Raw genomic sequence first — 288,358 nt, 5'->3', positions numbered from 1 at the left:
TAGTAGGAACATACCTGAACATTGTAAAGGCTATTTATGCTAAGCCCATGGCCAACATCATTCTTAATGGAGAAAAACTGAAACCATTCCCTTTAAAAAACGGGAACAAGACAGGGATGTCCTCTTTCACCACTTCTACTCAACATTGTCCTCAAAACTGTAGCCAGAGCAATAAGATAGACTCAAGAAATTAAAGGGATACGAATAGGAAAAGAGGAACTTAAGCTGTCACTATTTGTTGATGACATGATTCTATACTTAGAGTATCCAAAAAACTCCTTCAGAAAACTTCTAGACCTCATCAATGAATTCAGAAAAATAGCAGGCTATAAAATCAACATGCATAAATCAAAAGCATTCTTATACACATGCGATGAAACATCTGAAAGGGAAATGAGGAAAATAACTCCATTTTCAATAGCCTCAAAAAAAATAAAATAGTTGGGAATCAATCTAATCAAAGAAGTAAAAGATCTCTACAATGAAGACTACAAAACATTGAAGAAAGAAATTGAGGAAGACCTTAGAAGATGGAAAGATCTCCCATGTTCTTGGATAGGAAGAATTAATATTATCAAAATGGCCATACTACCAAAAGTGCTATAAAGATTCAATGAAATTCCAATTAAAATCCCAGTGACGTACCTTACAGAAATAGAGCAAGCAATCATGAAATTCATCTGGAAGAATAAGAAACCCAGAATAACTAAAGCAATCCTTAGCAGGAAGAATGAAACAGGGGGTATCGCAATACCAGATCTTCAACTATACTACAAAGCAATAGTAACAAAAACGGCATTGTATTGGCACCAAAATAGACAGGTAGATCAATGGTACAGAACAGAGGACATGGACACAAACCCAAATAAATACAATTTTCTCATACTAGACAAAGGTGCCAAAAATATGCATTGGAGAAAAGATAGCCTCTTCAACAAATGGTGCTGGGAAAACTGGAAATTCATATGCAACAGAATGAAACTAAACCCCTATCTCTCACCCTCCACAAAAATTAACTCACAATGGATCAAGGACCTTGAAATAAGATCAGAGACCCTACATCTCATAGAAGAAAAACTAGGTCCAAATCTTCAACTTGTTGGCTTAGGATCAGACTTCCTTAACAGGACTTCCATAGCACAAGAAATAAAAGCAAGAATCAACAACTGGGATAGATTCAAACTAAATAGCTTTCTCTCAGCAAAGGAAACTATCAGCAATGCGAAGAGAGAGACTACAGAGTGGGAGAATATCTTTGCCATTCGTACTTCAGATAGAGCACTAATTTCCAGAATATATAAAGAACTTTAAAAACTCTACACAAAGAATACAAATAACCCAATCAACAAATGGACTAAAGATATGAACAGACACTTCACAGAAGATCTACAAGCAATCAAAAAACATATGAAAAAGTGTTCAACATCTCTAGTAATAAGAGAAATGCAAATCAAAACTACCCTGAGATTCCATCTCACCCCAATTAGAATGGCGATTATCAAGAATACAAGCAACAATAGTTGTTGGCGGGGATGTGGTGAAAAAGGAACACTCATACATTGCTGGTGGGGTTGCAAATTAGTGCAGCCACTCTGGAAAGCAGTATGGAGATTCCTCAGAAATCTTGGAATGGAACCACCATTTGACCCAGCTATCCCACTCCTCTGGCTATACCCAAAGGACTTAAAATCAGCATACTACAGAGATACAGCCACATCAATGTTCATAGCTGCTCAATTCACAATAGCCAGATTGTAGAACCAACCTAGATGCCCTTCAGTTGATGAATGGATAAAGAAACTGTAGTATCTGTATACAATGGAATATTACTCAGCCATAAAGAATGATAAAAATATGGCATTTGCAGGCAAATGGATGAAATTGGAGAATATCATGCAAAGTGAGATAAGCCAATCTCAAAAAACCAAAGGACAAATGATCTCACTGATAAGTGGATGATGACACATAATGGGGGGTGGGAGGGGGGCAGGAATGGAGGAAGGAAGGACTGTATAGAGGGAAAAGAGTGGTGGGAGGGGTGGGGGGAAGGGAAAAAATAACAGAATGAATCAAACAACATTACCCTATGTAAATTTATGATTACACAAATGTTATGCCTTTACTCCATGTACAGAGAAACAACATGTATCCCATTTGTTTATAATTTTAAAAAAAACTACACTAAGATTCCATGTCACCCCAATTAGAATGGCGATTATCAAGAATATAAGCAACAATAGGTGTTGGAGAGGATGTGGGGGAAAAAAGGTACACTCATACATTGTTGGTGGGCTGCAAATTTGTGCAGCCACTCTGGAAAGCAGTGTGGAGATTCCTTAAAAAACTTGGAATGGAACCACCATTTGACCCAGCTCCTTGGCCTATACCCAAAGGACTTAAAATCAGCATACTACAGAGTTACAGCCACATCAATGTTCATGGCTGCTCAATTCACAATAGCCAAACTGTGGAACCAACCTAGATGTCCTTCAATTGATGAATGGATAAAGAAACTGTGGCATATATATATACAGTGGAATATTACTCAGCTATAAAGAATAATAAGGGGCTGGGGAGATAGCTCAGTCGGTAGAGTGCTTGCCTTGCAAGCACAAGGCCCTGGGTTCGATCCCCAGCACCCAAAAAAAAAAAAGAAAAGAAAAAAAAAAAAAAACAAAGAATAATAAAATTATGGCATTTGCAGGCAAATGGATGAAAATGGAGAATATCATGCTAAGTGAGATAAGCCAATCTCAAAAAAGCAAAGGACGAATGATCTCGCTGATAAGTGGATGATGACACATAATGGGGGGTGGGAGGGGGCCAAGAATGGAGGAAGGAGGGACTGTATAAAGGGAAGAGGGGGTGGGAGGGGTGGAGGGGAGGGAAAAATAACAGAATGAATCAAACATCATTACCCCATGTAAATGTATGATTAAGTAAATAGTATGCTGTTACTCCATGTACAAACAGAAACAACATGAATCCCATTTGTTTACAATAAAAATAAATTAAAATTTTAAAAAAGACAAAAAAAAGTGAATCTACAATTATGTCCAAGAAAATTCAAATAAAAGTGAAATCTACAGTTATCTCCATGCAGATTTCAACTAAAAAGTGAGGTGTGGGTAAATTTTGTGTTATATATATTTTACCACAATTTTTTAAAATGAGGTGTACGTCACACCCATCAGGTTGGCAGAAATTGAGACATTTAATACTCTATCTGGCAAGGATGTGTGAGGATTTTTAAACACTGGTGGGAATATAAATTAGTACAATCACTACAGAGAACAATTTAGAATTACCTAGCAAGATTGGGAGTCTAGTGTGTTATAAGGCAGACATTCCAGTTCTAATATACTACTGAGAATATACTACTAATATACTCTTTTTTTTGTAAACAAATGGGATACATGTTGTTTCTCTGTTTGAACATGGAATAAAGGCATTCCATTTGTGTAATCATAAATTTACATAGGGTAATGTTGTTTGATTCATTCTGTTATTTTTCCCTCCCCCCCACCCCTCCCACCCCTCTTTTCACTCTATACAGTCCTTCCTTCCTCCATTCTTGCTCCCCTCCCTAACCCTAACTCTAACCCTAACACTAACCCCTCCCACCCCCCATTATGTGTCATCATCCACTTATCAGCGATATCATTCATCCTTTGGTTTTTTGAGATTGGCTTATCTCACTTAGCATGATATTCTCCAATTTTATACATTTGTCTGCAAATGCCATATTTTTATTTTTCTTTATGGCTGAGTAATATTCCATTGTATATATATACCACAGTTTCTTTATCCATTCATCAATTGAAGGGCATCTAGGTTGGTTCCACAATCTGGCTATTGTGAATTGAGCAGCTATGAACATTGATGTGGCTATATCTCTGTAGTATGCTGATTTTAAGTCCTTTGGGTATAGGCCGAGGAGTGGGATAGCTGAGTCAAATGGTGGTTCCATTCCAAGTTTTTTAAGGAATCTCCACACTGCTTTCCAGAGTGGCTGCACTAATTTGCAGCCCCACCAGCAATGTAAGAGTGTACCTTTCTCCCCACATCCTCGCCAACACCTGTTGTTGCTTGTAGTCCTGATAATCACCATTCTAATTGGAGTGAGTTGGAATCTTAGGGTTGTTTTGATATGCGTTTCTCTTATTACTAGAGATGTTGAACATTTTTTCATATGTTTGTTGATTGCTTGTAGATCTTCTTCTGTGAAGTGTCTGTTCATTCCCTTAGCCCATTTGTTGATTGGGTTATTTGCAATCTTGGTGTAGAGTTTTTTGAGTTCTTTATAGATTCTGGAGATTAGTGCTCTATCTGAAGTATGATTGGCAAAGATATTATCCCACTCCGTAGGCTCTTTCTTTGCATTGCTGATAGTTTCCTTTGCTGAGAGAAAACTTTTTAGTTTGAATCTATCGCAGTTATTGATTCTTGCTTTTATTTCTTGTGCTATGGGAGTCCTGTTGAGGAAGTCTGGTCCTAAGCCGACATGTTGAAGATCTGGACCTACTTTTTCTTCTATAATCTGCAGGGTCTCTGGTCTGATTTCGAGGTCCTTAATCCATATTGAGTTTAGTTTCCTGCACAGTGAGAGATATGGGTTTAGTTTCATTCTGTTGCATATGGATTTCCAATTCTCCCAGCACCATTTGTTGAAGAGGCTATCTTTTCTCCATTGCATATTTTTGGCACCTTTGTCTAGTATGAGAAGATTGTATTTATTTGGGTTTGTGTCCGTGTCCTCTATTCTGTACCATTGATCCACCTTTCTATTTTGGTACCAATACCATGCCGTTTTTGTTACTATTGCTTTGTAGTAGAGTTGAAGATCGGGTGTTGCGATACCCCCTGCTTCACTCTTTCTGCCAAGGATTGCTTTAGTTATTCTGGGTTTCTTATTCTTCCAGATGAATTTCATAATTGCTTTCTCTATTTCTGTAAGGTACATCATTGGGATTTTAATTGGAATTGCATTGAATCTATATAGCACTTTTGGTAGTATGACCATTTTGACAATATTAATTCTTCCTATCCAAGAACATGGGAGATCTTTCCATCTTCTAAGATGTTCTTTAATTTCTTTCTTTAGTGTTCTGTAGTTCTCATTGTAGAGGTCTTTCACCTCTTTTGTGAGATTGATTCCCAAGTATTTTATTTTTTTCGAGGCCATTGTGAATGGGGTAGTTTTCCTAATTATTCTTTCCAAAGATTCATCACTTATGTATAAAAATGCATTGGATTTATGTGCATTGATCTTATATCCTGCTACTTTACTGAATTCACTTATGAGTTCTAAAAGTTTTCTGGTGGAATTTCCAGGTTCCTCTAAGTATATAATCATATCATCAACAAATAGGGATAGTTTGAGTTCTTCCTTTCCTATTCGTATCCCTTTAATTTCTTTGGTCTATCTAATTGCTCTGACTAGAGTTTCAAGGACAATATTGAATAGAAGTGGTGAAAGAGGGCATCCCTGCCTTGTTCCAGTTTTTAGGGGGAATGCTTTCAGTTTTTCACCATTTAGAATGATATTAGCCATGGGTTTAGCATAGATGGCCTTTACAATGTTAAGGAACATTCCCACTATCCCTATTTTTTCTAGTGTTTTGAGCATGAAGGGGTGCTGTATTTTATCAAATGCTTTTTCTGCATCTATTGAAATAATCATCTGATTCTTGACTTTAAGTCTATTGATATGGTGAATTACAGTTATTGATTTCCTGATGTTGAACCAACCTTGCATCCCTGGGATAAAACCCATTTGATCGTGGTGCACTGTCTTTTTAATATGTTTTTGTATGCGATTTGCTAAAATTTTGTTTAGAATTTTTGCGTCGATGTTCATTAAGGATATTGGTCTGAAATTTTCTTTCCTCGATGTGTCTCTGTCTGGTTTAGGTATCAGGGTGATATTGGCTTCATAGAATGAGTTTGGGAGGGTTCCCTCCTCTTCTATTTCATGGAATACTTCTCAAAGTATTGGAATGAGCTCTTCTTTAAAGGTTTTGTAGAACTCGGCTGAGAACCCATCTGGTCCTGGACTTTTCTTTGTTGGTAGGCTTTTGATGACTTCTTTTATTTCATTACTTGAAATTGGTCTATTTAAATTGTGTATGTCCTCCTCGTTCAATTTAGGCAATTCATATGTCTCTAGAAACCTGTTGATGTCTTTGAGATTTTCTATTTTGTTGGAGTATAGATTTTCAAAATAGCTTCTAATTATGTTTTGTATTTCAGTCATGTCTGTTGTGATATTTCCTTGTTCATTCCGAATTTTAGTGATTTGGGTTTTCTCTCGTCTTCTCTTTGTTAGTATGGCTAAAGGTTTATCAATTTTGTTTATTTTTTCGAAGAACCAACTATTTATTTTGTCAATTTTTTGTATTGTTTCTTTTGTTTCAATTTCATTGATTTCAGCACTGAGTTTAACTATTTCCTGTCTTCTACTACTTTTGGTGTTGGTCTGTTTTTCTTTTTCTAGGGCTTTGAGCTGTAGTGTTAGGTCGTTTATTTGTTGAGTTTTACTTCTTTTATTGAATGTGCTCCATAAAATAAATTTTCCTCTAAGTACTGCTTTCATAGTGTCCCAGAGATTTTGATATGATGTTTCTTTGTTCTCATTTACCTCTAAGAATTTTTTAATTTCCTTCCTAATATCTTCTGTTATCCATTCGTCATATAATAGCATATTGTTTAATCTCCAGGTGTTGGAGTAGTTTCTGTTTTTTACTCTTTCATTTATTTCTAATTTCAATCCATTATGATCTGATAGAATACAAGGTAGTGTCTCTATCTTCTTGTATTTGCTAACATTAGCTTTGTGGCATAATATATGGTCTATTTTAGAGAAGGATCCATGTGCTGCTGAGAAGAAAGTGTATTCACTCTTGGTTAGATGGTATATTCTATAAATGTCTGTTAAGTCTAAATTATTGATTGTGTTATTGAGATCTATGGTTTCTTTGTTCAATTTTTGTTTGGAAGATCTGTCCAGTGGTGAGAGAGTCATGTTAAAATCACCTAGTATTATTGTGTTATGGTCTATTTGGTTTCTAAAATTGAGAAGGATTTGTTTGACATACATGGATGAGCCACTGTTTGGGGCATAGATGTTTGTGATTGTTATGTCTTGCTGATTTATGGTTCCCTTAAGCAGTATGAAATGTCCTTCTTTATCCCTTCTGACTAACATTGGCTTGAAGTCCACATTATCTGAAATGAGGATGGATACCCCATCTTTTTTGCTGAGTCCATGTTCATGGTATGTTTTTTCCCATTCTTTCACCTTTAGTCTATGGGTATCTCTTTCTATGAGGTGAGTCTCTTGCAGGCAACATATTGTTGGATCTTTCTTTTTAATCCAATCTGCCAGTCTATGTCTTTTGATTGATAAATTCAGGCCATTAATATTCAGGGTTGTTATTGAGATATGATTTATATTCCCAGTCATTTGGTTCATATTTAAAATTTTTGACACATCTTGGTTCCCCCTTTATTTGACAGTTCCTTTAGGATAATTCCTCCCTTTGCTGATTTGTTTCTTTGTTTTTCATCTCTTCCTCATGGAATATTTTGCTGAGAATGTTCTGTAATGCTGGCTTTCTTTTTGTAAATTCTTTTAGCTTTTGTTTATCATGGAAGGATTTTATTTCATCGTCAAATTTGAAGAGAAGTTTTGCTGGGTATAAGATTCTTGGTTGGCATCCATTTTCTTTCAGAGCTTGAAAAATGTTGTTCCAGGCCCTTCTAGCTTTTAGGGTCTGGATTGAAAAATCTGCTGATATCCGTATTGGTTTCCCCCTGAATGTAATTTGGTTCTTTTCTCTCACAGCCTTTAAAATTCTGTCTTTATTTTGTATGTTAGGTATTTTCATTATAATGTGCTTTGTTGTGTGTCTGTTGTAATTGTGTATTTGGAGTCCTATAATCCTCTTGAACTTTATTTTCCATTTCATTCTTCAGATCTGGGAAATTTTCTGATATTATTTCATTGAATAGATTGCTCATTCCTTTGGTTTGTTTCTCTAAGCCTTCCTCAATCCCAATAATTCTTAAATTTGGCCTTTTCATGATATCCCATAGTTCTTGTAGATTCTGTTCATGATTTCTTACCATCTTCTCTCTTTGTTCAACTTTGTTTTCAAGGTTAAATATTTTGTCTTCAATGTCTGAGGTTATGTCTTCCAGGTGTTCTATCCTATTGGATATGCTTTCTATGGAGTTCTTAATTTGGTTTATTGTTTCCTTCATTTCAAGGATTTCTGTTTGTTTTTTTTCAATATCTCTAACTCTTTATTGAAATGATCTTTTGCTTCCTGTGTTTGCTCTTTTAACTGTCGATTGGTACTATTATACTCTTAATGCAAGCAAGGATATATGTATGTGACAGTCTTTGAAATATTGTTAGTAGTGGTACACAATTAAAAATAAGTTCAAAATTGAAAGCAAAATATTCATTAGGTTTTTTTTTCCCTTTTATTTAAGAGTGAAAAGCAGATACTGTACAACAATCAATATTTTGCCATATCTTTTATTGGTGTTTTATATATAACAGTGAGATTCATTGTTACATATCATAAATGCATGTGACATAACAATATAATTTTGCCAATATCATTCCTCAGTATTTCTTCTTTCCCTCCTCTTCTCCCTCCTCCTGGTTCCTTTCCTCTTCTGATTTCCCTTGGGTTTTCATGAAATCTCCCTCTACCTTTCTTTTCCTTTTTCCTTTCAAGTTTCCACTTATGAGAGAAAACATGTGACACTTGACCTTCTGAATTTGACTTATTTCACATAACATAATGTCCTCAAGTTCCATTTTCCCGCAAAAGATATAATTTCATTCTTCTTTATGGCTGAATAAAACTCTATTGTATACATATACCACATTCTCATTATCCATTCAGTGGATGGCAATTTGGTTTCATGATTTGAGGAATTGTGCACTGCCCAACAGACACACATACCAGTACTATGAAACTGGTAATTTGAGAATAAAATTAAAACATTTTTTTCTTTTGAAAAAGTCACATTTCCATGTTATCTGCCAAAATTTATCAGATAGATAAGCACACCCCTACCTATCTATAAACCTTTAGAGAAACAAGCAGATGAGCCTTTAAGCTTTAGCCATGAAAATTATTGCTGGTTAATTATAAAGTGTTCTTTGAATTTGAAGATACTAAGGAGAGTACAGCCTTAAGGAACCAGAGGTGACTGTTGAAACATATCAGTACACCAAAGACACAGGAAGTCAGAAGAAATGTGACACACTGGCATGGTTGTGGAACTAGGAAGAGAATTTATCCATGGGCAATGTGGTAACCTTCCCTGTAATCACAACCTCCTGGTATTCATACCCTGGTGTGGTCTCCTCCCACACTTAATCAGAGAAGGCCCTTGTGGCAATAGAATATGAAGGGAATGATGGTGTGTGGCTTTAAAGCTAGATCATAAATAGTATTCAACATTTCACATTGGTCTCTTGGATCATTTGTTTTGTAGAAATCCATTTACCATGTTGTCAGAGCATTCAAACAGACACAGGGAGAGGCCCAAAGAAAAAGGAATTGAGGCCCTCAGCACCAGCCAGCACCAGTGTGCCTGTCATGTGAACCACATTGAGAGTGAATTTCCCAGCCCCAGTTAGACCTGAAGAGGACTACAGTTCCCAGCTGACATCTAACTACAAAACCTTATTAGAAACCCTGAGCTGGAACCACCTAATGAAGTTGCTTCTGAATTCCTGACTAATAGAATCTGTGAGAGATAATAAATGAGTACTGTTGCTTATTAAAAAACATTCTTTGAGCTGTACATTGAAGATATATGTACTTTACCATATATGTTAACTCAATAAAAATTATGAAGTTTAATAGTCATCTTAATGCAGAAAATAAAAGGAATAGAATGAATATCCAAATTGTAATATAAAAGGGAAATAAAATGAAAATAATTTATGAAAAGTAGTTTAATTGTTTGGCCAATGCTAGTCGCAGTGACTTGCACCTGTAGTCCCAGCTACTTGAGTCTGAGGCAGATGAATCACTTGAGCCCAGGAGTTCAGGGCTAACTTGAGCAATGTAGCATGCCCCCATATTGAAAAAAAAATTTTACTCACCACAATTCTAGAAGACCTAATGAATTAATTTAAGATTCGCATGTAGAAAAATCATCTCCATAAATATGGCAAATACAAAAATTGACTGATACACGTGTGTTGAGCTGGTGACTTGAATCCTACACGCAGTGCTGCCTTTAGTGACTTGATTTTCCAAAGTAGTAAACATGGCAGGTTATATTTTCCAAAAATAGCTACAGCAAAGTTTCTAGTCCCATGTACTTTTCCAGAGTCTGCCACTCCCTTATCAAATGATGGATCTATTACCTTCTACCTGAAATTAGGTGGACCTCTGTGATTGCCTCAAAAAGTGGTGCAACTCTACTTCACTTCTGAGATTAGTTTGTAAAAAGTGATATGGTGGTTGTCAACGTGTAGGGTAAGGACCAAATAGAAAGTCTAAAATTGAATAGTATAATAACTGAAACTAAAAATTCATTAGGATGGTCCACAAGCAGATACGAATAGATAGAAAAATCAGCAAACTTAAGAATAGGTCAATTGAGGCAATCTAATCTGATGAACAGAAAGGAAACAAGTGAATTAAAACTGAACAGAGATACAGAGATCTTTGAGCCATCACAAGCATATCAACATATGTATAATAGCACCCCCAGAAGAGATAAGAGAGAGAATGGAACACAGAGTATTTGAAGAAATAACAATGAGAAACTCCCCAAATTTGATGAGAAACATTAATATTCTCAGACTGAACCTAAGTAGGATAAATTCAAGGAGATAAATATCTAAAAGCATCATAATCCAAATGTTGAAAGATAAAGAGAATCCTGAAAGCAGCAAGAAAGAAGTAAGTTCATCACATAGGAGGAATTCTTAGTATGATTAATAGAGGATTTCTCCTTAGAAACGTGGAGACCAGAAAATACTAGGCAGATATATTCAAAGAGCTGAGATAAAAGATTGCCAATCAAGAATTCTATATTCAGCTAGGCTATCATTTTAAAATGAGGGAGAAAGTAAGATATTCACAATTTTTTTTTCTTTTTGGAGATCTAGGGTTTTACAAGTGCTCTACCACTGAGCTACCTCCCCATCCCTACATTCACAGGTTTTGAACAAAAAAACTGAGAGTAGTCATTGTTCAGCAAACCTACCCTATAAGAAATGTTCAAAGAGTTTCTTTCACCAGGTTGAAAGGATACAGGCAACAGCTCCAATCGGCACAAAGAAATAACACCAGTAAATAAATCTAGATAAATATGAAAGACAGTATAAGTGAACTTTTTGCTTGTAAGTCTTATTTTCAACCTGACTTAAAAGAAAACTGCATAATCTGTAATTATAAACTGTGTCAGGTTTATTTTGTATGATTATAATAACACAAACTAGTGGGAATGTAATGAAGCATTACAGGAGCAAAGCTCTTGCATACTGCTAAAATTAAGTTGGCATTAATTTTAAAAGTCTATTATAAATTTAGATGCCAATGGTAATGACCCAGGGCAACAAAGCAGATAAAAAGAAAATATATAGCAAAATAGGTGATGCCTGCAGCCACCCACCCCTCCCCCACCCCGACCACTTCTACCACTGCCCAGAGGTTCACTGCCAGGGAGACTCCAGGTTTGTTTGTACGTGACCACGTCCATCTTGAGACAGCCAGGGCCTGTGGGGTTAGATAATCAAAATGGCACGTGAGAAAATACCTATGTAATACAAAAGAAGCCAGTAATAAGGGAAAAGAGGAACAAAATGTATCCACAAGATGTATACAAAATAATAGTATTTATTTTCATCAACTAATCAAATCATAATGTTTGCATATCTCTCATCAGCAATAATTCAATATTTGCTAATTCAGTCAGGCCTAGCAATCCCAGTGCCTGCAATCCCAGTGACTCAGGAAGCTGAGGCAAGAGGATGGAAAATTCAAGGTCAGCCTGGGCAATTTAGTGAGACCATGGGTCAAAATAAACAAAAAACAATAAAAAGGGATGGGGATGTAATTCAGTGGTTCCATATATATATATACATGTGTGTGTGTGCATGTGTGTGTGTGTGTGTGTGTGTGTGTATACACACGTGTGTGGAATGGAATGCACTTGGTAATTTGGTGTTTTCAGCAAATTTATACAATATAACTACTGCAAAAATTTTAAAATCTCTCAATATTTATTCTTTGGCCATAGTGGAATTAAATTAGAAATCAATAATAGAAAGGAAATTGAAGCATTCACAAATATATGTGAAATAATACATTCCTAAATAATCAATGGAACAAAGGAATTAAAAGTGGAAAATATTTTGTCAATTTATAAATTTTCTTTAAATTAGTAGTTGCAACATATGTGTGGCTATTGTAAATTTTGTCATTTAAAAATAAAAGTCAGGAGACACTGCTGCCACAGATGCCTCTGCCATTGCCTGGATAGCTTCTCTCAGGGCACAGCTGTTCTTGAGGCTTCAGCCACAGGCATCTAAAGGTCTTCTCAGAGCTGCTGCCATCTGCACTGCTGCTGCTTATACTGCTGCTCCCACTGACACCACTGCTACTTACGCGGCTGCCTCCCCCTCAGAGGTCACCTGGAGGTCTTCGGGTGCTGCTGTAGCTGCAGTCACAGCCACCACCCCCACCACTGCCACTGGCCCCCACCTGCTGCCACTGATCTGATGCCTGCAGCCATTCACCCCCCACACACATCCACTACCATTTCTACCACTGCCCAGAGGTTCACTGCCAGGGAGACTCCAGGTTTGGTTGTACGTGACCACATCTATCTTGCGATGGTCAGGGCCTGGGGGGTTAGGGTGCCATCACCATCTTGGGGCACAGTCACCCCTGTCTGGAAACACCAGCCAGGACCTGGAGATTCAGTGTCAGGGTGCCTGCATGTTTGGCTGCACCTGGGTCTTCCTCCTGGGAGTGCTAGTGGCTGCCACCTAGTTGCTATTTCTCAGACCTGCTCATCCCTGGTGGTCTCCAAATTCTAGCAGCATTGAGATTTTTGGACTGCATTGTGTCAGAACTTAGGGTGTCTGAAGACCAGATTGATGGAATAGTGACTGGGTCTGCCAGGGCCAATCTGGGTCAGGCAATCTTGTGAGAAGTCAGAGACAGGGTTGAGAAACTTTTGAACGTCAACAGAAACGGTTGTTCAATTTTCCATATAGATTTATTTTATTTTTATTTTTTTCTTCTCTACCATCTCTCTGCACCATATTTGGAGCAAGGTATTTTTCATGCATCAGTTTGTTGAGAACGCTGATATATGCATGGTGTTTAGCAGTTTGTTGTGCATACTTATGTGTTTAATTTTTTTCCTCTTTATATGTATTCTTCCTCTACTTCTCTGTTTTCCTAATTTCCTTTCTACCTTTTTTCCACCTAATAGCCAATCTCTATTGGCTCCTCTTCCACTCTTCCTGTGGGTTTTTACTTCTGTCTTTTTTTATTCCTCATTAACATCACATCTCATGCTATTTCTGTTCTCTCTTTGCCCACCAACTTGAAATTGTAAATCCTTTTAGCAAATTTTCTGTTTATATTGTAGATAGTGATTGAGCTCATCATTTCTGTTTATAGTAAAAAAAAAGCAGTAGATGCCTTGGTGGGAGCTATTAGATTTTAGGCTATATATTGTTTACACTGGGTGCTGTTGATATTGGTTTCCCTTTTAAAGGTGGGGTATGGAAACCTTCAGGGACAGTATAGGTCCCTGTATTCTACCTGTGGGGTGGAATTTGTACTGTCTCAGACCCATACAACTACATGGGAAAACACAAGCAACATGAAAAAAAACAAGGGAACAAAGTGTCCCAAACAAACCAAGATGGTCTAATAAGAACATCCATTGACAACACAGTAAAAGAAATATTCAAGAAGGAGTTTATAATGTACATAGTTAAACTGATCTGTGAAGTAAAAGATGTTATAAAATATGAAATTAAAGAGAAAATACAGAAAGTGAAATATCACTTCAATAAAGAATTAGAGATTCTGAAAAAAAAACAAACAGAAATCCTCAAAATGAAGGAATCAACAAATCAAATTATAAATTCAATGGAAAACATCACAGACTAGACCATTTGGAAGATAGAACCTCAGGCAATGAAAATAAAATATTAACATTGAAAATAAAGTTGACCATGCAGAGAATATGGTAAGAATTCATGAAGAGAACTTCTAAGAATTATGGAATAACATAAAAAAAATTTAAGAGTTATCAGGATAGATGAAGGAGCAGAGATACAAACCAAAGGAATGCATGATCTTTTCAATGACATAATGTCAGAAAATTTCCCAAACTTAAAGAATGAAATGGAAAATCAAATATAAGAGGCTTACATGATTCCAAGTGTACAAAATTACTGCAGACTCACACCAAGAGACATTATAATGAGAATGACTAAAATACAGAATAAGGATAAAATCTTAAAGTTCATGAGAGGAAAAAAGCAAATGATGTAAAAAGGGAAACCAATTCAGATCTCAACTGATTTCTCAATCCAGACCCACAAAGTTAGGAGAACATGGAACAACATATTTCAACCTCTGAAAGAAAATGGATGCCAACCAAGAATTATATCCAGCAAGATTAAGTTTCAGATTTGAAGATGAAATAAAAATCTTCCATGATAAACAAAAGTTAAAAGAATTCACAATTAGAAAGCCTGCACTACAAAACATTCTCAACAAAATATTCCATGAGGATGAAAACCAGCAAAGGGAGGAACTACACTAAAGGAATAGTCAATCAAAGGAGAAACTAAATTAAACTAAAAACCAGAAATAAACCAAAATGACCAGGAATACAAATCATATCTCAATAATAACATTGAATGTTAATGGCCTAAATTAATTAATCAAAAGACATAGACTGGCAGACTGAATTAAAAATCAAGACCCAACAATATGCCATCTCCAAGAGACTCACCTTATAGGCAAAGACATCAACAGACTGAAGGTGAAAGAATGGGAAAAAACATATCACTCATATGTATTGCATAAACGAGCAGGAGCTTCCATTCTCATATCAGATAAAGTGAAATTCAAGCCAAAGTTAATCAGAAGGGACAAAGAAGAACATTTTATTCTACTGAAGGGAATTATACATCAGTAAGACATAACGATTGTAAATATTTCTGCCCCAAACAATGGGGCATCTATGTACATCAAACAAATCCTTCTTGATTTCAAGAATCAAAAAGACCACAACACAATAATATTGGGTGACTTTAACACACCTCTCTCACTACTGGATAAATCTTCTGAACAAAAACTAAATAAATGAACTATAGAACTAAGTAATATGATCAATAATTTAGACTCAGCAGATATATATAGAATATTTCATCCATCAATGAACAAATACACTTTTTTCTTGGCAACACATGGATCCTTCTCTAAAGTAACCCATATCTTATACCACAAAGCAACTCTTAGTAAATACAAAAAAAATGGAGGTAATACCCCTCATTCTATCAGACCATAAATTACAAATAAAAAATAGAAGCTACTCTAATACATGGAGACTAAATAATACACTATTCAATGATGAATGGATAGTAGAAGAAATCAAAGATGAAATAAAAAAAATACATAGAGGTAAATGAGAATACTGATACAACACACCAAAATCTATGGGAGACAATGAAGGCAGCACTAAGAGGAAAGTTTTTTGCATTGAGCTCATTTATTAAAAGAATAACAAGTCAACAAATAAATGATCTAACCTTACATCTCAGAGCCCTAGAAAAAGAAGAACAAATCAACACCAAAAGTAGTAAAAGACAGGAAATAATTAATATCAGAGCTGAAATCAATGAAATTGAAACAAAAGAAACAACTCAAAAAATTGACAAACAAAAACTTGGTTCTTTGAAAAAAATCAATAAAATTGATAAACCCCTAGCCATACTAACAAAGAGAGAGAAAACCCAAATTACTAAAATATTTGATGAAAAAGGAAATATCACAATGAACATGACTGAAATACAGATAATAATTAGAAATTATCATGAAAATTTATACTCCAATAAAATAGAAAATATTGAAGACACTGACAAATTTCTAAAGATATATGACCTACCTAAACTGAATCAGGAGGTCATACACAATTTAAACAGAACAATTTCAAGTAATGAAATAGAAAACACTATCAAAAGCCTACCAATTAAGAAAAGTGCAGAACCAGATGGATTCTCAGTTGAATTCTACAAGATCTTCAAAGAAGAATTAAAACCAATACTGCTCAAATTATTCCATGAAATAGAAAAGGAAGGAACCCTTCCAAACTCATTCTATGAGGCTAATATCACCTTGATACCAAAACAAGACAAAGAAACATCAAGGAAAGAAAACCTCAGACCAATAGTCCTGATGAACAAAAATGCAAAAATTCTCAATAAAATTCTGGTAAGTTTTATACAAAACATATTAAAAAGTTAGAGCATCTTGATCAAATGGGGTTCATTCCAGTGTTGGTTCAACATACAGAAATCAATAAATGTAATTCATCATATCAATAGACTTAAAAACAAGAATCATATGATCACCTCAATAGATGCAGAAAAAACATTTGACAAAATACAGCACCCCTTCATGCTCAGAACACTAGAAAAACTAGGGATAGTAAGAACATACCTCAACATCATAAAAGCCATATATGCTAAACCCAAGGCCAACAACATCCTAAACAGAGAAAAATTGAAAGTATTCCCTCTAAAAACTGTAGCAAGACAAGGATGCCATTTTTCACTTCTATTCAACATTGTCCTTGAAACTTTAGTCAGAGCAATTAGACAGAAGAAAGAAATTAAAGATATACAAATAGGTAAAGAAGAACTCAAATTATCATCATTTGCTGATGACATGATTCTGTATTTAGAAGATCCAAAAAATTCCACTAAAAAACTTCTAGAACTAACAAATGAATTCAGCAAAGTAGCATGATATAAAATCAATACCCATAAATCAAATGCATTCCTATACATCAGTAATGAATCCACTGAAAGAGAAATTTAAAAACTACCCCATTTCACAGTAGCCTCAAAAAAAAAAAAAAAAAAAACAAATACTTAGGAATCAATCTAACAAAAGAGGTGAAAGACCTCTACAATGAAAAGTACAGAACACTAAAAAAAGAAATTGAAGAACTTAGAAGATGGAAAGACCTCCCATGCTTCTGAATAGGCAGAATTAATATTGTAAAAATGGACACACTACCAAAAACATTATACAAATTTAATACAATTCCTATTAAAATCCCAATTTCATTCTTCATAGAGCTAGAAAAGGCAATCATGAAATTTATTTGGAAAAATTAGAGGCCTAGAATAGCCAAAGCAATCCTTAGGAAGAAAAGTGAAACAAGAGACATCACAACACCAGACCTCAAACTATACTACAGAGCTATAGTATTAAAAACAGTTTGGCATTGGCACCAAAACAGACACATAGACCAATGGTACAGAATAGAAGATACAGAGACAAACCCACATAAATATCTCATACTAGACAAAAGCACCAAAAACATTCACTGGAGAAAAGATAGCCCATTCAACAAATGGTGCTGGAAAAAAATGGAAAGGTAAATGTAGCAAAATGAAATTAAACCTCTATCTCTCACCCTGCACAAAAATCAACTCAAAGTGAATCAAAGACTTAGGCACTAAAACAGGGACGCTGAGCCTAATAGAAGAAAAAGTAGGCCCAAATCTTCACCATGTGGGTTTAGGCTCTGACTTCCTTAACAAGACCCCTAAAGCACAAGAAGTAAAATCAAGAATCAATAAATGGAACAGATTAAAACTAAAAAGTTTCTTCTCAGCAAAAGAAGAGAGAGCCTACAGATTGGGAGAAAATCTTTACTGCATGCACCTCAGACATAAGGAACTCAAAAAACTTAACACCAAAAAAATAAATAACCCAACCAATAAATGGGCTAAGGAACTGAACAGACACTTCACAGAAGAAGACATACAATCAATCAACAAATATATGAAAAAATGTTCAACATCTCTAGCAACTAGAGAAATGCAAATCAAAACTACTGTAAGATTTCATCTCATTCCAATCAAAATGGCAATTATCAAGAATATAAGCAGCAATAAATGTTGGCGAGAATGTGGGTAAAAATGTACACTCATACATTGCTGGTGGGAATGCAAAATGGAGCAACCATTATGGAAAATAGTATGGAGATTCCTCAGAAAACTTGGAATGGAACCACCATTTGACCAGCTATCCCACTCCTCAGTTTATACTCAAAGAACTTCAAATCAGCATCTACAGTGAAGCAGCCACATCAATGTTGATAGCAGCTCAACTCACAATAGTTAAACTATGGAACCAACCTACATGTCCTTCAATGGATGAATGGATAAAGAAAAAAAAATATATATATATATACATACCACATATATATATATATGGAATATTACTCAGCTTTAAAGAAGAATGAAATTATGGATTTGATGGAATTAGAGAATATCATGCTAGTGAAATAAGCCGAACCCAAAAAACCAAAGTGTGAATGTTTTCTCTGATATGTGGATGCTAATTCACAATAAGGGGAGGTAGTGCTAGGGAAGAATAGCTACTTTAGATTAGGTAGAGGGGAATGATGAGGTATGAGGGTAGGAAGGATAGTAGAGTTAAACAGACATTATTACCTCATGTACATATATGACTGCATGACCGAAGTGATCCTACAATATGTACAATAGGAAAAAGGAGAAATTATACTCCATTATATATGATGTATCAAAATGCATAAATGCATTCTGCTGTCATGTATAAGAACTAGAACAAATAAAAAATTTTTAAAAATAAAAGATAGGTGATAGAAGTTGATATTCCTATAGTCACAGGTACTCAGGAGGTTTAAACCGGAGGATTGTGAGTTAAGGTCAGCCTTGATGATATAGCAAGACCCTATCTCAGAGAGAGAGAGAGAGAGAGAGAGAGAGAGAGAGAGGAAAGAACTAAAAATTATAAAAGTTATAAGCCAAAAAATGAAGTATGGGGTAACATTTAAACAGTGAAGAGAAAGATACAGAATCAATAACCTAATCTTCAGTCTTAAGCAATGAGAAAAAGAAGAACCAAATACAACTAAAGGGAAAAAGGAAAGAAACAATAAGAATTAGAACAGAGCGGCTGGGGTCATGGTTCAGTGGCAGAGCACTCGCCTAGCATGTGTGCAGCACTGGGTTTGAGTCTCAGCACTGCATATAAATAAATGAATAAAATAAAGGTCTATCAACAACTAAAAAAATTTTTTTAAAAAGAATTAGAACAGAAAAATAAATACAACAGAGAATGTTCAATAGAGAAAATTGATTAAACCTACTAAAATACTTTTGAAAATGTAAGAGAGAAAAAAATTACTTAAACCTGTATTTTTGAAATGATTATAGACTGACAACTAGTTTTACCATAACAGATCATCTAAAACCCAGTTCTATCAGAATATTTTCAAAACTCTTCGTTTCTTCTTTCCATCCTCTTTCTTTTCTTCTTTCCTCTTCTCTCTTTTCTTCTATTCCTCTCCGTTCCTGACAGTTATTTCACTCTGAAGTCTTCTTTTCTCATATAAAATAGCTAGTCTTGATTTCTTTTTTTTTCTTAAGACAGCTTTATTGAGGTAAAATTCACATATGACAAAATTTCCCATTTTAAAATGTACAATTCAAGCTGGTCATGGTGGCACACACCTGTAATCCAACTACTAGGAGATTGAGGCAAAAAGATCACAAAATCAAGGCCACCCTGGGCAACTTAGACCTTGTCTCAAAATAAAAAAATAAAAAAGAACTGGGGGTGTAGCTCAGGGCTAGAGTGCCCTGGGTACAATACAATCCCCAGTATGCAAATAAAAGAATAAAGTGTAGCAATTCAGTGATTTTTAGTTACCCTGTGTTGTGTTACTACTGTCTACATAGAATTTCAGATCATTTTCCTCACCCCAAAAAGAATCCTGTACTCATTAGCAATCATGTGCCATTCTCCCTCCTACCAATACACAATAATCTACTTTTGATTCCTTGGATTTTCACATTTTAAACATTTCATTTTGTAACTGGCTTCTCCAGTTAGCATAATTTTTTTCAAGATTGATCTTTGTTGTAGCATATATGAGTACTGCATTTCTTTTTAGAACTGAATAGTATTCTATCATATGGATACACCACATTTTCTTTACTCATTCATCACATGATTAACTTTTGAGTTATCTCCACTTTTTAGCTATATAAATAACACTGCCGTGAACATTCATGAACAAGTCTGTTATATGGTCATACTTCTGTTCTTTTGGATATAGTTATAGGAATGGAATTTCTAGATCACATAGTTTCTCTGTGATTACCTTTTACCTTTTTCCATATTTGCACCATTTAAAAACCCCATTAGCATGTTTGAAGGTTCTAATTTCTCCATATGTCTGCCAATAGTCATTATTGTCTATATTTTCAATTTTTTCTTTCATTTTTTTGATTAATGTTTTCATGGTTTATCACGTCCCATTCTTTAACCTTCAACCTACCTTCATTGTTGTATTTGAAGTATATTTCTTTTTTCTTAGTTTTATTTATTTTTATTTTTACAGATTGCATTTTGATTCATTATACACAACTTTTCATTTCTATCGTTGTACATAATATATTACACACCATTTGTGTAATCATACATGTACATAGGATAATAATGGCTATCTCAGTCCACTATTTTTCCTTCCTTCACCCTCTCCCCCACTTCATTATCTCTACACAATCCAAAGGTGCTCCCTTCTTCTCTTACCACCCCCTACACCCTGCCCCTGTTATGTATCATCATTCATTTTTCAGAGAAAATATTCAGCCTTTGGTTTTTTGGGATTGGCTTATTTCACTTAGCATGATATTCTCCAACTCCATCCATTTACCTGCAAATGTCATAATTTTATTCTTCTTTATGACTGAGTAATATTCTATTGTGTATATACACCACAGTTTCTTTATCCATTCATCTATTGAAGGGCATCTGGTTTGTTCCACAATCTAGCTATTGTGAATTGAGCTGCTATAAACATTGATATATTGAAGGGCATCTGGTTTGTTCCACAATCTAGCTATTGTGAATTGAACTGCTATAAACATTGATATGACTGTGTTACTATAGTATGCTGATTTTAAGTCCTTTGGGCATAAACTGAGGAGTGGGATAACTGGGTCAAATGTTGGGTCCATTCCAACTTTTCTGAGGAATCTCCATACTGCTTTCCAGAGTAGCTGTACCAATTTGCAACTCCATCAGCAATGCATGAGTGAAGTATATATCTTATAGACACATAGAATTCATAATTTCTTTTATCCTTTTTGCCAGTTTATTTTCATTAGTGAAGTTAGACCATTTACATTTACTGTTATTATTGATATATTAGAGATTATGTCTATCATTTTATTATTTTCAGTTCTTTCTTTTTTCATTTTTGTTTTTTCTGTCTTCCTGCAGATTATTTATTTTTCAGAATTCTATTTTTTGTTATACTATTATTTGGTGTATCTTTTTGATTGCCTTTTAGTGGTCACTTACGGTATTATATTATATATACATATCTGATCGCAGTTTCACTATATTAATACACCTAAGCCCAGCTCTATTCAGAAACTATTTTAATAATAATTTTTTTCTTAAAAATAATAACAGATGTTAAGGACAAATGTTATATTGGATCATATGTAGGAAAAAATAAGAACCGACTTGAATAATCTTAGCACTTTACCTGATATTACTCAGCTATAAATCCACCCTTGTATGTTCTCTCTCTCTTATCATCAACCCATCAACCTACCTCAGAAATATCAATTCCAACTGAATGGTACTTTCTCTTTATGAGCCAATTCGCCAAGTTTCTAGATAGTTGTGACTCCCAACCTCCTCCCTTTAGTTATTCCAGTAACTCTTAGTCACTTCCTGCAGCCTTATAGGTACCTCAATATTCATTTTTACCCTTTCAGCCCTTCTTATACTTGTTTCAATTTCTCTATATAAAATACCTTCTGTTGATAAACCTCATGTGATTTTTATTCTCCTAACCAGACCCTGGCTGTTAATGGTGACCAGAGAAAAAAGGAAAGAGACAGGAATGACTTTATACTGACCTCCCTCCATGTACCACATATACTCATGCACTGCTTAGCAACAGAAATATGTTGAGATAAAATGCATCACTGTGGGGGCTAGGGAGATAGCTCAGTCGGTAGAGTGCTTGCCTTGTAAGCACAAGGCCCTGAGTTCGATCCCCAGCACCCAAAAAAAAAAAGACAGTTATTATAAGGGGCTGGGGAGATAGCTCAGTCAGTAGAGTGCTTGCCTTGCAAGCACAAGACCCTGGGTTCGATCCCCAGCACCCAAAAAAAAAAAAAAAATGCATCATTATGAGTACATCAAAGAGTTTTGACAAACTGAGATGTCTATGATGTCACAAGCTGATATACTCTTATTGGACCCCTATCATATATACAGTATGTCATCAATTGAAATGTCATATATGGTGTCTTATTATAATAAATAATATTAATTATAATTTACAAGTCTATTAATAATGTGTATATTTTAAATGCCTATCCCTTATTGAGTACATATTATATGACACTCTGCATGACTACTTTCTTCTCATTTTTTTTTCAGTTTCAGTTTGAGTTTTATCTCAGAGAGTTTTCACTGATCACCTTATGAAAACTAGATACCATTCCCTGTTCATCTCTACCTCAGCTCCTGCACTCTGTCCTTCATAGAATATAAAACAATGTGAAATCTCTGTATTTTTCTAGTCTTTCTTCCTTACTAGAATGTGAAATCCATAGAGGAAGACCCATATTGGTCATACTTAAGTATCCTTAAAGCCCACCATAGTGCTTGACTCATGGGAAGCATACATGAGTATCTTTTAAATATTGGTATCTGTATGTATTACTGCTTAACAGCCCTCCCCAAACTGAGTGTCTTGAAGTAAACACACTTGATTGATTGAGTCTGTGATTTGCCCAGGTGGTTCTTTTCCTGGTCTTCCCTGGACTTATTCAAGAAGCTGCATGCAGATGGTGGTCTGGCTGAGGATGGAAGGTCTAAGTCAAAAGAAATAGCTAAGAGAATGGGACCTCTCATTTTAAGTAATGTAGCCCAAACTTCTTTACATGACATCTGCATTCAAACGGGGTCAGTCCCAGTGTACAAATGCTTATCAAGTCTCTGCTGTGTCATGGTTATATCTCACTAGTCAGGTCCTAGGATCAAGTCCACAGTCTACAAGGGAGGAAACTACCTAAGGGCTTGAATACTATGAATACCAGTAGATTGATTCACTGGGACCGTCTTCAGAGTAACCACAGTTTGTAATTTTATATACATTATCACTAATATTGACCGATAGTTGTTATTGTCATTCCTTTGTACCGTTGAGAAATCTAAAGTCGTCAGAGTTGAAGGAACTTGCTCAAGCTTTATAGCTTCTAAGTGGTGGAAAAATTCTAGTTTTTTTTATTCCAAATACTGTGAACTTCCACATATCAAGTCTTATCCAGGGAAGAACTGAAATAGGATAAAGGATACAACTCAGGAGACAACACCAACCCATATTTTGATTTTAATGGTAAGCACAATGGGCCTTATTTTTTTGCTCGCATGCACTGGACAGGATGAATTAAATAATATGGACTGAGGAGACTTAAAAATGGCTCACTTGTCACCTCAATAGGCAAGACAATTTATGCTCACAATGGAAATTATGTGGCTTCACAGTTGTAGTAATGTGATATTTTGTATGAGACTCTCTGCCATAGCTCCTACCTCCATACTATTAATTGTTCACTATTTATTATGAGCTGTTGCAGGTCAGAGTCCACATTGCCTTGTACATTGTCTGAAGCACAACAGGTTCTCTACAAATATTTGTTGAATGAATGAATGAACAGAGGTCAAGGAGGCCAAAGATGAACTCCTTCACCATTTGCCAGGAATCCCAAGGAGAATCAATAAATAACTAGGGAGTGAAGCATTAAATAGGATGAACAACAAATTGTGTATTATTTGAAAAACAAAGAATTTCAAGGAAGCAGATGTTGTGGTTATACAAATAAGTCAAACTTTGTGACCTTCATAAAAAAGCTAATTTAAAATTGATTTGTGCTTTTAAGTATTTTTGTGCATTTTTTATTTAGAACGTTTCTAACTCATGTCAGCATGAACTGCTCATTTTTCTATTTCATTTTGTTTTCTTGATTCTTTTCCCCAAGGCTTCTTATCTACTATTTCAACAGTCCACAAAGAGGAATAATACCCCACAATACAGCCGTCTGTCCTCTTGCTTGTTCTTCCCTTTTCAGCATTGATTTCAGAAACTTAATTCTTTTCTACAATTGAAAGCAAATTGTCCGAAGGAAAATTTGTTGAAAACCACAGGAGTTGGCAGGTTTTATCTCTAGCAATATTGAACTATGAAGGATTTGGACTCTGGCAACAACAGTCACAGCAGTGTGCTGGATGAAACAAAAGTAAATAAATAAAATTAAAGTTAGCTTTAAAAATTTAACTGGGGGTGGAGATCTCATAAAAATAGAAGAGAGTAGAGGGAGGAGATTGAGGGGAATGAAGGAGGGCCAGGAGAAGGCAGGAGGGGTGAAATGAAATTGACCAAACTATCATGTATACATACATGAATATAACACAGTGAATTTCACCTTTATGTATAACTATAAAACCCTACTTTTTAAAAAACTATAAATAAATAGAAGGAAGACCAGTAGAGACAGGGAATAGGGGGAGGGAAGAAGGGAAGGAAAGATGAACTACTGGGGACTAAATTAGAGCAAATTTTAGTTCATGTTTATATGATTGTGTTAAAATGAACCCTAATATTACATATAACTATAATACACCAATACAAAAAATTTAAGCGGAAGTCCACAAACTGATTTTGGCACATCCAGCAATTTGTGAATTGTATAACCCATTAAATATCAAGTTTTTATGTATGAAAATACTTATTTTATGTATTAAATAACAGTATCTTTAAGTATTATGTTCTGCAAACATAATATTCAAAGTCACCTAAGTGGTACATCCGTTGTTTCATTTAAGTTTTTATAGACATTCCATGTCTGGATCAGTGGAACAAAATGGGTTAAGCACTGTGGATGAAGTTTTCTACAAAAATAAATATTAACTTCCCATAGAAAGAGCAGATTTTTTTTTTTTTTGCTGATGCTCTAAAAAGAACACAGATTTGTTTTAAATTTTTTTAGTTGTTAATGAACCTTTATTTTACTTATCTATCTTTTTATATTTTTTTTTATTTTGGTTCATTGTATACAAATAGGGTAAAACTTTCATTTCTCCTGTTGTACACAAAGTAGAGACGCACTGTTCACGTAATCATATATGTGCATAGGGTAATGATGTTTGTCTCATTCTATTATCTTGCCTTCCCTCCACCCCCCCTCCTCATTTTCCTCTATACAATCCATCCTTCCTTCATTCTTGCCTCCACCCCCAACCCCCATTTTGTATCATCAACCACTTATCAGAGAAATCATTCTGCCTTTGGTTTTCTGGGATTGGCTTATTTCACTTAACATGATATTCTCCAACTCCATCCATTTACCTGCTAATGCCATAATTTTATTCTTCTTTATGGCTGAATAATATTCTATTGTGTATATATACCACAGTTTCTTTATCCATTCATCTATTGAAGGGCATCTAGGTGGGTTCCACAATCTAGCTATTGTGAATTGAGCAGCTATAAACATTGATGTAGCTGCATCTCTGGAGTATTCTGATTTTAAGTCCTTTGGGTATAGGCCAAGGAGTGGGATAGCTGGGTCAAATGGTGGTTCCATTCCAAGTTTTCTAAGGAGTCTCCACACTGCTTTCCAGAGTGGCTGCACTAATTTGCAGCCCCACCAGCAATGTATGAGTGTACCATTTTCCCCCACATCCTCGCCAACATCTATTGTTGCCTGTATTCTTGATAATCGCCATTCTAATTGAGGTGAGATGGAATCTTAGGGTAGTTTTGACTTGCATTTCTCTTATTACTAGAGATGGTGAACGTTTTTTCATATATTTGTTGATTACTTATAGACCTTCTTCTGTGAAGTGTCTGCTCATTTCCTTAGTCCATTTATTGATTGGGTTATTTGTATTCTTGGTGTGAAGTTTTTTGCGTTTTTTATAGATTCTGGAGATTAATGCTCTATCTGAAGTGTGTGTGGCAAAGATTTTCTCCCACTCTGTAGGCTCTCTCTTCACATTGTTGTTTCCTTTACTGAAAAAAAGGTTTTTTGTTTGAATCTATCTCAATTGTTGATTCTTATTTTTATTTCTTGTGCTTTGAGGGTCAGATTAAGGAAGTCTGGTCCTAAGCCCACATGATGAAGATTTGGACCTACTTTTTCTTCCATTAGGTATAGGGTCTCTGGTCCAATTCCTTGATCCTTGATCCATTTTGAGTTGAGTTTTGTGCAAGGTGAGAGATAGGGATTTAGTTTCATTCTGCTGCATATGGACTTCCAGTTTTCCAAGCACCATTTGTTGAAGAGGCTATCTTTTCTCCATTGTATGTTTTTGGCACCTTTGTCTAGTAGGAGAAAACTGTATTTATGTGGGTTTGTCTCTGTGTCCTCTATTCTGTACCATTGATTTACCTGTATATTTTGGTGCCAATACCATGCCATTTTTGTTACTATTGCTCTGTATTATAGTTGAAGTTCTGGTATTGTGATACCCTCTGCTTCACTCTTCCTGCTAAGGATTGCTTTAACTATTCTGCATTTTATTTATTTATATGCAGTGCTGAGAATTGAACCCAGTGCCTCACACATGCTAGACACAACCTCAGCCCAAGAACACAGATTTTTAAGTGGTAATTTAACATCCATAGAAAAAATAGAAAAGTGAGAAGTGCTCCTAAAATGATAAACATCCAAATTAAATATCCAGGCAGGTCTACAGTGCTCACTGGGGCCCAACACCACCCTATGAAGGCAGGGGACCCTGAAACTATCATCATCAGCTGCACCTTCAGTCTATCATCGGCTCTGTGAACTCAATGCCTGGAACTGTGCCTCTCCTCCAGCCCAGCTGCAGCCCAGCTCTGCATGCAGGCAACATCCTGATGCAGGGAACTGTGAAAGAACCAAGTGCAAACATTTATAATGTTAAATATTAAGATGCATACTGAAGCTAGATGCCATGGAGTGAGCCTATAATCCCAAGAGCTTGGGAGGCTGAGGCAGGAGGATTGCAAATTTGAGGCCAACCTCAGTCACTTAGTGAGACTCTGTCTCCAAATAAAAAGTAAAAGAAGTGGGGTGGAGGGATGTAGCTCAGTGGTAGAGCACCCCTGGTTCAATCCCCAGTACCACACACAGAACAAAAAATGTGTGCTAAGCACAAAATGTGAATTCCTGCTTTGGAGACCAAGAGGCCTTTGATGAGGATTGTTGGGCTGAGAGGACCACCTGATCCACCTGGCCACATCACAGAGGGTGAGTCTCAATGATCCTTGGTTCTCTCTAGCCTGTCTTTAAGACAGTAGTTCTCAACCAGGGTGATTTTATCCCTAAGGGACATTCAACAACAATGTATGGAGACATTTTGGATTGTCACAACTAGGGGAAGGAGTACTATTGGCATCTAATGGGTAGAAGCCAGGAATGCTGCTTTTTGTCCTGCAGTACATAGGATAGCCCCCCACAACTGTCAGTAGTGCCAGGTGTCAGTAGTGCCCAACTTTGGACAATAAGGCTGACTTAAAAAGTGTTCCCCCAGCATAGCAACTTGCTCAAGACCCCAAGCTGGGAAAGTTCATGCTGAGATCAGGGATCCCAGTGGGACTACTCCAAAGGCCCCTCTGAGGTTAAGAAAAAACACTGCTTCCTGCCAATGCCCCTCCTGGTCCTACTGTCATGTCTCCCACATGAAACCGCCACCATGATATCTCCCAATTAGTATTATGATGTGATTAAGTGCTTTAAGGCATGTGAAGATGCTTTGTAAACTGGTTAAGTCCTGAACTGATATCAGCTCTTTTGAATAATAAGGCCATGGATATCCAAATGGTACAGGAAGGGCAAACCCTAAACTTGTGGACTCTGCACGGTGTGGCGGTATCACCTCAACTCAGCTAACAAGTATGTGTCAGATGCCAGGTGGAAAAAAGAAAGATATAGTCTATCTCTGTAGGGCAGTGGGAATGGAGTGGTTCTCAAAACTTCTCTAATCCAGTGGCTGAGCAGGGCTTTGGAAGCTGGCTTCCTGGGTTCATATCCTACCTTGGCCACATACTAGATGTGCAAACTCAGGCAGGGTGTACAATCTCTCTGTGTCTCCCTTGCTTCTCTGTAAAATGAGGATCATAGTATCTACAACATCAGTGTGACTGCTGTTATTAATATCCCATGCTTCCCACAGTGTTTTCTGACTCCATCTTCACCATACCCTCCAACTCCATGAAAAATTCACTTTTTGTAGTATAGCTGCAGCTTCCCTGAGGGTTGGGGTCAGGACCGTTTTTGTCATGAGGCATCTCCACTCCCTAATGTGTTTGTTGTACTCAGAAACTTTGGTTGGATCAATAAATGAAAGAATGGATAAGTTCTCTATTCCCAAGAATCATACCACTTAGTAGAAGCCTGTTAATAAGTATTTGCAAAGGAATGCCTACAATTATTAAAATAGGAACATTTATTGATTCAGCAGGTATTTACTGGTCATCTACTTTGTGATATCTGAGGTGAGACAGGAAGCCAGTAGAGTGATTTGAGTGCCATAGTGACAGGACTTACACTTCAAAGGATCACCTTGTACCATGAAGTCTGTATTGCCCCTGTCATGGGTTCATGACAATACCAGGATGCTGTGACATAGCAGATGAAAACTGCATTTGCGTTGAGTTACAGGAGGGTGCAAGCAACCTCACCCTTGGGTGGGGAAGCACTTGCCATGGCCCAAGGCAGAAAACAGAGTGAGAGGAGACAGGAGGAAATGTGCTGGAGATGTCAGCAAAGTCATGTTACAATGAACAGGTGCTGCTCCTAATGCATCCCTTGCTTTCATGGTCTTGTTGGTTTTTAGTAAACAGGTGCCATATTGAAGTGGGGCAGAAGTTACTACCACCAGTATTTCCTTCCACCAGTATCTCTTCCTTGGTCCACAGACTCTAGGAATACACACATATTCTTAGCTCCTGATCACAAAGGAGGGACATTGTGGTTGCCTGGGTGACGCCAATGCAGCTCACTGGTGCTGGAGCAGTTTTGAACTTCCTCATACTCTAAACAACACTTCTAGACCCAGGAGCTTGTGTATGCAAACTTGCCCCCTCAGATATACTTGTCTGGCGCAAGAAAAGGGATAACAAATGTCTCTGGTCTCCCAAAGGCAGGTGATCTTATTCTTGTGGCTCTACTCTCTATCCCAGCTTGTCCCATCATTGCTCCATGTATATGCCATCTCATGTCAATCCTGGGTGGTCTCACACCATGCCTGAACATGTCTGAGTTCCCAGTTGACACCCCAGTTAGACACTCTTGCTGGAATCCTCATTATCTGTATAAATATGTCTACATCACATACAGGAGTTATGTACATCCATAGAAGTGTTTGTTTATGTAGACCAAATGCCACATCTCACTGAGCTAAAATTATAGGAATGTGTTTTTTAAGTCTGCATGCTATAGTTTCCATTCAAGTCCATGTTCACAGGATTGGGATGTGGGAAAGAGCATTACTCCTCTATGTTATTATAAACATGAACAAGGAGATCATTTCTATGTTATTATAGTTACTCTAGTTTTAGATTAATTGGGGAACAAAGGAATTTTCCATCAAGGTTTTGGCCATCCACTTGGAAGTCCATTGTCTGACTATATTTCTTTTTTCTTCCTTAGTTTGCTCATATTTCTTTTTTTAACTACATTTCAACACAAACACTGTAACATGTCTTGCTTAGGACACAGGACAGGTGATGAGAAAGGAAAGATAAACACAAAGTGGGAGACAGTAGGGCAACTGGACCCACATCTGTCTTCCACTGGAATCCACATCAGCCATCTCAGAACCTCTGGCTCTGTTACTGTGGATGACCTGCAGAAGATGCTGCTGCTCTTACTCCAGACCCACACTTGCACTTGACCCAGGATTCAGGAAAGCTGAAGGAAGGGACCTTACAGACCTGGAGCATCAGGCTAGTTTGTTTCCCACACCAACAATAGACTTGGAATCTGCAGAAACCTGCATGAGTTGAAACAGTGATTGACCTACTAGGACATTCCAGGTGAATACTGCTATTGTTCCACTTAGTCTTCCACATGTCCTACAAATTCCTCTTGTGGCCAACCCTAACTAGTAACATGTAAGAAGGGGGTTATGGGTTATGGGTAGTCTTATTCAACTCAGTTGAACTTCAACATTGCAAAGTTACCACAAATACCACCAGCCCCATGGGTGACATCTGTGTACTTCTCTGTGGAAAAGTACATCTTCAAAAGATCCTTAATTGTTGTTCCTAACAGTAGGAACTTTAGGGTCTGGAAAACTCCAAAGGAGAACTATGACCTGGGATGCTTAGTAGAACTTTTCTTGTTAGACTGGAATTGAGGTGAAGGCTGAAAGCTGGGAATAAGAACTGCTAGAAGTGCCATCTTCTAGCACTGAGACTGAAGCTATTCCTTGAACCCTCACCTGAGTCCAGCCTTCTCTCTTCAGCTCACTGTGCCTGTTCACACCAGCACAAAGGTGGCAGCGAGGTTGTAGTCTAAGCCCGTGTCCAACAGAAAAGTGAGATGTCCAAACCAAGACTTCTCCAGGGAACCCTCACTGACTATGAGTGACTTCCTGGGAAACACCCCTCTTCACATGGGTTCACAGAAGAGAAGCATCTCCTTCCTTTGAATGGTGGGAAGATAATCACCCCTCATTGTGACTCCTGTACTCCTTCCCATTCTCTCTCATAGAATCCATGGGAGGGAGAGTGATAGTAGCAGAGACAGTTCTACCACTGCTTGGTCACCTCTGGGGGAATATGTCTGGTTCTGGTCATTGGCAACTCCTCATAGTCTTAGCAGTTCTTATTCCCAGCTTTCAGCCTTCACCTCAATTCCAGTCTAACAAAAAAAGTTCTACTAAGCATCCCAGGTCATAGTTCTCCTTTGGAGTTTTCCAGACCCTAAAGTTCCTACTGTTAGGAACAACAATTAAGGATCTTTTGGAGATGTACTTTTCCACAGAGAAGTATGGGAAAATAGATAAGTTCAATGTAAACCCAGCTATTATTTCAATTTCCGATATCTCAAAAACAGTGGACATAAATAGAAAAATTGGGTATTCAAGGCAGGTACACTTAACAGGAGATGAAGAAGAGAATGAAGCAGATTAAAGCTTTCACTGAAATGACTAGAATCCTTTGAGCATTCCAGTCACTGGAAGGCACCCTGGAATGTGGGAGAAACAGGGAAAAACTACCATTGAGCCCTACTATGGACCATGTACCATCTGCCTTGATCTTCAATATCCATGATGGACAGTCTCAGTTCCAGGAAAATGTGAAGAAATTCAAAGAGTGAAGCAGCATCTCTAATATCACATTGTTAACTAGAAAGAGCCAGCATTCCAACTCAGGTCTGCACAGCAAAGGTAAAATTCTTTCTACTGTGTCTTGCTTCTTTCAAAGGAAGATAGATGTAGCAGCACATATTTCAGAATTATACATCATAGTCAGTTACTGTTGAATGGGTAAAGAGTTTCAGTTGGGATGATGAAAAGGTTCTGAAGATGGCTGTGATTGAGAATGCACTTAATACCATTGAACTATATATTTAAATACGGTTAAAATGGTGAATGTTAATGGTAAATATATTTTACCAAAATTCGCACAGATTGCTGAGGGTCAAATCCAGGGCCTAGTGCATGCTAGGAAAGCTTTGCCATTGAGCTACACCCAGCTCAACCACAATTTTAAAATAACCAGTTAAAAAAATTTATATGTTGAATGACCCATGAATCCTCTGCCCCCCCTTACCCTTCCAACACATGTATTGGACAAGTCATTTTGTTTCTGTTTTCCCATTAGCTTATGGGGGTGAAAGGAACCAGTCTGCAAATAAGCTACGATGGAAAGAAAGGCATAAGCAAATTATCTTATAAAGGAAACTTGTACCACACACAGATAAATGTGAAACCAGTGAGTCATCAATATGCATTTGGGAAAATAAATGAACACAATTAAAACATCTATCCCTTTTTTTCTGATAAGATTATGGATAAAGAAAAGTAGAAAACTTCCTAATTAGGTGTTTATAAGAACAACATATAATGTCTTAAACAAGGAACTCTCTAGCCACAGGCCAAGGAGATTATTTCTCAAGTGTGGGGCAGCCACATATTATGGGACTGGAACCCTAAGTAAGACAGCAGGTCAGGTTGACACTTCAGTGTATTATAAATCAAAACCAAATATCAAAAGCTATAAAGGTTCTGGAAAAGGAATCATTGAGACCAAAAAAAAATTACTTACACTTTTAAGGAAGAAAAGACCTAAGTGTGATTTAGAATTATAAAAATTAAATCATTGCAGAATGATTATGAAGTAGAGAAGAAAAAATATCCATCACCCTAACATCACATTATTATTTTTAAGCATTATTTTCTAAAGACTTAGTTTAAACTCCACTTTCCTTTGTCATTACTCTGCTTAGAAACCTTATGTGGCTTCTGTTTTAGTCAGCTTTTTCACTGCTGTGATCAAAAGACCTGAGGAGAACAATTTTCAGGAGAAAGTTTATTTGGGGGATCCCAGTTTCAGAGGTCTCAGTCCTTAGAAAGCTGGCTCCGTTCCTTGGGCTCGAGGTCAAGCTAAACATCATGGCAGAAGAGTGTTGCAGAGAAGAGCAGCTCAAGACATGATGGTCAGGAAGCAGAGAGAGCTCCACTCAAGGACAAAATATAAACCCCAAAGGCATGCCCCCAAGAATTCCCAGCCATAACCTGCCTGCCTATAGTTACCACCAGGTTAATCCGTATCAGGGGATTAATGCACTGATTAGGTTAAAACTCTTATAACCCATAACATCATTACCCTATGTAAACGTAAAAAATAAATAAATAAATAAATAAACAAAAAAAACTCTTATAACCCAATCATTTCACCTCTAAACCCTCTTGCATTGTCTCACATATGAGCAGTTAGGGGACACCTAATATCCAAACCATAACAGCTTCCCAGTACTTAAAAATTCTTTAGCCTGTCATTCAGACATCTTCAAAGGCTGATGCCAACATACCTGTCCATCTTACCGTCCACAATCTTCCTAATGAATTCTTTGCTCTGGTAAAACCATTTGGTTCACCATCTCTGAAACCTACTTTGATCTTTCCCATACTTGTCCACACCTTTTGGAACATCTTCTCCCTCTTCTCTTCTCTTCTCCTTTCCAATTTAAAAACTGTCTTCTAAGCTCCAGTTGAAATCTTTCATCAGGCCTTTCCCCAGCCAGCCCAGCTGACAGTGAGTCATCCTTCTTTGGTAAGCCTTTAATAAATAGTGTCCTTATAATTCACTGGACAATTAACCATTGACTGCTTTATGGTTTTTATTGTTGTCTTCACAATTTATGTAATCTTTTTATATATTTATTTATTCATTTTTTTTGAGACAGGGTCTCACTATGTTGCCTGGGCTGGCCTTGAATTCCTGGGTTTGAGTGTTCCTCTTGCCTCAACCTCCCAAGTAGCTGTGACAATAGGCATGTGCCACTACACCCAGTTATGTCAATCTTTTTGTTTGTTTACTTGTTTGTTTTTGATTTTGCCATGCTAGGAATCAAACTCAAGGTATATAAATCTTTACTGATACATTGTGTGTGTGTGTGTGTGTGTGTGTGTGTGTGTGTTGTCTCCTCAATTATTAGATTATAAACTTAGGAGAGGAGCTCCAGGTGCTCCTCAACTTACAATGGGGCTAAGTCCTAATAAATTCAACTTGAATTGAAAAAAAAAAATGGAAAATGTAGTGAATATACCTAATCTACCAAACATCCTAGCTTAGCAACAGAGTGCATGGTAGGGAATCAGTTAGTAGCACCCACAATTGTGTGGCTGATGGAGTAGCAATTTGCTGCCCTGCCCAGAATCTCAAAAGATTATCTATCATACTGTATGCCGCCAGCCTAGGAAGAGTTCAAATTCAAAATTCAAAGTACAGTTTCTGTTGTGTGCATATTGCTTTCACACCATCATAAAGTTGAAAAATCATAAGTTGAATCAATGTAAGTCTGATATATATATATATATATATATGAATACTTTTTATGTGAAAAAAAATATGTATATAGTCAAGCAAGTAACAAATTCCTGCTGGTGTACCACTAGGTATGAGGTTCTAGACTAGGTGTTATCTGTCAGAGAAGAGACCCCACAACTCATAACCCCTCCCCACCCCTGCTTTACACAAAGAAAGGAAAAATTGCTGACTCATGAAATGTTTTAGAAGCTGTCATTTCTACCTTAAAAGTCAGTCACATCATGGAAAGACCCCTCAACTTCAGAATAGATCAAGGTTAGTCTTTGTGGTCTGTCAAACCTAACCAAGTCTCTGTTCTTGCTTTTCTCTGCTTACAATGGGGCAGGTCAGATAACTTGAGGTTATTTTGTGGCTGGGGTCACCTTGGATTCAAGGGGGCAGAGGACAGAAAGGCCCACTTTATCTTCTAGCTTAAGCAACATTCTTTAACTCCCACCTCCACTAAAGCAGCCCACATAGAAGGTTGCCATCTATTTTTTCTTTTCTTTCTCCCTCTTTTTTTTTAGGATCAGGGATTGAACCCAGGGCCACTTAACCAGTGAGCCACGTCCCCAGTCTGATTATTTTATATTTTATTTTGAGACAGGGTCTTGCTAAGTTGCTGAGGGCCTCACTAAGTTGCCAAGGCTGCCCTAGAACTTGCAATCGAGACAGGGTCTTGCTAAGTTGCTGAGGGCCTCACTAAGTTGCCAAGGCTGCCCTAGAACTTGCAATCCTATCTCAGCCTCTTAAGCTACTGGGATTACAGGTGTGAGCCACTGTGTCCAACAGGTTACCATCTATTAATAAAGTCCTGCTTTATTTTCCATTTGATTATTATTGCCTGCATATAAGCCCCATGGAAGTGTAGGAAGTCCTGAGCCCCTATCTATAATATAATCAAACACCAGCAACATCTCACTTCTAATACTGCCTTTTTATAATTACTAATAGTCTTAAGAAAGTTTTCATATAACTTTTATAGAATCATGAATTTAGGACTAAAATCATCTCTGAATTGTTCAAAAGTAATTTAAAATATTTAGTAAAAAAAAAAAAAAAGCATGTAATTAAGTAGAAAATGTCCTTAGAATATCTTTATTTCATATGTGTGATTCCTCCATGCTCACCACTATTAAAAAAAAAAAAAAAAAGGTCACACTAGAAAACAAGGTAAGCTGGATCAATGTTAATCTGGTGCACAAAACAATTTTAGAGACACAGAAATATCCACATCCGTTTTGGAGAAAGCAAGTTTACCAGGCTTAGACGATTTCTCATAAGCAAGAGCACACAGCAGGAGGCAGCTCTGGTGCAAAGGGCTTTTTGCTCTTAACTTCCTGCTGTTTCTGTTATTATGCCCATGGGAATTCTATATTATTATTAGTGAAGTTCTATCCCAGTATTTTTAAATTTTATACAAAGTTGGGAGTGGTAGCACACGGCTATATTCCCAGAAGCTCAGGAGATTGAGGCACGAGAATTGCAAGTTCAAGTCCAACCTCAGCAATTTAGTGAGGATGGAGATGTGGCTCAGTGGTTAAGTGCCCCTGGGTTCAATCCCTGGTACAAAAAAAAAAAAAAACTTATACAAATTACCAAGACATCCTAAACTTTGCTCAGGTGAAAATGGCACTGTAATGGAAGGAGGCTTCCAGAGTAGCTAGAGCTGACGAAGCTCAGGGTGAACAATAGAGTCCAGAGCACTGAATGGAATGTTATGTGTCAGGAGTCACAAAACAGACAGGACCTGTTCTGGAAAGGCAGAAGGTAAAGAGAAGCCTCAGAGCTTATCTTTAAGGAGATGGCAGTCACGTGCCATGAGAATGAATCAGCCATGACACAGTTTGAGAAGAGAGGCCCCACATCCTCAGAAAATCTCAGAAATAAACAGAGGCACTGTGGGAATTGAGAAGTTGCCAGAAGCAGCAAGAAAGAAAGCATGTACCGTCTGAATGACTTTGGCCATCCCTGTCCTCTTAACTGTCTTGCCAGCCAAACACACTCTGGATGCTGCTGACTGGATGATGTAATAATTGCACTGTTTGTCTTAAACACAATCTGAGTTGCACATTCTGGAATAGAATGTTTGCTTAAGGAAGAATAAACACTCCCGAAGGCAATCTCTGAGTGTTACGATTATTATATTTTCTTCTTATTTTATTGTATTGATCAAACTCTACAATGTAAGGTGCTACTTTTATAATTTTAAAAAGCACTAGTTTTTTTTTTAATGGCTTTTTATTGCTCAAAGATTTATCTAAACATTATATTTGTTTCTTCACATTGTCTGGTGCTAGGATTGGACCCAGGGCTTTTGCTCCACCACTGAGCTACACCTTCAGCCCCTAAACATTATATTTGAGGCTGTGGGAAGAGGAAGCACATCCTTGTGAAGTGTTGATCTGCAGAGTTGAAGAAGAGGGAATCTATAAGTGCTTCAGACTGGAAAGATTTCTGTTAGATGAACCCGTGGCCCAATGATGATACTGAGAGACTAATTACTTTTTCCTCTCTGTTCTATCTTCTTTGGTTTCCCCTTTGTCTGATTTCCAATGCACTGGCAAAAAAAAAAATTGCTGCAGGAGTTCCAGCCTTTCCATCTGTTCACCACACCACCTAGGAGAGTGCTGTCTGATAGGAAGAGAATGCAAGCTGTCTTCATTTGTTTTGTGCAGTTATAAGAGAATACCACAGATCAGGTACTTTATAAAGAACAGAAATTTATTTGCTCACAGTTCTGGAGGCTGGCAGGTACAATACCAAGGTGCAAGCAGATTTGGTTGTGAGAGGGCAGTGGCAGGTTAGTGGTCTTGTAAGGGCTGCCTGCTCTGAAGTGGAGGCAGGCTGCATCCTCACATGGCAGAAGGCGGAAGGGAGCGAGATAAAAAGCTAAAGCTGCATGAAGACTTGCATTAATTTCCCATTAACAAGGAAGACCCCTCATGGCCTAATCCCCCCTAGAGGCCCCACCTCTAAGTGTGTTTTTGTTGTTATTGTTGTTGTTGTTGTTGTTGTTGTTAGGGGAACTGGGCATTTAACCCAGGGGCACTTTATCACTGAAGTACATCCCAGCCACTACCCTACCTTTTTTTTTTTTTTTTTTTTTTTGAGACAGTGTCTCACTAAGTTTCTTAGGGCCTCATTAAGTTGCTGAGACTGACCTTGAACTTGTAATCCTCCTGCCTCAACCTCCTGAGTTGCTGGGATTACAGGTGTGCACCACCATGCCCAGCATTCACCTCTAAGTACTATCACATTGACAGCACTTGAGTTTTGGAGGGGACACATTCAAACAAGCAGCATGTGTGATTTTAAAATTTCTAGTAATCCCATTTTTAAAAATGAGTAAGAAGAAAAGGGCATAATTAATCCTAATAATATGTTTTGTTTAACTCAATATACACAAAGTATTATCTTAACATGTAATCAATATAAAATCGGTAGATATTTTTATACTTTTTCTTTTGTTAAGTCTCAAAATCCAATGTGTATTTATAGACCATCTCAATTCACAGAATGCATGTTTCAAGTGCTCAATAGCCTAATGTAGTCAGTGGCTATTACTCTACTAGCACAGATCTAGAAGAGGGATCACGCTTCTGCTGCAGCATCTCCTAGCCAGAGTTGACATTCTCTCTGATTGTACTCAATTAGGCTCTATACCTAACTGGCTACATGCCAATGCCAATGACTCTATCCAACATCAGACAGCTGTGACTTTTTACCAATGAATGTATCTGGGAGAATGGATTGTGATGATTGGCTGAAATTTGGCATGACTGAAATTGTCAAAATAATGCCCCTCCCCCCAAAGATTCCCATGTACTAATTCCTAGAACCCATGAATGTATTCAGTTTAATGACAAAAGAAAGTTGCAGATGGAATTAAGTTTGCTAATCAGCTGGTCCCAAGTTGAGATTATCCTGGTGATATAGATATTCCTGCATTGTCTTACACAAGCTTTTAGGCAACACCTCATATCTAAACCATAACAAGGTCCTTATTCTCATTTTATACATTCTGTAATGCATGATCCAACCGAGTGTCTCAATGTGCTTTTCTCCCAGGCATTATATCTAAGCAAGGTACTATGACCTTGAGAGATGGTGGTATCTGAGTATGATCTAAGTATCCTAGCATCCAGCTTCCCAGGTTTTGACAAGTTTCTGCTCTGCAAAATAAAGAGAAGGACTACACAGGAAATGTAGGGAAGCTGGGTTTCCAGAGGACACAACTGGCTACACAGGATACAGGCACTGCCAGAAGCTGGGATCCCCAAGCACCTGAAGAAAGGGGCCTTTCCCTGGTTCAGTTGAACATCAGCCAAAAGTGCAGGCTTCACTTGGCAGTCCGAACTCTCTAAGTGCAGTCATGGCAACAGGAATCTCAGAAGACCAGGTTGGTGTGTTTTGTGATCTCTACACCATGAGTCAGCTAGCGTGGAAAATATAAATCCCTGAGAGTAAAAGACATGCAAATGTTACAATCAGAATTGTCCTTTTATGAACTCCATTCCCCACATCCCCATCTGCCGCTTAGAGCCCTATGGATTCACCCCAGGCTTGTCCCCTTTCAAGCCAAAATAGGGACAGAGAGAGTTCAGCCCCCTCAGCACTACTTCTACAGAAAAACCCTGGCAGTGCTTTCTGCTCTCCTCTCAAGGGTGTGGTGGAGATAATTCAACCCAGTCAGCAAAGTGTTGGACTACCAAATGGCTTCAGTTCTAGAAAATTTTAAAAGGCTGAACCAGTCCTGAGTAGAACCCTGAAATCGGAGGCATTTAACTTTTTTTCCCTCTCATTTCTTTCCTTTCTTCAAATTTGAATTTCATTTTTTATTAAAAAACATATTACATAGTTTTTAAAACTAAATACTGCTAGAATGTTAAAGAAAAAAGTGTCCCTTGTTGTATTTCTCCTCATTTCTATTTACCCTTTTAGTTGTTGTGTGTATCTCCTTCTTATTTTTAAAAATATAATCCTATCCAGCAATTTCTAAATTTTTCAGTTTTATATGTCCACTACTACCTTTTTAGTATGAAAGATAAAGATCTAGTCAATTTTAAAAAATGATAAAAACCTAAGAGAAACAATTACAGGTGTAACCAAGGAGATGAATAAAGGGTGCTTTATCATGGTAGAAACCAGTCACGACCATGTGCCCAGCAGAGGGTAATGGATGAATAAGCCAAGCCTAGCAGTTCTACTCAGCAGTTGTAAAAAGACAGAGGTAGTCCTCTGTGAATGGACACAGAAAGAATTGAGTGAAGAGAGCAAATTGCAGGACATTATATAGGATATGACTCCACAAGAATGTTCAGCTCCTATGGGAACAGAGAAGTCAGCATCTGTACGATATGTAAATGTAAACACACATAGAAGAAAGTTTGGTAAAAAAAAAAAAAAATCTACTTTAAATTGCTCACAGCAGTGGAGAGGGCTATTGGGAACCATGACTCGTGTATCAGGTAGCAGTAATTAAAGATGGTTTCCAAATTCTCTGGAAGGTGAGAAATATTTTAAGTGGGGGAATGTTTTTATATATCACTTAGGTAACTAAAAATAATTTGTAAAAAAGGAAGAAAGAGACCAAAACCTAGAGCATTAATGTATACTTGTCTCCCATGTTCATTTCTCCTCCTGCTCATAATTTTTTTTTTTTTTTAAGTACTGGGGATTGAACTCAGGGGCACTCAACCACTAAGCCACATGCCTAGACCAATTTTGTATTTTATTTAGATACAGGGTCTCACTGAGTGGCTTAGTACCTCGCCATTGTTGAGGCTGGCTTTGAACTCACACAATCCTCTTGCCTCAGCCTCCCAAGCAGCTGGGATTATAGACTTGCACCATAGTGCCTGGCTCATAAAACTTGAATAAATCAATGTTTGGGGTTTCCATGATTCTGACCTTTAATTTTATTCTGAGTTGAGGCAAAACCTGCCAGATAGAACCCTCTTGTTGTTCCTTGCTCATTGCTTCGTTCCATTTAGTGGTTTGCAGGGAATAACCAATCTTTCTGTTTTCACCCAAAGTTCATTTCTTCATTCTCCAGTCACCTCTGGCTCCTCCAATGCTTTGACTTGTGCGCATTCTTAGACTCTATGAAATGATAAAATAAAGTCTTGAGTCATTTCCCTTCCCAAGGGTACTTGCACAATTTTATTAGGAAACACTGAATGATAAAAAATTGTGCAGGACTCAAGAAAGGAGTTTGTGAAGCAGAATTTCAGGTGCTAGGGGAGGAGTTTGTGGACCTGGGCACTTGGGTGGCATCCTTCCTGTTTTCTCTATTCTGACTGTGTGGGAGGAAGTCTCAGGGAGGCTAAGGGAGAAGGACAAAGGAATCCAGGGCCTCTGAAGGAGGACTGGTTGGCTGGAACAGGCCAGTCCCTTCATGGCTTGCTAAACAGAACTGTTAAGTAAACTGCAATCCCATGAGGTCATTCCCATAGGTGGAGGAGGCAGGGAAAGAAATGACTGTTTGCAGTTCCAGGTCAAAGGTAGCTTGGAGAAAACATCATTGGCACATTCTTTTCCTGAGCTCAGTGTCATCTTTGTTTTCAGTGTTCCCAGGGAGCTGAGCAGCACGCCTGCCCATGCCCCACCACACGATAAAAGCTGTCCCTGGGCAACTTGGACTGAGAGCCCACATTCCACTCCTGTTCTTTATCGGAAAAACATTCCTGACTGAAAGGGGACAGATCGGTGAGAAGTGCTGATGGACAGGGGTCTCCACTGACAAGAGAGAGGGCTAGCCCCAGACCCAGGGGTGAGTGGAATTCTGAGGAAAAGAAGCATCTGGGAGAAGTCAGGCTGGTGCAATGTGACAGCAGAACACTCTGGTGTCCCCTGCCTCATTTGTCCACAAGGGGAGGGAGAGCAGATACGGGTTCATGTCACAGTGTCCTCTCACTGACAGACATGCTTTGACTTGTGCAATGTTCAGTTAAAGAGCTGAACACAGACTGTGTCAACTGGAAACTTATGTTCTGTGTTAAAAAACATAACGGAGGAAGATCTGTTGGTGAAAGGGCACAGAGAAAGGAAAAGTGGTTTCAGAGAACAATTATATATCACAGAATAGAAAAAAAATCTCTTACATATCTTTAGAAATGTTCCCCCTTTTTTTCTGAGAGGTTTTTGTATTCTCAGATGAGATCTTAATTAAATAATGTTTCCCTTTTATGCAGGCACATTCATTCTGTTCATAAAGGAAAACTAGACATTGTTTTTCCTGGCCATGAATGTTGTGGGAAGGATTGTTCACACAACACACACACACACACACACACACACACACACCTCTGTGCACTTTGCAAACTCACCCTGTACAGAGATGGTAATTTGCTTCCAGAAAGTGTTTCCACTGCTTTTCTGAGGCCTCAAGTCCATTTCTTTTTCCCTGTTAATGGCCTTCCTGGACAGGGGCCATGTGAGTAGGGAACAGCCAGCCTAGAGGATTCTTCTTTGACCATTACCTCCTCTTAGTCACTCCTCAGAGGGTGAGGGTTCTGAGGTTCTCCTGCCCTTCGTTAGTAGGAAAGTTGTGCTACAGTCTTCCTCAGCTCCCAGCAGAGGGCTTCTCTCTCTCTAATGCCGGGGATTGAACCCAGGGCCATGGGCACGCTAGGCAAGCAGGCTACCACTGAGCTACCCACCAAGCCCAGCAGAGGGTTTCTCAAGCTCCAACATGCACATGAATCACCTGAGCATCTTGTTGCAGGAGGCCCAGGGCAGGGCCTGAAAGTCAGCATTTCTAACTAGTTCCCAGGAGACACCAGTACACAGGTGCACACAGTACTTTGATTAGTAAAGCCCTGGAGGATTTTGCTCTAGAAACAGACAACATCCTCAGGAACACCTGAAGAATTTGTTCACAGTCCCCTGGGTTTCTAAGGCTCCTCCTCCTCTCAATGGCCTCAGTTTCTCTGGGTTGCCCTGGTGCTCCTGGTCTACATTCTGTCCTGTGCTACTTGAGAAGTGAATGACACCAGACATGCTGCTGACTTCTTGTTTCTCACTGAAAGCTTATCAAATCTATAATAATAGTAGCAACCAGTTAAACTCTGAGGCAGGTATTAGGCTAATTAGGTACTCCAGGCACTTGAATTATTCCTTATATGGTGTTTGACCATGTTACCCCTGATCCAGGGAAGGACATCAAGGCTTCCCAGAACTTAAATGACTTGTGTTGTGGTTTGGGTGTAAGACAATGCAAGAAGGTTTAGAGGAGAAATGATTGGGTTAGGAAAGCCTTAATACAATCAGTGAATTAATCACCTGATAGGGATTAACTGGTAACTGAAGACAGGTAGGGCGTGACTGGAGAAGGTGGGCATTGGGAATGTGGCTTTGGGATATAGTATTTTCTATCTAGTGAGTGGCGTCTCCTTCTCTGCTTTCTGATCGTCGGGTGAGCTGCTTCTCTCTGCCACACTCTTCTACCATGATGTTCAGTCTTACCTCAGGCCCCATAGAATAGAGTCTGCTGTCTAGATTGAGACCTCTGAAACTGTGAGCCCCCAAATAAACTTTTCCTCTTCTAAAATTGTTCTGGTTGGATCTTCTAGTTGCAGCAGTGAAAAGCTGACTAAAACAACTTGCCCAAAGTCACACATTAAGGGACGATGGAGTTGGGGACACTAATCACTATATTGTACTTCTGCCCCATGAGCAATGTGGATGGCAAATGCCTGGAGGGATCTGAAGAGCAAGCCTCTTTGTGGACTCTAGGCCCAGCTCTGGGACCTATGCTTAATTTCCCTATCTGTACAACCCTGACCTCACCAAAGAGGACTCTCTGCAATCGGGTGCTGGAGCTGAGATTGAAAATGAGTGGAGCAGAGTTATCTTACACACTGACTGCAGGCAAAAAACAAAAGGGGTGATAATCTTCCCATCAAGAGACTTTGAAAAAGATGAAGCCCCAGAGGAAAATGGGCTTATCTCAGACAGTGGCCCTTAGATAACCTTTGCTTCTACTTTCAGCTCTCAGGCAACTCTGGCATTCCTTTTATTTTCCCTCCTCCAGAAGACTGAATAAGTGAGTCAGGGAAGGCATTTACTTTCTTTGGAACATGTAATACTCAACTGTCTTCTGCAGTGACTGAAAAAGAGGCACAGAACCCCCGTTCCCAAACAAAGCAAAGATCAAAAGGTCAGGAAAACTCTTGTTATCTTATACGAACACACACAAATATGCACATATATGCACAAGCTGCACACAGATGCATACACACACACACACAAACACACAATTTGCCAAGCAAATAAAAGGTTCGAGGGTAGGAGAAGGAATGTGCCTAAGCTTGTGAAATGGTCTTTTAAAAAGAACTCGGGGTGAATTCATCCTCATTGCTTCTTCATCATTCATGTAAATCTTGAGCTACCTCTCACTTCATTAAATGTATTTGTCAGCTTCTCATCACTGTAACAAGATACTTCAGATAATTAACTTATTAAAAGAAAATTTTATTCTGGTTCACCATTTTAGAGGTTTCAGTTCATGAAGAGTTAGTCCCATGCTTTGGGCCTGTGATGAGGCACATTATGGGAGAAGAGTGTGGCAGAGAAAAACTGCTCACCACATGACTAGGAAGCAAGAGAGGAAGGGATCAAGGTCTCACAATCCCCTATGGGAGCATGCCCCAATGACCCTAGGTCCTCCCACTGGGGCCCACCTGTTAAAGTTTCCACCACCTCCCTTCCCAGTGTAGATGGGACTCATACAAATCATCAAAGACTTGCATAGAACAAAAGCTCAAGCAAGTGAGAATTCACGCTCTCTCTGACTGATCATTTTTGAGCAAGAACATCCATCTTCTGCCTTCAAACTCAGACTGGAATTTCAGCATCAGCTCTCCTGATTCTCAGGTTCTTAGACTGTAGATCTTGGAACTTCTCAACCTCCATACACAGGAGCCAGATTATTATGATAGAGGGTAGAAATAAATGGTGATGATAGATAGAAGATAGATACATATTTCTTTGGAGAACCCTAACTACTGCCATATTTATACTAAAACATTAAAACAAATTTTTAATTTAAAAATTTAATTGTTTATCTGAAATTAAAATCTAACCACATCTTGTATTTTATCCAGCAACCCTAGTTAATCAGATATTTTGGTTTTATATTGTGAATTTACACTGTGAATTCTGCTTTTAAGGCAATAATGATTTAAAATTTATTTTATCTATTAACACATTAATTATACAAATTATGGTTTGTTTGTTTTTTTTCTTTTTTGCTCATACTATCAGACCAACACTGTGCTGGGCCCATTTGTGTATTATCTCATTTGTTTTTATTAAGATGGATTTTGGAGATTAAGAAAGTGGAGATTAAAAGTGATAGAAGATTTGGAAGATCTACTTTTAAACTTGGACATGTCTGATGCTAGCACCTTAGTTTCTGCTTTGGGAAATACATGTTGGCATGAAAGTCATAGATTCTGAAACCAGTCAGTCAGGGTGTGTAGACCCCAGATCTTCTAAATGACCTCAGGCACTCAACCACTTGGTGCCTCAATTCTCTATTTTGTAAAATAGGGATAACAATACCTAATCTCCTTGAATTCTTGTGATTCTTCAGTGAGCTGACATACAGAAAAAGTTTAGACAGTGCTTGGTGTATATATATATATAATGGATGGTCTCAGCGTCACACTGTTATTGCTTGGATTTGATCAAAGGCAAGATGTTGCAGCAGTCAATTCTAGTAGAGATCCTAAGGGCCTCCTCTTAGCATCGTCTACCTCCCAAGGACCTGGACAATGCTGAGAAGCAGGGAGAGAGACCACTGTGACTCACAGCATGTCAAGGCAAGGTATGGGCCTCATCTCAGCATCTGGTCCCTCATGGGGCAGAGGGGGGAAACCTCATAAGGCTAGTTTCAAGGAGGACATTTGAGGAAGGTTCACCTCAGTTCAAGTCTCACCCACCAAGCAACATTTTCTCAGTTCCAACTGCTGAGCTCAAAATCACCTTGGGAACATGACAGTCCTTCATCTACCATCTACTCTAGGACCATCTATCATGTATATATTTCATGCAAAACACATTTCCAGGCTCTATAAGATGTACAAAGATTTACACAATTCATTCAGTTACTCTTTGTTGAAAGCCATTGTATCAGGCACTATTGAAGGTGTGGGGAGTGCTATGGAGTTTCCACCTTGAGGGGACATATAGTTTACTAAAGGACAGATCAGACAGGGTGGTAAAGGTAACCAACATCCTCAACTTCAAGGGACATGTTATTCTGATAACTACCAGGGGTTTGTTTCACTGAATGGAATATATAAGGTCAATTTCTTAAGATGACAATGAGTTTTTAAGTTGTGTGGAAGAAAAGAAAGAATACAAGAGGTAACTGGAAGAGGTGGGTTCTAGTAGGAAGAGAAAAATGACTGATGATGACTGATGGGGATATAAGTAAAGTTTCTGCTTGGTGATGTGTTTAGAATGGGCTTTTTCAAGACTCCCTAGGATCTTCAGTTAAACATCAATTTTCTCATTAATGTGTGTGGATTGAATGTGTTTGAGATGATGTACCAAGTGGTTAAGAGAGTCTCATTGTGGGTGTAAAGTAAGGCCCTCAGTGGGTGGCTCACCCTATCTGAATGACAGTGTTGGGATCCTCATTTCTCATATTCGATACAAGGCAAAGAATCCAGTTGCATTTCAGGTTCAGTTGTTGGTAAGAAAACCTCATCATCCATGCAAATATTTGGATTTTTGTGAAGGAGAGTGAAAATACTTCTGGTATGAGTCACAATAGGACTTGGCATCAGTTTTTGCTTGTTTGTTTGTTTGTTTCAAACAAACCAAAGGCTGACTAAGCAAGAAAAAAAAAGAAAGAATGTTAGGGGAAAAGATTGGTAGTAAAATGTTTTGGAAGTACATGGGAGAGCTTGAAGACTCAAAGGAAGAGCCGAACACCCAGGTCTTGGGAAATAGAGGGGAACAGGAAGCCAGGGTTCCTCTAGGGGCCAGAGTTCATCGCTATTTTTTCTGGGCTGCTGCTGTCATGTTTCAAAGCTACTAACTTATCATCTCTGTTCATGTTTTTGCATTTTTTCGAGAGAATCTAGTTAGTGTAACTTGATCACGGATTTCTACCTTCTCAGAACAGAGGGCAGGGATGTGGGCCATGATGGGATAGTTTGATTGGGCAAACTCCTGATTCCATGTCTTGCACATTTCTCAAAAATAAGTGGAAATGGTGTAGTTTGGGATGCTTATACTGTTACATCCTTCTTGTTTGTTTAAACAGTTTTTAATCATTCTATCCTTATCCCATAACTACTATTTTGGAAATTATACATCATTTCTGTTCTTTTAATGGTTATCCTAAAAATTCCAACTTGCCTACTTAATGTATCAAAGTTAATCAATGTCTGTACTATCTCCTAGTCAAAGATCTTAGCATACTTGAAGTCCCTTCCCCCTTAACTACTTATCAATTATTATTTTTATTTATTTTAATTCAAGTTTTAAAACACAACCAAAATTATTAGTGTATTTATATATACTGTCAATATTTATTTGCATTTACTATTTTCTTTGCTTTTCACTTTTTTTTTCATACCTCAAATATTTCATTTAGAACTACGTTCTGCCTCAGGTATATTCCTTATCACTTCCTTTGACAGGTTTTATTAGTGATGAAAATTACAATTTTTATTTATCTGGACCATTTGTTTATTTTGTCCCTATTCTTTGTGTTAGCCAGTTTTTGTTGATGTAACAAAAATACTTGACAAGAACAACTTAGAGGGGCTGGGGTTGTAGCTCAGTGGTGGAGCGCTTGCCTAGCTCATGTGATACACTAGGTTCTCTCCTTAGCATCACATAAAAATAAATGAACAAAATAAAGGTATTGGGTCCAACCACAACCAAAAATGTTTAAAAAAAAAAAAAGTAACTTAGAGGAGGAAAAGTTTATTTTGGGCTCATGGTTTCAGAGATTTCAGTTCATAGTCAGCAGTTTCCATTGCTCTGGGTACCACATGGGGAAGAACATCATGGCAGGAGGGCACGGCAGAAGAATGCAACTCAGGACATGGCAACCAGGAAGCAAAGAGAAAGGAGGAGCCAGGGGGATACTATATAATCCCCAAGGACATGCCCCCAGTGACCTACCTCCTCCAGTCACACCCCACCTTCCTACAGTCACCACCCAATTAGTCCTTTCAAATTGTTAACCCATCAAATAGATTAATCCACTGATTAGGTTACAGTTCTCAAGTCAAATCAGTTCACTTCCTGCATTGACACAGGATCTTTTGGGGAACACCTCATATCCAAACCTAACATTAGCAAATTATTTTTTCAGTACATTAAAGATGTCATATAACTGCCTAGCTTCCATCATTGCTATTAAAAATCTTCTGTCAATGTAGCTAACTGCTCCTTTGAAGGCAACATTTTCCTCCTTCCTTTTCTTCTTTTTTTCTTTCTCCCCCACCCTCAGCAGCTTTTAAGATTTTTCTCTTCATTCTTAGTTTTTGTTATTTTTCTATATGTCTAAGATGGTTTTTCTCTTTCTTCTTGGAATCTGGTGGGTTTCCTGAATCTCTGGATAAGTGTCTAGGTCAGTTCTGAAAATGTCCAAATATTGCTTCTGCTGGCTTGTTCCCCCAGCTTCTAGAATTCCTATTTAACACTATCTGTCATGTCTCATCTTCTCTGTCATATTTTCCATCTTCTTTTACTTTGTGTCCCATTTAGGAAATTTTATTTTTCTCTTTCATTAATTTTTTTTTTCATTTTTCTTCATCATTCTCTGAGTTTGTAGTTTAGGTTAAGACCTCTTAAACTTGGTTATTTTTAAAATCCACTGACACTTTTTATAGTTTATAAATTTCTTGCAGATATTTCTAAATGTGTTTTATTTCTTTAAATAAAGATATTTTATAATTTATAACTACTAAGTCAATAATCTAAAGTTTGCATGGATTTTTTGTCTCTGTTGTTTCTATTGGTTTCCTCATGTGCTTGAATATCTTTTAATTATATGGAGCTCTTTGGTTTAGAATATTGTTTGTGGAGATGCTCTGTAGCCTAAGATGAAGTTGCCCTTGAGGATAAATTGTATTTGCTTCTTTTAAGTACGTAAATACATTTCTATCTAGTACCACTTTAAACTTCATTTAGAGTTTAAGGTTTCTTAGACCACCCAAGTTTTTTGACCTGTGAGGGAGACGGTCTATTATTACAACTTCCTATGAATTTTGTTTTTCTCCCTTGTACCTTCTAAGTCAAGTCCCCTCAAACTTCTGGAGGGTGGACTTCATTTAATGTAGAATCTTCCATTAAATCTTCACCTTTAAAGGGACTTTGGATTCTGTCCCTCTCACGCTGAGAGTCTGTAAAAAACACTGCTTAGTTTCTCAGATAAATTTGGCAAACACTGTCAAAACAAAAGCAGTTCAGACTCTAGGATGATCTCTGGATTTTGGCCTGATATTTCTTTCTTTTTTTTTTTAATTAATTAGCAAATTGATGCTTTTATGAAGAATTTTTTAAAATTTTTATTCATTATTTTTAAATGCCTTTAACCTGACTTGCCATTAAAAAAAAAAAAAAAAATGTCTGTTGTCTGTCCACAGAGAACAAATGCTCCTCAGGCCTTCAATCTCTCTGTCTCTCAGAAATTATCACTGCATTCTCAAATGTGAGGTGAGTCTACCCTCTGTCGGTCAAGTGTTTAGTGAACCTCAGAGGACTAGAGGTTTATAACTATCTTGAGGCAAATCATTCTAAATGGACTTGGAGGTAGGCAAAATTTCCATTCTAGGGTCTTTGAAATACTTCTTGCATCCTGCACAGAAAGGTCTCACTCCATACATAAATTCTGCACCTGCAAAGGAGAAGCCTCAGGTGGGTGAACTACCTATAGTAGTTCTTCCCTATAGTCTCTGGCTCTCAACATGGTAGACGTAGGGAGTACTCAAAATGTATTCCTAGTGGGTGGGATCTGGCTAAACAAAAATTGGCACTTGCACCTCACAAAGTCATGTTCTGCTTTTTTTTTTTTCCTTCTGAAATTGCTACTTCAATATTGTTATGGTTTGAATGTTATTGTTCCCTTCAGAATTCATGCTGAAACTTAATCCAACACAACCGTGTTGGAAGGTGTTGTCTTTGTGAAGTGATTGCATCACCAGGACTCTGTTTGGGATTGGGTATCCTTATAAAAAGTCTTAAAGGAAGAAGTTCATGCCTTTTGCTTTTCTACCTTCTGCTATTTAAGAACAGTGCTCCTCCCCTCCAGAGGATGCAGCATCAAGGCACCATCCTGGAAGAAGAGAACAGCCCACCCCAGATAGCCAAACCTGCCTTGCCTGCACCTTGATATTGCAAGTTCCATCATCCAGAACTGTGAAAAATAAATTTCTTTTCTTTATAAAGTTTCCAGTCTCTGGTATTCTGTTATAGTAACAGAAACAGACTAAGACACCTATAAAGACTGTGTGAGAAAGAGAATGTAGGCAAGGTGGCTGGGAGAAAATGGAGAATTTGATTGTTTCTGCTCTTGGTGTTCAAATGATCCTTTCAGTCACTCCACAAAATTTTCAGTAAGTCAAACATTTCTCATAATTGTGTTGAATTGTTTGAAGGAAATGCAAAAATATTAATGGCTATAATGTCAAAATTGGTATGAGATTCCCATGGGAGGCTGACCATATCTGCTTTAGTTCTCATTTGTTTGTATGCCCGGCCCCTGTAACTTCAAGCTTGCAGTCTTTAATGAGTATGGTAATATTAGGTGCCCAAGAAAATGAAGACAAAGAGGAAAAGGTAACTTTCATTTAAATACTCAGGGGGATGAAATCTTTAGACAGGAATACTTTCATATCAGATATTGCATCAGATATTGATATCAGATATTAAGCAGAAGACAGACATGATAATCCTTTGTATATGTAGACTTACATTCAACTAGCATTTTCTAAGGACTTGTTTGTTTTGCAGTAGGCAATAGCCTAGGCATTTTAAGAAACATAACCCATTAAGTTCAGAACAAAAGAATTATGCCCCTTCTTTGGTGCTAAGCAGAGAAATGTGGGGAAAAAACTACTTAGGACTGAGAAAGGAAGAAAGGGTCTCACTAGACATTATCCCATGTAGGGAAAAATATTTCAGGAATATTTCCTGGAGGCTCAAGGGCACATTTTGAAGCTTAGCTTTGAATAATGTACCACTCAGTTAAGTCTTTAGTTTCTCTGAAGAATGTGGGAAGAGTATTGAACAAAAAAGACTTGAATTTTCTCCATATGAGTTCATCTTACATGTTAACTTTAAGGAAAGATTTTGCAATGTGCTATTTCTGTGAAATCTGCCATACACAGAGTGAAGATACTCAGCACACAACCAAAAAAGTGACCTGCAAATCTACTTAAGGAAGGAAGCATCAAGCTCCAAGGGGGGAGGTTTTTCCACAGGGAAAATCACCCTGCTTATTTCTTTTTAATGGTATTATTATACACTACCTTCCACTATAACTGTTTGCCTTCTATCTCATACTAAACCTCTGGTTTCAGGGCATCTGGGGCATTACTTACCAAAACAATTAGTCAATGAATTGCCTATTACAGGTAAAATAGCAATAGGCTGCACAAAGCATAGAGTTCAGGTTCTAGACAATAAAGATGAGACAGACACAAGTACAGCAGATGCTGGTTCTTTTCTTCTGGTCAGTGTCTGTTCTTCCTTTTTCTCAATAGGAAGATCCCAGTTTTCACCAGGTATCCATTCCTTGCACAAACTGTCTATGCCCTTTAGGGAGATCTGACCCTACTCATCGTATCACATCCTTTTGGCTTTATCCTCGCCACAGTGATTTCATCAAAGATGGATCTCCCTCCAGGCCAATGAAATGCAAGATAGGTGACATTTGCTAGATGTTTCAAGGAAAGAAACTTCTTCTATGGATGCTCTCTTCAGAGATATTCTTTTTCATACAGACACAATGAAAAAACCTAAATCCATGAATGATGCTGGCAGTCACCTTGAGACCACAGAGAAGCCAGCCTCATGATACAACAGGTAGTGTAGAAGGCAGAGAAAAACCTGTTTTTTTTTTTCAGTTATATGAGCCAGTAACTTCTCTTTTTGTATAACCTATTTGGGATTGGATTTTCTGTTATTTTCAATCAAAATATTCCTGTTATGGCTTGGATATGAGGTGTACCCCTAAAGCTCCTGTTAGTGCAGAAATATTCAGAGGTGGAATGATAGATTGTGAGAGTTATAACCTAACCAGTTCATCCTTGTTTGAATGGACTGACTGGGTAGAAACTATAGGCAGGTGGCACATGACTAGAGGAGGTAGGTCTTGCCCTGGAAGGGTGCATCTTCCCTGGGGCCCCTTCCTCCCACCCACCCCAGTCCCTCTCTGCTCCTTGACCCTGTCCTGAGTCAAACAGCTTTCCTTCCCTGGACCCTTCCCCCATGACAGCAGAGCAATGGAGTCAGAAGTTTTTATGGTCTGAGATCTCTGAAATCATGAACTCCAAATAAATCTTTTCTCTGCTAAGTTGTTCTCTTCAGACGTTTTAGTCACAGTGATGCAAAAGGTGACTGAAACAATTCCTAACTTATATAATGCGGGTTTAGATGTGATGATTAATGAAGAGCCCTTTCAGCTTTTAACATTCAATGATTCTGTTAGGAACCCCACCAAAAGGTAAACCATTTTTACTACGAAATGTGAGAAGTCAGTAAATGCTAACCAAGTTGGTTACCTTCATAGAGAGAGTTGACCATAGAGCCAAACATTGAGACTCCAGAGAAATTCCCCAGGTCTCCAGGCTGCATTCCTTACTTCTGCCTAGCTGCAGCTGATATCCCTCAGAGTAGCCCATTCTCTACAGGACCCCAGCTATGTATTTTCCCAATCTCTCTCTGAGGATGTTCTACTTAGAAGTTCTCTTGACCAACTTAACTGATAGTCTTTACAGAAAGGGAGAATATCTTATTTTTCTTTGTGTATCCAGTACTCAGAATAGTGCCTAGCATAGGGTAGGCACTAATAAATATGACTAAATAAATAAATTTGGGGGGACACCTCATATCCAAGTCATAAATTTATTAGACATCTATGCCAGGTTCTGAATGGAGTGAACAAAACAAAACCATTGTCAGGGGTGGGTGGCAAGCAGAGGCTTCTGGGGTGTTCTCAATGTTGCACTGCATAGAACAGGTAGCTAATTATTTGGGTACATTTGTGCTATAAAAATTCATCAGGTTGTTCACTTAGGATCTGTGCAGCTTCTGTATCTTTGCTTTATTTCAATAAAATAAAATGTTTGCAAAAGCAAAACGAATAGATAGTTCTTACTCTAAGGGTGTTTACCTTGCAGTCAGAGATGAGAGACAATATAACATATAAAAATCTAACATGTTGGGAGGTAACAAGAACCATAAAATTGGAATGTGAGAACAAAGAACATATTCAGTGAGCACTAAGATATGACAGGTTGACTACCCAAATTATTGGGATGGGGGTACCAGGGATTGAACTCAGGGATACTTGAGCACTGAGTCACATCCCCAGACCTATTTTGTATTTTATTCAGAGACAGGGTCTCACTGAGTTGCTTAGCACCTCACTTTTGCTGAGGCTCTGGCTTTGAACTCACAATCCTCCTGCCTCAGCCTCCTGAGCCACTGGGATTACAGGCATGCGCCACCGCACCCAGCAGACCAATACCCTTTGATACTTAGGGATCCCTGTATTTTAGAGAAAAGAAGAAAACAGAGTGAACATTTTTAAATAATCTGAGTCAAAGAAGGTGTATTAGATCCCTTGGGCTGCTGTAATAAAGTGCCACAGATTACAGTGGCTTAAGTAACAAATTAATTGTGTCACAGAAGTCCAAAATGAAAGCAGGGTTTGTTCCTTCTGAATACTGAAAAGGAGAATAGATTCCATGTCTCTTTCCCAGCTCTGGTAGCCTCAGGCTTTCCTTGGTTTATAGATGGCAGGCATATCCCTTATGTCTTCTCCTTGTCTTCCCTCTGTACATGTATCTCTGTCCAAATCAGCCCTTTCTAAAAGTACACCAGTCATACCAGATCAAGGCCCATCCTCATGACCTCATTTTAACTGATGACCTGAAAAGAACCTGTCTTTAAATACAGTCACATTCACATGTACTGGAGGTTAAAAACTTGAAATATTTTTTGGGGGGAACACAATTCAGCCCATAACAGAAGACCACACTGTGAAGATGACATTTGAGCAAAGCCTGAAAGTAAGGAAGTGGTGAGTCATGTCAGAGGTGGGGGAAGGATAGTACAGCCCAAGGAATAGCAAGTGCAAAAGCCCAGCTTGCTCCCTCCTCCAACATTTTGGTGAGTTAACCTATTATGTCCCATCATCCTATATACAGGACACCTATAAAAACCTATGGATGACAACAATTAATTGTATATTATAAAATAATAGAATTTTGAATGTTCCTAACACAACTAAATAATGTTTGAAGTGGTAGATATGCCAAGTACCCTGATCTGATCATTACATGTTGTGTATATGTACTGAAATACTACAGTTACCTCATAAATACTTACAATTACCATGTGTTCATTTAAAAAATAAAAAAATTTTAAAAAGATAATTGCCCAGGAAGTCAAGGACAGAGTCTGAAACAGAATGATGCACTAAGCTCATAAATGAACACCCACCTCCCCAACATTGCAAAATGAGTTCATCCTTGGGGTGTTCCATAACCCCATGGTCTATCCATGCAAAACATCAAAAACTCTTACAGGTCCTGACAGCACATAGTAAGGTCATGGAAAGCAAGAAGTGAGTCGCCTGCTTCCTTATATCTTCATGGTCAACAGTAAATGTGAGTGATGTCAAAGGTGCATTTGCAACATACCCTTCATTTCCAATCCCAAAAATGGCTTGTATCCAAAAACACAGAGAGAGCTCATGGGACAAAAGGGAATTTGGCTGGAGGCAGGTAAAATGACAAAGACAACAGAGTGGTGTTTATCACTAAAGGGTGCCTGTGAAATTTTGTTGTCATCTGTTGCCATGCTCATGTCGTGATCAGCCCCAGTAATGTGACTATCAACCAACTAAAGGAGATTAGTGGTAGTTTAATTTCAAATTTTCTTATTTTTAAAAACCCCGCCTGCCATTGAAAATAAGAGAAGTAAAAACGAATACAGAATAAACTGCTGTAATTAAAATCTAGGTTAAGAGTAGTAACCTTTAATGGAAACCTGACAGCAACTAATCTACCCCAGCAGGAGGAAAGGCCAACACAGCATCAAAAGTTCTCTGCCATCAGGACTGGGGTCTAGCTCAGTGGTAGGGGGCACGCATGCGCGAAGCCCTGGGTTAGCTCCTGGCACCGCAAAAAGGTAAAAAAAAGAAAAGAACAACAACAACAAAGAAGTTCTCTGTGATTTATCTCATTTTAACTCACATCAGGAGTGAAATCAGCAGTTCTGTAGAAATCAGCAGTTCTGTAGACGTCCATGAAGTCATCCCCCAACTTTCTGCCTTCACTTATCTCCAAATTGGAATGCTTTCTCCAGCCGTTAGCCATCACCCCTCCCAAGCACCTCCCTCATCCCTTCTGTCCTGCCCTGGCCTCAGATAATAATCCTTTCCACGCAGGCTTTGCAGACTTTGTTCCCACCATGTTTGGAATACTTCAGAGCAAATACTTGACATGTAAAAGAACCGAAGTCCCTTCATTTCATTCCACTCACCGTCCTTTCACATTCCACACCTCGCTCCTCCTGCAGCACCCAACCCCCACCCCTCCCCACCCCTCCCCACCGTTGTTTCCGCTCATGACTCCCAATTCCGCCTGATTTGGCCCAGGCTTGTTGTGAGACTAAGTCCTTTGTTTCTGTCCTCCTTGTGGCTCTCGGCATCCTTCCTTGCTGCCCCAAGCCTGCAACAGTTTCCTCCTTGTCTGTTAAAAGCCTGTTCCCCCTCCAAATCCACGTGTGACTGTGGTCCTGCAGCTGTTTCCTGGTGGGAGAAGCACTCTTGGCTTCTCGCTGGGGCTGGGACAGGAAGAACCAAAACAGGCTTAAAGAATGGCAGAGGGAGAAGAAAAACAAAACTCAGGCAGCCCCCAGAGACTTCAGTTTTCTGGGATTTTCAAAGTATAAATGTTTACTATGGTTTCCTTTCTAGGGCTCCATTCTGTCCTCCAAAATGGAAGAACTGGATGAGTGTGGGGCATGAGCTGCCCTAGGCCTGGTGATTTGGTTCAGCAGGTATGCAAGGATGGGAAAGGAATAAATATGAACAAAAGTTCCTGTGTATGCTCTGCAAAGTCTCCTTGGAACCTGTTAGTATCCAAATATGCTTCAAGTTCAGAAACTGCACATTCATATTCCTTGTATAATTTTTTATTTGTTTGTCACACTAGGAATTGAACACAGGGCTTCTCTCATGTTAGGCAAGTACTCTACCACTGAGTTACATTGCCCAGTCTTATATAAATTTGTCTTCACATACACAAAAATCACAGTGGATAAGTTTTACTATCTTCATTTTGCAGATGGGAAACAGGTTTTCTGTGCCTAGTCACAGCACTGGTAAGAGGTAGGGCATTTCTTAGCCAAAAGTCTGTATTCCTTCATTTCCTTTTATTTAAAAATAAATAATACTGTTTTACTGAATATCTAAATAACATATTCTTTTTAGAATTGGAAAAGACAACATAAAATATAAAATAAAAATCACTTGCCACGCGTGGTGGTGCACACCTGTTAATCCCAGTGCCTCCGGAGGCTGAAGTAGGATTGCAAGTTCAAAGCAAGCCTACAAGACTGGGAATGTAGATCAGTGGTTAAGTCCCCAATACCAAACAAAAAAAAAAAAGAAAGAAAGAAAATACCATTCCATCTAGATATGTTAGCAACCATTTGCATTTTAGTATACTTTTCTCCAGTTTAAGTTGTACTATTTTATGACCTGCTTGTTGTTGTTGCTTTGTTTGCTTGTTTGTAGACTATTTTTTTTAGAGTAATTTTAAGTTCTCAGCAAAATTGAGAGGAATCCATAGAGAATTCCCATACATTCCCTTCCCTCACATAGTCATAGCCTCCCCATTTTCAACGATCCACATTATCAACATCCCCCAGTGTATCACTGGTATGGTACACTGGTTACCATTAACCTACATAGTTACACTCTTATCACCTGAAGTCTATGGTTTACACTTAGGTTCACTCTTTTTTTTTTTTTTTTTTTTTGATACTGGGGATTGAACTCTGGGGTACTCGACCACTGAGCCACATCCCCAGACCTATTTTATATTTCATTCAGAGACAGGATCTCACTGAGTTGCTTAGCACCTCACTTTTGCTGAGACTGGCTTTGAACTCATGATCCTCCTGTCTGAGCCTCCCAAGCCACTGGGATTACAGGTGTGAGCCACTGAGCCCAGCAAGATTCACTCTTTATGTTGTACATTTTGTGGGTTTGAATAAATGTTTAACAACTTATGTCCACCATGATAATATCACGCAGAATGTTTTCACTGCCCTTAATCTTCTGTGCTTTGTCTGTTCATTCCTTGCCCCCAACTCTCTGAGAGCAATGAGTTTTTCACTGTCTGTATAATTTGCCTTTGTTTGCCTTTTCTAGAATGTCATGTCATTGGACTCAGGCAGTATGTACACAGCCTTTTCAAATTTGCTTCTTTCACTTAGTGATACGCATTTAAGCTTCTCCATGTCTTTTTATGACTTGACAACTCATTTCTTTATAAAGTTGAATATTCCATTGTCAGTATGTACTATTTTCCATTCACAACTTGTATAACTAGAAGAACAACTTGATCATTTACTTTCACTTACTTGACAATTACAAATAAAGCTGCTATGAATATCCATGTACAGGTTTCTGAGTGGACAGAAGTTTTCAACTCATTCGGGTGAATACCTAAAGCACAATTACTGGATCACATGGTAAAAGTATATTTAGTTTTGTAAGAGATTGCCACACTGTTTTCCAAAGTAACTATACCATTTTTCATTTCCTCCAGTAATGAATGAGAATTCACATATTTTACCAGCATTGAGTATTGTTTCTGGATTTTTCCCGTTCTCATATCTGCATTGGTATCTCATTGTCATTTTAATTTGTTTTTTCCTGGTGACATATGATGTGGAGCATCCTTTCATGTGCTTATTTTCCATCTGTTTATCTTTGGTAAGGTGACTGGAAAGGCCATAAGCCCATTTTTTTAATTGGATTGTTTGTTATTGTTCAGTATGAACAGTTCTTTTTATATTTTGGGGTAACAAGTCTTTATCAAATATATCTTTTACAAATATTTTTCCCAGTATGGTGCTTGTCTTTTGCAAAGCAAAAAAAAAAAAATTAATTTTAATGAAGTTCAACTTCTTTCTTTCATGGATTTTGTCTTTGGTTTTATATCTAAAAATCATCACCAAACCCAAGGTTATCTAGATCTTTTTCTACTTTATTTTCTAGGAGTTTTGTAATTTTGAGTTAGTCTATGACCTAAATGTAAAACACAGGAGTTCACTCCTGAAGTTTTTAAGGTCCATATATGGAATCTTTTTTTTTTTTTTTGCATATGGTTGTCATGTTGTCCTGGTCTTATGATTTTACTGCATAGCATTGCCTTTGCTCCTTTGTCAAAGATCAGATGATTCATTTATGTGAACCTATTTCAGAGTTCTCTATTCTGCTCCATTTATCTGTTTGTTTTTCACCAATACCACATAGCCTTGTTTATTGTTGCTTTTCAGTAGGACTTGAAATCAGGTAGTATCAGTCTTCCAACTTTGTCTATTGTTTAAGAAACAATGTAGCTCCATGAGACATTGAACCAATTTAATTAATGCCCTCAATGATTAATTTCCTAATGCATAATTGACACATCATCACTGGCAACCTGAAAACTGAAATGTCAACTGTTTCATCATTTTGGATTCTCCTATATATCTGGATCCTGGTCATAGTCACCATGTAACCCATGGAAACATCAGCAATGCAAGGCACTTTTTTAAGCTTCTGAAGTATTTAAATACATTTTTTAAAACCCACTTGGTTACCTGCAGAGGGATGAGGCAACAAGAGGGTCTACTGACTGGCTTAAGCATCTGAGTGCTCTAAGCAGGTCCTCATTTAGGATTTGAGACTCTTGGGACAGGGCTGCTACAGAACAGTCACTCCTCACATAACTGGGAAGCTTAGCTTAATGGGAAGAGCTCTAGGGATTTTTGCTTTGTCATTTCCTCCTTAAATTAAAAAAAAAAAAAAATCCATGTAGCTGGTATTCTGGAACACTGTCAATTCTTCCTGCCCTATTTGACTGTAAAATTAAACAAGGGATCACAAATAATAGACCAGTCCAAAAATACATTTGGGGAATTCTTTCAAATAGAACTACTGACGTCAATGACTTCTACATGGCCTCTGATATTTAGTCCAAACAATGAGGAGAAGGATCACAAATCCCAGTGCTGGTTCGGCTGGGTAGTGCTGGGTGGAGGAAATGGAGCCAAGCAGAGGCTAGCACTAGCTCCTAGTGCTGGTGTCCACTATCTATTGCTGCATAATAAAATTGCTCCAGAACATAACAGATTGAAACAGTAAATATCCTATTTCATGACTTTGTGGGCCAGGAACTTGGGAGAGTTTAACCAATTTTTTGCTCTGTGTGGAATCCACTATTATCAGGCCGTTGTGTTCAGTTGGCAAATGGCCTCCTCTGGAGAGTCCACCGTGGCTCTACTCATCTATTTAGAGCCTCGGTGAGCTTGGATAGTACTGCTGACCAGAGTATGTTCATGTGGCCTCTACTGCATGGCAGTCTGAAGGTAGTCAGATTTCTTACCTGCTGGCTTAGGACTCTCAGAAAAAAGTATTCTAAGAGACCAGGGTGGAAGCTACAAAACTTATAGTGTCCTTCCCTCAGAGATTTTAGAATGTCACTTCTGTAGTACATTTTATGAGTCAAGTGTACCTCTAATAACAGACCAGCCCCAACAGGGGCATTAGTTGCCACTTCTGAATGGGAGAAATAACAAAAATCTGTGGCCATTATCAACCTAGAATGAAAATGGAGAATGAAAGAAGTTTTCACTCAGAAGTGGACCACCTGCACACATATCCTTTCATTTCTCCAGCTTCCCCTTCAGCAAAAAGGAGAAACCAGACGGATGCCAAGCAGATCTTAACACATCCTCCAAACTCTCTTGGAGATTGAGTAATGCTGCAAACATCCTAGAGACCCAGAGACCAGAGCCTCTCTGTGAAGAGGTCTCTCTGTTAAAACCACCTTCTCCGACCTCTCTCGTTAAACTTCTTGTCTGTCTCTTCTACAAAGTCTTATGCACCTGGAAGTCCTGAAAAACTAGAGATGTTCTTCCTGTAGAAATATATTTTGGCTTGGTGAATAAAACAAGTTCATGCCCCAAACATCCTACAGACATTCAAGGGCATGTGTGTCATTGTCCCTTTTCTGTTGCCATAACAAAATACCTGAGACAAGGTGACTTTTAAAGAATAGAAGCTTATTTGACTCATGGCTCTGGAGCCTGGGAAGTCCAAGAGCGTGGTGCTGGAATCTGGTGGGCATCTGGTGATGGTATTCATGCTGCATCATAGAATGGTGGAGGCATCACCTGGTGAGAACGAACAAATGTACTAAGTTCAGGTCTGTCTTTGTCTTCTTATAAAGCCACAAATGCCATCATGAGGACCCCACTATCACAACCTAATCTAATTTTAGCACTCAAAGTTTCCACTTCCAAAAAATATTTCATAAGAATTTGGGAATTGAGTTTTCTACACACAAACTTTTGGGGGACACATTCAAACCATGGTAATATACAAGTTCAGAAACTTTCCTATTATGCATTCTAGTTCCTCTGAGGCAAGACCATGGGTGAAGACAATCTATCCATTCCACACCAGACATTTATTACCCTCAATGATAGGGCAAACACAAAGCTGGACCCTGTCAGTGCAAAGGAAAAGGAAGAAACACAATGTCCCAACAAACTTAATAGTTCATAGGTAATAATAATAGCCTACTATTTTACAAATATCTTTTCAAAAGGCCCCTCTGAGTAGGAACTTATCATTTGTCCTCATTTGTAGTTGAGGAAAGGATCAGGCTTGAGAGATTAGGTGACCTGCTTAAGGACAAACAGTAACCATTCAACTCATCCCAGAGATAAAAATCCACCTCAGAAAAGAAGCAAGATGCATCTAAATATTTCTATAGGGGTTTATTGAGAGTTTTAGTTGGCATTTTCATTGCTGTGACCAAAGACTTGACAAAAACAATGTAGAGGAGGAAAAATTTATTTGGGGCTCACAGTCTCAGAAGTTCAGTGCATGGTCAGCCAACTCCATAACTCTGGGTCCAAGGTGAGATGGGACATCAGCTGAAGGACAGAGGAAAGCAGCTCAGGACATGGCAACAGGAAAGAGAGATAGAGCTCTGCTCACCAGGGACAAACTATAAACCCCAAAGTCACGCCCCCAGTGACCTACCTCCTGCAGCCACACCCTACCTGCCTACAGTTACCATCCAGTTAATCCATATCAGTGGTTAATCCACTGATTAGGTTGCAACTCTCATACTCTAATCATTTTCCCTCTGAAAATTCCTGCATTGTTTCACACATGAGCTTTTAGAAGATACTTCATATCTAAACCATAATGCTGGGGTGCTGGGGTTTTGATTTTTGTTTTTTGTTTTTTGTTTTGTTTTTTGTTTTTGGTACTAGGGATTGAACTCAGGGGCACTTTACCACTGAACCACATCCCTAGCCCTATTTTGTATTTTTTATTTAGAGACAGGGTCTCACTGGGTTACCTAGCACCTCACCATTGCTGAGGCTAGCTTTGAACTTACAATCCTACTGTCTCAGCCTCCCGAGCCGCTGGGATTACAGGCCTGTGCCACCGCACACCTGGCTGCCTGGGTTTTCCAATGCCTCCTCCCTCACATTTAGATACCTGGAGCTAAGAGTAAGGGGGTTCTTGGAACAGGATCTGGTGTAGCATGCAGGCCCAGCTTCTTCAGTTCAACTGCAACTTTTCCAACCCCCTTCGTCATATTTGGCACTTTTGAAAGTATCCATCCCCTCAGAAGATAGGTCTGGCAATATATAAAAGGAGCTATAAAACTATTCATATCTTTGACCCACTCCTTCTGCTTTGGGTATATACTCCATGGAAATATACAAGAGAGAAAAGATAGCAAAAAGCACACAAATGTTTATGGTAACTCTATTCATAATAGTGAAAAAGTGGGATGTGACCCAATGCCCAAAATTGGGAAAAGGTAATACAAACTGAGATACTTTGAGACAATGGAATGCTACGTTACTATTGAAGGGAATTGAGTTAACAGATTGTGTTGATACATCAAAGTGCACATGTGAGATAATGCTAAAAGACAATAATGCAAAAAAAAAAATGTACACACTAGCTACAAATATAAATCAGTCTGCTTGCTCATTGATTAGGATCAGAAGTAAGCAGAAAGTTGCAAAGAGCTCATGCTCTTAAGTTTATAGCATTTTTTTTTTCTTCTAAAGTTCACAGAATCACAAAAATACTAAATTTTGGTTTGGAGCTAGTAAAGGGAGAAGGGATTTCCTAACCTGGAGGTCCAATGGACATTGGCAATCCACGTGTTTCCAAGAGCAGCCAAATCTGTGCTCATCTACTTAATAGAAACACAATGTTTGGAACAAGGCAGGGACATCCAGCCTACATTCCCAAAGCCACATTTTAATAAATACGTATAGTTCTGGGTACAATACTTCAGGGGAGACTAACAAACTAGAGCTCAATTCAGGAAAATAATAAACTGTGTGGTGACAAAAACCATGGGAAAATCTTAAAAAGATTGAGTGTATAATCTGTAGCCAAAAAACCTGCCAGAGATTCTAGAAGCTCTCTTTCAGCCTCTGGGAAGCATTCATGTAGAAAAGGGTTAGGCTTGTTTTGTAGGCTGGTAAGAATCAAGACCTGTCTGTGAACAGAAGTTGTAGAGGAGCAGAGTAAAACTTACTTTATCTCTTATCTGTGAATAAAAGTCAATATGAGGATTAGGTGTTCAAAAGAGGCAGAGTGTCCTACGAGACAGAGTGTTTCACACTACTAGAAGTGTGTGAGCAAATCATATAGGTATCCGTCACGTAAATAACTAACAGCCTGTTCTTCTATGGCCCTCCAGTTTGACTTTCACCAGTTTAAGCAGATTCTGATTCTGATTCCGATTCTGATTCTGAGACTCTGGGGAAAGCATATAGTAAGAATGGAATAATCTACCCTTCATATCTGAAAACAACGCTACCAACACACTGTCAGCAACCCCCTATCAGCTCCATTCAAAGTTGTTTTCTTAGATCTGGTTAAAAGTGTTTGCAAAGGAATGCTGTCATGAACCACAGACAACTAGAGGTACAGTCTCTTGATTTCCATTTTTGAAAATTTAATGGTCCTTAACTGGGCATGTGATCTTTGACCTCATCAATCAAGCAAGCAACTATCAGTCACTTATTTTTATTTTTCAACCATTATGCTAGGTCCTCAGAGGGATTCAAGAAGTATAAATCATGATCCTGCCTTTTAAAAACGTTCATTATTAGGATGTTCTAGTCTAGTGGTTTCCATGCTTTGTAAGTTGAGAACCCCTAACAGTAAAAGAAGTGTGAGCATGTGCCCCACAATGTACATATGCTAATGTACAATTAATTATACAGGAGCTACTTCAAAACATATATTAAATATTTATATAAGAATGGCCATCAGGGGCTGGGGTTGTGGCTCAGGGGTAGCGTGCTTGCCTAGCATGTGTGAGGCATTGGGTTCAATTCTCAGCACCTCATATAAATAAATGAATAAAAAATAAAGGTCTATCAACATCTTTAAAAAATGTTAAAAAAAAAAAAAAAAGAATGACCCTCAGTCTAGGGACCATAGCTTTCGCCAACTGAGAGGTAAATTCAGTTTATCAGGGTTTAAAAGACTGGGATATCTGATTAGTACAGCAGAACTGAAAAATTTTAGGTACATTGGTAGATATTGGCATTGAGATTTGAACAACTTTTCCCAAACCAGTTTAAAAGTTGACCAATAAAAAAAAAATCTGCAACTTTATAAAGAATAAATAGAAAGTCTTAAAAAAAAAAAGCTCTCACCATTAGATTTCAATAGAGTTATCATTTAATGATTAATTCATTTATTAATTCAACATTTATTAAAAACCCACTATGGAACTGTGGTTGTGGCTCAGTGGTAGGGCACTTGCCTAGCACGGTTAAGAGGCACTGAATCCTCAGCACCACATAAAGATAAAAGTGAATAAAAAGTAAAGACATTGTGTCTATCTACAACTAAAGAAAAATTTTAAACCTACTATGTACCAATTAAGCACTGTGTGCTAGGCATTGAGGAAATAGAAAGGAAGAAGAGAAGGAGGAGGAGAAATTAGAAGGTGCCTGAGTTTATGGAGATAATAAACAAGCATATGAGACAGAATATCACATGTAAGCAAATAAATATCTAATTACCCATTGAGATTCCTGCTAAAAGAGAGGGGGATGGGAAGAGGGAGATGGCTACTTTAGATAAGGTACTTGAAACAGGCCTCTCAGGGAAATATCTATCCCAAGAATTGAAGATAGAAGAGACACTGCTACTCAGAAGAGAGGAAAGACATAAACAGCACATTGCCAGACGCAAAGCATAACACCAAAAATCCCCTAAATTGAAGGGCAAACTTAAATCCATCTTTCAAAAGACCTCAGAGCCCATCACATCTGTTTAAAACACCCTCTGCAAATCCTTGAGCATCATTTTAGGTGCTCAATAGACTGAGTAAACAGACATCTGGCTCTAAGAATAGCTTTCCTATTATTAGGCAATTGACAGTCCCATTCAATGTAGCATATGTCTCTTTTCCTTGGTCAACGCTTCCTGGCTACTATGACAGGTGACACAAAAACACGAAGACTTCATATCTACAGACAAGTGTCCATTACCCCTGCCAATGGTGAACCCTCCTATATAAGCTGGGTTATAACCCATAACTGGAAATATCAAAGAAAACAGTGAATTTGCTCCGAAGTTGTTCAAATTCCCAGCAAGGGCACCTGTTTTATCTCAAAATGTAAGACTCTGGAATTAGCCCTTTGTAGGTTCCACGCCCACTGAAGAAGACATTCATGTACAGTAGGTTGGCTGGATTTATTATGCACTATCATCTGGGAATCACATTCTGCTCCTTAGGTTGAGCTAAGTGCTGTCAGGAATTTCAGGAAGAGCTTTGCTGAATGGAGGGAGCAGATAAGGAGTTATGGCGGTTTAAGTGAATCCAGATGGACCAGCAGGTACCATGATGGCAAGCTCCTCACAGGGCATGTCTGAGCAGTCTGAACTCACTTAACCCTCAGAAGTTTGGAATTCAAAACACTAGACCTTTGCTGTTTAGTTTCACTTGCTTTTTATATGCGCTTACATGACAAGAAAAGATTGAAGAGAAATCACTGAAGACACACTTTAAATATAAAATAGGAATGGTAAATCTGCCTTTGAAGTTCAACTTGTCTCACATTCAAGAGATCAAAATTAAACAAAATTCAAGACCAAGCACCACCACAGCAGCTCTCAGAGGCATAGTCGACACCCCTTTTTGTCTGGCTATCTCCAGTGAAAAATATTGGGAAGGAAAGTCCCCTCAACTTTGTTTATAGAGAGACAATCCTTAAGCCATTAAAGATTGGGCATTATAATGGTAAAATAGCAAGAGAGAGAATAGCAGAGCCACTTCTCTTTTTTTAATGTATTTTAGTTGTAAATGGACACAATACTTTTATTTTATTTATTTGTTTTTATGTGGTGTCAAGGATCAAAACCAGTGCCTCACACATACTAGGCAAGTGCTCTACCACTGATCTACAACCCAAACCCCAGCAGAGCCACTTCTAATGGAAAAACTTTGTCAAATTAAACAACTTCAAATCAACAGGAAAGGCACCCCATAGCACAATATGAATGTAATTTGAGTCCTTTTCATTAATTGTTTATAAACTTAAAACAGGTAGCAACCAAACGTGCCAAAATTCAACAAGGGAAGAACATAACCTAGAAAGTATTTGCTTGATTTTGTTTAATTTTTATCTCTAGCAAAATCCCCAAATTGACAAATAGCAGATGGTAAGTGAAAAGGAACAAATAAAATATACAGCCAAACTAACTTCAGTTATTTCGGAAAAGATTTTTAAATGATTGATCAAAACAAACAAAATGGGAAGCCACATACCATGATTTGCAAGAAATGTTTAACGAGATTGCTCAGGGTCTCTGCTTGATCAGCAAGATCAAGTCTGCAGAAGTGCTGGCTTCACAGAGACTGAGCACTCCCTGGCTGGTAGAACAGCTGGAGTGAGTTGTTGAATTTGCAGAGTGATCCTGGGAAACTAGGAAGTGTCTGAGTGTCCAATGCCATAGTTCTGTCAACCTCCTAAATGAAAACATGGAAGACCAACTTATGGGGTTTATAAATGACCCTGTGTTGTAAGAGACAACTGACATATTGGAGTGTCAGCAAGCATCCACCCATCCACTTGCTAGCTGCAGGATCATCTCTGAGCTTCAATTTCCTTCTCTGAAACTTAGTAAAATGGGAATACTTCAAATGAGAATTAAGCTACACAACAAAAGTAAGATACCCCAGAGAGAGCTTCAGTAAATGTCAGTTTCCTTCTAGTTTTAGGAAGTGCTAGGATTCAATATCATCCCAATAGCTGAGACTGACAAATTAAAATGTCATAGAACAAATACACACCTTGTCTTAAAATGTACAAAAACAAATACAGGGGAGAATTAACCTAATATCAATTTTGATTTTTTTTTTAAAAAATCTCCAATAGTTTTTATTGGACTATTAATTCTGCCTTTAAAAAGAGGCAGACAGATAAGCAGGCATGGTGGTGCATGCCTATAATCCCAGCAACTCAGGAAGCAGAAACAGAATGATCAAGTATGAGGCCAGCCCCAGCAATTTAGCAAGACCCTAAAAATAAGTATAAAAAGGCTGGGGATGCACTTGGTGGTAAAGCGCCCTTGGGTTCCACCCTAGTAGCAAAAAATAAAAAATAACTAAAGAAAAACATACATACAATCTGAAGATACAGTATTAATGATGTGGTATGGAATAGGGCTGATGGCTAGATGTTGCAAACAGGGAACATATGAACCATATCTAAATTTACTCAATAAGATGACATGTTTTCCCAATTCAAAAAAAAGATGATACATTTTCCCCAAATAAGACATGTTAATGAATAAAATTGGTTTTCTAATGAGGTAGTGGACCTTCATCAGGGTCTCCCCGAGATGGAATATTCTTGTGTTCAGTGTCTCTCAAAGTGTTTCTCAGATTGGGGATGTAGTTTGGTGGCAGAGCGCTTGCCTAGCATGTGTGAGGCCCTGTGTTTGATTTCTAGCACCACCAAAAAAAAAAAAAAAAGGTCTCAAACATCTGTGGCCTCACCCCCCAGTTTCTGGGCTCTGGTCCTCCAGATCAGAGACTTTCCTGGGCAGTGTCTGACTGCAACCTAACAACCTAGGCTCATGTAGAGGGAAGCCCCTCTCACATTTTGAAACTAATCAGTCTTCACTACTATGAAACTGTATAATTCCATTTTCTGTCAAGGTCAGGGAGTAACAGAGTAAATAGACTCAAAAAGCAAGTCCCACCTCTGTAAAAAATATATTATTTAATTTCTACTCACCTTTAGGCCATGTTAGAATAATAGTAGGTACACAATTAGCATGCTCCATATTTATGACTAGAATTTCCATATTTAACAACACTAACTGTAGTCAGCTTAAGCTACTGTATATCTATAAAGTGATAAAACTACCTCTTCATAAGTAAATATTTGGTAATTCAATTTTTTTCAATTTAAGTGATTCTTTGCTTCCTTCTCTGAATCAAAAGTATTGTGAAGTTTTATAACTTAGTTCTATAAATTCATATCAAAGGTAATATTTAAATAAAAGTAGTAGATAACATTGGGTCTGTGAAGAAAGACATTTAAAAATTATTCACAAATATAGATATGTAAGCTCTGCTTTCTTTGAATAAGGTCTTATTTCTTATCTAAGACCAAATTTATGCCAAAGTTATTTAAAACAAAGTCATTTTTAGTTATGAATGTAGAAGTGCATCTACTTTTTTTGAATAAAAAAAGGGAACATATTAACCATATCTAAAGTGTTCAAAAAGAGCCAAATGGACTTTTAGGGAGTTTTCCAAAAGCAAAAGAAAGGGGGAAGTGAGCTAATGCTAAATATGATAGCATCTGAATACCTAAATTAATTTTGTCCAAATGTATAAAACATTACTTTAGTAAAAACCAAAATGCAGCATGTTTCATGGATTCAGAATTGCTACTGAAACATATGGCTAAAAATATAATTTGTTATATAATTTATATTGTTATAAATGCAGTATTCATGTGAATCAGTATGAATGCAGATTAAGCAGGCAAGTCTTGTAAACAAGTATATTGTAATTTTTTTATTGTTAAATGTAATTGGTTATTTCATGTCTCAGTCCTTCTCCTGTCATGCTTTACACTAAGCAGAGCTTCCCAGTTAAGAAAATATTTAGAACACTTTCTTTGATTGCCTTGAACATGAGACACCTTGAATGAATTAAACCTGCTTAGTGCAGCCGACACTCATGTTTCCACTGGCTGGCAGTGCTGACCGCAGGGTTCAGGAAGGTAGAAAGATACCGGAATGGCCTCCAAAAATAACTGACATGTTTGTGGGGGCAGCTGCTTTCATCCCTACACTGCACTACACTGGATTTTCTCCAGCTCAAGTCATTTTCCTCCATGGGAACTTGTCTACAAACTAACTTCCAATCTGCTTGGTTGCCCTTCCCTCAAAATTTTGTTTACATAGTGTTCTTCCTCAACTCCCCACAAATCTACTGCCTTCAGTCCTTCTCTAGTTCATTGATTTAAAATGCAAATATGGAAACTAATAGGACTTCTCTGAACTGTCCGGAAGTGTTTGTGCAGCAAAATAGCCCCCAAGGCGGATGAGGAGGAGGAGATGAGGTAGGGGATCTGTGGGGGGACATAATGCAGGGAATTACTCTACTATGAGAATACTTATTGCCATTAATGCAAATATTTAAGAGGTGTAACTTAATTGTAAAGGGTCTATTAAGAACACAGAATGGATTTTCTTTTAAAAAATCAAAATGTATTTTATTGTGTAGATGTTGCGTATGCATCAAGTCAATAAACAAGAACATCTTCAAACTACCTATTTATGTTTCATTACTTTCACAAGCCATGCATTTATTGGGATCTAGTATCAAATTTGCAGCCCTGTCTAAGCTCAATGGCCCCACATCTCAGTTTCCATAAATGCTTGGACTTCTCTGTATAAATAAATGAAATGAGGTAGATCTTTTTTCTAAAACAACAACACCAACAAAACTAAGAGGAATGACAATCACACTATCAAACCAAGGACAGGTACTCAGATAGGAATTTTTTTTTTTTTTTTTTTTTTTTTTTTTGGTAATTCTGTGAATTGAACCCAGGGTCTTGTGCATACTAGGCAAGCGCTCTACCACTAAATCACAACCCCAGTGTTTATTTTATTTTATTTTTGCGACAGGATCTCAGCAAGTTGCTGAGGTTGACCTCAAATTTGTGATCTATTCTCAAACTCCTGAGAACTCAGATTACAGGTGTACACCATAGCACCAAATGGCAGCTGGGGAAATTAATGAACTCAATTGCAAAGACAGGTTTTATAATCTGTGAAGTGCTAAAACAATGTCCATGGTTGGTATAGGTACAAGAAAACAAACTGAGAAAGGAAAAACTAGGCAAGGCCAGAGTTGTAGGATAGAGTGGTGTGTTCTGACTGGGAACTTCCCATCTTACAGAGTGACGTATTTAAGCAGCAATGTACAGACACAATTAAAGATTCCTCCTTGGAAGGTAAGAAAGCAAGTATGGAAACAGATTAAGGAATTATATGTATGGGGTGAGACTTGAGGCTTCCAGTAGCTATAGGCACGTGTGGAGGAATTATCATCAGGGACAACCCTTTGCCCTTCACAGTATAGAGCCTCTGTTGCCTTCCTCCCTGGTACTGCTCAGTTGTTGAGGTGTCTCTTCTATGTCTGCCTTTTTTTTGGCTTATGCACTCTCAGATTGTAAGAATGTGTCTAACCCACCTTGATCAGAAGACAGCTCAATGTCATGGCCAAGCAGCCTCTTCCTGTGCCAAAGTCCTTATCCTAACATGAGTGGGTTTGGCCTGGGCTTGGGGATGAGAAATCCCTGCCCCCAGGACACAAAGCAGGGGACTAAGGGTGAGTGGAGAGGCAGGACTTAAGGTGAAACACCCACTCAAAACAGCACCATTGTGAAGGTCCTAGGAGAGGGTGGAATCTTGGTGGAAGACCACCAGAGAGCAAATAGATCAAGTTAGAAAGGGAGGGGAGAGGTTTAATGAAAAAGGAGAAATTCATGACATGGGATGCTTTTCCCTAACCTGCTCCTCTCTTGTCATGTATCTCTGGTCAGGCAGAAGCTCTGCCATACTCTCTTCACCTTTCAACTAGTATTGCTGGTTTTGGAGTATGCCTCAGGCCATATGCCTTTGTGAGTGAGTGTATGTGTGTGTGTGTGTGTGTGTGTGTGTGTGTGAGAGAGAGAGAGAGAGAGAGAGAGAGAGAGAGATTTGTGCTGTTATCACCGAATACCATAGACTGGATAAATTATAATGAACAGAAATGTATTGGCTTACAGTTCTGGAGGCTGGGAAGTACAATATCAAGGTCTAGGCATCTGTTGAAAGCCATCTCACTGCATGATAACAGGACAGACAGCACCAAATGTCAAAAGAACAAAAAAAAAAAAGGGAGAGAGTGGGAGGAAGAGAAAGAGGGAGGGAGGAGCAGAGAGAGGGAGGGAGGAGCAGAGAGAGGGAGGAAAAGCAGGTGAACCCACTGGTGCCATAACAGCATTAGTCCATTCATAAAGGCAGAGCCCTCATTACCTAACACCTCTTTAAAGGTCCTATCTCCCAGTATCACTACAATGGCAATTAAATTTGAACATGAGTTTCGAAGAGGACAAATACTCAGACCATCATACCACAATGTCCTTCCATGTCTTTCTTTAAAGTCAGCTGTGGGTGTGACCATCTGCAAAGACCCAAACTGTAAGCATCTCCAAGGCAAGGATCAACCAAAGCACACCATTCATGGTCTGTTCTAGAATCCTTGAGGAACTATCCTAGCCCTCCTCCTACCTGGGCCTGAATTAGAGGGGTGTCCACTAGATACCCCAAATCCAAGGGCTCTGTTTACTGCCTAAGTACAGCCTTGCCCTGGCCATACCTTGTTCTTCACACCATTTTCATCATTCTACCAGGCAGTCACCTTGTTCCTCATCAGTTATTTGCTTTCCTCTTCTCTCACAGCCCAATATCTTCTGGTGTCCTTGGACAATATTTATATCCTTCTTCTTTGACTCAGCACTCTCAGAAAATCATGGTTTGGGTTAAATGTTTGACCTGGCTCTCGAATCTCTGCGCTTTCCTGTAGGGAGGTCCTGCCTAATATGTCCAAGAAAGAGATCCTCATTCTGGTGTTTGTCTGGTCTATTAAGTCTACATTTCTGATAATCTTACCCCCCCATGTCTTCCACTGTGAAATATTGCAGGTTGAAAGTTATAGTTGAGATTAGAAAGCATGTGATCATGAGCAAACTGTAATAGAAATATTATTCAAATCAATAAACAAAAATAGTTTACCTTTGCGTGGATGTGCAAATTTTTGGTTATAGTTTTCTCTTTTTGCATAAAATTAGAACCAGTTGCTATGTTTCCAGAAAAGGTTTTGTTTTGCCAAGCAAAATTGGCAGAGAAAATGTTCTTGCAATAAAAGGACACAAAATCCTAATATCTTTTCCTAGCTCTACTCTATAAAAATGCAGTCTCCACTGCATTTCCAAGCATCAGGGAATTATAACTTCCTCTCATCACCACCAATGCTGCTTCAGACAGAAAAAGAAAAGCCAACAGCTTTATTAATTCTTTGAATAAATTGTTACTGCAGGCATGTCAACTGTTGGAAACTGGGCTGGACCTTGTGAGAGCTACAGTTGCACGGAAGCATGGTGCCCGGCCCACAGGTGCTCCTAATCTAGCTGGCCCAATAAGACATGACAATTAGCCACATCAGGCAGTGTGCCATGAATGCCGAGGGAGTGACTGGGAGGATCTCAAATACCATCAAATTTCCAAAGAGAGGGAAAACATGTCCAGCTTAAAAGAGGAAATTTAAGTTGAGTTGACCTTTTGTTTATTCAATAAATAATTCTTGGATGTCCCTGAGGAGTGAATGGGGTGCTGTGCTCATGCCTGTAGAACAGAAGAGTGGGCCTAACAGACATGGTCCATGAGAGCATAGAGGGGATGATCACATAATTATATAATAACATCTGACAAGTTGTATGAAAGAGTAGAAGGGCCTATGAGGGCACCAAGGAGGAGGTCAGGGAAGACTTCTCTAGAGAAGGGATGTGGAGCTGAGATCTGTACAGAAATAGCAGTTAGCCAGACCGGAAAAGAAAGAAAAAAGAAAAAAGGGAATTACAGGCAGGGGAACAATACATGCAAGGGTCATGAGGTAGGAGTAAGCATGACAACTTAAAAATTTAGTGACAAACTCCCAGCTGTCAGGAAGCTGAGGCAGAAGGATCCCAAATTTGAGCCCAGACTTAGCATCGTAGCAGGACCTTGTCTCAAAATAAAAATTTTAAAAGAGGGACTGGGGAGATACCTCAGTTGGTAGAGTGCTTGCCTTGTAAGCACAAGGCCCTGGGTTCGATCCCCAGCACCCAAAAAAAAGAAAAAAAAATTTTTTTTAAAGAGACTAGGGATATAGCTTAGTGATAAAATGTTTTCCTAGCATGCACAAGGCATGAGGAATTATTTATTTTTGGTCATAGCTAAATTTGTGCATCCGAAAATATTTTTAAAGAAAACATTAACAAGACTATTGCTACTTTTAAAAATTGTGGCTTTAGTGGGATGGGTTTGTAGCTCAGTGGCAGAGTGCTTGACTAGCAAGTGTAAAGCCCTGGGTTTGATCCCCAGAACCACAGATAAATATAAATTATGTGGTTTTAGAACCATACTGGAACAACAGCTTCTGATTATCAGATTGCAATAATTTATTTATTTTTTATTTATTGTTTTTTTGGCGGTGCAAGGGATTGGCCTTGTACTTCTGAGGTAAGCACTCTACCCACTGAGCTATATTCCAGCCCCTAGATCGCAATAATTTTCAAAACACATGATGGTCAATGTTCTTGAGAATGTAGTGAATTGGAAACTTTTTTTTTTTTTTTTTTTGAAGGCCAGATCTTATTTATTTGTTACTTATTTTTGACTGGACTCAGACTTAGAAGTAGAAGCTCTCAGAGAAGATAGCCTGCATCTCTTAGCAATCTGTTCCTGGCGTTTTTCTTTGGCTTCTTTCATTCTCTTAGCCAAAAGTTTGGCATATTCTGCAGCTTCTTCCTTATTTTTCTTAGTACGCTGTTTCTTCAGCGCAATACGCCGGCGTTTGTGTTGCAGGACACGGATGTAACAAGACGCTGAATCTTCGGTGCTTTGGTCCTAGGTTTTTTACCTTCCTTGTTTAAGGGTTTTCTGACAACATATTGGCAGACATCATCTTCCTTGGATAGATTGAAAAGTTTGCGGATTCTACTAGCTCTTTTGGGCCCCAGTCTACGAGGTACAGTAGTATCCCTACGTCCAGGAATATCCTTCTCTCCTTTTTTTACAATAACCAAGTTAAGAACGCTCAGATTGGCATCCACAATGCAACCTCGAACAGATTTGCGCTTTCTCTCTCCAGTTCGCCTTGGTCTGTAACAGGAGTGCCCCTTACTCAGTAGCAGACAAACACGGCCATGGGTCAAGACACCCTGCTTCATGGGGAAGCCTTGTTTGTCGTTCCCGCCACTGATTCGGACCACATAACCCTTCCATTCTTCACCCAGAGCGTCAGCAGCAACTTCTGTGGCCATACGCTTCTCATAAAAAGTACGAAGTTTGCGTTCATCGTCCACTTCAATGAGTTTCTGGCAGCCAGTAGCTGGGAAGGAGATATTCAGCTTCATTTTGGAGCAGCTAATCTCCCACCGGAAACTTTTGAACAGCAATTTGGCAATGTAAATTGGTACGATTCTTGTAGAGACATTGGACAATATATTCCAAAACACTAAACACTCATTTTCAAAGTACATTTGCTTCTGGAAACAAATCCTAAGCTAGATTCTACAGACAGAAAGTTTTCTCTGCCTATGTGTTAATTGAAGCACTCTTTATAAAATGGCAAAAAAAGTCTTAAAACTGTCCAACAATTTTTGAATGCCTATGCAAGATAATACATTGATTCAATAGGATATCACATTTCTTTAAAATATGACTTTATATATTGGGGAATATACTTTTTCACAATGTTAAATTTTAAAAGTTATAGAATTTGGTGTTCATTATGAGTAATTCTGCAAAAAAAAAATGGTATACAGGAAGAAAAATCACTTTAAACCAAAATTTTAAATATGAGATTATCATTGGGCAGTAGAACTATACAAAATAGTTCTTTCTTCTTTTATCCACTTCTAAAATGAGCATGTATTGTTTTATAATTATAAAATAATGTTTTAAGGAAAGGTATAGTTTAGAAGGACCAAATCTTCATTCCTCTTTGGGATTGTTGAGTAAAGTAAAAAAATTTCTTTTTCCACTTTTAAAGATGACAGGTTCTTCTCATTATCTTGAAGGCATTGGTATGATCACAAAGGCTGATAAATGACAAAGACTTTGTAAGTCATCAAATATACCTCACTGGAGTGTCAGGTGAAAATCCTAACCTGGGAAGTTTTATGCTAAAAATGATACAAAAAATAATCTTGTAAATCTACCAAAACTGAATATTCATTACTTCATTTATTGTTTAGTTACATAATGACACACTCTGTGTATCAATGCTAAAAAACCCAAACGAGTTTCAACAGCAGACAGCAATATGGGACTAGGCAAGTCAAGACCCACCAAAAAGAGTTTGAAATGATTAAAATATTGTAAAAAGCTGAAGACAAAGTTGGTGCAGGAAGGACGCCCACAGCAGATTTAACAGTTTAGATAGATCACTTCCTCTTCATATTACTGCCTGTCCTTCAGGTCACCCTGGGACAAGCTGGCTGAGAAATGGGGAGGCACTTAGGACAATGGAACTGAGATTTAGGCACCAGTAGGTAAACCCTTCCCCTAAATGGACATCATAAACCTGTGATTTGGTCTGCAAGACATTTTATTTTTACCTCAGGCTCTGTCCTATGTCAAAATCTGCAGATTATTTTCATGAATCCCATGATGAGTTTACAAGGGTTCAAATAATGCTTCTTACTTTTTAAAAATATCCCTATTTAGCTATTAGATTTTGATGAATTGATTTTAATTTTTAATATTGAATATATTCTATATTTTAAGCTAGGTAACATGAAGCTATTATGCACTTAATGAGTTTCACCATTATGTACAATACAATGAACAGTGGTTTGTTTAAATTGTGCAAGCACAAACAATACATATACAGAACTTTTTTAAAAAAAATCTTCATTGTATTTATAGCACAAGACAAAATTTAATGGTAGATGCAAAGGGAAAAAAAAAAAAAAGGAGTGAAAAGTGAAACTTTCAGAAAGACAGAAAGGCCAGGATAGGGCCAACATACTGCACTCTGTTTCAGCAGAGGGCAGCTTTGTGGGATGGGGACATGTAGGTATGCACAGGCAGACTGAGGATGCTGTGATATGAGGAGGTTCTGAACAGACTTCTCAGTCCCCATATATCTTTCCTATAAATTAATCACAATGCCTGAGGTTCTAGCATTTCAAATTTTCCCTAGAATATTGAAAGCTAATCATGTTTATTGTTCTGCCTTGGAGATCACAAAGCACTTCCAGCATATATCTCCACTAATCCCTTGGGCCAGAAGTACTAACCAGTTGATCAGGGTTGATCAGAAGAGGCAATAGGAATGTTAAGAACTTAGGCTTTAGTGTTGAATCCTGCCTTTGCTACTTAGTAGCTGAGAGTGACCTGGGGCAAGTTATCTTTTCTAAATCTCAGTTTCTTCCTCAATAAAATAAAGATAATACCATATCTGGAAGGGCAGTTGTAAGGAGAAACTACATGCAAAACAATTAAACACAACAGATGTTGTCTATTTAACTAGGTCAGTGGGAAGTCAGCCCTTAGTTCCTGGCTGTGCCTGTGCACCTCCCTCTGCTTGTGAGCATCTACCTCTTGCAGGCAGGCTGGGGAGATTGTTTCCAAATGCTGGGCCCCCATTTTCCTGCCATGAGCTGTAGGGACCTCCCAAGGCCTGGTCAGCACCTCTACTAACACCCAACTGCACTCACCTACAATCAACGACCTCTCAGGTCTGGCATCCTGGGTTCAAGCTGGGCATGGGAGTTGGGAGAAGGATCCTAAAAATAGTGTGTGTGTGTGTGTGTGTGTGTGTGTGTGTGTGTGTGTGTGCGTGCGTGTGTATATACCTCTATACATATATCAGAGAGGTCCCACAAAAAACTTCACCAACTGGAGAATTTTGTCCATTTTCTAACTCCCAGAAATGGTGGTACCCATCAATCATCAGCAATCTTGGTCAGTTTGCAACCTCTTTGGGGGCATGTTTCTGAATGTACAGCAAGTTGGACAGAGAAGGAAATGTAGGAGACTATACCAAGAAAGTCTATCCTCTACTTGAGATGGCAGTTGATGCTGTGTCTAGGGCTCCAACTTTTATTGGTGCACGTAAATGACCCCCTCAGGCACTAGGCCTTTATTCTTGCCCTAATAAGTTACCACTACCTCTTCTTCAGAATGGCTTTTTTGTGCATGTGTGTGTGTGGTAATGGAGATTGAACCTAGGGGTACTTTTCCACGGAACCACCTTCTCAGTCCTTTTTTTATTTTGGAGACAGGGTCTTACTAAGTTGCTGAATCTGTCCTTAAACTTGTAATCCTCCTGCCTCAGCCTTCTGAGTCACTGGGATTACAGGTGTATGCCACTATACCTGACTCAGGATGACTTTTAACCTAGAGGTCCCAAAACTGGCACTCTGTCATCTGTAGAGATGCATTTGTTTTATAAAATAAGAAATACTAGGGGCTGGGGTCATAGCTCAGTTGGTAGAGTGCTTGCCTCACATGCACAAGGCCCTGGATTCAATTCCCAGTACCAACCAAAAAAAAAAAAAAAAAAACAACAACAACAACAACTCAGACACCAATCTCTTAGAGACTCTGATTTGGGACATATAGGCTTAGCCAGAGTAGATTTGGGGAACAGTCACTTGTCTTCACAGTACTTGAGTTTCTTCATCTATAAATTTAGGATAATAACAGTAACCTACCTCATAGAGTTGTTGACAGGATAGAATGAGTTTTTGTTACCAGTCATAAGTCTTTAGTCTAAAGAGTCCATAAATCATGAGATGCTGGCTAGCTAGAGAATCAATCACTTTTTGCTACAAAGCTACTTCTAATTAACAATATTGGATGGCCTATAATGGGTCTTTTGCCTCTCCTCATAGGCCTTAGAATCAGTTTTTTAATATCTGCAAAATAATTTGCTGAGAATTTTATTAGAATTAAATTGAATCTATAGCTCAAGTTGGGAAGAACTGACATCTTTACATTGTTGAATCTTCCAATCCATGAACATGGAATATCTATTCAGTTCTTCCTTGATTGCTTTCATCAGAGTTTTATAGTTTTCCTCATATAGCTCTTGTGTATAGTTTATTAGATTTATACTCAAGGCTTTCCCTTTTATGATGCTAATGTAAATGGTATTTTGTTCTTAATTTCAAATTCCATTTGTCCATTGATGGTATGTAGGAAAGTAGTTTTCACACATTTAAACTTTGTATCCTGCAACTTTGCTATATTCACTCATTAGTCCCAGGAGTTGTTGCTGTTTTTTTGTCAATTATTTTGGGTTTTCTGCATAAACAATCACATCACACACACATAGTGTGATTGTGAGAGAAGGGTTTTATTTCTTTCTTCCCAATATCTTTTACTTATTTTTCTTCTCATATTGCACTATCTGGGACTTCCAGTACAATGCTGAAAATCAGTAGTGAGAAGGGGCATCATTGGTTTGTTCCTGATCTTAGTGGAAAAGCTTCTAGTCTTTTATCACTAAATATGATGTTGACTGAAGGTTTTTCATGGATATTATTTATCAACTTGAGAAAGTTCTCTTTGCATTCCTAGTTCATTGAGTTTTTATCATGACTGGGTGTTGAATTTTGTCAAATGCTTTTTCTTTATCTACTGATAAAATCATGTGATCTTCTCTAGGCTATTGATGAGATGCATTACTTTGAATGGTTTATTTATTTATTTATTTATTTATTTATTTAATCTTGTGTGTGATACTAGGAATTGAACCCAGGAGCAATCTTCCACTGAACTACATCTTCGACACTTTTTTATTTTGAGATAGGGTCTAGCTAAGTTGCTGAGGTTGACCTTGAACTTGGAATCCTCCTGCCTCAGTCTCCTGAGTGTCTGGGATTACAGGCAAGCACCACGACACCAGACACATTCATTAATTTTTTAAAATGTTGAACCAGACTTGCAACCTAGGATAAATCCCATTTGGGATAGTATATACTTCTTAATGTACCTTATTGGATAAGATTTAATATTTTTTGAGAATTTTTTATGTCTATATTTATGAGATGTATTAATCTGTAGTTTTCTTTCCATGTTGTTGTCTGGTTTGGGTATTAGAGTAATGATGGCCTCATAGAATGAGTTAAGTATTCTGTTGCTTTTCTCTTCTGAAAGTAGTTGTAGAGAATTGATAAAATTTCTCCCTAAATTATTTGATAAAATCCACAAGTGAACTCATCTAGGCCTCATTTTAGAAAAGTTACTAGTTCTTGATTTAACTTTTTTAATAAATTTACACCTATTTGGATTGTCTACTTCCTGTGTGTTTCAGTAGATTGTATCTTTTAAGGAATCAGTCCATTTCTTCTAAGTTATCAAATTTGTGTCATAACTTTCATAATATTCCTTTATTATTTTTACTATAGTTCTAATTCATTCTTCCCTGAAGATTGATGATCTTTTCATGTGTTTATTTGCCATCCATATATCCTTATCATTGAAATTTCTGTTCAGGTCTTTTACCATTTTCCAAATGGCTAGGGTTTCATTGTTGTTTTTGTTGTTGTTGTTTGTTTGTTTTTCTATTGTTGTGCTTTGAGAGTTCCTTTTATATTCTAGATAGCAGTTCTTTATCAGATAGTGATTTGCAAATATTTATCCCCAATATGTAGCTTGTCTTTTCCTCCTCTTCAAAGGTTTTTTTGAAGTGCAAATATTTTCAATTTTGATGAAATCTAATTTATCAAATTTTCATTTCATGGACTATGCTTTGGGTTTCAAGTCTAGGAATTCTTTGCCTAACCATAAATCATGAAGATTTTCTCCAGTTTTATCTTCTATGTTTTAGAAATACAGAAGTTCTTTTTGCGTGTTGATTTTTTATCCTAAGTCCTCATTGAACTCACTTAGGAGTTCCAACATGTTTTTTGTAGACTTCTTGGGATTTTCTACATAAACAATCACGTTATCTTCAAGTTGAGATAGTTTTATTTCCTCCTTTTCAATTTATAGTGTTTTATTTCTTTTTCTTGCCTTTTTCAGTAACTTCCAGTACCATGCTGTTGTTTGTTCTATTTTGTTTGCTGGGCTGTGGGGTGGGGTTGTAGTCGTTTTTAAGAGACAGAGGCTTTCTATGTTGCCCAAGGTAGCCCAAACTTCTGGACTCAAGCAATCTTCTAGCCTCAGCCTCCCAAATGCTGAGACCATGGACACACGCCACTACACTCAGCTTTCATACCATGTTGAATATGAGTGGTGAGAGCCATTTTTCCTGATCTTATAGGAAAAATACTTCTTAAAATAATCATTGAATATGATGCTAGCCCTAGGTGTTTGGGTATTTTTGTTTGTTTGTTTGTTTGTTTTTTGGTAGGTGCTATTAATTAAGTTTAGATATTTTCTATTTCTAACTCATTGAAAGATTTTATCATGAGTCATTGTTGGATTTTACTAAATGCTTTTTCTATGCCAAATTGATATGGTCAAGATTTTCCTTTTGAACTTGTTAATATAGTGAATTACACTGATTGAGTTTTAAATATTGAACCAGTTTTGTATATCTAGAATAAATCCAACCTGGTTATGGTGCATAATTCCTTTTATATGTTGCTGGTTACAGTTTGCTAATATTTTGATTATGTTTTCACATCTAAATTCATGAGAAATATTGGCCTATTCTTTTGTACTGTCTTTGTTTTTGGAATTAGGGTAACACTGACTCTATGAAATGAGTGAGGAGGGATAAAAAATAGAAGAAAACTCAGTGGAGAGGGATGAAAGGCAGGGAGGAGGGATGGCATACAGAAAGACTGTGGAATAAAGCTGACCTAACTTTCCTGTGCACATATCTGACTATATCACAGTGAACCTCACCATCATATATATCCATGAGACACTAATTTTAAAAAACAACTATAAGTAAATAGAAGAAAGATCAATTGGAGCAGAGGGAAGGGAATGGGGGTGGGAATGGGGAAGGGAATGAAGGGGAAGGAAAGGGGAAATAATGGGGACTGAATTAGAACAAATTATATTCCATGCTTTTATAATTATATTAAAATGAATCCTAATGTAATGTATAACTGAAAAGAACCAATAAAAAAGCACTCTTAAAACTAAAGCATCAGGGGCCAAGATGGCGGCCTAGAGGGCGGCTGCATTTCACGTTGCTCCAGGACGCAAGATTCAAAAGAGGAGATAGTGAGAGACTTGGGACCAACTCAAAGCCTCCGGAACGCACAGCGCTTGGACTCGAGCAACCACTGGGGCTCCGGGCGGCTGCCTGAGGAGGAGCTGCGTGGCGAGCTGTTTAGACCCAGAACGACCGCTTCTGAACACCGGGGGGTTGCCCGGAGGAAGAGGAGAAGCTCGGGGGGTCACTTGGTCTAGGAGTGACTGCATCAGAGCCACAGGCGGTTGCCAGAGGAGGAGGCGAGTGGTGAGCGAGCGCTCCTGAACACCGGGGGACTGCCCGGAGGAAGAGGAGGAGCACGGCGGGACGCTTGGTCTAGGAGTGACTGCATCAGAGCCATAGGTGGTTGCCAGAGGAGGAGCCGAGTGGTGAGTTGATTGGACTAAAAGCGACCGCTCCTGAACACCGGTGGCCTGCCTGGAGGAGGAGCGTGGTGAGTCACTTGGTCTATACCCAAAGGACTTAAAATCAGCATACTACAGAGATACAGCCACATCAATGTTCATAGCTGCTCAATTCACAATAGCCAGATTGTGGAACCAACCTAGATGTCCTTCAATTGATGAATGGATAAAGAAAATGTGGTATATATATATACAATGGAATATTACTCAGCCATAAAGAATGATAAAATTATGGCATTTACAGGCAAATGGATGAAACTGGAGAGTATCATGCTAAGTGAGATAAGCCAATCTCAAAAAACCAATGGAAGAATGATATCGCTAATAAGTGGATGATGACACATAATGGGGGGTGGGAAGGGTTAGTGTTGGGGTTGGAGTTGGGTTTAGGGAGGGGGGCAGGAATGGAGGAAGGAAGGACTGTATAGATGGAAGGGAGGGGTGGGAGGGGTGGGGGGGAAGGGAAAAAATGGCAGAATGAATCAAACAACATTACCCTATGTAAATTTATGATTACACAAATGGTATGCCTTTACGCCATGTACAGACAGAGAAACAACATGTATCCCATTTGTTTACAATAAAAAAAAAAAAAGTAAGTTGATGAGTGGAAGAAAGATCGTGAATTAGAGTAGCGAGAACAGGGAGAGAGAAGAAAGGGATAAAAGGGGGAAATATGCACTGAAACTGAATTCCATGCTTGTATGATTTTATTGGAATGAACCCAACTACTATGTATTACTATGATACTCTAAAAAAAAAAAACTTAAAAAAAAAAATAGCACAGAGTCCTTGTTTTTAGAGTTTACTTGTATCAAATGCTAACTTATCTGTAAACATTGGCTAGAGCTAAAATATTGTTTAATTTCATCCACCTTAAATCTGATCTTTGAATGACATTAAAAATGTAAAACTCCTAAGAAAATACATAATTTTTTGAAACTGTCAAAAAAAAAACTAAAGCATCAAATATATTTGAGATAAAATTATAAGTAGGTTTTCTATAGAGCTGGCTTTTAAAATGAGATAACTTTGGCATACATGTTGTTGTTTATTTTATATATGTTATAAAACATAGCCTAAACAAATTGATTCTCACAGCTTTAGTCATATATATTATCAACAAAAGAAATAAAAAGTAATAAAAAGAGTTGAGAAGTATTCTCTTCTGGAGCTGGGTGTGGTGGTACACACTGTAATCCCAGTGACTTGGGGGGCTGAGGCAGTAGGATTGCAAGTTCAACACCAGCCTCAGCAAATTAGTCAGGCACTAAGCAACTTAGGGGAAACATAGGGTTATCCTGTCTCAAAATAAAAAATAAAAAAGGGCTGGAATATGGCTCAGGGATTAAGTGCCCCTGAGTTCAATCCCCAGTGCAAAAAAAAAAAAAAAAAAATAGTACTCTTTTCTGGAAGACATTGCATTGATTGATACTGATTTTTCTTTAAATGTTCGGTAGAAGTCTCCAATGAAACTATTTGAGCTGGAAGTTTTTGTTTTGTTTTTTTGGTTTTTTGTTTGTTTTTCAGGAGTTGGGGGAAATAAATTATTTAGAACAATTTAGATATACAAATAAATTGAGAAGTTGGCATAGAGAGTTTTCATATGTTCCATACACGGTTTCCCCTATTATTAATATCTTAGATTCATGTGATACATATGTTTTCATTCATGAATATATTAATATTATTTTTGGCTGAAGTCCATACTTTGTTCAGATTTCCTTACATTCTACCTTATGTTCTTTCTCCGTTTCAGGATCTAATCCATTTAGTTGCCATGTTCCCTTAAGCTTTTCTTGATTGTGACAGTTTCTCAGATTTTCCTTGTTTTTGCTGAATTTAACAATCTCAAAGAGTAGTAATCAGGTATTCCGTAGGATTTCTACCTACTGGAGTTTCTCCAATGCCTTTCTCAAGATTAGACTTAAGGTATAGTTTTCTTGGAGGAAGACCACTATTACTATCTACGTGATTTATGATTGTTGATGTTGACCTTGATTACCTGGCTTAATTAGTGTTTATCAAATTTCTCCTTTGTAAATTTACTGTCTTTCCTCCCTATTTTCCACATTTTGGAAAGAAGTTTTTATATGTAGCCTGCATTTTAAAAACAAAGTTATACTTCCCCTTCTTGTGGGCAGCGTATCCATGCAAATTATATTGGATTCTTTTGCATAGAAGATTTATCTCGTCTCCCCATTTATTTTCTTATTCAATTATTTATTTATACAAGTATGGCTCATAAAAATTCATTTTAAACTTTAATTATAATCAAATATCCTTTTTATTTAATTTTTAAATTTGTTCTAATTAGTTATATATGACAGTAGAATGCACTTATGCATTTTGATGAATCATAAAAAAGTATAATTTCTCATTTTTCTGATTATACATATTGTAGGATCACATCAGTAATGCAGTCATACATGCACTTTTAAATTGTGAATTAAAGTTATTTAATGATTATATAACTATTCAGATTGTTTATTTCCTCTTGATTGAGTTTTTGTCATTTGTGGTTTTCAAGGAATTCATTCATATCTTCTAAGTTATCAATCTGTTCTGCTCTTGACACTAATAAGCTATATGACATTAGGGAAGTTACTTGAACTCTGGAACACAACAACTCAAAAACAAATTTAAGAATTGGACCCAATGAGCTCTAAGAGCCCTTTCTATTATAAATTCCTATTCTTTACATGTTGCAATACCACAGTTAAGTGCAGTGTGGTTAACTGATTTGGCAGGAATCAAATACTGAGATTTTGCTTGAGATGTTCAGAGTCTAACCAGGCAAGAGGTGGCCTTGTACTCAGCCCTGCATCACTGACCCTTGGTGATGTTTCCTGATCATGCCTTCTCCTTTCCATCCCCATTATCATCATGCTCCCCCGATTGCTTAGATCATTGAAATAATACCCTCCTGGATATCCCCAGTTCCTATCTCTTTCTTGACAATTCACTTTACATTCTGTGGTCTGGGTTATCTGAGAGTTGTATAATTATTGAAGGTAAATTGAAGAAAACTTGGAAAGCTGCTTCTCGAAGATTTCTCAAACTGTGCTCCTTTTCTTTTTTAAAAATTTTTTATTTTATTTGTTCTAATTAGTTGTACATGACAGCAGAATGCATTTATACATTTTGATACATCATACATAAATAGAGTATAATCTCTCATTTTTAGATGCTATACACACATATACACTTTTGTATTAGTCTGGTTCTTTCATTACTATAATGAAACCCCTGAGGATGACTGCTTACAAAGAAAAAAGTTTATTTTGGCTCATGGTTCTAGACGTCCAAGTCAAGGGGCTGTAACTGGTGATGACGTTCTTGCTGGCAAAGTCCCAAGGAAGTGCAGGGCATTGCATTACAAGAGACAGGGAAAAGCCTACATGAGCATATATCCTCTGGTCTCTCTTACAAAATTGCAGAATTCAATTATTGGGATTGTACCCTGATGACCTTATCTAATTTTAATCACCTTCCAAATGTTCTACTTAAAACATTGTAGTTGGATTAAGTTTCCACCCTTTTAATACCTCACGATGGAGATTAAATTTCAACATATGAACACTTAGGAGACATACTCAAATGATATACAAACCATAGCAGTGATGTAAACTACTTGAGAAAATTTCATATTCCCCTTTTGGAGATTCATAACTCACAATTGCATATTCAAGGGTCTGAGAAATCCTGCAATAAAGAAACTTTCTAAATATTATTTAATCTATAGTTCTCAGTCTAATTTGATCACAAAAAATTTTTTGGTTGCTACAAAATATCTATTAACATATAACATGTTAATACATATTATATATATATAATACATATAGTGTTCTGAAGAACACAGTCGGAAATTGCTAATTAGCCCATTTCCTAGATAAGAAAATTAGTTTAGAGAAGTTAAATGATTTTTGCAAAATCACAGGACTACTTAGTGTATCTAAAACCCAGGTTTCCCAAATTCCTGTTGGCCTGGCATTCTTTGTATCAGAACACATTATCACCTTTGAACAAGTCCTAAGGCTATTGAAAAATAACATGCCTTTTTAAATTAATTTTATTATAAAATGTTACTACATATTAAATTGTTTATAACATATATGTGGGGTATAAAATGATATTAAAATAAACACCCAAGTATCCATCACCCGGCTTAAGAAATAGAATATTATCAGAATTTTGAAGATTCTATAGGCGCTTTTCCAATTGTACCACCCTGTGTTTTCATTGTTCTTATTGCATACTTGTTCTTCTTTAGAGTTTGCATACACACACACACACACACACACACACACACACACACAAATATTACACACATACATGTCCCTAAAAGACATCATCCTGTTTTGCATATTTTGAAGCTTTAATTAAGATATCACTCTATTTTCCTACAATTTGCAAAGTTTTTGGTTAGTAATTTTTTGAGATCTCTCCATGTTGATAAGTGTAGCTATAACTCATTCATGGCTATGCAGAATTCTGTTGTGTCAATATATTACAATTTGTTCATTCATTCTTCTGTCAGTCACCATTAGAGTTGTTTCTTTCTGTCTTACTCTGTGTTACAACACCTAGTTGGAACTTAGACGAGGTAACTAATAAATAACAGATTTTTTTTTTTTTCTCACAGTTCTGGAGACTGGGAAGTTCAAGATCAGGACACCAGCAGGTTTGGTTGTCTGGTGGCGCCTGCTCTGTATTCCAAGATGATGCCTTGATGCAGCAACCTCCAGAGGGGTCCTGTGAACTTGAATGGCAGAAGTTTCAGAAGAACAAAAAGCCAGCAGCTGTGATGGCTCATGCCTATAATTCCAGTGGCTGAGGCAGGAGGATCTCAAGTTCAAAGCCTCAGCAACTTAGTAATATCCTAAGTAACTTAGTGTATTAGATACAGTGTATCTAAATAAAATACAAAATTGGGATGGAGGTGTGGTTCAATGGTGGAGTGCCCCTGAGTTCAATCCCTGGTACCAAAAACAAAAAAAGAAAAAAAGAAAAAAAAAAAAAGCCAGACTCCTTCCATATAACCATTTTATGACAGCATTAATCTTCAGGAGGACAGAGTCCTCATGATCTAAACATCTTTTCAAAGACTCCACTCCCCAGGATTGTTGACTAAGTTTCCAATACATGAATTCTGGGGGACACATTCAGACCATAGCACTTTTTCTTTAGGTCTATTACAAACAATGTTGCATAGATTGTTTTACATGTACACACATTTGGGTTTTTTTTTTTCTTATCTAATTTAGATTATTAATGTCTTTAACCCTAATTTATGTATAATGAATAAAATTCTAGAAGTTAGTCATACAAAGAAAAAACAATTTGAAATGCACAGTCACATATGCTATTACTGCTGTATGTACACATGTTTATAAGCACAACTTCTTGCATTCTTCTAGGCTATAACCTCAGAGAGAAAAATGCTGAATATCATATGCATATATCATCTTCAGAATTATAATAGAACATGAAATTGTTGTTGAATTTATAATTTACATTCTCTCCAACAGTATAGAGGGCTTCCATTGTTATACATCCTTGATATTATTTTGAGGACTTTAAAAAAACTTTATATTATGTAAAAGTTCAAACAGGTACAAGAATTATATTATAAACCATCCCTCAGCTTTGACATTTACCAACTCATGGCCAATCTTCCATGTCTTTCTTAGGGTACTTTAAAGCTAACCCCAAATATTGTATCATTTTTTCTGTAAACATTTCAGAATGTGTCTCTAAAAAATAAGAACTCTGCCTTTTAAAAATTATAAAGTAAGCTGGGTGCAGTGGTGTATGTCTGTAATCCCAGCAACTTGGGAATCTGAGGCAGGAAGATTGCAAGTTCAAGGACAGCCTCAGCAACTTAGTGAGGCCCCAAGCAACTTAGTCAGACCCTATCTCAAAATAAATTTTTTTTTAAAAAGGGCTGGGGATGTGGCTCAGTGATTAAACACCCTGGGTTCAATTCCTGGTACAAAACAACTAAATAAATAAATATGATAGAGTAAAGTGCACAAATATTAAAAGGGTTACTTATGAATGAATTGCTTTTATACATTCACAAGTAATAAACCACCACTCAGATTAAGATTTAGACTATTTCCAGCTTCTTTGGGAGTTCTGTTTGTGTTATCCTTTAAATACATGAGAACAATATTAGTCTCTTGCCTAAAATTTAACAGTAAGTTTTTAATATCATAAAATATCCATTGGATGTTTGAATTTCTCCAATTATCACATACTTTTGTTTTTCTTGTTTTGCCTGCACAAATCAGTGTCCAAATAAAAATTTTCCTTCCCCACCCCTGAAAGTTTTCTGCAGTTTCCTTTCATTTAGATTTTGTTGAAGGCAGTTTCATGGTGCTATTTAACACATTTCTCTGTTCCCTTCACTTCTAGTAATGTGCTTGTTAGATTCAGAAGCTTGAGCAGATTTGGAATCAAATTTTCGACAAGAACATTTCATAAATGGTGGTATGTTCTTCCACCAGGAGGTACATAATGTTTGGTTGTTTCTGCTTTGTAAGTAATGGCAGTGATCATTGATAATCACTGCTGAGTTCATTATTTCCCCAGTGATTGCAAAATTGAGAGAGTCTACCATTTCTTTTTTTTTTTTTTTTTTTTTTTTTTTGGGGTGCTGGGGATCGAACCCAGGGCCTTGTGCTTACAAGGCAAGCACTCTACCGACTGAGCTATCTCCCCAGCCCCTACCATTTCTTTTTCATATATTAGCTAGACTATTTCTCTAATGATGATTTTTCTATGTCAATTATTTGATTACCCTTAAAGGCAGTTGGTACAGGAATTTGATAACATTTAAATTTGATGATGTGGTTTTTCTATTTTCCTGATTTACTAATGAGATTTTCATAGGTTTCATGCCTTTTTTCTTCTGTGCAATGCCTACTCTTGTCTTTTTTCCTTTTGCCCCATTGGACTGTATGTCTTCTGCTTACTAATTTTTAACAGTTTTTAACATTCTGGATACTAATTCTTTGTTGGCCGCAAACATCTCTAGGTTTGTGGCATTCAATTTTTGGCCTCTGAGGATTTCTCTTACTTTGTTATCAGCTTGGATATACATTAAAAAAGATATTCATTCTATCATGTAAAGGGCACAGATACACAACTAACAACATGTGGTATAAATGTAATGTGAATTTTACTAGCAGGCAGGGAATCATCAAAGTACCTGGGTACTCCAGTCTCTCACTATCCTATAGTTTAGTGTACTTGGATAAGGAATAGCTAATTTGTGGAGAAATTTGACTATGACAATTGGAGTTTCCTGGTCAACAAAACTAGTTTATTTAAAAAGGAGGAGGCTCTGGATTTCAGCCACTGGCAAAACTGTTCTGCTGGGTGTGGTAGCTCATGCCTATAATCCCAGTGAATCAGGAGGCTGAGGCAGGAAGATCACGGTTCAAAGCCAGCCTCAGCAACTTAGTGAAGACCTAAGCAACTCAGGGAGACCCTGTCTCTAAATAAAATACAAAAAAGAACTGGGGCTGGGGCTCAGTGGTTAAGCACCCCTGGGTTCAATCCCTGGTACCCAAACACACTACTCTTCTACTGAGCTAACACAGATCTGCTGAGGCAGCTTCTTGCTAAGATACAGAAATGGGAAAGGAAATGGGCCTCCCTATATCCGAGGTGTTTTGTAAGGGGATATTTTTGGACTTTCTAGCCTGCCATTTTCCCAGAAATGGAAGTCTTCCAAAAGATGTTTTAAGGTCAACAGAATACTCACAATCAGAACTGTGCACAGAATTACAAGTCAAGTTACATGTTGCTACTAGACTAATCTTCCTAAAAATTTTACCTGTTCATGTTAGTCTCTGGTTGAAAATCTTTCAGTAGTACTTACATACTAATTCTTATGCATTAATGTCCTCAGATAAACATTCAAAGCCTTTTGTGATCTTATCCCAATTCAGTTCTCTAACCTTACTTTTAAACAGATTTCCATCCTACAACATAGAAATAATTAATGACCATTAAGAACATCAAGAAAGGGCTGGGGATATAGCTCAGTTGGTAGAGTGCTTGCCTTGTAAGCATAAGGCCTTGGGTTCATATCCCCAGCACCACAATAAATAAATAAATAAATAAATAAATAAATAAATAAATAATCTATTGCTTTCCTTCTTCCCTCCAGTGACACAAGTCAGAAGCATTCTCTAAGACACAGACATTTTCAATTCTCTGTGAAGTGTCCCTTGACCTTTTCTGGCACCTGTGAACTTCATTGAGAAGTGATGACTTTTGATAAAGTTAGTGCTCACCAAATACCTACATGCTCCTAGTGTTTCCTAGCCTCTTGTGCAGTTGGGTTCGGGCTATGAGACTAGTTCGAGCTGGAGGACTATGAAGGATGACATACGTTACTTCCTGCCTAAGACAGTTTGAAGTTCACATACTTTCTTTATATCTTCTTTCCACTATTGTGGTAACCCTTGTGTTCTAGATAGTGTTACTACAATATTGAAGAGAAAAATATCTTGTCCACATTGAACATCATGTTAATGAAAAATCAACCATAGAACTTGGAGAGTTGATTTGTTTTCTCAGCATTGACTAACCTATCCTTTTTAATGCAAGGTCTTACTTCATTTGAACAACATAAAAGTATATTATTTCTTGATTCTGATACTATTTTTCTTTTTCTTATGCATTACTATTATCTACCAAACCTCACCAATCCATGCTCTGAAAAATATCCCCTATTCCAGAGGCATGAACCCTGTATAAGTACGCAGGTTCTTTTTTCTTTCTTTTTTTTTTTTGTATCAGAAATTAAACCCAGGGGAGTTTAACCACTGAGCCACATGTCCAACTTTTTTTCTTTTTTTACTTTGTGACAAGATCTCACTAGATACTTAGGTCCTTGCTAAGTCACTGAGGCTGGCCTTGAATTTGTAATCCTCCTGCCTCAACCTCCCAAGGCCCTGGGATTATAGTTGTGAGCCACCATCTGATCATGTTCTTACAGCCCAAGTTGACCAGTCCATGGCCAGACACAACCTGGGCCAATGAGTTCCTCTCCATGATTTGAAAACTAAAGAGTCAATTTAGACTTTTTTAGTGACTAGAGCTCTAGTATATAAAATTAGGAGCTGCCAGCATCTGGAGAAAACAGGTCAGATGACTGAGTTGGCAAAGGGAACCAGACTCTACTTCCAATTATCTCTGAGACCTACACATTTCTTTTCCTGTCTTTTTTTTTTTTTTTTTTTTTCTTAGAGGAGGAAAAGTTTATTTTGGCTTATAGTTTCAGAGGTCTCAGTGCATGGTGGGCCAACTCTGGGCCTGAGGTAAAACAGAATATCATGGCAAGAAGAATGTGATAAAGCACAACTAATAGCAGCCAGCAAGCAAAGAAAGTGAGCTAGAGAGAAAGAGCAAGAGAGAGAAATCCCATAAGTTCCCTAGGAAGGCATGCTCTAATGACCTAAGACCTCACTGTAAGGTCCTACTTCTTATGTGGGATATTCAACATTTGATTAAAATAGGCTTTGGGTTAGATGGTTAGATGATTTTGTCCAACCATAGGCTCTTCTGAGAGTTCTGAGCACATTTAAGGTAGAACAGGCTAACTGTAGTTTTTTTTTTAATTTTTAGTTGTCGATGGACCTTTATTTCATGTATTTATTTATATGTGGTGCTGAGGATCGAACCCAGTGCCTCACACATGCTAGGCAAGCACTCTACCACTGAGTCACAACCCCAGCCCCAGGCTAACTGTATTAAATGCATTTTTACTTTATACATTTCAACTTACTAGGGGTTTACCAGACATAACTCCATTGTAAGTTGAGAAGCATCTATAGCTTCTTCCTTCCTATGACTGAGTTGCACTTCATTGCATGAGTATATGACAGTACGTTTACCCATTCAACAGTTGAAAGACATTTTGGTTGTTTTCAGTCCCATAAAGCTATTAAAAACATTGGGGGATGAGAAAAGGAAAGACAGTAGAATGAATTGAACATAACTCTCCTATAAATACATGACCAGTAAAACTCCACATCATGTACAACCACATAATGGGATGCTAATTAGAATAAGTTATACTCCATGAATGTATAATATGTCAAAATACACTACCATCATGTATATCAAAAAGAACAAATAAAATAATTAAATAATTAAATAATTTAAAAATAAAATAAAAAACAAGGATAACTAGAAAAAAAAAAAAACATTCACATACAGGTTTTTGTGTAAATATGAGTTTTTATTTCACTTGGGTAAATACCCAGTAATGGGATTATTGAGTTGTAAGATACTTTTTTTTTTTTTTGTACTGGGGATTGAACCCAAGGGTACTTATCCACTGAGCCCCTTCCCCAGCCATTTTTTATTATTATTGTTTTAGTTGTAAATGGACACAATGCTTTTATTTATTTATTTATTTTATGTGGTACTTAGGATCAAACACAGTACCTCACACATGCTAGGCAAGCACTCTACCACTGAGCTACAACCTCAGATCCTCCCCAGATCTTTTTTATATTTTATTTCGAAAAAGCATCTTGCTGATTGCTTAGGGCCCTGCTAAATTGCTAAGGCTGGCTTGGAACTCTTATTCTCCTGTCTCGGCTCCCCAAGCTGCTGGGATTACAGATGCGCACCACCACACCCCACTGTAAGGTACATTTTTTAAAAAATATTTTTAAGGGCTGGGAAGATAGCTCACTTGGTAGAGTGTTTGCCTTGCAAGCACAAGGCCCTGGGTTAGATCCCCAGTACCGGAAAAAAAAAAAAAAAAAATATATATATATATATATAGTTGTAGGTGGACACAATATCTTTGTTTGATTTTTATGTGGTGCTGAGAATCAAACCCTGTGCCTCTAATGTGCTAGGCAGTACTCTATTACTGAGCCACAACCCCAGCCCCTATAAGGTACATTGTTAAGAAGTCAAATTGTTTTCCAACCAGCAAAATATGAGAGTTCCATTTGTTCCACATCCTCATCAGTACTAGGTATTATCACTGTTTAAAATTTTAGCCATTTGGGCTGGGGACGTAGCTCAATGGTAGAACTCTTGCCTGGCATGCATAAGGCCCTGGTTCAGCCTTCAGTACTGAGAAAATATAAAAAATAAACTAAAATTTTAGCCATTCCGATAGGGAGGAGTGTTACCTCATTGTAGTTTTGATTTTTCTCATAACTTATTACATTGAGCTTTTTTTTTTTTTCCATGAGTCTAATTGTCTGTCTTATATCTTCTTAGGACTGGGGATGTTGTTCAGAGGTAGAGTGCATAACCAGAATGTTCAAGGCCTTGGATTTTATCTTCAGTAGCCTTCCCTTGCCCCCATAAAATCATATTTCTTTGCTGAAGCACGTTTCAAATCTTAAAATTGGTTTTTCTCTTGTTAATGAGTTTTGAATATTCTTTATGACATTATTTTCTTTAATTTCAAAATAAAAACTGTACTTTATTGGGGCTGGAGTTGTGGCTCAGTGGTAGCCTGCTTGCCTAGCACGTGTGAGGCACTGGGTTCGATCCTCAGCACCACATAAAATAAATAAATAAAATAAGGGTATTGTGTCCATCTACAACTAAAAGAATTTTTTTTTAAACTGTACTTTTTCTAGTTAGGAATGTAGTATATAAAATTATTTTTTTAAAAATTGAGCAACACATAATATTTTAAAGAAAATAAGAACAAAATTAGAGAACTTTATCTTGATTTTTTTAACCACAAAAGAACAAAACTTCAGGACACCAAGGAACAGAGACTTATCAAAGGCAAGTCATTCTGCAGATTCCAAGAACTATTCCAAATTTACCACACTGCTTCCAGCCCACTACTGTAGGTGGGATTTCCTCCTGCACATAGACTTCCAAATGATGTGGCCCATATGGTCTAAAGGGTGGAAACAGATCCACTGCCAAATTCCACCAAGACCCTGCTCTAAGATGGGCATGTGGTCTATACACTTTTTTTTTTTTTTTTTTTTTTTTTTTAATTGAGAGAAGGTCTTGCTTTGTTGCCTAGGCTGGTCTCCTAGGCTCAAATCATATGCCTGCTTCAACCTCCCAAGTAGCTGATACTATTGGCATATGCCAAGTATGTATACTTTCAAAATTGTCTCTCAGGTAGAAATAATGGCAACTACCATTCTCTTAGCTTCCATAAGACTGTGGATTTGTGAAATTCAAATATATTTTGTTATCACACACAGATACTGCAGAGAGAGTCTTTCTCTATTCTCCAGTTAAACTATTTAACAGGGACAAGCACTCTTCTTCACAAAAGAAGTGCTTCTCAGAGAATTCTACAAATGTCTATGTTATGGTTTGAATATAAGGTATCCTCCATAAGTTCCTGTTATTGCAAGAATATTTAGAGGTGAAATGATTAGATTATGAGAGCTGTAGTATACTCGGTTCATCTAGTTTGCATGGACTAACTGGGTGGTAACTGTAGGCAGATGGGGTATGGCTGGATGAGGTGGGTCACTGGGGGCATACCCTGGAACGGTTCATCTTCCCTGAGGCTACGTTCCTCCCCAACCCTCTGCTTCCCAGTTGCCATAAACTAAGTAGTTTTCCTCCTCCATGAATTTTGCCATGATGTTCTACCTCAACTTAGGCCCAGAGCAATGGAAGCAGTAAACCATGAACTGAACCTCTGAAATCATAAGCCAAAATAAATTTTTTCTCCTCTAAATTGCTTTTGTCAGGTTACTTTTTCTTGTCACAATGAAAAGCTGACTAACATACATTCTCTTTCCTTGGTGTATGTGTGTGTGCGCACGCACACTCATTTATATTTTCCCTAGCTCTGTCCACCATAAAAGTTTATAATAATAAATGCACCTAATGCCCAGGTCTCGTTATAGAAATACCATTCTCCATGGTATCTGGAGAAATGGCTGGTTTCAGTTTTGGATCATAGACAGTACAAGATGTGTCTGCAATATCTTCTTGTACCAGAAAGTAAGAAAGTGCTCTTAGTGATGGGACATATTGAAAGGACACAGAAGGCAGCTTGAATGGGGGTTCCACTGAGCAAATATGGTACAATTTGAGTATCAAAATAAACAATGATAATAACAGAGTACACCCTATTGAATAAGATATCTATGAATTCACATCAATATAGCCAAATGAAATAGGAAAGACAGTAGAGTGAATGGGACAAAACTTTCCTATGTTCATATATGGATACATAACCAGTGAAACTCCACATCATATACAACCACAGGAATCCTGATTAGAATAAGTTATACTCCATTTATGTATAATGTGTCCAAATATATTTTACTGCCATGTATATCTAAAAAGAACAAATAAAAATGCAAAAAAAAAGACAAATGAATAAAAACATGGTGAGAAGACCAAACTTCTTCCTTAGGGTAGAATGCTACCTAATAAGTGTGAAAAGGATAAAATTTTAAAGATTGTTGCTTTTCAATTATTATGATAATTCAGACACGAAGCATCAACTGATGCTAAACTGGATGGCAAAGTTTGGGTGAACAACAGATATTTACACAGCCTCCAAGCTTCTCCCTGAAAAGGAGATATCAATTTCAAAAGGAAAAAGAGTTATTTTATCACCAGGCATTATTAAAATCATTTTAGGACAAACTAACACCATGCGCTACCTATAAGGAATGCAGTAAGAAAAGCTCACAGTCGCTTTTGTGATGATCCTGCCAAACATGCATAGCCTTGATCTAATCATGAGGAAAGAAACATCAGATGAACTGAGGGAGAGTCTAAAAAAATGATTGAGTTCTTCTGGATTGAAGGAAACTGAAGAAACATAACAGCTCAGTGCAATGTGTGGCCCTGGATCAGGTCCTTCTGCATTCAAGGCCATTATTTAGACAACTGGCAAAACTTGATGGTGTCTCTGGCTTCAGAGTAAATGGGAGTTCCCTGTACTATTCTTGCAATTTTTTCTGTAAATTTGAAATGATTTCAAAGTAAAAAGTGAAAAGAAACAACTCATAATTAGAGAAAAGCCAGAAGAGGGTGTGATTTATAGACAGATGAGGGAATAGGACAGAGCACTCAAATAACCTCTTCTTTGTGGCAAAAGAATTTTTAAAAAGCGTTCCGATTAAAGAATGAAAGGGCAAGCATGGCTGTAAGATATCAATATTTCCTGCACAAGCCTCTAATAAAAACATTTAAGCAAATAAAATTTTTAATAATGAGCAAAAATATAACAGAAATAAATCGATCAGAAAAGGAGGTACACCTACTAATGTCCATGTGATTATTGCCATTATCTTACAAACAACTATACAAGCAAGAATTTTAACTGAATGGAGTCACATATAGTTCAAAATTCAACCCAGAATAAAGGGCCAGGAGCAGAGGATATTCTCAGAATGAGTTTTAGTACCTAAATATAACTATCTGGAACTTTTTTTTTTTAAAGAATCATCCTACTCACCTTTTCAAATAAAGGATACACCTTTTAATAGGAAGTCTTCATTTCACCATAAAGATAGAAGACACACCATACCCTTAGCTGAGTTACTCTCCAGAGAAAAAAATTCTATTTTAGCATCATATGTCATACTATAAAGATATGGCTTATGGCAAATTTATTTCATGTGATTAGGCACATGAAAACATATCCAACAAGGACCTCATGAACTGGCAACTTACATAACTTAAGTTTGTACATTTGTTAAAAATAAATATGTGGGAGCTGAGCATGGTGGCACATACCTGTAATCCCAGCCATTTGGGGGGCTAAGTCAGGATTGCAAGTTCAAGGCCAGCCTCAGCAACTTAGTGAGACCCTAAAGAACTTAGTGAGAACTTGTCTCAGAATAAAAAATAAAAAAGGGCTGGGGATGCGGCTCAGTGGTAAAGTGCCCCTGGGTTCAATCCCCAGTGCCAAAAGTAAATCAGTAAATAAGTGGGGCTCGGAATGTAATTCAGTAGTAGAGTGCTTGTCTGGGTTCAATCCCCAGTACCATAGTAATAATAATAATAATAATGATGATAATAATAATAATAATAATAATTGATTAAATTAAATAAATATGTGTCAGCTGGGTGCAGTGGTGGATACCTATAGTCTTAGTTTCTTGGGAGCCTGACACAGGAGGATCACTTGAGCCCAGAAGTCCAAGGCCAGCCTGAGCAACACAGTGAGACTCCATCTCTGATACTAATAACAATAATACTCGTATTCTCTTATGTGGTCTTGACAGCCACTCTAAGCAGGAATAAGTTATAATCACTAGCTCTATTTTATTTTATTTATTTATTTTTTGAGGGGTACTGGGGATTGAACTCAGGGGCACTCCACCACTGAACCACATCCCCAGGCCTACTTTGTATTTATTTAGAGACAGGGTCTCAATGAGTTGCTTAGCACCTCACTACTGCTGAGGCAGGCTTTGAACTCGCTATCCTCCTGCCTCAGCCTCCCGAGTTGCTGGGATTACAGGCATGTGCCACCACGCCCAGCCCACTAGCCCTATTTTATTAATGAGGCAACTATATCTAAGCCAAGTAAAGTGCCTTTCCGAAGTTGATATTTACAGAGCTCAAAATCAACACAGATGTCTTATCTCTAAATGCACTGTGATCTCATGATACCAGGTTCACTCAAAAGAACCACAAATCAACATAAGTAACTTTGATGTCAAATCATTGTTCATATTATATATATAGATCAAAAACTCATTCATCCAACAATAAGAGGTATAAAATACTAATGTAACTTGTTTCTAAAACATTTAACATTTATTGGAAGTTTTGAGGGCTGGGATATAGTTGGTAGAGTGCTTGCAAGGCCCTGGGTTCAATCCCCAGCACAGCAAAAAAAGAAAAACAAAACAAAACAACAACAAAAAAAAAACCCCAGATTTCTAGGGGACTGGGGTCGTGGCTCAGTGGTAGAGTGCTTGCCTATGCATGAGACCCTGGGTTTGCTCCTCAGCACCACATAAAAATAAAATAAAGGTATTGTGTCCACCTAAAACTAAAACAAAAATATTAAAAGAAGAAGTATTGATAGATGCTTTAAGTTATATCTATTACGTTACAAAAACTGAAGCATAAAACTTCTTCCATAATCTTCACATCCATACCCCTTACTATGTGTTGACTGGCTGTTGTAAAGTTCAGACCGACATTCAAGATCCAGGGAAATTTTGCAGGGAATCAGACCAGGTTGTAGCCCAAAATCTGTGACAGCAAGTTTGATTATCTCTGGTCAGCCAGAAATTAAGATCAGCACTCATAAAATAAGTTCCAGGCAACTTCAGAAAATAACGTTTTCAAAAAATATTTTCTACAATGCTTAACTGATGTGGCATTAAACTTGAAAGACAATTCAGTGGATTTGCATCATGGTTAAAAAAAAAGAGTCATCTAGCCAAGTCTGCCTGTAATGATTTTCACATGTTTCAAATATGGCATAAGTAGACAATGGGAGTGTCAGATGAGGCTATGTCACTATTTGGTTTTTAAAAGTCAATGAACATTCCAGCAAAATTAATAGGTTTACTTTCATTTTTTTTCTAAAGATTGCATTGAAGTAAAGGGACAGATTGGAGGTCATTATTTTTTAAAGTTATGCATTCTAAAAATATTTATTGATGACACACCGGATATACAAAGTGAATGTATCATTTTCTTGTGTTCATAATAGAAATGAAATAACTAAATTTCATTTCAGTTTGTTTTTGAGACATGGTCTTGCCATGCTGCCTGGACTGGCCTCGAACTCCTGGGCTCATGGGTTCCTCCTGCTTCAGCCTCCCTAGTAGCTGGAACTAAGATGTGCACTACTATGCCTGACTAAATTAAGTAAATTTTGGATAAGATGCCAGTGGCAATACAAAGCATATTTACTCATATTTGAAACCCAAAATATTAGTCATTTTAGATATTTTTTAGATCAACTAAGGCACTTTCTGAAGTATTCATGTCAAATGCTATGGTTTAATTGTCTCAGTTGATTATATCAGAACCAAGTCAAACACTCATGAATGTTTAGAGAACTAGAGAATGAGCTTATTCTGCTTGGGGGGGGAAAGGTGGAAGAATGAGGTGGAAAAAGGTGGTTGAGAGTAGAGGAAGGAGGTGATGGGGAATAGTGTGAAAGAAGTAAGAAGACCTGGATGGTAAGAGAACAAAATGTGAACCTGATCACATCACTTGTTTACACAGCACCCTTCAAATGCAGAGAACAAGAGTTCTGGGTTCTACTCAAGGACTCTTACTCTTCTGCAGGTAGAAGTCCCCTCTCAACACAGAGGGAAAGAATGCCAGACATCCACTTTCCCAGGATTCACGGCAACCCTGGTTCCCTTGTTGTGTAGTTCTGGCCAACGAGATATGAGGAATTCTCCTAGAGGCTTTTGGGACAGACTGTTCTCCCTGCTAACAGAGACTCTGCCTTCTTTTTCCCAGCCATTGAATATAACTGTGTAAGGACGTGAGGCTTGGAATGGCTGTAGCTATTTTAGGATTAGAAGGAGCTATATCATGGGATTAAGAGAAAAGGTATCACACACATTGATAAAAAAGATGAACCAAGCCAGGTACCACATTTCTCATATGAGAAAATGTTTAAAGTTTTTCTTGTTTAAGACCCTAGAAATAAGTTGTTGTAGTTGTTGCTCGTAGCTGAAAGTGTTCTAATGTACCAATTTTATTACTGCCTTAGGGTAAAGTTTGAACCATCTCCTATATTTACTAAGGCCTTCAAATCTTAATAATCTTGCCTCTCTTTACTTCTCTAAGCTCATCTCTCACCACTTTTCCATTTTTTATTCTTTTTAGCATTTACAGTTCACCAGTCAAAAGTCCCCTCTCATCCCTTTAGGCTAGCGTCCTACCAACACCTACTATTACCAGACACTTCTATTGCTTATCCTTTGGGACTCAGTATCACCTCCTACTGGAAGCTTGTACTGACTTCCAGGACCCAGAATGTGTATATGCCAGTTTTTTGTTGTTGTTGTTGTTGTTGTTGTTGTTGTTGTTGTTTTGTTCTTTAACCCCCTAGAGATTTGAACTTCCACAGTTATCACACATATTCTACTTTCAAGGGTCTGTGCCTCTCTTGTTCATTATTGAATTCTAAGAACCTATTATGGTAGTAAGCCGTCACATCTTGTAGAACACATGAATGAGCTATAGGATATTGGAAGCAAAATAATCTCAAAGGTCAATTAGAAAAAAGCAAACAACATGTACATGATAAATATATGCAGTTTTTTTTGTGAATTAAAAATTAATTTAAAAAAAACCAAAAAGGTAAATGTCCCACTAGAAAATTATAAAATAATAAGCAATTTTGTCATAAACAGTTGAAAAGATGATCAGTCCTGCTAACAACCAAGGAATGCAAATTAAAAGAACCACATTGTATGATTTTTCACCAAGAGATCTGCAAAATGAAAAAGTTTTCTCCAGGGAAAGAATTGAAATATTTCTCCGGGAATGTTGTAATGAAATGGGCACTCTTGCTCGATGTAGGGGAGAGTGCTAATTTTATGAACATATGAACTTTCTAACCATAAACCTCAGGCTGGGGAGATAGCTCAGTTGGTAGAGAGCTTGCCTTGCAAGCACAAGGTTCTGGGTTCAATCCCCAGCACCACAGGAAAAAAAAAAAAAAAAAAGGAGTCTGGATCCTGAGGAATGAGTACTCTAACCATAAACCTCAACTCTTCAATAGTGCTCACCATTTAACCTAGTAATTTCCTTAGAATGCTTTCTAAGGATATGATCATGCAATTAACAAAGATGTTTATATAAGAATGTTCATCACAGTGTTGTTGAATATTTTTAAAACTCTAAATAACCTAGGTGTCCATCCACATAGGACTTATCCCCACACAGTAGAAATCTATATGACTTTGAAAAATATATGGTTGAAAAAATATGGATGTCTCCATATAGATAAACATTCATAATATATTTCTAATGAAAAGGCATTTATATAGTATTAGTACATAATGATGCCATTTAAAAATGTTAAAACTGATGAAATCAGATTTAAAACAATTAAATTAATAAATTGACTGAAATCTGCTATTCAAAGAACATATTTGACTAAGACAAATATATCCAACCACTAGTTTTGTTTTGTGATGCTGGAAGTTTATTGATGACCATATCTACTACATCTTACATATCCTAAACTGGAATTATACCCTGCAAACTGTGTATGTTTAAAATGTACAACATGATGTATTGAATTACTAAATCAAGCTTATCAACATATGCACTAAGTCACATAATTATTTGTGGTGAAAACACTAAAAAGTCTATTTTCCTAGCAATGTTTTGTGTCTGTGTGTGTGTGTGTTTGTGTGTCTGTGTGTGGTGTACTGGAGATGGAACACAGAGGTGCTCCCCAGCCCTTTTTAATTTATTTTGTAAATTTTGAGACAAGATCTCACTAAGTTGCTGAGGCTGGTCTTAAACATTCAATCCTCTACCTCAGCCTCCTGAACTGCTAGGATTATAGGCATGCTATCACATCTGGCTAACAATTTTCAAGTATATAATACAGTGCTATTAACTATAATCACCATATGGTACAATAGATTTCTTTTTTAAATTTATTTATTTTGATTCATTGTAAACAAATGGAGTACAACTTGTTTCTCTGGTTGTACATGAAGTAGAGTCACACCATTAGTGTAATCATACATGTACATAGGGTAATGATGTTTATCTCATTCTATTATTTTTCCTTCCCCCCACTCTTCCCACCCCTCGTTTTCCTCTATACAATCCATCCTTCCTCCATTCTTGCCTCCCTCCCACCCCAACAGATTTCTTGAACTTATTTCTCCTGTTTAAGTGAAATTTTGTGTCCTTTGACCAACATATCTGCAGAGTACCCCAGGCCCCCACAATCCAAGCCCTGTCCCTTGTAAAGACCATTCTACTCACTGATCCATTCTGCTTCTAAGTTCGACTTCTTTAGATTCCACATATAAGTGAGATTATGAGGTATTTGTCTTTTTGTACCTGACTCATTTCACTTAGTATAATGTTCTCCAGGTTCTCAATGTTGTTACCAGTGACAGAATTTCCTTCTTTTTTAAGGTTGAATAGTATTCCACTTTAAAAAATTTTTGTAGTTGTAGATGGACACAATACTTTTTTATTTTATTTATTTATTTATTTTTATGTGGTGCTGAGGATCGAACCCAGTGCCTCACAGGTGCAAGGCAAGCCCTCCACCACTGAGCTACAAACCCAGTCCCTAGTATTCCACTTTTTATATGTACCATCCTTTCTTTATCCATTCATCTACTGATGAATGGATAGATTAATCCTGTATTGGCTATTGTTGAGTAGTGTGCTACAGTGAACATGGGAGTGTCGCTATTTCAACACACTGATTTTATTTTCCTTTGAATATATACCCAATTAGGGGAATTGCTGGATCAATTCTGTATTTAATGTTTTGAGGATCCTCCATACTGACTTCTATAACATTCAGCTACTTCAGTTGGTGAATGACCAATTTACATTTATAATGTTCAGTCATCCTCAAGAATCACTACACATTTTAAAGTGTTCATTTAAAATTACAGAAAATTATTGTAATGATTCTGATTACATGAAACCTAAATTTACACACACTCATAGAAAGCTGTAGTTCTGCAACTTTTCAGCCATTGATGCTTCCTTTACCTCATTAGACATGCATTTGCCTTTTAAAAATGCATATATTCATTTCATATTTACATTGATTTATTTATTTTTCATAAGGAAAAAAATGTCTCTGGGAATATGAAGCCAGGGTGCTAGGGATAGAATGCAGGGCCTCAAGCATGCTAGGTAAGTGTTCTACCACTGACTGAGCTATAACCCCATGCCCAGGAAAAACAAATTTCTAATAAAAATGAAAATGTGTCTGTTTTCTTTATCCTGTTGGATATTTCTGATAAGAGGGGAGAAATAGAAAATGTTAATTTTATAATAAAATATGAAAAAGAGAAAGAGGAATTGAATGCAAACTGCTTTCAATCTTCCAGGTTACAGCCCCAGGTTCACTCTTCTGAGTCACCAGCGGCTGCCAAGTTTAAGTCTTCCAGGGGCTCTGCAGCTTAAGGTTGGCTCTCTATTTTCTCCCATTTCTCTTTATCCTTGTGAGTTCGTCTTAAAATAATGATGATGACAACAAAATATCCTTTTTGTGTTGCTATTGGAGGTTTAAGGAGCATGAGTAGAAATGTGTATGTTTAACTTACCATCTTTTTCTTTTTTCTTAGTTCACCGGATTTTTTTTCTTTTTCTTTTTACACACTGCATTTTGATTCATTGTACACAAATGGGGTACAACTTTTCATTTCTATGGTTGTACACACTGTAGATTAACACCATTCATATAATCATACGTGTACATAGGGTAATAATGTCTGTCTCAGTCCACTATCTTTCCTTCCCCCACCCACTCCTGCCTCATTTCCCTCTACACAATCCAAAGTTCCAAAGTTCTTCTGTTCTTCTCTTGCCCATCCTGCCACCACCGCTCCTTGTTATGTATCATCATCCACTTATCAGAGAAAACATTCAACCTTTGGTTTTTTGGACTTGACTTATTTCACTTAGCATGATATTCTCCAACTCCATCCATTTACCAGCAAATGCCATAATTTTATTCTTCTTTATGGCTGAGTAATATTCTATTATGTATATATACCACTGTTTCTTTATCCATTCATCAATTGAAGGGCATCGAGGTTGGTTCCATAATCTAGCTATTGTGACTTGAGCTGCTGTGAACATTAATGTGGCCGCATCACTGTAGTATGCTGATTTTAAGTCCTTTGGGTATAAACCGAGGAGTGGGATAGCTGGGTCAGATGGTGGGTCCTTTCCAACTTTTCTGAGGAATTTCCATACTGATTTACAGAGTGACTGCATCAATTTGCAACTCCACCAGCAATGTATGAGTGTACCTTTTTCCCCACATCCTCACTACCACTTATTATTGCTTGTGTTCTTGATAATAGCCATTCTAATAGGAGTCAGAGGAAATCTTAGAGTGGTTTTAATTTGCATTTCTCTAATTACTAGAGATGATGAGCACTTTTTCATATATTTGTTGATCACCTCTATATCTTCTTCTGTGAAGTGTCTGCCCAGTTCCTTAGCCCATTTATTGATTGGGTTCTTTGTATTTTTGGTGTAAATTTTTTAAGTTCTTTATAAATTTTGGAGATTAGTGCTCTGTCTGAAGTGTGTATGGAAAAGATTTTCTCCCACTCTGTAGGCTCTCTTTTCACATTATTGTTTCCTTTGCTGAGAAAAAGATTTTTAGTTTGAATCCATCCCATTTATTGATTCTTGCTTTCATTTCTTGCGCTCTGGGAGTCTCGTTAAGGAAGTCTGGTCCTAAGCCAATGTGATGAAGAGTCAGGCATACTTTTTCTTCTATTTGGTCACTTTAAACAATAAAGTATGACAATCCACATAAAAGTTGTAACACAAGCTGGGCATGCAACTCTGGTGACTAGGGAGGCCGAGGCAGGAAGATTGGAAGACTGCAAGTCCAAGGTCAGCCTCAGTAGTTTAGCAAGGCCTTCAGCAACTTAGACCCTGTCTAAAAACAAAAAACAAGAAAGACTGGGGAGGTATTTTAGTATTAAAGCTCTGCTGCGGGGCTGAAGTTGTAGCTCAGTGGCATAGCGCTTGCCTTGCATGTGTAAGACACTGGGTTCAATCCTCAGCAACACACATATAAAATAAAGGTATTATGTCCATCTACAACTTAAAAAAAATTAAAAACAAAAACTTCTCCTGGGTTTGACCCTCAATACCAAAAAAAAAAAAAAAGTTGTAGCACAGTCAGTCCATTGCTCAGTGCTGTTAGTTGCTATTATTTTTATTAATGCTCTTATTCTCCTTTTACATTTTACTTCATGGTATGTCTCTTTTCTGGCTACTCTTTCTCCTTGTTCTAAGCATAAATATTTCCTAATCTCTTATTCTCTTGCCACTTATTGTTTAAGTTCACCTGTGATTTCTTTTTAGATGGCACTCAAGTATATATTTAGATATATAGATACATTAATATATTATATTAATATGTATTTATTGACATAATGTGGATTTTATATTTTTTTGTGTATTTGTATATAAATGTTATATTTTATGTATAAATGTATAAATCTATTTATTTGCTTTTTTAACCCCTATGATTTTTGAACTACAGACTTTTTCAGAATTTTTATTGGTACATTATAATTATACATAATAGTGAGATTCATTGTTACATATTTGCACATAAACACAAAATAATTTTCTCAGTTACAGACCCATTTTTCTACTTTCAGTGTGATCCTGACAACTAGCAGATCTCATATAATCCATGCTGAACTCATTTTTCTGTATAACTAGTTCTTCTCCTGACTTCTTCTTTTCTCTCCCTCCCACCACTTTTTCTTCCTTCTTTCCTTCCTTCCTTTTTTGGAAATGTCATTCATTATGCTGCAAACCTTGAATTCTGGCTGTACCTTATGCTCCTTTAGCCCTATATTCAATCATTTGTCAAATCATGTAACGTCTCCCTTGAAAATGACCCCTTTCTTTCATTGTTCACCCAGAGACCACTGTGTCACTGTTTTCCATCTCTTGTCTTGCCTCGCTCAAATCTACTTTACAAGCCACTGAAGATTTTTTCTAAAGTGCATTACAGTACTTTAATGACCAAATGAAAGCTAGGTACAGGGGCACATACCTATAATCCCAGCTACTTAAGAGGCTGAGGCAGGAAGATCACAAGTTCAAAAACAGCCTCAGCAACTTAGCAAGATCCTGTCTCAAAATAAAAATAAAGAGGGCTAGAGATGTAGCTCAGGGGCGAAGCACTCTGGGTTCAATTCCCAGTACCAAAATAAATAAATAAATAAATAAACAAACAAATAAAAGGCAGGAGTGGGGGCAGTGGCAAGGGACCTGGTGATATAGTTCAGTGGTGGAGCAACCTAGATTCAATCTTCAGAACTGAAAAAAAAAAGCGAACTAAGTTTTCAGACTTATCTCCTAACACTAACACTCATTTATAGGTTCTCTACATTCTAGACAAGCTAGACTATACTAGACTCTTAAAATTTATAAATTTATTATCTGATATAGGATTGTGACTACTTCTCCAAAAGCCCCAGAGACATTTGCCTGAGATCCAATTTCAAATCATAGATGCTATAAAGTTAGTGGCATGAGTGTGCCTTGTCAGATGCCCAACAGCCACACCTGGGTCTCCCAGTTGTTTTCTACTTATCATTATGTGTTCAGCAGTTTTTATTAAGGTTCTGAAAGGAGTACATGTATTTTTTAGTCCCTCTGTACTGTCTTTTAGAGGAACAGTATATGCTACAAATAGCATTTGTGAATTTGTTGTTTTATGCATCTAACTTATGTCAGGGATTGATATATTTGCTAATCCTTGAAAACGCCCAGTGAGCCAGGTGCTCAAGCCTGTAATCCCAGCCACTCAGGAGGCTGAAGCAAGAGAATTTCGAGTTTGAGGCCAGACTCAGCAACTTACTGAGGCCCTAAGCACCTTAATGAGACACTGTCTAAAAGTGAAAAATAAAAGAGGCTGGGGAGGTAGCTCAAAAATTGAACCCAGGGCTGGGGGTTGTAGCTTAGTGGTAGAGCACCTGCCTAGCACATCTGAGGCACTGGGTTTGATCCTCAGCACCACATAAAAATAAAATAAATTATTGTGTCCAACTACAACTAAAAAAAATTTTTTTTTTAATTGAACCCAGTAGTTAGTAAAAAACAAAAACAAACAAACAAAAAAAAAAAAAACAACACCCTGGTGACATCTGGTTTCCAAAATTATGGTTACATTGTTCCCAGCCCCAGTATTTTAATTTTATCTTGCCGCATAAGTAACCACCCCAAAACCTAGTGATTTACAACAATAAACACAACTTGCTTGCTCACAAAGGTATATGCAATTTGGACAGGATTCTGAGAAGATAGCCTGGTCTCTGTTCCATGTACACCAGCTATGATGTCTAAACATGAAGGGTCTGCCTCCAAAACAGCAGATTCACAAGGCTGGTTGTTGGCAGGGTGCTCAGATGAAGCTCTAGAGGACAGGGATAGAGTTTAAATCTCCTTCATGCAGTCCTCTCCAGGTGCCTGCCTGGGCTTTCCATTATATGGAGATTGGGTTCCAAGAGGGAGGAAATAGAAGCTGCCAGGATTTTGAAAAGCCTGTGCTCAGAATTCCCAGATTGTCACTTCCTCTGCATTCTGTGGGTCAAAGAATTTACATGATCAGCTCAGAATCAAGGGGAAGACATAAGGGCTGGGGACATAGCTCAGTGGTATAACACTTGGTTAGCATGCTCAAGGCACTGGTTTCAGTCCCCAACACTGCAAGAGAAAAAGGGAAGGGGGACACATAAGCACTATCTCTTGATAACAGGAGTGGTTGCAAGTCAAAAAAAAAAAAAAAAAAGAAAAAGTAAAATTATTTGGAGATGTGTTGGAAGACTAGCTATTACCATCGACCTTGTGGCCACAATAAGGAATGTCCCTCCCAAATGAAAACTACACTTATTCCAGGCACAGTGGCTCATTCCTATAATGCCTTGGAAGCCTGAAACAGGAAAGCAAGTTTGAGCCTAAGCAGCTTAGTGAGACCCTATCTCAAAAAGTAAAAAGATGGGGATGTAGCTCAGTGGAAAAATGCCACTGGGCTCAATCCCCAGTACGAAAGAAAAAGAAAAAGAAAAATATACTTATTTTTTCCACTAAGATACCAGAATACCTCAAAGTCTTATAATCAGTTTACAGTGTAGGACAGGGGTGAGCAAAACAGTCTGATGGCTAAATCTGAACTGTGGCCTATTTTCATATGGATCCTGAGATAAAAATGGCTTTTGTATTTAAAAGAATTATAAAAAAGTAAAGAAGACTACATAATAGGAATTATATTATGACCTGCAAAACCTAAAATTATTCACTATCTGGCCTTATACAGAATATGTTTGCTAACCTCTGATTTAGGATATCATCATCTAAATCGAGTCCAGGTGTAGACAGAGCTCCTTGGTGCAGTTCCTTGACTGTGAGTCCTCAGACACCATGAGCTCAGAGATGTGTTCTAGGTGGAGGAATGCAAGGATCCACATTTGATCAGATTATTTGATCTGGAGGCCAGTGAAATAAAAGATTAAATATTTGGTTGCCACACCACCAACACCTAGCATAAGGTAGAGATAGAAAACCTCTAATAGGCACTTTCATCTGAAAAAGGGAAAAACAAGACAGAAACTGGTCCATAGCAACTCTGTAGTCAGGCTACTTTCTTAATTTGGCCCACTCCCCTTTAGGAATGATTCTCAGTGGTTTCTCGCTCCATCTTCTAAGTCATCTTTCCTTCTGGAAATAACCAATAATCATAAATAAGCAGCTTACTCAGCCTACCTCCTGCCTATAAAGTTGAAAGCTCAGAGAACTCTTTTCATTATAAACAGTCTCTATTTTAGTGCAAGCTACTAGAAATCCTTAAAAAACCATAGGTGTCTTTATACTTCAAGTTATAATCATCTCCTTCAGAAAAAACCCACACTCATATTTCTTTCCAAGACAGACCCTTTCTCTACCTCAGGGCTAGTGTGACATTGATGTGAGGCAACTCCAATCAGATTTTTGAAGCCCTATTGTCTAGTTGAAATAATCTATGAGACATTGTCATGGAATCTATGAGACATTGTCATAAGCAGCATGTTTCAGTCAATGATGGGCAACATAGAAGATCATAACCTGTCTGTAGCTGTCTTAGTTTGTGTAAGTATGCTCTTTGATGTTTGCACAATGACAAGATCGCCTAACAATGTACCAGAAATGTATCCTTACCCTTAAATGACTCGTGACTACCACCTTAAATCTTTTGAGGTATAAACTTATCTATTGCTTGCATAATAAGTTACCCCAAAACTTAACTTTAAAAGAACCAACTGTTACTCTCTCTGTTCCTGTTAGTTAGGAGTCCAGGCTTGGCTTAGCTGAATATCTTGCTTCAAGATTTCTCAATAGTTAAAACCAAGGTGTCAGCCAGACTTTGATTTATTTTAGTTATTCATCCCACCACTAGTCCCTCCAAATTCATGTCCTTCTTACATACAAAATACATTCATTTCATCTCCCAAATCTTACTTAACTCATTCTAGCTCCAACTCTAATGTCTAACATCCAAGTTCTCATCTACATATCATCTAATCTGATATGGGTGAAACTCAAGGTACAATTCACCCTGAGGCAAAATTCCTCTCTACTTGTGAACCTGTGAAATCAGTAAGTTGTGTACTTCTAAAATACTATTGTAGGATGGGCATAGGATAGATATTCTTATTCCAAAAGGGGAAGGAAAAAAGCAGTATTGGATCCCAAGCAAGTAGAGAACTTAACAGGGCAAATACCATAAGGGTCCAAGGCTCAAGAATGATCCTATTCTATTTGATGTTCCATCCTACTGACCAAAGAGGTGGTATCCTGCCTTCTGAACCCACTAGAGTCCAACTTTATGGTGGGTCCCACCCCTTTAGCCTTATGGAGTACCACTAGGCAAGAGGCTTACTACACAGTGGTCCTGCACACAGTGGAGACAGCTTTGTCCCTCAGTCCTTGCATTCTGGGTCTGTGGTGGGAGTAGCAGCTCTGATGCTCTCTTTAGGGTCCTTTTCCTTTTCTTTTTCCTTTTTTTTTTTTTTTTGAGACTAGTGGAGGCTGGGGAGATAGCTCAGTTGGTAGAGTGCTCGCCTCGCAAGCACAAGGCCCTGGGTTCAATCCCCAGCACTGCAAAAAAAAAAAAAAGAATAATGCCTTCTTTCCGTTCATCCCATTTTCTCTATTTCCTTTAGTCCTCACTGGCTGTGTTTCCGCCATTACATCCCCATGGCTTCTTTTGAGATGATTGATTGGGTCTATGGTTCACACCTACACTCATCTTACAAAAAGTATGCTGGTCACATTCTTGGTATTCTTTTATGAACTCACTTTCTCATTTTTTGGAATATGGAAAAGCTGAGAATATTCCAACTATTTTAAGTTGAGGTTCCATTTATTTCTTACCTTTCACATTTCACTTTATAAGCAGTGGGAAGGCACCAAGCCACTCCTTCAATAGGTTGTTTTGTTTTGTTTTTGTTTTTCAGTGCTGGATATCAAACTCAGGGCCTCACACAGGCTAGGTAAGTGCTTTATCACCATGTTACACCTCCAGCCCCCAACTTCATTCCCTGGAAGTTCTACCTTCCAGGAAAAATTAGAACATGAACACAATTCAATTAAATTCTTTGTTACTTTATAACACAGACTTCTTTTCCACTAGTTTCCAACAACATCCTCAAAAACTTTCTCATTTCCATCTGAGACCTTATTAGAATGTCTTTATTGTCTATATTTCTACCAATATCCTATTTATGATTCTCTAAGACGATAATGGAAGTTTTCTTTATAGTTTTCCCTTTTTCTTCTCCACCAGAAGCACCTTTAACAATTTCTTCACAGCAATCTTGGCTTTTTCTAGCATGCACCTCAAAAGTCTTCCAGCTTCTATCCATTATCTACTTCCAAAGTACTTCCACATTTTTAGTGATTTGTGACTTCAGCACCCCATTTCTTGGTATCAATCACTATCTTAGGGCAGACCAAAATAACATAAACAATAGACTGAATTTCTGTTTCTCACAGGTATCGAGGCTAGGAAGTCCAACAGCAAGGTGTCATATAATTTGGTTCCTGATGAGGACCAACCTCCTGACTTGTAGATGGACACCTTCTCACTATGTGTTCATTCGGCAGTGGGTAGGGTAGAGATTTGGTGTCTTTTCCTCTTCTTATAAGGGCACTAACTCCATCACGGGAATACCCCCTCAAGACCCATCTAAACCTAATTACTTCCCAAAGGCCTTATCTCCTACTACCGTCATATTGGAAGTTAGGGGTTTATAATATGAATTTGGGGGGTATACAAACATTCACTCTATAACAAGTTTTACCTACAGACTCCACTTAGGGAGAATCTATTTCTAAGTTTACTCATGTGGTGGATGGCAGAATTTAGTTCTTCCTGGGTTGTTGGCTTGAAAGCCAGTTCCTTGGCTCTTGGGTGGCAGCCTCCATAGTTTCTTACCATATGGACCTGTCCACATCGTGACATTCATGTCATGGCAGCTGGCTTCTACCAAAAGCAGTAAGTGAGAAAGTAAGAAAGGATAAGTAAAATATAAGCCTTAGTCTTTTTTTTTTCCCCCTGTCCATCACTTTTGCCATGTTGTATTCATTAAAATCAAATCAATAGGTCCAGCCCACATTCGAGGGATGAGGATTTCACAAAGGCTTGGGGATTACACAAAAGTGTGAATACTAGGAGGTCGCTGGGGACTACAGTTGTCAAGGCTACCTACCCCAGGGTCTTCTAGCAACATCCTTGTCCTGAACTTTACCTTCAGCCATGTTTTCCTGGTAGTATCCTGGATTTGATTTTGACCCTAGATCATTTCTTATTTTGAGAGTTCTGTCTCAGAAGAAGCTAGGAATGAGAACATTTTCTTTTAAATCCCACAAGTCCTGGTTTCATTTATGTTTCTTCTAAATTGTGATGGAAAGTCAGTTTCTTTTTTAGCTCACTTAAATTCTTTTGTACCTGTAAGCAGTATCTGAAAAAAAAAAAAAACAAACAAAAACAAAAACAAAAAAACCATTTTATCCTTTCAGCATTCAATCCAGAAATCTCCATAGCCAGGTCCACATATTCATTAGGTACCTTTTCTATCTGTCATGTAACTACACTAATGTGGATAATTGCTCTTCCAATATTTAAGTTTGGTCCAGCCTACAATAACAACATTCTCACTATCCTTTTTTTCCCCCCCCTTTCAGTACTGGGGATTGAACCCAGGGCTTCATGCAGGCTAGGCAAGTGCTCCACCACTGACTAACATATTCAGCCCCTTTATTTTTATTTTGAAACACAGTCTCACTAATTTGCCCAGGCTGTCTTTAAAGGTGCTATCCTCTTGCCTCAGCTTCCCCAGTAGCTGATATTACAGTATACCACACCTGGCCTCATTGCCCTTTAATTGTGTTCTTAACTAACAGACCCCTCAAGGTTCTTCCAGTTTCTATTCTCCACCTGATCCCGAAGCCAGTGCCATGTGTCTTGAGTTTCTATAAGTGCAGGATTCCACTTCGGTATGCAATTATGTTTCAGTTATACATTGATGACCCTAAATTTTATTGGCTTAAAACAATATTCACTTTTTCCTAACAATTTTGCCATGTTGGTAGAGTGTGCTGAAGAAAACCCATCTTTCTTCACATGGGATGGGGGAGCTCAACTGGGGCTGGAGCATCCACTTTCAAGACAGTCCACTCACAAGGCTGATAAATTGGTACTGGTTGTCTGCTGAAAGCCCAGCTCAGGTGCTAAGCCAGCAACCTGAACTCTCCTCCAGGCAGGCCTTTGCATGTGGCTGCATGTGGATCTCAGAACTAGTAAGGAGGTAAAAATGAGGGAGATGTTGCACAACCAAGTGAATATACTTAACACTACTGAAATGTGCACTTTAAATGGTTAAGCTAGTACATTTTATATTATGTATCTTTTGCTACTATGAGAGAAAAATAAGTACATAAATAACTAAGAACAGGAAAGATGATGATGATCTAGAGGAGGATGGCAGCAGGGTGAGGGAGAGAGGGTTGTCAAGGATGACAGCAAGCAATAAAATAACTTCTGGCCTCAAGAACTTCCTTGGCTCCGTGGAAGATTTTAACAATCACAACACATGGTAGACACTGCAGCTTTCTGTTGCAAAGCTAACATAGGTATAAAGCCCATGCCATGCAAATAGCCTCAAAATAGACCTTTAATGTCTACAATTCCTGGAGACAAACATTTAAGACATAATTATGGGCTTGAATTTCTTAAAGCAAGCCTCAAAAGGAACAGTGCCAGAGAAACAGTGATGAGTCATAAAAACTACAGGTGCATACAATATTTCCTTTTCAATCTGGCATGTTACCTTGTAGGCCAGACAGAAATATGGTAGGGCAGTGGACAGGGGAGAAGGCAGATGTCTCTTGGTCATTAGCCCAATTTTTCCAGGATATAACATCCCTTTGTTGTCTTATAGTTCTTAGTAGGTCTGGAAACTATCGCTACCAAGTGATCTTACTTTTGAAACTTTCTTTGAAGTAGTAAACAAGTCATAAAGATCATTTATATCCTAATTGAATGAACATCCTCCCTCCCACCACACACACACACACACACACACACACACACACACACACTCTTTCCCTTCTGTTATGTAGTTTTATAAATAGTGGAAGTCTGTTTATAGATTCTCCTTGAGTTTTGTTGATAATATGTTACTGATTTTTCTTCCAAATAAGTCTAAACCATTCTTCACAGAAAGGACAGCAAACAGGAATCCTCTTCTTCCTGCCATGTTATCCCATTCTTCTCCATTTTCCTGAAAACACCCTGCATTTCCCCTCCCCAGTGACTATGTATACTTTAAGTATCACTGTTGTCTTCTCAACTCTATTGCTTGATGTGTCAAGACCATGGTGTGATTCTACCTTTAATTTGTTGAAATATCATTAGCTGCTCCACTCTGCACAAGGTTTCTATCTAGGTCCTACCCCCCAAAAAATAATGAATAAAGTCCCATGCCATGACCCTGCCTAGTGACCCTTGCAATGGCTCTCCATTTTAAGATTTCTCCACTACTAATTCAGTCCTTCCCCCAGGATCTTAAAATGATCCCATAGTGACATTCAAGCCCAAGAATCGGTACAAGATAAGATTTAGTGTGCTTATCCATTAAAAAGTAACTGAGTGACCAGGTGTGGTGGTACATGCCTGTGATCCCAGTTACTAGGGGGTATGAGGCAGAAGAATCCAAGTTCATGGTCAGCAGAGTAATTTAGGGAAATTCTGTCTCAAAAAGGAACAGAGATGTAGCTCAATGGTCGAGTGCCCCAGGTTCAATCACCGGTACCAAAACACAATAAATAAATAAATTTTTAAAAATTATGTGCCTACTATGTGTTAGGCACTGTCTAGAAGTTGGGAACACAACGATGAATAAGTCAGACAAGGTTCCTCTCATGGAACTTATTTTTGTTTCTTATCCCACAGGTTTCTGATTTTTAACAATGGACAAAATCTTGGTTTGGCTTAAATACAAAAGAATCAGGTTCTATATTTGGAATTAAGCCACATTTTTCTGAGTGGGGGTAGGGAGGGTTCTCCCAGCATCCTGAAGTCACACAACATATTCTACCTACTAAGTGGGGTCTGACTGGAACCATCAAGGACTAGATAGATTAATTGTCATTTTTCTTGGGTCCTTGCCAGGCTCCAGCAAAACAATGCCTTTCTGTGGAATATATTCAGTAACAGGCAAGAATGGCCAAGGAGGGCAAAGTGCTGTTTATTGGCCAGCCCAGGGGCCCAGGACCACCACTCAGCTATTGCTCAGGAAGACATTGCCCCCTCGTGGTTCCTCATATAACCGAGGTAAAGCGGGCATTGGGATGGGATGCCAATTAGCACAATCAACACATCAAAACATGGGCAAAGTTTTCAGATTAACGGTAGCCTTGCTTTTTCTGAACTTTTTCAATTGCAGTTTAAACAGACTCTTGGTTTATTCCCCTCCAGGATGTTCCTATAGAGAGCAATGACATTGTGATAGCAATGAAAGAGAAACATTTTTTTCCATCTAACAATTTTTTTTTCTTTTTCAAAACCTTCAGACTGCTGCCCCCAAGAAAAACTCAATATGTAAGCTTAAGTATCACTACTGTGTTTCTCTTCATAACTCCTTTAAAGAAAAAAAAAAAAAAAAAAAAAGAAAGAAAAAAAGGAAAAAAATTTTTGTTTTGCTTACTATAATTTGAACCAGCATTCTGTGATTATGTTGCTGTGGAGTTGTTTTGGGTATCTTGTCTCCACAACACCACTTCAAACTCCCTAAAGGCAGGCCCCTTATCTTCGACTCCCACCACCTCCTCCACCCTGGCCCCAAGAGCACTTAAACCAGTGTAGGATAAAGAATGTCTAGTGGTGGGGGTGGGGTGGGGGATGGGGAAGAGATAGACAGTTAAGCAAGCAAATAATAATTAGAAGTTGTGATTGGTGCTGGTCAGAAAAGAACAGCAGTGCTCTGAGAATTCCTAGGTGTGAGAAGTGAGGCAGAGTCTATCAACATATGGTGTATACATTTTTAAAAGAATTGATTTTGGTACTAGGCATTGAACCAGGGCAATTTACCACTGAGCTACATCCCCAGTTCTTTTTATTTTGAGACAGTCTTCCTAAATTGCTGAGGCTGGCCTGAAATTTATGATCCTCCAGCCTCAGCCTCCTAAATTGCTGGGATTACTGGCATGCATCACCACGTCCAGCTTGAAATTTAAAAATTTAAAGTTTGTAGCAGTCAAGTTTAAAAGTTTAAATAATTTAGTATTGGAAAAATGGACACTTCCTTAATAATTATGTTAACATCCATGTATTTAAAACCTAAACTGGTCAAGAACTGAGCCCTAGGCGCTACAGTTCTATCAATCTGTAATGTCCTCTAAAACCCTGAGAAATTAATTATAACTCTCCCATTTCATAGATGAGGAAACAAGTTATGCGATTCTTCTGCGGTTGGAGTACGACCAGACCAGATGTTGAATACTTGGTGCTTTGACCTTGCGCAGATTGTTGTACTGACCTCGAGTTCGGCTTGCCAGTAAGGAGTATTCACTTAGCCAACAAGTATTTACTGAGTGCCTATCATGTGCCAGGTAGCTCATTTAAATAGCAGTGGGATTAAAAAGATAAAAAAAAGGGCACGGTCTTGCAATCCAGGAAGGAGCTCCCCCAAGAGTGAGGGAGACAGCCAGGTAAACAAATGGTTCCAGAACAGTCCAGGCAGAGACGTGCGAGGAGTTTGAACAGGGGCCACCGGAAGCCTAGAGAGCAACAAAGCGGTGGGTAGGCTGGAGATGTTTCCTAGGACCCGGGCGTTTGTGGTGGGTTTGAAGCCAGCTCCATGAAAAGCCGGCCCAAAGTGGGCTGTCCCCGGTGTCACTTGAACTCTCCCATTTCAAGTTGCCGGCTAGGAAAACTGGATCTCAAATGGTTATTGGCAAGGAGGGCAGGCTTAGAGATAGGGGTGCAAATTCCTGGTGAAGAGCAGGCAAACAAAGTAGCACTGCCAGGTCCTCGCACTCGCTGGTTTTGGATCTTCTAAGCCCCTCTACAAGCCCACGCACGCAGAGACGCGAGTTGGCTAACTCAGGGCAGGCTGGGACGCAGGGGGACGCCGGGACCCCCCGGGGCTGAAGTAAACCCGAGGACCTAACCTTCCCGCCTCCTCCCGGGCCCTCGCCCTCCAACCCACTGCGGAGTCGGGGGCTGGAGTCGGCTGCTTCCGCCAGGCCAGCCACCCCTCCCCGGCGCGCGCCATCCGGCAGCGGGGCAGCAGCGCTGCCCCTCCTCCCGCGGGGGTCTTCTAGTTCCCTGTCCCGTCCCTGTGGGCTGAAGCCTGCAGCCCACGTCCAAGGAGGGCGGAGGGAGGAAGAGAGGGAGGGGAGAAAAGAGGGGAGGGAGAGAGGGGAGAGAAAGGGAGCTGCTTCCATCCAGTACTTCCCAGAGCCTGCCAGGAGCGCGCACTCAGCGCCTCTACGAGTCCCAGCGTCCCAGCCGCGGCCCGCGCCCCGCACCACCACCACCACCTCTTCTTCTTCCTCCTCGTCTCGGGCCACCCCTCGTTCTCTTCTTCAGCAGCTGTTAGGCTCGGGCAGCAGCAGCCCCCAGCCCCAACTCGGCCACATCCCCAACTCCCGGGACTCACTCCTGGGACGCGCGTCCTCGCCCCATCCTTTCTTCCTTCCTTCCCTCGCGCCCGCCCTCCCTTTCCAGGTCTCCCTCCGGGTCCCGATTGTCTTCGTCCCTTGCTCCCTTGGCTCGCGCCCGCGCCCTGCCCCGTCTCTCCCTCGCACTTCCTGAGTCGCGGGCTGCCCCACGCCGCGCCGCAGGAGCCCAAGCCCCAGCCACCGCTGCCCCAGCTCCAGCCCTCGCAGCCCGCGGCCCCCATCCGAGGGAGCCCCGGCGCCCGGGGAAAGCAAAAGTGGGCGAGCGCGCCGTCGCCCAGCCCCGCGCCCCAGCCCTGCCCGGCGAGAAAGGACCGGGAAGATGAACAACGGCGGCAAAGCCGAGAAGGAGAACACCCCGAATGAGGCCAACCTTCAGGAGGAAGAGGTACTGAGGGTCTCGGTGCGGTGGCGAGTGCGACCTGGGTCGGAAGTGCGTGCGGGTGGGCGCTGGTGCTAGTCCGGGGCTCCCGGCTGAGCTCCGGGGAGGGGGCGCCGCGTTGAAAGGTTTGGGAATTACCGTTGCCCCGAGACGCAGCCCCGAAATGTGGCCCCGGGACGGTGTGTCTGTGTCCACGCGCGTCTGCGTGCCCACAGTTGCGTAACTCTGAGGACTTTTGGGAGACGTTTGTAAGTATAATGGTCAGCTTTGTTTGCCCGGGATTTTAAAAGCGCAATCGAGAGCTGACTCCTGAGTGACCTCAGATGATCGGGACCGGGAGGGTCAGGACTTAGTTCTACGCCTGAAACTGGAACTTGGGGGGAAAACGTTGGTTAAGGAAGAAACTCGGGGAAAAGTTCTCGTGAAAAGACACCTCAACCTCAGTCTCCTACCCCTCCCTTTCTTTCAGTGTTAAAAATTCTTAGTGAAATATCTGGCGAGACAGTTTGGATTAATAGATAACTCATCAGCCGCATTCTTCTCTGATGAGTCAAAGACCCCCGACCTTGAGCGATTAACTTTTGTATATTTCGGGGCGATGTGGGATGGGGGAGCAGAAGAAAAGAGTGAAAAACTTAACAGTTCACCAAATGAATATCGAGGATGTTTTAATAAGACTCTGACTTAAGAGTAAAATTTTATGTAGTACGTCTGAAGTAGTGATTTAAAAAAAAGTTTTGAGTCTGCGGAACGTTCCTTTGGTATATGTGTGGTATATGTGATCCCGGGTGCGGGATCGGGGAGGAATTCTGGAACAGATGTTTCAGAATTTTGTAGTTAAGATATTTGTGATATCCTATCATATGATTCTGTTCCTGTAGGTACATTATCTAGAGTTCAAGGACTCAATTTCCCATAGCTGAGTTCTTAAACATTCTAAAAGGAACTTAAGGGTACACATGCAGGAAGTATACATCTTAATGTAATCTGCAAAGGGTTCTTACAGGTATTGCATCCAAATAAAGAACAGAAGGTAAAACTTTTCTAAAGCAGTTAGGGTGGTGAGATTATTGTTGAGACACCATGTTGTATGCAGATTGAAATTCTGAGAGTGAAATCAAACCTTGCAGTGGAATTCATCAATGTACCCAAGAACTCTGCCCCTTATCCACTTGTATAATGGACTACTTACAAGATAAGGAGAGACCTACCGTCATGCAGAAGAGTGCAAAATATTTTTCTCTTAAACACAGTTGTATGGTCGTGCAACCCAGGTGAATTGCAGTAAGCTGAAAATTGTTTTCTTACGTGAGGAAATCGCCTAGTTTATTGTCACATTATTTTGAAAAGTGTTGTTTTATACCTACAAGTATAGAAATATCACTGTTCTTTTTCAAAGAGATAGACACTTGAATTGCAAGTTTCACTCTTTTCTGACTGCTTTGCAATTTATTTTCCTGATCACTATATTTTTTTTGCCAGTTTGCTTTTTTAGAAATTGCTGTTTAACTAATTCACTTAGCACATCAAGATAATCATTGCTTCAGAAACCTATTTCAGTTAGATTGCCAATACCCTTCTAAAGGTAAAAGAATGTCGTGTGTGAAATCATCTTTCTCCTCTGGTCCAATTGAGAAAACTTGAAACTGGGAAAAAGTTAATCAGGACTATCAGGGTTTTTTTTTTGTTTGTTTGTTTTGTTTTGTAGGCAGCAAAATAGGTTTGTGTGTCCCCCAAACCATACCCACTTAACTTAAAATTATGTAGAGGAAAGTCATGTTTTTCTCTTGATCCATCACAGCTGAAAACAGCTTCTGCAACTGAGGTATTGGCTCTCCTTCAGTGTGAGCTTCTGTATAGTAAGTGCAATGACTGCCATCCCATTGCAGTCACTGTCTCTTGTCCATTGTCCCCGTGGTATTCCTTTGCAGGTAGGAATGGCACGTGGAACTCAGAATATCAATATTTTTAGCAAAAGTCTTGTTATAAATACAAGACAGGTGGGAAGATTTCCGAACCTAGTTATACCCAAGGTAGAATATATAATTTAGATGTAATGAAGAATGAGGGATTATAAGGTTAGAGATTCAGGGAAGAGTTTGGCCGGGAGGATTCCCTGTTTTTGGTCTCATTTTGTTTTTTGAAAAAATCCTAGTCTGTCTGCCCTACCTCCCAACCCTGAAAGCCACAAGTAAACTAAATACAGTTATTTGGTGAGTCCCATTAATGTGCTTGATATTATACAAAACCACCACTCTGGACCCTTTTCCTGCCCACCCAGTGGATCAGCAATTTGTTCTCAAACACATTTAAAAGTCTTGACAGTGAACTCCAGTAAACAGAAACACACACATATAACATGTATATACACATAATGGCAAGAGAGGAAAAATATGCTTGGTTGTAACCTCTGGTGGCCATTGAACTGATGTGGAAAAATGAATCCAGTCACAATTAAGAGAAAATAGTTTATTTCCAAATTGCTGGGGCTGGTTTAGGCTTTTTTCCACATTGGAGAAACCAAGTTTGTTTTCTATTTTTAAAACGAGTACCTCTTATCATTCAGTATGTTTTAATCCCATTCGAGAGTTTCTTATAGCTTATACCATAATGATGATGTTGAAATACTTATTTGGCTCCAATGGTATAGAATGAGTGGTCTGGAATTTAGGAGAATTTTTGCAGCTTTTTAAGGTTGGAAGTTTCTTGAGAATTTGTGCAGAATATGTACTTCTGCTTTGGATAGCACTTACAACTTCGAGGAGAATAATTTTAAGATTTAGCTAGGCAACGGGGTAAGAGAATATATCTGGCTTTCTGTGTGTGTTCCTATGCAAGTTGTTTCTGTAAAGAAAAAAAACCAGTTGTCAAATCTTACTGGGATCTAAGATTTATAAAGTTTGTATTTATATATACAGGGTATCAGATCATATTTTTGGAACCTCTTTACAATTAATAAAATAATTTCTTGAATTTATCTCCAGTTGCATGATCAGACTTTACTGAAGTTAGTAAGTACCTAATAGACCCATAATTATTTGTCTTAATTTAGTTATCATTTGTAAGTTTCAATATATTATAATATATTGACTTTTTCTGTCTTGAACATAGAAATAACTTATTTGCTGGTCACAGAATTTTCAAAATAGAAATTTCTTTTGAAAATCAGATAAATATATAATTTGGTTTTGTTTTTAGTTTTATTCATGACATTGAGTACTTTTCAGACTAATTATAAATCACTTTTAACAGGCATTGTATTATGTCAGAGTAGTTTTATTTATAGTATAAGTCAGTTCAGTCACAGCAATTTCAGGAAGAATTAAACTAGGGAAGTGAAAAACTTGGCACCATTGGAATATTGATTAAAAAGATGTTTGGCAGATGGTGGGCAGAAATCATATAAAGCCAAACCTTTCAGAGGTTCATACAAACTTTACTGCACATTCCTTCCTTTAAAGTGCTTAGTAATTTTGCTAAAGTAAGAGCGTTGTAAAGACATTTTTTTTTTTATAATTAGCACAGAGAAAGGGTAATGTCAGTGATGTAGCCATGTCATGTTTACATTGAGCTTTAAGATGAATCTACTTGATGACTTTGGGAAGGTACAAAATGGTTTTGTGCAGTTTAACTGAATTTGAAGTCTGTTATTACAAATCAACTCTAATGAAAAACTTATATTTCAGTTATAGAATGGGATTTGGTGACAGTGATTTGGATGAAAATGTAGTGACCTCATAGTAGACGGATGCTGCAAGACCACTGCCAATATTGCATGCACTTTTGGGTTATTTTTCTAGGGGTGGTTTTATAATATCCTTGATAAACCCTCATGCACATATGCATTCTTGTTTCCAATGGCATTTATGTTTTTGGTTTGGATGAGGTAAAAGTTCTTTTTTGGAGGTGCTTTTGTATTATATTCGTAGGTTCATTTTTATTTTGCTTTGAGGATAAAAGTGTTCATTGCTGGTGATAGGGCAGTATATTGCGGGAATTCAGTTGTGTGGGTAAGGTGGCAGAAATTAGTGCATCTTTTTTGAAGGACTTTGGTAATTATGTATCAAAACATGTTCTAGTGATTTTATTTAGTACTTTTATTATTAGGAATTTACTCCAACAATAACTTATGATGTTGAAAATTCACAAAACTGTGTCTGATATAGGGAAATTGCTAAGTAAAACATTATAAAGTTCAGTAAGGGAATATTAGGCAGCCATTAAAAACTACACTCTTAAAGTTTTAAAATATATATGTGTATATATATATATATATTTAAGCCTATATGTGTATATATATATATATATATATATATATATATATACATATAGGCTTAAAACAACAGACATTTGTTCTCTTTCAGTTCTGTAGGCCAGAAATTTGAAAACATGGTGTTGGCAGAGCAGTGATGCACTCTGTAAAGTTGTAGGGAAAAATCCTTCCATGCCTTTTTCCGTTTCTGGTGTCTCCAAGTGTTCTGAAGACTATTTTTGTTGAGGGGATAGTTTTCAAGTTGTAACATTAAATGAAAAGAGCAGATTTTGAAGTTTAATATCTTGTGATGCTCTTTGTATCCATGTAAGTAAAACCAAATGTAATAAAATTTCTGTAATTGGTGGGTTACAGATAGTTCTTAATCATTTTCTGATGCTTTCCTGTTTTCATTTTCTAAAATGACTGTGTGACATTCAGGATTGTTCTAATACCTCTATACTCTGCAAACCATTTGCTTCAACTTCCTCTTCTGTTCTCCCGATTCAGTCTCATTGTTTTCTAAGGCAGGATTCAAGTTTGAACCTATATTTTTACACTAGCCTGTCAACTGGATGTCTCATCCCATAGAGATGATTTTTTTTCCCTCCAAAGTCCAGGAGTTACTTTGTTATCTCCATTTGACTCCTGGATCACCACCACCTTTTATAGAGCTTTTTTTTTTAAATATCGATACCATTTTATAATAGTCTTGATGCCATTTTATAATAGTCTTGATGCTGAGCACCTACCCAATGACAGTAACCCGACACCAAGTAAGTACTCCACTATACTCACACACACATACTTATTCTTTATAAATACATGATTTTTTTAAACAGTGGAATACCCTTAATGGTAAGGTTGATGCTTATGAGTTTGTAGCCACTTATTTAATATTGAGGGTCCCTTGCCCACTGGGGGATTTAAGAAGGCATGAATGGACCCTCTGGGAAATAATCTGTCATCAGGAACCTCCAATAGAGGGCACAGGTGAATGCCTAGTCCATCTGTAGCCACTGTCAATGTGGGACCGCTCATCTCATGGTACCGTTCGATTCTCACCTTTTGAATTTGTTTTTTGCAGTGAAACTCCATTTGACCTTCTGACCATAGGTGTCCAGAAACCTTGGTTAGGTGGAAGAGCAGCAAACTCCATATGTTCCCAAACAAGCCTGCTCTGTGTGACAGCCACTTTGGAATGTTTGTGTTCAGTTTCATTTGGCACCTTAGTGTCTGCCTGGGGGTAGGGGAAAGGGAATGCAAATGTTCCTCTTGAACAGTGCTTGCTTTGGTCAAAGAAAAAAAAAAAAAAGTTAGGAAGGAATGAGGAGAATGAGGCTTAATAGCTGGAGCAAAAGTGGCTACATAGTTCAGTGGGCTGGAGGCCATGGAGGTCCAGGTATTTAAATTGATGTTGTGTTGATAGAGGATGTCAGTGCCATGACCCTGATGGAGATGAGCATATTTATGGGAATGACTTGGATATGACTTCTCACACTCACATCACTATCTTTAATGTACACCAGAAGAGTATTTTAAACAACTTCAGTGCATTGCGTGTGTGTGTTTGCCAGAGAGAGTGTGAGAGGTGCTTGACCCCGGAGATTGAAACTGACTAAAGGGTACCTGCTTGAGCTTATCAGAATAAAGTTGCCCCACTGGTGAATATGCTGATAGCAGAAAAGACAAATATTATAGTCATTTAGCCTATGAAATTATCTTTTTATCCATTCACTCAAGAAATAATCACTGAGTCTTTTGGGGAGTACCAGGGATTGAACTCGGGCATTCAACCACTGAACCATATCCCCAGCCCTTATTTTGTATTTTATTTAGAGACAGGGTCTCACTGAGTTGCTTAGCACCTCACTTATGCCGAGGCTGGCTTTGAACTGGAAGTTCTCCTGCCACAGCCTCCTGAGCCTCTGGGATGACAGGAGTGTGCCACTGTGCCCAGCAGTCACTGAATCTTACTGAATATTTTCTGTGGGCCAACTGCTCTACATCCTCAAGACAAGCTGCTGTAGGTATTTTGATCCTCATTTGATGGGGAGGCAAGTGAGGCACAGTGAGGTTAGGTTAATACACTAGTGCCTTTATATGAAGATTATGGGGATGATAAGGATACAGAAGAGGCACTTCCTAGCCTGAAGTTACACACAGTTTAATGGGGATGACCCTGTATAAACAAACAGGTATAATAAAGCCTGGTGCTAAGGTTGAGCTATTTGAATTGGGTACCAGCCAACTCTACCAGAAGAAGAGGTGACAGAACTGTGTTCAAGAAAGTAGAAGAGGGCTGGGGATATAGCTCAGTTGGTAGAGTGCTTGCCTCGCAAGCATAAGGCCCTGGGTTCAATCCCCAGTACGGCAAAAAAAAAAAAAAAAAGAAAAAGAAAGAAAGAAAGTAGAAGAGACATTGGAGTTTGGAGCTAAAACTGAATTAAGACTTTGATGAGAAAAAGTTGTTACAGTGGGGAAAAGATGGTCCAGGCAAAGGGTCATCACTATGTGAGCACACAGAGCTTAGGAAGAACAAGCAATGGAGGCTACTCCTGCAGGAGTCCTGGTCTCAAACTATAAGGCTGGGAAGTGAAGCAGACATGAGGGCACCGTCATGGCGTTGGGTAACTGTTATATGTGCAGGAGGGAAGACTAGGAGATATCCTTGAAGCCTTTTGGGGTTCTCCTTTGGATGACTAGCTAAATGGTAACTTTATTTGTAGAAATAGAAAATAGAGAGTTTTCAAGGGGAAGGAGAAAAAGGCAACTTAGGAGGTTAAGATGTTGTGCTTAGGGTTCAGAAAGAAAGGTCTGATCTTAAAATAGGATTTTCAGAACAATTCATGAATATATAGCTTGTAATTTAAAATGTGGGTCATGCGAATGTGTGACCAGAAAATTGAATTCCTAATTCCTAGGGTGAGGGTAAGCAAGGAAAGAGAGAAAAAACAATTACCTAAAATATGAAGCCATGTTTTAAAAAACAAAAGGTGGGGGTTAAGGAGGAATGGGAAATTCTCAGAAAAAAAATTGCAACAATTTTTAAAAAGTACTCTTTAATTTATTAACATAAAGATGCATTACATATACTCTGCTCAGTTATAACACTTAAGATATTTGGTACAGTTATCTATTAGGAAGTGGGGTGGTGCTTCCAATGTATAGTTATATATGGTATACATAATATGTTTTCCTCTAAATTTGATATTAATTCTCTGGCTTTCATTTTCTCTAACTTTTCTTTTCTCACCCCTTCACCTCGAAGGGAAAATTGGCCTCTAAAATCTAGAGAACTTGAATATTTTATGAAACAAAATTTCTCCAAGTTGCTTTGTTCTTTTTTGATTTCATTGGGGGTGGAGTGAAAATAGGATGTGCCTTTGGCCAGCAGCCCAAACCCAGAAGAGGTGACAGCTGTGTCCAAGAAAATAGAGTGTTTTGTGGGTCATATATTCAATTTATCCCTTTCATGCTTTTTTAAAAGTTTGCTGCCTTTTCTGAAGCCCAGCTCAATGTCAGATGAAAGAATAATAGTAGTCCAGGAACTTAAAAGAAAACAACAATAACTTGTATTTGAATTTCTTGTGTTTTAACCCTACTACAACCATTCTGATGCATAGTATATAGAATGTTAAAGAGAAATGGATCCTGAGGTGCACACCTGTAAACCCAGCAGCTTGGGAGGCTGAGGCAGGAGGATCACAAGTTCAAAGCCAGCCTTAGTAAAAGTGAGGCACTAAGAAACTCAGTGGAATCCTATCTCTAAATAAAAATACAAAAAATAGGACTGGGGTTGTGGCTCAGTGGCTGAGTGCCCCTGAGTTCAATCCCCGGTTCTCCCCCATCCCCCAAAAGAGAGAAATGGCAGTAATAAATTCCAGTCACATCCGGAAGATAGATCCAAATTCCAGTCTACAATATTGTGTTGTTACACAAATTAAAAAGACAAGGGAATGTTTAGGCAACCTAGTTCAATCCTGTTAGCACCTAAGATTTTGCAAAGGTATGAGAAATGTGAGACTCAAAATTGAGATCCTTCTCTCCAACCAAGAGAGTAAGTTAGAGGCCAACTTCTACTTTTAATTAGTCCTTATTTCTTATGAGTTGAGTTTTAATGATGTTCCTCTAATTTGCCCAAATTCTTATATTCACCGGGAAGGTAATGCTGGTAGATGGCCAACATTATATTGTAAGGTTTATGAAATTTGTTCTTCTTGAATCCACAGGATCCTGTTTTATGAAAGTGCTTCTTTGCTCACCTATAGGCTGGATAGTTGAGACTTGGTGGGAAAAGGTGCACACTGAAAGTGTGATCTTATTACAGAAGTAGCAGAATTTCCTTTGTGCTTAGAGGGGAAGTGCTACAAAAGTGTAATTGCTTTACCCAGCATGTGTGATTTACAGGACTTAAGAATGTGTGAGTTTCCAGAGGCATCTGTTTTAAAATACAGTATTCCTCCACCTCTACAGGATGTGTTTGGGGAGAAGGAGGGAGGGAGGGAGGTCTTGCACTTCATCCTGTGCCTGCCCCTAGATGGTGGCTGACTGGGAACCAAACCCTTGGTGCAGCTCTTGGGAAGCTTCCTTATCAGAGTAGAAGAAACAAGAAAATTGGTAAAGTGCTGGAATCTAGTGAACCACTACTGGGCCAAATAATCTGTTGTTCTGATTTTGCCTTCTCCACTCTTTTAAGCTCAATTCCTTCCTTCCCAGGAACTCCAAGCATTTTCCAGTAATGAACCAAAGAATTGCTAGAGCTGATGTTGAGACCGTTCTAATTGCAAAAATTTTCCTTTCAGGTTTTCCAAGTGTGTTTAGGAAAATCTGAGGGCTAATTTTAGATCAGGTGGCAAATCCAAATACAAACTTACAAAGTACTTATGATTTTTGCTCGTTAATTAATTGAACATTTATGGAGGAAATATCTCTGCTTTACTCTGCTTTTTTTCACTTTTGGCGGTTCTAAGGATTGCATCCAGGACTTTGTGCATACTAGGCCAACCCTCTATCATTGAGTTGCACCCCCCAGTCCCTGAACCCAGCTTTTAACATTACTTCTTAACAAAGCAAATGAAGCATTATCATTCCATGTTTAGGGATAAGAAAACTGAGGCTCTGAGAGATTAAGTAATTTGTCTGAGGTTTTACAGCTGGTTGATAGGAGCTTAAAATTTTCCAGTGGCACACAAGGTTCATGTGATCTGGGCCCTGATGGCTCTCTGACCTCATCTGCAAGGAATCACAACCTCATTCATTATGCTTCGGTGGTTTGGGCCTTATTTAGGTATCTGCAACTTGCCAAACTTGTTCCAATCCCCATCATACCTCTTTATTCTCCAGGTAGTGCTCTTACTTTGACGTCCTCTTAGGTGCTTTTTGTACTTATCTTGTGCTCCTGGAATGTAACTCCCTGGAGCAGAGACTTTCTGTCTTAAAACCTTAAAAATCCTGATGTGTAGAACAATGCCCAGCACTGCCCAGATCATTTATTCTTTGTGAAATAAACAAAACCAGCCGTCTGACACCGAAGCCTGTACAATACAACGCACTGCCGTACACTTTTTTCCCAACAATTTTCAGAATAAATTTTCATTATTTCTGCCTTCGAAGTGATCTTTACTGGATCTCCATCCTCACTTCATTACATCAGAAACCACAATTATCATCTCACATCCTTTTGAGTCAGAATTCTTGTCTGGATGGTTGGTGATAGTTCCCTTGTGGGGGTTGACACCACGTTTCACGCATGAAGGAATCTTTCCCTTTGTCTAGTTAAAATGGAAACCTGGTACATCGTTCCACAGACCCAGGAAAGAAATGCAGGCCTGGTATGGAGTGACTGAACTTTAGTAAAAGTAGGGCAACACGAATGTGATTCCTGTTTTACAGATGTGACCTGAGGGTTGCCAGGGTTAATGTTAATATCCCAAGTGGAATTGATTTGAAGATAGACATACCACTTTTGGTCCTTTGGTTTAAAAGTCTAGTCTCAAGATCAGTCTGCTTTCTTTTGCTTAGCAAAAGAAAATGGTACATAACTCAGGATAATGTTGGCTTCAGATGGACAAATTAAACACCATGAAGGAATGTCTAATTTGCTTTGCCAACTCTAGGGAGCCACCTCACTAACCTTATAGACTGGAGCTTTCTTTTTTTGCCTCCTTGTAAAGCAGACAAAAGAAATGTAAAATGTAAATCAGTGTTACTTGGCATTACACTGACAGGCCACCTGTTAATTGAGCAGAACAGAGTATTCATGAAAATGCAGGCCATTAGATTATCCAAATGGCATTTATGTTCATCCCTGACTTTGGGCAGACTTCTTCACTCCCATGATCCATTGTCTGATAATCTCAGAACCAGTGGATTATAGATCTTTAGAGAAGTCAGTTCTTGACCAACTCATTAGTACTCAGTTGTTTTTCATCTCACTATTATCTCTGTGTTTTCTGTGGGACCTGGTCAGGTCGCTTAAGCAGCTTGTCTTGGATAAGTTATTGAAGTCTTTGTTTCCTTAACTAAAAGATAGGGATTGTATAGACAATGTCCGCTGTGCATCAACAGAATCCTAACTCCCAATATTTCCATTTTCCATTTCCTGGCTGTGATACAGAATGCCTCATGACATGATGGGTGGGCTGTTTGAGTAGGGATGATTATAAGCCTTGTAAGTGAAAACTCTTTAGATCTTGATTACCTGTGTTTCATTCGTTCTACTGTGGAAGTGCTGGACTTTGGAAGTTTTTTTTGAAAAAAATTTCGGATGCCTGTTTTCATACCTGAAATGGTTTTGTTTTGTTTTTTACTAAGCAAGTCAGTGCCTCTCCTTGTGAAATGGGTGGGAGTCTGTGGGTGTGAGCTAACGGCAGGAAATGACCCTCTCTAAACAAAAGGACTCTTTAAGGCCCATCCTGAGTCTTTGTGTTGATGAGGGGTTATGCAGAAAACCAGTGCTAGGAAATGAATCTCAGCTTTAGCTATTCTAATGGAGGAGGGGAGAATAGAGATCTGCTCCCAGAACACCCTCCTAGAGTCTAAATGCGGGGTGGCACCCACCGCGAGGGCCAAAGAAATGCGAGAGTAGGTCCGGGGTGCTTCTTCAGGACAGCTGGGCTTCCTACTACCCCCAAGAGAAAAACAAAGAACCCACTTTGCAGAATTATACCCAGTGACATTCAACCTTTACATGGGTTTTCAGATTTTGCTCAAAAAGCCCATCACCATCAAAATGCAGAAATACACACAGAATGGGAAAGCAAAAGAAAAGGATTTTTGTATGTTTAATTCATAAATAAAAGTTTGAGTGCTGTAATTTGCTAATGAAAATCCTGAAAATAAATTTGAATTACTATGTTAATTACTATCTTTTCAGTTTGATTACTCCATAGTAAAAAATGCATATTAAAGGTAGTCGGTAGACCAACAAAGAAGGGATTTGTAATCTTTGGGGTGTTAGATAGTGGATCCATAATGAAGAAATGTCCCCTTGCCCTGCACTGGAATGTTCCCTCTTTCCACTTCAAAGTGACCATTCATTCTATCAGTATTTGTTCAGCAGGATTCTGAATTTATATTGCGAGCTAAGTAGTTAGGTCTTATCAGAATTATTTTGCCTTTTACAAATTCTTCCTGACTTGCAGTATTGAACTTCTGTTCTTCTAGCACGTCTTTTTTTTTTTTTTTTTCCAGGAATATAAATCTTTTCGCTAATAATTAGAAACACATTTTTTGGAGAATGATTTTGTGGTTTGCTTAGTTTTTAGTTGAAAATAACAAACATCTTTTCAGAGAAAAAAACATTGTTACACCAGTGTTTTTAGACTTTTTATTACCAGTATATTTTTAGAAAGGAAGGCTGATGTGTTTGGTGGGCAATATGTGTGTTATGGTGGAGGAGTGGGATGTTTTTTCGAAGCACCAGATATTGAACAGAATTGCAGAGATAAGATTAAAGCTGCCACTCAGATCCCATTTTGAAAGGGGTTTGTTTATATAATCAACGTGCCTGAAGACTCTGTACTTTAAATATGAAGCAGGGGTGTGTTCAAAAGAAACCTGAATTATTGTAAATTCCAAAGTTTTTAGGGACAATTTATTCCATTGAAAATTCCAGTGTCTGAAGGGTTGGTAGGTTTTTCTCATTCTCTTAACACATTTTAATTTTATTGTTATTTTTTGTGGTACTGGGGATTTGAACCCAGGGTCTTCTGCATGTTTGGCAAGTGCTCTACCACTGAACCTCTCCTTAGCCCTTCTTATTAAAATTTTCAAACTGTTAATTTGAAGAAGGTTAATGCTGCAAGTTATCAATTTACAAATATGGAAATATATATTGACTTGGATTCATTTGGAGGAGCTTAGGTACAGTACACATTTGGCATGGTTTTTGGTCTTCCAGTATCAGTTATTTTCCTATTACATCCACTTGGTATTTTTACCTAGTAGGCTCAACTCTAAGCTACCTACAACCGTGCAATATCCAGAGGCACTCAGGTGATTGCACTGAAAATGTTTGTGTATCAGCCTCGCAAGCCTGACTCTAAAGACCAATCACAGTAGAGACACTGCTTATGGGTTCATTTATGATTCAGATGGATTCAGGAACATAGTACATCTGATTTTATTGGGTGCTGGAACTGGTTTTTCTGCAACTCCAAATATTCATGTAACTACTGGTGAGCCCCGAATCAAAGTACAAACAGGAATGTTTGTCCATTCTTTCTATGTTCTTAAATGATCAAAGGGAAGTGTCTTGCCCTTTGCAGGACCAGCATCTGTTGCCATTTGGTCATAGTGCACCCAGCCTGCTGACTCTGAATCTTAAGAACAAAAACAAAAGTCCCTAGGGAGGGAGCAGAGACTCTAAAGTGCTATGGGCTTTGGCCAATATGCAGCCAAGATATTTGGGGTTTTGGGGGTTTCTGTTATGGTACTAGGGATAGAACCCAGGGCCTTGGGCATGCTAAGCATGTGTTTCACCACTGACCTATACCCCCCAGTCCCACCTGAGATGTCTTCATCATTAAGTATCCTTTTCTCTGTGTTCCAGGAAACCCCATAGGAATTTTCATCAACATGAAATTGCTTGTTTCTCTTGTTGTAATATCATAGGTCATGATTAGACAGAAGGAAGAATCCTTACTTTTTTTTTTTTTTTTTTTTTTTTTTTTTGGTACTGGGAAATTCAACTCAGGGGCACTTTACCACATCCACAGCCAAATTTTGTATTTTATTTAGAGACAGGGTCTCACTGAGTTGCTTAGCACCTCACCATTGCCTAGGTTAGCTTTGAACTTGCAATCCTCCTGTCTCAGCCTCCTAAGCTGCTGGGATTATAGGCATGCTGGGATTACAGGCATGCGCCACTGCGCCCTCCCAGCCTTTAGTGACCTTAGTTTGATGTCACTGAAACAGTGTTATTTTTCCCAGTACAGTAATGAATCTTGGATGCTCCTCCATCTAGATGATCCAGGCATAGAAATCTAATAGCTTTACCTGGTCCTCCATTCATTCCAGTGCTCTCTGATATCTTTCTACTAACCTAACAAGAATTATATTTTCCAAATTGAAGTTGCAGTCATATTCCTTAGAGCGCCTGCCATAAATACCTTCTTTCTTTCCCCAGTTTTAATGAATTAATTTGTAGCCTTATAGATTAGGGAATTTCATATACAGGGGTAGAATAAAGAGTAAGCTCATGTTCATAGTAAAGCTATGAGGTGGTTTCTAGGATATTCCTAGTCCTAGTATTGGAAACTTGTAGCAATTATTTCTATAGCAAGTGGGCCACAACAAAGCTTCTCTATGAAGCAGAGGTTTTTCTAAGTGTTTTGTGCCAGGCATGGTGGTGCTCCCTAGCAATTTGGGAGAATGAGGCAGAAAGATTGTAAGTTCAAGGCCAGACTTAGCAATTTATGAAGACCTCAGCAACTTGGTGAGACGCTGTCTCAAAATGAAAACTAAAAAAGACTGAGGATGTAGCTCAGTGGGCTCAATTACCAGTACCAGCAACAACAACAACAAAAAAAGTCTTTTTTTTTTTCTCATTGGCAAATAAATTCGTTTAAGATATCTCCCTCCCCCGCATCAGAAAATACAGGTAAACAAAAAAGGGGGGGAAAAAAAAGAAAATTGTACACTCCTTTCCCCAGATGGATTCTTTTCTCTGCGTGCACAGCATCTGGGTTAAGATCATGTTTTACATGTGATTTTTTTCTCTCAACATTGTTATGATTGTCTTTGCAGCCACAATTTTTAATTCATACTGTCATAGTATGAATGTGCCTTAATGTATTTATTAACCCATTCCTTATTATTGGGCATGGAACTTCTTTGCAGCTTTGTGATATAAACAGCAGTGTTGTACATCCTTCCAGCTAATTCTTTCTGTATACCCTTAGTGATTTCCTTAGCTTAATCTTAGAAGTGGAATTTATGGGTCAAAAGTCATACATTCTTTTAAAGACATTTAATGTTTATTGCCAAGTCTTCTATAGAAACACGGTACTAACTTAGTACTCAGCACCAAGAGTGTTCAGCAGGCCCATGTTCCCCATCCTCTGCCCCTACAGTTTTAAAATGTTTCAGAAGTTGTTACATTGGTGTGGAGTTTTCCGCTTTTGTATTCTGTGATTCATATTTGATATTCCAGCCTGATCTGTGCAATACCTGGATGTTACGTATTGAGGTTTTGGGTTTTTTTTTTTAACCCATTTCAAGGCAATGCCCAATTGATTGTGATACTTTGGTAGGCACTACAATAGTTAGCAGATAATTTCTAGGAAACACAATGAAAAATGTTAATTTTGTGATCATATGTATTAGGTGCTTGATATACTTTGCTGGCTCTTCATGTCTACTGATGAGGGCAGAATTTGGGGTGTTTCGTGTATGTGTACAGAATTTCATTGAAACAGCTCTAACACTTGACAGGTAAACAAATAACACCGCCAGTTCAGCTGTACTGGGAGATGCATTCTGATTTTATAGATGTTACGCATGGAGATGTGTCTCAGAATCAGTCATGTGACCTCTATTTCTGTTTTTCAGGTCACATGATTGGTTTGTCCTTGAGGTAAGGACACTCTTAGACATTGGTCAGTTTCACAGAAATTTTGGTGGACAGTTAGCTAATTACATATCTGGAAGGTACTTTAGGATTACAGTTAAATCAACAGAACGTTTTGTTGGGTATAGATCAAGATATAAGTCTACTTCTGAAAATATCCCCTTCCCCTCCCAGTCGAGGATGGTCTCGAGCTCCAGTGTGGAAACCTCCACAAGTATTCCTTGACCATTCAGGGCATTCTTCTGCCCCCACTGCGGAGGCTGTTTTCACTGCGGATGCCCACAACATACCAAGAGCCAAATACTGCCTCAGAAGTACAGCTCAGGTCTCCCCGTGTGGGCAGGGCAATCACCATTAACCCCAGCCCACAGGCCTACTTAATTGTTACCAGAACATTCTGTTGAGTGCATGCCCTCCACAAAGCCTGCACACATGTTGTTTGAGTGTGACTCTAGGAAATGAGCAGATGTAATGGAAACCTCTATCTTGACTCATCCCCTTTGTTATATGAGTGGAATTTGCATCTCCTTTGGCATTTACTCTAACAATATTTCAGGGTAAATTCCCATTGAGCTCATGAACAGAATTTTTATGCATCCTAGCACCTTTCTCAAAGGAACTGGAATCTCCTTGGCAAATAAATGCACTCTTTTTTTCCTGGATTTCTTTTTTCTTTTTAAAAAATTTGTTTTTACTTGTAGATAGACACAGTACATTTATTTGATTTCTTTTTATGTGGTGCTGAGGATCGAACCTAGTGTCTCAGATGTGCTAGGCAGGTGCTGTACCACTGAGCTGCAACTCCAGCCCTGGAGTTCTTGATTCAGGTTGACAGAAGGCAAAGAGAATATTGGTTAGTGGGGAGGAGGTATGACTTCCCTGGAGTACAGTCTTTGGTATTTGTTGAAGACAGAGGAAGAGCCCAGTGTTATCCTTCTGGAAGGATGTAGAAGTGACTACTGAGATGCAGTTTTTCTGCCTACTTGGAAAGATCCCAGTGGACACAGGAAACAGTAGGAGAATAAATTGAGATCCTATATAAATGGACAACATTGTGTAATATACAAAGAGAGAGCTTAGAAATTCAAAAAGAGAGATCAGTGTGGACCAGAGTAAAACAGTCCTTGTGGAAAAATATGGGCCTTGAGGAACTGGTGATTTAAATAAAGAGAAATGGGACCCTGAAGTAGAAGAGTTTCACAGCTGTAAGTTGAAAGTAGGAATGAACACAGCACACTTAACAAGGCTGGGAGACCCCATATCTGACTGTCAATTTGAAGGAATGAGAAGTAAATGAATGATACATATTTGGGGGTATTTTGAAGAATTTTTATTTATCTATGTCATTGGTTTCCCAATCAGGCCTGTTCTGTAGGTGGTGAGTACAGTGTTAGATATCTGTAGAATCCAGTGCCAATATGCTAAGCATATTTTTCCTTTTCCTTTTTTCTCCAAACCTTTTTTTTTTTTTTTTTTTTTTTAACATCTTAGTTTGCAAGGCCATACAAGCTATTCACAGGAACATACTGGTAAAACAAGTTATTTTTCTCTTTGACTCTGCCTCCTTGACTTCTGGAAGCCATTTGTCCCATGATTCCACTTGTTATTCTACTTCTTCATTCTGCCTTTTCTGACTAGCACAGCTATCAGTCGTGGTGGCTCTTAGTCTTGTAAAAATCTATAATTCCTAGGTGATGTAGTCATTCCAAAGATAGTAAATTATAGTCATTCCAGAGATAAACTCCTACTGTATTAGGCCCAGGCGATATGGTGAGCAACAAGCTGACAGTGCCCTGGATGGTAGTGAGGAAGTGTGTATGAAACAAACAAAAGCTTAAGTAAATATTAAATTACAAATTGTGTTTAGTGCCATGAAGGACACGCCTAGCTGATGCGTTGCAAAGGGGACCTTTTCTACTTTGTCCTAGGTGTATTCACCTTGGTTCATGTATATTAACTCAATTAATCCTCACTACAGTGTAGCTACCAAGCATCTTCATTCCTAATTTATAGGCCAGGAACTGTAAGGTTAGTAAGTTGAATAACTTGCTCTAGGTCACAGCAAATAAAACACAAAACCTGGATTTGAACCTAGGCAGTTAATTTAAATCTGTCTTGTGACAATGGACTCACTGCTGGTTTGTAGTCCTCTTTCCTTAGAGAAATTTATTCCAGGGGATCTGGAGTTCTCCTAAGCCTAACACATCTCAGGATCCTGCCTTCATAGAGGAATTTGAGACATGGGACTTGCTTAAGCTCTTTGTGGTAAGTCATGTGGTACCTTCTTGTCAAGGAGGCAAATCACTTCAACAGAATTGCTAAGTGGTAGAAAATCTGGGTGACTTTTGACTCCCCTTGCCACAATCAGGTCTTTCTTCTCTTTTCTACTGTACCTGTGGTGGACTCCAAATCAGATCCTCAGACCCTAAATTGACTCTCCTGTCCTCAGCTGGATTCATGTCAGAGGCCTTTTCCACACCTGTTGTGTCTGCATCAATCAATTGGCACCTGAAAACATTTAGAGGCTCCTTAATCAAAGATTTGATATATATGAAAGTGTTCTGAAGACCTTAGAGTCCTATACAGACATATACCACCATTTTTATTCTTGTACTAAGACCCAACTTTTTTGAGCTATAACTCACATACCTTAAAATCTACCTCTTTAAAGTAAAACAATTGGATAGTTCTTAGTATATTCATGGAGTTGTGTAAGTACCCATAAACACTGTCTAACTTTAGAACATTTTCTTGCCTTCCTCCCCCTCTCAAAAATGAATACTACAGACCCATTAACCAACCACTCAATCATTTTCTCCTTCCCCAGCCTTAACAACTCTGTTTACTTTTTGTCTTTATGGATTTTCTTATAATGGACCTGTCTGTAAATGGTATGATACAATATTGCATTTTGTGTCCAGCTTCTTTTACTTACATTTTCAGTGGTCATGCATGGAATGGATATTTTGCTTCTTTTTGTGGCTCAGTGTTTCCATTATATTGATGTACCACATTTTGTTTATCTATTCATCTGTTGATGAACATTTGGCTATTGCCACTTTTGGGTGCCCACTTCTTCAAGACCTTTTCACCTCCAAGTCTCTGAATTTCTTTTGCCCAGAGTACTTTCAATACTCTTAGTGTATTTACATTTTTCCTTTCCAAGTTTACCTTGAGGGACTTTATTACTTACTAGCCCATGGAACTTTCTAGCCCTGTTGTCAGTTAACTGATTTGGTTGCATCCTGAATATGCTTCCTAGAATTTTTGCTTATCTTCTTTCATGTGTCTGCTGTGGTCTGGATATGTCTTGAATGGGTCCTTGCTAGGGCCCCAGTGCCATGCTCTATGAACCAGAAGCATGAGCCAAGTTAATTTCTTTACTTTATACCCAGCCTCTCAGTGACATTTTACATATGTTTGTTAATTTAGACCTTGAACTATTTTTTAATTAAGACAATTTATTCAGCACACACATTATACACCTACTATGTGGCAGGCACAAGTTGGCTGTTGGAATTAATACACAAAACTAAGAACCCTGTCTTAGCGAATTTACATTCTAGGAGAGGTTACATTCTTTCATTTTTTAAAAAATGTACAGTTAACTTGCTACTGTCTTACATTTTCAGCACTTGGCCTCTAGATGTCTTAAAGTGTAGATTCTCAAACATTTTTTGATAATTCACATTGAAATTTTCTTAATTTTCAAAAATTTATGGAAGTTACTTAATCTTGTCCCAACTGAGTGGGTTGCTGTCTTCCTACTGGCACTGTAAGCACAGTTTTGCTGAGTTTTACTCATGCAGGTCAAAGGCTACTAAGTATCCCCTTGGAATAGAAGCAGTCTTGGGGAAAGCACATCTCTCACATCCTCCTATCTTTGTTTTCACTCCACACCCTGGCCTGGGCTCCTCTTCCCAGCTTGTTCAAGGAGGATGCTCAATTATTGCATGAATTGGAATCTTGTGGGGGCCTCTGTGACTGAAAGAGGAGGGAGTCTGGAGTCCGGAGTCTGTTTCTCACTTATTATCAACATTGAAAATTTTTCCTCCTGCCAAGGGGTGAAAGGCAGGGAGTGAGGGGGGAAGTGCTAGGGAGTAATATTGGCCAAATTATATTCTTATATCATGTGCACATACAAATGTATAATAACAAATTCCATCATTGTGTACAACTGTAAAGCACTAATAAAAATATGTGGGGAAAAAATTCTCGTCCTCCTCCTGTTCATTAGTTCATTAGGCTTGACTGGCCCTCAACTAGGTGCCTAAGACAGGCAGCCAACTCCTTAACCACCTTGTTGTAATTAATTATTGTTAGTCAGGTATCTTTCTTCCACATTCTCTTTTGGAAATGATAGTAACTTGGCTTTCCCAGAATTCTGTGAGTATTAATGAGTTAATATTTGTAGAAGCCTTTGGAAATGTTAAGTGCCTGGTGGTGTTCTTATCTGCTGTGAAGCACAGTTGCCTTATAAGGCTGTCCACTGGGCCGAGGGACCTCAGTGGGGAGCTGGACCAGCCCTGAGTCCGATGACTGTGGCAGTTCGTGACAGTGTTCCGGGAATGGGCTCAGATTTCCTATTTTAATACTGGTGATACCACATTTTTGCTAATTGTTAGTGTTGGTCTCACAAGTATGTTCCCCTAAGTTTTACAACATCTATTTTTAGCATCCATCTCCATGATTCTTGCCTTCTCAAAACCAATTATAGTAAAATCCTCTTGAACAGAAATATTCCAAAAGTTAAGTCCTTACATTTTCTTTTCCTGGAAAGATAGGCTACTTAACCCAAAAAGTATTTAAAGTAAATTAATTCTTTTCAAAATTCTATATTAAAAAAAAAAAAATTCCAGTAGTACTTCTTTTTTTTTTTTTTTTTTTTTTTTTAATCAGTATAAATTGGAATGTACAAATATGCTGGTTGTGGTGGTGCACGCCTGTAATGTCCTAGCTACTTGGGAATCTGAGGCAGGGGGATTGCAAGTTCTAGACCAGCCTCAGAAACTTATTAAAGTCCTAAACAACCTAGTGAGACCCTACCTCAAAATAAAAAGAACTAGGGATGGAGCTAAGTAGTAAAGCACCCCTGGGTTCAATTCCTAGGCCAAAAATAGATCAATAAAATGTATATATATTCAGTGTGGATGTTTACAAAAGTTTGGTCACACTTTTTTTCATGGAACAGACATTTCATACAGTCATATTAACATGGAAATTTACATATTCAAAAGTGCATTTTACAGTTTTTCTCTTTTACTCTGATTGGTTTGTCTGTATAATAACATAGATTTATGTTGTCATAGACTTTTTTTTTTTTTTGTACCAGGGGCGCTTAACTACTGAGCTACATCCCCTGCTGTTTTTGTTTTTTTATTTTGAGACAGGGTCTTACTAAGTTGTTTAGAACTTTGCTAAATTGCTGAGGCTGACTTTGAAATTGCAGTCTTGCTTCAGCCTCCTGAGTCTCTGGGATTAAAGGAGCATGCTACCATACCTGGCTGTCACAGACTTTTGAGCTGGAAGGGACCTAAGAAGTGCTTGTGTTCAACATCCTCACCTAAGCAGTGAGGCAGCTGAAGCCCAAGGTTAGGTCTGGAATACCTCTCTTTTTTTAAGGTAGGCTACAGTATATTAACTGGCATTGTTCTAATATCTGTATTTGTCTCTGAAACAAGAGAGGAGTCTCTTTCTGAATCACTTGAGGTCAAGCAAGATAACCCCATATGTTGCATATTTTAATTCATGAAGCAGAGATGATGATAGCTACTCCACCTGCTTCAAGAAAGATGCTATTGTGCTGGGGATATAGCTCAGCTGGTAGAGTGCTTGCAAGGCAAGCACTAAGGCCCTGGGTTCAAATCCCTAGCACCACAAAAAAAAAAAAAAAAAAAAAAAAAAAATGCTATTACAGGTGAATGCTATAAACTTTTTTAAAAAAGAAGGTTTAAGAGAGTGGTGGAAGGTCAGACTATATTACTTCTTATATCCTTGTTGACTTAGAAGTAGTTGGTTATATTCTTTTTATTTTGTAGTGTCACCAGCACAACAGGCATTGGGTCATCTAAGCTGGATCAGTGGCTTCCATTATTTTCATTAATGATACACTTGTGTTTGCCAGGACAAGTAGCTTGTAAGTAAACATAAACCCTATTTAGAGGCAGTGAACAAATATTTTTGGTGAGCCTTGGACCTCTGTATCTGTGAATGTTTGTAGGCAGTCTCTTGTTTATAGGAAATGTTGCTGGGTTGAACTTTGGCCTTAGTAGTGGTGGGCAATGGGACAAAGTAGGCAGGGAGTGTTGCTGGTTAGCTCATTTGATTAGAACAGTATGCTAATGAACTCCAGGTCACTGGGCCATCTGTGTATGGGTCACCATCTCTGCTCTTCTGGGATTCCAGACCTTGGCCCAGAGACTGGGCAATGTGTGTCATTGGTCATGAGGCTGAAGCAACAAATAGATCAGTGCAAATCCATCCTCAGACCCAGAGAAAGAATTCAAAACACACATCCTATGGTTAGTAGACTACTTATCAAGCTCTCATAACACTTAGAAATTTTTGCACAATTTTCTTAAGTCTTCTGCTGATTAATAACGAAATAGGTATTGTTGAGATCCTGGGAAAATAAAAGTACCAGGAAGGAAATCAAAATCATATGTTATCCTGCTGCTGACATTTTGGATTTTTCTCTTCTTGACATTCTCTTCCCTTTTCAGCTTTCCTTTTCCTTCCTGACCCCACCCCTGTAATTCTTTTTTTCACCATTTTCTTTGGTTTGGTCCTTAAATAATAGTGTTCCTTAGCCCTTTGTCCTACATCTTCATTTCTCATATCCTACACTCCCATGGATGGTGTTCTTTGTCCCAGACTTTTGTCCTGAGCCCCAGAGTCAATATTCAAGTGTCCACACCACCTCCAGTTGGATATCTCCCCCACACCTCAAGCTTAACATCATCCTCCCTCCCAAACCTGTTCCCTATACACCCTATCTCTAGGAACCACCCTTTACTGAGGTGCCCGGTTCACCCCTCTCCTCCTCAACTAACCCATCACCAGACTTAACAGTTCTATCTCCCCCAATATCTTTCAAGCCTGCTGACCGATCTCCATCTTTCCTGTTACCACCCAAGTTCAGGCTACTGGCAAAGCTTCAGCACTGTTGGATCAGCTCTGCACCACTCTTGTGCCCCATCCTTGCCTCAGTAATCTTTCAACTAATGTACATGTGGTTTGTCATTCCTCTGTGACTGTGTCCCCTTGCCAGACAGTCTCATCTGTGACCTTTCCTGTAGGCTCTGTGCTTTTAGTCATACTGAACAGCTTCATACATGTCTCTAATGATGGGTCTTTGATTTATTTAGTAAAGTGTTGTTACTGATGATCTGCCATGGCAGACACCAGGTTCTGGGAACATACTTCCAGAAACTCCAAGCCTTGGATGGGGACAAGACCAAAACAGATAAGGGAGTGGACTTGCTTAGAGGGTGGTAATGACCCCAGCTTTGGGAAAACCTGAGGCAGGGCTCTGCATATGCAGTTAATTTCTGGCATGTTGGCAGGTGGTGTGTGTTCCTACTGTGCCTTGCACACTGCTTGCTGTGTTGCTTTTCTACTGGACCTAGAAAGATGACTCCTTGGGAGAAAGCCTTTGCACAGAGAAGTACATCCTGATTTTGGGGGAAGCGTGAAGAGGTGATTCTGGGCATGGAACCTAGGACTTCCTGCATGCTAGGCAAGCACTCTAGCACTCAGCTAAATCCCAATTCCAGGGTATCCTTAGTTCTTCAGAAGTAAGTGCCTTTGAGGTTGTCAGTTTGGTTTTGTATTAGCTTTATACTTAAAAGTAACTGTGTACAGGGTTAAATTTGAATGGATACAAAAAATCCCTTTTGTAACATTCCACATGATGTTAATATTGCAATGTGGGATTTCAAAATTGGGAAATCCCGTGAGCCAGGATATAGCTTGTTTTTTCCCCTCCGGATATATTCGTGACTTATGAGTTGCAAGAATTCTGTATATACTGTCCATGTCCCCTGCTTCTTCTTGGATTTCGTTTTGCATCTCCCCACACCAGTAATCTAAACAAGATGATAAAGCGTAGGAAAGGCCCTCCATTAGTGGAGTCAATGTTTGTATAAATGTTAATCCATAAGAAATAGAATGTTTTTCGCATTCCAGCCTTACAGATACACTCTTCTGCCCTCATTCTGCCCTCTTGATGCTTCTCATTGTTTTTCTTTGGTACTGAAACTTATTCTTCAAAGGAACAGATACCTCTTTTTACCTAGTTAAAAAATACAGTAAAATCTTTTGTTTGTGATCACTTAAGTCTGTTAAAAACAATGTTCAGTTATTTTGCTCCCACATTAAAATGAAAAATATATCACAATGGCTGGGTATTTTAAGTGTTTATCAAAATGTTTGGAATCGTTGGATGTCTCTCTGTTTTCTTTCTTACTGTCTTCACAATACTGATTCACAGTGAATCAGAAACTAGTTAGTACTAAATAATAGATATTATCGGTGACTGAAATCAACATGGAGGCTTCTTAGGAATCTTGTTTTTAATAAACTTTTAGAAAGTTGCCAAAAAAAAAAAAAACCCAAAATTAAATACCACATCATCCCATTTTTCTCTTATTAAAGATATTACAAAGTAATAAGTATGTGTGATTTAAAAAAAAATACATCAAATAAGGTTAAGTTCCTCAGTATCTATCCTGGTCCTATTTCCGTCCCAGAAGTATAATCAGAGTTAAAATGCATCTTTTTATGCACTTACATACTTAACATAATGGTAAAAGTATTGCCCTTTTTTAACTTTCATGATCCCTTTTTGTTTTTTGGGGGGGTGGTAAGCAGGGATTGAACCCAGGGGCAGTTGGCCACTGAGCCACACCTCCCCAGCCCTATTTTTTGTATTTTATTTAGCTTTTACTGAGGCTGGCTTTGAACTTGCTATCCTCCTGCCTAAGCCTCCCGAACTGCTGGATTATAGGCTTAGGCCACCATGCCTGGCCATTGTCCCTCTTTAAAAAAAAAAAAGTAGTTGTAGATAGACAGCATGCCTTTATTTTATTTGTTTATTTTCATGTGGTGCTAGGATCAAACCCAGTGCCTCATGGGAGCTAGGCAAACACTCTGTCATGGAGCCACAGCCCCAGCCCAGTTCTTTCTCCTTTTGATTTTAATTTGACAGTAAATTTTAAATCCTTGAGCGCAGGTCAGTATATATAGCTGTAACTCATTCTTTTTAATAGACACATAGTATTTTATTGTGTGAATGTATTTATATATTGTAATCATTTCCTGTTGATTGACATTTTGATTATTTTTAGTATTTCTGCTGTTCTTAATGCAAGGAAACATCATTGCGAATGCATCTTTGGACACAGGCGTGATGGTATGTCTAATATTGTAGTATAGTTGCATTTTATGCACTAACTAGAATCCAGCATGTGAACACTTTTGTAATTAGAAACACCCATTTTTTTGCTGCACACTCTGCTACATGCCTATAATTTCATCTTTGGGAGGCTAAGGCAGGAGGATGGCAAGTTCCAGACCAGCCTGGACTACTTCAAGAGACCCTGTCTCAAAATAGAAGGAAAAGGGCTGGGGATGTAGCTCAATGGTAGCCTAGCATGATGGAGGCCATTGCTGACTCCCCAGCACCACCCCCCAACAACACACACATACAGAAAACAAAAAGAATATATGTTTGTTTGTTTGTTTGTTTTGCCTATGTGTTCTTTATGATAAGTACACATTGTTAAATATAGTATATATATGATTACACAGATTTGAATAAATCACATATACTTAATCAACTTAAGGGATATGGAAGGATTTTTTAGAAACCACATGCCATTTTGTAATTTACTCTTTAACTCTAGAATTTGAATCTAATGTAAAGATACATAGAAATGAAATTTCTGAATAAGGAAATTGTGTATATTTAACTTTTTAGTGGGTAATGCTGAATTACCCTTAAAAAAACAAAATCAGTTTATAGCCTCATCTTTAGGGTCCATTCCTTCTTGTCCTTTCTAACATTAGATATATTATCTTTCTTAGCCAGCAATCATTGACTTATTGTCTTGTTTTTTATTATAAATACATTTTTATATGTTCATTGAATAATTTTTCATCACTTGGTTATTTATATTCCTTGTCCAGCAAGTGCTCTTTTTTGATTCCTAGGCACTCTTGTGTATTGTAAATATTGATATGTTTCTAATATATTTTAGAAATATTCCCCCAGTCTTCTGCTTGTCTTTTAAAGATGGGCTCATACTATCATTATTGTTGTCAATGTGATTATCTGACTAGAAAATCCAAGATTATCAGTTGGGGCAAAAAAATAGAACTAACAACAAACTTCATCAAGGTGGCCAGGTAAGATCAACACAAAAATCAGTTAAAAAAAAAAAACCAAAAACATACACAAAAAAACCCACCATAGGAAATATTGTCAATTAGAAAACAATGAAAAAGATGTCATTCTTGGCAGCAATTAAAAACAATAAATTAGTCTGGTGCAGTGGGGCATATCTGTAATTTCAGTGACTGGGGAGGCTGAGGCAGGAGGATCACAAGTTCAAAGGCAGCCTCAGCTACTCAGTGAGACCCTGTCTCAAAATAAAAAATAAAAAGTGCTGGAGATATGATTCAGTGGATGTGGCTCATGTGGCCCCTGGGTTCAATCCTCATTACCAAAAAAACCCAATTAATTTTCAAGAACTTCTTGAAAAATACTGTATCCTGAAGAATATTAACGAACCCAGTAAGTGGAGGTATAGACTATATTCACAGGTGGATATTATAAAATTTTAGTTCTCCAAATTAATTGAAAAATACTATTCTGATAAAATTCCAAAGTGCTCTTAAAAGAATTTGACATGCTAATTCCATAGGTAAACTGGACTCCTAGATGTGTGTAAAACCAAGAAATTTTTGTAAAAGAACTATTGGGAGGTACATTTTCCTTACTAGATATCAAATCTCAACTTTAAACTCTTGTAGTTAAGAGACAGTCACCAAATATGGGAACAGAAGCCTAGGAAGGTGAAACAATTTAAGGTCATTCGGTTAGGAGCATTTTTCACGTGAGCCTAATTTAGTTATTTCTCAATTTCTGGATGCATTGCATGTGATTCTAACTTTTAGCAAGGTTGTAGACTCCCATTTGAGCATTTCTTATTTTATCAATTAGAAAAATATCTTTGGGAAAATAATTTATGCAAGATATCAATCCATTGGACAATCAAACAACTTTAATAGTGGTTAGAAAAGGAAAATACTAATGAAAATCATGCAAGTCTTTGTGTGTTTCATGATCTGATGTTTTCCTTATAAATATTTCCTTCATTTTTGAAGCAGAGTAATTCAGAGGTGAAGGATGGGATAGAAGATGAAGAGTATACAGGGGTATAACAGAAGTCAGGAATGGTTTAGAAACCAGTTAGCAAGCTCATTAGTATATTAGTGACACTGTGAGTTAAAAGTTTAAGGTATCTCTTTGAAATAATGAAAATGGTCATTTTTTATTTATTTCCCTCCCTTGCTTTACATTGGTTTGTGCTGCATTGTGAAGACAATGAGTAAAAAGTGATTGAGAATCTGTGTGTAATAACTTGTGGAAATTTGGCAGTTTGGTTCTTAGGGTTTTTTTTGTGTCTATGTACCCTGTGAGCTGGTCAGCTGCACAACCTTCTATTTAGCAAACTCGATAGCATCTAGTAGGGTGGGGCAAAGGGGGAAACTTGTTTAATCACATACTCACAAGCTTCCTGGCACTAAGAAAATTATCACCAGACAGCAGCAGCCAGGCTGATTTAACTTTAGTTCAAGACGGGCAAAACCTGCAGCAATCATTTTGTAAACCAATTTCTCAAAGAAAATGTGGGAATTGTTTGATTTCTTTTTGGTGATGTTTTTACAAGTCCTGTGGTGTTTTTGTTATGTGTGTGTTTCCCACACACATGACAAAAAATTCCCCAAAGCACAAATTTCATATCCAAATATATTTCATATCCAATTTAATATTATATTAAATTTGAGAGCAGAAGATCACATTTTCTAGGTACCGTGTAACAAGGACTATAATGCTCTCAAATTCCTGATGGACTAGGTAGGAGGACTAGGTAGGAGGAGGTGTTACAAGACTAGAAAAGGCTAATTACTATAACTGATAAGAATAAAAATCTGTGGTAGGAGACTGGGGAAAGATAGCATTGAGATGTGTTGGATTATCTGCTGTTATTTCATACACAAATTTGGTCTTTTTTAGGCATGAAAGTTCTGTAGTACTTTCTTGTAGGAACTAAATAAGGTATAAGAGAAACCTGAAATATGTTTTTTAGCATATCTAAACAAATCTGAGGATAGATTTTAGCAAAACCTATTAGGGCTATTGAGGGAGAGATCAAAAATATCTTATTTTCACCTTTTCATGTAAAAGTAACACTTTTATGCCTTCTTTTTGGCATATCTGATTTGTCAACATTACTATCCTTATACTTTGGGTCCAGGAAGCCAAACAGACCAGGCATTTTCTTATGTAAACTAAGATCCAAGAAGTCATAAGAAAAATATATAATGTACCTTCATGGAAAAAAAATGGAGGGCTGGGGTATAGGCTAATTAGTGGAAGAGTGCTTGCCTGATATGCTCAAAGCCCTGAGTTTGATTCCTCTCAATAGTGAGGAATGAAAAAAGTGGAAATAAAACAGTTTTATAATAATATTGAATCAATGTGTTTTGTTGAGACAAAGTTGCATTTTCAATAAATATTATGTCTATTTGTGCTCTGAGAATTCTTTGAAGAAAGGAATTCTATTACAAGGGAAGACCTTTTCTAATTTATGTTCTTTTTGTTGAAGTTATCTGTTAATTTCAACTATCTAAAGCATGATTGAGAGCTGGCGTAAGGCTTCTGAACATTTGAAGTGTGTATTACAAAATCCATGCCTCAGGCCTCTTCTCCTATGCGAGCCTCACCTCAGCCATTTACGCTAGGTACTGAATCATGGATTTGTTAACCAGTTTCCAAGTCTACTCTACCAGTTCTCACCAGGACTCTCTTTATTAACAACAGAGATCTAGACTCTCAAAACATCTAATATTTGTCCCTTATCTCTTTGCTCATGTGTTCAGTCACCTTGTGGGTATTTATAGGTTACCAGTTTCTGCTTTTGTTTGAAGACCTGTCTGGCAGGGCTTGGCACTTCTTTCCTCTTTGTGCATGGTTGCCTAGCTACCTCTGAGGGGACAGAGTGGGGAAAGGGGAAGCCAGCAGAAGCTAAAGTTAGGCCTGTCTTTCTCCAGTCTGGGCAGGGCCTCCAGGGGCTTAAGTAAAATGTATTGTGGCAGAGACAGTCACTTCCCTTCCATTTCTGTTTTCCCCTCTCTTAACCTTTTCTTTCTTCTCTCTCTTGGTTTTTATTTTGGCTTGTATTTTAGGCCCAGTGGTGGACCAAAGAATCTGTGGAGTAAGTTGATGGGGAAAGTCTTTCTGGAAATAGTAAATCACAGTTTGGTTTTTCAGAGACAAATAGTCAACGTGTCAGTTTAAAAAGAGAAAGTGCTTCTCAGGAAAAAAGGCACGGTGGTGAGGTTTTAGGGAGACTCCATTTAGAAAATTTGGATGAGCTTTCTGTGACGTAACATGATCTTTGGAGTCAGCCAGTTTATATTTGACATCCCAGTTTCTTACCCTGACTCTGTCACTTCTTAGCTGTGTTATCTAGGGCAAGTTACAGTAGTTCCCTCTTATCCACAGAGAGATACATTCAAGACCCCCAGTAGTTGCCCGAAACTGCAAATAGTGCCAAGCCTTATGGTAATAGTTAGATTTTCATTGCTCTAACAATACCTGAAAGTGGATAATGTTTAAAGAAAAGAATTTTATGTAGCTAGCAGTTTTGGAAGGTCAAGAGCATGGCATTTTGTGTGTCACATTATGGTTGGCATCATGGTATGAGCATGTGCAAGAGACATGAGTATGTGCAAGAGACATATGGTGAGACAGGAAGCCAGAAACCAGGCAAGGACCAGGCTTACTGCTTAAGGACAATCCGCTTTTGAGAACTAAACAGGATCCCACAAGAACTACATCAATTCCTTTTGAGGGTATTCCCCCACCTCCAAGACCTGAGGACCTTCCACTAGGCCCCACCTCTTACAGATTCCATATAACCTCCCACCCCTGGCCACACTTGAGGACCAAGCAACCCTTGAGGGACACTCTCAAACTACATCACTTACATATACTAGGTTTTTTTTCTAGGCATACATGCCACTTTAACTTCTACATTAGACATAGAAAGATTAATGATAATAACTAAGAATAATTATAACAATATGATATAGTAGAAATCATGTGAAATTCTAAAATATTTTACTTTCAACTTTTCATGTAAAGATAGCACTTTATACCTTCTTTTTGGCATATTTGATTTGTCAGCATCACTATCCTTATACTTTGGGTCCATTAAGTAAAATGAGGGTTATTTGAACATAAGCAGTGTGATACCATGACTATAGATCTGATACCCGAGATGGCTAAGTGACAGACGGGTAGAGTATACAGCAAGGATAAGCTGGGCAAAGGGATGATTCATGTCCTGGGTAAGATTTCATCATGCAGAACAGCATGCAATTTAAAACTTATGACTTGTTTATTTCTGGAATTTTCCATTTAATATTTTCAGGTCACAGTTTACCATGGGTGACTGAAATCATGGAGAGTGAAACCATGGGTAAGGCCAGGAGGTACTTACTTAGTTTCTCTGGGGCTAGTTCTTCTTGTGTACATTTGTGGGAATAACATGATCTATGACATGGGGTTAAATATGGTTTGTAGCATTAGTTATAGATACCATGCCTCAATAGAATTTAAATAATGTATTCAAAAAATGTAAAACTGCTGGTACTATTATTACTTAATTAATTATTTGTTTTGGTAAGAGGATGGTATCATTGAGGTCCATTTGGGGGAAAATCAGTCAGGAAGCCTGGAAACTTAATTATAAATGATTTACTTAAGATGCCTGGTTATCTTGGATCCATAATTAGGTTCATAGTCTGCTCTACTTGCTGGCTGGGTGACCTTTAACTTCTCTAAACTTCAGCTTCTTCATTTGTAAGAAGAGAATGATGACAATATTATGCCTATTTCATGGCATTGTGATGATTAAAAGGAAACACTAGTATGTAAAACATGTTGCACCATGTCTGACACAGAATTTGGTCTAGAAAAAAGTCTATTTTCATTTCACAGCTTTTATTTTTTCTTCTCCCCCTGTCCTTTTTATTTTTTTTCTTCTTCAGTGCTGGAGATTGAACCCAGAGCCTTGAGCATGCTGGGCAAGCACTCGTACCACTGAGCTTACATTCCTAGCCCCTATAGCAACTTTTAAGACACAGTAAAAGCAATTAATACTCAATAGCAATTATATTATTATTGCTTTCTATGTCCTTTGAAGCATGACTATTCTATTTCCACCCTTTTCACATGCCCACATTTTGTTTTCCTAATGAAAATAGAATACATTGGCATTAGCCTATTATTAAATGTTAACTCTTTTCTGTATTATTACTTTTTGTAGTTTTTTGGTTTTTGGTTTTTGTTTTCCTCATACTGGGGATTGAGCTCAGGGGTGTTCTACCACTTACCACACCTTCAGCCCTTTTTACTTACTTTGAGACAAGGTCTTAAAGAGTTGCTGAGGCTGACCTTGAATTTTCAATCCTCCTTCCTCAGCCTCCTGAGTCACTGTGATGACCTGGCTTCTTTTGTAGAAATTCCTATCTTTTTTCAAAAGCTAAGGCAAGGTTCCTCAATATGTTGCAATGTATATTGGACAAGTTCTCTTTCACTGTTCTCTGCATCTGTGATTTAAATATATAAATATGTATTTTATGAGTAATCTTAATTTTCTTTAACACCTAGCACAGGATTAACATGCAGTAGGGGTTCAATAAATGACTCTTTAATTCAGTTTCTCAATTAAGATAATTTTCCTTCCATTGACAGTTCAACTCTTGGCACTGTAGAGATTATCATTTTATTTCACAATTGAACACTGGACAGGTATGTTATATTTCTTAACATGATCTTTCTTCATTGTAATAACTGCTTGCCTTAACTTAGGAATTTTGTTAAGAATTAGTGTATTTGAAATAACAGAATGAATCAAACACCATTACCCTATGTAAATGTATGATTACACAAATGGTACGCCTCTACTTCATGTATAACAGAGAAACAAGTTGTACCCCATTTTTTTACAATTAAAAAAAAAGAAGAAGAAGAAGAAGAATTAGTGTATTTGGGGCTGGGGCTATAGCTCAGTGGCAGAGCACTTGCCTAGCACGTGTGAGGCACTGGGATCCATCCTTAGCACCACATAAAAATAAACATTCTGTCCTTCTACAACAGAAAAACTAAAAAAAAAAAAAAAAAAAAAAAAAGTTAGTATATTTGTTAAATACCTACTATGTTCCAGATACTGTTCTTAACAATTTTACAAACATTAGCTTACCAAGTTTTGATAGCAATTATATGAAGAAGTACAACCATGATCCCCATTTTATAAGTGAAGAAACTACAGAGAAGGCAAGTGACTTTCTTCAGCTCACATCTCCCTGTGATCAAGGCTGGCATTTTGAACCCAGATAGCCACTGATTTGAGCAAGAGTGTCTTTTTTTTGTCCCCCCCCCCCCCTTTTAAAGGTAGGTATCGAAACCAGGTCCTCACACAAACAAAAGCACATGTTCTACCACAAAATTACACCCTCAGCTAGCTGTGGGATTTTTCAATATACTCTGCTCCTTGCTCCCTAGCATGCCAAGTGCCTGAAGCTTAGGCAACTTGTACACTGCTTTTAAGATGGCAGCACAGAGTTAAGGCAGAGGCAGAGTGAAATCTAGCAACAGAAGAATTGTGATACATTGAAATGCTGGTAATGTAAGATGTGAGAATGTTGACAAATGTAGGGTCCATATGGGTTCATGGTCCACCAGGGGGCCAAATTGCTCATCTGTAAATAAGGTTTCTTGTGTTCAGATGTCTTGGTGATTATTTTTCTACAGGGGTCAGTCATCCTTTTAATCTTGTGGTAGAAAATTAAATTGAGTTTCACTGAAGTGTGATTTATTTTTAAGTTTTCTTTTAAATATTAGTTTAGAGAAGTACCTGGCCTGTGGATCCAGCTGCCTGAATTTTCCTACTGTTTTTATGATTTGGAGGGAAGACTATCTTGGGAGAATTTGATCACAGTGAGATGGGTAGCTCTACCATATTAGGAAATCATGAGTATTTGGGGTCCTAAATAGGTGGTAGGCTTGCATAATAGACCTGAATAAAGTTAGGCAAACATTACTAGCCAAAGGCCTTTTGAACACTGAGGCCAAAGTGTGTGTCATAGTTTCAAATAAGACATGAGAGTGAACTAGGGAGGACTTATTTATTTTGTGGTGATTTTTTTTTGGGGGGGTGATGCCTACTGTGTCTTAGGGTTTCTCTAAGTGTTATAAGTTACATGGAGATCTGGCTCCAAGCCTGTTGAGAAGCAGTGATTGTTAATAATGGGGTTTTTTTGGAGGGGTGGGTGTCATTGATCCCTTTAAGAATCTGATGAAACCCCTGGGTAGCATCCCCAGAAAACATACACTTTGTTGTTCATATTGTTCACAACCCCTACAAACATAGCCTTTAGAACCTAAGTTGCATAGGGAACTATTTACTGCCCCACCCCTTCTGCATGCCATCCTCTACCTGGATTGCCTGGTTAAAGTTCAGCAAATCTGTTTATTATAGAGATGCTCTGTGACTTAATTGGGGCTATGTTCTGATAAACCCATTGTGAGTTAAAATATGGCAAGTCAAAAATGCACTGAATATACTTAACCTACTTGAACATCCTAGCTTAGCACAGCACACTGTAGAGTCTCGGTAATTTCCCCTCATGACCCAGGGACTGACTGGGAGCTGCAATTCTGCCACTGGGGGAGAGGGTGGTACCTGTGAAAGATCAAGATTTAAAATTAAAAGTATTATTTCTCATGGATGTGAAGTGTATGTGTCACATACATGTCAATGTATTGCTTTCACACTGGCAAAATTGACAAAAAAAAATTATAAATTGAATCATCCTAAACCAGGGAACATTTACATTTTTCTTGCTGGCAACCTAGGATTATTTTGCATTTTAAAGCCTTCCTGACTCAGGGGAACTGAGCTTTCTAAGGCATGAAATTAACATCCCCTCAACTTCCATCAGATGTTACCACTTCAAGAGTTATAAACCCTGCTTTCCTAGGCACCACTAGCCAAATAGGAGCTCATAGGGAAAGGGGTCCAGTTAGCTAGTCTGCAAAATCTGTCCTCTTGCTCTCCCAGGGCTGTCCTGTCTTCCTCACACTCCTGCCCCACTGAATTCCCCACACTCACTCACCTTTATATACTTTGGCACATCCTGTCCTCTACCTGGAATGCCCTTCTTTCTTCACCCTAGGAATGCCTGTTCATCTTTCAGTACTCAACTCTAGTTGGGGCCTTGCTGAACCCTGGCAACCTCTTTCTCCTCCTCTGTTTCCATAGCAAGTTTTAAAGACCTTTGTTACAGACCACATATCATGTTGTAATTATTTTTTATATGTTTGGCAGACTCCACTGTGCTTGTTTTCATCATCTTTGATCAACACCAGCATGGTGTCTGTCAGGTGCTGGGGTGTTTGCTACCCAGAGTTTAAACAAGTAGGATCTGAGATTAAAATGCCAGCATTCAGATTCTGGCTGCATTACTTCAGGAAAATTCATTTCTTCTGGCACTTCCACGGTTTTGAGGGGGCAGGGGAATTGAGTAAATGCATATAGTTAGGATAGTGCCTGGCACATGACAGAATATTCAGCAAGTGCTAACCACCCTGATCCTTAATCATAACAGCAAACTTTATTATTGAGTGAATGTGAAACTTAAGAATCCAGCATAATTGGAGAAAACATTATTTAGACTTAAAAGAAATTGAATCAATTCTGTATTCTTTCAAGTTTATATCACAACATAGATCAAATGAAATGTTTATTTTTTATAGGACTCCTGGAGAAGCTTAGTAGGACATTTTCTACAATTTACTATCCATTTCTTTATATTTAAGTTAACTGTCTTCTGTGTGAGGACCTTAAGCATTTAGGAATAGGTACTATGAGAGTATAAACCTTTTTTTCCTTGAGTGTAGGAAATACCATGCATACTATTTTAGTGTCATGATGAAATATGCTACAATTTTCATTTTGCAAAACACTTTTCTGAGTAGTCCCAACAAGTTTGGGGGAGGTAAGCCACAACCACCTATAGTCTTACTAGTAACATTCAGCTCTGTGGGAATCTATAAGAAAACAACAGCAAAAGCATTTGCTTCTACTTCTACAAGCCACATGTGAGGAAAAGAAGTGTCATTGTAGGAACTTTTTCCTTAGTATATTTGTAGGCAGGACAAAAGTATCCTGCTCAAGTCATTAAGGTAATAATCCTACTTTATAACTGGAAGACACTTCAGTAGTCCACTCTCCTCTCCTTTTATAAATAAGAAAACTAAGCCCCTCCCCCACAACTGGAGTGATGTAACATTGGGCTGGGGATACAGAGGAGTCTGTGCCATCAGTTATTAAATAACCATATGGCTGGTGGAGTTCAGGCCCAGGGTTCTATGGGGGGCTTATAGCCCTCTGTGTGGGAGCCCCTGTTTTCAGGCATACAACTCATTTCTAGAATGCTTTCCTGTACTCCTTAGGCAGTATCTTCTTTGTGCTTTCATAACTAAGTTTTGTCTAAATTAAAAGTGGTAAAATACAGACCTTCCGAAAGGATATTTTTCTCTTTTAAAAAAGAACAGTTAAGATAATGTTGGAACCCTTAACCACCCCAAGCAGTGATTGATATGCTTGTTCCAAAGTTTTGTAGTAAAATATAAAATGTCTCATCTTATTTTGTAATCAGTATTTAACCAATTATAGTAGGTCTGAAACAGTCCTTAGCAATTGATTTGTGAAGTTGACCACCAAGATTCCTTTCATCACTTTTGCTTGTAGCCATTTCTCTTTCATGTTTTGGCTTCTTGGTGTCTGCAGTTTTTAAAGTCAGCAGTTGGGCAAATTGTACTGTCATCTCCAGATTTCCATGTTTCAAAAATGATATACATTTGCTCTGTCTCCTTTTTCAATATGTAAGTCAATTTGTGACTTTTAATATGTTTAACATGGGAGAGGGAGAGTGCTTTAGAAGAAGTGAAATAATAGTAACTTAAAAATCAAATGCTTAAGCTCTAGTAGCTTGAGTCCAGGAGTTTGAAACTAGCTTGGGACAAAATTACTTTTGGTTATACACTTGGTTGTACAGTTACAGAATCTATACAAAATCTTGGAGAATTTTAAATCACCTAAATCCCCTTGCCACTCACTGTTGGCAATATAGGGGAAAATCATTAGACAAAGGGGAATGAAGGGAAGGAAGGAGGGATGGAAATAGAAAAGACAGTAGAATGAATCGAACATAACTTAATTATGTTCATATAAGAATAGACCACCAGTGAAACTCCACATCATGTACAACCACAAGAATGGGATCCCAAGTTATACTCCATAATATAATGTATCAAAATACACTCTACTGTCATGTATGTCTAACAGAACAAAAAATATATATAGGGAAAATCACCTATACTGTCTGTAAAAGTTGCATGTGTTGATTCTATTCTGTAATGTAGAAAACATAGTTTCAAACTGAAAGTAAAAGAGGCTTAATTGTGCATAATCCCAAAGTGTATTTTTTGACAATTTTTAGATATTATAAAGAAAACCAATCGTAAGTTACTTAATAACTTTTGATCCATTCCCCAAGGTACCATACAAAATATATCAAAGAACAAAAATGTAATCATGATAGCACTGTAAAAATTACTGACACTTAAATGCTGTATGAAGAGAGTAGTGCTCCTGGTAGCTCTTCCAGTTATTAATTGGATATGATGACATAATCATCCTTTTAAAAAACACATGTTTGAAGTAGGTACCTTTGAAGAACTTGTACTAACACCTTATTTAGGAGTTTCTCCTAAAGACCAAAATTATAGCTTCTGCTTCATCTTTGTTTACTTACATATGGATAAAATTTACTATGAATTTTAAAAATGTCTATTTTATATTTCATTTATTCCATAAAAGATGTATTAAGTGACTACTTTGTGTTAGGGTACTATGTAAGCTGCTGAAATTTAAGGACAAATAAAACAAGGCCTTTTTCATATTTGATAAGGGTATAAACAAAGGTGAAGTAGATATTCCAATAGAGTATGATAAGAAATCATTTGTGGGTATGATTTATTTTTAAATTATAATCTGAATTATATAGTTTCATCTGATTGATAATTTAAAGTCAGGGTAATAGTTGTCAAAATGAAAGCAAGTCAAATTTCTGACTTGTTCTTAACTTTTTAGTAACTTAAATGTATTGTCATTCACTATTTTGTTCTTGTTAGAATAAGGCAAAGAGTAGAAAAAGATCATTTCACAGTTGTTTCCTGCCCAGTTGCAACATAAGATAACAAAAGATAGTCCACTGACCCAAGAAAATTCACATAAGGTCTAGAAACAACTTTTATTTGAAGAATTGCACTTTTCTTGAATCTTGCCATGTGGAAAATTCAAGAGAAATTCAATGCAAGCTTCTGCTCCTCTAAAGTGATGATGTGTTTTGCCTAAGAATAGACCCTTTTAGTATAGGAACCAGATAAGCCATTGGACAGTGCTCCAAATAGCTGGTGGCCTCACCTCCTTCCCACCCCCAAACTTGATGAACAACACAGCAATATAATTTTACCACTTAAAACTTGGCTGACCCAAACATGAACTTTCAAAGAAAACAAGAGTCATTACTAAAAGAGATTCCATTTCTTTCTGGGGGCCTAATTTAAGATGACTTTCCAGAATTGTTGAAAAAATTACTCTTCCAATGGCCACTTAATTGTGAAACAAAATAAACACCCACTAGGAAGGAAAAATGGAGAGTTTTCTACATTTGGGTTTTAAAATGTCCTTTTTTCATGGGTGCATTTTCTCTTTCTAGGGTTGTCATACATAGTTTGGATAATTTATCAAGTTCCATCTGAAAATTGTCCTGTGAATTTTAATGGTGATAATCTGTGATTAACCAATTCCATAAGAATTCATTTCGTGTTTGCCCTGTCAGTCTTGCCATAATACCTCTCTACTCATGTGCCCAATTCCTTAGAATTGGTGAGTGGTGGTGCTAGGACTCTAACCCTGGTGGACCTGGCATGGAAGCCCTTTGCTCTTGCAGTGAATTTACTCTCTCCTTTATGCCTTTCCAAACACTCAGAAATGTGGTCTAAGAGAACCAGAACAGATTTGAAGAACCAGAGGACATTATTCACAGTGGTCCAATAGAGAGAACACAGACTTTGGAGCCCAGCAGGGTTTAAATCTACACTGTACTTCAAGACTTTTTTTTTTTTTTTTTTTTTTTTTTTTTTTTTTTTGACAAAAGAGCTCATTTGTCTCAGCTGTAAAATGCGAAGTTACAATGGCAGTATCTTGGGGATGATTGCCTATTGTATGCAAAGGATCTGGTCAACTGCCTGGGAATTGATTAAATGGTAACTGTTCTTATTGTTATAAATATGTATTGACTAAGAACTCCCATGTCCTGATTATAGTTCTCTTGTTATTATATTGACATATGTTATTTAAGTGATAACTTTCAAATAAGAGTTATTTTAAGAATAAAGTGGCTGAGTAATCATTAATTTCAGGTGGTCCTAGAAGCAAGGCAGTGACTTCTGAGGTGATGGAACATACATTTTGTTTGTTGCTTAAAAAGACAAACTGAAAAAAAAAAAAAATGTTTAGAGTCCTGGGTCAGTAAGTCCTTTTACCCCTTCAAACTGCAATATGAGGGAGCTACACTAGATGGTCTCTAAAAAAACATAGAACTCTGAAATTCTGTGAGTGATAAGCCCAATAATAGAACTGGGATCTTTTCTACAACTCTGAGGTATACCAAAGATTTGTATGAGAGTAAGGGAAAGGGAATTACTATCAACCATCAGTGGACTTTTATGTCCACCACTAATAACAATTTAAAAAGTCAGTTTTTATTCTACTAGATTTGCAACAATAACAATGAAACAATCCATTCTAACCCATGTACACATTATTTAGTTGTTGTTGTTGTTTTTCCTGTTAGTGAGTTTATAGAATTCTTTTTAACCAACTAACGACTTTCTTAGCACAGAGAAAGGAAATCAACTACTGTCTTTAAGGAATTTATAATCTGTACCAGCATAAATGATGTAAAATGAAAAAAGTCCTGAAACATGTTTCTACGAAATGAACTTCCAAAGAAGATATGTGTCCAAATGATTATTAACCACTTATGCAGGTGTTAAACTGGAATAGATGCCCCCTGGAGGCCTTATCTAGACACATTATTCCTTGACCGAGTTAATTCTTTTTCATAAATCATAAATCTTATAATCCTGTGTTATGTATATTTTATGATACATGGCATTTATAAATTCAAAGCCTTTAGCTTTAAAATTCTGTTCATATCACTAACTTGTGGGATAATGTGTACCATGTTGATATACAGATAGAACTGTGAGCTTAGCTAAGAGAGACATAGTGAGGATGTATGTACAAAGTATATGAGGGTGAAAGGGGAGTGGTAAATTAGGGAAGACTCCATCAAGAATAATCTTGAAGATTCAGAGAAACTTTGGGGTAGGTTATTTACATATCATAATAGATTGATTAAATATATAGAAATCTTGGAAATATGACTAAATCAAGGAGAAAACAATACTTTTCCTGACATTTTCTTTAATCCTTATTTAGAATTTATATTTTCCAGTAATCTTACCCCTTTTCTGTTAGAAGATAATTGTCCTTTCTTAGAATAAACTGCTTTAGCTTCTCTCTCAGATCAAATTTTCCTTTTACTTTCCCTAACCTCTAAATAGTTCCTGAAACCAGCAGCCTTCTATTCTCCAAATCAGTTCATTTTACTATGGACAGTTTCAATTGTTATTCATTCCTGTGACCCTTCCTGTGAATTCCATTCTTGCTACTACTCTGCCTTGATGACTACGTAATTAATCTATTCCTTCTCTAGGGCAGCTCTAAAAATATTTGAAAGGTGCTATCAAATTTCTCCTGAGTCTTGATTTTTTTCCCCCTTCAGGTTAACCATATCTACTTTTCTTCAATCACTTTTTATGTTTCATTGTTTCCTGTTCCTTTACAGACCTGATTGTTGTTTTGAGTTGCCAGCTTGTCCCTTCCAAATTTTCAGATGGGATTTTTGTGCACCCAGCATAACCCTCTATTCTAGACAGCATGGCACTTTAGCATTCCTCTAACATTTAGGATTATATTAGTGTTCTCAACACATTAGCCTGTTTCCCTGCTTCTCCAAGGTGGTGTGCCACAACTCACTGATGCTCTTGCATTCTTCATGCTGTTAGAATTTGCTTGTGTTTTTATTTTAAAAAGAATTCATAGGATTGAATTTTTATACTAACAGAGATCCTTTCTCATGAGCATTTAATATTTCCTGAATGGAAATGAATAAATAATGAACCTTTTTATGTTTATCCTCCCTTGTCATGATATGTGTAGTAATTTGACCTAGAGTTGTCAGGATTATAGGTCAAAACAAAATTGATTTTATCAGAACCTGACATTTGGAAAAACAACTTTACTGTGGATGAGTTTTTTACTGAACTCTGAATGTTTTTTTTTTTTCTTTTTAAGAACTATGTTGTTTTACCTAGATGTCCTTCAATTGATGAATGGATAAAGAAACTGTGGTATATATATACAATGGAATATTACTCAGCCATAAAGAATGATAAAATTATGGCATTTGCAGGCAAATGGATGAAATTGGAGAATATCATGCTAAGTGAGATAAGCCAATCTCAAAAAACCAAAGGATGAATGATATCGCTAATAAGTGAATGATGACACATAATGGGGGGTGGGAGGGGTTAGTGTTAGGGTTAGAGTTAGGGTTAGGGAGGGGGGCAAGAAAGGAGGAAGGGAAGGACTGTATAGAGGGAAAAGAGGGGTGGGAGGGGTGGGGGGAGGGGAAAAATGAATCAAACATCATTACCCTATGTAAATTTATGATTACACAAATGGTATGCCTTTACTCCATGTACAAACAGAGAAACAACATGTATCCCATTTGTTTACAAAAAAAAAAAAAAAAGAACTATGTTGTTTTTACTTAGGAATTGATTTATCTATTTTTCAAGTTTTGTCTTAGAACATAATTGTAGCTGTTTGTTACTCATTCCTATCTTTTCCCTTACTGACAGACTGGTGGCTTTGGCAAAATAACAGTTAATCAACATGATTCTATAAATAATGTAGTCAGTAAAGGTACTGAGCCAACTCTTGTCTTGTTCTTTGTTTTCTTTCCAAGTTTTAGGATGGTCATTATAACCTTTATTAGATACAGAGTATAACTAAGTGGATTTTTCCCTTCTGCCCTTCCTGTGCGGTAAGTAGAACCAGGAAGTTGATGGTGGTTATTATTGCAAGGGGTAAGGAAAGCAGTAGCAGCCAAAAATATATTTACCTCAAACTTTTAAGTGACTTGGTTGAGGAAACACTTGCTGGAGCAAAATCTTAACTAAGTACCTGTACATAAAGGAATACTAATTACATATACTTCTGTAACTGAAATTAAGTTCTTTATCTTTATCCTAACACATGGAGGCAAGAGGCTTGGAGAGGCATTTCAAGAACAGATAATACTATGCCTTATTTTTTTTCCCCTTTGCATTAATAATATTATTAAATAGGCTGGCAGTGTCACAATTTGGGTCATCAATTATGTATATATCCAGATCTAGAAATAGGAAGATATGATCTTATGTAAATGTTTTTTAGCAGAGAAGGAATATCCAAGTATTGGTGGTAATTTTGTTCTTTCTTACTTGGTTAACATGAGCAGTTATCAGCCCATTTGAAAATAAACCTATTTAATCAAAGCCAAAAGGAAAGGATGTAGTCTCTCTCTTCCAGTTGTAGAAGAGTCATGGAAGAGCAATTTTCAAGAAGTAAAAATGTGTTTTTGTTGGTTCATAAAATTTTCTTTCTTTGAGAGTCTTTTCTCAGAGTAGTGTAATGGTAGGGAGGCACTGATTCATGATTTTCAAGGAACCTGATAGCCCTTAAGAGAACCTTTAATAGGCTGACTTTGTAGTGAATATCTAAAAAAAGGAATAGTGTAAGAAAATTTCTTGGTATCCCGAATATCCATTTTTCTGAAAATTAGAAGGAAAAGTTCTTCCTTAGAGTCAGTTTCCCATTTACTTCTCTCACTTAATTGCTAAAAAAATTTTTGTGGTAAAAACACCTAATATACAATATGTCATTTTTACTATTTTAAGTGTACAATTCAGTAGTGTTAAATATATTCATTGTTATACAACAAATCTCCAGACCTTTTACATCTTGCAAAACAGCAAATATATCCATTAAACAACAAATTCCCTTCCTCCAACATTCTACTTGTTTCTACCCATCTGATTAGATACCTCCTATAAGTGGACTTAAACAGTATTGTTGCTACCATCTATGTTGTAGTATGTGCCTTTCTGTGGCTGAATAATTGTCCATTGCATTTGTCTATTCAGCTGTTGGCTGGACATCTGGGTTGTTTCCACGTCCTGCCTATTGTGAATAATGCTGCTATCAGCATTGAGGCTGAGATCATGCTTTCAGTTATTTTCAATATATATCCAGAAGATTGCTGCTCATATGGTAATTGTTTTTATTTTTTTAGGAACCACCATGTTGTTTTTACATAGCAGCTACACCATTTTGTATTCCCATCCAACAGTGCATAAGGGTTCCAATATTCTCACTTTAACATTGGCCAATATCTTTGATCATCTTGTTGTTTTTTTTTTTTTCTTAAATAGTAACCATAACTGTTCGTTTTGAACACTAATCATGATCAAATAAAATTTGAGTATCTAGGGGTGCACAATATGAGATATATGTGCAGCCTACAAAGGTGGAGTTTAAATTTTTCTTTTTTTTTTTTTTTTTTGGCGGGGTCATAGGTAGCAGGGATAAAACTCAGGGGAACTAGGTGTACAATGCACAGGGAGTTTCTTGCCCATTAATGAAATGCTCAAGAGACTGTACAAAGAAGATGGATAAGGTGGTGGATCTTTTCAGCTATCTTCAGTGATTCACTTACTCCCCCTCATAACTTCCTTTTTTGATTTTTTTTAAAGTTGTTGATGGACCTTTATTTATTTACACGTGGTGCTGAGAATCGAACCCAGTGCCTCACACATGCCAGGCAAGCACTGCTACCACTGCGCCAAAACCCCAGCCCCGCCTAACTTCCTTTCTGTTACAATATTTCCTTCCTGTTATATTTGAAAAATGAGCCTCCAAAAAATCAGGAAAAAAAATCCGTTTTGGAAGTTTATCTGTAATCAGTTTTCTTGTTCACATAGTCTCTAATAATAGGAAAGTCTTTATAATCTGCTTCCTCTACACAACGTATCTTAGAGAATCTCATAAACTTGAAATGGGAAATTTCTGACTCTTAGGAGCACGTAGTGGCTGAGTAACAATTTTAAACAATGTTTTTGGGACCTTTTGTATGCCAAACGTTCTCTGGTGATACAGGCAGTATAAACTCAAAATGAAATAAAACATTTCGGATTCCTTACAGTCCCATTTGTATCATAGTCCACCTGTCCAGGTCTTATTCTGTTTCCACCCTTGCCCTTCGTGTTGCAGCACTCCATTCCTGGCTCTCCTCAATTCCCATTCCTCCATCCCAGCTCCTCCGCTGTGGCAGCTCCAGAAGGCGCCTTGTGTTTGTGTAAACTTTCGCAGCCAGTCACAGGCTTTCCCATTACAGCCCCCCACCCCCGCAGTCTTCCTGGAATGCTTCCTGTTTTGCTCACCGTGGGGCCTCATCTCCTACAGCCCTCCTGGGCTCGGGTTTTTTCTTTTCCTCAGGCGGATGCCGGCTGCGCTGTCGTCGGCGCGGCCGGAAGCTGGGTCCGGGGCGCAGCCGCACTTCCGATCGCGCGCTCGGAAGACGCCACCATTGTGGTGGAATGTTGGATCGCGGGCTGGGCCCAAGTCTTTGCAGTGGGACGATATCAAAATCCAAAACACCTCTAAGGTTCCCTTTAGCCTCCTCCAGGGATTTGGGGAAAGGTTAGAGGGTGGTATTTTGGGTGACACTAGTGATAGGGGGTTGCAAGAGACTTGGCGATTCTCTTTCCCTAGTGGCGTGATGTCGCTTATTGTTACTTTTGTTTCCTCACCATAATATTTTTTTAAGGCTTATTATTAAAAGTGACTCCTCTTAAATACCTGCTTGGGGCATTAGAAGTTATGAAAAGAGCATGTGTTTAAGCGTTCGTGGCCACACCCCTGGCAATGGTTCCTCAGTATCAAAACCAATTTTGACAATAGTCATCTCAAATTCTGCACCTTCGCCACAATCCTAATTTGGAGCAATATGCTGAACGGATAATGCTTACTAGTAAAATATTGGAATGAGGGTGCCCAAGGTCTATTTTCTCTTTCCTTTCTCTGAAGCCTAAGTTAGTTTGGTTTTTACCAGTTTCTTTAATGGTACCCAGCATTAATAATTATGGTAATCACTGCTAGAAAACAAACAAAAAAAGCCTCATCTGTCTGCATGGTGTAGAAAGAAAAAAAAGGCTGCATAGTATAATGGTTAGGGACAGGCACAGAACTGTTCATCTTGGACAGGTTTCTAACCGTTGGTTTCCTCTTTTGAAAAATAATTCCTAATAGAGTTGTGATATAGACAGTTTAATTGCTAAAGGTCCACAGCTTTTTATCTAAAATTCTTGGGGATATTTTTACTTCAGAAGCATACATATTTTAATAGGAGTACGGTAATCCACAGATAACATAACTGTGAGGACTAAGGTGGTACTTAGTAATTAAGCACATTATTGCTGCAATGAAACAAAGTCCCACTGTGTGGGATAAATTTAAAACATAATTTTACATCACTTTAGGTCACTTTTTGCTACCTACTGTGGAGTTTGCATTCCTCTGCCCCACCCCAAACAGGCAACTTTCGTCTTTCAGATTTTAGAATTGTGTTTTAGAAGTATAGAGTCCTAAAACATTTGGCATATATTAAGTATAATATAAATGTTAGTTATGTACAACAACAAATTATTTCTATACTTTTACTTTTAGCTTATCTTTAAAAGAATAATCAGGGGCTGGGGATATAGCTCAGTTGGTAGTGTTTGCCTTGCAACCACAAGGCCCTGGGTTAAATCCCCCAACACCACAATAAATAAAAAATAAATAAATAAATAAATAAAAGAATAATCATGTGACTTAAAGTGTACAAGAGGGGGGCATTCCTGTGTGTTTTTCGCATGTTTCTATTTCATTTGCTTTACATTTACTCTTTTTCCAATTGTAAGAAAACAGACAAGTTCTGTGTTCAATGCTGCCTAGCCAAACAGATGACTCCTCAAAAAATAATTTTTAAGATAATGTTTATTTGAAAGATTTGAAATAGTTTTTAAAATTTTTTTGTTGTCGTTGTGACTTGTGATTTCTGCCTTGACTTGCCTCTGTTCTTAAGCACACTTAAGAATACAAAGCCCCTTGTGTACCTTCATCTTTTGCTCAGCTTTGCGACCAGTGAATCAATTCTGTAACGTCTGACTGTAGAAAATTCTTAAGTTTTAAGCCACTTAATTGCTCCTAAGATATCTTTATTCTGTAACAAATAGAAGAGCCTTCTGAATTTAGGATTATAGGGTTTATGTTCTGTGTGAATTTATAGTTATAATATGATTGGCCTGACTGGTAGTATAGCAATCTGGTATGTTTTATCCTATGACTCTTAGAAAATACATTATAGTTCTTATAGACCCTTTGATTTTCATTTTCATTTTCCACCTAATACAAATATTTACTCAAAGCCCAACAGAAAGAAGAATGTGGGCATGTCTAAAAGGAATGTATACTTTTGAAAAGATTTATCAGGTACTAGAAACATAATCTGTGAAAAGTTAAAATTTTAAGGGAAATCTTACTGTTCTTATATGTGGAAGAAAGAGATACATTGACCAAAACAACTGCATATATAAGAGACAATTTAGAAGAGTAGCATATCATTAAATTGTTTTTAAAATATTTATTCTCTGAAGAGCTACATATTCCACTTTATCCATAAACGGGTAGTCTCTTAGTTCATGAAAGCTAATCCTCCATTGAAGGAAAGCTGATTTTGGAGTTTTTATATTTTTCTCTTTTCTCCCTGTCATTTCTTTATCAATTACCTCACCACCACCACCCCTATTGGAGATTGAACCCAGGGTACTCTGAGCTATATCCCCAGCTTCTCACCCCACACTTTTCTATTTTGAGACAGAGTCTCAAATAAATTGCTGAGGCTGACCCCAAACTTGGAACCTTCCTACCTCAGCCTCCCAAATTACTGGTATTACAGGTTTGTGTCAGTATATCAATTAGCTGTAATCTCTCCATAAATATATTTATGTGAGGACTAAAGAGACCATGAAATCATTTAAGGCATACCAATATGTTTCACTAAAAACAACTTGGAATGTTAAATCAAAATTGCTATAAGTCATCTTCGTAAAGTAAGCCTTGCTTCCTTTGCATAGATTTATTTATCTTTATTGCTTCATGTTACACAAATGAATTTTTAAAGGATTATTTTGTAGTTTTTTATGGTCAGGGATGCCTTGTAGTCCACTTTCTCTTTTATTATGTTTAATCAGTGAAGTAGTTATGGTCATTTAGTACATTTTATTAATAGTCTCACAGTATTTAAAACCTTATGTTCTGCTCATTTAACAAGAATGAGTCAAGTTCAGCAATCAGTAAGGGTGAGGCTGTTTGACTTGTTACTAAAAGCCAAGGAAGTAAAGAAAGGAAGATGAGATGACTTAGATAGTTTTACTTTTTTTTATTTTAATACTTAATACAGGTAGATTAATTTTTCAATTATCACTTATCAGCTTAGCTTTAAAATGAGATTACATTTAGTTATACTATTAGAATAACTTCCTGGTGGTGGGTATACATATGTGTGTGATATGAAATTGACTGCAGCAACCAAAACCCAAATAATGTAGCTTAAACATAAAATGTTTTATTTCTCTCTCAACTAAGAAAAGTTGTCTGTGTCAGTATGATGGGGGACTTCATTGGGGACTTTGTAATTCGATGTTCTGCCATCTTCCACAGATGGTCTAAGATTATGGTCTAAGTATGCTGCTTCACTTTTCACCCTCATGTTCCAAACAGGAAAAAGGGAGGAAACACTCCCTCTAAAGGCATAACCTAGAATTGACAAGCATCACTTCTGCCCACAGCATAGGCCAGAAGTTAGTAATGTAGTCCTAATTAGCAAGGATGTTTAGGAAATTAATGCACCCAGTTGAAATTTATTCCTATGTAAAATGGGAAGAATAGATGCTGAGGAAAATGAGCAGTTCTGCTGAGGAGTGTAATATTAAGTGTAGTGTTTCATCAATTGTGGATACTCACCACCACCAACAAAAAAGCCTCACTTCCATTATATAGTCATTGGGATACCAGTCTTGGACATCCCTAAAAAAATATTTTCTTCTTTTTTTTCCACCTGTGAAGAAAAAAGAAGAAATCTCGGGAGGGGAAGGGGTATGGGGAAAGGAATGATAGTAGAGTGAAACAGACATTATTACCTCATGTACATCTGTGACTACATGACTGATGTGATCCTGCAATATGTATAATCTGAAAAATGAGAGATTACAGTCCATTCATAATCAACCAAACTATAAATGTATTCTACTGTCATGTACAACTAATTAGAACAAATAAAATTTTTAAATTTTTTAAAATACATAATATTATAAATCAGAAATAAAATTTTAAAAAGAGAGACTTCCTAATTCTTAATTTAGGAAAGACTTCATAAGAGTACATAATTATTTTAAAATGTAAAATGGGCTTGGGTTGAAGCTCAATGGTAGAGCATATGACTACCATGTTTGACCTGGATTTGATCACCAGCACTGCAAGACAGACAAACCCCACCTCCATCAACAACAAAAGTAAAATATAAGTTTAAAAAAAAATTCAGTAGAGAATGGAAGAAAGAAGTTTTCAATCCAACTCTCATTGAAATACATAATTTAGAATTTTATTGTGTCAGTATACATAATTGCATCTGTCATGTTTTTTACTTATTTCTATATCACCAGTAGATTTACTCATTTCCACAAAATGCTGTATGATATTTGAGGGGGGGAGTTTAAAGCAATGCTGTTAATATAACTATCACATACTTCATTTGTAATTACATTTCTTTTGCTAGATGATGGAGTATAGAAAGTTCTTTGAATATAAACGGGAGATTTCTAAAGCATTTTAGTCTACTTTTCCCTTTTTCTGTAGCAATCTATAATTTAACTTTTCTGTGTTCCTAGATTTTCTCTGTTAGAAGTAATAGGACTCCAACACGAAAAGTAAACAAATTATTGAGATAATTTGCAAATACAGTGACCACTGTTCATAACGAATCATAGAAAATATAAAACTAGATGTGGTTTCTAGTTCTATACAATGTTTGTATAGTTCTTTTCTATTAATTGGAAAATTGGAATTTAACTTACTGTGTATGTTAGTTAAGCATTAGAGTAACCCTGTGTGTTATGATTGGATGAGATGTTCCCCAAAAGCTCCTGTGTTGATGAAGGAATGTTCAGAGGTTAAATGATTAGAGAGCTGTAACCTAATCAACTCATCCTCCTTTAAGTGGACTAATTGGGTGGTATATAAGCAGGTGAGACGTGGCTGGAGGAGGTAGGTCACTGTGGGTGTGTCCTACAAGGGTTTACCTTCCCTGCCATTCTCTGCTTTCTGGCCACTATGAAGTGAGCAACGTACTCTGCCATGCCCTTCTGCCATGATGTTCTGCTTCATTTGGGCCCAGATCAATGAACTTGGCCAACTATGAACTAAACCTATGAGACCATGAGCCCAGAATAAACTTTTCCTCCTCTATGGAGATCTTACTGGGTATTCTGGTCACAGGGATATTAAGCTGACTAACATACTGCATTTGGTATTTTTCACATGCCTTGCAACATTTAGCATGTATGAAGTCCTCTTATGCACATTTTTGGTTGTACAGCGTAACCAAGGTAGAAGACACTTAGAAGCTTGCAAAATGACATGTTTCCAGTATTTGCCTTGTACCCTTCTTTACATTAGCTTGAGGATCAGCTCTCCCATTTGTTTTCAGTACTAGTCTTAAAACCATTCTTCTGATTTTGTCCCCTTTTGACTGTGTTGCCTCTCAAATTGAAGTCATGGTGTCTTTTTAAAAATCAAATACTGTAGACGTTTCAGTGCACCCAAAGGAGAAGAAGGTAGCTCTAGACATTTGTATGAACTTGAAAAAGAATCTAGAGGGCAGTGGGTAGAAATGTGTGTGATGGGTGAGTCCTTGGATTCATGAGTCAGATCTTGTTCAAGGTTCTAATCTTGGTTCTGTCACTTTCTTAGTTTGGGTACCTTGAACAGGTTACTTTCTGAAACTGTTTCCTCATCTGCAAAATGGGAACAGAAATAGAATCTAATTTACCTTGTTTGAGTTAGAATTAAATGAATCATGTAATAAAATGCTTGGTAGTATTTTTCAACTCTATATACTGTTCATTTCTTCTCCATATTTGCTTTATCAAAGAATGAAGACTATGCCCCTGGGGTGTTTATTTTGTCAGCTATCTTGGCTAGCTTGTCTGCTCAGCCCCTGAGACTTAGAAATTTGGAGGTTTTGTGCATTTCATTTTATTGCTGAATTTAGAATTATAGGAAATTTCTGCAAGGGTGAACAGTGAGGGCAGTGCTAACCCCACTTTACGAGGCTTTTTTTTGAACAGTTTGCCATTATGATGTGTATTACTTAAATGCTTCATGAATCTAGTTAGGAATGAAAGAAAAGAGAATGGAAAATAGAAAACAAAAAACTTTCAGTGCTCTTAAATGTGATTTTTTTTTTTTTTAATTTAAACACAAGGAAACAACATGACCTTCCTTTTCTGCCTTAGTCTCCCTTATTCTGATATCTTAAAGCAAATTCAATGTCCCCTTCTCCCCTTCAGCTCTCAGTTTTCAGAGTGGGTCTTCTTCCCACCTCCTCCTTTCACATGGAGACTGAAGCAAGTTCTGTCACCTCTACCTCACACAAGGAAAAATGGGCCTCAAGATGATAGACTGGAGGAGCATCACTGCTCCAATGATACTTGAGGCCAGATCCTAGAGTTTCTGTTTCTCTGGGCTTTTAGACATTTTGTCTTTGAGAGAGTATTTTTCCATTGTTTTAGAAAGGATTCCTTCAATGCCCAATTGCACAGTTTTATAGGTAGGATTTGGTTTCAACAGAAAATCATGAAAAATTACAATTTACTTTTAGTTACACTTCAAGTCAACTACGATGTCCTGTTTAGAAACAGGGCTCCAACCCTTTTTAAACAATAGTTTATCTTTCTTTTAAACAAGTGGAGGTGTTACTGGGGAACACAGATGGAATACAGGTTGCCATATCAAAATAAAATAATACATGGTTTCCTTCTTCCAAATAATTTGCCTCTTAAAACAAAGGAATGGGAGAATGATGGATGAAAATCTAGATTGCCACATCTAGACAGTTTTAAAGGAGCACAGTGACTAGCCAGCATTTTAATATTTGTTTAAAAGTAGACTGACTGCCTTAAAAGCCCTGGAGGTAGAATATGTAATCACTTGCATGCTAGTTCCCAAGAATTAATAATTAAACAATTCAGCATGAAATAGTCTTGTGGATGGACTTCTTTGGGCTTGGTATTTGGGGTAGACTTACTTTCAGTCTGATAGAAACACTGGATGGTCTTAATGTCATCTCTGCTTTTACTCTTCATATCCAGAACTGGACTTTGAGAAGGAAGGAGGGTGGGACAAACACCATGGAAGTTCATGTCTGTTAAGGGTCTGGAGGTATGAGCAGAACATCATACATGTGCACACCTTTATTTTTGACTGGGAGCTCTGGAGTTGTGAGCATATGTCATGACACTTGAAGAGGTAAAAGTTGTCACATAAAATAATGCATAATATTTTCGGAATGGCATGACTATGAAAAAACTAGAATTTTAACAGCTGGCACAGTCTTTAATGACAACACAGATAAATGTAGCAATTAATTTATTTGTTTGTTTGTTTTTGGCATAATTGTTTATTTCTAAGTTTGTGAAAATGTCCTTAATTTGTTGATGTAGGAAACAAGTTTCAACTGATTGCTATGCAAAAGAACAGAAGAAAATCTGCTTTGCAATTAAATTTGTAGTTCAATTGCATACAGGCAACCTGCCATATATGAAAAAATTACTAACTGAACTACAGGTATTAAATACTGAAAAAATTAACAGTTTATTATAATTTATTTTATGTAACAATCTAGGAAGTTCACAGCCATCAGCAGTTCCAGTGCAATTTCAGGTGCAGTTGGGAATTTGGGAATCTCAGTGGAGCTGTTAGTGTAGCGAACCTTGTAGGTAAAATACATGCATACTTTTGATAGCACGTGTGAAGGAATCTCTCTAAAATTGACCTCATTGGTTTCATTTTCGGCAAACCGACCTGGGCCACTCAACATGGGTTTTATTGTTCCTGATGTTAGTGCATGCTCTCTTTTTACAATAAATTCATGACCATCAGAGGATATTAATTTGACATACACGGCATCAGGGCCTTCACAGCCACCATAGGTTTTCTCTTCTCCATCCATTACATTCTTATAAATTCTACTTTGGTTTCTCAAGAACGATAGTAGTTTCTCGTCAGCCCTGCAGCTACCGCAGAGTCCCCTCGTACCGCCACAGCCCCTACTCCAGGGCCACCCCCCCCACCCCAGCTGCCTGCCCCTTATTTGTTTGGTTTTATTTGGTTTCCCATTGCCTGGAAGCATATCTTAATAGTAAAAAAAAAAAAGGGGGGGGTGCTGCTTTAAATGCCCTGGAGGTAGACTATTTGCATGCCCTTCTCCCACCCCCTCTCCCCCCCACACACACACAAAAAAAGAGTTTCCATCCTGGGGTCTTGCACAGACCCTGGGTACCACAGCAGAGCAATCTTTTCTTTTTCATATGATTTTACATTTGAGGAATAGAGGTAGCATTTCACATTTGAGGAACACAGGTTCCTTGGGTCTGTAGATTCACACCTAGTATCCCCATGCCCTTAGACTCAGAAGATTTCTATTTTAATACTTCCCCAAGAGAAAGATCTTTAAAATATGTCCTGTCCTTGACTGCTCCTTTTGTAATAAACTTCATGTATAAAATGATGTTTATCAGGAATTACTTCAGCTGTTGACAACAGGTCTGTACTCACATGGGGCTTTCTGATTAGACAGGACTGAGCTGTCTTTCATTATTTAGTGGATGTTTTGATATAGGTCATGTGAAGATTGTCTGTCAAGCAAAGCCAGAATGTTTTGTACAGGAACTGAGTTGAGATTTTGATAAAGATTATTATCTTTCAAACAGTTTTCTCTTTGGAATACCTCACACTATTTCAGGCTCTAAAAGTGTGAATAAGGCTAGTGTCTTTCTCAGGGAAAACTGCCATCTTACTGATGTTTCCCAGCAGGAAACAGTCTGTTGGTGATGGATACGCTGCTAAGAATGGAGAACAAGTGAGAAACTGGAGATATTTGCACAGGCTTTGGAGGCGTATTTTATTTATGTAGACATTGAGCCCATTTGTTTTTTAAAATCCAATTGCTAATTGTACAAACCTTTCTCATCTTCTAAAGAATGGTGAACAAGTCAGCAATAGTAGTGTTATTCCAGGAATTGTCATAATCCTGGAACCACCATATAATGGTTCACTCTGTTTCTTTTTCCATTGTTAGTCAGAGTATTTCAAGCATGCTCAGAAAGATGTCATTTCCATAAATGGCAGTTTTTAGGGAAATGGCAGATAAACATCATTAGTACTAGAACATAGGACTCAAAATTCTTTGTCAAATGTTTTTCCTCCATATTACTCTATCTTTCTCTTTTGCAAGATGCTGCCACATTTCTAAGAACAGTATAGGATGTAATGCACAAACTTAAATAAGAGGCAGGCAGTAATCAGAAGTGCATTTTACATCATTAGTGTTTAGTTATAAAAAATATGTGTATTCTTGAGGACAGTTGGTGGTGACCAGAAACCAGGGCCCCTGAAGTCCAGGCTGTGAGAGAACTGGAAGGAATGAACAACTCATGTTTGATGCACATAGATGATTGTACTATGTGTTACCAGTTACAGAGAGGGCATCAAAATTGTAGTAAACAAAATATGCTAGATGTGATGGGGAGGAAAGGTAGAGAATCACTAGGTGGGAGTTAGGTATTCCTTGCTGGCATTTTATCCATACACTAGATGTACTTGATCATCATAACTGTATTAATCACTTCCCTACCTCCACCTACTCCACGATTAAAAAAAAAAAAATACTGTTAGTACATAGGAATGATCCTTTGTTTGTAATTCCTCTACTTCTGCCATCTTTGACCTCTATGGTGATAGCCCAGGTGGAGAAGAGTATAAGTGGTCCTTAAGTCTCAAGTTCCTGCCAACCACTGAGTTGTTCATAGGTGTTGTGTACTACACAGCATATACCAGGACAGCTAGCTTTAACATATAACCATTTACATGTCAGAATTAGGGAGGCTGACTCAGAATTTATGTTGTATGAGATATGTTGTCTAAAAATGACCTTTTCTTGTTTACTAGTTGTTTTCTAATCACAACTTCAAAATCTTTTCCAAAGTTTCCCTTCTTAGAATGTCAGCATATCCTTTCCTTGAAGAGTAAATTGTGATTTACTGTTCTTTACAGACATTTTAAACTGCCTTGAAGTATGGTTGCTTAGTACTAATGTCTTCCTTTCCCTGTAAGTTCCCAAGAATAAGATATTAAACTTTATTAGTAACCTTTTGGTCTTCATTTTGAATAACCATTGTATATTCCCCCATGATCCTCTTGCACATTAAAGTTCAGTCAACTACTCGTATATAATCTTGCTAGCATGCCATAGAGGACCCGGCATAGAAATACAGAATCTCAGGCCCCAGTAGATGTATTGAAGCTAATGTCAGTTAATAAAATTCTATATGATAATTGCACAGTCAAGTTTGAACAAATAGTCTTACAAGTGGTAAGCTTTCATTAATTAATCATTTCCTCTTGGTTTGTGAATCAGCTACTCAGATATTCTACTTTTCTTTAAAAGAAAAAACAATTCAGTTTAGCTTCTTAGAAATTTAGGGAGTGTCTCAGAAGAATTTTTTTTTTTTTTTTTTTGGCAGTACTGGGGATCGAACCCAGGGCCTTGTGTTTGCAAGGCAAGCACTCTACCAACTGAGCTATCTCCCCAGCCCCAGAATTAATTCTTTAATTGCATTGTTTTCAGTAAAGAAAAATAATGGAAGTTCATGGTATCACTAGTTTAATTTCAGATTTTGCGATTTCCTCCTATGCAGAAGTACCTCATAAATTGTAAACCTGTTTCTCATCTGAAAAGATCTGATTCTTTTCTGCCTATACAAGATTTTCTCTTCACTTGACTCCAAGATACCTCTTCCAGAATGAAGCAATGTCTCCCTTATAGGCCCAGTGACACTTGGCAGTAAGGAGTTTTCCAGGGCCACAACTTAATCTTAGTGGGAGTAGGTATCAATGAATGTTGTTTATACATTCTTTTAAAACTAGAAACCCTTCCTGAATATTTGGTTATGTGTTATATCAGTGTTTTCCCAAATATGCCAGATTAAGAAAACCATCCTTGTTGCTTGTTAAAAAGTTTGACTCCTTAGCGAGTCTCTAAGCAACTTAGTGAGATCCTGTCTCAAAATAAAAAGGGCTGGGGATGTGACTCAGTGGTTGGCACCCCTGGGTTCAATCCCTGGTAACAACCCCCTAACCCCCCCAAAAAAAGAAATTTTAGATTCCTAAGCTTCATCCCCAAATCTGCTGAATCAGAATTTCTGGGTTAGAGTCCCAGCCATCTGCATTTTAGCAGACATCTTGTGGTTATGTTATCTTTCCTCTGGAAGATTACTTTTCTAATTCTTTTCTTCTTTCTTTTCTTGACCTCACCATATTTTCTTCTACATATATAACCCCAAGTCCCAATAGTAGTAAAGAGGCAACTTAGGATTGTTAGTCAACTATTGAAAAATGGAAATGTGTACAACTAGTGTTACCTGTCCACAACTTAAAGATACTTGATTTATTTCATGCTTTTTTTTTGTTTTGTCTCTTTGAAGGTGGCAAATGTTAATGTCCATTCTGCATGTCAAGAAAATAAGATCTAAGATAAATAGTGAAACATGGAATACATGAGGGTGTTTTTGTTTGGGGGATCATCAGGAGGAATTGTGTATGTGATTTTACAACTCTTATTCCACAACTCCTTTTGTTCACATTTAAATCTTTAGTATGCTTTAACCACAGAGGTAAATTATTATTGTTTTTATTTAGAGAATCATGCTTCCTTTTTCTTGTAATTAAATAGCACATATGCCATTCTTTCTGCACTTAACAGAAGGTAGCTGACTCTTAGAAACAAATATATTGACAACCAGTTAAGGATGAGATTAATCCTTGTGTCTTGGGCATAAGACAAAAAGAGGAATTATCAAATACTTTAGGGTAGTATTGTCTTACATATCACTGAATCTATAATTCACGTATATAAATTCATGATTAGTGTATCATCTGTAAATGTCAGATGCATAAGAAACTTAGATACCTAAAATTAGGTCCCTAATCCAAAGTTATAATATTATGTGAATAAGATACATTTCCTGATCTCAAGGAATTTATAATTTAATTGGAAAGGAGTTAACTAAAGCCTGTAAAGCAATTAAAGAACAGGATTAAATCATGACTGATTCACTCATTCAGTGCAGTGAGATTCAGAAGAGAAAAAGGGAAAGAAGTAGAACGATGGGACGAAGCTTCCTTGGAGAAGTATAGTTTAATTTGGGTTTGTAAATGGAGAATAAAGCCTTCCTTGGAAGCAAAAATTAACTATTAAAAAATCTTTTATTCCAAAGGTGCATTGTTACCAAGTACCAGTAGAGCCCAGGGAAGTGATGGTGCATGGAATAGTCAAAAGCCAAAGCCTTAGAAATTTTATTTTGATGTAGTTATAAGAAATTGATGCATGCTAGCAGTGCTGATTATGAGACTAGAAAAACAGCAATTTTGTTTGTTTCTTAGTGTATTTCTAAAGCAAGATGTACGTCTTTGTGTATTTATCTGATGTTCTTTTTTTTAATGTCTCGTCATCAAAGATGACATTGCAAATAAAATTGAAAAATTTTGATGGTCATACTCTGCAGATTAAGTTATTTGGGCAAAACATGATGCTTGTGCTAACCTTAAAGGGTCATCTGAAGGTTATGGGTCATTTGTCCAAGCTCTGCTTATATTCGAACAGTATGGAAAGGTAGAGCTATTAAAGATTTTTTGTTTGTGATACTGGGGATTGAACCCAGGTGCAGTTTACCACTGATCTACATATTTTATCTGATCCCTTTATTTTAAGACAGGGTCTTGCTGAGTTGCTGAGACTGATCTCAAAATTTTCAATCCTCCTGCCTCAACCTCTTTGCTGGGATTATAGGTGTACACCATCACAACTAGCAAGGTTTAAGGTCAGGGATCCATTTTCATCTACCATAGTACCCTGATATAATTTTGGTTGGGGGCGGGGAGAGAGTATTGTATGTGGTTTATGGTGTTAACCACACTAAAACAATTTTTTGAAAAATCATGGGTATTTGTAGTTTAATATCTACATATGTGGTCTTTCAGATTTCTGATGAAATTTTTAAAATTCTATTTGATTTATATTATTTGGAAATTCTTCCACTAAGATCCAAATAAATCACAGTAACTTAGATGTCGCCATTTGGAAGAGTGATTAAGAAGCTTTGGCACAGTGAAAATGCATGTCTGGGATGTTGGTTGTGTCTTTATTTGGTCATATTAAAACACAAACTCTTTGGCACTGTGAGAATTGTTTTGCCCGCACATATCTTAGTCCGTGTTCTGGCCAGAGCTGAGCTGGCACATGGGGTTCCAGAGATTACTGACAGGCCAGGTCATGTTCGCTCTGAAAGATCCCTCACATGCCCCCAGGTCCCAACAATTCCGAGAATTCTTTCTTATATGGAAAAGTAGTTTTGGTAATTGCCTAAATGATTTGAAATTCACAAAATGAAGAATATTGACCTGGTTTGTATAAAACACACTGTTTTCTTTTTATTCTTTACAAATGTATTATATTACAAATACATATTCACATTAAACCTTAAAATGGAAGTCCAAGGTCCTGGAAGGTGGTGGTATGAATAAGCCGTATTGTATATACAGTGTGTTCTATGGTCATTTTGTTTTGTTTGTTTGTTTTCTTTAATAGCTATTAAAGCAGTATGTTATTATGGGTAACTATTCAAAATGCCTTTAGCTGGCTAAGTGAAACCCTGAATTTTAGAATTTGGGTAATTTGTTTCTGTAATATTCTTTCTGTTTCTGTCAACAGAAACTGCTACCAGATAGCAATTAAAGGTGGTCATATTTATTTTTTTATTTTTATTTTTATTTTTTCTGAATGATGGAAATTTATTTCTAGAGTTTAGAAGTCTGAGATAGGTGTGCAGCATGACCAGGTTCTGGTAGAGGCCCACATCTTGGTTTGCAGATGGCCACTTTCTTGCTGTGTCCTCATGGGGTGGGAGCAGAAGAGGGATGACAAGCTACCAAAAGATTCATTCTTCAGTTTACTACTTTCTTTCCTCCCTCTCCTTCTCCCAAACCTTTCTTCCTGACCCAAAAGAAATATTGGGGGTGAGGTATTGCTAACAAAACATTTTGGAAGCATTTACTTCTTTCTTTTTTGCTTGAGGAATATTGTGTGTGTGTATGTGTGTGTGTGTGTGTGTGTGTGAGAGAGAGAGAGAGAGAGAGAGAGAGAAAGAAGAAGAAAGAGAAAGAGAGGGGGAGGGGGAGGGGAATCAATATATATAAAACATTATTATTCCCTGACCAAGTTTAAATATTGCTTTCAACCACCCCTAAGAGCTTTCATTTGGACTACTAACATGGAAAAGACTGCAAAATTAGAGAAACTGGACTTAGGGTCTTTTACTATCCAAAATGCTCAAGCACAATCTGGCTGTAGTTAATATCTGTTAGAGATAGTGTAGAGGAGATTTCAGCATTGATTGGAAACTATTACTTTGGGGATTACTTCCAACTTTAAGATTTTATGATTTTCAACAGAATATTGAATCTTAATATGAGTCTTAAGTTTTGCCTCCTCCCTCTCACTTAACACTCTGGTCATATTTATTTAACAAAAACTTGTATAGTGCTTTACTCTGTGCCAGGCAATTTGTGTGTGTGTGTGTGTGTGTGTGTGTGTGTGTGTGTGTGTGTGTGTTACTGGACCAGACTACCTCTGAGCTACATTCTCAGCCCTTTTTTTTATTTTTATTTTGAGACAAGGTCTTGCTAAATTACCTAGGCTTTGCTCAAACTTGAAATCCTCCTGCCTCAGCCTGGAATTACAGATGTGTGCCACCATGCTCGACTGCCAGACAGTTTTCTAAATGCTTTATAAATTTTCATTGTTTAATCCTCTTGACTTATTTTTCCCATTTTGTAGATGAGGAAATCGAGATCTTAATTAGTTAATATCTTGTCTAAGATTGCTCAACTAATAGATGTTGGAGCTGGAATCCAAATCCAGCAAACTGGCCTCAGAGTTTGTGTGCTTATGCACTATATATACTCTTAAGTAATGCTTTCACAGAGGACACTTGGACAGTACATGCAAGTGTCTGAAGAATTGACTGCAAATCAGTAGCTTTGGAGCACATTTACCTTGTTTTACACTGGAAACTGTGTGCTAAATTCTTTAAGTTTGTGGCCTAAGGTATCATTTTGTTTGAATTATTGCACAAATCTTAAATAAAAATCACAACTTAATAATTATACTTAAATGAATATATAATGAAAAGTGAGTTAAGGGGTTCTCAGTGGCAAGATTGGAGTCCTGCGACCCCAGTATACTTTTAACAAAAACTTTCTTTCAGTATACCTTTGTAATCAGAGTGGAACCTAGAAATAACTCTTTCGCACTTTTATTTTAAGCATAAGGAAACTGAGACCCAGAGAGAAATTAGTACCAATGCCCTCAACAGCTTTTTTCCACCCATGTTTTTTATTGATGCATCATAGTTTTACATAATGGTGGGATTCATTGCTACATATTCTGAGCTGCTTGTTTTAAAGTAGAAGTATGGTTTACACTATTGGCTTATTTTAATGGTCTTTCTCCATTATAGTTATTGAAAAGTTACACAGTACTAGGGAACCCAGATTCAGGGTTTCAGCAAACTTTAAACAAGTATTTTAGATTTGAAAGCACATATTAAGCACATTAACCTAGGTTATTTCTCAATCTTAAACCTTACCATTTACCCCCCATTTGTGATAAATCTTTTATTGTTCCCAGCATACACATGCATTCCTACTTGTAAGTCATCAAATCTTATTCAATCTGTATCACTTTGCATAATTTCTATATATAAGAAATAACAGAAACTTAATATTGACTTGATCCAAGTGATAAGTAAATGGTTAATAGAATTAATTATAGGTGGTTATCAGATTGAACAAGTATGTCTTCAATGGAGGGTAGTTTCTGTAATAGCCTGGGGTATACAAATTGTGGCCTAAATATTTTGAATATTTTCTGAAATTGGAAATTCTTACAATTGGAAAAACTAGGAGGTGATCTAAACTTCAAAAATAGAAGTTTGCTCTTTTTCTGGAAGTACTCAAACACTGAGCTAAGTGCTTGAAGTAAACTAGTTTGTGAATTAAAGAAAGCAGCTGACTTAAAAGAAGATGTATTATAAAATTTGCATTTTGGCCTTATGGCATTTTTAATGCAAACAAATATTTGTTGAATGAATTTTCCTGTAAGAATTCATTTAGGAAAGAGAATAGATTCTTAGTAATGAACTCACCAGAGCACTGTTACTACAAAATGTAGCCTGCATATATGTTTGCTCTGTGAACTTCCTTGTGCTTGACCTTCTTAAGTCTTTTTCCTGATACAATTCAAAATATTTTAAATTTATATTTTTGTTCTTTTGTTTTCTGTGTCATGTGAGATGCATAATTGAAAAGCTTTGGCACAACAGCGCTGCATACCTGGGATATTGATTGTGTCTTTATTTGGTTATATTAGAATATAGACTCTGGCACTCTGAGAACTGTTCTATCTACACATATCTTAACTGGAATGAAATATAAGTAATTAATTATCTTAGTTAGCTTTTGTTCCTATAAATAGAATACCTGACAAGAACAACTGAAAGAGGGGTAGAAGTTTATTTGGGGCTCATGGTTTCAGAGGTCTCAGTCCATAAGTGGCTGACTCTGTTGCTCTGGGCTGAACATGAGGCATCTCCATCATGGAGATTGTTTTGGTACATGAAAATACATCTTGTTTTTGAATGTTGTAAACCATGTTAAGTAGAATAACATTGTTTGAGCTCTTACTGTGAGCCAAGCACTGAGCTCCCTATACATGTACCCACTCATTTAATTCTTGGAATAGCTGTAACAAGTTACTACTAACTAAAACAACAACATTTATTCTTTCAGTTTCTGAGGGGCCAGGAATTTAGGAATAGCTTAGGTAGGTGGCCTAACTTAGGGTCTCATAAAGTTGCAGTCAAGATATTTTTAGTGAAGGCTGCAGTCATCTGAAGACTTGATTGAGGCTGGGAGATCTGCTTCCAAGATGGTACTCTCAGATGACATTTGGACAGAGACCTCAATTACTTGTCATGTAGATTCTCCCCGTAGGGCTTCTTGGGTATAATCACATGCTGACAACCAGCTTCTCCCAGAGAAAGTCATCTAGGCGCAGCTTCTCAGGAAGCCACATGCCTTTTTGACCTAGTCATAGAAGTCATACACTGTCATTTTTATCATTATTCGCCTCACTGGAATTGAATCATCAAGGGAAGCCCACAGTGAAGGGAAGGGGAATCAAATTCTACCTTTTGAATGGAGGAGTATCAAAGACTTTGTGAACACATTTTAAGATGAGCAAACTTAGGAATGGAAAGGTAAAGTGACTTCATGGTGCATAGCAGACAAGTGAGTCGCAGAATCAGGATTTAAACCCCTGTACTCCACGTGAATCTTTCCCCCCCTCACCTTCAAATGCCTAGAGCACTTAACCTCTTAAATGCATGTAGAAAGTAACAGTGATTTCTTAATACTCACACATTCACATCTGGATATTCTTAGGTTATACAGGCCTTCTTTTATGCCTCATTCCTAGTACTCCCAGTTTTAGTTTTGACTCACTAGTTCATTCAATAAGTAATTTTGATTATTCTTGCCAAGTACAGGGTATTGGAACCATAGTCTGCCTAAGTCTAATAGCTCCCCTCCCCCAGGTCACTTAAAGTGACTGGTAAGAACTCCTTGCTGTCTGGATTAGTTTTTCCTGTGTTATTTGAGAGAGATTGAATGACTTTTTACTTTGAATAAATCTGGTTTGTAAAGTAATAGTCACCCAAACTATGCAGCAAGAGAAAGGAAGAAAGGCCTGGAAATTTTGATGTTATTTTTCACATTTTCTGTTTATCTTTCATTTTGTCAATCCATGGGAAAATTTGTTTTGTGGTGCTCTTTTGACATCTTTTAGCTGCAGTGCACTCTATAGGATTAACACCATAAGGGCAAGTATACCTCAGAAGTGCAATGCAAACTTTTGTTTGGGACTTGGCTCCTATGAAGTCTTTTCAAATTGGGAGATTATGAAACCATCCGGATTGGGATGGGATAGGTCCCTCAAAGATCAAACAAACGTTGCATGATTTGCCCTATTCTGCAGTGCTCAGGTGCTCAGGCCTTATGTATGTGAATTTATGGAACACGGTCTTTTCTCTTTCTTCCATACGTGTTTCCATTAGTCTTCTTCCCTGATCCTACAGGGTCAACCAACTAAATATCACTTAGGGAAACACTACTGGGAGCCATGTGTTAATTATGTGTTTTTTTTTTTTTTTTTTTTTTTTCTTTAGAAAGGAAGGCATAATTATTAATTTAAAACAAATCTCAGAATCTCTGAGAACAACTTAGTGACACTTTTATGCTTATTTAGTCAATCCTAGGTCCCTTTAGCACCTTGGCCCTTTGAATCAAAACATAACTTCCCAGAGTATGAAAGAGGAACAAGTATTTGAATCCAATGGGTGGCCATTGTGAGAAGGAAGGAACCTGATCACATGTTTCATCTTGAAGCCAGCACCTGTAAGAAACTGGAACTTGACCAAAGGCTAGTCAGTAAAAAGAATTAAGTGCCTGGCAGACCATTTTAATGGTTGTAGTGATCTATTTTCATGGTAGTAAGACCTGAATGGAAAACCATACTAAGCCAACAAAGCCTTCTTTGGAAATGAGATGACCAGGAGTCCTTGGGAAGGATTCAGCCCTGCAATTTGGTCTTTCAGCTGATGCTTACAAAATAAGCAAAGGGGCTGGGGACATAGCTCAGTTGGTAGAGTGCTTGCCCTGCAAGCATAAGGCCCTGGGTTCGATCCCCAGCACCACAAAAAAAAAAAAAAAAAAAAAAAAAAAAAAAGATGAGCAAAGAACCAAATTCACTTATAATTTATTTTACAAGAGTAAAATAATTTAACCAGTGTATAAAAGATACAAGCAGGACTGTGTCCAGTCCCCACTCCCATCACTGTATTAAAACAACCCAGCTCAGTGGGATTTATGCTCTACAGGTATGCGGAGCTCTTAACTTCTCAGTCCCTGAAACTCAAGTTTATATTACATGGTGTCTAAGAAGAGAGATGAAAATTCATTAGGTATTACGTAGGAATCTGTCTGTTCTAGTCTTAGGGGGAAGTAGGGTGGTCATAAAGCAAGAACACCTTTGGCTAGCAACAGGATGGTTCTGTTCCTAGGACCTTATTTTTGAGTCATCAGCACACTTATTTTGGTTAGGCTGGTTTTTTTTAGAGGTAAGTCTTAAGAAACACTGATTTGTGGTCAGAATTGAAATGTGATGCAAATTACATGCATGTTGTCTTTTGCTAGATCAAGGACAATTTTCTCCCTATGAATTAAAGACAGATAGAAAATTGAGAGAAAATTTCTAAGAACAGATGTTAGACAGGCAGGAACCAATTTTTATATTTTCAAAGGAAGAAGATAAATTTGGGCTTGTGTTGTCTTGTTTTTGTTGTTGTTGTTTTTCTCATTTTTAAAGAAAACATTTGCCAATATCTAAATACCAAAATTATAAACATGAAATAAGTTTTTAGTAATTTCACCTTTTTTCTACCATTAACATACAAGTAACTTGGAATATATTCCTTCAGTGCCTTCTTTTTTCCCTTGAGCATTGAGCATATACTAATTTACAAGAACTCTAAAATAATTGAATTGGGAAATATGGGCAATTTCTTTTTTTCTTTTTCTTTTGCAGTACTGAGAATTGAACCCAATCCTTGCATAAGTTAAGCAAGTGCTCTGCTATTAGCTGCATCCCCAGTTCAGGACTGTGAGCAATTTCTGATGTTTGCCTTTTCACTTAATAATCATGAGCCTGGTCTCTTGTTAATATAGAAATCTAATCAATTTTAAATGTGCAAGTTGACGAGTTTGTACATTTTTTCAAAATTTATTTGTTAATTCACATTGGACTTATAAGGATGTTTAAAATATCATAAGTTGAAATGTGATGTTACTACTAATCATATATTGGTTACTCTCATTGTAACTGGGTCTACAAAGTCTTGAATTCTTTGTGATGTTTCTTTTTTTGTCTCTTTGTTTATGCCTTTATTTTTCTCCCTTGACTCTGATTTATTGGGGGGGGTCTTAATTTTCTTTTTCCTCTTCTAAATTTCTGTCTCTCAAAATACTAATCTCGTCTGCCTATTTGTCATGAGTTTTCATTTGATGTTGTGGATGCTGTTTAACTGTGGGAACTATGGTTATTTCATCTCGTTTGCCATGTCATTCCCAGAACTATAGACAAGCAAATACTTACATCTCCCATGGCTACACATTGATATTCTTCTATAGATTTCTAAACTAGCCAGGAGATATTTATGTACATTCTATGTCTACACACTGCAAAGAACCTTTAAACTCTAAAGCTCCCTGAGAAAAATGTTAGCTGTGAATCCACTTGTATTTCTAAAAGAATGGTTACTTCGAAAGGATGATTCAAACATGTAGCAATTTTGAAAGCTTCTTTTGGAGTCTACATTTGTATGAATGTGGTAAATTGAGGGAAAGCTTGCAGAGAGAGAGATGAACAGACATACCATGGGTTTTACTCATTGGAAGGTTCCAAATGAGTGACTATACAATTATTCATGGGTCCTTAGAAAGTAAGAAATTGCCTCTCTCCATGGCCAGAGATGATCCTTAAAGCCTTTTTATAAACAAATAAAACCAAGTTGGGTGTTATGGCACTCACCTAGAGTCCCAGCAACTCAGGAGGCTGAGGCAGGAGGATCACAAGTTCGAGACCAGCCTGGAAAACTTAGTGAGACCCTGTCTCAAATAAAAAATGAAAGATGGAGATATACCTCAGTGGTAGAGTGCCACACCTGTGTTCACTCACCAGTACCAAAAGAAGAAAGAAAAACAACTAAACTAAAACATACACAGAAAACATACACAATCTTTGGACACTTCATCAGATGTGACCACTGGTTGAAAACTATGTGTGATAATTCTGTGCTGTATACAGAAATTAAGCATTTTGCCTTTTTTTTTTCTTTCTTTTTTTTTTTTTTTTTAATTTTCATGTCTAGATTTCCAACAAGCATATTTTTTGTTAAAGACAGAGCCTTTCCATTTCATTGTCTGTTTTTGGCCTTTCTATCCAAGAAAACTCAAGATGGACAAACGACTTTACTTACTGAATTAGAGTCTTAATGAGAAGTCAGTCACCAAAATGTGACTTGTCTTTTCTTGTGAGCTGGCAGTGACATTTAAGAACATGTGGCCAGTTTTATCCAAAATCTCACTGTGGCCTCTGTAGTAATGCTAGATGATGACTGATACAAAATTGCTCTTGTGTCCAGCACAAGACAATTCCTGCTAGCATTTATTCTTTTGTTCTGCACATGATCATCTGCAATAACAGAAAGTTTATTAGCTGAGTAACAACATAACTAATTAGAACCCAAAGAGTGATCTAAAAGTATTATATTAAAAAAAACTATTTCCCCCAAAATAAATAAAGCTAAATGGATTTCGTTGCTGATCAAATCATTATCTAGAGCAGCCCTTAATTTATCAGAAGAAAATGGCAAAAATGAAACTGAAGGTACATCCACAAAATCAATTACAGTCCCTTTGGGATGTAGCTGTCAGCAGCTTCAGCTCTTGAACTTCTATGAGGCATGCTGTGTCTTTGACCAAGAAATGTGTTTTCACATGTGTTTTATAAAGTAAACATCTGCAGTGCTACAGGCATAGTGCCAGGCACATCTGTGTCCATAGACACTGCTGGTAAATTAAGGACTGCCCTAGATAATAATTTGACCATCAACAAAGTTCATTTAGCGTTATCTATTTCAGGGGGAATAGATTTTTAGTATGGTACTTTTAGATCACTCTTTGGGTTCTAATTAGTTATTTTGTGACTGAGCTAATAACTTTCTGTTACTGCAAAAGATCACATGCATGTTCAGTTTCCTTTAGTGATGGTAAGCTCTCTGCAGGCAAGAATCCTATCTTCATGATTTCCATAGACTTAGCAAAATAAAAAACTCAGAATTGCATACTAGGTAATCACTCAGATCAAAAGTGGTGGTAAGAGTAAGGAAGTGAAGTGCTGTGGTTGTGGCTCAGTGGTAGAGTGCTTGCCTAGTGTGTGTGAGGCACTGGGTTCAATCCTCAGTGCCATGTTTAAAAAAATAAATAAGATAAAGGTATTGTGTTCAGCTACAACTAAAAGAATTAAGAGTAAGGAAGTGAAAATGTTTTCAAATATTCCTGTGACTCTATACCCTAGTTACCACAGAAAAACAAATGAGATATTTAAGAATTATCTTCTCCACTCTTTTTGTTTTAAACCTGACTGTTTCCTAGTCCAAGACTATCTAGAAACTATTCCAAGTACATAATGCCTTGGATTTAAATAACCTTTAGTAGGACTCAAATACATAATATGAATATTGAAGAATTATTTCACCTTGTCAGTCTAATTGTTCTATCAGAGGAGGAAATATTCTTTTTTTTTAAAATTTTTTTAGTTTATGATCGAACTTTATTTTATTAATTCATTTATATGTTCTGCTAAGAATCCAACCCAGTGCCTCACACTTGCTAGGCAAGTGCTCTACCTCTGAGCCACAACCCCAGCCCCTAGGAGGGAATATTCTTAATGAGAGAGGTGAGATATTCTGACAGGTTTCTAAGACAACAGTGAACTTGGTTAGATTCTAACAAATGTGAGTTTCGTCCATGTTAAAATGAAATGCCAAACATTTTTGTTGTCTCCAGTGTGATAAAACAGTGTTGACTTTGAGCCTCTTGGTGTCGATAGGTGATTTTCAAACTTAGACCTACCAGGAGTTTCACACTGCCGCCCTCTCCCCAGAGGTACCCCAGTTTTTTCTTTTTCCCTTCTTTCTTTTTATACTGGGGATTGGACCCAGCGGGTGGGTTCTACCAGTGAGTTGCATTCCCAGTCCTTCTTTTTTTTTTTTTTTAAAACAGGGTCTTGCTAAGTTGCCCAGACTGACCCTGAACTTGGGATCCTCCTGTCTCTACCTCTCAGAGTTGCTGGGTTTACATGCCTGGGGAGCAGCAGTTGTTTTTTATTTTATTTTATTTTATTTAGTTGTAGATGAACACAATACCTTTATTTTATGTATTTTTTTTATTTTTATGTGGTGTTGAGGCTCAAACCCAGGGCCTCGTATATGCTAAGTGAGCATCCTGCCACCGAGCCTCAATCCCAGCCCAGAGCAGCAGTTTTTTATTGAGACTTTAAGATAAAAATCTCTCATATCTCATTCTAGAATATTTACATAAAGTTTCCTCCATAAACTTTATAATTTATATTGATAAAAATATTGACTTTTTTTTTTTTTTTTTTTTTTTTTTTGCTGGTTTACTAAGGAAAGCCAGGAAATAACTCAAATCAGTTCTCAACCTAACAAAATAAACTTACAATATCTTATGCATGTTTATTAAATACAGAAACCACGGGGCTGGGGTTGTGGCTCAGTGGTGGAGCACTCGACTAGCATATGTGAGGCACTGGGTTCAATTCTCAGCACTGCATATAAATAAATAAAAATAAAGGTCCATCAACAACTAAAAAAATTTTTTTTAAAACTAGAAACCATGAATAAGCTAATGAAAACTATTAAAATCACTATTCTACCACTCAGGGCTAAACCATATAAACACATATATTGTACAAAGCATTTTTTTCCCCTCCAAATACAGACATCAGCTGCTTTGCAGAATGGATTTGAACTATGTGTACTCTTTACTTGAATATATTTTTATTGGATGAATAATATTCTATCATACAATATAGGAAATTCTTATTGATTATCCCCTGATTTCTAGTGAACCCTTTTTTTTAAAGAATAATATAAATGGTAGTTTATTTCCTATGCAAACTCCTCAGTTCCTAATTGATACCTGCCACATATCTGAGCTAAGCTGCTAAATAAATGGTGCCCCAGTGTTTAGAACATGGGATTTGCTTATCATGTTACTTTTGTGCAAATCTCTGTAATCTAGGCAGTACCTAACAACATCAGGGAGGTAGCAGACAGTAAATAGAATCTGAGTGAATGGGAGGTGGGAATCTCTTTCTGTCCTGACTTTTCTGATCAAAACAGCCAAATTGAACATATGGTGGGCACACTGGATAGCAAGATTTCCTCATGGTCGGTGCCTTGGCATTTGTCAGCAATTAAGCCTTAGCAACTTTGATAGAGTCTTCCCAGGAAGACTTTCTTTATCTGTGGTAAAGATGGGGGTGAAAGGAAGGCACACTATGTAAAAAATTTGGAACAAGAAGTTGATATGTACAGACCCTCTACCCAACAACAGTGTAATACACATTTTTTTTCCTAGTGCTTTCTGCTTTGTATTTCTTTTTTTTAATTAAGTGCACATGAAACATGGTAGTTTTTGTGGTTTTGTTTTTGGTACTGAGGATTTAATCTAGGGATCCTTTATCACTGAGCTATATTCCCAGCTTCCTTCTTAAATTTAATTTAGTATTTTAAGACAAGGTCTCGCCAGTTTGTCCAGGCTGGCCTTGAATCTGAGCATATGCCTACCATATGTACCCATTCTGTCTCTAGGTATTAAAAATGATGTATATATCCATATAAAGACTTGTATGTGCAATGTTCATAGCAGCTCAATTCACAATAGCTAGCTTGTGGAACCAACCTAGATGCCCTTCAACAGATGAATGGATAAAGAAACTGTGGTATATATATACAATGGAATATTACTCAGCTATAAAGAAAAATAGAATTATGGCATTTGCAGGTAAATGGATGGAGTTGGAGAATATCATACTAAATGAAATAAGCCAATCCCAAAAAACCAAAGACCAAATGTTTTCTCTGATAAGTGGATGCTGATACATAAGTGTGGGGTGGGGAGTGGAGGAACTTGGAATTGTGTAGAGGGAAATGAGGGGAGCGGGCAGGGGAAAGGAAAGATGATTGAATGAGACAAACATCATTACTCTATGTACATGTATGATTACACAAATAGTGTGACTCTACATCATGTACAACCAGAGAAATGAAAAGTTGTACTCCATTTGTGTACAGTGAATCAAAATGTATTCTGCTGTCATGTATAACTAAATAGAACAAACAATTTTTAAAAAAAGCCTTGTATGTGAATGTTGATAGCCATTTTATTTACAAAAGCCAAAAACTAGAAAGAAATTGAATGTCTGTCAGCGGGTGCATGGATAAACTGTTGTATACGTACATAACAGAATACCACTGGTAACAAAGGAATAGACTGTGGACACATTTGCCAACATGGATGAAATAAATTTCACTTGAGGCTACCATGAAAGAATCTAGACAATTGGTACGTACTCTGTGTAACATACTTTATACATACTATGTGTAACCTTTCCGAACATACATACTGATCTTTAGCAACAGAAAGCAGATTAGTGCTTGCTTAAGAATGGGAGATGAGGGCTGGGGATATAGCTCAGTTGGTAGAGTGCTTGCCTTGCAAACAAAAGGCCCTGGGTTCAAATCCCCAGCACCACCACCAAAAAAAAAAAAAAAAAAGAATGGGAGATGATGGGCCAGGGTAGGAAGAAGGATTAAAGGGATGTGAGACAATTCTTGGCAGTGTATTAATTATGATGGTTTCTCAGGTTATATGTGTCAAAACTTAAACTGTACACTTTGAAGATGTATAAAGTATATCAATTATACGTAAAAATGGCTGTTTAAAATATAAATAAGTCAGAAATCTGGGTCTGTTGTATCATAATAGTGTTTATTAAGAACCTGCATACAAATGACCTAACATTTTACTGTGTACTATTCTAGGACAATAAAAGGGTCTTGCTTGCTGTTTTATGGTTCCATACAATCAGAATCAGTGGAAAGTGTCAGAAACCTAGGAAATATTCTATTTCTCACCAAAAATCTTTTGTATTTATGGATGATTAACAGTTGATCATTGAATTTTTCTTTAAGTGGCAACATGATACCTAATGAAAAACTTAAGTATGTTGCATTACCTGGGTAGAACAGAAAATGGGTGATATTCAATGGCTCTTCCTTGCCCCATGAATCAAGATCAGTTTCCTGGGCTTTTGATATGCTCTGTGGTTCGACCCTAAGTTTCCTCTTCAGTTTTTGCCCACCCTGCCCCTGGAACACACTGTACTGTCCCAACATCATTGCCTTGGTTAATACTTTTTCTGCCTATGATTCTTAGTCACCCTTACCTTACCTTTGTCTGGGTCTGGTTAAAATCCTACCAGTACTTTAAGTTTACATTCAGATGCTAATATGCTTTCTGATCTCAGCCAGAAGTGTCATCTATGTTCTGTATATTGGTGGACACTAAGCATATAGTTTGTACCGTGTGCCTTGCACCAGATATATTTACATATAATGAGTTTTGCCAGTGGCATCTAGCAGGTACCTTGTATGTAGAAGGCATATATGCTGATTGTGTTTTAGAAGAATGCATTGGGAACAGAACTGAGCAGATGCAGTATTACACATTTTGGCTACTACTTGATTGTGTTCGACATGTTCATTGTACTTTTACATTTATTATTATTGTAATTAACATCATTGGGGGAAGCAGTGACAGGACAAGTGGGAGAAATAGTTTCAGTTTTATTTTTGAAGCTCATTATGTGGTCATATGGTTAGGGCACAGGAGTGGTAGACACAACCTTCCGCCTCTGATTTTAGAACTGGGAAGTAGTTGGAGAATTGGAAGTCAATTTATAACTTTAAATCAGCTAGATATAATTCACTCTGAGTAATCCAAGTAGAAATAACTGTGAGAATAAGAGCTTAGTGGCATCTCCACATTTGAGTATTCATTGTACTATGGAAAGAGCATGAATTTGTAAGGACCATGAATATTTGGGGAAATATGTTTATGAAATTTCAGATGACAGCTATCTTCTGGATTGTCCACACCCTTATTCACTTCTTAAATTTATTTTTCTAGGTTCGGACCCTATTTGTCAGTGGTCTCCCTCTGGATATCAAACCTCGGGAGCTCTATCTGCTTTTCAGACCATTTAAGGTACTTTTTATATCTTTCAGAAATTGTAGGAGAAGACAAAAAGACTGTTCCATGCTTTATGGGGGCTTTTTTGGAGGAAGAAAAAAATGTTTGAGAAAGCACCTTGTAAAGAGATGTTTTTAAAAAGGTTAATGAGTAAAGGAAAGTTAACAGAGTTTTCATGCAATATCACTGCCTTTTGGCCTCCAACAACTCATCTAGAGAGATCTCTTCTCTTACTGATGCATCTGGCCCCAGGGGTCTCTATTCCATGTAATCTCCCTGTTTGTTCTACTCCAGTTGAGGCTAATTATAGATCATCAGAAAGTCATAAATTACATACTGAATACTTATTTTTTCAAAAACAATAATGTAAGTCAAGCCCTGTCAATGCTTCCTTATTAGTTGGAATAGTATTCTTGATATGAAGATATTAAGAAATGGTCTTTTATGAACTCATTTAAGAACCTACACTATTATTTTTTCAATGGCAAAAGCCCTAAATTTCAAACAAAATTTTGCAGAAAGCTTGGTATGAATTCAGGGGAATCTTTCCCTTTGTTTAGTGAAATATTTAATGCAATTGCCTGTACTTCCTGACTATTGAAATAAAGTCACTTTAGAGATATTTAACATTGCTGGGATTGAAACCTTACCGGGAAATTGGACTAAAGCTGAAATAACCATGCTGGCTTTTGGAGGATAAGAGGAAGCCAGAACTTGCCAAAATATGGGCCTTGAAGGCTTCATAAATTCAGGGCCTGTGTCCAGTAGGTCTGAACTGGTCATTGTGGATGTGTCAGCTGCAACACCTGTCACGGGTCACCCTTATGATTAGGTAGTAGACAGGACAATCTTGGTATCTGATTAAAGATCCATCCTGATCGAGGCAGGGCATGTTGGACAGGATTCAGCTTAGTAGGAAAGATTAGAGTCTAGGTAGTATGCCAAGAAGACACCATGTAATGGCGGACCTCACTGCATTCTGACAGCCATCCCAGAATGTAGTAGTAATGATGATGGCACAGAGGGACACAGGAAGAGTAGATTCAAGACTGGCTGATAAGAAATGGGAAAGGAAGAGAAGGTGTGGAGAGTGTGAACTTTATGGAATTCCCAGAGTTTCTTCTACAGGGTCACAATTGTATAAAAGGGACCATTTCTGTGACTTTTTAGGCTAATTGATCTTCTTACAAACAAAATATTGTTATGTTTATGTGTATAGAAAGGAAGATCCAGCAAAGCCCTTAGATGTATTATCTCATTTCATTATTACCACAGTTATTTAAGGTAGATTAACCCCATTATTTCAAATGATGAAAATGAAACTTGGAGCCGTTGAGTTTACAGACATAATAAGTGGCAGGACCAAGGAGGCAGGCTTTTGATTCTGCCATCCCTGTTTTAAACTATGATGTTATAGTTCTTTGTGGTTTCAGAGCATAGTATGTCCCTACCAGTGATGTTTTACTTGAATGAAATATCCATTTATCCTTTGCCTCTGAGACCTTGAGGCTGTTTAAACCTCCAGGTTTTTCATGAGAAAGCCTACCTTGAAAAAAGAAAGAGGCAGGACTGTGAATCATGACCTCTCTGGCCAGAAGAGCTCAAGGCCTTGGAGGTAGAATGTTTATAGTAGCTAATTGGTAACCAAGTTTTGTGCTGGAAAGATGTGAGGATGAATCAATCCTAAAGACCTGCCGAGAAACCCCAGTGCTAAAGTTAGGACCTTGGTACATTACTAACAACCCTCTTTTAATTAAAGTCCCTGGAGGCTGACCCTAGGCTACAAATCTGTCTTTGTACTGATATGTGTAGTGGTCAATCATGTCGAGTGGTGTTTTTTTTTCCCTTTAGTGTCATCCATCAGAGCAAGCCACCAGCCATTGATTATTTCCAGCAATGAACACGCTTTATTACTCTTATCCTGAGGAACTAGTTGGGGGGAGGGAGAAGAGATATAGTGATAAAGGTAGGGGTTCTTTCCATCTTCCTTTAAGAATGAGCTGGAATCGAAACCCCAGAGGGAAGTTTTGCATGACCCAGCAGTATGGAAACCAACTGCTTCATTAAATAAGCAGAAGAATTAAACAAAAGGCTGTCTACTCAGCCTTTTCTGGTAGTCCTGAAGTTTTGCTCAATAAATTGTATGCTTAGTGTTTCATTGTTGCTATTGTATTAGCAAATGTATGACCAAGTCAAACATGCTCTGACCTTAATATTAAATTTCCTCCCTTCCCTCTCCTAGTTTTATAAAATTCCAGTCCTTACCTAGACAAGAAGACAAAGATTGGTTCTTGACAGACATACCTATTTGCTTTTATTGCATAATTTCATGGAAAAAATTGAAAAGAGAAAATCACAGATAACTACATGATTTCTTTTGGGCTCCAAGTAATCAAATAGGTTGTGTGTGTGTGTGTGTGTGTGTGTGTAATTTGCTTTGTTTTCACAACTAACTTGGGAGGCATTTGTGAGAAAAGCTAGATAGTCATAGAGGGCTCATATTTACTTGAGTAAGACGGTCTTACATTCTCCCCAACCTCACACTTGTTTTTTGGGCTAAATTTGGTTCTTCTTATTTCCAGGGCTATGAGGGTTCTCTTATAAAGCTCACATCTAAGCAGGTAAGAATTTCAAACTTCTGTATAAATGATCACTTTTTTTTTTTTTTTTTTTACTTTCTCTGGGAGTATTAAATGGGGCTTAACATTCTTTTTTAATTCCAATTAGGATTTGATTTTTGTTGTGGTTGCTGCTGCTTTTAAATTAAGGATGAGATTTATTAGGAATTAGCACAGGAAGATGATGTGTAATTCTATATATAGTCTTCCAGCTAGGGTATTTGGGATTGTCCCAAAATGTGGCAAAAAATGATGCCTCCAGCATAGTTATATTGAGGCTGACTTGTATGTTCAAAGAAAATGATTAAATACCAACCAAATTCACTTGTACTCCCAATTCTTTCCCATTTCTTTTAAGAGGTTAAATGGTAAACTTTTACAAGTGATATGGATATCAGATGGTGACGAATCATGTTGTCCCTCAAACCCCTAATAACTCAGGCAAAAGTCCCTAATTGAGATTGGAGCTAGAAGGTACAGAATAGAGGTGGTAGGTGGTAGTCAGTGGCCCTGGCAGTTCCTGCAAGTTTCTATATGCTTGCTTGCTTGCTTGCTTGCTGACTTGCTTTCTCATATTTTTAAGTTAAACACTTGGCATATTCACCTTTCAATCACTTTGTCTCTCTGGTTCATCTGAAATAAACTACATTGCATGTTTCCTGCTCTACTAAAAGATAAAGAGTCCAAAGGGATTATGGTTCCCATGTACGCGGAACGGTGTTGTTTATGCCTAATTAAACACAGGATTTTTTTTTTTTTTTTTTTAAGGCATCCTTAGGGATTTGAGATAGACATGCTCAGTTTGTAAGTTTGATCATCCAGTGAGAGTGTAAGACTTTTATCATTGTGTCATTGTATTCCTTGCGCTTACAGTGTATCAAAAGGTGATTCCCTTCTCTTTCCATTTTTAAAGATGAAGAAACTGAGGTACAGTGAATTCGATTTAGGAAAGTAGCATCTCAGACTCTGAATTGTCTCTAACCCTTCATTCACTGCTGCTCACCTTCCAACCACCTCTAAAGTTTTGGTTTTGTTTTGTTTTTTAATGATTCTCTAAATCCCCAGCTGTGCCCTTGAAGAACTGCCCTCACCATCCCTTTGATTCATGTTAGAAATTTGGCTAAGCCACTGAGTCATGATTCTTTGGGTCTGGCTTTCTTATTTCCTCCTGTCGCTTGTGGTCATTTCTTTATCTTAGCTTTTCAGTTTGACATCACCCTTGACCCCAGAAAAACATATTCCCTGACTTTTTTTCTTCATATTTTCTCTTTCCTCAGCCCGTAGGTTTTGTCAGTTTTGACAGTCGCTCAGAAGCAGAAGCTGCAAAGAATGCTTTGAATGTAAGTATATGCTAATGTTACAATCTTAGGGGTTTCCTTGTAGGCGGTGGAAAGTTAATAAAACCTCTTTGGATTGGAAATCAAAGGGTAGGAATGTGACTGCTCAATCTAATATGGAGGGATTCATTTATTCAATTAGTCCTATGAAGAATTTTCTCCATGGATTGTGATCGGATGTGCAAGTTAAATAACTTTGCTTTTCACTAACTTACTAAAATGCTCAAAATATCCAATGATGCAGATTTTATTTTAATTCAATTCCATCAAGTCTGCTGCTTGTCTTCTGTAGAGGATATGATGGAGAGATTAGCCTGGCCATCATTGTACCCTAAATGACTAAGTCAAAAATAGATCAGAATCTTGGACTTTTTTACATCATGAGGTTTCCCTTTTAGGTACGTGACTCCTGTTGTTTATTTAAACAGATCAGTCTTTACTTTGATACAAAAAAATTTGTAGACTTTCCCAAAAGACATTCTACATAAAATGGTAGTCATTTGTATTGAGTAGAGATACCTGTTCACATTTGGTTTGTAGGCATCTTGTTTACCATGTTTTGTCACTTTTACCAACATTGTTTTAGAAAACACTTCCCTTCTTTAGTATTTTGAGAAGCAAAACAACCTATGGGAGCTCTGCCAAGGAAAGGTGAAAAGAGGCAGAACTTAGTTTCAGTTGTTGAAGTGTGGTCCTCAAGTGAGGAGCCTCAGGTCTGGCTCCAGCGTGCTTCAGGCAGTTGGCCTAAGGAGTTATGAATAAGTGTAAATGAAAGCAGCAGAGTATACAAGTGCTTCCTAAAAGACAAGTGACCACTCTTTTGGTTACAATAGAAGTACCATTGTGTAAGCATCTGGGAACTTGGGGCTGCTCTTGGTGATGTGGTGGTAGTGGCAGGTGCTCCCCCAGATGCTTCTCTGAGCAGACCATGTGAGGAGGTTAGCTAGATACCTGATATGATAATCTGATGACTTAGAGGCCCAAGGAAAAGGCTTTAGGTGAGTCTGTATACTCAGCACAATAGCATCATTGTGTTTTTAGACTTTGAAACAAAAAATGTGTACTCTTCAAAGAAACAGTTTATTTTTCATGTAAAGCAGGTAGGAATGTTTTAGGATTCCAGAATCTTTTTGGATTGATGACCTTTAGCCAGAATAACTGCCTCTTACAGAACAAAGTATAAACCAATAATTTTTTCAGTACCAGTAATATCTAGTGAAACAGTGTGTAGTTGAATAATTAACTGCCTCTTACAGAACAAAGTATAAACCAATAATTTATTCAGTACCAGTAATATCTAGTGAAACAGTGTGTAGTTGAATATTTTGTATAAAAATTATATGGATCTGAGAAGTAGCTCAGTGGTAGAACACTTGCCTAGCATGCATGAAGCTTTGGGTTCAATCCCCAGCTCTACAAAAGGAAGTGGGGAGGGCATTTTGTGATTTATGCAATGTTTTCCTTTATTCTAACCAGGTGGACATCTTTCTAAATGCAGAAATATTTTTTCCATTGTTCTGGTAAAGGAAGTAACAGTAGTTGAGTCCCCATCATAGAATGGGCTCCCCTTACCTTGCTTTATTTCTGGTGTGTGTATAAAGATTTGACTGACTTGCAGTCTGAAAAACAATAGGCTTTTGCAGTGACCTCTGTCATCTAAAAAGGCAACATTCCCTCATTTCCTTAGGGGGTAGATTGATTTTTTTTAAACAGATAAGTGAAGCTTATTGTTTTAATGTTTAAATGATAATAGTAAAGAAACCATGTTTCCTTCCTTGCCATGCTAAATCGAAACAGCAAACGTGTACTATTTTTCTTGGTGCTTGAGTGTTATCATCAGAAATAGAGGTATTAAAGCTGGTTTGCCCCTCAGCCAACTGGTTCCAGATCCCTGCATTACTGGTCCTCAGGTCTGGTTATAGATTATTCTTCTCCACTCTCCCTTCTCCTTGGCAGCAGACTTTATAATTACCAGTGTATTGTCCCCTAATCTTTAATACTACCTAGGAAGAACCTGAAATAAAAGAGGCTGGGATTTTGCTCTGAGTCTAAGGGGAGCTCCTCATATTTAACTTTCAGTTCCTCAGGACGAACTTGTGCATATAGGTATTTACTGAGTTCTGGCCAAACTGTTTCTTAACATCATCAACTTTTGTATGTGAATTATTTGTGGTCTTGTGTGCCTTAGAAATTCCTTCAATGTTATGGTTAGGGAAACAGACCTGGAAAGAATGAGGAATTCAGTTAAGGGAAGGGTTGGTCGGAGACACAGCTAGGAGGAAATATGAAGTGAAGCTCCTATAGCTCAAACCTGTTTTATACAGACACTTGCTGCTTATATTGCCCATGGAATGTTGCTACATTTTTACTAGTGGCAATAACAGACTATTTAATTCACATTGTCCAGGACAAATAATCCATGATAAAGTTTGGTATGTGACCATGGAGCAGAGTTTCTTCTCTCTGCAGAGAAATTGAGCCCATTCAAGGTAATGTACTTAATCACAAAGCTAACATGAATCTTCTCTGTGATCCAACATTTTAGGCCTTTTTCAAGGTCATCTTTATATGAGTTAGAAACATAAATACTTTGAACATTTATGTATTTCACATATATATATTAAAAACATATAAGCATTACAGAATTTTCTCCTCATGTCATTTGTCCAGGCTTCTCTTCAAAACTTTACCCTGAATTCCTTTGGCGGGGAGTTCAGTGTTAATGTTTTATTTTATTAAACTATTGAGAAACTTAAGCCTCAATCCAGAAAATCTCTCTATATAGAATAGTCCACAGTGTTAGGAATGACTTCTCTATGTTTAGAGTACCTCTTGTTATTATTCTGTCTTGGTTACTGCCTGGTTCAGTTAGTATTAGTCTTTTCCCAAAATGACTGATTTTTTCAGCACATTAATTTTCTGCCATTTTCAGACTGTGCTTTATTCAGTGTGATAATCTTTTGGAAAAACATGTAGGTTGGATTAAGTGGTAATATTGATTTTTTGTTAGGGGGATTACACAAACATAGACTTCCCTTTAGGTTATCCATAGTCCCATCCACAGACTAGAAACCCCACCTGTTTTTTAACTTGACAGCAAAATATTTGACCTATTCATGATCTGACACATTCATAATTTCCATACAATCAGTTCTTCAATTTCTATGCTAATGAAAGAGGAAACTGATAAAGAACTCTGTATGTTTGAATTTGTTTATAATTTTGAAAGGCAAATCAAATATAGTAACATCTGAAGTTAGCTGGTTTAATAAAAATTATGGTTTTTGGAGATTTTTAAAAAGAAACAGGAAGAAGAATGGGGCTAAGGATAAAGACCCTGAGGAGATGTGGGAATATACCACCTCTGGATATTTTTGACAACTGGCAGGACCCCCAAATTGCCATTTTTGCCTAATAGAAATCTTGTTTTAATAAATAAGAATGATTTGCAGATAACACTTCAGATCAGCAGGATTAAGTTAATTGCTGCTTAGGGTAATTTTCTAATAGGCATTCATTTACACTGGTGTAAAGTACTTAAATTGTGGACTCTTTATATACATGTCATTCAATTGATATCTCTCAAAATTCAAAGAGTTGTTATTAAGTAGGTATTACTTTAGACTCTTCTATAAATTGTTATATCAAAACTAGAGAAGTCTGATGTAATCAAACTATGTATATGACTACATACTACCTTTATACAATGCTGAGGCTAGTATAGTAGTTTGCCTTGCTGTCAAATTATACTCAGTGTTCTAAGTGAACTTTAGTTACCAACATACTATTTTATCAAAAGAAATTTATTGGAATATAATTCACACATTTAATGTTAAAATTTAGTGGTTTTGTTGTTTTTAAAGTTTTTTTAAATTTGTTCTTAAAATTTGTTTTATATTTTCATTTGTTCTAATTAGTTACACATGACAGTAGAATGCATTTTGACACATCATACATAAATGGAGTGCAACTTCTCATTCATCTGGTTGTATATGATGTAGCATTACATAGGTCATATAATCATATGCACATAGGGTAATGTTCCATTCTGTTGTATTTTTTAATTGTAAAAATTAGCCATTGTAACATTTCAAAGTGTACAAATGCATGTGCACCATGTCGTGCAACCATCACTATGCATTTCTAAAACATTTTCATTAACCCAAGCAAAACATCATAGCCGTTAAACAGTATCTCTCATTATGCCTTCCCCCAAGTCCCTGGTAACCTCTAATCTATTTTCTGTCTCTATGAATTTATTTATTCTAAATGTGGAAATATTTCTCTTATTTTTTATGGCTTTTCCTTTGCATATTCACTTTGAGGATTATACATGTTGTAGCATTTATCTGAATGTTCTTTCTATGACTGAATAATAGTCCATTGTATAGATGTACATATTTTTGTTTATTCATTCATCTGTTGATGGCCAGTTGGGTTGTTTTTTACTTTTTACTATGTTATTGCTGCAGTGAATATTGGCGTATAAGAATCTTGAGTCTCTTGTTTCAGTTCTTTTGGGCATGTATCTAGAGGTGGAATTTCTGGGTCATACAGATATTGTATTCTTTGTTTTTAGGTGTGTTTTTTTTGATTTTTTGATTTGTTCTTTTTATTTATACATGACAGTAGAATGTATTTTTAAAATATTGTTTTAGTTGCTATTTAATGAACCTTTATTTTTTTTTTTAATGTGGTGCTAAGAATTGAACCCAGTGCCTCATACATGCTAGACAAGTGAACCCCAACCCCAACCCAATAGAATGCATTTTAACATATAATATATACATGGAGTGTAACTTCCCATTCCTGTGGTTATACATGATGTAGAGTTCCACTGGTCTATTCAGCCTTTGCTTTGGGGGGATTGGCTTATTTCACTTGGCATGATAGTCTCCAGTTCCATCCATTTACTGGCAAATGCCATAATTTCATTTCTCTTTATGGCTGAGTAGTATTCCATTGTGTATATGTACCACATTTTCTTTATTCATTCATCTGTTGAAGTGCATCTGGGCTAGTTCCATAGCTTAGCTATTGTAAATTGAGCTGCTATAAACATTGATGTGGCTATGTCACTGTAATATGCTGACTTTAAGTCCTTTGGGTATATACCAAGGAGTGGGATAACTGAGTCACATAGTGGTTCCATTCCAAGTTTTCTGAGGAATCTCCATATTGCTTTCCAGAGTGGCTGCACTAATTTGCAGTCCCACCAGCAATGTATGAGTGTACTTTTTTCTCCACATCCTCACCAACATTTATTGTTACTTGTATTCTTGATGATAGCCATTCTGACTGGAGTGAGATGAAATCTCAGTGTAGTTTTAATTTGCATTTCTGTAATTGCTAGAGATGTTGAACATTTTTTCATATATTTGTTGACCGATTGTATTTCTTCTGTGAAGTGTCTGTTCAGTTCCTTATAGCAGTTGTATCTTTAGCTAAACTGATTTTCATAAAGGTTGCACCATTTTACATTCTCAACAGTATTGTATAAGGGTTCCAATTTCTTCATATCCTCATCAGTATCTGCTATTTTCTTGTTTTGAATTTTTTATAGTTGTAGATGAACACAATACCTTTATTTTATTTGTTTTTATCTGGTGCTAAGGATCAAACCCAGTGCCTCACATGTGCTAAAGCAAGTGATCTACCAGTGAGCCACAACCCCAGCCCCAGTATCTGTTATTTTCTACTTTAAATTTTACAGTTATCCTAAAGGTAAGTTGTTCTTGATAAATATTGTCTGACTGATTCCAATGGTAAATTTGAATTCTTTTGGAAGCCTACATGATTCAAAGTATTTAACACAGATTAGTAACATTTCTGTGATGGCAGTTCTGATTAATGGAATTGTGTTACTCTTAAACAGCTTGTTTTATCTATTAATAAATAGGTACATGGGTGATTCATTTATAACATCAGATGTAAAGAAATTTTTTCAAGACCTAAATAGAGTTTGGAATAAAGAAGTGAAAAGCAGTTTTGTTGTGAAGAGGAAGAAGGTAGCCATCCTTTAAACTTCTAAAGCATAGAAGGCTTTGTAATAAATAGAAAAATTAAGAGGAACTGAATATATATATATATATATATATATATTCAATATGTATCTATATTAATTTATATGTATATATAACAATATTTTCAACATATGCATATATATTGTTTCTTTTAATTTTAATATAATGAATAACTTTATATAACTATTTCTTGGTTCTTGAAGAAATTTATTGATTCAGCAGTGTAGCAAAAAGAATTTTTAGAGAAAGTTTAATAATTTGTAAGAAAAGATGTGTAAGAAAGCACTTTAGCTGGGCATGGTGGCACACATCTGTAATCTCAGTAACTGGAGAAGCTGAGGCAGGAGGATCACAAATTCGAGGTTAGGCTAGCAACTTAGTGAAGCCCTATCTCAAAATAAAAAAGGACTGGAGATGTAGCTTAGAGATAAAATCTCCCTGGGTTTTATCCCCAGGAACAAGAAAAAAAGGACAGAAAGCACTGGATAGTGTCAGATGTTGAAGAAACCAACTGCTATCATCAGGAGAACTTTTTCCATCTTTATAAATTCTTGGTGTTGCAGTTTAACACTGCAGTTACTTATATAACAATGATTCCAGCCTCTTACATAGTTATGTTGAAACTTGAGCTCTCAAGACTACCACGTTTCTGAACAGTTGAAAACAATTGGTTAATCCTGTACTGGATTCCTCATCTTTGAAATGGGGGTCTTATTCACTTAAAAGTGTTAAAGGGAAATCTGTAATAACACACCTTTGCCAGTGGTCTAAAGGTAGTCTGTGCCATTAACATAATTACTTTCTTAGCCAGAAGACGGAGCCATCCAGTCCTGGAACACACTCTTGAGTACAGAGGAATACCAGGGCTGTGGAGGGAGGCACTGGCCATGCAAAGACCTTTGGCTCTGGTTAGACACATGCCTGTATGTCAGTCTGTTTCCTGTATCACAGTTTTTCCTGACAGCTTGTGCAAGTTAGGACTTTTGATCTTAATATTTATACAGCTTGTGAGTTAGGTGAATTATATCTACTAAACAAAACTTTTCACAAATGTAAGTATCCAGATGGCCTATCTCAGCCCTCCTCGCCTCACTAGGTACCTTGTCAGTATGTTTCTTATCAGTTTTTAAATTTTCTCCCTATGTTTTTCTTAAGTCTATTGCTCAAAGTTGAAGAGGCCCAATCAGTAAGAACCCAGCTGGAACTTTTGGATGGGAACTATGCAGGACTGCCAGATGAGATCATGAGCCTGATCTAGTGTTTATCTGTTAAATCTGTTTATAACTTCTCTTAAGAGCAGAGTTTTAAGGCAGCTATTTGACGTCACAGGGTTAGGGACTAGGCCTGTGGTGATAGAGAGCCCCATGATATGGGGCTGTCGGATCCTTCTCTTTTTCTCAAAATTATCTATATACTTTGGGGCCTAATTTAGCTACTCCACACCTCAATTTGAAATAGGTTTAGCATGAGAAGCAAACCACCAAAATTGACTCATAGCCCAAGTATAATTTAAAATACAAAAACACTAGATAGCAAGTGTCCAGTATATGATTATTTAGTACTAAGATTTGTTCAGATATTCTTTTTTCTTTTCTCTAATCTCCTTATAGTGGCCCTGCATTTTGGGGTTGTTTTTGGATGCTGTTACCATGTAATTTAAAAATTGTACTGAAAAACAAACAAATTAAGATGTATTTTATATTTAGGTATGCAGACTTTCTTAAATTCCCAATTAGTCTTTTCCTAAAGAAGAGGAAGTGAATTACTTGAATTTGTTAAGCATTTAGTAGGAAACTAGAAAATATAACACTAGTAAAAGGAATCCTAAGGTAAGTTTGATGAAGGAATAATCTTTTCGCTGAGGAAATGAGCAGGAAGAACCACAGGTTCTACATATAAACTGATATATTCCAGTGTCAAGTATCTGTGGAGATCTCAGGTCCACCCAACTCTTCTCTAAATAAAACAGTTAATCAGTTATCACATGGCTATGGGAAACTTCTCAGAATTTTCCTCGTGGTCTTTTTTTAAGGATCTACTTGTTTAAACTTATTTGAACTACATTTTATAAGTGACCTCATTTGATCTTGCACTTTTTCCATGGTTCTTTAGATATTTCAGAAAATGCTAAGAAACTAATTTCTCTGTATTATAGATGCAAAACAAAGTCAGTGTTTGTGGAAGGTAGAGTGCAAAGTAGGAGTAATTTGCTAAAACTTCTGTTTATATTTTGCTAAATGTCAAGCCAGTTTTTAGAACCAAAAACTTCTGATTCTGCAGGCCATTCACATCATTGATGTTTCTGTGGAGCAGCACATTTTGGAACCTCAAATCACTGTTTTTGTTCTACTTTTTTAGTGAATGATCACACACCATCAAAATGACTAGGGGCCACAGAACTTCCTTCTAATATTGACTTAATGTTTCAGTAACCTATAAGAATAATATAGGTTAATAATAATAACCTATAAGAATATTTATCCCTGTTTATGGGATGTATTGGAATATTTTTAAATTTTAGGGAATAAAGATGAGATTTATCCCCCACAAAGTAGAATATTGTGTTTTGACATAATATTTTTAATTATTTTACTCAGATAGGATAGTATATCAAATATGAAGTATTTTCTTCCTTTATAATTAATTATAAGCTTTTCTTGAAAATTTTATAGGCATTTAATAATTACACTTTTTTTAAAAAATATTGGGGATTGAGTCCAGGGTGCTTTACAATTGAGCTTTGTTCCCAGTTCTTCAATTATTTATTTATTTAGTGTTAGGGATTCAACCCAAGACCTCATGAATACTAAACACATGTTCTGCTACTGATCTAAGCCCCCAACCCTTAGTAAAGATTTTTTTATATGTAATGTAAGTAGGTAAGAAAAGAGGTGAGAGATTAAATGTCTCTAGAATATGAGAAAATATCTTAAAAATATGTAAAAAATACAGGACTAGGAAGAATAAGATATAAAGTTGAATTCTAATAAATATTATTAAACTGTTCAATGTCAAATCTGAAAAAAATTTTAAAAGGTCTGTGTTTATTTTCAGACTAAAATCTTTCTTTTAAAATTTAGTGTTTTGGTAAAGAACATTTTGAAAAGTGATGTTTTGAGTAACCTCAATATTGCGGGGATTTTTTCTTTCTTTCTTTCTTTTTTTTTTTTTTTTTTGGCCAGACATTGTGTGGTAAGTGAATTTTTAAGATTAGTATTTTAAAATTAAAAGAAAAAATAATTTCTGCAGAATAGAAATTAGGTAGAAAATTCCTACCGTAAACTGGCATACGAGACATCAGTCACAAGTGGGGGTGTGGCTCAGTGGTAGAGTGGTTGCCTGGCACACATGAGGCCCTGGGTATGATTCTCAGCACCACCCTAAAAGAAAGAGAGAGAGAGAGAGATTGAATACACAGATGACTTAAGGAATAAATTTTGAAACATTGTGGCATATGAAAATTAGTTTAGATGGAAAGGAGTACATATCATATTCTCAAGTATGAAGTTGTAACACAGGAGCCAGAACCATGCAAAGTATAAAAAACATTGTTTCTACATAGACTTTCAAAATCAGTAATTAAAAATAGAACCAACATGAAATACTGCAGTGTAATTTCTCATAGAATTATGGTATTTACTTAGAAGGCAAATGTAATGAAGTCTAAATAAAAGCATTTGTTGCATACAAGGAAAAATTACAGATCATAGATAGATCTATATGAAAAAGGCAAACACACTGATTATAAAAGCAAATCTGACTGTGTACACAAGTTAGAATGGTAAATAACTGCCAAAACTATTGAAAGAAAGGCTTTTAGGTGTAGGGATAGCCTAGCTAACTACCACAAGAAGATGTTGATTTTTGCAATCCTACGTGTCCTATTGATTTACCTATAAGGATGTCCATCAGATTCTGAAAGCATTCTCAAAGCTATATTTAAAAGATTTTTTCATATTAGTGATATTTAAAACATCCTGCATATTTGATGTATTAAAGTAGTTTATGTATTTTTGTGTAACATTAAGGATCATTACTGAGTTTACAACTATAAAAACATACTAAATCTCAAAACTGAGGCTAAGGAGGGCATCAAGGAAATCAGTTTTGTTTTTTGTGGTACTGGGAATTGAAGCCAGGGCCTCATGCATGACACCTACAACCCCAGTGTTTCTTCTTGATAAATAGTTTTGTTTTGTTTAATTCTTCTCTTAATTTTATGTCCCTCTGAAGATAATCATCTCATATCTGTGCTCAACTTGGTTTAAATCCAGGTACTGCCACTTACTGACTTGGGACTCTGTAATTCTCAGCAAGAGACTCAAATGAAATGAGTATTTTTACAACTATTCGCATTCAATAAATGGTTAAGATGTTGATGACTAATGGTGGTGATAACCTTTACAGAGTTCTGTTTTTTACCCTTTCTACGAACTGTTTTAAAAATAATTTCTTTGGAATCCCAAACTACATTGGTTTCTGAACACTGATTTAGCTTAAAGATCAGTTGATTCACCTGCCCTTCATTGGCACTCTTTGGGGAAACATGATTGCACTATTATCCTTAATATTCTCAACATTGTAAAATATTTAAGCCAAACACATCCTCATCTCCCCTTTATTCTATCTCATTGTTTAAATCCTCCTCCCATTTCAAACTCCAGCTGACTCTTTATGTCCATTTTTTATAAACTTTTGTTCAGCAGCCAGTGAATTTCCTGATTAGAGTTTGTTGTAGGAAGACTTTCAGCCTCAGCTCTGTCAAATCACCAGTAAGTGGTCTTGCAATGTTGCTTCAGTGTTGAGTAAGAGCACTGATTTTAAGTTTCTCAGAGGTGAGATGCGTTTTGCTTCACTTCATTTTGGCTCCCAGTACAACACAGGAAGTACTTTGCAGTGAACTTCCGAAGTTTAGACTTGACTGTTTACATTCTTTTCAACTAACTCATGCCTAAGCTCTAGATTCTTAGTTGGAAAGAGCTTGTACGCTATTTCATGGTCTGTGTTAGAGATTTTTAAAAACTAGTTTTATGAAAAAATTCTACCATTTTTAAATACACAAATATTTTTGCTGTATTTATTCAGAGATTCCTCTCCATTCCCTACTTCCCACTCTACTATGGAATAATTATCTGTATTGGTGTTAGTAAATGAGGGCCAAGATGTATAGGCAACTCTTGCCATTGACTTTTATATTTTCAATTCTTAAAATGTAAGAGCATTTTCTTTCTATAGAACTTTCATTAACTGGTTGTGCATCTCAAAAATAACTAGAATGCTTTCTACTTCCTATCGGTATTTAGCTTCAATTAATATTATCTAAACTTGGTTGTGCACAGTGTGGGAGCCTTCACTAAATTGCTTTGCAAGGAGGAGGGTTCATTGCACAAAAAAATGGAGAGCAGACGCAGAGCTATAAAAATGTATTTGAAGACTTGTGGTCTGTGCCTGTTCTTTAAATGGAAGTCTTCTTTCAAAATGGTTTTGGAAAGTTTAAGCAACTGTCTTTTGTCAATTGTAGAGTTTATGTCAGCCCTGTTTTTCCCTGCTGTTCCCTGCCTCTTTTTTCTTCTATACCAGCCCTAATAAAATTTTGCTCAAAGTAAACTTTGCAGAATGATCCTTAAAGCCTTTACAAAATGTTAAGATGGGTCCTCAAATGACCTAGTAGGTACTTAGGTGATGTAAGAGAAGAGTATGTTAAATGGATGTTCTCAGCCTTGCTGCTGCACAGGTAGGTTTTATCTTTCATATGATTTTCAGCATAGACACACATTTGACTTTTATAATTCTTAGACTCTTTATATTGTGTAGTATTAGTCATTCAACATCTTTAAAGTCGTAAAGCACTTTCCTCCACATATGTGTCAATTGTTTTATTTTCCCTGTTCTGAACATAAAACGTGTTGAACACCAAATATGCAAATCTTTTTCAATGATTAGAAGGTATAATTAATTAGTCCTTTCCATGAAGAGCTAACATCATCTTTGAAACATTAGTCTCGACACCAGTAAACCTTGTATCTTAAAAACAAAACCAGAAAACTTGTATCTTTAAAGACCCTGTATAATCCATCCACTAATTGGAAGTGAAATTAGTATTTTGAAACTTATCCCTTCCCAGTTTAATCCTGGACGTATACTTTACATAAGTTGTATGAAAATATATGTGGCTTTTATGAAAAATGATGCTCTCTGTTTGCCATCACTTAAGAAAGAGATTTAAGCTGTTTTTAAAGTTGTGATTGAAAATGAATTGTCACATTCTAAACACTCTTGCTTTTTTATCACATATACTTATGTGACAAAAGGTCTATATTTTCTAGACTGTCCTGGTTAGGTGATATAGACTGACCATGAATAAGGTTGTGATTTAAGTGCATAGTCTGAACTTTATGCAGGGTAGTACATCATCTGGAAATCATTTGCATAGTCACACTGATGGAGCATGGTTTCTGCACTGTATTTCTTTAGGCTATTCTGAAATGGTTGCTCTGACACCCCTAAGACCTTGGTGAAGTATAGGGAGTAAGTGTTTGGTTGAGCAGATGCTCTTTGTTGATTTCCCAAACAAGTGAAGTTGTTTCTGGTGTTTTTCTGGTGTGCAGATTTGGACCATTAAAAGTGTATAGGTTTTCCCCATATCGCCCTTAAGATCTTGTCAGAGTCAAATTTAACTAAATTGAAAACTGTAGCCTATGATCTACTTCCCCCTTTTTTGGTGCTGGGGATCGATCCCAGCACAGGCTAAGCAGGCATTTTACCACTGAGGGATCCCTAGCCCATACTTCCTTTTAAACTTTAATTAAGAGTGCCATTTGTTTGAGTGCTAGTAGCAGGAGTAAAATGCATCCATACAAAGGGGAAATAGGGACAGCTTAACGGTGTATTTATTGTTGCAGCAGTGAGACACAAGCTGAGTAGACAGTGAGGGATACAGAATGATAGCAGCCCAGCCACGTTTGGTATTTGTATGTTAAGATTTCCAAGATAGACCTTTGTCAGAGGAATAGATCCTGTTGAACTTCAAAGTCTCAGAATAAAAATTTAACATAAGGATTCCTGAGTAAAAAAGAACATTGACTTTGGTCAATGTTTCTTTCCATGTAATATTATCTATTTCAAAGTGTCACTGTAAAATACTGCTCTAGTGGGTAACTGACTGTATTTGGCTGGGAAACAGCTCCTTCTTATCATTGTCAGGGTCTAGGTCTTTCAATCACTATTTTCAAGATAGTTTGAGAACATAGAGGCAAAAGTTCAAACATTCGTGCCCTCTCAACCCTGTGGAAAATAAACTCTGTCTGACTTTGATTCTGTTGACATGTTAAAGATTGAGTTTATAGGCTCTTCAGAGACCCTGTCTTGACTTTATAGTCATCCTATACAAAGCAGCATCTCCTAGAGCATGTATGCAGGTGTGGCTAGCTAACAAAAAGTAAATGTGCTTTAGTGGAAAAGAAGTTAATTAAACTGGAGCGGATGATCAATTCTGATGAAGACCCAGATACCTCCAAAGTACATTTGCCCAGTTCTTGTAGGATCCAGGTCTCTGAAGTTACCAGCCAGGCCTCTAGGAGCTAGCTACTGAGACCACGTGAACTGAGTGAATTGAAAAGCAGGACACAATTTAGCTTCTATGGGGGCAGTGAAACCACATAGCAGCAGATTAGATGGCAGCTCAGGTATCCTGCTTCCTCCCATTTCAGAGAAGTTCAGAGCTGAGCTTGAAGTCCATCCTTCTCTTTTTCAAAATTGACAGAAATAATCCAAAAAGCAAAAGGGAAAGAAACCCTAGCAGTTCATATTTGGAGGATTCGTAGCACTATAGCTGATAAGCACTGGTCCACAGGCTACAGGGATTAGTGTTTATCACTTTTTTAAATCTACCCATTCACAGGGAGAACTGATTTAATTTTTGCAATCAACCCTATAAGGTGTGGGCTGTTCTCAGTTCCAGTATGTATACCTGAGGAACCTGAAGCACAGAAAGGTTAAACAACATATTCAGGGTCATCAGTGGGGATATTATTTGAGTTCGGACAGTCAGATCTCAAAGCCCATGCTCCTACTTCCCAAAGTTGTAAGCCTCTCGTTTGCAGGGAGTTTCCATAAAATTGTTCATCACCCTAACTTGGGTGTTTCTTTTATAGTTTTCACTATAAATACTTATAGGTGATGATAGTTCTGAAGCAGTAGCTTTCTCACTACCTCTACCTGTGAGTAGATGGGAAGTAATCAACCAGAATCATCATCTCCGAGTTGCTTTTCTAGTCCTTCTGGGCCCATTCCCATTTCGTTGTTGGGACAGATACATCCTTAATGTACAGGTTTCACTGTAGGAATCTGGCTTTGTGGTAAAGCAAGTGTAGTTTGAATGTCACAGGTTGTTCACTCAAATAAAAGTGAAGCCAAGGGTACATTGCATTTAAGAAAATGACTGAATCACTTGGAAATATTATTAAAAATCCTTTTATTCCAGACCCAGGATAGTTAATAAGGGTTGAGATTCGGTTTCTCTATCATGGCCAAGCTCATTCTGTTATTTAACACTCAGAGGCCTTAGATTATTAAAAGTATTATCAGAGGAGAAATCACATATACTTGAATTTAAGGATAAACTTGTGGAAACAGTCTAGACTAGATATGGATAATATTCCTTTGTTACTGAAACCTTCAAAACAGGATAAAGTTTTATTTTTTTATGGAACATCTGCAAAGAATTATGCAGACTTTTTTTTCATTCAAGGGACAAAAAGCTAAAGGAAGATAGAAGATATCTATTAACCTAGTTTTTGTGTTTTACAAGAACTATACCTGGATTCAAGGCCCAGCATCAGTCTAGCTCGTGTGGCCACACAGCTATCAAAAGCTCAGAAAGTCCTCTAAAGGGGTCCATTTCTTAAAGTGTGAAAAAAGCTACTTTACTAATAGGAACACATGCTTTTAAGTGAATCTGACTCAGGCAAGGAGGACAGTGAGCATTAAATCAGATTATTCTAAGGTGAAGCCAGGGCAAGCACTTGGAGGTAGTTGGATTAAGAAAAAGAACAAGGCGTAATTGGTCGATACAGTTTCTGAATGGGCAGTGACCCAGCAGCACAGGCTCTTGTATTAACAGTCGTGATGTTTCTGCAAGCAATATCCTTATTTAGGAAAAGTATGAAATACAGTTTACATGTGATGAATTCTTTCCCTCCCTCACTTGTTCATTCTTTGTTGGAACCAACATCTACCTAAGTTTCAGCACAGTGGAAAGTGAACAACAACCTTGATTATTATCTGAAAACAATGTGGTCTTTGTGAAGTAAAGAACTTCACAGGACCGTAATGTGCCCAGATACACACTCGATCAGGGGAATCAGCAATGAAATCTGGTACAGTTCTACCAGTAGTTACCTGGGAATTGAAGTTGATTACTTGACTTTTCTGGATCTTAATTTTCTTTGCCTGTGTTGAAGAGGCTTACTGCATTTTAGGTGAGGCAGTTCTTACACTCTGGAATTGCCCCACTCGTTTTACCATTCTTGCATCCTTTCCTCTGAATGCCAGTATGACCAGTGGTGTAACAACTCCCAAACACCCTTGTGTATTTCCACCTATCCCCATGGGCAGGGGAGGGAGGCAATTAACAGTACTACCTGTAGTTGAGAACTACAAGGCTAAGAAGTCCCCAAAATTCACAATATTAAAATTTTGTGAATTTCAGCTAGGTTTGGTGGCACATGCCTATAATCCCAGCAGCTTGGGAGGCTGAGGCAGGAGGATCACAAGTTCAAAGCCAACCTCAGCAAAAAGTGAGCGCTAAGCAACTCAGCGAGACCCTATCTGTAAATAAAATAACAAAATAGGACTGTGGACGTGACTCAGTGGTTAAGTGCCCCTGAGTTCAATCCCTGGTACCCCCTCCAAAAAAAAAAAAAAAAAAAAATTGTGAATTTCATACGTAAAGTAGATCACCTTCTGTTACTTACCATCAGAAAATTCAATCCCATTCTTTATTAGCTTCCTCATGTAGTTTTGCTTGTTAAAATGTTTGAGAATCGCAGGTTTTCATTTTTTAAAATATTATTTTAGTTGTTGATGGACCATTTATTTATTTATGTATGTGTGTGTGTATGTATGTATGTAAGTATGTATATGTGGTGTTGAGGATTAAGCCCAGGTGGTCACTTATGCCCAGGCAAGCATTCTACCACTGAGCCACAACCCCAGCCCCACACGTTTTCATTTTTGACACAATGATATATTTATAAATTGTAGAAAATTTCTATTCATTTATTTGCAGAAATACTGAGTTGGAAGAAATTTTGGAAATTGTGTTGATTTGTTTTTTCTCTTTCCCCTCTCCTTTTATTTCCTCCTGTTGTCAAACCATCCTTTTTATTCATTTGTATGACATGAAGCTCTTCCTTTAACTTGCCTCCACACTGTTGCCCCTGAATAAGTCCCAACCACTCTGCTGTAAATTATTTGATTAAATAACTTAGACATTATTGATTAAATAACTCAGACAGGGGTATGAGTTCAATCATTTAAGACTCCAACTGAATGAAACAATTGTTTTCACAGATTCCTGGGGAGGCTTCTGCATATACCTTGCCTATAGTCTGTTTTTAATCTGACTGTTTTCTGATGCCTGTAGAAGAGAAAGCTGATAATATTAAAATATTTTGTCCCTTGAGACCTCAAGATATGTCTAAAGTATGCATTACCTCCTAGTTTTTGATAAAAATGACCTATCGATTACTTTTAAAAACAGTTTATACTTCTAACTTTTGTTTTTTAATTTCTAAAAGGTAAAAGTCAATTCTTTAAACTTTGTTTGCTTTAGTATGGTTGATAGATTTGTGGTCCCCAGGATATCTCCATTCCTTGTCACCAAAATGCACTATGAAAATAGTAGAAACCTTTTATTCTTGGCCCTTTTTCAAAACATTTTAAAATACAACAGCATAGAGAAATGCAAATCCAAACCACAATGAGGTATTACTTCACACCTACTAGGGTGACTAAAATAAAAAAGACAAGTGATAACAAGTATCTGGACAAGATACGAGAAAAATGGGATACTCATACATTGTGAGTGGGATTGACATTGCCTAGCTGTTTTAGAAAAACATTTGGCACTTCACAAAAGTTAACAGAATTACCATATGATCCAGCAGTTCTACACAAAAAATTGTACACACTTGTTCATAGCAGCCTTATTTAGCCAAGAAGTTGAAACATCCTAGTGCCCATTAATTGATGAAAGGACAAACAAATGTGGTATAGCCACACAATGGAATATTACTCAGCAATTAAAAGTGAAGTAATGCTATGTGCTACAGCATGAATGAACCTTGAAAACATTTTTATAGGTAAAAGAAACGAGTCAGAAAAGACCATATTTTATATGACTCCATTTGTACCAAGTATCCAGAATACATAAGCACATTCAGAGATTGAAAGTAGATAAGTTGTGGGTGGAGAAACAGAGGAGAAATGAGTAACTGCTAATGAGTATAGTTTGTTATTTGAGGCTATGAAGACATTCAAAGGCTGTAAAGTGGATTTTGTTCAACTCTGTGACTATACAAAAAATATTGAATCGTGCTCTTTAAAAAGGTGAATGCTATGGTATGTGAATTATATGTCAAAACTGCTGTAAAAATAACTAATAGCATGTGGTATTCCAACAACTTTTGAAATAAGAACACTAAAATTTCAATTAAATCACTATTAGATTAAATAGAAAGAAAGGTAAGACAAAATACTCGGTGTTTGATCATTTAGCAAGAAAGGATTTGAATACATTTTTGTGGTTGAACGAAAGAAATCGTATAATGTAGAATATAAACGTAAGCCATTAACAATCTCTGAATATCAAGCCCATGTCTTCCCCACATGTTATTATAACTGGAAAACTTTTAGGTTTGATTTGTGTTAGAATAGGTAATAGGAATCATTCTCCTTTTTTAAATTTTTATTTATTTTTATTTTTACAGACTACATTTTTATTGGAATCATTCTCTTACTTGATTTATTTATTACCTTGTTCTGTCATCTGTAGGAGAGGAAACTGGTATTGTAGCACTGAGTTTATTGTGGACGTCAGCAAGGGGTTGCTGAGAAGCTACATAATAGTTTACTAAAGCCCAATAAAGTAATGATCTCAGTGAATTTGAATCTAAAGACCTCCAAAACCTCCATAGCATCAGCAGAGTGTTCTGTTCTCTTTATTTATTCCTCAGAATTGGGATAGTTCTTCTTTCCCACCTTATATTGCCACTGTTTTCAGTTTACTCCTACTTACAGTAATCAGCACTGTTGGTTCAACTCTTTTGTTCAGTTCTTGGTAATTCCTGATAATTTGGATGTTCCACCTCCCAGTATTATGCCTTCCAGGATCAGAATCACTGTCCTCGTAAGAAAAATAAAGACATAAAACCTTGGAACTCAGACAACTGATAAGACAAGTCAGCAGTGATTACCAGAGAGATCAGCTACTATCTGACGGATGTCCATGTCTTATCAGCAGGTTAGGAAGTAGCCCTGGATATTTGGTGGAGAGGCATTTCAAAACTCGAACCCTCAGAGGATCTGGATTTTTACAGCCAGAAACTAAATGAGGTACTGATATTAAGCAGGTACTGAGATTGAGAAGGCCAGAGAAGGGCCAGTGGCAAATTTGACCTTGATTTGAGTCCCTTTCCTTAGACATCTTATTGTTTTGGACATATGATGGGCAATTATTGTGCTATATGTATAGTTTCTGGTGGCAGATTACACTGAGATTTCGTCTCACTTCAATCAGAATGCCAATTATCAAGAATATAAGTAACAGTAAATGTTGGCAAGGAGGTGGTAGTGCTGCAAATTGGTGCAACCACTCTGGAAAGCAATATGGAGATTCCTCAGAATACTTGGAAAAGAACCACCATTTGACCCAGTTATCCCACTCTTTGGTATATACCCAAAGGACTTAAAGTCAGCACCCTATAGTGATGCAGCCATGTCAGCGTTTATAGCAACTCAATTCACAATAGCTAAGCTATGGAACCAACCTAGGTGCTCTTCAAAAGATGACTGGATAAAGAAAATGTGGTACATGGGCTGGGGAGATAGCTCAGTTGGTAGAGTGCTTGCCTTGCAAGCACAAGGCCCTGGCTTCAATCCCCAGCACCGCAAAAAAAAAAAAAAAAGAAAGAAAATGTGGTACATATTCACAGTAAAAGAAGAATGGAATTATGGCATCTGCTGGTAAATGGATGGAACTAGAGACTATCATGCTAAGTGAAATGAGCCAATCCCAAAAAATGAAAAGCCAAATGTTCTCTTTGATATACAGATGCTGGCACACAATAAGAGGGGAGGGAAGAATAGAAGATCATTTGATTCCTCAAAGGAGAATGAAGGGAAGGGGGGGCGGTGGAGACAGGAAAGACAGTAGAATGAATTGGCCATAACTTTCCTTTGTATATGAATTCACGACCAGGTAACTCCACATTGTGTACAACCACAAGAATGGGAATTTATATTCCATGTATGTATGATATATCAAAATAGATTCTACTATCATGTATAACTAAAAAGTACAAATAAAATTTTAAAAAGAGAAAGTAAATTGGTTAAAACCCTTTTACTTAAGCAAAAGAACATTTCTTCCTCCCTTCAGCTTGGGCATCTGGCAAGGCTAAGGTTTCTGGACCCCACATTCCTTAAAGGTAAAGTAGGTTTTCATTTGGAGTTGAACATGGAGGAGAGGACAGTAAGAAACTTACTAGAAACATCCAGGGACTCTTCAACATATTAGGTTGAATCTTAAATTGACATTACTTCCATTTTAGTATCATTTTATCCTAAAAAAAAAAAAAAGCCGAGAATAGGAGTATGTAAGAAACTGGGATATTCTGATGAGAAATGACATTCACTTGTACAGAAGTAGGTGGCTTGTGGGTATCCTCCAGAGGAGAGCAAAGACCACTGACAGTGAAATAAGTGGTAGGAATGATATGTTACTCTCCAGTAGAGAGACAGCTGCATATGGTTCATTTTAGTGGAATGGTGCTCTTAAAATTTTGAATCTCCCTATATTGGGACTTCATGAGACCTTCCTTGACCCAGGATCATCTGGAAAAGCCTTCATTCAAGACTTTTATTATCTCAGGCAGTAACAGCAATGGGGATAGGGGTTTTAAAATTCTGGGTCCTTTAATCAACATTTATGAAACTCTGCTTTAAAATGGTAAAACAGTTTTTACCTGTTAATGAATGCATAGAAATAAAAACAGCCTGGAAGGGGGAAACCTCTCCCCCTTGAATAGATCTAACTATAATTCATATGAATAACAAAAACCACACTGAGGTGGGGGGTATGTGGAAAAATATATACACCCCCATTTTTCTTTCTTTCTTTCTTTTCTTAAAGTGCTGAGGATTATACCCAAGGTGTATTACCTGCTAGGCAAGTGCTCCACCACAGAGCTTCACTCCCAGTCCTCAAAATTTATGAATATACATATTAGCTATATGCTTTTAAGCTAAAAAAAATCTGTAAATAAATATTGAACTATAGTTAACAGTTTTTGTTTTTTCTTGTGGTATTGGCTAGCAGTTTTGAAACCCTTGATGTTCATTCTTGTACTGTGCAAATAAATTCATGTGTAGCAGATAATGAGAGCTAGGATTCTCAATATCAGAGGAGTTATAAATAGTCAAAGGATAAGGCTAGAATTAACCCAGTGATATTAGATTGGATTTGGTGCTGTCAGTGTGAACTTTTAATATAGCTTAATTATTGAGAGAACTAGATGTGAGACCATGTGTGTTTGCATGCGTGCACATATGAGCATTCACAAGTCTGGAATGATTCAAACACCAAAATAAACACAGTTATTCTTGGCATCTGTAAAGGATTAGTTCTAAAAATCCTCAAATGGTCAAGTCCCTTATAGAAAATGGTATAGTATTTGTATATAACCTATACACATCCTCTGCAAACTTTAAATTGCCTCTAGATTATTTATAATACCTGGTGCAATGTAAATGCTGTGTAAATAGTTGCTCTACTATATTGTTTAGGAAATAATTACAAGAAAAATGTCCTTGTGTGTTTAATACATACTATGCTTTTTTGCCCTCCAGATGTTTTCAATCTATAGCTGGTTGAATCTGTGAATGTGGAACCCACAGATTGGTGGGAGGTTACAATACAAAAGAAGTCTGGTTGTTCATACTGATGTAAATGAATAATTAATTGATAAAGGGGTGGAAGGAAAAGCTTTTCTTTGGAGTAGAAATTTGATATATAGAAAAGGAATGATGAGATCACCAGAGCACCATTGGTGCAATAGTAACGATTGCTTTAGAATCAGTAATAGGCCCAACGCTGTGGTGCACATCTGTATTCCCAGAGGCTTAGGAGGCTGAGGTAGGAGGATTGCAAGTCAAACCCAGCCTCAACAGTGTGGAAAGGCCCTGAGCAACTTAGTGAGACTCTGTCTCAAGATAAAATTAAAAAGGGCTGGGGATGTGGTTCAGTGGTTAAACACCCTGGATTTAATCCCTGGTACCAAAAAAAAAAAAAAAAAAATCAGTAATTATGTTAAAATTACTAGTATATTTGATGAGAAGCAACATTTTTATAAACCGAAAATATCATTCTGTAAGATACTTCTTAGTTACAAAGGGAAAACATTAGTAACCTTACAGTAGAGAAACTTGGCAAGTGATCAAAGTTCATATCGTTATTGTCAAGACAAAAATGGCATACATGCCGTGCCTCTTGATATGATGCACTGAGCAAGATACACACCACTTCTGATAGTCTTGCCAAAAATACATAATCTGAATCTAAACAAGAAAAATTAGAGCCGAATTGAGGGACATTCTACAAAATAAATAGCCTGTATTCTTAAAAATGTCAAGGTCATGGAAAACAAGGACTGAAGAACCCTTCCTGATTAAATAAAAAGAGATGAGACAAATTAATACTGTGCATGATTCTAGATTACATCCTGAATCAGGAAAACAGAGATGTCCTTATTCTTTAGGAATTCAAACTGAAATGGAGTATAAGGACTTTATGCTTGCAACCTAAACAGTTCACAGGTTAAAAAAAACGTGTGTGTGTGGGTGGGGGAGGACAGAATGGGGAAGATGATGAAGTAAACATGGTAATATGCTAACATTTGAGAAATCCGGGCAAAGATTTTACAGGAATTCTTTATACTATGTCTGCAGCTTCTCTGTAAGTCTAAAGTTATTTCAGAATAATGTTTTTCATTGTCTTTTTCTTTTTTTAAATAAACAGAAAACACCAACAATTGCTTATGTTGTGCCAGGCTGTATCCTGGCTCTTGAGCTCTCTATAGGATACTGCTTGTTCCAGCTCTCTACCTCTTAAAAAAGAAATAATAATTTGCATTGCATTTTTTAAATTAAAACTTTATATGTATTTGTAAAATATTCAAACAGGGATAAATTATACAAAAGTATGTTTCTGTACCCCTTCTTCCAAGTCACCACTATTAACAGGTTGGTTGTCTTGTTATAAACATTTCTGAAGTTAGACATCTGTTTGTGTGTGTGTGTGTGTGTGTGTGTGTGTAACATGCACATACTGGTATCTTACCCCCCCCCCCCCCCCCCCCGTGCACCCATACTATTAAACATGGTTGAGTATCCTTTTTTTAAAACAATCTAATATAGCCATGGACATCCTTTGTAATAAGTACATGTCACTTTGCCTCACTCTTTTATCGTTTTTTTCCCTCTGAGTGATTCATTTGCTCCTGAAACTCAAGGACTGATAGATTCACTTTAATGGTGGAACCATGTATAAGGACCCTGGGATAGTTGATAGGTCACAGAACTGAAGCATTGTTTTTTGTGCCAAATAAAACTCTCATTAGGCATCAAGGTGCTGTGAGGACCTCAATGGCAGGACATTGGTATCTTTTCTCTAGTGGTAGGTGAGTTGACTCAGATCAGGCCACCTCTACTTTCTATATGGCTACTCAAGGTTGAAATTCCCCAAAAAGAATATACGTTTTATCACTTTTGGTAGCATCTATCCCTTAAATGGTAGCTGTGATCAGAGAAGTAAGGGCACAGGACGTAGACATTGCCCTAGGTGCCCTTCCCCCAAAAGAAGTACCAACAGGGCAGCCATCCACCCAGCTTCCCTTCCAGGGCTGTTATTGCTTCCAGGCTCTCCATTGTGTCCATCATTCCTACCACCACTAGTCCTAACCTTCTGTGGCTCTTAAATGTGCTCCCTGCACAGACAGCATTAGTAGTACTATTTCTTAGAAATGCATATTCTTGGGTTCCATCCCAAACTTGCTGAATCAAACTTAGGCCTGGGGCCCAGTACTCTATTTAGTAAGTACTCCAGTTGAATCTGATACACACTAACATTTAAGGATCTCAGATCTGCATGCAATGAAAAGTCCTCCTTCTTGGCATAAAAGGTCCTTTGTGATCTCACCCCACCCTGCTTATGCAGGCCTCCTCCCTGCATCCTGTTACATAAAAATGTGCTGAGTGCTTTCCTGGACTGACAGCCACCTGGTGAACTTGCTCTTCCTTTCTTCTCCACCGTGCTGAGGTGTATGGAGTGCATCCTCTGTAGATAATATTGAACCTGGATTGGAGAAGACTTTTGGCTGTCCCTGTAACCAGTCAGAATGGATTGCTTCTAAGTAACTGTTGGTCCTCAACATCATAATTGACATCTAAAAACTGTCCTTTCTAGTTATTATAAATAGGACACCTTTTACATTTAGAAGGGAAGGTTTCTTATGAGAAGTTTGGGTAAATTATAAGGTAGAAGGGGATAAAGTTGATTTAGAAAGGCACAGACTCCCCCTTTCACTTGGCAGTAATCCTACCCTGACAGCATTTAATGTGAAGTTACTGTAGCCAGAAAAGAATCTTATTAGGCTTTAATTAAAAGCATAAGACTTCTTATCTTCTTTTTTCCTCCCATCTTTCTCCCCTTTTTTTCCCTCCCTCTTAACTTGCATATTCTCTCTTCTTCTGCTCCACTCCGTGTCCTTTAACATTTAAAATATTTTTGACTTGGCTAATCTCTATGGATAGAAACCGAGTTTGAGCAGGATATTGATTACCAAATATGGTATTGCTGCTAAAGATGTTGGAGGAATGTGGCTTGTATTCTAAGCCTCTGGCCTCTGAATGAGCTGCCAAACAAATTAGATCATTTTAACTTCTGAGATTTTTTTTTTTTTTTTAATAAAGATGCTGGAACATTGATTTGGAACTTGATGTTGATATTATTTTAGCCCAAACAAGAAAATGGTATGAAGAAGGGAGCAGGGAGTGAGGAGGCTCAGTGGAGCATGTTTTAGGATGTGAGCTACCAACCTAGGTTGCATAAGAAACAAGTACATTGTGTGGTTCTTCATTTGATTCTGGAACACCAGTGAATGAACTGAGGCATAGAAGTTGCTTGTTTAGCATCATTATTTAAGGGTTGAAGCCTCAGAGGATCCCAGACAGGTCCCAGGATACTCTAATATCTCCCAGTGGTCTGAGCTGAAACCCTCACATTGATGAGGACTGAGATCTAGGAAAGTTGCTTCTTCCCAGAAAGGTTGGTGGGACTCAGTGCCAGGGAGACCAGTCTGAAATTCTTTTCATGTTCCTATTGTGGTTAGGAACATGATGGGATGTGGTGTGAATGTACAAGACCTTCTTCTACAGCATCTCTTTAAATGACAGTCCTGACTTTACTTGTCTCCCAGCAAAGACCATGACTCTTCAGTTCCATATTTGGAAATATTTATTCTATTGTAATCGTAGCTTTGATAGGGTAAAATGCTCTTAACTGTAAGCTGGCCGGCTCAGATCCCTCTTGAAAACACAATAGTTTGTTTCTTTTCTTGAGTATGTTTTTGACAAGACAGTACTGCAGTTTCTCAAATTCAGACAGCAAAACCCAAGATAAGTTTAAAGAAATTTCTTGTGGCACATGCCTATAATCCTAGCAGTTTGGGAAACTGAGGCAGGATGATTGTGAGTTCAAAACCAGCCTCGGCAGTTTAGTGAGGCCTTAAGCAATTTGACAAGACCCTGTCTCTCAATAAAAATATAAAAAGATTTGGGATGTGGCTCAGTAGTTGAGTGCCCTTAGGTTCAATCCCTGATACCAGAAAAAAAGAAAGAAAGAAAAAAAGAAATCTCTTAATGTTTCACATAACCAATAATCCTTTCAATTTTGTTGGTCAGGTCTACACAAGTGGACCTTCCACTCTCCTCGCCCATGTTTGCCACCCTAAGTTGGACTCTTCTCCGAGGGTAAATAAATCAGAGTTGGGAAGAAATTCCACCCACTTCCAGATGTCTATGGGTCAAGGATCTGTGACTTTTGTTGTACTCCCTGAAGAATTCTCTTTCCCCCACCCCATTTCCTCTTATAACTGTTACCATCTAGTCATCAGCTCTTCTTACATCTTCCAAACTGAGCCTATAAATTTTAGCTCAGAATCAGTCATCCCAGTCTATGTTATAAAATTCTTATTCATTTCTTATGGAAATTCCTCATACTTTTCTTCAAGTTAAATGAGAAAAAGAAAGGGAATCTGGGGGACCATTTGGGCATATGTACAAACATTCAGAACACTAAATGGAAAACCTGTTTTCTTAGGATACTTGTTTTTAGGACTTAGACAAACATAGGATGTGAGTCTATTTTGAGTGTGCATTCAGGCACTATTACATTGTACCATCTGCTTTTTGACACTATTGCTGCTGCCTAGAATTCATGGCATTAAATAGTTTTTTAAAGTTCCTGGTTATGCTTAGTAGCAGAGGCATTCTTGAATGGAAGGGTTCCAAAATAGAATTTGCCTTGCCCTAACTCTTGTTATTGATATTGTTTGTTATGTGTCTTATTGAATATAATCTTTTTTAAAAGGTAAACTGCAATAATAAGGACAAGGGTAACTAAAATTACTGTTTACTCTTTGGTCTATCTTTTTTCTCTTCCTTGTAGCTAGAAAGCTTACTATTATTAGAATCAAGACAACCACATCAAGCCTTCAGACTTTGTCTAAATTCATAAACTAACTGCAATCAAATGATTTATTATGTTCAAATCTTATAGCTGTTTAATTCCAGTCTTCTGAGTAATGCAGAATACTTGAATTACCTTTGTAAAGCTCTGAGTTAGGAGGTGGATTCTTTTCTCCATATATAGGTAATGAAATGAAAAGCATGGTCACTGTCCAGGCCTCCTAGGATTTAGGTGTCAGACTCCAGTGTTGCACAGTGTTTCATTCTCATTATATCTCAATTACATTTTTCATTCCTGTTAGTATTTATCTATCCAATTTTTTAACTATGCTAGTAATTTGCTTGTCTATATTTTAAAGCTCAAACTATAATGTTTTTGTCCAGGAAGAAAAGGTATAGTTGAAAATCTGTGTAACTAACTTTTTCAGTGGAGTGAGCTAAATCCATCTGCCTTTGTGGACACATTTTTTTGTGAGGTTTTGTATATTCTATGTAAATAGTGAGAAAGAAAGCTCTTGCTGACCTTTTTTCCTGATAGGATGGGGTTTACTGGTATGTTTATTTTGTCACCATTCCGGTTTGACTCTAAGGAAATGAAAACATCTTCCATTTGTTCTTTATTTCCAAGGGCATCCGCTTCGATCCTGAAATTCCGCAAACACTACGACTAGAGTTTGCTAAGGCAAACACGAAGATGGCCAAGAACAAACTAGTAGGGACTCCAAACCCCAGTACTCCTCTGCCCAACACTGTACCTCAGTTCATTGCCAGAGAGCCATGTAAGTTGATCTATTTTTCATTTTAGTAAAAACCTTTTTTTCACGTGCTACATGTGAGATTACACCATGGAATGTAGTGCCTGCTGATTCTTATCTATTTCTGTGAAGAGATTGCCTACTCTTGCTGTCTGAATTCCAAACACAGATGGTGATTGACTAGTGATTGGTGTCAGTAATTGCCTGTCCCAAAACATGGTTCACCTTGAACAGAGCCATAACTTTAAAATTTCTCTTGATGTGTTTATGGATTTCCTTTTATGTGATATTGACACTATGAGCATACCCTTATTTGCCTTGGAGTATAGACTCTTTCTCCTTGCATCCTTGGAAAGAAGAATTGGTTCTCAGCATTCACTTTACTCTTGTTTGTTGAAGGATATCTGTTCTTTGACTTTGGAAAAATAGGATGTTAAAAGTGAAAGAGCCAGGCATGGTGAAGCATACCTATAATCCCAGCAGCTCTTGAGGCTGATACAGGAGGATCATGAGTTCAAAGCCAGCCTCAGTAAAATCAAGGCACTAAGTAACCCTGTCTCTAAATAAAATAGAAAAGAGGACTGGGGAAGTGGCTCAGTGACCAAGTGCCCCGAGCTCAATCCCTCATACCAAAAAAAAAAAAGATGGAAGAAACAAAACTTAAGAAGGAAGTGTCCTGTTTTTCAGAACTATTTAGCCCTAACTATAGGGGAAATAGTAGATATACATAAAGAATCATATATTGAAATAATCAGTTCTTGCAGAAAAATACCAATAAAGTTTTAAGGAAATTTGGGGCTTCCTGTTTTAAATTATTTGGTAAAGGACATTAGCTATTTGTTAAAGAAGTCTTTTACCCTGCATTAATGGGCTGATTCCTTTAAATGTCTAGACTGTAATTTCTGCTTTTGATTCCTTAAAGAGGTTGTCTTAGTTTTCTTTTTCAAGCTTAATCAGTGGCTGAAGTGAGGCATGAGACAGATTTTAACTTTTCCTTCATTGCAAAGCCATACATGATTTAATATGGCAGGGCTTTTGTGGAAGCCAAGTTACTTGCAGTTATTTGGAATATTTCTGTCCCATTGTTCTTGATCTTCTTGCCAAATCACATGATCATGATCATCTTTTTGCTTTCCTTGACAGTATGTTCCAACTATTCTTACTGAAACTGAAGGGCACATGAATTCCTGGCTACCTCCATCCCCCATGTCATGCGCATGTTTTAATCAGGTCATGGTGGTAGTTAAAGTTATTCTGTAGCTCATTCACCCTGAAAAAGCTGGTGCTGCCCAATAGAGTTTCTCTCTCAATATGTTCTAAAAGTTTTCTATATGGCCAGAAAATCATAACCAAGAAAAATTATTTCATTATTTCATATTCTAGGAAAAGTTGAAACCTTTGTTTATTTGGGAAAGAAATCTAAACAAAATTTCATTTTATAATGCAGTTGCACTACAGGAGGATATAGGGACATTCCTTACATAATTGTTATTATTAAGCTTTGTATATTAGATATGTGCTTTCAGTGCTTTGTATATTAGATATGTTTAATAAATATTTATTACTGAGTAGATAAACTGAGGGTTTAATTTGGCTTTTCATAGAATTAATAGAGGCATTTGTATGCCTCTTTATTTCTGTCTAAACTTTCTTCTCTCTTGATAGTCATCAGAAAATAGTATTTTTAGAATGCCTTTGCTTGTTTTAGTGAAATTTGTCTGCCTTACATCTCAGTGTCACTTGAAAAGATTAATTCGGGCAGGAAGTATGATGCCAGTGATAACTTGAACTTTGGCCTTTCAGTACTTAGGTGAATGCTTTTCTTTTCAGAACCTTAAACACTCTTCTCAGTCTTTTACAACAGCCCTGCGAAATAGGTAGCAAGGGATGGGACCACATAGAGAGATGGCCACTCACAACCCTTGAAGTTCCAGGAGAGCATGGAGCAGTGTGGAGCACTCTACTCCAGCCAACTCTGCTCACTTCCCTTCCATGTGTACAGAACAGCTCAGAAGTGGTCAGATGGTTTCCATGGCAGGGTCAAAATTTGTCCAGCCACTCAAAACAAAACAAACTTGAAGTTTTAAAAAAATTTTCAAATAGCCAAGTGTATTCTTGAGAAAATAAAAGCATGATTTCTCTTAATATAGCTCCTTCTTACGACACAGGGGTCCTGACTCACAGCAACTCCGTTATGACTCAGATAGACCTTATCACCCTTACCATTCCTTCTGGGAATCATGACTTTTCCTTTCATATTCACATATCCAGTGCTTTCCTTTTAGCACATTACAGACTAAGAATGCTGTGTTGTGTCTAGATCAACAAATGAATTGCATTGTACCTGTATTCGATACTCGAGGTGGTCAGTTTCATCATCTGTCAGGTATAGACTGTGATGAAATCAGAATTTGGGGATTGGGAAAACCCTGAATGCTTCTCTGTTTTAGGCCATGAGATAGGCTTTTATATTTGCCTTTTTTTGTTAAAAATTTTCACATGGTAATTACTGAAAACACTCATTGCCATCACCAAAGGAAAAATGTTCTTTAATCTGATTATCCAACAAACATTTACTTGAACTCCTGATTCTCAAATGAGCACCCAGTGTGCTAGACCCTGGGGGAGAAGAAAACTGTGGTTACTGCCTTAACAGAGTTGGCAGTTCAAGGAGTTGGCAGTAGTCAAAAGTTGTCAGAAAATCTTGGCCCTTTGTTATAAAAACGTCAAAAAGATTCTGCAGCTTAGTCTAGATTGCCCCCCTGATCTGACTGCCATATATGCTGAGCACCTACTCTATTCATGACAAGCATGAGGAATGAAGAAACCAGATTTTACAGCTTCACAGGGCAATTGGTGGCCTTGGCTTCAGACTGGAAAATAACAGTGAGAGTTCTGGTCCTGAAACTTATTGACCAGCTTTGTGACCTTTAGGGAAAACTTTTTAATTTTGCTGTGTTCCTATTCCCTCAGCTACAAAATAATTCTGTTTTCTTACATGCTTGTTATGAGAGCTAAATAAAACAATATCCCAGGATTGCTATCAGGATTAAGTAAGAGTAATATGTGTAGAGCACTAGGTGAATATAAAGTCCAATCCTCTTTTTTTTTTTCCTTTTTAGAAAAATCATTGGGTTGCCTTTCCTTCCTAATAGTTAGAACAAGTGTCATCATTGTGTGACTATAGCCAATTGTCATTGCAAGTTGGAGAAAGGATGAATGGAACTCATATGTAGTCCCAGGAAAGTAGTATATCTTCCTAACTAAATTTATATTAATAGGATCATTAATTTGAACAACTTCTTTTGATCCTTTATATGTAATAAAGTTTGAGTTAAGCTATAAGAAAACACTTAAGAGATACAGGGGCTGGGAGAGTAGCTCAGTTATAGAGCACATACTCAATATGTGGGCGTTTCTGGTTTTGATCCCCAGCACCCTCCCCCCCCAAAAAAAAAGATGGAAAAATTTTAATTATGTAAAATTCCCCTAGATTATGCATTAGAGTTGTTTGCTGTGGTATAAGAACTCTGCTTTAGAGAGGAGAAAGGGGAAAGTCATCATCTTTGATTTTTGTTTTCTTCATCTATAAAATGATGATACTATAAACATTCTGCAAACATTATACATGAATTATCTCTTTCAGTTCTCAGCACTATTTCGCAGTTGAAGAAACTGAGGCCTAGGAAGACCTAGTAACTGATGAGGTTACAGAGTCAACACATATTATGGGCTAAATTCTGTTTCCTAAACTTCGTAGATTGAAATTCCAACTCGCTATACCTCAAAAGGAACCATATTTGGAAATAAGATGATTAAGTTCAAGTGTTAAAGAACAGACCTAATCCAGTATGACTGTTGTCCTTATAAAAAAAGAAACAGTAAGTGTGTGTGGACACAGGAGGTAGCAACTGTAAAACCCAGGAGATAAACCTGCCAACACCTCAATCTTGAACTTCCAGCCTCTAGAACTGTAAGAAAAGAAATTGCTATTTAAGCCACGAGGTCTGCTATTTTGTATGGCAGCCCAAGCAACCTAATATGTCAAGCAGTATGACCTGGATTTAAATTCTGGACTCTCAATAATTTTGTAACAGTTTAGTCACTTCACCTTTCTGTGTCTTCATTTTCTCAGCTCCAATCGGCAACTGCAATTGACCCTTCCTATGGGTTATTGAGGATTAGATTTACCTCTTAGTCATCAATATGACCATTTATATGTATGGGTGTGGTAGTATATATGAAAATTCATGGTTATGTGTCCTTTGTCCCTCATAATTATGAGGACCTATTTATTATTTTTCTACATTTGTGCACCCAGCATACAGAATGTAGAAATACACACAGAATTTTTTTTAAAGATGTCACAGGTTTATTTTTGTGGTCTTTTATTTGGTCATAATTGCCTTATTCCCAGCAAATACAGAAGGAGATGCAGTTTAGGGAAGTTTGAAAATTTCCACTGTTACTGAAGTATGATTGGGGAATGATGAAATACACATTCAAAGTGTTTTAACTTAGTTATTTTTATCAGACTCTAATTGTATAAAATCTTTTGAATTTAGATTGCTTACAGTATACCTTATTATCTTAGTACCTTTAAATATGGAATAACCAGTGGTTAATAGTCTTCACTCAGATTAAACAGGTTTTCCCCTTTTAACTCTGAAATAATCCAGTTTTCTGTATTCCAATCCCAGGGTTTCTAATTCTTTGGAATCTGGACTAGGATTTAGCTCTGTATTTTTAAAAGCTCCTTGGGCTGAACATTTGAGGATCACCAATAGACCAAGGAATTGAGAGTTAAATTCTTTCTGCTCACACACTCCCTTACCCCTACACTTTCCCTCCCCTCTTCCAACCCAAAGCATGCTCTGTTAAATTGGTTCTCTTAAATACCTGGTGAGCACATAATCTTTTGATGAATAATCACTTCCTTGTTTGCTGCCACGCCCTTGGAATTTCCCATTTATCCAGTACTAACCTGGGCTTTTTTGAATTAAGTACTTTGTCTCATGTCTAAAACAGTCCTGTGAAAGTTCAGGTCTGTAAAGCATCTAGCAAGTGCCCTCTCAGGGCTAACACTTGGCAAATATGAAATCTGAACTTCATCCCTGTGGGAGAAGGGGCATTCAGGCCCTTGTTCTGAAGCTTCCTGTGTCCATGGAACAGAGCCAGGGTGTCTGCATTTTCCAGGACAGCGGAGCACAGTGTGTGTCATCAGAAGGACTGAAGGTATTTGGCCCTATTCCTGCTCTGAAAGTGGGATTGTTTAAAAGAGCAACAGTGGGACCTGAGGAACCCCTAATGGTGGGTAGGAAGCCAGGCACAAGGAAGGTAAGGCAGGGAAGGACACAAACTTTTATATGTTCTATGGTGACAAATGAAAACAAGGGTTTTTACTCTGAGAAGCAACTTTTTTGTGAGCTTTATAATGTAAATAGTTTTTTGTTTCCCTGATAAAAATTCTGCATGCATCTCAAGAGGAAAAGATTTCATGCAGTCCAGAAAAAATAGAAAGTCTTCTTGATATTATCATTCAGTGTTGGTGTACTTCATTCTCTAAGGGTTAACTTCAGAAAACAAGAGTGACCACTTTAAACAGTTTAATTATTTAGCTCAGTAAGTAGCTTCACCATCAGCAAAGATGAGAGTATGCTTTTGTATTGAGAGTACATACCAACAGTTCCTCTAGGAGTATTTTGAGAACACAGAGACAAACCCACATAAATACAGTTTTCTCATACTAGACAAAGGTACCAAAACCATACAATGGAGAAAAGATAGCCTTTTCAACAAATGGTGCTGGGAAAACTGGAAATCCATATGCAGCAAAATGAATCTAAACCCCTATCTCTCACCCTGAACAAAATTCAACTCAAACTGGATCAAGGACCTCGGAATCAGACCAGAGACCCTGCACCTTATAGAAGAAAAAGTAGGTCCAATCTTTATTATGTCAACTTAGAACAAGACTTCTTTAACATGACTCCCAAAGTACAAGAAATAAAAGCAGGAATCAATAATTGGGATAGATTCAAACTAAAAATCTTTTTCTCAGCAAAGGAAACTATCAACAATGTGAAGAGAGTATTTTGAATCATTCAGAAGGCAGTGTAAATGAGCATGAATGGGAAGGTGCAGTTATAACAGATGTGCATTGCAAAATTTGGGATCCCAAAACCTCGTATGAAATCATTCCTGGAGACAGCTATGGTATGAAATGAGCATAAGTAGTCACAGATTCATGGATAAGTAGATGGCGTGGATATAGGAAGTGCTTTCTGTAAAGTCCCAAAAGGCAGGAAATTTTTCAAAGAGATTGAGCAATTAGCTAAATCCTTACTTGCTTCTGTTATAAAGTTTGGGATTAAGAGACCCAGTTCTGTAATCGGTTCAAAATAAAACTAATGGAAAAATGTGAGGGATTTTCTAATAGGATGTTGCTTTTGTTATTTAGGGAGATAAGAAGTTTGAGTCCCTTTTAAGAAAACATTCCTAAAGACAGGTATGAATATCACATGAGCATAATGCAGGCCCATTTGCACTTGAGACACACACCAAAAACATGAAAAAATGTTCAACATCTTTAGCAACTGGGGAAATGCAAATCAAAACTACCCTGAGATTGTATCTCACTCCAGGTAGAATGACAGCCATCAGAATACAAATAATAATGCTGGAGAGGATGTGGGAGGACGTTGATAATTCTGTGCTTTTGGTTCAATTATAAATTAGTACAACCACTGTGAAAATCAATATGAAGGTTCCTCAGAAGATTAGGCATGGAACCAACATATGACCCACCTATATGACTCCTGTATTTATCCAGAAGAATTAAAGTCATCATACTACAGTGAAACATGCATACCCATGTTTATGGCAGCATAATTCACAATATCCAAACCATGGAACCAGCCTACATGCCACCAGTGGCTGACTGGAAAGAAAATGTGCTATGTATACACAGTGGAGTTTATTCAGCCATTAAAAAAGAATGAAATTATGTAATTAACAGGAAAATGGATGGAACTTGAAAACATTGTTTAGCAAAATAAGCCATACTCAGAAAGTCAAGGGTCATACATTTTCTCTCACATGTAAAAGCTAGACAGGAAAAAGGAAAAGAAAGGTGTGTATGTGGAGGTTCTTATGAAAATCAAAGGGAGACCAATAGAGTAGATAAAGGGACCAGGGGGAAGGAGAAGAGGGAACTATACTGATCAAATTTTATTATTATATTGTGTACATGTATATATATGTAACAACAAATCCTTCCATTACACATAATTATAATGCACTAATAAAAATATGGGGGGATACAGGCCAAATTGTCTTTTTTCATGAACTTATTCTTATACTTCAATTAATAAAGTTTATATTCATTTGGCTTTGTAAGACAATCATGCCCAGTTTACTTTATTGTTATCAGGAGTCCATAAAAGAAAGAAATTTGAAGGGTTACAATTATAGATCTTCTTTTTTTCCAGAAATAACCACCGTTAGCTCTCTGTTGTAGCTCTTACAGTATATGTTTTCATACATTTATACACATATATATAAAATACAGACTCTAGCAGATTGTTTTTGTTTGGTTTATTAGAGCATACTGTACTTGCATCATTTCTTTATCTTAGGAACACCTTTCTATCCAAAATTATTCTCAGAGCAGTTATTTTAAGGGCTCATTATGTGACAATGATGGGGGCACAATAAAGACCTTAGATGCCAGGCCGAGGGTTTTTTGTTTTTGTTTTTGTTTTTTAATTTAACTGGTAAGAAGAGAACGGATATTGTTGAATACTTATTGTTGAGTGTCACTATTTAATGAATATTCCCTCCTTAAGCTTTAGGAAGCAGCACTGGAGAGACAGGAATACAAACAGAACACCATAGAATTCTCTTTTGGGGTAGAGGAGAAAATTGAGTATTAGTATACTTAAGAAGGGACTTCCCTTGAAATTTCTTCTTAATATGACTTGAAATTCCCTGGGAGACCCACCTGCTCCACCCTGATGTTTTAGAAAGATGGGGGATAAGGATAGAATCATTATCTCACCCACTTTCTTACCCCAGTCCCTGAAAGTAAGGCTTTTGATGAGAGGGCCACATAAGTAAGAAGAAGTCCTAGAGGTGAGGGGCAATAGGAAAGGTGAAGAAAGAGACCAGTAGGCAGGTCACAGGGACAAGAAGGGAGACCTGCGGCTGCTGAGAGTGAATACTAATTGAATGGAAGCTGTGCTTACTTGACTCATGAGCCATTTGTCACTGAAGCAGCCCCACAGTGGGCACTGTCCTAGGGCATCTCTCTTTGCTGTGAACCATTTGGAAGCTAGCTATCATGTGTGATGTTTATGATTGACATGTTAATGATTTCCATTCTGGCACTCTACATATGGGTAAGAACAACAAGTGCCAAAGGCCTTAGACTCTTTGAGAAATAAACACATGAAACAGAAATTAACCAGGATGACAAAATATTCTTAGAAACCAGAAACCTAAGCAAATATTTATTTCCACTTACATCACATTCTGACAAATACAAGGGTAAAGTAATATATATATTTTTTTCCCTTAAGAAGAAGGATCTAACATTTACTGAGCTACTCTTTGAGTCAGCTTTCCATCACTATAATGAAACACTTGAGATAATGAATTTATAAAGAGAAGTTTTATTTTGAGTCACAGTTATGGAGGTTTCAGCCTATGATCATTTTTCCCCTTTGCTTTGGACCTTCAGTGAGGCAGCACATCTCATGGTGGTCGAGTGTGACATAGCAAAACGACTTAACTTTATTGACAGGAAGCAAAAAGAGAAAGAGGAGGGAGCCGGACTCCCGCAGTTCCCTTCAAGATCTCACCTCCAATAATCTAAAGACCTCTCACTGGGCCCCACCTCTTGAAGCTTCTGCTATGTCCCAGTAGTTCCATCCTGGAGAACAATCCCTTAATAAAAGGCATGGGCCTTCAGGTGATATTCAGGACCCAAACTACAGCACACTAGTGTTTACACTCACCTCTCCCTCTCTCCTCTATCTTCAAATTTGCATGCATTCCTAGCTTTTGCTTAATGTGTATAATTTTTTAAATTTAACAATAATCTTAATAGTAGGCAATTATTTGGTAAGAATGGTTTCCAAATCCAGATGTGTCTTATTTTATGTGGGTGGTAAATTTTTGCAGCACAGTATAGATTATAATTTAATAGATAGCCCGTCTTTGATTAGCAGTGACTATTAATATTTTGCTTTGAATATGTTTATTTATCAAATCATAAATTTGCTATAAACCGATGCCTTAAGAACTCCTGAACTCAAATCCCCTTAGAAATCATAGACTTTTTGTAATGTAAAATACCTCTTCACTTTTGTGTTTTGTAAACTCAAATTATTCATTACCTCTTAAGGGAAATGAAACCTTAAAGAGAGCTTACTAGGACCATTCCTGAAGAGACAGGTAGTATTAATTTCTTTTAAGGCCCTTGTGTTCTTCTCACTTGGATCTCTTCCTTTATTATTAATGTTTGCTACAGGTTTCTCATTTCTTACCTACTGCCTTCCCATCCACACCTATCATCCTCAAACAAAAAACTGCTTGGATTTTTGTTTGTTTTGTTGTTGTTGTTGTTTTGTTTTGTTTTGTTTTTTGCGGTACTGGGGATCAAACTCAGGGCCTTGTGCTTGCGAGGCAAGCACTCTACCAGCTGAGCTCTCCCCAGCCCTGTTATTGTTTTTGTACAATTCAGCAATTCTCAATCTATGGCCCACCTACTGTTACATGGTCTCTAAGACCCTCTCAGAGAGTCTAAGAGATCCAAACTGTTTTCTTTTTTTCTTTTGAGGGTACTGGGATTGAGCATTCTGGGCTACATTGCCAGCTCCTAAACTATTTTAGTAAGAGTATAGTTTGCTTTTCCTGCTATGTAGTGGTGGGCACAACTACTGGCACCTTTATTTCCAGACAGAGGCACCAAAACATACCAGTAATCAGTATATTCTTCATTGCTTAAAGCCAGTTTTACCTAAGAATTTCCTTGATGAATGACTAAAAATTTCATTCGATATTAGTTCTTGAGTATAAGGAATTTTATAGTTCAGTGTGTCTGTGGGGAATTTGTATAAAGCTCTTTAGTTGTTTAGCCTGGGAGATGAACTCGCCATTTTCTTTGTGCCATTTTTATTTGAAACTGATAAACTGGTTATTCAATCTTAGATATTTGGGAGATGTTTTTCTCAAAAACTTAGCTACCATCATGAGTTTGACAATGTCCCTGCAGATTGGTGATATTAATAGATTTTTTTTCTTGCATAATGAAATGAGTCAGTGTTTGGAAGATCCACATAACACAGTGAGCCAATATTTTCCAAATGACCAATGGATGCAACATGTTACAAAATCATGCATGAGTTTAAAAAAATCATCTAAAAAACAAAATGCAACAGTGGATATTAGTGTAACAGAATTCTACAGAAGCTCATTGATAAGGTTTCAGATTCCACATTGCAACAAATCTTTAAGAGCTGTTTCTTGTCAAGTTTTGGTATGCTATCAAAGAGGAATATGTACAATTACCCATAAAAGGTATCTAAAACTTGGCCAGGTATCTACATAAATCTGTGAGGAAATATTTTTTTCATATTCTACTGTCAAAACAATACATTGGAATAGATTTAATTAGATATAAGAATCCAGTTGTCTTATTAAACCATTTACTAAAGAGATTTGAAAAATGTAGAACTGAAATTTTTCTTGTTTGTTTTGGAATATGTAGTTTTTTTCATAAAACACCCTGTGTACATTAATGTATAATGGGTGTATTTAATGAGTCAATACAAATTTTAAACTGAAACCTTGTAAATATGGTAAATATCATTTGACATTATCACATAAACAGAAGTTCTTTTTGCAAGTGTAAAGGTGTTCAGAAATCAAAGTCTAAAAATCTTTGGTCTTAAACTTATAAAGTTAACATTTTGTACCTTATTGAATAGAGTGGTCGTGGAAATCTGCCATTAGTAGGTATCTACAATAGATCTGGAGCAGGTAATGAAGTTTGGCGACAATAGAGCTAACTAGAAGGAAACAGTGCGTTCTCCCTGTTCCATGTCTGGGACCCTGCATGCATGAACTTCCCACTTTTACTAGAGGTCCAGGAAGAACTGATTGAGAAACTGGATAACCATGTTACCCATTCATTCTTAGAACCTCCTTGGGGGAATGGACTCCAGCAGACTATCTTTGAAAAATGTTTGATTCTCCCCCACCACACCATCTGTTCCATTACCAAATATAGTATTTCAAGAATCTTGGAAGTTAGACATAACATATATTTCTTAAATATGAAGGTTGAAGGAATATTAGCATAGTTTTAAAAACATACATATGTAATTTTTTATATTCATATATAATAGCTTTTTATTATCAATACTTATTGTCCATATATTTTTAAAAATTAAATGCAGAACAACATGCTACCCACTGAGAAATAAGTATTTTAATACATTGGCGAATAGCTGTGCAAATAAACACATAGATACTTGTGCAGATTATATGTTACATGCTGCTCTGATATCTGCTTTCCATCTCAACTATAGCTTCGTAGTTTTCATATAACTGAATATATAGCTGCTCCAGAATGATAGAGTACCATGGGACCAAGACTTTTCCTTGGAGAAAGATTGGTTGCTTGAAGAGTAAAAGGAGTGGAAAATCCTTTGGCATAATACAATCCATGCAGACTCAAGTCCCAGATCTCCCTTCTCCTCATTTTGCCCTTCATTCTGCAAATGTAGCCTCTAGGATCTTAGCTATCCTAAGAAATGATGTAAGAAGAAGCATGTGTACATGAACAAAATGGTTTAATTAATGGCTGAAGGTAGAGAAATGTCTTTCTGTCTTTTAATGAAATATCCCTCAGAAGGTCAAGGAGATCAAGCTGGTCAAACATTACAGCTCTGTGCAGGAAGTTATGGTGAGTTCCTGTTCTAATTTTCTCACTTGAGTTGAGCAAACATTTGAGGGGAGGTGAGAGATTAAAAAGTTGAATAAGGTATAGTCATGCTCTCCTGTTTGCACTAGAGGAAGCTGGCCTATAAAGACTTTCAGTATTCAGCAGAGCAGGTGCTAAATTGAAGTTCTAGGTAATGCTGAGTGCAGATGATGAAGCTGGTAATTATGGAAAGAATTTGGAAGACCTTCTGTAAGTCTTTTAACCTTTTAGCTAAAGACCAGAAAAGATCAGTAGAGAATGTGCAAAAGGATCTTCAGGCAGTAGGCATGACCAGTGTGAGGATCAAAACTGAAAGTGTTGGAAGGAAGGAGTCATGAGGACCTCATAGTCTTAGAGGAGCTGTGGAGCTACACAGAAAGGAGGGGAAGCAACCGCACTAGACAAGATCTAGGAAATCTTTACATTCCAAGCAGAAGGTTTCTAGAAATGGGGTTAAATTGTTTCATGTTTTCACTCTTGTCATGGAACAAACTCATCTTTGTTTATCACCTTTTGCATAGTGTGTCAAAATACCTGAGAAAATCACCTTATAAGGAGCAAAGTTTTATTTTGACTCACAGTCTTAAGAGTTTTGGTCCATGGTTGCTTGGCCCAGTTGCTTTGGGCCTGTGGTGGCATAGTACATCATGGCAGGAGCAGTTAGCAGGTAAGAGGAAACCTGTTCACCTCATGGCAGCCTGGCAGGCCCCCAATGACCAAACTCCCTTCAACTAGGCCCCACCTTCTAATAGCAGCATAAACTGGGGACCGAGCCTATAAATACATGTGCCCTCTGGAGTTATTAAAAATCTAAACATCTTGGCAGCATACTGGTTTAGTTTTCTCAGAGAAACATTTATGAAATAAGCAAAATCTAGACTATGGCTCAGTTTTGGGTTATTTTGTTTTTTGTTTTGCTTAATACACACTTTTTTATCTCAGATTATGTAGGTCAGAATTCCAGATTCAGGTTAGCCTGGGCCACTGCTTATTGTTTTACAGGTTGTGATAAATGTTGGCTGGGCTGCAGTTTCATCGGATGTTTGTACCCACATAGCTGTGAGAGATTTCAGGGTCTGGAAGTTGTAGGCAGTTGGTCAGAAGTATTTTTTTAAATTGTCATTTAATTTAGCTACTACAAGTGTCAAATGCCATCACATAATCACTAATCTTGCCTGTCAACTGTGTAATACAGGATTATCTTCCTTTGATAGATAGGAAAAAGGAGCCCAAAAGTAAATACGATGCTTATTACCCCAACCCCTTCTTAATGAGCACAGAAAATTTTTTTCAGGTAATATTGCCAACCTATTACACCTCACCCAGAAACCTGCTTTTATTTGGAAAGGAAGCCTTTTTTTTTTTTTTTTTTTTTTTTTAAGAGAGAATTAAAAAATGGTGAATGGTAAGCAAATTTTATTGAATTATAATTAGTTCATTAGTTTGGAATTAAACAAAAACTGAGTAGAATAACTCACCAGTTGTTGGGCTTACTCTAACTCTCAGTTTCTTCATCTATGTTACAGACATCTAGTAAGTTCTTGTCTGAAGGTTAAAATATTACATGTAAAGCTATTTGTTCAGTGCCTGGCACGTAGTAAACATGGGGGTCAGGGTTTTACCTAAAGAATTTGTTTACAGGCTATTTTTTAAAATTTATTTTTATCATAAACAAATGGGATACATCTTGTTTCTCTGTACATGAAGTAGAGGCATACCATTTGTATAATCATGCATTTACATAGGGTAATAGTTTTTGATTCATTGTTATTTTTTTCCTTCCCCCCACCCCTCCCACCCCTCTTTTCCCTCTATATAGTCCCTCCTTCCTCTGTTCTTGCCCCCCTTCCACCCCCCATTATGTGTCATCATCTGCTTATCAGCGAGATCATTCGTCCTTTGGTTTTTTGAGATTGGCTTATCTCATTTAGCATGATATTCTCCAATTTCATCCATTTGCCTGCAAATGCCATAATTTTATTATTCTTTATGGCAGAGTAATATTCCATTGTATATATTATACACCACAGTTTCTTTATCCATTTGTCAATTGAAGCACAAATCAAAACTACCCTAAGATTCCATCCCACCCCAATTAGAATAGTGATTGTCAAGAAAACAAGCAACAATAGGTGTTGGCGAGGATGGGGTGGGGAAAGGTACACTCATACATTGCTGGTGGGATTGCAAATTAGTGCAACCACTCTGGAAAGCAGTGTGGAGATTCCTTAGAAAACTTGGAATGGAACCACCATTTGACCCAGCTATCTCACTCCTTGGCCTGTACCCAAAGGACTTAAAAGCAGCATACTACAGAGATACAGCCACATCAATGTTCATAACTGCTCAATTCACCATAGCCAGACTGTGGAAAGGAAGCCTTTTTTAAAAAAGTCTGTACCTGTGACTTTGAGAAAAAAGGCAGGTCATGTTTACATAATAAACACTGTTGGCTAAAACATTCCTGTAATAACTTAATCACCTTCAGCCTAGAACTCCCATCCAGGAAGTGTCCCTTAAAAAAAGAAATCTGTTTTTAAAGCCACAGTTCAGAAGAGATTGCTATCTCTGATTTGTGTCCAATTTCTGGGAAATGGTATGTTTCACTCTATTCTATCATTGTGTGTTTTCAAATATGCCAAAATATAGAGAAAATAGTATAAATCATCCTGAAAATTCTTCATGCATATTTAACAGGATTTTTTGCCACAACGTATTTTAAATTGCTTCTCTTATGTTTTCTTTTTTTCTTTTTCTTTTCTTTTCTTTCCTTTTTTTTTTTTTTTTTTTTTTTCTCTTTTGGGTACTGGGGATTGAACCCAGGGGCATTTACCCACTGAGCTACATCCCCAGCCCATTTTATTTTTTATTTTGAGATAGGGTCTTGCTAAGTTTCTTAGAGCCTCACTGAGTTCTGACCCCAAACTTGTGATCTTCCTGCCTCAGCCTCCTGAGTCACTGGGATTACCACAGTGCCCTGCTCAGTTTTCTTTTTATAATTGAATTATAACTCAATAACTAGATATATTATAATCTAGAGCAGACTCGCTTCCCCCACTCCTCTTTTTATGCCATTGATTTGTTGTTCTACCTTCTAGGGAAAAGGTCTTCCTTCCAAATTTGTCCATTTCCTTCCTTCCTTTTTTTTTTCCTTCCTTCCTTCCCTGCTGGGGCTCAAACCCAAAGTCTTTTGCATGCTAAGCTTTATATCATTTATGTAGTTGAGATACATCCCCACCCTATTTTCTTCCTTTTGATGTTCTTTTGTTTATTTCTGTGTCTCCTCTATTGACTGTATTTAGAAGCCTGATGAGATTTGAAAGGTTTGGTTAAATTCTGGTTTGCCTTTTTCGACAAAAATATATCCCATGTGGTGCTGTGTACTCTATATGGCTTCCCATTATGAAGTAACTAGTTTGGGGGTTATTCCAGCCTGGGTGATGCTAAGGTGGATCTGTGGATCAGGTGTAAAGTACCAATCAATTTGAGTTTAATGGTTTTATCCTATTGGTTCATTTCTTCATTAAGAGTTGAAAAAATGGTGATTTTTTTTCTAATTCTATTAGTTTACCCTGAAATATAGTTCTTCATAAAAACCAGAATATATGCTGCTTTCTCTTTAATTATGAGTTTTCAGCATGAGATTGGTACCTGGTTATCTTATTGGAAATCACTATTTTTAGCGGGGAGGGGTTTGTTTATTGCTTTGTTTTCTTTCTCTGTTTTTGAGTATCCTCATGGAACTCCTGAGGCTTTATATTTTCAGGGTGTTTTGGTGTATTAATAGTCATAGTTCTTTCTGATGCCCAGAGGCAGGGAAGGAATGGCATTCTTTTTGACGGGAGGAAATGCCAGCACTGTCTCATGGCAGAGTCCCACAGGGGAGTGACGGGTTCAGGACTGTTAAACAGTGTTTCCCCATTTGCCCAGGATGACCTGTCATTGTTAGGATTGGAGAGCATTTCTTTGGCTGTTTATCTGGTTAAAGCAAGTATTCTTTTATCTAGAGGAAGAGCCTACACATACAACTTTGTTGAGGTAAAGATTTTCAGAAAGGAAATAAAATATTTTAATTCAGAATTTTTAATTAAGAACTGCCACAGAACACTGGGATTATTTGTCATTATATATTGTTTGTTTGTTTGTTTTAAATATTTTTAACTATAGATGGACACAATCTATTTGTTTTTTTTAATGTGGTGCTGAGAATCAAACCCAGTGCTTCACACATGGTAGGTGAGTCTCTGCCACTGAGCCCCAACCCCAGCTCTACAGTTTGTTACTCTTAATTTTAAGATTATGTCAGCAGAAGAACAATGAATGGTTCTGTGTGTCTGATTATCCCCCACCCCTACCCCACCCCCAGTGAAATGAAACTAAAAGTAGAATGGTGGGGCATTTAATAGCCATGGTGTCATCAAAAAGAAATGGATTGGGCTGGGGAGATAGCTCAGTTGGTAAGGTGCTTGCCTTACAAACACAGGGCCCTGGGTTTGATCCCCAGCACTGCAAAAAAAAAAAAAAAAAAAAAAAGGATTTATTTAATTTATCTCATTAAGAGTATCTTTGTATGAAAAAGAAGCTGCAAACAGATTGAGCAGTGATACTCTGATGCTTTAAAATAAGCTCAGAGGCAAAAAGTTAAATGTTTAGATTATGTGAAATGCTAGCCTTGTAGCAGTGTGTCCTTGATGGAATGTTCCTGGAACATGTTTGGTGCTCTGCTTCTTGTAACACCTGACTTTGGTCCCTGAAATGAAATGTATAGACAAGAAGACTGAGTGAAATGGTGGTTCTTTTGTACTGCCCTTTAGTTGTTTCTTAACACTATTGAATATTTGGTGGCTTTCTAAAACTAAGATGGTTTAAGGATCTATTTGTGTTCACTGACTTTTTTCAACAAAAGACTTGACACATTCAAGTCTAGAATTGAGTCTGAGGTTGAACTTACTTGACTTTTCATCATTTATTTATGAAAAATAGAATAATTCCATCAACAATAGAGTGCCTTGGCAAACTCTCAATATGGTAATGCTTATTTCCTTTCCATTCTCCTTCAATATGAGTTGTTATCATATATAAAATTATTTTAGATTCCTCATATACATGTGGTCATGTAATTGTACTTCTTTGTCTGACTTATTTTACTTGATATAATGTCCGCTAGATTCATCTGTGTTATTGCAAATGGTGAGATTTCCCCCTTTTTATGTCTGAAAAATATTCCAATGTAGATATATCATATTTTTTTCTCATTCATCTGTTGATGAACATTTATGTTGCTTCCATGTCTTGAGTATTTCAAGTAATGCCACAGTGAATATGGGGATGCAGATAAGTGTTCTTATCACAGACACTCCCCGCAAATAATAGTAAGTAACATGGATGAGAAGGATTGGGGAAATATTGAGCAAAAGATACACAATTTTAGTTGGTTATACCATGGTGACTATATTGAATAACTATGTATTGAATACTTGAAAATTGCTAAGAGTAGATATTAAATGTTCTTATAAAAAGATAGTATGTGAAATAATTCATATGTTAGTTAGCTTGATTTATCCATCCATCTATATTCATATTTCATAGCACCATAAATGTAAGGTTTTGTTTACTAATTAACACAAATAAAGGATGGGCTGGGCTCAGTAGCACATGCCTGTAATCCCAGGGGCTCAGAAGGATCGTGAGTTCAAAGCCAGCCTCAACAAAAGCAAGGTACTAAGCAACTCAGTGAGACCCTGTCTCTTAATAAAATGCAAAATAGGGCTGGGGATGCGGTCAGTGGTCACGAGTGCCCCTGAGTTCAACCCCTGGTACCCCCAAAATATAATAACAAAAAATGGAAGGAAATTTTTGGCACCAACAGATATGCTCATGGTATTGATTGTGGCTTGGTCTCATGGGTATAGAGTATATCTGTGGTTTTACTTTCCTTAGTTTCAGTTACCTACAATTGATTGCATTGTGGATACATTAATTTGGAAAATTCCAGAGATAAATAGTTCATATATTTTAAACTGCATTCTTAGTAGCATGATGTCTCTCTCACCTGAGACATGAATTGCCCCCATTTCTATGTTGGCTATACCCACACTATGTTTGCTACTTGGTCATTAGTCAGGTGTTCTTATTGTGTTAATCTTACATGATGTCACAATGCCCACATCTTTTTCTTCACTTCATCTCTGTACATCATAAGGTAAGTACCATACAATGAGCTGTTTTGACAGAGACCACATTCACATAATTTTATATGGTGGTATTACATTGTTCTATTTTTTATTATTAGTTATTATTGTTCATCTCTTTTTGTGCTTAATGTATGTATTAAACTTTATCATAAATATGTATTTATGGGGGAAAAGCAGTATAAATAGGACTGGGTACTACCCATTATTTCTGACATGCCTTGGGGATCTTGGAATGTATCTCCCTTCTGATAACTGGGGAGTACTATAATTTTACTCATTTAAAAAAAAAAAGAAGAAGAAGAAGAAGCTGGTCATGGTGACTCATGCCTGTAATCTCAGCGGCTCAGGAGGCTGAGGCAGGAGGATTGAAAGTTCAAAGCCAGCCTCAGCACTTATTGAGGCCCTAAGCAACTCAGTGAGACCCTGTTTCTAAATAAAATATTAAAAAGGGCTGGGGATGTCACTCAGTGGTTAAATGCCTCTGGGTTCAATTCCTAATACAATAATAATAATAATAAAAGAAACAACAAGAGAAAGACAAGTATTGTTTTTGAGTGCAGTGTGTGTACCTGTGCTGGGGATGAAATCCAGGGCCTCCTGCACTCTTTTTACACAAACTTGTTTGAGTTTGGTTGGTCTCTTATAGTAGCTACATATTTCTCATTCTCTCTCCATTTTTTTCCTTATAGTTTGTTTAGGAATCCAGATTGTCCTGTGATTTTTCTGTAGTGTGGATATTGGTTGCATCTTTTATTGTTTATTGAGTTCCTATTTGTTTTTTATGTAAATTTGTAGTTACTTACAAAGACTTGATCAAATTCAAATACTTCTTTGGTGTTTGGGTTGTTTTGTTTGTATGTTTACAAGACTATCCTGTCTAGGAGGTGCACGACGATTAGTTTTCTCTTTTTGTAATGTTAACAATCACTGATGATTGTTATCAAGATCTAGTTAATATTCCTTTTTATATTTACTTGCCTTTTAGTTACTTATTTCTTGAAATTTTAAAAAGTTATATACTCTCCAGTTAGTACTTAATAAAGATTATATACCAATGTGTACAGACAACAGCCATGTATCCAAATGTTCATTTTCTTGTTAGATGAGGTTGCTGCTTTCCCCCAGCAATATGTAGCTATTTGGTATGGTACCTAGAACTCAAAATATGTCTTGCCCCAGTCTCATATAGCACCCTTTCCTTTTGTTCTTTCACAACATTCCCAGATAAATTGCTATTCTTCATTTTGGAGAAATGAAATAGGGAAGGCAGGGTGAGAGATTGAAAGACCTTAACAGTTGAAGACCCAAAAGTGAATTTTCAGAACATTCCCCAGTTTCTCTTCTCATGTTATATCCAGTGCTTAAAATAATCCAGTCATTGATGAATATGTCTTAGGTCTCATAATTAATTGCTTAAACCTGTGTATTTTTCAAGATGTACATTTAGCAACATTAGTGACTTAATTTTAAACTTTGCCAGTAAGATTGCTTGATTGTAATACCTTCTGTCGTGCCCTTTGTTTGTGTGATGCTAGGGCTGGAACCCAGGCCCTCATACATGCCAGGCAGGCACTCCACCACTGAGCTACATCCCCAGCTGTATCATGCGCATTAAAGACCATTAGTAACTGTAAAAGGTACCAAAGCTGTTGTCCTGTGGGAACATTCCAAATCTAGTCCATCATCTCACCTAAACATGACAATTTTTCTAGCACTTTTCTCTTAATTTATTAGTGAATATATCTGTGATTAAATTTAATCAAGATGTTTGATAAACCTTGTCATCAAAAGTTATTTCAAAAACCATTTTATTATGTAGTTAATGTTTCTCAACTTGTTTTCAAGTTCTTTCCTAAAATAGCAATTTAACTTTACTTCTGGCAAATAGTTACTCAAAATTTGAGTAACTTTAATGTAGTCATTTTGAGTAGACATTAAATTTAGCAATTAATAGTCTGCTGCTTCTATTTAAATCCAAGAAAACTTTTTAAAAGTCTAAAATATACTGGCCTCTCTCAGAATCCAGACAGTGTAAACAGCAAATGCCAAAAGAGATATGCAAGCAAGGAACTTTGTGATTTTTTTTTTTTTTAATTTTAAATCATATAATTTTTCTACTTGGCCCTCTTTCCCCTCCCCTGCTGAAAGACTCTACAGTGATCCTATGGACACTTTCAAAATCTTTCTGTTAATCTTCCTCACATCTCCCTAGTTATATATTTTAAGTGCTACTTGATATGGCAAACAGATGTACATTTTATCTTTTCAAAACTCTCTTGACTGGATTTTAATCATCTAAAATTCTGGAGCCATAATATAAACCATAGATAAAAATGTAAGACTTTATACTTGAGAAACATTAAGTACCTTAAAATAATGGAATGGAACCACAAAAGCGCCCCCCCCCCCCCCAAGACCAGGCAGGTTGCTGGTGTTGGGACCCAATCAGATAACATTCCCAGCTTCTGATCCTAATCTCCTCCAGCTGATCCCAACACTACCCAGCTGTCCTAAGGCTTTCCCTCTAGCTACTTCTCCTTTGAATTCTCCCCTCCAATATCTACACATTGTGTCAGATTCTCACAACTCATGTGAAATGTATTGATCTGTTTTTAAAATATTTGATGCATTTAAATCCCAGTTAATAGCAGTTTTGAGGAAAGGTATTTTTAATAGATGGAGATCACTGTGGTAACATAAGAAAATCTCCATTGTCCCTGAATAGAATATTACTTCCTTAGCATAGCACATAGGTCCTTCATGTTTGCACCTCTCCTGTGAGCTCCACCCGTAGCCACCACTGGGTTTCTCAAAAGCTGTGCTATGGCATACTCACTAGCTTTTGGGGGTCCAAAGAGTCCCTCTTGTCCTCTCTCGGCCTCTGGGCTTTTTCTTTGAGTGCTTATTCCCTGGCCATAAGTTCAGTCCCTTACAAATTAGCTGCTTATTCTTCAGAAGTTGTCCCCTTTGTAAAGTTTGTCTGACTCTCTAAATATGGGCCAACCATCCTACTAGAACTGTGCTATAGAACTGTGTTTATTCCTATAGAGAAAAACCTGTCATGCTATATTGAAACTGCCAGTTCCTTTTCCATCTTCTTCTGTAGTCCTAAGCTCCTTGGGTAGCAAGAGTAGGCTTTGTGTAGTGCCAAACACATAGTAGGTATTTAATAAACATTTGATAATTCTAGCCCCATTTTTGCTACTAACTGAAGAGAATCTTGAATTCTAGAGGATGATTAAAAGAATGAGGTGTTCTAGAAAAGGTGATTTCTTATACTGAGGCAGATTATAGGCAAGCTGTCAGAAGGAGTAGTAACTGATCACTTACCTCCTAAAGAAGCTAAGTGGGGATCTTAGGTCTTTGTTCTAATGAGGGAAGGACAACAATATGGGCAGTAGCAGAGTTCCTGACTATATTTAAGGAAGCCAGTAGATACAAGGTAAGTTCTGGATCATATTAATAGTCCACCAAGATCAAACTTTGAATCACAATTTTAGATGAGGGCCAAGAGCAGTGGTGCCTGCCTTTCGTCCCAGGTACTCTGGAGGCTGCAGCAGGAGGATCACTTGAGCCTAGGAGTTTGAGACCAGCCCAGGCAACATAGTAAGTTTTCATCTCTTTAAAAAAAAAAAAATCATATACATATAAATATGCATACACACACACACACACACACACACACACACACACACACACACACGGAAACCCTGAAGTTGGCTCTTGTGGCCTTGGAGAAATCCATTCTGAATTTATTGGCTTTCCCCTTGATTCAGATGAACTACATTCCAAGCAAGAGGAAGAACATGTTTGAATGTTTAGTGGCAAACCAAGAGAAGTGGTTCATTCCTGTAATCCCAGCAGCTGGGTAGACTAAGGCAGGAGAATCCCAGATTCGAGGCCAGTCTCAGCAACTTGCTGAGACCCTGTCTCAAAATGAAAAAGAAAAAGGACTGGGGACATAGCTCAGTGGCAAAGCGTCCCTGGGTTCAATTCCCAGTACCATAAAAACAAAACAAAACAACAAAAAAGAATGACTTCAGGAAATCATAACTAATTTTACCCAGCTAGAGGTGAGATGATATGTATCTGGGAAGAAGTGATCCTATGGAAATCCCTCTTACACCTAGTAACTGTAATATTGTCTTTGATTCAGAAGGCATTGAGAGTTATTGGATATTTGTAAGAGGGGAATCACATTGTTAGAACTCAGCAGTAGATAATAAAGGAGATGTGGCTTTGTTTTAGATATTTTCTCATCCGAAAAAATTGAGGATGATTAAAAATGCATCAAAAGTACCAGGGTGATGATGCAGACAGTTCTCTGGAACTCCATTTTAAAAAGGGCTTGTTGGCTTGATTTGCTGACACATACTCTCAAGAAACTTTCCCAGTACTCCCTCTGCCACTGTTTATTTCCAGCACCATTTGCCCCTTTAGACCTGATTTTCATTTAAAGATATTCTAGTGTGGGAAACAAATATACCCTGGGGGGAAAAAAAAAAAAAAAAACTCTTCCAGACAAAACCTTGAAATGAGTTTGTGTAGAACCTCAAGCAGGCTACTCACTCTGTGTTTGAAACAGATCAGAACAGTTTACAGAGGGAACAGCCTGGGAGCCTGTGTGTTTTCTGTGTATCAAGAGCCTTACCCTGGCCGTGATTGAACAACTATCCTGAGAAGTCTTTTCGAGGTCCTTCCAGCCTCACTATGGATGGGGTTTATTCTTTCCCCAACCACCACTTTCTCCAGGTGTCCAAACTACTAAACTTTCCACTGTCATTGTTTTCCATCAGTTTTCATTCTCTTCCCTCTGAGATTTGTAAACTGCTGTCACGCACTCGCGGGCCTATAGCCACTGGGAATGTGAACAGTCTATTCATTTCATACTTTACCATATAAGCTGTGCACTATGTGTGCTGTGGGCTTCATGATCCATTTAACAGACTATTCCCAGCTCTGACATCCCATGCTGGGCCTCTGCGCTATGTGAGAAAAGGAAAACTTGGAAGGGATCCAGCACAAGGGAAAGGATTGAAAGATGGGAAAGAGATTTGCTTTGAAAAATGAATGAAGGAACTGGGTAGGTTTAGCTCTGAGAGGAGATAGAGAGATGCTGAGAACAAACGGTGAGCAATCCCTTTGCTTGCTTTGTTTCTATCGTGGTCACATGATACTTTAAAAATGTGTGATCCTGGGCTGGAGATATAGCTCAGTTGGTAGAGGTCCTGAGTTTAATCCCCAGCACTGAAAAAAAAAAAAAAAAAAAAAAAAAAAATGTGATCCTGGGGCTGTGTTTATGGCTCGGTGGTAGCACGCTTGCGTAGCATGTCTGGCACTAGGTGTGATCCTGGGGCTGTGCTTATGGCTCAGTGGTAGCACGCTTGCGTAGCATGTCTGGCACTAGGTTCCATCCTCAGCACCACATAAAAATAAATAAATAAAATAAAGGTATTGTGAAAAAAAGTGATCTTAACCTTGTGACAGGCCTCGTATGTGGAATGTTTCATTGTTTGGGGGGTGGTCTAAGGTGCTTATAATAGGATTTTGCTTCCTACATTTTTATTCCCTCATCTAATTAGTTATTTGTTTGTTTGTTTGTTTGTTTGTTTGAAGACACTACAGAAGAGGGGTGTTTGCATCAGACATGCAAAATGGAGTACCCTGCAAGTATGTTTATAAAGTGGGTACCAGGTTCTGAGCCAGGACATACCTGCCATTGTGGTTGGTCATTGGTTTACATGGTTCTGAGAACTGATGAAACCTGGGGTAGATAAGGCATGACTGACTTTTGGGCAACTATAGGAATGAGAAGTTCAGTAATGATAATAATAATAGCAGCTATCATGTATTTAAGACATTCTGTTAAGCTTTGTATATTTAATCTATATAACCATCTGTTTGTAAATACAATTGTTATCCTTTTACAAATGAGAAATCAAACTCACAGAATTGAAAAATGTGTTGAAGGCCATATTTGGTTACAATGCCCAACTAAGCTTCAAAACCAAGTCTCCCTGACCCCAGAGCCCAAGACATTTTTTGTTTTAACAGCCTTATTGAGATGTAATTCACATACCATACAGCTCACCATTTAAAATATATCTTTTTTGTTGTTGTTATTTTTAAAAATTGTGGTAAAATGTCAGGATACAGAATCAACATGCAAAAATCTATAGTTTTCCTATACACCAGTAATGAATCTGCTGAGAAAGAAATTAGGTAAACAATCCATTCACAATGCCAGAAAGAAAGAGAGAGAGAGAAGGAAAAAAACGCTAGGAATAAATTTAACCAAGGGGTTGAAAGACCTCTACAATGAAAATTGTACAACGCTGAAGAAATTGAAAAAGATATTAGGAGTTGGAAAAACCTCCCATGTTCATGAATAGGCAGAATTATTATTGTAAGAATAACCATAGAACCTAAAGTGATCTACAGATTGATACAATTCCCATCAAAATACCAATGACATTTTTTTCACAGTTTTAGGGAAAAAACAGTCCTAAAATTAATTCAGGAGAATAAAAGACCCAGAATACCAAAGCAATTCTAAGAAAAAAAGCAATGCTAGAGGCATCACAATACCTGACTTAAAATTATACTAAAGAACTGTAATAACAAAAATTATACTAAAGAACTGTAATAACAAAAAAAATTTGGCCTGAGAAAAGTTACACATAACCTAATCATCCAGGTGATAAAGTGGCAGATCAGTGATGGGGCTGAATCCTTGGTCTGCCTACCAAAACATTAGACCAATCCCTCATGCAGAATGAGTATGTGTGGGTGTGTGTGTATAATAATGGCATTGTACTCTACTTACTGTTCTGTGACCCATTTTTTCATTTACTGCTTTGTGCAGTAAATGTGTGTGTATATGTATATGTACATATATATATATATACACATGCATATTTATAAATACAGGTTTATGTATATCACCACTTTCAGTGACTATAATATGCTGTATTATAGTTATTTAACCATCCTTTAGATTTGAAATAGGGCTCCTCCCCACTTTTTTTTAAGTTTATACTAAAAAATTATACTAATTATTATACTAATAATTATACTAAAGAACTGTAATAACAAAAATTGTAATAACAAAAACTGCATAAAAACAAACCCACAGACTAGTGAAACAAAATAGAAGGCACAAAGACAAAATCACAGAGATGTCATTGATTCATGACAAAGGCACCAAAAATATACATCAGAGGAAAAACAGCCCTTTTAACAATAGTACTGGTAAAACTGGTTATCCATGTAAAGAACCTTCTCTCTTACCCTGCATAAAAGTCAACTCAGAATGGATCAAAGTCCTAGGAATTAGACCAGAAACTATGCTATTCCTAGAAGAAAATATAGCAGCAACACTCCAAGATACAGGCACAGGCAAAACTTCTGAATGGGACTTCTAAAGCTCAGGAATAATACCAAGAATTAATTAAGTGGGGTGGCATCAAATTTAAAAGCTTGTGCACAGCAAAGGAAGCAATTGAGAATGTGAAGACAGAACTTACAGAATGGGAGAAAATCTTGGCTAGCTACTTTTCTTACAGAGGATTGCTATCCAGAATATATAAAGAACTCAAAAAACTTAACCAACCAAAAAACAAATAACCTAATGAATAAATAGGCAAATATACTAAATAGACACTTCTCAAAAGAAGACATACAAATAGCCAACAGATATTTTTTTAAAAAAAGTGTTTGACATCTTCAGCAATTAGGGAAATGCAAATCAGAACTACCCTGAGATTTCATCTCAGTCCAATTAGAGTGGCATTCATCAAGAATACAAAAAATAAATGCTGGAGAAGATGTGGGGGAACAATATCACACTCTTGGGATTGCAAATTAGTACTACCACTATGTAATACCATATGATCCAGTTAGACCACTCCTTGATATTTATCCTAAAGAGAGTCATCATACTATAGAAATGCATGCAAACCCATGTTGATAGCAGTACAATTCACAATAGCCAAACTACAGAATGAGTAAGCCCAGGTGTTCATCAGTGGATGAATGAATAGAGAAAATGTGGTATACATACACAATGGATTTTATTCAACCATAAAAAGAATGAAATTATGTCATTTTCAGGAAAATACATGAAACTTGAGAACATCATGTTAAGCAAAATGAGCCAAACTCAGAAAGTCAAGGGTCTTAGTTTTCTCTCATGTGTAGAAGATAGGAAAAAGAGAAAAAAAGCTGATGGCATGAGGGGAAATCTCATGAAAATAAGAGATGAGCAGAGTAGAAGAAAGGGACCAGGGGGAGGAAAAGAGGAAATACTGGGGAATGATATTGATCAAATTATACTATTATATGCATGTATAAATATGTACAACAAATCCCAATATTATGTATAATTATACATACACCAATAAAAATATGGGAAAATCGTGTTAAAATGAATGGAACAAATTGTCATTTTAATTGTAGCAATCCAGTGACATTAATTTATGTTCACAGTATTGTACAACTATCATCTCTTTTCAGAAATTATCACCTCATATTCTAACCGGTAAGCAATATCTCCCCATTCCCTCTTCCCCCAGCCCCAGTAGGTACCCTCTAACCTACTCTCTATGAATTTGTCTATTCTAGCTATTTCATTTAAGTGGAATCATATGTTTGATGTTTGCATTTGACTTCTTTTACTTAGCATAATGTCTTTAAGATTTATCCATGTTGTAGCATGTATCAGAATTGTTTCCTTCTTAGGACTGAATAATCATATGAATGTATCACATTTTGCTTATTCAGTCATCCACTGATGGATAATTATGTCGTTTCCACCTTTTATCCTGGATTATTTAGTACAAGCCTGTCACACATGAATTTGTTGTGGGACTTGAGTCAAGTTATCAAGTTATCTCTGACCCTGGCTTTCTTAGTCTCTAAATTGGAGGGAGTAATACCTACCCTTAAGAGTCGAAACAGATAATACTCAGTATTATTAATAAAGGGGCTCACATGCTGAGAATTAGGTATTTTTCTTCTTTGTATTTTTATTGACAAATTTAACAAATATGAAATTAAAATCTTTATCTTCACATCCTACTGTTTATTTTTTATTAGAATGATTTTAATTATTATTGTTTTCCCCTTTATTCCTCTTGCTTTGGATAGGGAAATTTGGCCTGAGAAAAGTTACACATAACCTAATCATCTAGGTGATAAAGTGGCAGATCAGTGATGGGGCTGAATCCTTGGTCTGCCTACCAAAACATTAGACCAATCCCTCATGCAGAATGAGTATGTGTGGGTGTGTGTGTATAATAATGGCATTGTACTCTACTTACTGTTCTGTGACCCATTTTTTCATTTACTGCTTTGTGCAGTAAATGTGTGTATATGTATATGTACATATATATATATATATATACATGCATATTTATAAATACAGGTTTATGTATATCACCACTTTCAGTGACTATAATATGCTGTATTATAGTTATTTAACCATCCTTTAGATTTGAAATAGGGCTCCTCCCCACTTTTTTTTAAGTTTATATGACCATCTTCATTATGCTTAACCACCTGCCAATTCTAGATCTGTGGGATGACTTGGACACCTCAATTCTACTCTACAGTGTTCAGGTACCTGGTTGGGGGGGAGTGAGAAACCCACAAAATTTTTTGCTTCCTATGTATATCATCCACTAAAGTTATTCCATAACATCTAGTGTTCCTGCTTGATCCTCACACCCAAATTTCCCTGTTTTTTCACATAGGATTGAAACTGGAAAGATTCAGAATAATGGGCTACCTTTTAGGGTATGACAAACCATTGATCCTCATGGGATGGAAATCGCCACTTCCCAAAATGTAGAAGCTCACTGAGCTTAAACTCCTTGTTTTCTTTTGGTATTCAGTGCTTCTAACCAGGTTAGAATGCCCTGTTTTCTTAAATGAACACTGCCTATCATTCACTTTCCAAGAATGAACACAACCCTTAGGAATGAAGGAGTAGGAAGGGGAGGGGGTTGTTTATGTGAACATTTGCCAATATTTCACTATTTATCTTACTGGAAAGTCAACATTATGTCTGTTAACTACCCAGGCTTTTGTTATGGTTGTTTTTAATCTTGTAGTGAGACTTTCTGGTTTTTATAAGGCAAAGAGATGGGGAAAAAAAGGCACATACAGCATGGCCAATCAAGGGCTGGACCTGCCATGGCATTGCAGCATGCTTGCCCCTGTGAATGGACGCTAAGGGATGCAGAGGTTCAGCTGCATATGGGCAGTTGTTTAATTAAGTGGACCTTGTGAGCAGATGAGATTCCCTTGGGGAAGTTGGAGGGCAGGGAGTGGCTTTTAAAAGAAAGTCTCCTACTCTTAAATGAAAGGCACTATTCTCATTTTAAACATAAGGAAATAAACATCCTTGTAATTAAGAAAGTTCAATCTTAGTGGTCCTCAACTTATTCCTAGTAAAAAGAGTTGAACAATATGTGTAAGGCATAAAAGAGAGAGGATGAAACAGAGTTAAACCTAAGTGACTGAGGACAGGAATTCCAAAGCATCACTCCAGGCTGCCCTTGCCCACAGACAGGTACCCCAGATCATCTAATGAGTTTTCTTATACAAAGGTTGGCTTTTCTGTAGCATAAATAACACTACCTACACCCCAGATTGTATCCTTGCCTCCTTTTTTACATTAGTGTCAGTTAAAGTTGTTGTTTCCTCAAGATATGCACCCACTCTATACACCTCAAATTCTTGTGCAATTTTTGTAACAAACCTGTGTGATGGTTTATATTTTTACCTAAGGAAGCTGAGGCTGAGAGCAGTTAGAAGAGTTGTCTATCTGGCAGCATTTATAGTTGAACGACTTAAAGAGGAAAAACCTGCAGGACTTTCCCTGTGTAACCTAGTGAATCACTTTTCACCACCATAGACATATATTCTGAAATTACCTCATGTGTGGGACTGATGTAGGAAGGCCATTTGTGCTTTTCCTCTCCATGCCCTTTTCAGTGACTTTTACAAGCTCCAAAGAGTTCATAACTCAGCCAGGTGTGGTGGTGCATGCTTGCAATCCCAGTGACTCATGAGGCTAAGGCAGGAGGATCACAAATTCAAGTCCAGCAACTAAGTGAGACCCTGTCTCAAAATAAAAAGGGTTAGGGAATATAGCTCAGGGTAAAGTGTCCCGTGTTCAATCTCCAGTACCAAAAAAAAGTTCACAGCTCTTAAGTCACTTTCATATTAAGTATCACCACATCTTCTTAATCACCTGCCGCCTTGAAATTAATAAGGAGTTCCATTTCTGCATAAATTTTTATCAAGTACATTCTTCCCACCTCCATCAGGGGTCTCGAAATACATTCGGTTAAGCAGGAATTAGCGTGTATAATGGGGTCCTTCTGTGGCTTGGATCACTGCCCTTAGGTTTGGGCAGGAGACATGAAAGATGATGGTATTCACCTGGCATTTGGCCTGTAGCAATTGCTCAGAGGGTATTTATTGAAGACACTGTCCAAGATGAGATAAACGTTGAGAGAGAGTTACCCTGACTAAAGTGATATTTTTAGATAACTGTGGGCTTTATTTATTCATACTGGCCCTGAGCTGCATATAACCTTAAGAGCCAGTAGAGTCCCTTTCTGTTATTCTTAACCCGAGGCTGCCCCGTTATTTCATCCATCTTGAGGCCTCATCGTTTAACACCCAGTAGACATTTTTTAATTCACTGTCATCACAGAGTGTGCAGGTAAAATTGTCCTTCAGTGGAATATGAACCCTAACACACCCCTCAGCATGGATTGGGGGAGGAGAGCAGTTCACAGCCGTGGATGCCCACAGAAGCAGAGTTTTGCTTTGCACTCAGTTTAATCTGAGGCTACCAAATTATAAAACTGAAAGAATCAAAGAAGGAGAGATGGAAAAGGAGAGTTGCTCTTTTGAGATATCTACTTGCTACCTGCTTTGTTAATGAAGGGACAATTCCCTGTATATTGATGATGATGTTCCTGTTGTCTTTTCTCAGTTCACAGTAATTGGTAGTATAAAACTTTTCATATGTAAGTGATTGATTTCTAGCTTCCCTAACTGAGATGCTAAAGCATGTTGGCACCAGGAAATGTTCAGTGGCCTTCCCCATACTCATCTTCATTGTAGTATTGATATATCTGGTACTAACAAATATCATCAAGTACTCACCATTCAAAGAAGGGTAGAACAAATATGTGGAATTTGTTTCCAGGGATAAATAATGGTATGATTTTTATTTTCCCACGGTCCATTTTCTATTCTGTTAAAAAAAAAAAAAAAAAAAGAGCAAACTAGGTTAAGTTACTTCAAATATATAAAAATTGGTTGACTTTTGTTTTAAATTTTATTTTGCATTTTAACTTTAGAAAAACATAGAAAGTAATCAGGAAATTAGACTCTAGAAACAGATTCTTTAGATTCATCTCTCTCCATCTGTGAGCTATAGGACCTTAAGTCACTAAAATTTTTTAAATCTCAATTTCTTCATCTGTAAAATGGATGTAAATATTAGTATCTAGCCCAAAGGATTTAGAGGAGATTAAATGCAACATTACACATGTGAAATGTCAGCACATAAGTGTAAAATACAAATTTCTTACCTCTAGGTACATATTGACATAAATTTTAAGTAGAATTTCAATCATTAAACATACTATCTTCCAGCCCTTTTTAAATTTATCAATATTTTAGATGTCCTTTCAAATAAGTATAAATAGCTTGGCCTTAGTTTTGTAGGAACCTATTGAATGGATGTACCATAATTTTTCTAGACAATTTCCCTAATCATGAATAGCTCAGATTTTTTTGTTATTACAGCAGTTCTATAGCTTCCAAAATACTTTTTTATAGAACATTGTGTGTGTATTAATGTAGATTAAATCTCTAGAAATAGAATTGCTTATCCTGAGAGATGAACATTGAAATCATTTTAAATTCTTTACTTCCAAAACTTAATTAACTTCTCATTATTTTCAGTGGAGTGATTAAAACAACAGCTGACAGTTATTGTAGAGATGCAGCAGAGGGCTGGAAGAGTAAAAGTGACTTTCTTTAGGATGGTGATGGTGATGAAAATAGATATTATCTCACTCCATGAAGTTTAGATGTCCTTATGTCATTTGTGTTTTCCTCTCATTCCTCAAAGAACCTTCATAGGCTGGGGAATGGAGCAGTTGGAAAACATGTTCATGTCATGCCTGGGGCTTTCTAGACATTTGCCACACGTTTAGGTTGACTTCCATATTCCGGGCGCTGGTGGACGTTGGTTCTGGCATAGTTAGTGCCTTCTCTGTCTGCATTCAGATGTATGTCTCAGTGCCCTGCATCCAAGAGAATGGGGAAGGAGGAAGTTATCCTGCTAGGGTGGGGTGGCTGTTGTAGTAAAGAACCCAGGTTACCCCAATCCAGAAGATGATAAAAGGCACACACTACTCACTCTACGTTCATTGATTTGTTAAATTTTCTAATTGCTATTTTAAATTCTGGTGAGTCTGGATTATAATTACAGCATCACCTGAGGAAATGGGAAAGCAGTAAAACTTTATTATTCATCTGTAGCAATAATGACATTTTACTCTAGGAAGTCTTTATCATTTAAGATTGATGCTTTTTAGTGGATAGGCTGTTTTCCTTTCCAGTGATGGGAAAGGCTCCTTGTGATGTACAACATGATAGAGCTTGTTTTTTATTGTTTATCTAAATAGATGGGTAAATTTCTTTAGTTCTACAAAGTGTACTTCTTGACATGGCCACTCATATTTACTCAGATTATTTCCAGAACATCTGACCCGGGTTGATCTGATGTGAAAAAGAATCAGACAAAGGGGAAGCAGGGGTGACAGAGGTTCTGCCTGTGTGGCCCACCCACCTCTCCTCTTCGCTTTCTCAGTCCATGCAACAGAGATATGTGCTACAATGACTTGCAAAGAATCTTGATGTTCCCTGTGGATAAGTTGAGGACAAGTGAGTAAGCATTGATGAGGAACCATTACAGAGCAAGAGAAGGAAGTGGATGCATCAGGGAGCTTAGTTCAGACATATATCTGCATCCAGGAATTGCTCACATGACCCCTAGACCACTGTATCATGTGTGTCTGGATTTGTGTTCTTTTACTCTGAAGTGTATTCTGGGGTTCTGATTCATCAGTTCTCTAGGTCAGTGTCAGTCTGTAAAACTGATAAGGACAAGTTATTAAAGTTTCTGCCTTTTTATCAAGGACTGGAGCCTTTGCAGATTTAGACTGACATTTTTCTAAAAGTCAAGGAAATGAGCTAAACTGTAAATAATTAAGTTGATTGTTCTCAAGTTTATATACTCTTATTCATTGAAAGTTACAGGCACTTAATAACATCATTTACTTTGACAAACTTTTATGATAACTTTTATGAAGTTACCTTATATGCTGGGGATAGGAGGTTACTATTTGAAGGAGAATTTCACAAAAGAGATCATTTTCAGTGTAAATAACAATGCCATAATCAGGGTATACATAGGCTGTTTTGGGAGCATAGATATTTGGTGTATTCTGGATTTTCATCATTCCTTTATAAAGACTTCTAAGCAGCACTGTTCCATCTAAGATGCTGAAAGTCCATTAGTTCAACTTCATTAACAAAGAAATGTACATTCAAATAATGAATAGATTTTAGTTTTGCTTATAAAATTATCAGTTGTGTGTACTTTTGTTTTCAATGATAATTCCCAGCATTGACATTAAAAGTTGATACAAACATAACTAATTCTTTGGGAAATGTACATTGAAACAATTCAATATAGCAAGATCCATTGTCAAATTCCTTAAAAATGTTCAGCCCTTAGACATTAATTGCATTCTTAGAACTTATCTCAAGCCAAAAAAAAAAAAAAAAAAAAAAAATATATATATATATATATATATATATATATATATATACACACTTTAAAACCTATGCCTAACATAACACTTATGGAAAAATTATGAATGTCTACTATATAACATATACTATGTTGGGCACTGGAGATACAGTAACCTAGGCCCCCACAGTCAGGGACCTCATAGTTCAATAAAAATCATTTTGATCTCTCTTTGTAAACTAGATAGATATGCTCCCAAGTATCAGTTTCATCAAAAAGACACCTTGGCCTCTCCTTTGCTAACTTATCTCCCTCACCACACAATGCCTATATGCTAGGAAAGGTGAGTGACAGATGACAGTTCTACTGAAAATGATATTTTTCTTTTCAAATTGCAAGAAATTCTTTTCCTTCCTATATGTCCCCTCATAATCTCTGTAAAGCACAAATTGTTGACATGCTCATATCCCAGCTCTCTGATCCAAACCTACACCTTTTCACGCATTCTTTATCCCTCACTTGGTTCTCTCACACATGGCACATCTCCTAACTAGATTTTGTGGGCCTCATGCCAAAATTGCCTTAAAGATAATGCTTTTCTTTTTATAGTAGATCTAAAGGTTAAATATTAATTAGAGATTACCATGGTCTAGAAAGTTAGACCAAAATTGTCATGTCTCCAGATAAATCATGTACTATATTCTAAGGCTTCAGGTTTACGTCAATTTTGGGCCAAAATTCATCCATCCTAAAATACTTTTTTATGGAAAGGGGTGTACTGAGGATTGAATTCAGGGGCACTTGACTACTGAGCCACATCCCCAGCCCTATTTTGTATTTTATTTAGAGAGGGGTTCTCTCCGAGTTGCTTAGGGCCTCAGCTTCCTGAGCCGCTGGGATTACAGGTATGTGCCACTGCACCTGGCTCATTCATTTGTTGTTGTTGTTGTTGTTGTTTTCAAAGGTCTGACCTGTCTTATAACTTAGAGAGTTAAGCTTTTGGTCTGGGGGGAGATGTTTGTTGACTAGATAAAACTATCCTGTTTTATCCATGTAATGTAGTTGTTAGGGACACAGACTCGGTAGCCACATCGCTTGCATTCATGAAATTGCCCTTCCAGCTGAGTACAGATTTGATTTCTCCTCATGTCTCCAGCACTTCATCCAGTCGGTTCCCCTTTACAGAACATAAAAATTCCTAGGGTGATGCTAAGCTCCTCTTGAGTTTTTTATGTCATCTTTTTATTAGCTTCTCTCATAAAAATCTTCCCCTACACTGAAGTTCTTGGGGATCCAGTGAAGGTGCCTGACCTTCACTGGGTCAATAGGAACTATATTAGTTTCCTAGAGCCACCACAACAAATTGTCACAAACTCTGTGACTTAAAATGGCAGGAATTCATTCTCTCGATTTAGGAGGCCAGAAGTCTGACATCAAGGGATAAACAGTGTTGGTCCCTTTGGAGACTGTGAGGGAGAAATCTCTCCATGCCTGTGTCCTAACTCTTGCTGGCTGCTGGCAATCTTTGGCATCCTTTGTCTTGTAGACACATGGTTCCAGCATCTGCCTCCATCCTATCAAGATCCTTAAATAATAACATCTACAAGGACCATGTTTCTACCTTAAATGCCTACATTCTGAGGCTTCAGGTGAATGTAAATTTTGGGCCAACACTGTTTTTTCCATCATGGGAGCTCATGTGCACTTCCCTGGACGTGGGAGTTGGCATGGGCTGCAATCTGAGCCCAACACCAGAAGAGCATATCCTAATACACTAGTCTTTAAAAGAGTAGATTTTAATCAGCTACATTCTAAGTAATGCAAGTGAGAATTGATTGCTAATAAGAATCCTTGATTTATTTTCTTGTTTCAAAATTGTTTGTTGTTTGCTTGTTTTTTTCCTTCTCTCTCTATTAAAAAGTAGATTTTTTTTTTTCATGGTATCCAGGTCTTCTTTGTAATGGTCACTATTTTTCCTGGCCAAATTCTTCACTTACCAGGCAAGTTCTCCACTAATACTCTGTCCCTGGGTTTATTATAGTAAATTGAGTATGCTGAAAGCTATAGGAAAAGACCACTGCAATCCAGGAGCCCTCCTACCACCACCTGTAGTGGGGCCTCACTCCCCCCTGGAGAGGGCAGGATGGTATATAAAAGGACCCTGAACAGTGAGATAAGAGACCTGGGTTCCATTTAAATTATCTGTGAGGTTTTTAGATTCTGGTATCCTTGTGTGCATACTTCTCTCTCAAGACTGCAAGATGATCATTTCCACCTCTGAAAGCAGATATAGTACTTTTCTTCTCCCATTAGTTCACTGCAGATGGTTGACTCTTAATAGTACTGTGCTAGGGACTGGGTCAGCAAGAATAGGAGCTTACTGCCCAGTATGTAATGCTGTAATTGGGAGGGTAAGGCGTGCAGGACACAATGGAGCATGGAGAGGGCACTCCTAGAAGCCTCAAGGAGGTGGCATCTAAGTGGAGTCCTCTGAAGAGTTAGGCTAGGTGACAGGGTGGAAGAAGACTGCCTCTGGGGGAGGGAGTCTTGTGTGGGAGACCTAGAAACAGGAGAAAAACCAGCATGGTCACACAGGAAATGACTGACCCTAGACTATAGGCAGAACCGGTTGACAGGCAGGGCTGGAGAGACCAACAAAGGCCGGACCATGTGGGGTTTTCTAGGCCGTGACTTATGTCCCAAGAGCAAGGAGAAACTCAGAAGGGTTTTAAGAAAAAGAGAGGCATGATTGAATTGTATATTTTGAAAGTTGTAGTGACTTCAGTGTGGTGACCAGGAGGACTTTCAGGATTTAACCATCCACTGTTGATGGTTAAAATCAAAGTGGAGAATGGGACAGACCTAAGGAAAGTTTAAAAGTGAAGGAGAAGGAGGTGGCAACCAGGTCTCTGAATTGGGTACGGAGTAGAAGATAGCATCTTTTACTGAAATCTAGAATGAAGGACAGGCTGTTGGAGGTAGCATATTTAGTTTACTGTTGAGATGAGATTGTATGTACTTCCAAATAGAACTTTCTAGGAGGCAGAATAAACACTGATTTAGAGTTCTTGGACCTTAAGTCCATTAAGGATTTTCTTCTTCATCTCTCTCAGTTGCCTCTAAGAGTCATTCCTTTTTACCTCTGTTTTGATGTGGCCTTGGAGCAGAAGACCTTCTGTCCCTATCTGAAGTGAAAAGGTGGACTGGCTCATCTTCCCTGGACACTGCATTCTTTCTTTTCAAAGGGATAGGAGGATAGAGTTGGAAGTTTCCAGTCCTTGTTTTTCAGAATCCAAATTGAACTTCTGGTTGCATATTCTCAGGACTAAGAAAAAGACCTATTCAGATGTATATCAACAACGCCCAACAATATTATCCTCAGAAGGTGCAAAAGGAGAAAGAATGTAAGGCGATCTTGGACAATGGGAAAGGATTTACCCAGTTCTTCAGGAGGATGAGATTAGGCCCAGACAAAAAGACCCCAGCCTCTTGATCTGTCCCCTCTCAGCTCACTGGAGCTTGGCTCACCCTGGGTGGTCAAGAGCCTCTTTTGTCCAAAGGAATCTCACCCCCTCCTGAACTCCATTTCTTCCCACTGGGCCTGGATCAGCCTTTTGCTCTCCTGCTCCTGGCAGGACCAGCAGTGGCTGAAGAACGTGTCACCCACCCTGCCTCTGTCTGCTCCTTTGGCTGATTAGTCCCTCTGAAGGACTCATACTGTGGAAAACTTACTTCTTTAGCTTTTGTCATTTTTCTCAAGACCACATTAGCAACCAGAAAGAGTCTCTATATGCAAAACACTCCTCTTCCCTCAAATGAGTGGGTATGCCATTTAGGAAAGTTCTCAACCCTGTGCTGTGAGGACTACTTGGCAGGTGTAATACTGACCTGCTCAGTACATATCCCTTGACCTTCACCATAAGCACAAATTCCTTCACAAGAGGTGAGGGGAGAGAAGGATGATTGGTTGCACCAGGGGCTTTTCAAGTGAATGGTTACCCTAATCCCATCTAGGCCTCTGCTCAGCAACTTTAAATTTGGGGATTTCAAAGGAAATCCTACTTTGCCGGGCTAGGTTTTTTGCAAATGTTAATCAGTGAATTGTTTCTGAGCATCAGTATAGACCTAATGGGAAATAATACTTCAGACTAAAACGTAGAAAGGTCTGGAAATCATAAATTTCATCAGTTGGACTGAGATTGAAACCTGATTCCACCTTATCTTCATTATTTCATTAGGACCAGATCTCTTAAAGTACATACTCATTTCATTTTTCAAACTTTACCCACTGATCGGGTAAAGGGTCACTGATGGGCTGTAGGCCAAGCACACCCCCTCTGCTGGTCTTTCCTTCTGCCAACTAGGGTTAGCTTTGTGATCTTATGCCATCATGAGTAGGGATTAGTGTACTGGGGCCTGAGACTCTCTTGACTTTTAGAAAAGACGGTGAATATCTTAAAATAGCCTGGTAGCTAAAATAACAATAACAAAAACAATAATAGCTGTCCATTGCTGAGAGTGGTGTTTGTTTAAAATCCAAGGCCTTGGTCCTGGCAGCAGTTTCCACTAGCTGGGCTCCCACAAGAATTGCTGTAATGAAAAGCATGTGGCAGGACAGGAAACACAGAGGTCTGTGAAATCCCCTCTGAGGAGATTTCCTGAGCGTTGAGCTGTAGACCTCCATATACTCTAGAACTTGAAGTAAGTAGTGTGGACTTGACCATTCTCAAGAGACTTGAAAGGCTGTTGGCCCCTCCAGCCTCATCTCCGTCTGTTCCCATAACCAACTTCGGAGATGCTTTCTTACCTTATGAGGAGGAGGCCGTCAGGGAGGCCAACCAGCCACAGCATATGAAACCACACTATTGGGATCCATTATGTCTGGAAATGAATATGACTGCCCTCTGAATGGACAGATACCAATCAGCTCATGATTCCCTCCCATTCTGAGAAGCTCTTGCCATGCAAGCTGACAAAGTATCACCTACCCTGTACATGCCTACTCCACATCGACCCTGAGGCCTACTGCTTTCTGGTAGCTCCATAGAACAAGTCAGCACACCACATCCAGCAAAGCAGTTTGCTGTTCCCAGCCCCCAGCCCACTTCTTTTATGGAATCCATTGTACCTAGAACCAGAGTTCCCATGTATGGGAGGGGTGTGGAAGACAGCAGGTCTGGGAAGGCTTCTGAGAGGCAATGGGAAGATATGATGTGACTATCTTGACCTTGGATCACGTGCCCCATGGACTTTTAGAAAGTCCTCAATGGCAGTTTCTAATGGCTTTATCAAGTCATCTTATCCTGGCTCCCTCAGTAGTCCTGTATAGCATCCTTGGTGCACTGGTTTCAGATTTTGACAGGTGATAAAAGCACATATTGAGATTGCCACTTCACAGGGTCCAGATTTCCTAACTATTGACTGATGTTATTTTTTGCCTTTGCTGAGAAGCTCACTCATGTGTTTTCTGTTACTTTAATGGATTGCTTCCTGATACACAGGGAGGCCCAGGCACTTGCCCTTCAATCTGATAAACTGCAGCTTCACCTCAGTGGACTGGAGCTAAGCAAGGAACATTTAGACCAGGAAGTCAGCAACACAACTCACTTTTCTTCTCAGAAAATATACTCATCTAACAGCACCCGTAAACATGCTTATTTGCATCTTAGTGGAGCCTAACTTTAATCAGGATTCTCAAGACCCTTCATTTCTGTTCTTTGAATTTTTTAACATCTTAAATGCCCTGAGATCCTAGTGTTTGGTTCTGTACTTCTGAGGGCTAAATGGAAAATGCTTGACCATGATTTATTTGTCAATAGTAATTATGCTGATAAACAGAACAGTCTTCTAGGATTATTCTGGGTTATTGGGTTCTGCCAGTAACCTGTTCTCCCAAAGGCTCTGCAGTGGGTTCTCATGGGATATCTCCTGGTGGCTCTGTCTGTTCTTTCTGTTCATCAGAGGCCACATTTTCTGGTCTGTGAAGGAAATGCCCACTCTTATTGGGTTCCCTGGCTACAGTTGGAAAGATATCAGTGTGTCAAAGACTGAGTTCAGGCCTGAGGTCTCAGCAGGCCAGACAGGCAGCAGAGACTTGTTGCCTTATTTATTTTGTATTTACTGTTCTCTTGCTTAGAGTTTGGGGACCAAAACCAACAGGTTGTTAAAAGAATGAGAATAATTTGACTTCTGACATTGACTGGGGCTTGGGGTTACTGAGTGTTTTGTTTTCTGATGTGAAAGCAGCTGTTTGGTAACCACTAACTCTTCCCTTATTCTTTTCTTGCAGATGAGCTCACAGTGCCTGCACTTTACCCCAGTAGCCCTGAAGTGTGGGCCCCGTACCCTCTGTACCCAGCGGAGTTAGCGCCTGCTCTACCTCCTCCTGCTTTCACCTATCCCGCTTCACTGCATGCCCAGGTAATTTATACCCATCGGCCACGACTTCACTCACTCCACCACCAGCCCTTTCAAACCTGGTTCCCCAGAGCACACCATACAACTAACACCTATCCAGCTAACAGATCCACCTTCAAGAGATGAATGATGCCCTCTACATCAAGCTGACACCCCTCCAGGACTTACGAGGACCGTCTGACAGCAATGATACCACCCACTGCCTGATGTTTATCCCCAACAACACCTCTCTCTTCCTTAATGATCTCACCCTCATCTCACATGAGACTGGGGCAAGGTCACCTCCCTGGCTCCTAGCTATCTAGAGGGCATCACCCAAGCATAGACACGTCTGCCTTGTCGTGTGGAAGGGTTGCCGAGGGAGGCGTGTACTTGGAGTTACGTGTGTCTGTGTGTGTATCTGTGTTGAGAGGCTTCTGCTGTTGTTTCCCATGAGGATCTAAGGATCAAAAGAGAAACTTCCAAGAGGAAGACTGGGTTTTCTTACATTGATTACAGGAAAGATGAAGGATTCCTTGTTCCCATGTTTAAGAAGCCCTGTAGGAAAGATACAATATAGTATTTAGAATGTAATTACAGGTCAAGGTAGAGATCTCTGTTCTTCCCACCTTTCTTTCATGTTTAAGAATAACCTGGGTTTTATAAACAAACTCCCTGTTTCTCCCCAGAGGTGACTGTCTGCATACTAACACTTCCTTTCCTCTTGGAGAAAATGTTTCTCTGAGCTTTGTTTTTAGTGCAAGTACTAGTAGTAATCATTGTTAAGATCCACTGTTAGAAATAACCACTCATTCTTTGGCCTGCGGAGAGTAATTATCAATAGCAAATGAAAAGAAAGAATATGGAGCCTGGAGATGTAACTCAGTGGTAGAACACTTGCCTAGCATGTGCAAGGCCCTGGGTTCAATCCCCAGCACACCACAAATAAAAGAAAAGAAAGAGTATAGATTCAATTTGTCTTCCTACATGTGTTTTTTAAAACTCAGCCTGGTTTTTAAAAAATTGTCAGGCTGGACAGGTCTGGTTTTTGTTTTATTGAGTAGTGTTTGTTTACAAGGCTGGATGAAATAAACAGTTTCCCAGAAAATTCTTCTTTCTGACTTAAAATACTTTTCACATTGGACAGAACTATACTGTTCCAGACACCTGCAAATATCTTCTAGGGAGGCTTCTCCAAAGTGGTGGGGTCAGGAGTGATGTAGGCTAAGCATCCAATTACCAATGCTTTCTGCGTGCACTAGTGACTCGGCTTCTTGGGACTGCATCTCAGTGCCTGGGCCCGGGGAGCAATTGCCCTCTGTGTTGGGAAAAGGAGGTAAAAAATAGTAAGGAAAAATGTAGATGGTGGCAGAGAGGGTTCTTGGCACAGAAAACAAACTAGTGGAGCAGCTGTGCCTTTTGCTTTCCCTTCCTCTACTGCTTTGCCACCTTCTGTCCACGTCTTACTTGTGATCCTGAAGCTGACATGTAACAGGAGGGAGGGAGATATAAACCTGTGACTGTCTTCTGTTGAGTCATCAATATGTTTGTAGTAGGCTGCAGGTGACTTTGTAAATGAGGAGCAACTGAAAGAGCCCCTTTTGCTGTGCCCACCCGCCCCGCAATCTGGATATTATGTCTCCTCTTGATAGATGGTTCAGATACAGATCACTGGCAGTTAAGGCTATTGTTAATGAATACCATGAAATAGTACAAGTTTGCATACTTTTCTGAATGCTGATAGCTTTGGTTAGTCAGCATCAAGGCCTTTCACCATTACCCTGGAGAATCAAGAGTTGATAGTGACCAAAAAAGACTGGGAATAGTGACTTTGGGCCATGATATCTGCCCTTGCTTCATTCATGTAATGGATGAAATCAGAAGTGATTCTGGGGACATGATGGGACAAGGACCTAACAAGTCTTAAGAGATTAGTAAACCTGCACCACTGTAAGGGAAACTGGAGAGACAGTGCAAGATTAGGTGGACTGACCCTTTTGACTTAATGGCATTCATTGCCCATGTGGTGCCTGCCCCTGGGAGTTCTTCCTTAACCTTGAGACTTTCCCAGCCTGGAATCTGCCACATCAGTCCTAGATTTGGTGGAACTCTCATCCAATATCCGTGAGATCCATGTGTTTCACCCCTCTTCCTGTTTGGAGTCATTCCCAATGCAATCTTGGACTCTGTATCCCAAAGATTCATGAATGAATATGGTTATTTAAGTGTATTAGTCCATTTTGGGACTCAGAGTGAACTGGTAGGGGCTTTACAGATCAACTGGTCTGTGACCCATTTTATAAATGAGGAAACAGACCTGAGAAGATGGAAAGAGTTACCCAAAGTCACAGTGGTTCTAGCATGAGTAGATCTAGTTCAGTCACCTGACTCCCAGGCCTAGCCCTTTCTACTCAGAGGCTAGCTCACCAAAGACTTATTTAATGGAATTTTGGAGAGGCCTTAATCCGGTGACTCCTTGGAACTTTCTTCTCTAAGTAGATGGGAAGCCTGTAAGAAGAGACATGGAGGCAAAGACAAGGGAATCAGCACTTAACCTGCACCCAAAGGGCCTCAAAGAATTTTACTAACTGGAGGTAGAACAGAGTGGGGAAGCTCCAGGTGGAGCATCTCCCCTTATTTGTTTTGGAAATTTTATAATGTCTTTGGAGAGTCTTCTAAGTAATTTTGCTTTTCTTAGCAATGTTGTGCTCTGTTTTGAGACATGGATTTTTTTTTTCTTCTAGTGTTTCTCTCCTGAGGCAAAGCCCAACACACCTGTCTTTTGTCCACTTCTCCAGCAAATTAGATTTGTCTCTGGGAATGTGTTTGTCACATATCAACCTACTGCAGACCAGCAGAGGGAGCTCCCATGTTGAATTTGTCTGTTAGCTATTTTTCCCCCTTTTGCAAAAAACTATTTCTTGGTGACATTTGAGAGATTTCAATAAAAATTTTAATCAGAGCAAAAAATGATGTCAAGTAGACTACAGCGTTTTGTTTTTATGGTAATGAAATTTTGAAACAAAAATGTTACTCTCTGATTGAGGTTTTGGGAGAATTGGGCCCATGACAGCTAAGTGTATGTTACACAGAAGGACTCAGAATGAGCACCTGGGGACACCAAGCCCCAGAACCCAGGCCTCATCACTGCTGCACATATCTTCTTGGGCTCCTGAACCACTACAAGCTGCGTACTAGAAGATTCTCATTCCAGCCTTCTCAGCTACCAGGTCATCTCACTTCAGGAAGGACAGGATGTCTAGCTAGCAGAAGCCCATTTGCAACAAGTGGATGTGTTTTCCAGTTCATCGGTTGTGACCCAGTGGAAAGAGGACCAGGAAACGGAAGTTGTCATTAAAGGAGTTGGGTCACATTTCTACTTCTGACCAAATTTTAGTCATGAGGGCGCTCCCTCAGATTTCCCAGTTTTAATTTGAAGATACTTTTTGCCATCAACTCCCATTTTTTTAGAAATGACTGGATAAAGTAATAGGACTGCATGCTGGGTAGTACCTTATTATTTTGGGAGATTAAAGTACAACCCTGTATTAAACATCTAATTTCTAACATCATCAACAGTTTTAGAAGTGATTGTCCAGTTCACTCTGAAGGCCACTGGTATTTGAATTTTACAAAATATGTAGGAAGGTTTCATCCACTACTCTCTGGAAGGTCTAAAGACAACATATAGCACTTCCTATCATGTCATGCTCACATATCTCTGCTTTTAGTCTTGTTGCTTATGGGGCAGAGAAAGTGTGCAGTCCTCTCCACATTCTAGAATTCGAGCATGATTTACCCTCCTCTAGATTCGGTCACAAAATTGGGTCAGAGAATTTTGCAGGGAAATAGGACTGGAAGAGAGAGTCCTGGTTGCCTACTGATTCTCCAGAACCCTCACTTGCCCAAGTTTCAGCAGGTACTTTGGAACTCACGTAGGCTGTTGTACAGCTTGTGATTGCAGAATCACCTGTTCTGTAGAAACAGAAGGTTTTGAGACAAACTCACAACACAAACTTCTTGGAGGTGTGCCCCTGGGGAGACCCCTTGTGACACACTGGAAAAATTTAAAGGTTAATCTCAAAATAAATACAGAAGTAAACCATGGGAAAGGAGACATAGACAAATAGGACAGGGAGATCACAAAGGGAGAGGTGGGCCTGGGGCTAGTAGTATGTGGGTTGCCTGCACTTCAGGGCTGACCCCAATACCACCACATCTAAGTATCTCCTCTGTCATTAACTACTGTTCTATGGAAAATACTGAGAAAGAGAAGACACGGAGACTTGTTTTGCATAGCAGGTATCTAAAGAATGAGAGGGAATGTGCACAGAGCCCCTTTGATAATCACCTGGCTCCGTAGAAGCTGTCCTACCCAGGTATCTGGTATAACTCACATGACAAGGAGTCTTGCTTTCCCCCAGACTCCACCTCCTATTCATCAAGCAGTAGCTAGTGTTATAATGGTGGTTAATCCTGTCAGGGACCTGTGATCAAAACCTCCAACCTGCAGGGAGGGGCTTTATCACCACGTGCAGGCCTGGCTTCCAGAAGTAAGGGAGATTATGGTCACTTCTGTGAATCCCAGGTTCTATCAGCTCATAACCCTGGCTCCCTTGTCTTCCAGGCCTGGCTCTCCCACAGGTAGATTGTCTTGCTCCCAAAGCTGCTGCTTGCAGCTGTCCAGAAGACCCAAAGCTTTAAGTTGTGCTCAGACATTGATAAAACAAACTGTTAATCCTCTGACAATTATTACATTTCCCTCTAAACCTGCAGCTCCCTGAGGCCAGATTGTGAGGAGAAAGTACTCCTTGAGTGCAGCAACTCCTTGACAGCTCCAGTCTTGTCTTGTTAGGCTTTCTAGGAGCATCTAGGTGAGTGCTTACAGGAGATAGGGGCAGGGGGACCAGATACTGTCCTCATAGCATTAGTCTCCTGTGACTGTGGCTGGTGCCTTCTGCAAAGAACACCAAGTCCCTTTCCTTTACCCACCCTTTCCTGTTGGCCTGGTCCTGTGCTGTGAACTGAGCCCATCAGGAGCATTCCAAGATGCTGCTTTTTCTAATTCCAGACAGAGCTCAAAATGTGGTTCTACCATTTGCAATCTCTGCAGCTTTGATTGAGCATGTTCTTTAACCCCATCTGGGCTTCAGGAAAAAGCAGCTAATCATTCCTCATATAAAAGACTTAGTAGTACCTGGCACACAGTTTTGGGGGGTGTCAGTTTGTTCTTAAAAAGCAGGCCCTTCCCAGGAGACTTGAATTTTCAATAAGGAGAAAGAATTGAGGACTAAATCCCAGTTGCCCATAGGGCAGTGGTAATTAAACCCCTGAGGACATACAGTATGTTTTGATGACAGTAACGGGGCTTCAGAGCCCTTCTGTGCCAAATGGAAAGTCAGCAACTGGAAAGAATGAGGGACCAGAGTAAGATGAAGTGACAGAGTGACCCCAACATTGCTGAGTGACAGCTCCTGCCCTACATCCAGCAGTATGGCTTCCACAGCTGTGCCAGCAGTTGGAGAACTTGTCCCCAAAAGGAAGTTCCCCCGCAGCCATGCCGGCACAGGCCTGCCAGCAGAAAACTTCCCCCTGACAGGAAACAAGAGTGGGAAATGACTGAAATCCCAGAGAGACAGCAGTGCCTGTTGTTGCTTTCCACAGAGCCACTGTCCCTGAACTTTCCAGCTGCTGCCTTATCTTACTCTCCTATCAGAGAAACTGGAGAAGAGAAGGACCCTCAGGTCACCCAGCCTGTTCCCTCTGGGCCTCTGGTGCTTTCTTCCCACAATCCCCCTCCTCGGGAATTCTGCCCAGCCTCGTTTCCAGGCAGTGAAGTTAGTATCTGGCCTCAGGGATTCTTCTCTTTAGTGCTACGATTGACACCCAGAGGATCCTACTCCTGGCTAAGCAAGTACTCTCTCTCTGGGTCCCTGTCCATCCCTTCCCCTCATCTCCTCTGGTATTTGCAGAACTAGGGAGCCCCTTAATAAGAAATGAGAGATGTAAGAATGACACTGGCCTCTTTTAATGCAATCCAGAGTCGTTTATCTTGGCCTTTTAGGGACATTTGCTCCTTCAGCCAGAGTGGCTACCAATGAAGCCCAAACTGCCACCAGTTTTAGGTAATAAACATGTCATGAAGAAACCAGAATCAGTCACCTAATGTGTGTCCATGTGGCCCTGGTCAGGGTCACTGAGCCCAAGAAGACTTCCCTAGAAATCAGTGGTGTCATTCATTGCCAAGACGGGAGCTGGCTCAGAGCAGCCACCTCTGAGGGCACAGGAGTGCTGCCTTCAGTGCCCATACTGTCTCCAGATTTCTTAGCATGTCCCATTTTGTCCTCCATGCAAAACTAAATCAATGGATCTTATGCAGGTTTTCTCTGACCTCACTGGCAGTATGAGCCCAGACCCGAGTCACACCTGTAAGTACTATGGGGTGGTTTGGGGGTTTTGCTGTTGTTTGTTTTGTTTTGTTTTCTCTCTTTTTGCAATACTGGGGATGGAATACTTCTACCACTGAATTACATCTCCAATCCTTTTATTTTTTATTTTGAGACAAGTTCTCATTAAGTTCCCAGGCTGGCCTTGAACTTATGATCCTCTTGCCTCAGCCTCCCCAATAGCTGAGATTACAGGTGTGGGCCACTGTGCCTAGCCTGTAAGTACTGTTCATGAACTTACTCCTTCCTTAGGATTATCAGCAAATGTGTGGACCAACTGTCACAGTCACATAGTGCAGACAACCTGGCGCCTAATCAGGACTCTTAATTAAATCAAACAGGATTCTCGTGACAGTTTCTGTCTTCTCTACTAAATTTGAGATTTTAGGCAAATTTTAACCTTGATGAGCCTCAGTTTTATTATCTATACATAGGAAGAATGAACATCTATCTCATAGGGTTCATTTACAAAAAGAAGTAAAAGGCTTTGCATAAAAATAGGCATTATTATTAAAACAGCTCTTCCATTACCTTCCTTTTGTCAGAGGGGGTTCTGGAGTGGCCCAGAGGCTCCTGAGTCCTCTCCATAAGTGTAAGGAGCACATAAAACATGGACTCCAGACCAGGACCCGACAAGAGAAACCTAAGGGTTTGGGCTTTGCTCTTTGGTTAGGAAGAAGAGCAGGTAGAGCAGGGTAAGTGGCTTGCAGTGTAGACTGAGAGGAAGCCCCTTTGTGGGGTCAGCAGGCCATCCACCAGGAGTTTGGGGCCCTTCCTTAGGCACAGGAACCACAGCACCATCCCAGAGTATGTGAATTCTAACTACTTTGAACACAAACCAGAGGTGGGAGAAAAACTTTGGAGTTACACAATGTAATCTTCACAAAGGAGAAAGTGAACTTTTCCTTGAAGAAAACCAGTTGTGACAAGGGGAAAAAGGAAAATCAACTCCAAATGGGATCATGTTTTATTCAGGATTTGTGCTGCCAGTGGGGAAGGCCAGAACCCAGTGACACGATGAGAAAGTGGGACACCCCAACCTCAAGCCTCATGCGTTCCGCCACAAAGTTCTACCCGCTTCACTGAGCTCAGCTCCTAGGGACCTCTAATGGCCCTTGATAGCAAACATAGTTAAAAATTAACAGACTGACAAAATTAAAAATGGATGGCAAGCAACCACTGTGGACTTAATCTGACACAGGGTGTTACATGCTTGGGTGCCCTCAACCCAAGTGGCGTCTTGAGTGAACTTGGAGATGTCTGAGCACATTTCACATGCCTGTTTGGAAGCAAGAGCCTGACTTGTGCTTTGGACAGACAGGAAAAAAGTCTAAGAGCCCAAGAGAGAAAACCACCCCTGAGTTCTTGTGTTTAATGAAACCCAGTCTTGATTTGTCTTAGCAGGAGGTACTCATGGTCCCAGGACCTTGCTCTTGTGGTCTAAACCTTGTCCCTGCCCCATCTTAGACCTCGGCAGTTCCTTGCCATCCTGCCTAAGAGGTTTGCAAAAGCAGAGAGCTGGGGGTGGAGCATGGACTTCTCCAGCCATGATCTTTTTGCTCACCCCTTTTATAGCAGCCAGGTTGGGTGAGATGGCAGGTTTAGCCTGTGAACCAAGTTCTATAAATCTTAACATTTTGCCTAGGTAGTAACAACTTGTTTTATTGTCTTAGGCAGGGAGTATCAAGATGCCAAACAAGTAGTAAAGAGTGCTGATTGCCTCTTGTACCCTGTGCATCTGCTCAGAGAGAACATGGCTGCCAGCATGGAGAGTTAGAGGGGTGTGGGGCAGGGGGTTCCTTTACTACTGATCCACAGTGGGCCTCGTTTCATGCAGCATAGCCATGCCTGAAAAGTCTTCTTCCAGCTGGGGTGAGTGCTTTATGAGAAATGGAGAAGGTTGCTGCTTAAGGAACCCTATAATTGGTGCCAAAGAGGAAATCTTTGCATTGCAAGTCATCACTCCAGTCTTTTGAGTGAGTTTGGAATTTTTAACAGCAGAGGATCCTTCCGGCTTGCAGCCCTGACAGTCTACTGAAGAACTTATCTGGGCTTTAATTGGTGATGCTGCCCAAGAGAAGGTCCAGAGAGGTCTGCAGCAAGTGGGGGCAGAATTGTCATTAAATCAACACTTTAGTGGCTCAGGGCAGTCATTTCAAGGTTGGGAAGCCCCTGGTGGGTTTTTCAAGGCTCCGTCTGGGGACAAAGGTAGAAACCTACCTAAGAATACCTAGGCCTTAAAAACTGACAAATCCAGGCTGGGGTTGTAGCTCAGTGGCAGAGCACTTGCCTAGCATGGGTGAGGCACTGGGTTCAATCCTCAGCACCACATTAAAAATAAATAAATAAAAAATAAAGGTTAAATTCTTTTTAAAAAATTTGGCAAATCCATTAGTTTGAGCCATTCACATAAAACGTTTGTTCAAGTTACTGTTTTTGATTGTTTTGTTCAAAGAACATCTGAATGTGCTTGCTGAGGAATCCTGCACCTGCATTAGGAAAGGTACAAGGAAATCCTCAGTGCCCTATACAGATCAGACATCCAGGACACCAACCGATTTAGTGGACTTCCAGTTTAATTTTACTGAGAGCTGGAGATGTGAATGCCACATTGGCACACTTCGGCTGCCTAGGGGGGCCTTCCTGACTACTATTTTTCAGCACCCACAGATATTAATAGTGGTTATAGAACTGAAAAATCCCATGGTCAGATAAACCCAGTGCTAGGTCAAGCCAAACAGGTTTCTTTATTTTGGAACTTCTCAGAACTTTTCATAGCTGCTTTGGGTCCAGAATCTGCTGAGGAGCACAGACTGTGCATTTCTCTCAAACATACCCCATTGTAGAGCATTTCTAGACTAGTCTTCTAACCATACATCTGGAAACCTTCATCAAGAGCATTGTCTAGGAAGTTCCAGGGAATGCTGATGGTTCTGGGACCACACTTGGAGAACCACTCTTTTCTTCTATATTCGCCAGAGAAGAAAAATAGCCAAACCAAAGGTTTTAACTAACAATAGTGACCATTAATTGGCCAATACCTGGTAAGCATTTCTTGTAACTGTTTCTAAATGCAAGTGTGCTCATGGAACTCAGTCACTAGAAAGGGGCTAGTACTAGGCAAATGACCTAGTGTCTTAACCTGTGCTTAGAACCCATAGGAGGTGGGAGGGATGGTACATTGAGCAGGGTTCTGCCCTATTGACAGGGTCTTCCTTTCCTTGGCATCATTAATTGGGAACATAAATTCTGTATGTGTTTTAATCCTCTGGGGCTTAGCTTCTTTATCTATAAATGGAAGAGGATGTATGTAAATTATTTTTAAGGATGCTCACTAACTCTAGCTTTCATTTTATCTTTGCTCCCAGTTATTTCTTTTCTGAGCATCTCCTACTCCTGTCCTGTCCTGCACTTGGAGGTGTTAGAGCCTGTGTGTTGCCTTGCAGGGGGCTCTGCATTGTAAAAGAGCATTCTGGGAGGAAGTGATGGGAGGATTCCAAAAGCCTGGCCCCTGAATAGTGGATTGTACAGAAACAACTGGTCTAGTAGAGAAGTTTCCCAGAGTCTTCCAGTTTGTTCACTCAGATTTCACAGTCCTTGTGAAGTTCCTAGTACTGTCTGTCCAAACTAAATCAGTGTCAGTGTTGGTTAAATATATTATGTTAGAGGTTCTTATGGAGACTTTAGAAGCCCCTGGGATTGTATGTAGGTTTGTGAATGTGTGAGTGTGAGTGTGTGTGAGCACACATGTGCGTTTTTCTGCAAACAGGATGAAGAAATGTCAAGGATCATTGCCTTACATGGAAAGCCAGCCCTTATCGCTACACAGGTGGATTGAGTAGGCTTAAACCCCTACTGAGCTATTCCTGGAGAAGAGTAACAGGGAGTCTACAGGGAGCTGTGGTTTTCCACAGTGTTAATGATGCAGCTCAAGCAGCTCCTAGGGAATAGACAGGAGTATCGTGGGGCCCAAAGCCATAGCAGGAGCAGCCCAAATGGGAATAAGGGGGAACCCTCTGATCACAAGACCTGAGCAGCTGTGATTAGAACAAAACAGCCTGTTCAGTTGCCCAGACTCCTGACTTTGCCACATAAACTCTGGTCCCATGTTGTGGCAGCAACATCCCTGAGAGGCTCAAACTCCACCTGATGGGCGCTACCCTCTACTGGAAGGTGTGTGTTACTGGGCCTCAGTGCCAGAAGAAGAGGGTGTCTTGGGTTGTGTTTGGAATACAGTGACAAGAGCCCAACCTGTGGCAAGTCGCAGTAGTCCCAGTCATGGGACACAAGAGTGATGAATTTTGTGATGAGATCTGTACTTCACCTGCCACCACGTTCCCCCTGAGGATCAGCTGGCCTGCTTCCACATTGGCATCCTCCCACTTCACCTCAGCTCAGCTGAGCAGTTATCCTGGACCTGCCCCTGGGAACCATCGTTCTTGTCACCTGGGATGGTCCCAGCCCAGGCTGATGGAACCCCCAGGACGGACGCATGTGCGACTGAGAGAATGCAGGGGCTGTGTGTGGGTAGAGAGGTGGGTGGAGAGCCTGGGTGGATGGGAGGTAAGGGGCTTCCTTTGTGCACTCACCTTCACTGATCCCAGTCCTATGCCATCCACTCTGCGGCTCTTCTCCCAGTCAGCCCTTCCTGTGCCCCTCTGAAACACCATCGCGTCTTGGCCTCCTCAGGGCTCAACGCCCCCACACCCAGGCAGCACAGCCACCACCGCACTCCACACTGACCCTGGTGCACATGGACCCATCCCCCTTCTACTGTGTGTCTAGGTTCCCAGCCCCCCACCTGTCCCAGGGGCCCTGTGTCCTGGCCCCTCCTTTACCACCTGTCTCAGGAAGGCAGCTCCAACTCTGCTCTCTGCTTAGTGAGCAAGTGGATTCAGATGCACAAAGCCATAAGCCATGGGGTAGGTACAAGTTTTTTCTTGTTTCTTTCTTCTCAACCCTCTTCTCCCTGCCCCTCTCCTCCCCCATACTCTTCTTACCCTCCCTTCCATCCCACATTTCCCCCTCCTCTTTATTTTTCTCTTTTCCTTTGCCCTTCAAACACCCCTAAATTCCCAAAGTAATGTACTTTTACAGGGGAAAGTGATCCTTCAACCCCTTAATTGCTATGAGGGCTAGAGGCAACTCTGGCCCTGCTCTGAAGGAGAGTTGGGGTCTCTGGTGACTTCCAGGGAATACAGCTTTGTCCTCTTAAAAAGTATTTGAGCCTCCTAGCTGGTGTCTGGTTTCTGGTAATATCAGATGTGCTTCTAAGAAGAGACCTAACACGGATGGCCTGGGTGATTCCCTGAGGTGGGTTCCTGGTGGAAGCAGAAGCTCAAACTGCATCCTGATCCCTTCAAGCCACATGTCCCAAATTAGGCCAGAGACGTCTACTCCAAGTTGGCCTTGTGGATGGAATCCCTCATTGTGTCCCCTGACTCTACACTGACAACCAGGGAGGACATGAGAAGGCCCATGAAGTGGAAGAGAATTCCAAGGGCTTAACCTGTAGGGACCGGCTTCTCTCTGGGACCCAATTTCTAGGCATCCTAACTTTTAGAATCAAGTTAGGGGATGTAGTAGAGCCTAGTCCTGAGTTCTGACCCACGCCTGACCCCACTGGACTTTGTGACCATTGTCATTTAGAATACCCAGACCACAGTTGGTTTCCTCACCTATAAAATGGAAGATGAAGCAGCAGATCGTCATCAAACCCTCAACCTGTAGGTCCTACAGAATTCTCATAGGCCTCCTGGTCTCACCGCTTCCCCTTTTCAGTCAGAATGGCTCCTACTTCAGCTTGTTGTTTTAGAAGTTTGAACGAGGCTTTCTCCTGCCACACCAGCAGGAGGTGCTACTTCCCACAGGGCCTTCCAGCCCTCTGCTGTGCAGCTTCCCCTTTTTGTTGGGATTTGCTTTCCATTCTCCACTCTTACCAGGGCTTCCTGTGTTGCTTGTCATAGTAGTGGGCAGGCCATTACTCCTCAGTACAAAAAGAGGAGCAGCAGTGAACAGGCACCTCTTCCCTCTTCTCAACAGCTTAGGGGCAAAACTGACATCGTCAATAGATGAACATTTGTTAAAAACAAAGTGCACTTGCTCTTGGTGTGCCAAGGACCCAGAACATTCTGCCAAGTAGACAAAAAATCACTCAATTTGTATTGGGACTGGCCTTTCCCTTTGGAAATGTAATGGAAAAGACAGGGCTGCTGTGAAAGCCTCTTTGCCCAAGGCTGTAGGCCCCTTTCCTCAGCAGAGTGAACAGAAGGCCCTGGGCACCAGACATCCCCTCAGTGCCAGGAAACCAGAACCCTTTTTCTTAAATAATAGGATAGAACCTCAAAAAAGTTTTTAATAGGCCACTGTCACAGAAAAGGTCAAGAACTGCCTGTTCCTTGTCAACACAGATAAGGAAAGGGAAATTCACTAGGCCAGACCATGCCTCATGAGGACTGCTAACTTTAAAAGGGAGGTTGGGTGCAGGGACCTTGGCAAAATTTCGGGTACTTCCCTGAGAGCTTGTACAGGTGTTCGTTCTCAGGACACTTCTCTGGTGTTTTCAGCTCCTCAGTGACAAATCCCACACAGGCCAGTGTAAGTGGGTACCACCTTGGAGCAGTAGGAAATTGGAAGAATTAGAATGTTGGCTGGGACCCCTGACTCACAGCTTTTCCCCATGTGTCTTTCCAGATGCGCTGGCTCCCTCCCTCAGAGGCTACTTCTCAGGGCTGGAAGTCCCGTCAGTTCTGCTGAATGCTCTGTAAGTATTTGATCTCACCGAGGAATGTGGGAAGCAGGTAGCAGGCAACCAATGCACAGGACTTTAAGTGAACAGCTGTTTTCACCCTTTTTCCACACCTACACTTTCGGCACTCTCTTTGGTTGTCCTTCTTCTAAAAACTAGAAGAACCCTCAGGTGGCAGGGCATCTCTTCTGAGAGAAAGTTTTCATCTGGGATTAGGGAAAGGTGTGGTATGGGCACTGCAGCGTTTGAGTCTAACTTAGGAATCAGATTCCTGTCTGGACCATATCATAAATAAGCAATCAGTGCTTGTTTCTGTAGAACAGGTGTCAGAAAGTTTCCTTACATAACTGTGGTTCACCTCCCACCATTAAACTCCTTCCTCAAGTTGCAGAAACAAGTCAACTGCTGAACCCCTGATTTTTATGCTGAAGGCAGTGTTTTGTTTCCACAGGCTTTCCTTAAGATTTTTTATCTTGAGGGAAACGATATCCAAAGTTGGCATCTTTGTGCCATTGTAGGCCTGACTTTGCTTCAGACAACTATCAAATGAATTTTTACTTGTAAATGTAGAATTTCTACAATAAGCTAAATTCCTTCTATAATACAGTATCTTGACTGGATTTCTGCTAAGTACAAGGCATCTTAGTGTAACTTAGTGACCTGTAACTTAGTGTGTTAATTTGGGGAGGCTGCTGGAAGTGAAGTTTTCTAGGTGTTACAGTGGAAGAAAAATGAGAAAAGGAAGAGACCAGGCCTTCATCCTGTTAAAAACATTAAGAAAGTCATGGCAAGCCCAGGCCTTTTCTTGGGGAGTTTATATTTTAAGATAAAAATCATTCCAAATAAAAGTAATGTTTCTTTTTCACTGTTGATTGAGAGTCCCATGTGCTCTGTTAGATCTCCTGAGGTCACTGGGTCTCTTGGAGACCCAATTGTGTGGAAAGAACTGGCATCTGGTGACCGGGTTCCACTTAAATGGAGACATGTTTAAGAGTGCTCACGGGGAAAGATGGCGGGAATGGCAGCACTAGACCTGGCCTTGTGCAGCTTAGTGTCCTCTAAAGAGGCATTTTCAAGGGAGCTGGGATTTATTTTCCACAAGTGAGTTGCCCTGTTGACCTGAAGTCTCAGTTGGTGGGTCACGTTACCTTCCACCAGACCAGGGAACTGCTGAGTGTGGACTTCGCTTGGCCAAGTTCTCACCACTCTGGGGGATCAGCACTTTCAGGCAAGCTCAGGCCCTGGCTCAGAAGGAGGCCTGCTGTCCTCCCCCAGCAGCAGTGATGGAAGTAGGACCAGAGTACAAGAGAGAGCCCAGTGGGTAGCTTCTGTCAGCAGTGGCAGGTGCTCTCAGAATGTTGAATCAGGAGAGAACACTTTGACTTTGGTGATTTCATTGGTGAAGCTGGCAAAAAATGGTGGCATAGAGCCTAAGGAAGGACTTTTATTTTTTTTAAACATTTATCTAGATCAAAAGGAAAACATTCATCATTAAGCAGTTTCGTGGGTTCCGTTCATAAAGATCCTTTATATTGGCAAATTGTAATTCTCTCCAGTTGCATTAATGGGTACCATCAACCAGAGATCCAGAGACAGCAATTGCTTCCAAGGGGTGCGACATTCAACGTATGGTGTATAAGAACCCTGTAAGATCCGAATCTGAATATGTAAATTCACTTGAAGATGAGGCACTTGTTCTGAGCTAAATGTGGATGGGTGGGCCAGACTCCTTCCCCAGTATGTGGAGGGTGTTGGGGAGAAGAGATGGTTAGGAAGGACCATGGACAATAGTGCTTATTGCTGCTGCATCCAGAGTTAGACCAGCTCAGCATGGATCCAGTATTCCACCTCCTTCTAGTTTCTTGGATCAGATCCTTTCCAAAATAGCTAATAATCCAGGCTATGTAATCCTAAGGAAATGTAATTAGTATTGGAAACCATGTTGTTGATGAGCTAATATAAACATGTTAGGCCAAAATGAGTCCATCAAAAAAAAAAAAAAATGAAAGGCAAGTGCCCCCACCCCGACACACACACATTCACATAGTAACATCACACTAGTCTCCTCAGTTTCACAGAGAGGGTTTGCTCCCCCGACTTGTTTTCTCTGCACAGAAAGTGTTACCAGAACCTATAAGGAGGGCAACAGCAATGCCTGGTATCAGGCATAGCCTACGTGCAGACTGGCGGGCACTTCTGATGGGATGCCATCTTCCAAATTCTGCTCTCCCAGAGGCCCTTTGAGGATTTTTAATTTATCCACTTTGTGCTAAGGAGAAATCAGTGACTAGACTAGAAATGTAAACTGAACTCTATTCTTGAAATAAATATGGGCTGTATCTGCTATGTGCTAGATATAAAAATGTGAAACACCAGACCTGTGCCCCTAAGGAACTCAAGTTCTAGTGGGGGAGAGTTGGGGGCACATTAAAGATGAGGGATTGCTTAGGATGTTCCAAGATCAGCCTGTGGGGAGGTACATCGCCTGTCACTGATGGGAGGAAGACTGTCTAAAGAGGGGTGGTCAGAAGGCTGGATGGTCTGGTGGTGTTTGCTCAGCACCTGGCCTGACAGGTGGTGGTTAGTCTGCCTACACACTCTATCCCCCACCCCTCATTAGAGTCTTGGTAACTGTTTGGTCCAGCTTGTGGCAGAGAACCTCAGAATACAATAATAATGATTGAAAATTATGAATTTCCCAGATGTGTTAAGAACAGGAAAGCATGAGCAAGTTTTTTGTTACTCTTTGCAGGTCATGAAAGTTCCACAGCTTTCCTTGTTGGATATCCAAATACAGTGAAACATTTTTTAAAAAAGAAGAGAGTTGGGGAGTTGGGGTGGGTGTGGGACCCTATTCTTAAAAACTCATGACCCTGGCCATGGACCAAGACCACAGCATAGAAATTATAAGCACATGTTGTTATGGCCTCACCAAATTAGAGAAGGAAATGGTGAGAGAGAACACCGTGACTGGAATTCAAAGCAGTTTATTCCTTACATTTTGTTATAGGAAGAATAGCTTAGCCAGTCTTTGGATATGAACATGAGAGCCTTGAGCATAGAGTCATCCTGCCCAGGGGTGGACATGGAGGTGCTTTATAAGGAGGGAAAAGCACAAAGTCTTCATTGCAGGCCCAGACAGCTGCTGTGGCTCCTGCAGTCACCCATGCCCTCTCCCGTAGAAGAAATGCATGTGCTGTGCTTTCACATTGCAGTGTGGCCAGAAACCAGGAAAGTTCTTGTGACTGATTAGTCATTACCCTTCTATCAGTCGAGGTCTCCATATCACATTTAAAAGCCTTAATATAATAAATATTCAGGGGACAGCTACAGTGTAACGGGGAGGAGATGGGCAATAGAATAATAAACACAGTAGGTCAGGTCATAATAAGTGTTATGGGAAAGAGGGAAGTCGGGCAGGAAGCCAACTGCTGTGGGGTCGACAGTCTCTTATTTTATCCTTGTGGCAGAGTTAGCAGGGTTGTCCTGAGAACATAGCACTATAGAGACCTGGCACTTTCCCAGTTTGATAAGGAGCTCTTTTTCAAAACAGGCCCCACCTTCTAAAGCTTGGAGAATAATGTAACTTCTCTGATCCTCTTGCTTCTCTCTTTGCTAAATAAAAGTATGTAGGCTTGACGGGCAGCAAGCTTGTTTCAGGGGAGACATCAGAGAGCACCTGGAAGAGGCAGCTGGTAGGTGCATGGCAGCCCTTCTCTGGGAGAGCTTTCTTGGGACAGCCTTGAGCACAAGCTGCAACCTTTTCCCCTCACCTGTTTCTCTGAGGCTGGCTGGCAACTTTCCCCATTAGTTCAAAGAGGGTGGCCATGTGTGAGACTAGGACACTGAGTCTCAGTGGCTCACAGCTCATTCCAGGGCCACCAGAGAAGCCTTGGCCTCCATTGTCCAGTTCTAGCCTCTCCCTACTCATTTTTACAAGGAAATTAAGAAGTTGTATGTATTCAGCAAAAAGTGAACAATGAACACATTTGGGATTCCCTTCTCTTGAAGAGCCACCTCCTAGGTCTCTGGAATGACTCTGACTCAAGCATGCTCCCTGCCCACCAGAACCCCAGTGTGCACAACTGTTGCTAATGTAACTACAAAGAGCAGCTTGTTGATGCCCTCATCCTTCTAGGAACACAGGGTGAGTTAAAGTGTCATCCTGATTAGCTCAGACTAAGAGGAATCTGACCATCAGTATGACTTCTTCAGTGATAGGCATCCTAAAAATGTAGCTAAGGATTGGGCAGGCCAGGGAGGCACCCTGGGCCTGCTGTTCCCAACATGACCCTGACCCTTGGTTCCTGTGGGAGTGTTGCAAGGGCAGGAGGGAGTTGGGTGAGCCAATTGGTTTCATTTGCAAGGATTCATATTTATTTTCCTGTACTCAAATAATCTGTCTTTTACTAGAAAATTAGAATCACACCTACTCATCATTTAAGTGTTTTTATAGTAAAATTCTGGGGGAACATTTTTTCCCCTTAATTCAGAGAAGACAGATGTCCTAGGAAGGCAATCTTTCCTTAAGGTTTACCCCTAATTTTTGGATGAGGTGAGTTTTAGCATAGGCTGTCTCCCCACAGGGACCTGGAGGAGCTGGGGGTCTCCCTTTGAAGTGGCAGATTCCTGTGCCAGCTGAGCCTGTGACTTATTGCAAAGAGCTCAGATGGTTTGCCACAGTACAACAGCCTCTGACTTGATAAAGGAAAAGAGAATCCACTGGGGTGAAAATTTGAGCTGTTTTGGAGAATAGAGCCATTTATGTCCACATGCATGGAGTTAGGGTCCTTTTCTTGGCACCAGGATTTTCCCCCCTTATATTGGGGATTGAAATCAAGGGTGCTTTACCACTGACCCACATCCCCAGCCCTTTTTTATTTTGAGACAGAGTCTCTCTAAGGTTCTGAGGAGCTCACTAAGTTGCCCAGGCTGGCTTTGAACTTGGGATCATTTCGCCTCAGCCTCCCAAGTTGCCACCACACCCAGAAGCACTGGGGATTTTGTGGAAACCAGCTGGCCCAGAGACACCCAAGCCTTCAGGAATTTTAAAAATGAATGATTTGCTAGGTCTTTCCACCTTTATGTTTCAAAATTCTCAGACCCTCGAGCGTCATAGGATGTGTTCACAGACATGATTCTTTTTTACTGTGTTTTCCAGAAGTTGCTTAGAGCAAAACTTAGTCATTGGCACATATGACAGCACAGAGCTCTCCCATGGCCTTAGGCTGCCCAAAGCTATTTGTCTAAGCAGTTCCTGTAGATGGTTACAGTTTTGTCTTCTCCGGGGCCTCAGATGCCATGCTTTTGCTTGGCCAGACTCCAGGGTGGCACCTGGGGTCTCGTGCACAGTCCTTGGGATCTCACTGTGTGACCGTATCTGTAGAGTCCCCATAGGCTGGACTTGGTGGCCTATGAGTGCTACAGCTCTGCCCTCAGTAAAGGAGAAAAACAGAGCACACTTCCCTCAGAGCACCCTCCCTGCCTCCCTGGCCCCTGAGAACATCCTTATTGTTCACCAAGCCCCAGTTCACTTTCTTGGCTGTGAGTTTTGTATGTCACTGATGTCATTCTTTACTGGCAGCTTGTCCTCAACTTAGCATTAGAGACCTTTGATCTCTTGGTCTTGAGTTTTCTCAGCTCCTTGCTGTCCTAACAGGCTGGTCAAGGCCCAGGGCCCACCAGCAGGAGTCCCATGGTAGGGGTTTGCTACGTGGTTAACAGGTCATCTCTTTGTTCATCCAGGTCCCAGGTGTGTGATGGCGGCTGCAATCTGTCTTGTGGGTATTAATGAGATCTTCACTGGTGGCGACTGTACTCCAGCTGTTGTGCAAAACTGGAGCTTGCTGGTGAGTTCCAAAGGCCAGTGTCAACCAGTATGGTCAAGATAGGCCCCAGCATCGCTTGAGAACCCCAGCTTCTAGTCTGAGTGCTTATCTCTCCAAGTGGTTCTGTCTAGTGCTCAGCACTGTCCTGTCCAGCCCCAGCCTGCTTAGGAAAAGTCATCAGGGATAGCCACCAGCCATTTTCAAAGTGCATCATGGCCTTCTTAGGTGAGGCTGGCACCATTAACATGCGGTTATCCAGTAGACCTAGACTCTTTCATCATCTAAGCCTTTTTCTGAAATCCAGCATATTGTTGGAAATCTATTTTAGATGTAGTATATATATTCCCCTACTTTACCAGTCCAATTACATTGAATATAATTCAGCATTTTTATGAGCCTCTTCTGAAGGGGATAACCACTTGATTGGTGTGACTGAATTAAGTCTGCAGGATTCTCCAGGAGTTCCTTTAGACTGCTTGGCTTTTCTAGTGAGTGATGATTTTGGTCATTTGTCTTCTTGCCAGTGTCAGCTATCACTTCTCAGTAGTCTTAAAAAATAATAATAATGTACATTCCCACACATGTCCTCCCTGCCAGGTACCATGTATTGGGACTTAATAGTATCTTTGGAAAATTTGGCTTGGAATAGCAGGAATGCCAGGAACTGGCAGACAGTCGTTTATATCTCAGCCCAAATACGGTGGCAGATTTCATTCCTGTGAAGGATCAGATTTCTGCTAAGGACAGAGGAAAAGCTAGTACAGCCCACAGAATTCATTATCACATTTTGAGGACCTAAGGTAACTTCATGCTCAGAACAGTCCCTTTCAGGGCCTGACCACAGGCATACCTTCAACCTGCCTGCACTTGGGTAGCTTTCTGGACAGGAAACAAGCTACCTGCATTTCAAGTATCTTTTCTACTGAAGTGTTTCTTCACTAACCTAAACTTACCAACAGCCAACAGTTTTCCACAACTCATCAGGCAGCTGGTATTTATCCTGCTAGTCTGTGGCCTTCTGCTTTGTTAGATTTTCCTTTGGTGTATGGTTCTTAGTAGTAATGCCCATGTTATTCTTGTTGGTATTATCACCCAAACTTTTTTAAAATATATATATTTTTAGTCATAGGTGGATGCAATACCTTTATTTTATCTTTATGTGGTGCTGAGGATCTAACCCAGTGCCTCACAGACGCTAGGCTCTACCACTGAGCCACAACCCCAGTCCCTCACTCAAACTTAAAGCCTTAGTTTTATTTTTTTCCCCTTCTTTGGAGAAATTTAAAGGCCAATTCAAAAGCCACCCATGCAATTTTTTGGAAGCAGGTTACATGTGTGTTTTTTTAAATGCAGTAAAGCAACTAAAACATCAGTCATTCAAGGCATATATACATGAGTCCAATCAAGGCAGCAGCAGCAGGTGATGAGTTCATGACAATGCAAGGACCTAGTGATGCAGGCCTGGTGGGAGGGGCAGAAAAATGGAGAGGTGGAGACTATGACTCCGTGGGAAGATGCCCCAGAAGTGCTGGCAAAGGTGTGTCAGCACTGATGGTGTTAGTTCAGCTTATGGTTCAACAGTTTCTGAGGCCATCCTTAGGTTACAGAAGGGAGTTTGGAGAAAGCTGTTTCTTCCAAATCTGAGGTCAAACTTCATTGCTTATGTGACCAACCTTTGCAGGGCAGAGAGGGCCTGACTGAGGGGGTAGACTCTCCGGCTGCCTCTAGAGCTGGGCCTTCTTTGGCTAGAGGAGCTGGAACAATGCACAGATGTAGCTAGCCAGCCTGCACACACTTGTTACTGTGGGCTGAGAAGCATAATAGGAGACTGGTGTCTTTGGAGTGGGGCAGTTACTAACTACAGAAGACTACTGCCCCAGAGATTCCATAGATTATGAACTTTGAACTTAAATTTTTTAAATGCTAATTTGTTTTATATTACAAATTAGTATCAGTGCTTGATTTTTAAAAAGTTAAGCTGACAGACATAAAAACCACTCTTATTAACATTTGCATATGATGTCTCCTGTTTATGTGGAGTTGGGTGGAGGAAAATATTCCTTATCTGACTTTTGATAAAAATGATTGTTAGCAGATTAAACTCTTGGGGAAGAAATTGCAAGTGATTAGGTCAAACAGTACACATACAAGGGAGGCATGGAAAGAGTTACATCTTAGAAGAGAAAGCTTACAGGACACCTGGACAAACAGGCTTTGACTTAGTTACAGTACATGTCCCCTGCTCTGTCAGTCAGCAAGCATCCTGACCCCACACCCATCAGCAGGTCTCCCCAACACTGAGTGCCACTCACTGATCTTTACATCAAAGGCAACTGAAATGTTTTAGAATTTTGTAAGCACTGCCCTTCAATGTCTTCAAATTCAGTGTACCTCAGACAAGTTCTTATACACATCTCTGGGTCCCACGCTTGCATATTGTAGTTGATCTCCTCTTGGGAAAGGTACTGTGAAAAGATGCTGCCCCCATCAGCCTGACTCTCTCCCATCCTGGCCCACTGTCCCTCTGTGGTGCTTTGTGTTCCCGGATGTCTTTAGATTCTGTTTAAAATGTCCTTGTTAATACATTCCAAGGTCTGAACTCCGTTCCTAGCTAAACCTCTTCCTTGTTTACAGGGACTGAAATAGCCACACTTTGACCTTCTGTTCAGCCTGGGAACATTGATGGCAATGTGGATACATTCTTTTCCCATGTGAGAATTACATCTGTATGGCATAGTTCTGGAAAGCTCAGAAAACTTTAGTCTTGTCTCCTTTCTTCTCTCCTTCCTTCCATGGTCCCCTCCCCCCACTTCAAAAGCTCAGCCTCTGTAATCAGCCAGTATTAACCAGAACTTTGCCTGTCTTCTTGTTCAGGCAGAAAGGATGGAGCATTGTAGTCAGGACCCGTGCTTATCACCCAGAAAAACTGGAGATACCTTCCCCTTCCCTCAGCAGTATCAGCTTCCTGAAGAAGGCATTGCCTGTTGAGGTGCTGAGGGTGCCACAGGGCTCAACTGAGATTGCCCCACCCCCACCCCCCGGTACAATCTCCTGGTGTTATCAAGATTAGGACCCAAGTATAGTGCCATATCCCATCGTGGCCTATTAACTCCTGTTTCATCTGCTCTGGAGTCCTAACGTCCAAATGACAGGGTTGTGTTTTTGCTGTATGCAAATGACTACATCTGGAGTTGAGGAAGGAGGAGATAACCTTTGGGAAGAAAGTAACAACCCAAGATAATCCCTGTGAAAGCCACAGTGGCCTGGACAGTGAGAACTCCGGCTTGGAGTTGGAGGAAGCCCTGGAGGCTGAAGGGATCAGGAAAGGTGAGTTGTAAAAGATAGGAGTGTGTATAACCTGGGCAGATAGGGAGCAGAACAGAAAAGAGAAAGTACAAAGCCTGGGACAGAGATTTTTGAGGGCCTGGAAGGATGTATTAGGGATCTGGGACTTGGAGAGTCACTTAAGAAACTTGAGCAGGTGGTAGGAAAGGGGGGTTAAGGAATCATCACCTTGCTCCCATTGCAAAATGGTTGGAGATGCACAGTAGCAGTTCATATCCAAAGAGGCAAACCCAAGGTAGTCGTGGCAATATTGGAAGGGAGCAGATGATATGAGAGAGCAGATCATGTGGACTTGATGTGAGAGATGGTACAGCACCCAGGGATGGATGTAGGGACAGAAATTGCCAGAGCAGAAGGTGGTCTTGTCTGAAATATGAAATACCCTGGAGGGAGGTGAGAGGAATAGGGAAAGAAATAGGGAAGGAATTGGCTATGGAACCAGAACAGGGCAGGGTTGGCAATGTGGATTTGCCCAAAAACTGTCAAGCTCACCAGGAGCAAAAGTAGACACAGCCAGGCACTGAAAAAGAGACACCAGGGGCTCCACCCACCCTAAACCAGCAGGCCCAACCTGGGAAAGGGAATTCACATGGTCCACTTCCTTCGCCTGCCATTTCTTCTTTCTTGTGGTCCCTGAAAGTAGCGTGACAGCTTTGGTTGCAGGCCATTGGTCTTGATTCCGTGTCACCATAGCTAGGCCAGCTGCTTTTCCACTCCAAGCCCAAAGGGGTGGCATAGCCTCTTCCATTCTGAGAGCACAGGGGCTGCCAGACATTGTCCCATGTGAATCATCCTGCAGTAGGAACCACTGTAGAGTGTTCTTCAGAAAGGGTTTCTATGAATCCACACATAAACCTTTGCTGAATGTGGTCAAGTCTAGAATGAAGTAGAACTCGTGAAAGAAGAAAACTGGCCTTGTCAGTTTCTTTAGTAAGCTGGTTTCACTCCACTATGACATACACTCCTTAGGAGTGGAATGGGTGGAGATGATACTGCTTCACATTGTAATCAGTGCCCTTGAGGGAAGGGAAAGGGCAGCAAATCAGGCAACTGAGAAAGTGAGTCAAACTAGGAGAAGGTTGTGGATTCACAAGGGAATCCTTGTTGCTACGACCCCCAAAATGATGCCTGGCCCCACCAATAAGCCCCATGCAACTCCAGGTCCCTGCCGTGGGCAGCTTCACATGACATATTCCTAGATTGTGGGGTTTTGTGCCCCATCTACTTCCAGGTAGAAAGTAGAGTGTAACAGACAGAAGACAGGTACCAGGAAGGGTCCTATTACTGGCCATGCTGAGTGTCACAGGCATGCCCCAAAGATGGGGTGCAAACAATCCCTGCCCAGGTTGATTTCTTCATTATAGAACATGTGCTAAGTGGAGGCTGACTCCCCACACCTGTGCCGGGTACCATGTGGAGGCAAAGGAATCAGAAAATGAGATTTTCCTGAAGCAGTCTATTACCTCGTTCACTCCTGGTAGAACCAATCACCGCTCAGAGAAATCTGAGGACGTAAAGGTGAAAGGGGGCCAGGATCACTTGAGCATGTTACAGCTCTCTAGTTTTGGCCTCTTCCCTATAGGAGACAATTTAAATGATGTGCTAGGATTAATTCACTTTTTGCAACAACCTGAATAGGTAGATACATACTAGCATAACACAGGTAAGGTTCAGGATATCCAGATTCCCAATCTAGAAAGCCTTGCTCTGTTTTCTCCCTGGGGATTTCCTAGGATGCATGGTAATTATACTGGGCCTTAAGACTTGCAAGCCATTATTTCTACCTATTTGTACGTCATCTAAAAACTAGGATTATGTAAAGGTATATTGTGTGTCAAAGTTCAGGTCCAGATGCAGCAGTGGTTTGTAGAGAAGTGTTACAAGATTATTCCATTCTCCATGTTGGAGTGTTCACCTAAATATTGTGAGTTCAAGATTTACTGCTAAGTACACAAATCCCCAAGTAATTCTACCTTGAACAGTCAGGTGGGTTGTTATCAGTAATGATCTGTTTTCTTCATAACCTTTTCTCTCACATAAGCATTTCCCCAAACAAAATCCTAGCATATACTGATTTGCCTTTGTGTACACCTTTTATACAAACACAAATATGAGTATTACATGTTGGCAAGAAAACAAAGCATTAGGTGTTGGAGAAAGAAAGGAAAAGTAGAGAGATGGTTTGTTTTTTTTTTTTTTTTTTTTTTTGGTGGGGAGGGTGTTTGAGGAGATATTGAGGATCACATATAGGGCCTCACACCTAGTGCTAGGCAAGCACCCGTCAGCTACATCCCTAGCCCTTTTTATATTGAGACAGGGTCTCACTAAGTTGCCCAGGCTGGCCTCAAACTTGTGAGCCTCCTGCCTTAGCCTTCCAAGTATGACATCACACCTAGCAATTATACAAGCAAGACCCAGAGAGGTAAGAGTCAAGGACTTCGATATTATTTGAAGGCCTTTTTTTCTATCACAAAGCAAAGAGAACAGCTTTTCTTTGCAACTTTAGGAAAGGAAGCCTTTAAAAGCTTCTGTTATGTAAGTATTGATAAGTGAATAAGTGAGACCGTTGATCCTCTTGTGAGTAGTCTTTACCAGGAGAATGTGTTTACCTACACAAACACACTCACAGGGAATCACTCTTTGAATTTTCCATGGCTTTCTCAGTCATGGCACTAGGAGAAAGTACTGCATGTGGTTTTGAGGTCTACTTTCCCAACATGTTTTCTTTGTTTCAGGCTTGAAAAAACCTTGCCCAGTTTTGATCCCTTCAAGACTTTGCCACAGCCTCTATCACACATCTGTTTTTCTCGAAGAAAAAAATATATATAATAAAAAATGTTTTACTCTTTTACACTGTATAATTGTAAGAAATAGTGTTATTTGTGAATGCATGGTGTGACATAATTTCTGTACAGTTTGGAGATATTTTCAAACGAAACATAAAAGAAGTCAACAGTAAAACCAAGAAAGTGAGTATTTTTATACCAAACATTTTAATTATGACAGGATGGATTCTTACACTGGGTTGGATCACAACTTTTATGCTAGACTTTTGAATGCTTGTAATTAAAAATATCTATTTTTTTTCTTCTAAAATAAGCTGCATGTTTGAGGCATGTTTCTAAATGGTTATCAAAATTTCCAACATTGTATTGTTAATATATAGATGCTGTCTGCCTGGCCAAAGTCCAGGGTACTTTAGTAATGTGGTGTTAGAACTGTTCTCTGCAGCCCTGGTCTGTGATCCCAGTTCCCATAGGATATCCCTGCAAGACAATCAAAGCTTCCAGGAGCTACCTTAATGGCATATTCACAACTGGGCAAAGAAAACTTGGGGAGAAATTCTTGACTGGAGTGTGCCCTTACAAAGCTCTGGCAGCTCCATCTATGACTGTGTAAGCTGTGTGTCAAGTACTGGGTTTCAGGTTTCATGTTTATGTTTTATGAGAGCACGCTCCCCTATGTGACTAACTCCCATAGCAATGCCCACTGCCCAGTGGGTCTGCAGTAGACCTATGAGGGAGGACCTTGGTTTGGGGGCTAACCTTGCCTTACTAGGGGCTGGCTTTACCAACTACAATGGGCAAATCCACATCTCCCAAGTGATTTTACCCAATACTTGGCTGAACTAAGCTTAGTGTTCAAACAGACCACGTGTCCCATGTTCTGGAATCCCAGGTTGCTTGTTGTGAGTTTCCCTACTACTCAGCACAAGGGGTAAACAAGGTAACCAGTGGCCATGTAGAGTACTGCTGGGCTTGTTTCAAAACAGTGAAAGCCAAAAAGTCAGTCTTGTGTTCTTAAGGTGACACACTCCAGAGTCTCTGACTACTCAACCTCTCCCTCTCCCACTTGTATAAAAAGCCATGTGTAAAACTATATTGACTTAAGAGTTTCTAACTGCTAATATAGCTAGACATAATCACAATCTTTCTTACTGATCTGCTCACTGTATTGAAAAATTCAATGTTTTAATGATTGTATGTTTGGTTTGGGGGTTTTGTTTGTTGCATTATTTTTCATTAGCAATAAAAATGTCAAGTTTTTAATGGTTATCACAACGAAACACAGCCAGGAGTGAGGGGCTCTTTTTTATCATAAATAAGAGGAGGGGGGCAGACCAGCCCAGATAGATCTGCTTGGGTGTTTAAGGGTCTATGCCCTCAGCACCACAAAGCTCTTGATGAGACTCCTGTACTTGACCCTAGGGAAAACAGAACCACTTCACCATCTATTATGCTTTTTTAAACTGTTTAAAGGTACTTTTCTATTGTTATTTTTAAAAAATAAAGTGCTTATTCCAGCTACCACACCGTTGCTTGACAAATTCTTTTTTTACAAGATCAGCCAAATGTGTCTCTCACAACTGCAGTCTTAGGGACCAGAAATTTATTTTCCATTTCAGGCTTTGGGACCAGCTAAGCACTGGCATGGAGAGATTAAAGGAAGAAACAGGTAGGAATGGAAGGGCCAGGGGATAACCTCTGCAAATGCACCACTTGGTCACTGTCACTGCTGCCACAAGCCACAAAGGAGCAAGGTAGATTCACACCTTTCTGAGATGCCTTCCACTGAATTCAGCTGACTCATCCACCTCAGCCTACAAAGCTATGGCTCAAGGTCATTCGAATTCTATTCAAGAGTCACTGATGGCATTATGCTGACTTAGCCAAGATGATAAGTTTCACACATGCGCTCACTTACCCTTCTCAATAACACCTAATTGCAAGCAATGGCAACAGCTACTGTTAACCTTGACTTGGGCACTGATGGTTTTGGTTCTGTTTTGGATCTCATATTTTCCAGAGGAGATAATCACCAAATGCAGGCCACCACTGCTACCTTTCAGTCCCTTGAACTCATGGATAACTGGAGAAAACATACAGGCAGCTTTCCACAGCCATGCCCAACTCCATGCCTATCCAAGGCAGGCTTGATCATGTGCCTTTGCCTTTAGCCCATCCACCAGCTTCCAACTCCGAAGCAGCAGAGATTGCCACACTGCTTCAGAATTGAGGGCAGCCAGTTTTATAGCCATACCAACCCAACAGCCATTACTGAACACAGTCACTTCCCAGATGATTTCACACAAGGGGGCCTGGGATGGATAAGTGCCTAATCACTGTGCAGATAGTCATGATGTGCAAGTGACAACACTGGATGGTATTTACCCGTTCAGTACAAATTCCAGTACTGTCCAAGCAGCTGAACACCAGCTTCATTACAGTCTCTAAAAATTTGTCTTTTCTGTCACTTTACTGAGAATGAATGAATTGTCTTTTAGAATCAGGAACACAGAATAAGAAAAAAGGCAGGTCTGTCTATTAGTTCTTGCTCCCTTACTAAATATCCCAAAGTAGTAGCCTCTATAGAAAGATAGAGCCATCTTTTGATTTCATTACCAAATGTACTCTCCCTTGTGAATACAAGACTGAACTAATTGTACAAACTGGCATCTAAAATAATACTCCGCCCACTTCTGTAACAAAATTACAAATTAAGGGAATTTGGAAAGAACGTTACAATTTGCAAATGAAAACACCTCCAGTTAATCACATCCCGGCTCCAGATTCACTGGATCTAGTGCTTGCATAGGTCCAGTGTCAACACCATTTTCACGGGCTAACTTGCAATAAATACTACCCCATCTCAAGCCCTATCACCCTACGGCATCCCTGAGTCCTGAGTTGTGTGGCCTAAGGAACATTCTAAAGAATGATGAAGGCATGGCTGAGGTCCTGGATTCTGTATCTCAATACACAAGAATCCTTGGTGTCCATGTCAAGGTTCCTTCTGAGGGCTCTGGACAAGATAAATCAGTGCTAACTTGTGGACAGATTTCCTCCTGCTTCCACATCACTGCAACATTCAACTGTGGAAAAAGCCCACTCTTGGGCAAGGGTTGTAGCTTAGTGGTAGGGTACTTGCCTAGTGAGGCAGAGGGTTCGATTCTCAGCACCACATAAAAATAGAATAAAGGTCCATTGACAACTAAAAATAATTTTTTATAAAGCTCACTCTTCCCTTGTTTTTAAAATATCAGCACATGGTTGCTCTCTTACTCTTCAACTCAAAAACCATTATGTCACACCTTCTAACAAAAACCAATTTTACATCCTTAGGCTAAAGAATGTTTACTACTAGTGCCCTGTTTTCTGAGGTACCCTCAAAATGCCTCCACTAAAACTAACATTGCAATGCTAAACAAAGTATCAATTTGATTAAGGTCTCCAAGTGCAGGGGTTGGGGGGCTTGTTTGTTTTTTGCAGTACTGGATATTGAACCCAGGAGTGCTCTACAGCCTTTCTGTTTTTTGGGGTTATTTTTTCCCCCATTATTTGAGACAGGGCCTCAAACATAACAATCCTCCTGCCTCAGCCTCCTAAGCAGCTAGGATTTGAGGCATGTGCCACCACAACTTACAGGAAATGTTTTTTTAAAGCTTCTGTCTGCCACTGTTGCAGGACATCCTAGTGGTACAAATGTTATTAATAATATGAAAGTTCCCCTAAATAAGCCTGGTTATGTAAGGAAGCCAATATATGATAAGAAAACTGCCTTATATTTTGACCCCTTGTTAGCTCCTCAGTGACACCTGTAAGTTCCCTTTCACTAGTCTCTCAGAAGCTCAAACCACCTGGCTTTAAGGTCGGAAAGCTTTCCACAAATAGTAACATCATTTGTCCATAAGTAAAAACAATATTAAGGCTTGCTTTCTGTACTGTCTTCACCTACCTCTCATATCTGAGTGGGGGAAGAAAAATGGGGTCCTTTCACTTGTCCACTTCAAAAATGCACTCTGACTGGGCTCATTAATACCATATTAGAAACCTGTTTAGTTCTGAGCAAAAACAATTAAGGCCTAAATGCAACAAGAAATGATGCTGAAGTTAAAATATTTACCTGGACAAAGGTGCACTTTTTCCCTCAAACACAGGTCTTGGGTGTGAGGGGCTTGGCAAGCATGTTAAATATCTTTCAACAGTCAAGTGCAAGATAAAACTTCTAGGTACTTCTGGATTCAGGCTGTGCTCTACCCAGTTATCCCCTATTGGTACCTTTATGCTTTCTTTAAAAAAAGAAAAAAAAAAATGTACAAGGCTTTGCACTGACTGCCCTGTAAAGTATGAGCCCTGCAAAGTTCTGGTTGAAAAGTCAGTTTTCACCAGGATCGTCAAACCACATGCTCACAAGAAGGTGCTGGCCCAAACCAGAGGAACTAGATCAATACTATAGCCCCTAACTTCTATAGGGGCCTATGACAACAGCCTTGTCAATTGCTGAACATTGACCAGCCACATATTTCACCCATCCAAGTACTAACCAGGCCCAAAACCACTTAGCTTCTGAGACTAAACAAAGTTGAACATGTTCAGGTAAGTACGGCTGTAGACCAGCCACATTTATTTCTTTTTGTTTGTTTTGTTTTTTTTTTTTGGTGCTGGGGATCGAACCCAGAGCCTTGTGCATGCAAGCAAGCACTCTACCGACTGAGCTATCTCCCCAGCCCAGCCACATTTATTTCTAATGGAAATCCTTTTATGAAGGAAAATGTGCTTTTTGTTCTTAAAAGAGGAAAAATGGAAGGTGGGGGTGAACCCAGATGATAGCCCTGATACTTTTTCAATGCCTATTTTACATTCATTTTGCTCCATGTTCTGCCCAGAACCAAGTATAAACTCTTAAGGTGGCACACCAAAATGAGTTTTTCTACTATCAGGCCCCATTCTGTATGGCAGGAGTTCTATCTTTTCTGGCTTAAATAAATCCGGCTCCGTTTACTTTTCCCTTCCATGATTGTCTGTTCAGAATTTGCGAGACAAGAACCCAGAGGAAATTGGCAAAGTAGGGAATGAAGTCTCACTCAAAACTCTGGTTTCATATTAAGAGGAAGACCAATAGCATAATGCCAGGGCTTATTCTAATTCTATTTTTCCAAAGTATGATTCCTCCAATAGTCACAAAACAGCCTAGGGACAAGTGTTCCAAAGTTAGTCTGAAAAAATGGTTTCCAAGAGGTCCCTAGACCTTCTCACCCCTATGACTACTACCTACTCTTTTCTCAGTACACACTGGGAAATGAATTCCAAGGACAGCAATGTGAGTGATAACAGGTCATTGCTGCAGAAGGCACAATGCTGGCCTCGGTTTGCTAACTGTCAGTGAAACCTCAGAAAACCCCAAATCTTCCCACAAATCAGCTGAAAGTAAAACAGTAGCTAGAGGAAGGAGGGGACATCGAGTTTCATCTTTTATGCCATTAACTGACAGGAACTGGGGAACTGATAAATCCAAATACCCTAGTCCTACATAACCACCTACATTCAGAACACGTTTTTACTGCCAGTGATTTCAAACAGTTCATATGAAAAATCCAGGGATGTACATTTGCAATCCCTCCCTATGAACACTGGGACTGGAAGTAATGGGATGTTCCTGCACTGCATTTTCCTAATACTCTGCTCAACAGGTTTAAAGTGTTCTTCTGTCCCTGGAGTCCCACCATCATCTGGCCACACTTAAAGGCTGTGACAGCAGTGGCCAAATGTTCATTTTTTATATTTTGTCCAGGCTCAACTACATTTCTCTTAGCTATCCCCTAAGAGCCTCACATGACTGATGAATTATAGATTAAATGCACTACAGCCTGACTTACCCTTTTAACTCACCCAGCCATGCCCATCCCCACATTTCTAAATGGCAGCAGATCCAACAGAAACAGGCAGAAATGAGAATACAACTTTAGCTTGGAATTTCTGGAGGATGTTTTTAGACACCCAAAAGAACTGCTAGAAACTCATTTCTTTAATTATGATCATCAAACATAATTAGGCTCCTATCAAATTTTCCACAAAGACCATATCCCCCCACACATTATCCAGTGATGCAATCTCAGTACTGCACCATGCAGTAATTGCATGTCACAAAGATTAAGGTTTATTAACAAAATAAAATGCAAATGAGTGAAACAGCTATGAATTTGCATGTTATTGGTTTAACAAAACACTTCATTTCTCTAGATCTCAATTTCCTCATTTCTGAAATGAGTTTTAGACAAAATAATAGAAATCAATTATCAGGCTAGTCCATGAAGTACTGATGTGCACAGGCTTAGCTAGAAATAATTAACAATACACAACAGGCTGAAAAGTATATTGTTTTAGAACCTGTGATGGAGGTCTGTCTCCTTGTAGAACAAGACAAAATATGTGAAACATCCAAAAGGCATCTCCCATAAAGTAGGGAGGTGTACAGACCACAGAAGCAGGCATTTGCTTGGAGATAAGATAGTTCTCAAGATGATG

At 38.3% G+C, this 288,358-nt stretch overlaps 3 protein-coding genes and 1 long non-coding RNA gene across 11 annotated transcripts; 2 read left to right on the top strand and 2 right to left on the bottom strand.

Annotated features, from left to right (window-relative positions):
• The first annotated feature begins 41,041 nt into the window (after positions 1-41,041).
• LOC124982171 (uncharacterized) lies at positions 41,042-49,804 on the top strand. Its single transcript, XR_007108211.1, has 3 exons — positions 41,042-41,194; positions 49,041-49,110; positions 49,685-49,804. It is a non-coding gene; the product is annotated as an uncharacterized LOC124982171 (long non-coding RNA).
• Positions 49,805-72,913: 23,109 nt separating this feature from the next.
• On the bottom strand, positions 72,914-73,683 carry LOC124982168 (40S ribosomal protein S6-like). The gene is given in 2 exon segments (XM_047548428.1): positions 72,914-73,119; positions 73,122-73,683. Coding segments are annotated over 2 exon segments (747 nt in total). The 5' UTR covers positions 73,663-73,683.
• A 41,113-nt stretch (positions 73,684-114,796) lies between these two features.
• Positions 114,797-281,911, top strand: Rbpms (RNA binding protein, mRNA processing factor). Of its 8 annotated transcripts, XR_007108205.1 has the most exons (12): positions 114,824-116,132; positions 186,439-186,516; positions 189,084-189,122; positions 190,397-190,459; positions 217,133-217,283; positions 256,580-256,710; positions 259,431-268,054; positions 269,826-269,895; positions 275,626-275,729; positions 278,343-278,419; positions 278,900-279,035; positions 281,789-281,911. XR_007108205.1 is itself a non-coding variant. In XM_047548430.1 (8 exons), exons 1-7 carry the CDS (start codon positions 116,067-116,069, stop codon positions 269,886-269,888), a joined length of 591 nt encoding a protein of 196 aa, XP_047404386.1. In that variant the 5' UTR covers positions 114,824-116,066; the 3' UTR covers positions 269,889-269,895; positions 281,789-281,911. The 8 variants fall into 8 exon arrangements, 2 of the variants coding, with proteins under 2 accessions (XP_047404387.1, XP_047404386.1); XR_007108206.1 differs by lacking the exon at positions 278,900-279,035; XR_007108208.1 differs by lacking the exon at positions 259,431-268,054 and having other exon boundaries at positions 114,827-116,132.
• LOC124982139 (elongin-C-like) lies at positions 167,033-167,433 on the bottom strand. The gene has a single exon (XM_047548393.1). It carries the CDS (start codon positions 167,378-167,380, stop codon positions 167,033-167,035), a length of 348 nt encoding a protein of 115 aa, XP_047404349.1. The 5' UTR covers positions 167,381-167,433.
• Positions 281,912-288,358: the final 6,447 nt, after the last annotated feature.

The sequence above is a fragment of the Sciurus carolinensis genome, chromosome 4 (assembly GCF_902686445.1).
Source record: "Sciurus carolinensis chromosome 4, mSciCar1.2, whole genome shotgun sequence".
NCBI lineage: Eukaryota > Metazoa > Chordata > Mammalia > Rodentia > Sciuridae > Sciurus > Sciurus carolinensis.
Note: the sequence above shows the minus strand (reverse complement) of the source record. Positions and strands in the feature narration are given on the sequence as shown.

Bases quoted from the DNA above. Each gene is read 5' to 3' on its own strand.
- LOC124982139 (XM_047548393.1), bottom strand. From the start codon at position 167,380: ATGGATGGAGAAGAGAAAACCTATGGTGGCTGTGAAGGCCCTGATGCC.
- Rbpms (XM_047548430.1), top strand. From the start codon at position 116,067: ATGAACAACGGCGGCAAAGCCGAGAAGGAGAACACCCCGAATGAGGCC. The intron at 190,460-217,132 runs GTAAGTATATGC...TTTATTTCCAAG, and splicing joins CTGCAAAGAATGCTTTGAAT to GGCATCCGCTTCGATCCTGA. The intron at 256,711-269,825 runs GTAATTTATACC...GTGTCTTTCCAG, and splicing joins CCGCTTCACTGCATGCCCAG to ATGCGCTGGCTCCCTCCCTC.